The sequence below is a fragment of the Trematomus bernacchii genome, unplaced genomic scaffold (genome assembly GCF_902827165.1).
Source record: "Trematomus bernacchii unplaced genomic scaffold, fTreBer1.1, whole genome shotgun sequence".
Lineage (NCBI taxonomy): Eukaryota > Metazoa > Chordata > Actinopteri > Perciformes > Nototheniidae > Trematomus > Trematomus bernacchii.
In genome coordinates, this window is record NW_022987715.1 from 1,293,415 (window position 1) to 1,581,772 (window position 288,358).

A 288,358-nucleotide genomic window follows, 5' to 3' on the forward strand; every position below is an offset into this window, starting at 1 on the left:
AGAGGAACAAAGGCTGTCTCTGAGGAAATGTTTCTCCAAGAAGACTGTCCAGAAGAAGACGTCCACTACACGTCTCGACACGACTGAACAACCTCCTGGACTTTGAATGGGACTTTGAAAAGTTTCAAAGTTTTGCAAATATTGCTATTGATGTCCAAATATTGCTATTGATGTCCATTTTTCAAAATGGTATCTCAGTAGTTTGTCCAACCATTTATTTTGTTGTTTTATTGTAAGACATTTGAGTAAGACATTTGAATAAACATTGAAATAATTTGTAAGATGTAAATCGCACATTTTTCACAATTTTCCTAATAAATCATATTTTTAAGCATCTATAGGCCAAGAACAAATAAAGGTTTTAATGTTAATTGAATTTAAGATCAAGATATTCTGAAATGCCGATTTTAGTTTTTGTTAAATGTTCACATTAATATATGGCATTTTATGTTTTACTATTATATCCTGTTAATTAATTCAACAGTCTTGAGTGCTGTGAATTATAAAAATACATTAACGCACTGTATTTCTCTTTGACGGTATTACGCTGTAAATCATGTCACAGAAACATACTGTAAAAATAACGGTACAAAGCTGGCGTCTGTGCAAAAAAATACAGAAACATACTGTATTTTGCTTTTAAAGGTGGGGTAGGTAATTTTGGAGAAACCAGCTCGAGATCGCTAGAATTTGAAAATACACAGCCGGAAAAAATCTGCCACTTCCTTACAAAGCCAAGGGCGCCGGAAGCGGGGGGGCCAGGGGGCCATTGGCCCCCCACTTTTCAGCCCTGCCCCACATTTTCGCAGCGGCGGATGCCGCGGAACACTGTACAAATCCCGTTTCAATAATTCCCCTCTACTCTAAAGTCGCATCTAAAACGCGATCTGATCTAGCTGTGTATATTTTGTTATTTTTTATTGTTATATTCAATCTCATTAGCTACAGGCATTTTTGAAGCTTGTAAAGGGAATATGACAGCTCGCCTCTCACTCGCCACTCTGCTCTTCCACAGCGCCGCTTCCCCTCCCTCTGCTGAAATTATGAATGTAAGGCGTATAGTAATCATATATAACACGGCAGGGTCCGTTACAGTTTGTTTTTATCTGATTTAAAATAAACAAAGTCTTAAGAATATTAAACTTGTTTCGGCAAATTCAGATGATACACAACTTTGAAAGCTTGTAACGGCATAATTACAAGCGGAGAACGGAGTAACTTTACGTCACAGCATGCAGGCATAACAACAGCCGGTGTTTCTCGTGAGTGTTTTCCCCGGGAAACAAACACAATACACACACAAATGCAAAAATACACAAACACACACACGTATATACACACACACACTTGCCCCAGACCAGTAATCCAAACGAAAATATCTTCCCCCCCGTACTATTTTGATCATTTGCTCCACTAATAATCAATCAGATCGATGGATTCCAGAGAAGAGGAAACTTTGAAGGCCTTTTTTTCAAAATGATGACTCTGTAACAGTCATTATATAATGTGACATATTACAAAAACAATCCGGATATCATTAGAAAGTTAGGAATCTCCTCTTGTGTATAGGCCTACAACTCAAAATGTGTCTTCGGGTCAATGCGACTGATTTCGATGGAGCAGGTCACTTTGCATTAGGTAAAATAAAGCAGGCAGACATAACAGGAAGAATATGTACATTTTAACCCAATCAAATAGGACATTGTCACGCCATTCAAATGTATCCATGTAAATTACAACCAATAAAAAAGCATAGATTTGTTTATTTGTTACGTTGTTTACTTTATTTGTTACGTTGTTCTGTGTGTGTCAGCCGTTAACCAGATAGAAAGAATAAATACAGATGGAGCATCGTATTTCAGACAGTTTGAAACGCGAGGGTCGTGATTGGTCCGTGATTGGTCCGTGATCGGCCCGTGATCGGTTCGTGATGAAGAGCCGGCCCCCAGTCTGACTTGATACCGCCCCCGTGATAAATAAATGTAATTATTGTGAAGCCAGCTGCAATGGATCATTGATCCACCAGGGGGTGCAGTGGGGTTCCACACTGGAGCTCATGTGAAATCAACTTCGATACAGTAAACTGGATGTTGTGGTGCCGAGAGACGGGAGTCGGAGGCGGGGTATCAAAAGTACAAGCTAAACTTTTATTTAGCATCTGAACACACATGTAAACAACTTCATGCCCGGGAAGCGAAGACCGGCGGAAACAGCTGGTCTGGTTCACTAAAATGTCCGTGCGGAACAATACCCCAACCCATAGATCCGTGGGTGAATAATGTCAATCACCACAATGTACAGTATGTCTGGTACTAATGTATAGCGGATCTTTGTTAAGATCCATATGTCACGGATAGGATCATAGTCTGTGCTAAATAAGACATGTAATCATTTACAAAACATCACCATGTTGATATTTAACAAAATAATGTTGTTTAGTCGAAAAAAACGAACGAGAGGAAATGCAGCCGGCTCTCGATTTTTAATCCTAATTTAATCATCATCTTCACCACGATCATTTATGTTTATGTTCGCCGAATTGACATGAAATCACTGACAAATATGAATATACTGTATTCAACTTCATTAAAATGTTATTAACGTGCCTAAACTCAGTAATTCACTAAAAATATTTATATTTTAATGGAGCCTTGTCAGGCAGATCAAGATCCGCGTAGCGGAGGGATCTTGATCCCTGGGTGTTATTTTTCTCCATAATGACCAAGTCGCTGCAAATTATCCCGCTTATTACATGGCCACATTCTCAACAAAGTAACGACATGACTCCCAATATTAATTGAAATGCTTTTATGGATTTAGAAAATGTTTTTATTGATTTAAAAAATAGTTGTATGTATTGATGACCTTGGCATCCGCCAAGAAAAATAGTCCGTTGTTACCGTTTTTTAAACAGTCAGAATGAAACGGCAGCTCTCAGCTGTGTGTTTACACACCTAATGGCCCATCACCCACAGCTCTCTCCCCCCCCTGATCTTTCTTTTCCAACAGTTAAGTTAACTGTAGGTTACTCTGAGTGACAAGCTTACAGTTAGTGAAGTAACACTTTTTTTTTGTGAGTCACGACCTGGCTGTTTCATTCTAACATAACGCTCCAAATATGACTGTTTCCACTCGGACTTCAATACAGCAACACCATTGTTTGGTTTCCATGCTAGCGTGTCTCTTTAGTAGCGTGCACTCCTTTCCTGTAAATTACTAAATTAGTTTTTAACTGAAATGATCAAATAAAGTCAAAATGTCACAGTGTTTACAAACATTGACCATACCGTTCACCAGCCCCCACCCCCCTATGTTGAGTAGGCTATACTCTTTGTTTAAAACTAATTGGCCATCGGAATGTGTGTGTCCCAACCCCCCCCTGTGATATCTCTTCTCCAGCAGTCTGTAGGTTTGTGTTCGCATATTTATGCTGTCGCAGTTCCTGTTGTTTCTATCGCGCATTGCCGGTATGAAAGGGTCTGTGCCGGAAATATCAAGATAACACGGCAGGGTCCGTTACAGTTTGTTTTCATCTGATTTCAAATAAACAAAGTCTTGGCTTTCAGAATATTAAACTTGTTTCGGCAAATTTAGATGATAAATACAACTATGAAGCTTGTAACGGCATAATTACTTAAGCGGAGAACGGAGTAATTTAACGTTACAGCAGGCATAACAACAGCCAGTGTTTATTTTATTATTATATATAGTCGTTATTCATTTGTTTTAAAGCTCAATAAGGAAGATTTAAACTTTCACACACAGCTTTTTCCAGCGGTATCCATAAATCTCTTAATTTTGACCTCAAAGTGCACCAGATTGATGCATTTAACTTCAATATAAAGAAAAACATCTTCTGTTGTAACAATAACATTATAAATAATAACATAGCTGAACATGACTGAGGCTTTTTAACATAGACTTTTCCAATGTCTGAGTGTAATATCTGCATTTTCTATTTTGGTTTGATAAGGACACATCCTGGGGATTGTGTTTACAAACATTGACCATACCGTTCACCATCCCCCACCCCCCTACTGTATGTTGATTTTGTTTGCCTACATGTAAATGGGTGGCATTTAGTACCCCCCTCTGAGTGAATACCTGTTGTACCTGTCCGGGGCTAAGCCCATAGGACGATGCTCTGATGTCAACCCCCCCCGTTGACAATTCACGAGCGTCTAACTCTCTCCCCCCTCCCCCGTTGCACCTTCTAACAGAGCCCCCCCACATATCAAATCCCAATTTAACCCCTGGCCTCTGGAGCAGAAATGAAAGAGTTTTAAAAATGTTTACGTTTTGGTAAGTTTTTAGGGAAATGTTGTAATATTGCAACGTTGGCCTTAGGTGGGAGCAGAATTTCTGTATTTCTACTCACATTGTCTGAATAAATATATTGAACAACTAAGGGTTAATTTGCAGGATTGATTGCTTACTTAGCCCTATATCAGTATATAGCATGAATAATAATCACACATCACTCATATTTGTTATGAATAATCTTTTATCATTTATTAAATAGTAAGTCGCTTTGGATAAAAGCGTCAGCTAAATGCAATTTATGAAAGCCTCACTCAGGATTTTTTTAACAAGTGTTTTTATTGCTCTTGGGGCATTAAAAACAAGATTTTAACTTTAGTTTTTTATATAACATCTGCATTTTCTCTTGTGAAAAACTAAGTCTTAGTTTGGCCATAGTTATTTAATATATGGTTAAATCCTGAAATTGAAAATCTGGCAACGCCCTCTTGGAAAATAGTGGGAGGGCTTAACATTCCCAGATACTGGTCTTTGGCAGGTCTTAGGCAGGTAACTGGCTGGTAGTAGGCAGGAAGCTGTATGCTGGAGTCTGAAATAAGATGCTCCATCTGTACACTTGCAAACATGTCAGAAGAACCAGCGCAGAAGAAAACTAAATACAGTCAATCTAAACTTACATTTAACAACTGTAAGGTCACATCCCTGACATCCACATCGCCGGAGCCTGCACTTCATCAATCATATAAGAACCAGCGAAGCCAGATGAACCCAAAAGCAGCAGCTCTGCAGCCGCAGAGACTGTCAAAACCGCCGCCGCCGCCACCCCCACCGCCGTCGTTGAACCGAAACAGGCTGGTTCCGACTGCATGGAGGTTTGTTGTAGGGACATTGAGACGGGCAAATAAAAGCTTATTTGGGCAAAGAGAAAGGTACTTCAACGCAGAATGGTACAAAAACAGAGAGTGGTTAATTCTTTGCAAAACCACTAAACGGGCCTTCTGTGAAATATGCAGATTTGCTGCTGTCAAACGGCTTGTAACTTTCTAAAAATGTGGAGATGATAGCTTTGTTAATACCGGAGTTAATAACTGGGAAAAGTGCCCAAGCCTCCTTGAACAGTTGTCTCTGACTGTACGATGGGTATCAGCTGATTATGTTGTCCATGAAGACTTCATAGGAATGTATGACTGTCCTAAGACTGACGCAGAATCAATAACCCACTGATAAACTGCGATGTTAACAACCTCATGATAACCTCATATGTTTTTAACTTAGGATCGTACCTGTGTTTAGTCTACAAAAAGGTAAATGTGTGCATTTTATTATAAAGTTGTGTATATTTACAGACTGTTGCAACAACTAAGAAGCTTATAAACATCAGGTTTAAAACTAAAAGAGCTTTACAAAAAAGTAACACAATTAAAGATGTTTGGAGTTTTATTTGAGTTATTAATTTACATTTTTTGTCAAAGAGATGCTGATTTGAAACCGTTGTTACATACAGTTACGGCATTTCCTGTTTCTGCCGGAGAGAGGGGAGTTTGTCCCAAAGCTTGCCGCTGTATTTACAGTACTCACTCCATCTGACAGGAGGGAGCCTCATGTGTCACTCCACGGAGTCTGTCACGGAGGGGGAGTGTGTAGGGGTAGGGTGTAGGGCGTGGTTTGGGATTTTTTGTCAAAGCACTTAAGATATTCATTGCTATCGGGATGTTAAGAGCATTCCATGGAATATAACAAAAAGTGTATCTCGAGCCGGTTTCTCAAACTTACCTACCCCACCTTTAAGTCATTTGACCAAAACCGACCGAAAAAAATAACGGCAAAGACCGATAGTTACGGCTGTAACTACGTTTCTATGAGTCCCGGATGACCGCCAGAGGCGGTGCTTTAGCACTGGATATGTCCATCGCACGCATGCGCAGTTCGAGTACCTAATAACAACAAAGTCACCTGTGACCCACGTGACGACGGCTACATAGGCCGGCGTCATTAGTGGATCGGCTCCCAGAATCTTCTCGCGAGCACACAAGAATTCTGAGTGACAGGAAACTCTGGCGGTCATCCGGGACTCATAGAACCGTAGTTACAGCCGTAACTATTGTTCTATTTCGTCCCTACTGACCGCCAGAGGCGGTGCTTTAGCACTGGATGACCTATACCAACCAAGTCATGAAGAATCCAAGCCCTTGCTCACTACTGGAAGCAGCGGAGCTCGGCAAAAGGACCACGCCCAAAGAATGGGGAGTGGCGACATTAACCTGATAACAACTGGAGAATGTGCCAGAAGACGCCCACGACGCCGCGGCGCAGATGGTCTCCGGGGGCACCACTCTCAGGGCAGCCCAAGATGTTGAGATGCTCCTTGTAGAGTGGCATCTCAGCACTGATGGCAGGGGGCGGCCACTGGCCCCGTAGGCATGTGAGATGGTATCGACAACCCAGTGGGGCAGCCACTGGTTAGAGGGCACAACCTCCTTTAGTGCCGCCATGGCAAAATCAAGAGTTGCTCCTACTGCCGTATACAGGCAGTAGCCTCAATGTACGCCCTTTGGGCACCCACAGGGCACAGCAACTTTGACGTGCCGTTCTCCTGAATGCCAAAGCATGCCAGCTGGGCAGGCTGATTGAAGTGGGTTTGTGGAAGCACCCTGGGCAGGAATGCCACATTTGCCCAAAGGGCAACACCTGAGAGTCCCACCTCGGGCATGTATCGTTTATGGAGAGGACATGCAACTCCCCAACTCGCTTCCCTGAGGCTATGGCAAGCAGAAATGCTGCCTTCGTGGGCAGCCACCTAAGCCCCACCTGGGCCAGGGGCTCGAAGGGAGGAGATGATAGGGCATCCGGCAGCAGGGGCAGGTCCCAAGCCGGAGCCCTCGGGGTGCTAGGGGGATGCTGCCGTAAAGCCCCTCTCAGGAAGAGGGACACCGACCTGTGGCACCCCGCCGTGGCGCCGTCGATCCGAACATGTCGGGCAGAAATAGCAGCCACATAAATTCAGAGTGGAGTGAGAACGTCCACTATCTAGAAGGGACTGCTGTCTGGGCAACAGCGTACATGCTGTCCCAAGGACCACGCACATTCTTGCCCCCCAGTTGGGGTAGAAAGTGCGTGAGTGCAAGCTGCACAGCCCGAAGCTCTAGCACGTTGACATGGCGTGCACCCTCCTGGGCAGACCACTGACCCTGAACGGTCCTGCCCTGCCGCACTGCACCCCACCCTGAGAGACATGCACCTATGGTGACGGTCTCCTGGCGGGATGGGATGGCGCCCATGGGCACGCCCATCAGGAGATAGACCCTGCCCCTCCAGCGTGACAGAGAGTGGAGGCAACGCTGTGACACCCTGACTTTCCTGTGCCTGTGCCACTTGGCGTCAAAGTGAAGACTGTTCAGCCACATCTGCATGGGGCGCAATGACAGCGGGCCTAAGGGCCTAAGGGCCCAAGGGCCGGAGGAACTGAATATAAGGCACCACCTTGCCCGGCCCACGTGGAAGTAGGCATCCCTCAAGTCCACGGTTGAGAACCACTCCCCCTCTGCATGTGCTGTTGTCAGCATATAGAATGGCGGCACCTTTAGGAATCTGTTGACTCCTGAGGTCCAAGATCAGGCGAAATCCTTTCTTGCTCACGAGAAAGTACGCCGAGTAGAACCCCCTGGGCTAAGCAGACGGTCTACTGGCTCGATTGCGTCCTTTGACAGAAGGACGGACAACTCTTGGGCCAGAGCTAGGGCCTCTGCCGGATCGCTGACGACTGTCATTTTGGCCCGGCCGAAGGCTAGGGGCCGGAACTGCGGTTCGTACCCCTGGGTTAAGGTGAAAACCACCCAAGGGCCGGAAGTACAGACAGCCCTGTAACTGAGCTGCTGCTGGGAAAGCAGCCGACGACCGGCCCCGAGAGTCTCCCCTGGGGGGCGCCGGTAAGGCTCTAAGGCAGGAGGCCGCCTAGAAGGCCGGCGGCACGAAAGCCCCCGGGAGGTGGATGAGTGGGCCGCTGGGACCTGCGCAGACCACCACTGTAAGCTGGTGGCTGAGAGCGGCTGCTAGAGGGGCCCCTGGGCCTGCTGGGAGTGGGCACAGGCCTATGAAGACCCGAGAGCTGCTGCCTGGTCTGCCTAGCTTGGGCAGCACGCTCCAGTGCCTACAGGGTAGCTGCCCCAAACAGTTCCCCTGGCTCGATTGGCACACTACGGAGGACATGTCTCCGACAGTGGTGACTGAGCAGGCCAAACCTGGCGACGAGTCTGCACCAATAAGGACATAACTCGTCCCAATTCCCTAGACATTAGGGCAAAGGCTTACAGTGATGCATCACTGAGGCCCAGCAAAAAAGGCTCAGCCGGAGCCTGCTGCAGAGAGGTAGAGACAGCCAGTATCAGACGGGAGAAGGAGTTCCTGTGCCGCTGTGTCGTAGGCCCTACAGAGCAGCTCGTTTGTGACCCTGCACTAAGGCCGAGGGCACCTGGCATCAGGAGCCAGAATCGGGGAGGCGATGGCAGGCTCAATGGATGGCAAGCGACCCAGCCCCACCCTCGCCGGATCCTGCATGGCAGCAGAGTGGGAGAGGGCCCTGGTGTCTCTCCAGCATGCATGGAGCTCCCTCAGGTACTCCTCCAAAGGAGGAACAGTGGGAGTGAAAAGGGGCAGGATTATGCCTGAAGAAGGCGCTAGCCTGTGCCGAGTCGGCCTGCGGAACCTGAAGCTGCAAGCGTACCAGGGCCGCACGAATAATGGCCGCCATGGAGGCGTCCCCCGTGCCCTGCAGAGAGCTCTGAGCAGAGGAGTGGGAAGCCTCCTCGGGGGTGAGCGGGGCCCGCCCCCCCTTCATAGAAGAGGTTTAGCCGGAGCTGCTAGCGACATGGCATCCTCAAGCAGAGGTGTGGCAACCGAAGGAGGGCCAGGCGGCAAGCTAGTAGCCCCCACACTGGCCCCTGGCTGAAGGGCCAACAGGAGCGACTTCGTCTGCTCCATGACGGCAGCTAACCGACCCACCTTAGACGACAGCCTGTTTCTAGCCCTCTACCTGGGGGGTGAACCCATAGCCATCACTCCATCAAGTCGCCGGGAATGGCCAGACTGAGCTGGATGCTCCTATTCGCCGAACACAGAGAGGGATGTGAATGACCTACACCCACGTTACTAGCAGAGGGAGCGGGAGCGAGAGCACTGCCTTCACCTAGCTGGATTAAATAAAGAAGCTTAACGGGGCAGTTTAGCCAGGCGGCTGCTGCTAAGAATCAAGCAGCACGTCTACCAGGAGCGGGGGCGAAAAACACTGCCTTCACTGGATGAGTTAAACAATGAAGCTCAACAGAACACGCCAGATGTTAGCCAAGCGGCCGCTGCTAACAATCAGAGCAATACGTTACAGGGAGCGGGAGAGGAGCGAGAGCACTGCCTTCATCAGCTGAGTTTAAATAAAGAAGCTTTAACAAAACATGCAATATGTTAGCCAAGCAGCTGCTGCTAACAATCAAAACAATACGTTACCGGGAGCGAGAGCACTGCCTTCACCAGCTGAGTTAAATAATGAAGCTTAACAGTACACGCAAGACGTTAGCCAAGTGGCTGCTGCTAACAATCAAGCGAGATCAAGTCAAATAACACAAATGTTTAAGACCAGATAACTAGCTTCTAAAGAAGAGAACAGCACAGAGCCGTAGTTACAGTAGTAACCATGGCCAGTGCTTACACGGCATAGAACCGTAGTTACAGTCATAACTGTGGCCGGTACCTAAAAGTGTCAGCCAAACGGCTGCACACTAGATAATATAATATTGGGAGGATGAAATCCTCTTTAATGGCCACACATGCAGAGCACACAGCACACACAGTGAAGATTGTTCTCTGCATCTACTCATCTTAGTGCTAGGAGTCTAGTACTAGGAGCAGTAATACAACAATATAGCGCTACTGCAATCAAAACCATATGTTACCGGGAGCGGGAGCGAGAGCACTGCCCTCACCGGCTGAGTTAAATAATTAAGCTTAACAGTATATGCAAGGTGTTAGCCAAGCGGCTGCTGCTAACAATCAAGCCACCAAGTCAAAACACAAATGTTAAGACCAGATAATTAGCTTCTATGGAATAGAACAGCCCGCATAGAACCGTAGGCCATGGTCACAGTAGTAACCATGGCCAGTGCTTACATGGCCTAGGACCGTAGTTACAGTAGTAACTATGGCCAGTACTTACCTTACTCTCTGCATCTAAACAAAAAACGGGCATAATATGGCACACTGGGCTTTCCATACTAAATTCAATGAGAGACGCAGCTAAAGCTGGAAACTCAAACGCTAATGATAGCTCGGGCACAACGCCACAAGCAGAACTTTCAAAAGAGCATAATAAGGGCAACTTTATGGGAGAGGAAGCGAGAACACTGTCGTCACCAGAAAGTCTAAGCCAAACAATAAATAAGACAGCAATCAGGACGACTTAGCTGGGAGAGGGTGCGGGGACACAACCATCACCAGCAACAAGTTGACACAAACCTGTCCGTCGAGGCTCTGCACAGCGCACAGCCGGCCACAGCTCCTGGAGGACGCGTTAACAACCCGTAGCTCCGACTGTCAGTCGCGAAGCTGCACGCGGCCAGCTGTATGCAGAGAAATCCCTCCGATCAAACGTTCAAACCTGAACGCTGTAGGCTACAAGAATGTAGCCGCGGTACTCTCGCGAAACGAGAAGATGAAAAGGAGCCGATCCACTAATGACGCTGGCCTATGTAGCGGTCGTCACGTGGGTCACAGGTGACTTTGTTGTTATTAGGTGCGCATGCGTGCGATGGACATATCCAGTGCTAAAGCACCGCCTCTGGCGGTCAGTAGGGACGAAATAGAACTGGCGTCTGTGCTAACAGCTCTTTACCGTTATTTGACAGGAAAAAGTTTTACAGTGTTTTGAAGAAGGTTGAAGGTCAAGAGAGAGCTGTCATTAAAGAGGTTCCCCCGACTGGTTACTCTTCTCTACTTCCACGTGGGGAAGATGATAGGTTCCTTATTCAAAGTGAGCGGGGGTTATGGAAGCTGGGTGTGAGATGGTTTGAGGGTGAGTATATATTTTTTCCACGAGTCAGTGAGCAAGTAGTTCATATTATAACATTCCATCAAATGAGGGTCGTAACTGATCTGTACACGAATGCTGTATGATTTATACTGTATGGAGAGATATGCAAAGTGTAAGTTGGATGTCGAGCTGAGTTTGGGTTGTTTGTGCAGTGTCGTATTGAAGCTGCTGGGATATGGCTTTATGACTGGTGAAGACCATTTCCACTTATGTCATCATTTTATGTCTTATTCATTGTATTTTTGCAAGCCTGCCTTACCCCTAGATTCCACCGGGTCCGTCTGCGCCGCGGTTTTGGTCCGGCCTCCTCCGGCGTCATACCCTACCAGGCGCGTTTCAGAAGCATTTCAGAAGCGGAGCGTCTTGCCTGCCGGCTCGCAGTTTTTGTTGATTTGGGCATATTTCCTGGACAGGCTACTTTGTACAGACAAAGTTAATAATAACTGTAATATTCCAGTTATAAACGACATGAATCAAAGATGTGTTGCTGTATTTTAGTGGTAAAAAAATGCTTTCATCATCATAATTATTCTATATATATATATATAATTTACACAGTGCCTGTAAACCGGAGGAGAACGCTGGCATTTCTCCTCCTACTTGAAAGACTACGGAGGGATAGGGTCTGCAAATATATATATATATATATATATGCTATATGCTATATGCTCTGAACGTTCCACTTCCTGCCTGCCCGACCTTACGTTACGGCTGCGCCGCGTCAAAAATAGGATTCATCCTAATTTTAGAGGAGCCCTGCGCCGAGACGCTTCTGGGGCGCTTCTGAGCCGTAACGCGCCGCCACCCATTGACTAGAGTGGCCGCGATCGCCGTGAGCGCCGCGGCGCAGACGTAACGCGGCCGTAACGCGCCGCAGACGGACCCGGTGGAATCTAGGGGTTATAGGAATTAGTGTTACATACCAATCATTTATATTGGCAAGTATCTGGTAAAAACACTAACGGACCGTCTCCACAGCAGCGTTAAAAAAATCTTGGAGGTGGGCGTATCTGAAGCTTGGGGATTTTTTGCGAACAACCAATCACATGAATCTCCCGCCCGCGACATACGAAGCAAAAAAGCCCATAGTAAACTGGATATAAACTCCCCAAAACAGGCGAAAACATACCACTGTCTCTGCCACCTCCCTCCATGCCTGGCTCCTCCGGTTTATATCCCGGTAGGTCTGGTCATAAAGCACCGGGTGATTGATTCGCTACCGCTAATTTCTCCTCCATTTTTTGGAATATGAGGAAATGACCTGCAGTATGTCTCTCCCAGCATACACGCCGTTTGATTGGCTAGAGCTTGAACGGTCAGATTTGCGTACACAGGATTTGATTGGCTGCCGCTTCCACCTCAGCTTCAAAAGTTGAACATTGTTCAACTTTGACGGACCGTCTCCACAGCAGCGTTAAAAAAATCTTGGAGGTGGGCGTATCTGAGGCTTGGGGATTTTTTTGCGATCAACCAATCACATGAATCTCCCGCCCGCGACATACGAAGCCAAAAAGCCCAAAGTAAACTGGATATAAACTCCCCAAAATAGGCGAAAACATACCACTGTCTCTGCCACCTCCCTCCATGCCTGGCTCCTCCGGTTTATATCCCGGTAGGTCTGGTCATAAAGCACCGGGTGATTGATTTGCTACCGCTAATTTCTCCTCCATTTTTTGGAATATGAGGAAATGACCTGCGGTATGTCTCTCCCAGCATACACGCCGTTTGATTGGCTAGAGCTTGAACTGCCAGATTTGCGTACACGGGATTTGATTGGCTGACGCTTCCACCTCAGCTTCAAAAGTTGAACATTGTTCAACTTTGAATCTTGAAAATCCTGAGAATCTCCGCTCGCCTGCCCACAATGCATTTCGGCGAAAAGTGAGGGAAAGTGACGTCACCCCATTCAAAGTGAATGGGCAGAAGCGTTTCAAGATTTTTTAACGCTGCTGTGGAGACGGCCCGTCAATCCTCAAAATCCTCAAAATCTCCGCTCGCCTGCCCACAATGCATTTCGGCGAAAAGTGAGGGAAAGTGACGTCAGCCCATTCAAAGTGAATGGGCAGAAGCGTTTCAAGATTTTTTAACGCTGCTGTGGAGACGGCCCGTAACTTTGATATGAGAAACCGAAGGAATTAATACATTTTACATTTAGAATGCTGCTGCAGAAAAACAACAGAACACTTCCTGTTACACTATACAGCAAGTAGAGGGAATGACAGCGTGTCATGACAGCGTGTCATGACAGTAGACAGGTCTCTCGCATCAACAATCTGTTTTATCCAGCGTCACTAATCCTGAAAACCTCAGGGATGATGGAGAACATTATGGGGTGTGCCCTGAACTCAGAGCTGTTGGGCGGATTGCTTTTTAGTGATGTGTTTTAACCAGGGCCGGACTGGGACAAGGCCGGGAATTATACACCCAGCCAGGCCACGACCAGTTTTAGTTTTTGGCATTTTGCTGGATGTATCTTTAATATTTACAGCGTTGCTGCGTATAGTGAAAGCACTATAGTTTAAACCTACTACCCAAATAGATACATATGAACATACAGTAGGTTACTATTTTATAAAGTGTGCACATTTATTTGGGAACCTATCCATGTGAACATGTTTTAAGTGGGGGTGGGCCTCATATCCTCTAGGGCGGTCCGGGGGCAACGATTGTTGTTGAAACAGCACCTCCCCACAGAGATCAATCGAGAGCTTGGATGTATGATCGGTATGACAGTGGTCATGTCGGCAGGCCACAGCATTGCGTTCACAATACATAAATAAAAATCCTCTGGCCAGCAGGCCACTTAACAGGCCAGGCCTGTTTTTAATATGTGTATTTGTGCCACTTTCTGCAATATGTAAAATATTGTCTTGAATGGGAAGGATAAATCCAAAGAGAATGTTCACCAAATCTGCAGACACCTCCTCTCTGCTGTGTGTCTGCTTCTACCTCAGCTGTGATTGTTAACTGCTAATGTTAGCATTAGCATCAGCCTGCCAGTGACCTGCTTAGCATCAGCGTTAGCATTAGCATTGAGCTCAAGTACAGCACCAGTACTGTAATGTCATGCTGGGTTATTTGTGTTTGTTAATGTGTATCTCAAGACAAAATAATAGAGCACCCTTTTAAGGCTTAAATGTTAGAATGCACATATTCAAAGTTAAAGAGCTGATATAAATGAACCTGTGTAGTGACTGAGGTGGGTGAACATTGCCTGTAAAAACAGTGTGATGGGTTTAAACAGAGAGAGGTGGGTGAGTCATGTTGAGTTTTTAATAGGTTTGATGTGTACATTTGTAACAGCAATGTGTGAAAACAAAACTGCAGTTAGCCCCATGTTAGCCAACTCAAAGGATAGTTTTCTTGGCATACATACATGAAATAATTCACAATCTAGACTTAAAGTACATGGAAATTACAGTACAGTTTTCTAAACTGAGACGCAGTCTCAAATTAAGCCACTAAATTATGTGTTTCTGCCCAGTGACATTGTAATAGACGCTAGTGTTCACAAGGACATGAACTGCATCTCCAAAGTTTCTTTACCAAATGTTCATGTTCTCCACACAACAGAAGAGCTCCACACAGAGAGAACAAAAGTGCAGCCACAATATGGGCTCAGAGCTAACCTAGCCTCACAAGGCAAGAGGTGGGGCGGGGGGCCAGCAGTCCTCCCCCCCCCCCCCCTCCCCTTCTGTCACTGCAGACCGCTCACAATCATCATAGTTACCTCATCAGAAAGGGACCATCTTAACCTCACTGTCAAAGTAAGTCGCAACATTTAAAAGAAAAAAAATTGACAAACTTTCAAGGGTTAAAAATATCATTTATAACTTCCCTCTGTCCAGGCATGTTAGCTTTCCTTCCTTGTTTTGGGATTGGGGCAGATGTCTTAGAGACATATCTCTACACATGGACCAGAAAAACCCAAGCTTGACAGAGGAAGTGAGAAGATGTATCATTTGGATGAACAGACCCTTAGAATGCCATCACATGTACAGTAGACTTCTTTTATTTTGCATCATTTCCTTTAGGACCATGCTGTGTGATTCCACCCATCTACTACAAATAATTAGCCAGTCTGTGAGTCTAAATCATGCCACAGCTGTTTCTGTAAAGCATTACTGCTTATCAACATCCTGCTCACTAAGTGATGTCATGTTGAGTATGTAGTGTGCTCCAGATGCTTTAGCATGTGGCTATGTTTTTGTGACAAATGCCTGAATGTGTACTAGATTAACACCAATATCAGAACATGAGAAGAGAGCTTACACAACATAATCAACTGCCCCACAATGCATTGCGGCTCTTCAGACTGCAGGCAGATAATTATTGCACTGTTGGATAAAAATAATCAGGCATGATGGTTGATGGTACAATTAAGAGCTACAGTATTAAACAATAATTGTTTCAATTTTCATTCCATGGTGGCACGGACCAGTGACATTACAATCGATGGTCATGTAAGCTAAAGTGATGTGGACCTGCGGTCATGTGATCTAAACAGTCATGTTAGCCATGCAGTCTGTTATGCAGAGAAAACATATTGCTTGATACTTCAGTGTAAACTATCAATCAAGCAGACAGCTGGTGATAGCATACTGGTTAACTCAGTATGTAGTGTGCAGTACGGTGCTGACTTCCAACATAGTTACTGTTTCTAGAAACTCCAAAAGCAATTCATCTTATCAGACTCTGCTGAAGTGAGAGTATAGTGAGTTTTCAGACTGAAAATGTCAATGTATGAAATAATGCACGATTGTTTAACTACTATTTCTCTTATTTTGAAAAATATGTTTGGCGATATTCAAATATGTTTCCAGGAGCAGAACGTTCTGCAGTGAAATGATGTCCGTGTATTATTTGTATTAAATAGGCTGCGTGAAGCACTAGTATGATCATAAAGGAACAGATGCACATCATGTTTTATCCATGAATAAAACAAAAGTATGAACACCAGGCAACAAATCACTTTTTTCAACAGCTGACTCTGACCCAGCCTTTCTTTTTTTGGTGATTCAAAAATGGACCAGACTGAAATTAAAGGGTCTGAGCAGCCAACCACCCGAGCCACTGCAACTTAGCCACAGCTAGGAAGGAGCTGATGTGAATATAAAAAGTGTCTATGGATTTATAGCTCCTGCCCATGTGGCAATGGAGAGGAGCTAATTGATAACCCAAAACATGCAACATTCATTTGGTTTATTTTGTAGGTTGTGGTAATTAAACTTGAGATGTAAGGACTGTTATGAGTCCGTAATTGTATTCTGATATCCTATTTAATTGTGCAGGTTTCCAAAATAATATCTCTTGGTAGATTTTATTTCAGAAACTACATTAATAACATGTACAATGTGAACCAAAAATACCGACCATCTGAGTTCCTGTTAAGCCATGCCACATTTTTGCAAACATATAGGCCTCTTATAAAAGCTTCTACATTAAAAAGCTATACAGTCATTTTAATGTAACCTTCAATAAATAGTCTAAGCTGCAAAGGCCACCTGCCTATTAGTGGGGGGGTAAAGCGAAGAGCGATACTCCCAACTCCTCTCACGGACAGAACAGGTCATGTGTTGGTGGGGGGGGGGGGTGACGCGAGGGATTGGGGAGAGGTGTGATCAGTCAGTGTTATTTCTTGCTGCGCAGCCGTTTGGACTGTCGGGGGCGCTCTGAGCTCTTTCTGCTGCGTTTGAGCGATGCCCCCCCCTCGCCCTCCTGCCCTGTGGATAGAGAGGCCCCACTGCTACTTGCCGACCCCCCAGCAGACGTGGCAGCCGCAGCAGAGGACACGGCGGCGCTGCTGGAGGTGGAGGGGGCCGCCCCCCCCATGGCAGCAGCACTGCTGTCCATCAGCTCGCGGAGCTTGTGCTCCTGCTCGGCCAGCCGGGCGCTCTGCTCCCCGATCACCTGCGTCTGCTCCTGCAGCTTCTGCTCCTGGTCCTGCAGCTGCTTCTGCTGCTCCAGCTGCTTCACCCGGATCTCCGTCATCTCCCGCCGCAGCACCGTCATGGACGTCCCGTTCACCTTCACCTGGTGCTGCACCTTGGTCATCTCAGAGCGCGACGGCGTGTTCTTGGCCAGCAGGGACATGGTGGTCAGAGAGGTGGAGGGTCCGGCCACTGGGGGAACAGGACAGAGGGTCAGGGGTCTTCACTACAAACTGCTACACACGCAATAAGAGACGCTGCAGGGCAGAAGGAAAATGCAGAACATTTTGTCTTGAAGAATGTGCCAAAACTGAAACTAAAAAACTGTTTTTGTATAGATTAATCAGTCAGGTATTTTTTCAATTAAAGGACACCTATCAAGCTATATTTAAATGATATAGGGCCATACCTATATAAGGTATATTTATACATTTCTGTTTTCAAAATACCAAACAGATCATGCATTTTAGCCATGCCTCATTTCGCTCTATGTGCTGTTTGCTGTCTACGGGGCTGATTCTGTGAGCTGCAGCTGACCACGGCCCCCTGCAGGAGAGGGGAGCCGTGCTCTGATCAAGTCAAGAGGGGGAGAAAAAAATATCTCCGTCCTCCGTATTTTATTATAGCCTATATAGAGTCTTTATTCATTTGTTTTAAAGCTCAATAAATAACAAAGAAGACCTTTGACCGGCACTTTTCTAATTTTGTCCGGAAGATTTAAACTTTAACGGACATCTTGACCGGCGAAAGAAACTGAAACTGAAACTCTGCCGCACGGTGCCCTCGTTCCTTGGAAGAGGCGGAGAGGTGGGTGTTTGTCATCTGCTGGTGGACTAACCGGAGAGAATTACAGTGCTTGCCTCGACGGGGAGGGATTGCATTGAATTAAAGCAGCGGGAGCAAACGCTTGCCTCGGGGAGGGAGAAAAAAAGCCACAGCGGAGAATAAACAGAAGGGTAACCATGGTAACTATGGGCAGGAAGTCTTCTTCGCTGCTTTTGTGGCAGACTACAGCGCCACTTACAGGCCTGGCATATGTACTACAGCGTCTCCAACGCTTTCGAACGGCAATGGCCGTGGCTGTCTCCTCCTGATTGGTGGAGTTGGCCCAATAGCCGTAGCGCCACTGCCCTGACGTCAGGACAGTGTTCAAATCTGCATCAGTTTTTATCAGATCCGTTGCAGCCCCTTTTTTAGAGATTTGGGTATGGAGGAAAATAGAGAGGGTTGTGTTTTCTGACACTTGGTGAGTTCCCTGGAACACCGGGGACACATATTCATGTATAAAAGACGTACTAAAGTGCATTTTGCATGATAGGTCCCCTTTAAGGAATTAAAAAATAAATACAATCTATGTGTGAATGATCAAATGTCTACTTTTGTATAGCCATTGATGTAGCATGATATAAACAGCAACAGAAAGCATCACACTGGGGAAGCAGAAAACACAACCATTTCTTGAACAAAATAATCCAATAATTGTGATTGAATATACGTCTGATAAATGAACAGTTGGAGCTAATGAAAGAATAAAGCAAAACAAAGCCACCTCAACAGCAACAGTCGGACACAAGGTTGAACAAACAGAACACACTCTGATGTTTCAATGATTGATGAGTCACATGACAGCAGACATTAATAGTCTTTTAGATGGGAAATTAAAGTGGGAAAACCCTTCCACAAACAGAGACTCACTGTTTTTTGCCCGTAACTTTTTTGCCACAAAAGACTTTATTTTTTATGTGAAAATAAGCCTCAGTGCTGAAAGGACAGATATTATGTGAATATTCAGCACCTCACATGCCCCTTTCACACCAACGCGTTTTCAGCGCCGGCTCGGAGCTAGAGCCTGAAAAGTACCGGTTTTTCCTGTTCACACCGCAGTGGCGCCGCCTCTTAGCTCCGGAATGCGGTTCACTTCCAGCTCCAAAAAATTGTCGGTCTAGAAGCAAGAGCTTCGGAGCTAAGAGGCGGCGTCGCTTACGTCTCTCTTACGTCGAGGCGTGCAGGAAACTAAACCCACCTTCCCTGAACATGGGTCGACGGTAGAGTCTCGTCATGCCTGCCTACAAAGCAGTAGCGCTGAGCAAAGTGACTAGAAGGCAACCACACACTTATAAAAAAAAAACACACTTTATAAAGTCAGGCAACACTAACCAGGCTTCGTGTGATTCTGTTTATTTGTACCTTACTTTGACCATCCGTTCGCTGTTATTGATCATTGTGGAGAGCAGGCAGACGTTTTGTTTTTTATTATAGCAGCTATCGGATGGAATCAATACATGGGCTGCACAGGTTGTCATGTCCGACTATCACAAGTAGAATCATAATGAAAAATACGCCGGTAAAATGTGCCTGTAGAAAACGGCTTAGCAAGTAGTCAGTTTAGCTTCGGTTGCTATGCTAACATCACGCATGTTATACCAGAGACACTTTCATAACAGCGTTGTGATGCCAAACAGCGTCAATTCAGACTGACACACATTCACTTAAGGGGAATTGGGGATATGTGTCAGCTGCTTGTGTGACAGTCAGACAGTGAATACTTTAGAGCCGTGTGAGCTAACCCGGAGCTAACGGGAGAATAAACTCCCGTGGAAGAGCAGCCAGCACTGCAGCGGTCGCTAAATGCCGCTGAAACACATTAATAAACAATGAACCACGGCACTCTGGAGAAAAGTATAAGGTTGGAGAAGTCGTTATTTAATTTAATCTGGCTTCGTATGATTAAAAGCAACACGATCATCGACCCGACGCAGTCCCCCGTTGTTGTTGTTGTTGTGAGCGCCGTTGGGGAGCAAATCAGCGATGTAAACGGTGACGTCATGACGCAGCAGCGGCAGCTCTGGGCGGTGTGAACAGAGCGGGAGCAGAAAAGGGAAACCGGAGCTGAACCAGAAAAGCTCTAGCTAGGAGCTAGAAAGGGAAAAGCGCTGGTGTGAAAGCCGCAACAGTGAAGCTTGGGCCCCCATGAGAGCTGCTTTTGGTGACTTTTCTTTTGAACTCTCGTTCTTAGCGCCCACAGAAACACGTGTCAACTACCTGGTGTGGAGCCAATGAGGCGCCCGGACAGGTCGGCCCCCGGCAGCTTCTTCTTCAGGATTGGGACGATCTTCTCATCAAAGTACTCCATGGCCATGGAGGAGATATCCCTCAACTCCTGCAGGACCTCATGAGCCCGCTGGGGGGCTCGAGTGGAGTTCACGTAGCGCAGCACGCGGTAAATCTCATCTATTACCTAAAAAAACAAAGACACACGACACAGCAGATAAGATAGTACACCAGGAGAGGACTGAATGCTGTGAAGACCTCAGAGCCTCTCCTGTGGACAGCTCGAGAAACTAAGAAATCACGTCGTGGCACAAATCAAAACAGATGAGTGTGAGCTTCCTGCTCTCCTCTGTGAGGAAGACTCCTGCTCCTGCAGTGGGGAGCAGCAGAGGCAGCTCACCTTTCCAGGGATGAAGCAGCAGAGGTTGGAGTCCACGTATTTCATGAAAGTCATGTTGAGCAGAGACAGGCGCGTCTCCACGGCAGCCAGGATGTCTGCGTGACGGGCCAGAGAATGATTCCTCCTCTCAGACTCTCGCCTGGAGAACATTCAGATTAACACACTGGTTAGGGTCGTTTTTTAACAGAGAACAATTTTTTTCTTTTTAAATGGTGCATGACAACTATATCTTGTCCCTGAGCTACACAGTGCAATGGAATAAGTCAATGTTCTACCACTAAGGAGAAACCGGTTTAATAAGGCAGGGTCAATTATTTGATGAATTGTGATTCTCTCTTTAATGATTCAAACAACACGTCTGCATCAAAAGCGTTCCTAAAATGTTTTCAGCTGGGTCAGCAGTTAATCTTCCGACTTTGTCTGGCTGTTCACATTCCCATGTTAAGATATCGTTTTTTAAAGCATTTCAGTACAGTTTTCTGAGGGATATTAATTGGAAACATGTTTACTCAGACAGACAGAAGGTTTCGCCTGAGGAGATGTTGGTTAGAACAGGGGTTCCCAACCCCCGGTCCGGTACCGGGCCGCGGAGGTGTTACTGCCGGGCCGCGAAATAGCTGTGAGTTTATCGTAATATTTGCAGAATTATAAATATATAAAAATATTTTATCATAATATCTTTTTCAAAAAGTGTTTAATTTCCGCACCTATGCCACCAGTCATATTATTTCATCCAGTAGCTAGTTCATCTTTCACCAGAAAACCGTTGAAAATGGCTTTTATGATGTTCCGAGGGATTCGGCGGCTCAGCCTAAGGTCTCAGCCTCTTGTGCACACGAGCATGTTACCGGTGCGCCAAGTAGGAAGAGGAGCGCACAGGAGACAACCGTTTGATTGCAGACTGTTATGTTTATGTGGGGAAATGGTGGTGCATACATTATTTGAGATATATTTCAAACTCGGACTTCATTTTAAGGACATGTCGGCCAGGGGTGAAAAGCTATTTGTTTAAGCACCGGATTGGCAAAACAGGAGAGTAAACCAGTCTGCCTTGATCTATGAATTAATGTCCGGGACTCTCACGGTATCTGCTGCCCGCAGCTGTTTTATAGAAGGAAACCCTCCTTCATGAAATGGCTGCAGCATCAGGAGGCAGCGGGACACACACATCGAACTGCCCGATTACTCCCCCTTTTATTAGTTTTATGAAGGCGATGTCAGTCACCAAGGCACATGATGTGTGTGCTCAGCTCTGAGTGAGTGAGTGAGTGAGTGAGTCTCTGAGTGAGTGAGTGAGTGAGTGAGTGAGTCTCTGAGTGAGTGAGTGAGTGAGTCTCTGAGTGAGTGAGTGAGTCTCTGAGTGAGTGAGTGAGTCTCTGAGTGAGTGAGTGAGTGAGTGAGTGAGTGAGTGAGTCTCTGAGTGAGTGAGTGAGTGAGTGAGTGAGTGAGTGAGTGAGTGAGTGAGTGAGTGAGTGAGTGAGTGAGTGAGTGAGTGAGTGAGTGAGTGTGAGTGAGTAGTGGAGTCTCTGAGTGAGTGAGTCTCTGAGTGAGTGAGTGAGTGAGTGAGTGAGTGAGTGAGTCTCTGAGTGAGTGAGTCTCTGAGTGAGTGAGTGAGTCTCTGAGTGAGTGAGTGAGTCTCTGAGTGAGTGAGTGAGTCTCTGAGTGAGTGAGTGAGTCTCTGAGTGAGTGAGTGAGTCTCTGAGTGAGTGAGTGAGTCTCTGAGTGAGTGAGTGAGTCTCTGAGTGAGTGAGTCTCTGAGTGAGTGAGTGAGTCTCTGAGTGAGTGAGTGAGTCTCTGAGTGAGTGAGTGAGTCTCTGAGTGAGTGAGTGAGTCTCTGAGTGAGTGAGTCTCCTGAGTGAGTGAGTGAGTCTCTGAGTGAGTGAGTGAGTCTCTGAGTGAGTGAGTCTCTGAGTGAGTGAGTGAGTCTCTGAGTGAGTGAGTGAGTCTCTGAGTGAGTGAGTCTCTGAGTGAGTGAGTGAGTCTCTGAGTGAGTGAGTCTCTGAGTGAGTGAGTGAGTGAGTGAGTGAGTGAGTGAGTGAGTGAGTGAGTGAGTGAGTGAGTGAGTATGCGTGAGTGAGTTGAGTCTCTTGGTGAGTGAGTGAGTCTCTGAGTGAGTGAGTCTCTGAGTCTCTGAGTGAGTGAGTGAGTCTCTGAGTGAGTGAGTGAGTGAGTCTCTGAGTGAGTGAGTGAGTGAGTGAGTCTCTGAGTGAGTGAGTGAGTGAGTCTCTGAGTGAGTGAGTGAGTGAGTGAGTCTCTGAGTGAGTGAGTCTCTGAGTGAGTGAGTCTCTGAGTCTCTGAGTGAGTGAGTGAGTCTCTGAGTGAGTGAGTGAGTGAGTCTCTGAGTGAGTGAGTGAGTGAGTGAGTCTCTGAGTGAGTGAGTGAGTGAGTGAGTCTCTGAGTGAGTGAGTGAGTGAGTGAGTCTCTGAGTGAGTGAGTGAGTGAGTGAGTCTCTGAGTGAGTGAGTGAGTGAGTCTCTGAGTGAGTGAGTGAGTGAGTCTGTGAGTGAGTGAGTGAGTGAGTCTGTGAGTGAGTGAGTGAGTGAGTCTGTGAGTGAGTGAGTGAGTGAGTCTCTGAGTGAGTGAGTGAGTGAGTCTCTGAGTGAGTGAGTGAGTGAGTCTCTGAGTGAGTGAGTGAGTGAGTGAGTGAGTGAGTCTCTGAGTGAGTGAGTCTCTGAGTGAGTGAGTGAGTGAGTGAGTGAGTGAGTGAGTGAGTGAGTGAGTGAGTGAGTGAGTGGTGAGTGAGTGAGTGAGTGATGTGAGTGAGTGAGTGAGTGAGTGAGTGAGTGAGTGAGTGAGTTATGAGGAGTGAGTGAGTGAGTGAGTGAGTGAGTGAGTGAGTGAGTGAGTGAGTGAGTGAGTGAGGAGTGAGTGAGTGAGTGAGTGAGTGAGTGAGTGAGTGAGCACACACACACACACACACACACACACACACACACACACACACACACACACACACACACACACACACACACACACACACACACACACACACACACACACACACACACACACACACACACACACACACACACACACACACACACACACACACACACACACACACACACACACACACACCACACACACACACACACACACACACACACACACACACACACACACACACACACACACACACACACACACACACACACACACACACACACACACACACACACACACACACACACACACACACACACACACACACACACACACACACACACACACACACACACACACACACACACACCGTTTTGGTTTAATAACATTGTTTTTTTTTTGGTTTTCCGAAAAACCAAAAAACATCACCGGTTCTTTTTTAAACGTTGTTAATATGTTTTGGATGCATATTGTTCTAGTATTTGTTCAGGCTGTTACATACAATTAGCCTCTGTTGCTACCTGCTGGTGGTGAGTAAATATTAAAATCAGTTCAAATTGGCAACCGGTCCGCGATTTTTTTTTGAATGTATCTGCCGGTCCTTGGCACAATAAAGGTTGGGAACCCCTGGGTTAGAGCATCAGTTAGAGGTTCTGAACCTGCTTTGAGTTTTGGACTCCTTGTGATGAGCCCTAACACACACATTCAAGTCAAACAGCAGTCAGCACATCGTGGCTCTTTACCTCTGCAGTGAGAGAGCACATGTACAGTATTCAGCTTCAATCTACATGTCTGTGTACACTGGCAGCACAACAGCCTTTTAACAAAAAACACTTTGACAACTTTTTCTTTTTAAACTGGTGGGAACACTTTTTTCAGATTAAAAAAACACTAGTGCATTGAGCCCCCGCAAACAACACATACATACATCATATGCTTACAAAACTTTAACTAGTGCAGTAACTATGGTATTATGCTGCGAAGCTATTCTCGATTCAATTCTTACTATAATATCCAACGTGGTCTCAGGTCCAAACTGCACCACTTGGGTTACCAGAAATACAGCCAGAAAGTGTGAACAGTCCACCAGATTGAACATGTTCTATTGTGCAAATAAACCTTCTCAAAGTGTACAATTCTTTGTGCACACTATTTTCAGAATATTTTTTACAAATGATCCTAATGCAAGGTGGTGGGGACATGTCCCCAGTATAAATGACTGTCTTTTTAGTCTCTGTCCTACTACTGAACTAAGAGCACATGTAGAGAGGCTGTAGCTGCCGTCACCCTGCTATGAGAAAGTAATCTTAGCCACAGATTGAGGTACTTTAGGTATTTGATAATGATCATTTTAATACGAAGCAATACAATAGTTAACAAATATATAAAAGCTACATCTACATCAGTGTCAGAATCCAGGGGCAAACGTAGGACTAAACTGTGCCAACATTCAAGGTATTTGTGTAAATGTCTCCAATGTCAGCATCAGAGGCAAAAGTAACCTATAATTGCCCTGTTCAAAATCAATGTTGTTTTCTTCCCTAATCACCATATACACTTAGGCCCCGTCCACACGGAGACGATTTCAGTTGTATCCGCTAAAGTTCTTTATCGTATTATAGACGGTTCGTCCACACGAAGTGGAAAGTGGGTAGGTCTGGAGACTAAACGCTTGCGGCTCCGTGTACGCTCTATACGATTATTTCCTGAACCGATGACGCCATAGCCCCGCCTCTCCTGCTCACCCCCGTGTCATTGCTGATGCGTTTCGCCAACAACAACAACAATGGCGGATCACAGGGTCGTCAGTCCACACAAATGCCTCCCTTCTTGCACGAATATCCACCATCTTCTACCTTGTTTGTTTGTTTATGCCTTATGCCCATGCTCGGGGGGTCTTATTTGCTGCTTTTGGTGTATTTTGTGGCGGAAGTACAGCGCCACTTACAGGCCCGGCATATGTACTACAGCGTCTCGAGCGGTTTCGTTTGGATGGACACGTTTCTTGAGCCGATTCCGTGTGGACGGAAGACTTTTTTGAAATCGACTTTGGTTCGAAATCCGTTTTGTCTCCGTGTGGACGGGGCCTTATTTACTTCAAGAAAATTCCACTGACAGGCTGCAATACTAACTGTGACCACCAGTGACCCAAAGACACCGCTGAAACATTAATCCAGTTTTCTAAATGTCCTCAGAACCTTTTTTGGTATGTCCTTGTGCTCATGTTGTTCCAAAGTGTGTGGGACCAGATGTGTTGTGGACACTGACCTGGGCAGCTGGGCCTTCACCTGCCTCTGGCACAGGCTGTGGTAGCGCTCCACCTTCAGGAAGCCCTGGTTCAGGATCCGCTGGCAGATCATGTCCATGCGCTTACACACCTGCAGGAGACACAACAGAAGACAGCTCAGCAACAGGGACTCTGTCTCAGGAGTACACACACAGGCCAAACACCTTTGAGAGGGAGCAGGAGGACATGTCCACGTTCCAGCTGCAGTCTGGATCAGGACACATGTCCACATTCCAGCTGCAGTCTGGATCAGTGGTTGCCTCACACCTTGTCGTGATCACAAGTCTCCAGGTGACTCAGAACACGGGGTATCTTCATTATTTTTTCCCTAACACTGATTCATTGGACTGTACTTAAGTACAGTTTTCCCTAATACAGCTGCACAATAAGACTACATTCTTAGTAGAAAATACATAAAAATAGAGGCTGTGTAGAAAGTGTGTGCATCACAGGTTTCCTTTGAATATTTTGTATCATATTCTATATAAATGTTGAGATATCTGTAAAGAGGATATTCAAAGATTCAAGTTCAAAGGCTTCATCTGCACAGTAGCTACAGCGTAGTTCTGGCATGGAATTCTGACACCCCAGGCTCCTCCAACAATGCAACATACAATATACTTAAGACATAACAATGGAGAGTGCAAAAATAAATAGAAATCAAATGAAAATTCAATCTAAATAAAACAAATAAAATATTGTAAAATAAATGTGCAAGTGACACAATGTGCAAATAAATGCAAAAAGTAGACCAGTAAAAACATATACATGTAAAAAAAAAGAGAAACTGTTAACATGTATGCGAAGACATGTAACATGTAAGTGAAGACACCTAATAGAGCTCAGAAGTTTAGGGTCTCAGTCTGTGGGAGTGCAAGTGAGGATCTGCTGTGGCAGCCCATCTCCCAACAACCACCAACATAGTTTAGTTTATTGGCTTATTTGTCAGGGACAATAGCCGCTTTCACACCAAGTACTTTGCCGTACTTAGTTCCCAGTACTTAGTCCCGCCGAACTCTTTAGTCCCGGAACTGTCCTAGTAAAATCGCGTTCACACCGGAATAAGTCCCCTGAGGGAGGATTACGCAAATGAAGCCGCTGACGTCACTTCTTCTTCTTCTGCTTTGGGTTTACTGGCAGGCCGCAAACAACTTCACGGCGTATACTGCCACCCGAAGTCCCGGGTAAATCGCCAGAAGCGCTGACACCTCCTCATCACTCCACCGCTCCCACGTTTTATTTTGTGTTGCCATAAGTTAGTCTCTCTCCGTTGGTGCGCTGGGCTAATGCTAATGCTAATGCGAGCAAATAAAATGGCGGCTTCACAAAACTTTTTTGAGTTTTACGGGGCGTGGTTTGCAATTCGCCCAGCCAATCAGAAATTGGAACCTTTTCCTCCCCAGGAAAGTCCCTGCTCTCTAGCAGGGACTGAAAAGGGGTGAAAAGGTTCCCGAAAAAAAGTTCTAGTTCCAGATCTTTTTGGTGTGAACGCAAAATCCCAGGAACTATCGGAACTATTCCTGTGAAAGCGCCTCATGTTCAAGAAGAACATACATTTCAAAGAGATAAGATGCTTTGTACCAGATTATAGCAGCTCATTTCCACCTGCAGTCCCTGGGCAGGTCAACACAGGATAAAGCACATACAATTCAATAACAACATTAACACATATGATATCACAACATATTTCATACACGCACACTAAAATTAATACATTTCACATTAAATGTACATTTCGATCTTCAAAATTAAAAGATATGACGACTCATTTAAATTAAATAAGAAAAAAGATACGAATCGCAGAAAGCTAAACTAATGTGTGAACATTAACTTCAGAGTTTCAGTTCCCCTGCAGAACCATGTGGAGGATGGAGCCCGTCTGTGGACACCTGCTCTTCATATAACCATGCAACCCAGGAATACATGAACAGCAGCATAGACTGAGGCTGAAAAAAAACACAACTGATGCAACAAAGTCCACATGACTTAAAGGTCCCATGTCATGGCCATTTCTACTGATCATAATTCCATTGTTGAGGTATACTAAAATAGATTTATATTGTGCTCCGCGGACGTAACGTAACGGCTCCACGGATTGGTCCATTTGGGTATGGGCACGTCACTGTACCCAGGAAGAAAAAGAGAAATCTCCAACGAGGCGTTCTGGGACAGCATAGACAGGTCTTTTCTGTGTTAAGGCCCTGACACACCAGGCCGAAATCGGCCGTTTTCGTTAGTCGGACGACGAAGTGTGTCCCGCATTGTCGGCCGTGACACGCCTTATTTGGCCTTTCATGGCCGTCGGCCACAGGCAGTCGGACAAAGAAATCACTCTGATTGGCTGTTCAGCTAGCGAATCAGTGCATGAGAAGCGAAACGGTTGCTTGAGAATGTCTTCCACAAGCAACACTCCAATGGCTGATAGCTCCAGTACCGCACGAAACATGTTTTCGATGGACGAGAGTGAAAATGGAACGCACACGCTATATGTTGTTTGTTTAGATCACGCAGTCTGTTCTTCTTCTCTGTCTTTCCGGTTGTTGCCTCTTTTGAATGATGAATACACACTACCGCCGCCTGCTGGTAAGGAGAGTTATTGCCACTCACGCATGCGCAGTTTGTACGTGCTCGGCTGAAGTCTTTGCGGTGTGTTCCAGTGCGACACATGGCCAAGACGCAGGAGAACACGGCGACGCAACAGTCGGCGTCGGCGAGTTCTCTGGTGACTGCTTGGTGTGTCAGGGCCTTTAGAGTTTTACTCGCTACCGGGTGTACTTTGAGGGTTTGTGACTTTGCAGACCGTTTACATGCAGAAAAAGCTACATAACACACAAGGGGACGGGTAATAACCGGAAAAGCATGACATGGGACCTTTAATGAAACCAGACCAAATCATGTAGCACATACCACACAGGGACAGGTGGTGTGAGTAGGGATGGGTACCGAGCCCCGGTATTAAACGGGCCTCGGGGCTGAATTATTAAAGACCGTGGTACTGTTAAGCTCCGACGTTATCGGTCTTTTTATTGGTACTGGAGACATGTAAAAAATATGTCATGTGTATTATTGCTACACAAACATTATATTGCAGTTTTAGTGTCGCCAACTCCGTTTCTAACATGCAAAAAGACTGCAAAATGGGTAATTTTTAGTATTTTCGATCTCTCCAATCCAGGCGAGAGATCTCTCTCTCCCCAGTCTGTGTGCGAGGGGGCGGGGCAGTTTACACACGCAGCTGCTACATGCAGCAACACACACACACGGAGGAGATGGAGGAGAGAACTAAGCGCTCCGAGGTCCCGTCTCGCTCGTTGCCTAAAGTGCAATAAGAGTTTAGCAAGTAAGGTAACACGAGCAATTTGTCTAAACATCTTGCAAAAGTGCACCACATTCAGACGGAGAAATGCACCGGGTTTGACTGTCTTTCTAGTAGCTCTGTTGCCCCATCCACGAGTAACGTTTCCACGTCAGGTATTATGTATGCTAGCAGCAACACACGGAGCTAACTCAATGATACAAACATGGGTTAATGATTAGAGGTAACTGAGTTATTTATTTTGTTAAAGTTTCAGCCATTCTGTTTACAGTTCTGTCATCAGATTATGTAATACGATTTGTTAAAACGTTGTTTCTTTTGATGTGAAATATTATGTATTTCATTTAAATAAAAAGCAATGTTAGTGTTGTTCACAATTTGTCTATTTTCATTTATTTGAATAGGGACAATGCACATTAATTAACACTTTAGACAAATAATGCTTCAAGTGTAAATATGCCGGATTTTAGCTTTGAGCTAATTTCCATCCGTAGTCCCTGACATACAACATATAGTTAGTTTACCTCATTTTTCTCTCCAAAAGAACCGATAAAAGTACCGTTAAAAGACCGGACCGGTTTCGATAAAAGTAGTAGTACCGTTAAAACCTTAACGATACCCATCCCTACGCAGGTATACAGGAGTAAACACATGCAGCGTCTCACTGTTGGGTCCACCCTCCTCCTGTGAACAAGCGTGTATATATAGCAGTGTGTTGGTGTGTGTGGTGTAACGCATGCACATGTAGCTGTGTGTGGTGTGTGTTAGTGTAAAGCATGAATGTGTAGCAGTGTGTTGTTGAAAAGAATGTATGTGTAGCAGTGTGTTGGTGTGTGTGTGTGTGTGTGTGTGTGTGTGTCTGTGTGTGTGTGTGTGTGGTTTAAAGCATGCATGTGTTGGTGTGTGGGGTGTAAAGCATGCATGTGTAGCTGTGTGTTGGTGTACAGCATGCATGTGTAGCAGTGTGTTGGTGTACAGCATGCATATATAGCAGTGTGTTGGTGTACAGCATGCATATATAGCAGTGTGTTGGTGTACAGCATGCATATATAGCAGTGTGTTGGTGTGTGTGTGTTGGGTCCAGTGATGGAACCGTTCCTCTCAGCTAACACACTGAGCTCTGTGGCCGTGGCGCTAAGTACACAGCTGTACACACGTTTGACACCACACGCTTTATAACAGTCTCCACAGTCATTTATATTCCGACTTCACATCACTAGTGTCCAGAGAGCAGACGTGTTGGCTAGCTTTAGCTCCGTTCACCTTCGGGCTGCTTGTTTTTGTTCTTACCGCGCGCAGCAGGCTGATCTCGTCGTAAGACAGGAAGTGGAGGATGTTCTCTATGGCCACGATGGGCAGCCCGAGCAGCGGGTTGTTCTGGTGCGGCTGCTCCGGGGGAGGGCTGCACTGTCTCGGGGACCCCGAGTCTGAGTCCAAGGACCCAACATATCCATCAACTCTCTCTACGACGGCCGCCATCTTGCTCTGCGAAGGAGGAGACGGAAGTGACGCATCAATGAGAAGCCAGTGTGATGAGCATGGATGTATGGTGATGAGAGTGAATGAAATGTTACAAATGCATTAGAAACTGCATCCAGAGTGTAACCCTGGCCTCAGGGACATTCGAAAAGAATATATCCGTTTTAAATAAAGTTAGAGAGGTTTCATTAAAAAATTGTACATAGCCTAGTTTATCCTGTAAAAAAGACACTAGAGAGATTTAAAATTGATATTGACTACTTTTGTAATTTCTGCAACTTAGGCTACATGACGAAACTCGAAACTACATTTTGTTAATTTTTACTTAGAATTACAACAATATGGCACCACTATTAAAAATTGTAAAAAGAATAAGAAGGCAATCAAAACCAAATGTATATTTTTATAAATACTTTTACTTCAAATGTTACCTTTTGTTTTATCACTATTTTCTTTATTTCTTAATATGTATATTTATAAAGGCGGAAAAGCTTTGACCATAACCCATGGAAAACTGAAGAGAACTAAATACAAGAGACAGTTCCATATAAAAAGCTTGACGCAGTTTATTCACTTTGGGGGTTGTTGAGTTGTCCTTTGGTCCAAAGCCAGTTTGGAGGTCATTCTAAATTATTCAGGCTGATTTTAAAAATCACTGCAAAACACAGATAACACAATAAAGATGCACAGAATAATGTTGAAACGATCCAGTCTTGACAAATCAATGTGATGATCACTTTCTTATAACTTATCAAGTATTAATAGTAATTACATCTTTTAAGTATGCTTAATAAAATTCGTTATAGGCTTCTTGTGAGAAAATCTTTGAGGTTTCCATGTTGAAAAATCTTCCTCCAGCCTCATGCTTACTTTGCCTAAGCTGATATCATTGACCTTTGACCTTCTGGTTGAGTTGCATGTCATCTGGCCCAGAATCCACTTGCTTATCACAAGCTGTCTAGCAACACTATCAAGTTAAATTAGCTCCACTTTTAACAAACAAATCAGTAACTATTGTTTATTATTTTAAGAAATGGGGCATCATAAATAATGAATACCTTTTACTTCTGGTACATTTTTATGCTTTTACTTCCGTCATTTTACTAATGTAAGATTTTGAATCAGAACTTATAGCTGAGAGTATTTTTTTACTGTATTATTGCTACTTGCTAGTTTATTTTTCACGAGATGTACGTGTATTACCAAGCATGCAATGCATCACTGTGGATATCTTACTTATTTTGCTTTTTTATTTCATTATTTGCGCAGCTGAATCTGACCAGTTCAATCCCTTCATAATCCGTTGTATTGTATTATTGTGTGAAAAATATAGTCTTTGCAGTCATGTTTGTATCTTTATTTGAAGTTGAAGAGGGTGACCATATTCATCAGTTCTCCCCCGACCCCAGGACCACTCTCTTTAAATTCCTCTGAATGCCAAGTTTTTAATCTGGAGCCTCCACTCCGGAAACTCTTCGCCGAATGCTCCAGCTGCATGGTTGACTCTCCCATTTGGTCCTTACTCTCCCTGCTAGATGGAGGAGGTTCTCCCTCCAGCATTGAGTGTATGAGGTTGGCAGGACACGTGTCTTCAAAGCTGACATGTTCTGAATGTGTTATGAATGACTTTGTGTTAGTCCAAAGCATGGGAGCAAACATTTTTCACTCTGTTTTTATCCAAAAAGCCACACTAAAACACAAGTGATGTTTCCTACTTTAAGTATATAAAACATTTTCATTTATACTCTGGCTCTCTTTGGACTTGTATACCTGAGAATATGCTGGTGCTGCTACGCCTCCTAACATCCACTACCACCAGCCCCAAAGATGGCTCTCTTATCTGGTTTGCACAAGAAGGCTTTGAAACTAAATATAATTACTTTACATTTTCATTACTCAAAACAACCCTTTACAGTCTTTGCAGTTTCAGGTTGGATTATTTCGAGGGTGGGGGGGCCTTGAGCTCATGACCTCTGTGTTAAATCCCATCATTTGCCTATAGTGACAAAGAATGAAATCACGGAAGGAAGAAGAAATACTGAGATCTTGTACTTAACGGTGGGGTAGGTAAGTTTGAGAAACCGACACTTTTTGTTATATTCCATGGAATGCTCTTAACATCCCGATAGCAATGAATATCTTAAGTGCTTTGACAACAAATCCATAAAAAAATGTCATCTGTGGAAGCTGTAGTACTGTAAAAAGCACGACCAATCATTTTAGCCGGCCCAGCTAAAGTAACTGGATGGCCTACCTGCCTGTCAGCCTTCCATCTGTGCACAAACTTATCTCGTGCCCTCATTGGTCATGTGCGCGTTCGTGTGTGTTGGAGGAGGGGCTCTGTAAGGAAGTGGCAGATTTTTTCCGGTTGTGTATTTTCATATTCTAGCACACTCGAGCTGGTTTCTCCAAAATTACCTACCCCACCTTTAAGTACAACAGTGCAGGAATACTCTGTTACAAGTAAAAGTCCTGCATTCAAAATGTTACTCAGTAAAAGTAGAAAGGTATTAGCTTGAAAATATAGTTAAAGTAGCAAAAGTAACAGTAGTCATTGTGCAGATTGGTCCATTTCAGAATAATATATATTTAAGCAATAGCTCACGACAGGCCGTGGTATATGGCCATTATATCACAGTTAAGGGGCGTGGTTCGGCCCGACGCGAAGCGGAGGGTCGACAACCCCCTTAACTGTGCAAGCAGTTTGCTTTTCAGCCCAACTGTATACTGTTTTTCTCAGACGCGGAGGGATACTGACTTGTTGTGAAAAGTAACTTACAATTCTACCCGTGGTATACGCTCAGTATATCACGGCTAAGAACCAATCAGATTGCTTGATTTGACTTGTCCGTTTTATAAGATATTAAAATGTTACTCAGTAAAAGTAGAAAGGTATTAGCTTGAAAATATAGTTAAAGTAGCAAAAGTAACAGTAGTCATTGTGCAGATTGGTCCATTTCAGAATAATATATATGATATGTTTTATAATGATTGATCATTAAAGTGTTCTCAAAGCTGGTAAAGGTGCAGCTAGTTTGAATGACTTTGTATACTGCAGGGTAGCTTGTGAATTTACTCCAGGTGGAACTAAAGTCTGATTTAACACTTGATTATATTTCACATCATTCATCCACATCTGTAAAGTAACTAAAGGTATTTAATACATGTAGTGGAGTAAAGGTACACCATTTACCTCTGAATTGTAGTGGAGTACAACGTATCAAGATATTGAAATACTCAAGTAAAGTACAACTATCTCAAAATTGTACTTAAGTACAGCAGTTGAGTCAATCTACTTAGTTACTTTACACCACTGTGAAATCATGACAGTGTTCCATAATTCCTCAGACATATTTGTGTGCAGCGGTTTCTTGGTACTGGCAGACGTTTGATAGATCTGTAATGTACTAATGCCGGCCGGCTGATACACCCAATGGGCTTTAACGCAGTAAAAAAAGTGTAATGTGCACTGTTCATATACATGCTGTGCTTCCATAAATAAGATATGACATAAGAGGATAACTGACAGGGTATCAGAGGAGCTTTATGTATGAACATCTGACACATGCTGTCGAGTGCTGATATCACACTCATTATTCAGGTCTATATAAACAGGGGTGCACATAACTGGTACGCAGGTACGCATGCGCGGCAACAATCTGAAATGCGTACCGTCGCTAATGAGGTAGCGTCTACTGATGTAATATTTTCCAACCATGTTCAGGAGGTACAGGGTCCGGGCATTTAATAAGGTCACACTAAAGCACTCTAAATCCTCTTTAATCGCAGATCAAATGTACGTTAGAGGGTCTTGAGCTTGTTTCTCTTCAGTGATTGTGATGTTCTGTTAAATGTTTGTTTTCCTTCAATCTTGTCTTAAATATTTGTCCTTGTTTGATGTTCCTTATGAAGCTGCTGTGATGCAAGAAAAATGTCAGGCTCGAGCTGACAATAAATTATTATGGTATCGTATTGGTTAAAAAAAAAAAGATTTAATACTGTTTTTCTTATTGAACAACACAGAGTGAGCAAACACTCAAACAGAAAATGCTACTGCATGTATGAATATGTGGATATTATCGGAGATGTAATGTTTAATATGCAAAATCAACAGCGTGTACAAAATTCTAGAGACAGTGGTATATACATACTTACAAGCAAGTCTAACCACCATAACAACATCTGCTTTCTATAAGTTCAGTTTGGGTTTTATCAATACATTCACATTCCCACAGAGCCATTGAGGGGCGGCAGTCCAGACAGCCGGGGGGGGGGTTTCCTCCTTGGTGGTTCTGAGCATGCTCAGTCAGGACTTCATTCCACACTCGGAGTGTCCAGCTCACTGAGGAACCTCTGACACTTGGTCATGAGGACTTTGATGGCCTCTGTGACCAGCACGTCGGGGGGCAGGATGCCGGTGGACTCCACTGTGACTGTGAGAGGAGAGCGCCATCAACTGGTGTACAGGAAGACTACAGGAATACCATCTGCCCTCAAGACATTTACTGTATATTTGACCACTATATATTGTTAAAAAGAATGATCCAAAGAGTTGCGTGAAGAATAATACTATTATATTGCTTAATTCTCATCCTGCTGACTGAGCAGGTGTAGCAATAGAGAATGAGTCACTGTGGTTTAAGCAGCAGTTTTGCATCCAACTCTTTGGGAGAGCAGCTGCTGGACAACATATATCCCCTTGTAAAACCTCTTTGTGTCATCTCACACTTTGGCCTTTGCATGGATTAAATAAACATCTGTTTATAAGTGAGATTAAGAGGTGCAGAGCCATGCTCTTTACTAATCTTATGTATTTACAACACAGACGTTAAAGCCGTTTAATCTTCACACTTGTGTGATGCTGTGTACATGAGCGGAAGGACTTACAGATGAAATGGTCTCTCAGTCTGGCCAGCTTCACCACATTCTTCAGGTCATCATGACGGATCACTTCCCTGCTGCATGTGTCCAAGCGACTGTTCACTACCTTTGCAACATTTGTCCCTGAGGAGAACAACACAGAGCACAGACAACAGGACGATAAAGAGCTAAACTCCACGGGCATCCTCTCACCTTTACCTTCATGCTTATGCTCCATTTAAAAAGTCGAAATTGACATTACACCATTACATTTATGAAAGTGGTGAGACGGGATGGGTACTGAAACCCGGTCTACAGGGCTACATTTTAAAGACCATGGTATCGACAGGCTTCAACATTATCGGTTTTGTTATCGGACCTGGAGAAATTTTAAAAATACAAATAAATTTGATTTAATATTTATTATTTCTACATAAACATTATCTCGCACATTGTCTCTAATAAACTCTGCTTTTTCACTCATTCCACTCCATAAGAGCGATCTCTCTCGCTTTGTGGTAAATAATATTTTATTTTATTTAGTTTATATATTTTATACATTTTCCTAAAATAAAGCAATGTTATTTCTGTTTTCAATTTGTTTCGTTTTTCCCTTAAAAAATAGCAAAAATAACCTATAAGAATACCGTTAAAATACAGTAAGCAGTTAAAAAGATGCCCATCCCTAATGGTGAGAATGTATCTATTAACTTCAAGTCACTCAAGTCTTTTTTAATATGCTGGGTGTTTCTCAATGTCGAGGACGTTTCCTTGGTAGGACAAGTCCCTCCGAGTCAGGTCCTTCAGAAGCGAGGCAAGAATCCTTCCTAGCCTCGGAAAACAAATAATTGTGGAACAGGCTAACAGGTGTGCAGGTGTGCGTCATATGCGAGGCCCCGCCTTAAATGGAGCGCGATTTCCGCCAAAGATTTGGAAATTGGTCCGTGCGCAAAGCATTGTGGGGATTTTAAGACCGCGGAGGATACACATGTGCAGCCTCGAAATTTCCCGCAACAAAGGACGCCGGCCTCGGTAGAATTCCAAGCATCCTGGACATTGGAACAGTCCTTCGGCGGGACTCGATGACGTAGCATCCTTGAAATAGTGGCTCTGGAGCAGCCTTCCTCGACATTGAGAAACACCCGCTGTATACCTGGGCATATAAGCTCTCCCTAGATTAAAGAAAACATTTGGAAATGTGCTGAATGCTCAATTCTCAATTCTCAAGCTATTTCATCATGCCCTCTGAAAAGTCTATCTCTATTTGGTTTTGGATGGACAAGGTTTGTTTGACGTACCGTTCACATCTTCTATGTCTATGACTCCTCGTGAGAAGCAGCGTTTGAGGCGCTCGGCCTTCTCCCCCTCCACCGGCTCCAGCAGGGTGATCTCTGGCAGCAGCCGGTAACTGGCTGTGGCCACCGGAGAGAACTTAGCATGGTCCTGACCTGACAGAACACACACTTCAGTATCACTGCAGTAGAATCTGGACTCATAACATGATTAAAGTACATGTAGTATGTGAGCTTTGTCCAAGCCAGCGGACAATGTCCAGACAAAGAATACTTTGTCAATGACAGACTCCACCAAAATAACATCTTTGCTTGTACAAAACTCTAGAAACAACGTTTAGTTAAGATTTAACTGTCAAAAATGTCAGGGGGAAATAAAAATGGAAAGACATAAAAGGCCAGGAAAATAAAGTGCAACTTATTCTAACTGAAAGTAAACAGAAATGTCTTTCCCCCTGGGGACCATGCTCTTACCGATGCCCTTAACGCAGTGCATGATGATGTCCAGCTCCTGGCCGGGCCGCAGCTGAGCGATCAGGATGTCGTCGTGCACCGGTCTGATGACAGAGTCTGCAAACACGTCCGCCTGGTTCCCAATGGGGACCCACGTGATGTCGCTGGAGTAAACTGAAACAAGACAGCAGAGGGGAGAAACATCATCAGCTTGTTTGACGTCATGGAGAAATGCTTTCTGTGAGAATGTATCTGCAAACACCTGAACCTACCCATGTGGTTCAGATACAGCTCTCGGGGGTCAGAGGAGTCTTTGGTGGCTCGGGGGTTCCTACTGCATTTGATCTTTAGCTGCAGCTGAATTGTGTCTATTTCTGAACCTTGTTCCTCTGCAGACTCTTCACCTGGGAGAAACAAAGCAGAACTGAAACATGTTCAACTCTTTGTGTTCAGATGTGTAGAACTGATGTACAAGATATTAGATATATTTCCATCTCGTATTTAATATCTTGTATTTATTCTGCAGCACTATTTATTTATTTATTTAACTTGTCCTAAAAACATTGCACACTACATTGAGTTGTTTTTAAAGATATTTCTTAGGCCAGAGAGGCCTTTATTGAGAGATACAGTGGTGAAGGTGGGAGACCTGAAATGTTGTCAAGCCGGCTATTTTAATTGTTTGTATATATATATAACCAGAGTCCCATTGAGAATTACAATCTCTTTTTCAAAGGAGACCCAGACAAGACAGACAGCAGCATGAACAAATGCACAGAGTTACAGAGAAAACACAAGGTTTCTTTATTTGTTACTACTTTAGAAAAGCCATTTAGGCGGCACAAAGAGTTGTTTTTTAGCATGTTGTGCGTCATCAGATTGGCCTTTATAGAGACCAAGCTTTGGAGAAGGAATATCGGTGAACAGCCATTGGTGGTTGATTAATGTTGTTGTGGCGTTCAAACATTAACATCAGACCAGAAAGTGTCGGCTGTAAATGATGTGTTCTTTTTAAAAGACCAAAATGAATGGGTTGTCTTGTGAACATGCTCTCTGTACCAACAGAACTTCCTGAATGATGTGCTGCTCTGTACCCCACAGCTCCTCCTGTAGTGTGCTCACAGTCTTACCAGCGTTCCTGTACTCAAACAGGCGGGGATCCGCTTTGATGGGGACGAGGCCTAATCTGTGGGCCAGGACTTCATCCTGGACGATGGATGTGTTGTTATAGATAAACACCTTCTCTATGGCCATGGTAGGCACCTGCAACCAAGAACAATGCAGAGCTTTACCAATATACACTACCAGTCAAATATGTGGACACACCTTCTCGTTCAATGGTTTTTGTTTATTTAAAAAAAAATTCTACTTTGTAGATGAATACTGAAGACATCAAAACTATGAAAGAACACATATGGAATTATCTAGTTAACAAAAAAGTGTTAAAAAATCCAGAATATGATTTATATTATAGATTCTTCAGAGTAGCCCCCTTTTGCCTTGATGACAGCTTTGCACACTCTTGGCTTCTCTCAGTCAGCTTCATGAGGTCGTCTCCTGGAATGGTTTTCAATGAACACGTGCGCCTTGTCAAGAGTCCATTTGTGGAATTACTTGCCTTCTTAACCTGTTAAGCCCCAAGCCTGTTTTCCAGGTCTCAGGCTCGAAAATGACATTCCCAGAACAAATGACTATATATTCACTTCTAAAAGGGGTAAATTCATAATCTTTTATCTCAAAGCAATGATAAACCTGTGAGTTGGATGTAGAAGAGTCAGAATCAATATAGATTTTTTTTTATTTTAAAGTAAATTCAGATTGAACACAAATGTAAATGATAGTGTCCGTCCAAAAAGAAAAGCATTACTTATAGTGAAAACCACACTTGAATGATGGGATAATAGACTAAAAGCTTTAGGAATCCAAACTATAACATATAATAAGTACCCTGTATCAAGATTGATGCAAAACAAGTGACATTTGACCTTTTAAGAGAGGTTTAGAAAGAAAAAAAACACTTCTGTGGTCATTTGGGTGGATTTGCCATATCTCTGGCCCCCCTCGGTCGATTTTGATGATTGACACCTCTTTTGATCCGTTAGAGCCAATAGAATCGAGGGGGAGATCCTAAACCCACCTATACGTTACCATTGAGGAGTGAGAGTGATGCGCACGCAGTTTGCCCAAACCGAAAGCTATGTTACGCTCTGAAAACTGAAAACTAGGCTTATTGCCATAAATATGATGATGGATTATCAGTAATCATTTCAAAGTGACACAGACACATTGGATTAACCTTCAGCAGCGTTTTTATCGTTTTAATGCCATTGAACACAACTTTTGATCAGAAAAACAGCAAAGGTAAGACATATTTGCCGTTTTGGCTCCGTAAAGCTACGTTGTGTGTTGTCTGGGTTTGCCTTCGCTGCCCTGAGTTTTGGTCGCACAGTGATGATACTTATACCTCTAGAGTCTGTGGAATCTCAGCTTTAATCTGCTATCTTGTTTGTGCAGATCCGATACGTACTAAAATATGTCTACCGTGAGTTCTGTGCTAAGTGCGTTAGCATTCTTTCGCTCAGTGCTAATTCAGAGGCTTGGTATTACCCTTGTGTTTCGTTTCGGTAAAAATGTTTCATATCGTCAGTTAGCTGAGTTTCTTCCCGTTAAGTGGGTATGACACATTAAAGGTAGGGTAGGTAAGTTTGAGAAACCAGCTCGAGTGCGCTAGAATTTGAAAATACACAACTGGAGAAAATCTGCCACTTCCTTACAGAGCCCCTCCTCCAACACACACGAACGCGCACATGACCAATGAGGGCACGAGATAAGTTTGTGCACAGATGGAAGGCTGACAGGCAGGTAGGCCATCCAGTTATTTTAGCCGGGCCGGCTAAAATGATTGGTCGTGCTTTTTACAGTACTACGGCTTCCACAGATGATATTTTTTTATGGATTTTTTGTCAAAGCACTTCAGATATTCATTGCTATCGGGATGTTAAGAGCATTCCATGGAATATAACAAAAAGTGTATCTCGAGCCTGTTTCTCAAACTTACCTACCCTACCTTTAATAGGTTGTTAAGAAGCCCTGAGACACAGTTTCGTGAGAGAAAGCCCCGTAGCCCCCGCGGGCGAGGGCTATGGGGCTTAACAGGTTAATGTGTTTGAGGTCATCAGTTGTGTTGTGCAGAGGTAGGGTTAGTGCACAGTGGAAAGCCCTATTTGACTACTGTTGTAATCCATATTATGGCCAGAACCACTCAACTCAGTAAAGAGAAACGACCGTCCATCCAGGGTTTCCGCTAGGATTTTTTCTTGCCGGTAAATTTGAAACTTACCGGTCATGTTTCAATAATAATAAGAATAAGAATTGTGTAGCAGAGTTTCCGTCAGCAGGTAATTACCGGACTATGACCCGCAATATATGCTGATGTTTAAAACTAAGTTAATGGGGATGATTTTTAAATTGCTTCAGTTTATAATCGTAACAGATCGAAAAGTTCAGATTCATTTTTCAATAAATGATGCGCTTCCTCAAACAACATAATTATTACATTCAAACAAACTTCTTATAGTAGATGAAGTACATTATTAAAAGGTTTACATTAACTTTGGATAATAACACGGGAGAAATAAAGGGAGCCTCTCTTTTCCTCTCTCTCTCTCCTGACAGCCCGTCAGTATCTCCTGCAGCTCGCTGATCCAGTAATGAGTGACCAGACAGTGAAGAATAAACATATTTTTAACTAGTTTAGCTTGTTCCAGAGGTAGATAAAATAGCTAAGTGTGTTAGGTCTAACTTGAAGTGTGTGTTTCGCTCCGTGATCCGGTCCGTCACAGCGGGGGAGCTGCAGGTGATCTCTGATCTCTCTCTCGCTTCCGGTTATACTCGCGTTTATATCCATATCGATCAGACCCAGCTAGCATTAGCGGTGAAGCTATTTTGGCGAGCTTCTTTTGACACAGAGAAAAGTCTCATGTATTTTGCGTCATCTGATCGGCTCTCCCGATCGGCCTTTATATCGGTCGATCTATCGGGGCATCCCTAATTATTACCGGACAAAATTTTTGTCCGGCAGGTTTTGAATTTACCGTTTTTTTATCAATTTTACCAGCTAAAAACCGGTAATTACCGGCTAACGGAAACCCTGCGTCCATCATTACTTTAAGAAATGAAGGTCAGTCGATCTGGAAAATGTCAAGAACTTTGAATGTATCCTCAAGTGCAGCCGCAAAAACCATCAAACGCTATGCTGAAACTGGCTCTCATGAGGACCCCCCCCGGGAAAGGAAGAGCAAGAGTTACCTCTGCTCAGAGGATAAATACATCAGAGTTACCAGCCTCAGAAAGCACAAATGAAAGCACCTCAGCCTAGAGCCCACATAAATGATCACAGAGCTCAAGTAGCAGACAATCTCAACATCCACTGTTCAGAGGAGACTGCGTGAATCAGGCCTTCATGGTCCAATTGCTGCAAAGGTCCACTACTGAGGATGAACAACAAGAAGAAGAAGAGAATTGTTTGGGCCAAGAAACACAAGGATTGGACATTAGACAGTGGAAATCTGTACTTTGGTCTGATGAGTCCAAATTTGAGATTTTTGGTTCCAACCGCCGTGTCTTTGTGAGACGCAGAGAAGGTGAGCAGATGGTTTCTGCATGTGTGGTTCCCCCCGTGAAGCATGGAGGAGGAAGTGTGATGGTGGGGGGGGCTTTGCTGGTGACACTGTTGGTGATTTATTCAGAATTCAAGGCACGCTTAACCAGCATGGCTACCACAGCATTCTGCAGCGCCATGCCATCCCACCTGGTTTGCTCTTACTGGGACCATCACTTGTTTTTCAACACACAATGACCCCAAACACACCTCCAGGCTATGTGAGGGCTATTTGACTAAGAAGGAAAGTGATGAGTGCTGCGTCAGATGTTTTAGATCAGTTGGACCTCAGAGTGAAGGAAAAGCAGACAAGTGCTCAGCACCTCTGGGAAGACTTCAAGACTGTTGGAAAACCATTCCAGGTGACGACCTCATGAAGCTGACTGAGAGAAGCCAAGAGTGTGCAAAGCTGTCATCAAGGCAAAAGGGGGCTACTCTGAAGAATCTCAAATATAAATCATTCTGAATTTTTAAAAACTTTTTTGTTTACTAGATAATTCCATTCCAGTTCTTTTATAGTTTTGATGTCTTCAGTATTAATCTACAATGTAGAAAATAATTAAAATAAATAAAAACCTTCGAATGAGAATGTGTGTCCAAACTTTTGACTGGTAGTGTATTAGAAATGAAAAACCTCCAAGACTTCTTTTGCTTAGAGACTGCCCAGAAACACCAGATGTTCAACTCCTCCACATCAAGCTGAATACACAAGGCCCTTTCCAAAAAAACTGCAGTGTTTCCCCTAGGATGGAGTCATAGCAGCGGTGCTAAGGCACAGCAAAATGTGAGCGCGGACAAATCCACATAACAAACAATCAAAAATGGTCGCCACTTGGTACCTGGCTGGCGCCCCCTAGCAGCGGCGTGCATATTTGTATATAGGGGAAACACTGAACTGTGTAAAACGTCTAAAAACCCCTTGTATGTCATAAGTATGTAGTTGTATGGAAATGAGATGACTGAATGAAATCCTACCTCTGCCAGTAAGATCCTTCTGAAGGCGTTGGCGATGGATGCATCTATCCCCACCATATCAAACTCCATGCTGTTCTCCTCCAGATTCACTATGTCAATCCTGAAGTTCTGCAACAGGACAGGAGAACACATCTCAGCATCAAACATTAGTCCCAGTGAACACTTTGCAAAACCAGCATAAACGATAAAAATAAAATGGAATTGGGGGGGGGGTAAATGTTGTCTTTTTCTTTATTTTTAGAGAGTACAATAATGCGTAGTTTATATGTTAAAAGATAAAAGGGAATCTTCTGGGGATGGAACCCCCTCAGACCCCCCTGCAGGGGTCCGGTGTGCAAACATTGTTTTCACAACATGTGAATGTTGTTGACTTCAGGAGAACCCACCGTCGACCCCCTCTCCCCCTGACCATCAACGGCACTGCTGTGACGCAGGTGACCAGCACCAAATTCCTTGGTGTGACCATCACTGATGACCTCACCTGGAAAAACAACACCACCGCTCTAGCGAGGAAAGCCCAGCAGCGCCTGTACTTCATCCGGAAGCTCAAGCGAGCCGGAGCAGCACCCACCCCTCCAACAGCCTCTTCAGCCTCCTGCCTTCAGGAAGAAGGTTCCTCAGCCTCAGCTCGCGCACCTCCAGGCTGGGCAACAGCTTCCTCCATCAGGCGGTCAGGATGCTGAACTCTCTCCTCTCCCCGCCTCTCTCCCCCTCTCTGACATCTCTCCCCTGAACTCTCCACCCTGCCCCAAATGGTCCTGGACTCTAACCCCCTAACTCACTTTTCTGCCCATCTCCGCTGCTACTGCACTGAAACTGTACTTTGAACTGTACTTTGAACACTTAAATTATATTATTAACATTTTAAACTGTATACCCCGGTTATCTAGGCCCTTTGTTTTGTTTAATGTATACCATGTTTATCTAGGCCCTTTTTGTTTTTTGTTTGATGCATATATGTCACACTGTAGGACTGCGGGAAACGATATTTCGAGATTTCTGGATGTACAACATGTAGAATTCTTGACAATAAAGCTGACTTTGAGACTTTGATGTGCGTTCAAGACTTTAAAAAAAAGATGCCCAACACACACACATATTATGGTTCCTACGAAAATAGTGTGTAGCCTGACAACTTACACTGTGAATCCTGTCTATACAGGTGTTAGTAAGGAAATTAGTGTGTACAAAAAAAAAGGGTGGCACGCAATAGTTTTATTTTTATTCCCATCCCAATTCAAACAAAGTGACACCCAAGTTAGATATACAAATTGTAAAGCTTTTCCCTAAAGTTAACCATGCACGTAAAATAAAAAGTGCTTATTACCCACAACTGCTTCACACCAAATAAAAGTATTGTGTGTGTGTGTCAGTCCTGCTCATTCTCTAAGAGGATAAATAAGTTCACCAGTTTTGCAACCAGATACTTTATTCCATAACAATTGTTTGGAGATTTTCACAGAAAATGGTGTGAAAGCTGCTCCATACACAGGCAGAGGAGCAGGAAAGAGACGGTCCCACAGACTTCCCCTATCACCAGCTGACACGCATAGATCCAACTGACAGACATACCTTTTGAAATGTCTGCATATTCCAAGTGTCATCATAGCCAGGGTAGTTGCCAGGGAAATCTGACGAATGGACCTAAAGCAGAAACAATCAATAAGAGATAGAAAGAAGCAACCATTCAGATCTTATTAAAGTTACTTCAACTACAAGATATTTACGCTCTGCTTTAATATGCACAAGCCAGAGGCCACAGCAGGTCCTGCGGCTCACCAAGGGCCCGTAGAGGAGCCCTTAAATTACAGTGTAGTTTGTCCATGGATGATGTTTTTTACACTTTTAAAAACTAACCAACTGTCTAGTCGTTTGTTCCTCTAATTAAATGTTTCACTGACAGTTTTGGACATCAATCATTAAGTTGTAAGAGTTAACTGAATCATTCAATGCTTTAATCGTTGAACAGGAGCAGTTCGAGGAACAGCTTGGGAAGTTAGAATCAGATAGAATGTGTTTGCGAGCGTGAGAGGTAAAGAGCTTCCGGTGGAGGATATGGGCTTCAAGCTGTTCTGCTCATATCAGCTGAGGGATGAATTCAGAAAATCCAACTACTTTATTTATTGTTGGATTATTGAGGATGTTTTTAAAGCCAGTTTAACTAATTAAAGTATTTGCATGCTTGTGGAGGTTCTGAAGTGTGCCTGACAGACTTCTGCGCGGATGGCAGCCCTCTCAGGTGTGAGTGCTCTCTGCCTAAGACTGGGCCATATACATGGAACCAGAGCTGGAAGAAGAACTCAGATTATTGATTTATTACTTATTATTAATACAGTGTAAAAATACTCAGTTTCAAGTAAAAGCCCTGTCTTCAAAAGTGTAGTAAAAAAGTAATAGCATCAAACTATATAGTTTAAGTACGAAAAGTAAAAGCACTTACTTATTAAAAAAACAAGACATTTTTAGATTATTATTATAAAGAAATGTTTTCATTATTGGTGCATATTCATCACTGTGTTCAATGCACTTTTCAAGGCAGGGTTTATTTGAATTACGTTATACACTACTGTTTAGCTTAACCTATAATAATACTTATTTCATAATTACTTAATAATTATACTGTCCAAATACAAACTCCTAATTAAAAAAAAATGTTGTTCTGCTTTCAAGAGTTCGAGGCCATCAAACACTGGAATATTCTTCAGCTGAGCTTTAACACCTGCCCTGACTTTCACTCTTTCCCTCATGGTGCAAAGAAATGGATATTAAGCAACCAGTCATTATACTATCATTTGAGTTTTTCAATTTTAATAGTATTGTAATATTATATTTGAACAGTACTATTTTATTGACCTGTACTTTAATCTTGTTGTATTATTGTTCGTGCGATAGAGATGATGCAATGTTTTAGTGTTTGTTGATTGTTATGTACCTGCCTCAGGATTCAGATGGAAATGAGCTATTAGCTCAAATCTGGCATAAATCATCTCTTCTCTTTCCTGAGATTAAAGTATTTGTATGCATGGTCCTTGTTCAAATAAATACATAAATATTAATATTACATGGGTTAGGGTACATTTTGCAAAGTAACTAAATATGTAAAATAGATGTAGTGGAGTAAAAGTACAAAGTAGCACAATGTTAAAATCCTGAAGTAAAGTACAGTAGGTACCACTAGTGCGTGTGTCTCTCTCTGTGTGTTTGTGTGTAATCTGTGTGTACATATAGACCGGTGTGTACAGGTGAATGAGGGAGGCTGTGTAGTATATCAGACCGGCTCTCTCTCAGACTCTCACCCTGCACACACCAAGCTCTGCTGCCATAACAACGTTGTTCAAACCAGACTTACATTTTTCACACCGAATTCCCCCAGTACAGCTCGAGTCCGTATTTCTTCCACGTTGCTCATGGTCGCCGCCATCTTGCCTGTAGCCAACTCTGCTCCGCCCCCTTGCTCAGTGACGCGTCACTGTAGGGACGGAGGCGGGACAAAACTAAACATCGGCCCAATCCCAAACCACGCTCTACAACACCTACCCCTACACACTCCCCCTCCGTGACGGAGTGAACTCCGTGGAGTGACACTCGCAGCTCAACGAGGCTCCCTCATGTCAGATGGAGGGAGTAAATACAGCAGCAAGCTTTGGGACAAACTCCCCTCTCTCCGGCAGAAACAGGAAATGCCGTAACTGTATTTAACAACGGTTTCAGATCAGCATCTCTAGACAAAAAATTAAAATTAATAACTAAAATAAAACTCCAAACATCTTTAATGTTGACCTACTGTATGGTCACAAAGGATGACTTTGTATCTGAGAACTTATATTTTGAAGACAATCAGTGTTTTTATGGGCAGCCAGTGGACAGCAGTGGTTCCTCACCGGGGTATGGGGACCCACAGGGGTACTTCAGGGGATAGAAGGGGCTACGTAGAAAGTGATTAGGGATTGCAATATATTTCCACACAAAAAAACAATTTTGAATCAATTTTCATAAGCCTGGTGTCCTGCCCCCAGAGCTATCAAAGCTCATTTAAGCAAGCTCAAGTGTCTCATTAAAAGTTCTTAACAAAAGATGTTGAAACTGCTACTGCTTAATGTTACTATTTTTCCCTGACAATAAATCTAAATGTCAAGTTTAAATGCATTCGTATTAAGGGTGAGTTATACCAGTGGTTCTCATCTAAGGAGCAGTTGGGTTGAATACGATAACAAAGGGTTTAACACAAGAAAAAAGGAAGGAGAATCATCACAGATGAGTGGGGGGGTTCTTATGGCGCATTTCCACCATGGCACGGAGCGCGGTTTAAGCGTGCCGTGTCGTGCCGGGCCCGCTTTTGGTTGCGTTTCCACTATGCCTAGTTCCGGCCCGGGGGTACTTTTTCACCTCTTTTCTGGCCCGACAAAATCGTGGTTCTATCGGGGCCAACAAACAGGGCTGAGTCGGGCTGAGTTTGCTAAAGAGAATCGCTGGCAAGGGGGCTACAACTACAACAAGATGAACATATTTGACCGTGATTTAATTGTAATACACGTTTCAAAATGATGCCGAAGTAACAACATACTGATACCGGTTAGTAAAAACCATGAATTAATGCTTTGACAAGTCTGCAGACAGACGGCAGGTGAAAAACCTTTTAAAATGCGTGTTTTCTAAATGGAGATTATATACGCAATATATGCTCCGACCGTCCACACTCACAACAACGGCCTATACAGACATAAATAAACCAGCGACTGTATTCGCCATGACACAGACAGTCTGTGGTTTGTACTTGTTTAACCTTTGTCTAGTTTCTGAACAGATATGAGGAGCTGTGAGCTGTGAGTGCTAACAGCTAACGGCTGTGTTGTTTTTCTGGGGTTCTCATTGAAGATGACGTCACGGCTCCGCCTACACTGCGTTACTATAGATACTACCCCAGTTCCTAAACTGTAATGGCAATGCGCCATAAAGTGAGCCAGCCCTAATGAGGCCTAGCCATACCGAGCGAGGCCGAGCGAGGCCGTGTAGTGGAAATGCGCCAAAGAATGGGAACCAGCTCAAGGGGTCCACGAGACCAAGGAGGTTGGGAACCACTGCTCTATAAAAGTACTCCAAGGTGTGTGGTCAAAAAAACACTACATATTAAATATGATAAGTTAAAGTCATTTATTAAACATACACAAACAAAAATCAACACAAAGTGGGATCTTCACATCTTTTATTACCGAGTTTCCATGATGGAGGTTTCAACCAGAGTGGAATCACAATCACAATCGTCAATAAAAGAGGGTTTCATTTATCATAACGTCATGAGTGTGAAATCAATCTGAATAATAGTTGACATTCTACAGATATTGATATAGTGTAATGTTGTTACAGTCTTTTTTTGCTGAAAACCAAGAAGGAGGCACCGACACAACGTGTCACACTGTCTGCAGACAGTGTGATACTGAAGTCACTGAGGGCCTGCTCTTCTGCTGTCATGTACATTCATGTTCTAAACACCCCCCCCCAGCTCCACATCAAGAGAAGGCTTCAGTCTGAGGCTGCCTTTACACGGGAACGTTTGCGTTTATGCACAGTATGCATTTTCAAAAAAGTATTCCGTTCACACGCATTCGTTTCATTTAACGTGTCTGTTCACACGAGACCGCTGGAAACGCTGTAGTACATATGCCGGGACTGTAAGTGGCGCTGTAACTTCCGCCACAAAATACACCAAAAGCAGCGAAGAAGACCCCGGAGCATGGTTGCCATGGTTGCCCTTCTGTTTATGCCCCGCGGTGGATTTAGCAACATGTAGTAGTTCATGTAATTCTCCATGTCCACTTGTTGCTGATGGTTGTGGTAGAGGAGCTGTAGATTTTGTACTAACATCTGTAGCATGGTCAGTAGCAGTAGCACTAGCAGCAGTGGCGGAGCCAGGACATTTTCAGTGGGGTGGCCAGGATGGAACCAGTGATCATTTTGGGGTGGCATTGAAATCACTATTATATGAACATAAAAATACATCTCACTAGAAAATAAGGGGTTATTTAAGGCACCTACAACACACCTCTACATTATTTGGGATTAAAGGTGGGGTAGGTAATTTTGGAGAAACCAGCTCGAGTGTGCTAGAATTTGAAAATACACAGCCGGAAAAAATCTCCCACTTCCTTACAGAGCCCCTCCTCCAACACACACGAACGCGCACATGACCAATGAGGGCACGAGATAAGTTTGTGCACAGATGGAAGGCTGACAGGCAGGTAGGCCATCCAGTTATTTTAGCAAGGCCGGCTAAAACGATTGGTCGTGCTTTTTACAGTACTACGGCTTCCACAGATTACATTTTTTTATGGATTTTTTGTCAAAGCACTTAAGATATTCATTGCTATCGGGATGTTAAGAGCATTCCATGGAATATAACAAAAAGTGTATCTCAAGCCGGTTTCTCAAACTTACCTACCCCACCTTTAAGTGGTGGAATAGATCAAATAATATTCAGTATATCTAACTATTTTTTTCGTATTCCCGCAGGCAAAGTATCAACGAAGTTTACATTATACAAATGTAATGCAATATACAGACTGTTTAGCTTATGATGATCAGCAGCACTATGAGCTCATTCTCTCAGTGTATCATCAGGAATACAGAGACAAACACACATCATTTAAATAAGAGTTTTTAAATTAAATTATTGGTTAAGAATAAACATCTTAAAGTAAATAACAATAAACAATAGCCCTTAACCCTGTAAGGCCCCTTAAGCTATCCTAAAAAAGTCAGTAAATGTTTTGGTTTTTTAAAAGACTACATTTACATAGTTAAAAGGTCCTTTTGTTCAGTCTCACAATGCTATTGGGTAGTAAATGTGTTTATAGGTCCTGCCCTCTGGCCATACACGCCAGGGATTTTGGGCCCCATGAAAATATATCACATTGGGCCCCACCACCAGGCACAGGCCACGTCAACCAAGCACAATTGCTGTAACCACACCTCCTGAACCCAACTGACTCATTTATGCTTTAAATAACTCTACCTGTACAGGCTTGCATCTATCTTGTAGTCCAATACTAACTGCACAATATTTACTGACACTGAGCTGTGAAAATATAACACTGTGCAGACGTGCAACATTTTGCTGCAGTAGAATTCACTATTTGATATAAGACTAACATTCCTGACAATAGATCTCAATAGTCATCTTTTATGGTGTAAATGCATTTTTAATAACATTTTTGAATGGAACATTCTCAACATGAATGCATAAATCCAAATAAATATAACTTAAAGTGGACCTATCATGCTATATTTAAATGATATATTGTAGGGCCATACCTATACAGTATAAGGTATATTTATACGTTTCTGTTTTCAAAATACCAAACATATCATGATTTTAAGCCATGCCTCATTTCGCTCTATTTGCTGTTCTCCAGCACTGTTTTTGCAGGGGGCTGATTCTGTGAGCTGCAGCTGACCACGCCCCCCTGCAGGAGAGGTGAGCCGTGCTCTGATCAGCTGCTGGGCTGTCAGAAGAGGGGGAGAAAAATAGATCTCCGTCCTCCGTGTTTTATTATATAGAGTCGTTATTCATTTGTTTTAAAGCTCAATAAATAACAAAGAAGACCTTTGACCGGCACCTTTCTAATTTTGTCCGGAAGATTTAAACTTTAACGGACATCTTGACCGGCGAAAGAAAACATAACTGAAACTCTGCCGCACGGTCTCCTCGTTCCTTGGAAGAGGCGGAGAGGTGGGTGTTTGTCATCTGCTGGTGGACTAACCGGAGAGAATTACAGTGCTTGCCTCGACGGGGAGGGATTGCATTGAATTAAAGCAGCAGGAGCAAACGCTTGCCTCGGGGAGGGAGAGAAAAAGGCACAGCGGAGAATAAAGAGAAGGGTAACCATGGTAACCATGCGTGGGAAGTCTTCTTCGATTTGAACACTGTCCTGACGTCAGGACAGTGTTCAAATCTGGATCAGTTTTTATCAGATCCGTTGCAGCCCCTTTTTTAGAGATTTGGGTATGGATGAAAATAGAGAGGGTTGTGTTTTCTGACACTTGGTGAGTTCCCTGGAACACCGGGGACACATATTCATGTATAAAAGACGTACAAAAGAGCATTTTGCATGATAGGTCCCCTTTAAATATGTGGAAAAATACTGTGTTTGAAATGTGTAATTGAAATTAGATGTTAGCTTTTTGTTTTGATATATATATATATATATTGTATTCCAGTCTCCCTTCAGATATGTTAAGTGGCATTCAACACAATTCTGCTCACCTCCTTCAGTTGGGAGAAAAGCTGGTTCAGGTTCAGCCTTATGGGGGGACAGGGCTGCTGAGCCTGAAGATGGATCTGTTGGTCCTTGCACCAGGGTGAGACAACTTATTTAGTATGAATAGCTGCTAAAAATCTACCTGCATTTATTAAATGTCAGCTAAAAGAGCAGTGAAATTAAAAACCTGTATAGATATTAACAGTAGTTAATGTCAGCTTAGTAAAAAAAAAACATAAAAATTATTATTTACAATGGACTACGCTTAGCTAACATTTCCACCACTCATGGACCACACCCACCTTTTCTTTGAAAAACTGGGTGACATACTGTCGCCCTCTCTTGTCTTTCTCTCCTTTCTTTTCTCTTTTGAAAGCCTGACTTTGTTAGTCGTTGAGACATGGTATACAACTACACACGTAAGTACTAGCATCCCTCCTCACATGCTCTCACTCTCTGCTAGAAAGTGCCGGCGGTGCTGCACCACGTTTGGAGGCAGGACCAAACCATCACATGTAAATAGAAGGGGGTGTACAGAGGCTTAGGATAATTAACTTTTGGAAGAAAATAAGTTAAATTAATTGTAAGTTTAGTGAGTACATTATCAATATAACGTCCTATTAATGTTAATTCTTAATGAATGATGAAAGGTTACTTAAACATTTTTTTCTTAATGTTCTAAAATAGTTTGGGCCCCCGTGGTGAGGGTGTTTGGGGTGCGGCCACCCCCAGCCACCCCCCAGCTCCGCCACTGACTAGCAGTAGCTACTGACAGTATGACCATGCTACAGCAGTGAGCAGCAGAGGTGGGGAGAGGCGGGGCTATGGCTTCATCTATCGGGAAATGATCGTATAGAGGCGATTAAACGGAACCGTTTGGCCCCCCAGAGCATTTAGGTGAGGTTTACACGAGGACAAAACGGCTTGTATCTGCATAGTTTCTCTTACGTATAGCCCTATTATTTACACGAGGCCGTAACAAACGGACCCCACAAACGATAACGGTTCCCAAGGTGGATAGATTTGCAAACGAAACTCTCTGGGGGGTCAAACGAGTCCGTGTAATCGCCTCTATACGAATATTTCCTGAAAAAATAACGATAGCCCCACCTCTCCTGCTCACTGCTGTAGCATGGCCAGTAGCTACTGTTAGTGCTACTGCTACTGACCATGCTACAGATGTTAGTACAACATCTACAGCTCCTCTACCACAACCATCAGCAACAAGTGGACATGGAGAATTACATGAACTACTACATGTTGCTAAATCCACCGTGGGGCATAAACAGAAGGGTAGCCATGGCAACATTGCTGCGGGGCTGCTCCGGGGTCTTCTTCGCTGCTTTTGGTGTATTTTGTGGCGGAAGTTACAGCGCCACCTACAGTCCCGGCATATGTACTACAGCGTGTCCAGTGCTTTCGAGCGGTCTCGTGTGGAAGTACAGTGCCACTTACAGTCCCGGCATATGTACTACAGCGTTTCCAGCGGTCTCGTTTGAACAGACATGTTAAATGAAACGAATGCATGTGAACGGAAGACTTTTTTGAAAACGCATACTGTGCATAAACGCAAACGTTCCCATGTAAAAGCAGCCTTAGTTTGCAAATCTATCCACTTTGGGACCCGTTATTGTTTGTGGGGTCCGTTTCTATCGTTTTGTTACGGCCTCGTGTAAATGAAAGGGCTATACGCAAGAGAAACTATGCGGATACAACCCGCTTCGTTCTCGTGTAAAGGCAGCCTCAGAGGGTGAGGGTCCGGTTCAGGGGGAGGGTCAGGGTGACACACTCTCTACACATCTGTTGTGAGTTGCAAATATATTTATTGCAGGACTGCTGCCTCACACAGCTCAGGTGTGTGTGTGTCCTTTAGGTTTAGTTGAAGACGCTCACTGATGACCCTGGCACTGCACAGCTGCACGAGTCGTGATTCCAATAGTTGACATTGTATACATAGAACAAATTAAATATAAAGCTGCTGTTAGTTCAACAATAGTTTCCCCTTTTCATTATGATAACTAATCACATTTCAAAAGAAGCAGATTATTCCTCCTGCCTTTAAGTTCCAGGCTGAGGCTCAGAGCAGCCCCCCCCCCCCGGTTAGTCCACAGCTGTGGTGCAGCAGGCTGGGGCCCGGATGGAGCCCATCATCCTGCTCCTCTTCCTCTGACAGCCCCCCCCCTCCTGCTGGGAGGTGCTGGTGTTCTGGCGGCTCAGCTTGGCTGCGTGGCTGGCTGTCTCCTTGATCTGCAGTTCCAGGTGCTTCTGGATGGCCAGGCCCAGCTCCTCTGGGTCCACTGAGGCCCCGTACACCTCCCAGGTCATCCCTTCAGCATCCCACTTTACCTCCTTCACCGGGGACTTGGCAGCACCGCCCCCCTTCCTGCCTCCATCACTGTCAGTGTTAGTCTGTGTCCTGCTCTCCTCCGCCAGACAAATCTCTGGGAAGACATGGGGGGTCGCAGTCGGCGCCGTCTGCACCTCCACATCCTTCAGCTGTCTGTGGGTCGTCATGGTCCCCATGTCCCGGGTTGTGGTTCTGACATGGCTGCAGCATTCCTCTCCACCAAAGTGCCTTGGAGCTGGGGGTGCAGGCAGCCGGCTGTAGGAGAGGCCCAGGCTGCAGCAGCGCAGGTGTTTGCTGTCCAGACCCGTCTCACTGACGGAGGACACGAGGCGGGGAAGGGTGAGGTGGTTGATCACTGAGGGGGGGGGGGCCTGCCCGCTGGATGTCACAGTGTGGCTCTCCGCCTGCCATACGGTGCAGCAGCTGGGGGTGTGCTGGGAGGGGCTGGGGGTGGCAGTACGCTGCAAACGTGTCCTCAAAGGTCACATGGTAGGAGCCGCAGCACAGAGGCTGCTCACATTTAGGGGGGAGTTTTTCTTCAACCTCCACCATCCTGGCTGTGGCCTGGGGGGCGGAGACACAGACACACCTGCTGTGAGGTAGTGTGTCTCCACTGCTGCCCCCCCGGCAGGTGGTGGTGATGATGCTGCACTGCTGCAGCTGCATGGGCTGCTTGCAAGCCAACATGGAGGGGCTGGCCTGACTCCTCCCCCCCCCATGGTGAGAGAGTCCACAAGTGTCTGTGAGAGGAGGCAGGGGGGCCACAGGTCTGTACGTAGTGTCTGGGTGGCTCCTGTGTACAGGGAGGAAGGGGGGCTCTATGCCCTGCACCGTCCCTCCAGCCTGAGGGGGGGGCATTGCTGCAGTCACCACGGCCTTGTCTGGATGTTGGGGGGTGTGTTTCTCAGCCAGACTATGGGGGGGGCTTGGAGCCTTATAGGGCACAAAGTGTTCACATTGGCTTTTTTCCTGTCCCCCCACCCTCAGACTGAAGCCGTCACTTCCAGAATGTTCCTGATGGAGCTCCTGTGGGGGGGGGGCAGGCTGTTCCTGCCGCCGGTCTGCAGGCTGCTGGCGGCTGTGCCCAGGTCCTGGAGGGGTCACAGAGGGGCTGACCAGAGAGGGCGACGGCCACCCCTCCAGGCTTCAGCTCTGACACAGGACCCCCGGTCTCTGCCATGGAACACCTGAAAGAAGAAATACAACATGAGTCACAGGAAGTCACCATGGCCCCCACCTTTTACGTTTAAAATGTTGTGCGTCAGAATAACAATTGTGCACTTCACTTCACTGATATACTATGCTATTTTTCCTCAATTGAATAACATTATATTTAAATATATATATAAATATGATGTGAGTGGAAAGGCATTGTGTGCAGACGCTGCCCTCTACAGGCAGCAGGAGGGCAGGCAGCTGTGACAGCAGTAACGGTCAGAGCTGGTCACTGCACCTTTCTGTCTGCTTGTTGAAAATATCTCTGAGCTATAAAGTGGTATTTCCTAAATGTTAGAAAAAATAAAACATATAAAAGTGAACAAATACAAATGTCAATGTCACATGGGCTTCTGGAGGCACAGAGCATCCTCCAATCATCACACACAGAACTGAGGCTGTGTGTGAACATTCATGTGTCTCCTGAAGAAAATAAACTGCAAGTTGTGGTAATTGCAATCACTTCCAGAACACAAAAACAATCACTATGTGCAATCTTCACAGTCAGTCATTTCAATTAACATTATAAATGAAGTGTGCTCAATCCAAAGCACCTCCTCCCCCCTAGCCAACTGTGATAATGACAGAATGGTGGCAGTCTAGGAGTACACATATTCCTGAAAGCATTCTGAGCATTCAAACATGAGAGAATAACAGCAAATACAGTATTTTATTAGTATTTATCTGTCACTGCTTAGAAAATAAATCTATTAATGATGATTATCGGTCTAATAGGCAGGACCACAAGCAAAGGCACCATTTTATAATGACAACCTCAATAGAACACATGAGTGTTTTTTAACAATCCCGTTGGGGCTTTCTTTCCTTTTTATCAAATAGAACAATGTTCAGCGGGTGGGACCTGGACCGGCCCGCTGTGGGGGGGTCAGCGTTAGCGCACGGCTCTACAGTCTGCATATCAGCCTCAGCTTCATGTGTGTGTTTCCTCTGACTCACGAACACTGTGTTTCAATCCCATTTAATGAACATGTTGATGAAATACTCCCATATGTGGTGAGCCTAGCTTAACATGAAGACTGGAATTGTGGATTTTAAATGTCTGTTGGTGGACAGATTAGACAAACATGACACAACATATTGATCAGTGATCTGTGGAGATGTTGGAAAGTGTATTTTTGAACTTTTCACAGAACCAGGCTAGCTGTTTCCCCTGCTCTGGGTCTTTATGCTAAGCTAGGCTAACCACGCCTTGACTCCAGCTCTAAATTGTACACGTATGACATGAGATTGACATTGTTCTTCTCAGCTTTTGTTTGAACAGAAACAGTTCAAGGCTGATTGGTCTGGCTGCTGTTACGTCATGACAGCGTGTGTTAAAGTCAGAGGCTGACAGTCCCAAGCTGCGTCTCCCATATTAGAAACTGTATTTTAAGAAAAATATTTTTGGCAAACAGAATTTAACTTTTTTTAACAAAAAAAACTGATGCTATTTTAAATGCTTGTTTTAGGAGGTTTCACTTTAAAACCTGATATAATTTTTGTAATGTTGAATTACAAACTCAGGCCCACATAGATAACGTAGGCGGGAATCTCCAGTTAGAGACTCCTGGATGCTGAAAGGAGGTCAGGAGGTGGGCTGAACCAGAACCAGACTCCACACCATCGTCAGGACCTCACACCCATATGATCCGAGTATTCCCGAGCAGAAAAGATTCCAACATTTCCTCCAGCAGCTAGCTTACCTTCACAGATCCTCCCTGCTGAGCTCTTCTCTCCTCGGTGTGTCGGCTGATGGGTGCAGGTCCTCCTCCCCCTGCTCACATCCACAGGTGACCTCTCCCTCCTCTCTATCTGTGACTACACTCCATTCACTGAGCTGCATGTCATCCTCTCTGCTCTCCCTCCTTTTTCTCAGCAGCCCCCGGCAGAGAACAACATGGAGATAATCCGTTCCTTCCTCTGATTACAAACGTGAGGATGCAATCTTCAAATCCCTGCTCTGTGAGAGGAGCTGTGAGGGGCTGGCTTATCCAGCTGTGGTGGGAGACGGATGGAGGGGGTGGGGGAATAATAATGAGAGAAGATATTCAGCGTCATTCTGCTCCACCTTGGCGGGGGGGGGGGACTGGATGAATGTGTGTGATGGAGAGTAAATAAAGCCAACAGCACGTCTCCATCCTCCTTATCTTTATCTTCACACACACTCAGTTACACACAGTTGCAGCTTTACTCACACACTCCCTGATGCCAATCTCACACAACCCACTCTCCATCACTATCCCTGTTGCTATGGAAACTGCAATACTCAATGGGCCTGTGTGTATTTTTTTCTCCTGCAGTGAGACGTGTGTGTGTGTGTGTGTGTGTGTGTGTGTGTGTGTGTGTGTGTGTGTGTGTGTGTGTGTGTGTGTGTGTGTGTGTGTGTGTGTGTGTGTGTGCAGCTCCATATGTGTGAGACACCAGAGAGCAGGAAGGTGTTAACACAGCCTGCAGAGAAGATGGACGCAGCCAAGGGTTGTGATGGGCGTCATGGTTACCACCTGCTGCTTTATGGGAGCAGGAAGGTCTAAGTTTGGTCATGTGAGAGGAGTCGTGGGTGGAGCTGAGCTGAGATCAACAACAATGGTGACTGCCTTGGCTGAGTGTGATTGGATGTGACACCTGTCAATCATGCAAATATAGCCATACCCCAAACATGGCGCTGTCAGACTGAGTCCCATTTATTCCCCATGCTGGGGAGCACTGGCAGAGGTTAATAACTGCATTGTTTTAACTTGACTGCTGGTAACTGCACGTTATGCTTACTGAGATTATTCTCAGCTATAGAATATATAGAATGGGAGGATGAAACCCTCTTTAATGGTCACACATACATGCATACAGCACACACAGTGAAATTTGACCTCTGCATTTAACCTATCCTAGTACTACCAGGAGGTGAACTGGGACCTCTCCAAGTACCAGTCCACACTCCATATATTCGGGGACTTGAACCGTCGACCCTACGGCTCCCGGTCCAAGCCCCTACCGACTGAGCCACTGCCGGACTTTATTGGCTACCTGACCAGCAGGCTTGGGGAGTAACATATTAGGTCCGTTACTGTTCCTAATTTATGCAAATGACATGTCATCAGCATGTGACTGCAACTTGTTCCTGTTCGCGGACGACTCAGCCCTGCTGGTCTCTGACAGGAGCAGATTGCAGGTTGAAAAAACCCTCAGCTCCGAGCTCGGCAGAATCTGCAACTGGCTCGCCGATAATAAATTATCATTACACCTGGGTAAAACAGAGTCCATTCTCTTCGGTTCGAAACATAATCTCAGAAAATCTGACGACTTCTCAGTTGCAGTGGGTGACATTATTGTCACAAGTAAGAAGGAAATTACATACCTAGGATCTATTCTTGAGGCAAACCTCTCCTGTGACAAAATGGCATCCAATAGGCTAGTTGCACGGGATGACGTATTTCCATTTCCGGTTCATTGAGTGGGCGCTTGTAAACATCCGGTCTACGGTAGAGCGGTAGTGCGGGTAGATAGCGAAGCGATATAGATAGCGATAGAGGAGCTAACGTTAACGTGATGGCACTATTTTACACTCGATGTCTCCAAGACCTACCGAAGGTTAACATCAGTGATGTACATCGGCTGGTACAAGCGGCAAGCTCAGCCCCGAGGAGCAAAAGAGAAAAGGGGTTCAAGATGTTGTTGGAGCAGAACACCTATCTGGTGGCTGATAGCCCCCTCTCCGCGCCGTTCGTTGGATGAGGCTTGATCTCTATTTAATAAAGAAAGGAATTGAAAACACCGGAATCAAAAGTTATAACAATTATCTGAGTTTACTGGTAGGAAATAAAACACGTATACTTAGTTGTACAGAGTACTCCGGGCTTCAGGCTTGTGATGCTGTTTACAGGTAGACAGACCAGCTTTCAGAAAACGAGAAGTATGGACTCCAGGTTTGTGATGCGGTTTACCGTCTCTAGACCAGCCTTCAGCAAACCAGAAGCATTTTACATTCAAAAACAACAGTATTCATATTCATATTTTGGGGCGGAGATTTGTTGACTTTTCCCTTCCCCTTTTACTCCAAAGCGAATTAGAGAGTCCGTGAGGAGGAGCTGTGTGAGCTGCTCACATCCCCCAGGTGTTTTTACTGGTTGGATTCACTTCTGGTCGGGTTCAATACAGCGAATCAGAGTTCTGACCAGAACGTGAGATTCTAAAGTTTCACAAGGTCAAAGTCAATCTTATCTCTGCCCCGATATCCACTCCCTTACTTTCCCATGGGATCTTTCACATAAACTATTCTTTCTCATACAATTAAACCTTGTACACAGATATAATGATGCCCATAAGGAACCTTGAAAAATAACATGTGTGTGCGCTCTGGTGAAAAGGAGCTGTGTGTGTGTGAAACAGGATCTCTGGGTCAGTGAGTTGTAAGTGAGAATATCATTTCTATATATGTGATTACTTAAAACAGTTCAAACAATACATGTTCACTAAAATACAATTCAAAATAATACATGTTTACTTCAATACAGTTTAGAATCATATCTTTTTACTTCAATGTACATATCCAGTTACATCGACAACTATGAAGGTAAGTGACAAACAAAGCTGTAGTTACTGGCTAACTTTGACAACTTGACAGTCTTGATACAGTGTAAAGCGTTTTAATTATGTACTATTACGTGTTTTGGATAACATGAATGATGTCCAATTCCCCACAGTTTCAAACAAAGATCTACCTTCAGGGAGAGTGAGCGTCAGGGCTAGCTGTTACAGGTCCATGAGGAAGCATGAAAAGCCTCACGATCTCAGAGTAGGGAGGAAAATAAAAAGTGTTCATCGGTTCAAAGCCTCAATCAGGTTCATGTTCTGGGGTTTTGCTGTGGCTAGAGTAGGTAACCTGTGATTTAGGATTCAAAAAAGCCCAGCTAGCTGACGTGTTGCAACAGATTGCATAGTGACAATAAATTAGCTCACATCAACTGGTAGCTAGCTATGTGTGTGTAGCATGAAGGGGCTACAGATTTATTTTCGTTTTGTAATCCTCTCGTGTAAAATGATAAATACATTAGCTAAACCCAAACTTAGCTTTCATCAAAGATGCTTAATGAGAGGTTGAAAACCGTCTCTGCTTTCATGGAAACCCCAGAAACTGGTTGTGACGGCTGCTGTTCTTTACTGTATGGTTAGTATAATCCATGTAGGGTCCAGTTATTTGTATGGGCCAGTGTTAGGTAAGTGCTGGTTTTGTACCCTACATCTATGTTAAGCTGTTCAACGTTCTACTAACACTATTTTATGTAGTTATAATATAATAATAAGATAATAAATTGAGACAGCTGAGAGAGTTTATCTGTTTGAATGTCCTTAAATTACAGTATTCCAAACAGCAGAACTTCTGTGTATGTGATGTGACTGATAACCTGAAATGGTTTAGCCTTTTCCCACACATACTACTTGCCTGATCAGCCTGCTCTCAGCTTTCTCATTTGTCTGTGTTGTATTGAAGCAGTGTTCTAAATGTAAAATGACTGACATTTTATTTTAATGTGTAGATTGTCTTTGAGAACTGCTCACCCGTGGAGATTGCAGTGGCAAAGTGTTCCTGTGTAGCTGGAACAGCACTCTGCAACCACAATGTTGCACTGCTGTTCCAGACCGCACACTACTCCACACTCAACCTGGCTGCTGTACCCCCTGTCCTCAGCTGCACTGAAACAGAGCAGCGATGGCACAAGCCAAGAACCATGGTAAGTACAGTATGTGTTCACAACCAATCCACGGTTTAATGAGTATTTCCTTTGTGCCAAGAGCTGATCTAGTATGTTGCATCAATGACCATTTCAATTAATTTGACAATTCTTTTGTGTAATTAATAGGGTGTGAAACCAGGCAGAGTGAGTGACATGGTGTTCATTTCCACTAAGCCAAAGCAGTTTACAGTTGCTGACGGTGTAAGGTAATATCTATTGTCCTAAGTAATTGTATGTAGCCTGCAACAACTTTGTGATTGTTGTCTGAGTGTAAAATTGTTCTTAAAGTCCTAATTATTATATAAACATGTTCAAAGGAGTACACGTTACAAGGCCGTGCGGGGGGAGCTGCCAGACCCAAATGTCCTCAAAGTCAGCGAGGTATACAAGGACTTCTCAGCAGACATCGCACCACTGATCACCACCATGGCTATAAGTGTGGACGTGCCACTGGTTAACTCCACCTTTGGAAAAGTTCAGGAAGGTAGCCCTATCTCATACCAGCATCCACTACCTCTTAGCCGGGTTATAGTGCGTCACCCAGATGCCCCTCCACCACCACCTCTACCTGTGGATGGCTATAGGCTGGAGCCTACCACCTGTGCAGAGGAGGATATCCTTATACAGCGTATCTGCAGAGACTGCGAGGTGGCTACAACCATTAGGGAGAAGGGAGATTATTTTTATTTTTATTTTTACATGGACTGATATGCACTACACTACATTAGTGTACCACACTACATCACACTACATTACTGATCTAACATGAATATTTTCCTGTATATAGTTCTTTCAATTGCTAAAACCAGAACCAAGTGTGTTCTATAAGTCAAAAAGATCCTTTAGTCAAAGGACCTATGTGAGGAAGAAAGGGGTGTTTATTGGCAGACATTTAATGTCATATGACGTTATTCATTAACAAAAGTTGTGGATGCTAACTAACTTATCTTGCATTGATCTGTTCATCTGTTACATAAACTAGCATTACTTAAATATGCAGAGACTAATTGAAATGTTTAAATATGTATTTTTTCCCCCCGATATAACATCAACCTATGTTTTGTAAAAGTGTATTAAATGAATCTGTAAAATGTTATCATATTGTGGATTTATTATATTATGTATTGTCCTATGTTATTTTTGTGTGCATTTGTTTTGAGGTTATAATTCATTAGTACCTAAACATAGTATGGTATAACTGCTTTTTGTAATGACCACAATGAAATACACAATTGGTTTGGGAGCAAGAAATCTTTTAATCATTGCTGCCCAGGCTTGCCCATGCTTTCACCAGTGGTCCGTTCTGGTAGTTGACCAGGAAGCAAGCCACATTGAAAAGCTCCTCAATGCTTCCACACACAGACAGTGGTATGGCTTTGTCAAAGAGTTTGTTCTCTTTGACCCTTCTGATGCACCTCTCCACATGGACCCTCAGACGTGCAATGGATTGAGTCTGCCTGACATCCTCCCTGCTCATTTGGGTTTTTTTTTTACAGAAAGGCAGGCCGGTAAACTTTGCACTCAACCAGATTGTCCACAAGGAACCCTTTGTCGACCATTATTGCCATGTCTGGTGTGAGCAGGCTCACGATGCCAGACAGCTTGAAAATCTCCCGGTCACTCATAGATCCTGCATACAGGCCAGACACAAATGTAATGGCACCATGTGGTGCCATGCCGATCATGGCCTTGAATGTAGCATGAGACTTGTATGTTGAAAACACCTCACTCTGCAGCAGGAGAGATGATGGAGTCTGGCAGAATACTTCAGTGCAGTCAAGCACCACTTGTGTGTTAGGGAAAGCTGAAAACTCTGGTGGAAGGTGAGCTCTGACAACTTCGCGTGGGATCCACAGACGTTGGCTTCCAAGCAGTTGGTATAGGAAGTGTGTCCAGGTGGAAATAATTCTGCTGACTGTGGTGCGGTGAATGCCAAACCGTTCTGCTAGATCCCTCAGATGTAGGCCCACTGACAGGTGCATGAGGAACAGCAGCAGCTCATCTATGGGTGGAAGTTTCTGTCAAAACAAATAAGTGTTAGGCATACTGTAGATACTGTTATAGGGAGACCGGTACAGTTGTAACACATTTTCCGTTTGTGTGTGTGTGGCATGTGTGTGTGTGTGTGTGTGTGTGGCATGTGTGTGTGTTGTGTGAGTGGTGTGATGCACTTGTTAAACGGTGGTATAGTGCGCAGCGTGCATAATTATTAATATACATCCATGCTTGTATGCTGCATACCGTTGTTGGTTGAGAGGAATCCGAGCTGCTGGCAGAGGATGCCTTGGCGTTGGTGATCCGCACCATCTTGGTGTTGGCTGCTGGCTCCACCAATTTCCAAAAGGCAAGGAAATGCTTGTATGTGGCAAATCTAAGAATGTAATATTGTTCATGTTAGACATTGTTTTGTTTCTTAAATTAGCTTCCCCAAATGAAAGGTGTTTTTCAAACTAGTGGCCATAACAACATCCTGATAGCCTTATAAACAAACCTGGTGTAGAAACGAATGTCCTCGTCCGACCCTGCCAGGCGTTGTATCCCGAAACGAGATCGCAGTTGTAACACTTCCAGCTGGTGTTGGAGCTCCCTAACCTGCATTTTCAAGGCTTCGTTCTCGTCGGCCACCTGATTTGCCATCACTGCCGTCGCTGGATTTAAACAGTACTCATGATCAGGCAGCGCAACTGTTTCCACCTCGTACTCAGCTGTCAAGTCCGGGGTGGGGGCTCTCTGCCCTCGGCCGACGCTCCCAAACATTACGTCTTGGTGTAGGTAGCTCGTAGTTATTCCATGCAAAGAGAACAGGTGTAGCTCCTTTCTGTACTCTGTGCAGTCCTCCCGCTGTGACCAATAAGTCTCCTGGTCGAAAATGCCTACTGCACACACGGGTATTTTTTGTGGGGCTGAAATTGTCCCTACGGACCTTGATCAGCCACTGAGCCTTTACCTCAGCATCAATGGGAAATGCATGGAAACTTATCTCCCGATTATAACGGGCCGAATTCGTACACAGTGGCACACAGCAATGTAGTGCCAACTTTCTTACCCGCTGGAAGGCCAATCGCTTTTCTTTACCCCGAAATCCGCTCATTCTTGCTCTTGGTGTGTCATAACATACTGTCAAACTGTCAAACTGTCAAGCTGTAAAAACTCTGTACTCAAACCGGAAGTACTCGCCCCCACACCCACCCGCCGGAAGTTGATAGACGCCATCTTGTGCACAGAGCCTATAGCCGCGTTCACACCAAGTACTTTCCTGTACTTAGTACTAAGAGCCCCGGCGCTTTTAACCCCAGGGCACTTAGTACAGATCGCAGATCGGAGTACTTTTCCCCGAGGGAAGATTACGCAAATGAGCCGCTGACGTCACTTCTTCTTCTTCTGCTTTGGCTTTACTGGCAGGCCACAAACCACTTCACAGCGAGTACAGTAGGTGGCGGTATGCACCTTAAAGTTGTTTGCAATCCGCTGCAAAACAAGAGAAGAAGAAGAAAAACTTCCCGCGTATACTGCGACGCCCACCCACTCGCTGTACATTAGGCGTCTGTTTACCTTCCGACCTCAGACATGATGGAGATGGAGTCGACTGAAGTTGTGCTGTTTGTGCTCATGTTATACAGCTTTGTAACTGAGTTAATGCAGCCTGAGCAACTTGCGTACAATAACAAAACAAGCCGAGCACGAGTGGTGGTGGAGAACGCTTTTGGCAGACTGAAGGGCAGGTGGCGGTGCTTGATGAAAAGAAACGACTACAAGATCACAATCCAGGTGGCAGCATGTTGCATATTACATAACCTTTGTGAAAGTAATGAGTACAGGGACGAATGGACTGCCTTACCGGCGACCCAGCTTTATGAGGCATCTGAACAGCGTGTAAATTGTAAACATTTTGACAATAAAGCTAATCTTTTGTACAGTGCTTTTGTTTCTCTTTTATTTTCCAGTCAAGACAGGCAACATTACAATAGTGTACAGTGTGGCAATATAATAACAATAAACTGTGCCAGTTGTGTTGTATGCACAGTAAATAGGCTCAGCAGCAAACCCACCATTATTATTTATCTTCCTGAGACCCACTGCATCCGTCTGCCATAAACACTATGGAAACATAAATGTTAGTTTCGGCCCATAGTGGACTCCATTTTGTGTTGTGTAAAATGGGGGGGGGAGGAATTAAAGGTTTGCAAATCCCCATGTCCTCCTCAGAGGACAATCATAAAAACATTTAGTTTTAGGTCAAATAATATTTAAAATTATATAAATTATCATATTTGTGTATGTGCCCCTGCCATTCCTCCACAAGGTTGCAACATTGATGATAAATAAATGACAAATAAAGCTTTGCCAGTTTATAACCGATGAAACATGATGGTATCAGAATAATCACTTACATGTGATGTATAGGATGCTACGGTCACTAAAGATAAAGTGTCAGGAGAAATAAGCAAGCTACAGGATCTGTTTAACAGTAAATAGAAGTTCATATTTTTTATGTAAATAAAATAGAAGTTGTACATGTAAATTAACATTATCAATATAAAATAAAGTGTCAGTTGTATCAAGACTATATAATAACAGTAATAACAATAATATAAAATGAACTGGTGAGCATCTTGTCCTCCGTTTCCTGGGCCTTGGTGAACAGCACCATCTGATCCCCGTGCATCGACTCTTTCACCACGGCACGCCGGTCCTCCAACGCCTGGACGGTGTCAAAGAAATTCGCATCCCGTGTCCGCTTTCCTAAAAGGGGAAAATAAGCAAGATACAAGATTTGTTTAGTCGCCATGTAGTTTTACAACATACTAGGAATGTGTTTTTTGTATTTTCACAAATAGAATTAAGGTTTCACAAATCTGAAACTGTGTTATAAAGAATCTTTTGACTCTGGGATAATCCAGTCCAGATTTGATGAGTCTAGGTATAGTGGTTTTAGATCAGGACCTGGTCTAATGTGGTCTACATGTAAAAAAAAGCACTGAAATCTCCCTTTTTTGTATTTTTACAAATAGAATTAAGGTTTCACAAATCTCAAACTGTGTTATAAAGAATGTTTAGCCTCTCTGGGATAATCCAGTCCAAATAAATCGGCGATGCAGCGATTTAAGAGGTTCAAACACGGAGGATTGTGCTTCATGTATGCTTGAATTTTGTTTAATGTTGTTGAGGCAAGTTTTCGTACCGGAAGTCATGTGACCTCTAGCCCTGATGTTTACAATGTTTGTGTGAGACATTTGTAAATGCCGGTCTAGGCGAATACGTTTTCACGCTGTTTCATAATTGTACCAAGAAGGAAATAAACATGATTGTGAACATCAGTTCGATGCGTAACGTTCTTTCAAGACAAAGTTACAGTGTGTGTACCTTTGCGTTTGGTTGCTGGTAAGGGGGACGAGCTAGGGCTGTGATCTAGAATGCAAAGCTCGCTTGTTTCCAATCCCGAGAGTTGTCCATCCTCGCCTGAAACAGACGATTAGTGCCATGAGTTAGTGAAGCAAATTACAGAAACACTACACAGTTATTCACAAGTCAAAACGTTTTCATACGGCCGAGAATATCTAGCTAGCTAGATGTAGCTAGCTCGGGGCCGGTGTTAGCCTATTCAGCCTAGCATGGCTAGCTTGATCTACTGAGCAAATAAAAGTACATCTGAGACCATTATTGTGCAGATTAAAACCCCAGTGCATGTAGTTGATTTTACCTTCGTCGTGGTCGTCATCGTTGGCCACTGAATCCGCCGTTTGTAGTCCTGCCCGAGTTTCTTTATTTTTAGCCGGTGTGTGCCGTGGGGCTGTGCACGATTCCCAGGTCGAGTGAAAGCTACTGAACTGGCTTCAGTAGCATTCCCTGGGTCGCGTCCTCGGCGTAGATCTCCAGAAGCGCCGACACCTCCTCATCATTTCTTGATGCTTGCCATAACTGCTTTCAAAAACAAACCCAACGCTCCGTCGGTGCGTTGGGATTTTGTAGCGAGGGAAAACAATGGCGCCCCCACACAACATTTTCACAGTTGTACGGGCGTGGTTTGCAATTCGCCCAGCCAATCAGCACTGGGGCACTTTTCACCCTCAGGAAAGTACGCTCTCTCAGCCGGCTCTAAAAATGGGGGTAAAAGTACCCGAGATTAAGTACGATTTTTGGTGTGAACGCGACATAAGGGGTACTAACGGAACTAAACGCGAAAAGTACGGTGAAAAGTACTCCGGTGTGAACGCGGCTAATGTAATATAAAAAGTCAATCAAAGAACTAGATTCCTATACCGGATCTCCTCTCTGGTAAACAAAAACACCCTGAAAACTCTGGCAGGAGCACTCATTCAAGGGTACTATGACTATGCCTGCACGTCATGGTACCATAGCACCTCCAAGGCGCTAAAAATAAAACTTCAAACATCGCAAAATAAACTGGTCAGACTACTGCTTGACCTTTCATCTAGAACCCACCTCACCTCTACCCACTTTGACAACCTAGGATGGCTTAGAGTAGACGACAGAGTACAGCTACTTGCAATGGGCCTGGTCTACAAGATCCACTACACCTCTATGGTACCCATGTACATGTCAAAATTCTTCCCAAAGGTCATACCATGATCATAACACCAGAGGGAGCTCCACAAATCATGTAAAACCCAGATTTGGCACAAAAAAGGGGGAATACACGTTTCGCAATTATGCCACATCAAGGTGGAACGCTCTTCCCACAACTGTAAAGGAAAGTAAAACTATACTTACCTTCAAAACCTCTCTTAAAGAGCACCTTCGGGGGAGAGCATTGCAAAACTGGCCCCGGTAATGGTACAAATCTCAACCTGTCGTACAATGGACAGCTTCCCCCCCCCATCTATACTCGCATTTTAGACTCTGTTACTAACTGTATATCTGTAGACTTGGTATGTCTTAAATGTCCGGTTAGGATGTATTAGAACGAAACCTAAAGTGAAAATTGTAAATAAGCCATCTGTATGTAAAAAACCACCTGTATGTAAATTGTAAATAAGCCATCTGTATGTCAAATATGTCTTATATGTCTTAAATGATATGATGAATTGGAAATGGGGGACCCTGATGTAAACAAGACGAAAGTCTTTCTCTGGTCTGCATCCCCTTAACAATTGTATGTTTTGAGCTGTACTGTACTGTACCCAATATACAAGCTGTTAATAAACTTTTCAATCAATCAATCAATCAAACGGATTACATGTAACAGAATACGTAATCAGGATACAAAAACAAGGTAACTGTATTCACACAAAAATGGATGTCCTCTGATGGACGAGTCTGGGTTTGGCGAATGCCAGGAGAACGTTACCTGCCTGACTGCATTGTGCCAACTGTAAAGTTTGGTGGAGGAGGGATAATGCTATGGTTGTTTTTCTGGGCTTGGCCTCGGCCCCTTAGTTCCAGTGAAGTGGATTCTTAATGCTTCATCTTACCAAGTCATTATGGACAATTCTATGCTTCCAACTTTGTGGAAACAGTTTGGGGAAGGCCCTTTTCTGTTTCAGCATCACTGTGCCCCACAAAGCAAGGTCCATGAATGCATGGTTAGATGAGTTTGGTGTGAAAGAACTTGACTGGCCCGCACCGAGCCCTGACCCCCACCCCATTGAACACCTTTGGGATGAACTAGAACGGAGAGCCAGCCTCTCGTCCAACATCAGTGTCTGACCTCACAAATGCTCTTCTGGATGAATGGGCAAACATTCCCACAGACAGACTCCAAAATCTTGTAGAAAGCCTTCCCAGAAGAGTGGAAGCTGTTATAGGGGGGGGACCAACTTCATATTAATGCCTAAGAGTTTGGAATGGGATGTCATAAAAGCTCCTGTAGGTGTAATGTGTAGGTGGCCCAATACTTTTGTCTATATAGTGTGTATATATTCACTGTAAAGGGTGATGAACCACGTAAGTCCTGCATTTTCCTGAATAATTGTATGGTTTTACAGGCTACTTTAAACATCTCCTATCATGCTATTTTTAGGCATATATTATGGGTATCAGATATATAAAAATATATAAAAAACTGGTCTATGATGTATTTTGCTCATGATTCAATTAAATTAAATTCAAGTTTATTTATATAGCCCAATATCACAAATCATATTTGTCTCAGAGGGCTTCACAAATCAACAAACACAATTGGCAATGTAAAACAATGTAAAAACAACAAACGTATCTTACAAGATCAATGTGAAAATACCAATTTAAAGAGGAACATAACACAATGACACAAATACAGTTAGAGTAGGCTACAATAATTTAAATTCCATAAAACGAAGGGTCCATGAGGATGTATACAAGGGGGTTTAAAACCAGTCCTAACTGTACGCTGTACCAAAGAAGAAAGTCTTCAACCTACTTGTGATGGCAATTTTATTTTTCCAATGTCCTATATCCTTTGCCATTACTTCACAGGAGGGCTGGAGAGTGATCCAGACGCAGACACAAACAGATGACTTTCCGGTCCTTTGGTGCAGTTTATAATGATGTTTATTTAGCGTTTTACATACCAAGGTTTTAATTATACAGTTTAATGGTTGTGGTGAGCATCTGCCGCAAGCCCCCAGGAAGTGCGCCGGACTCAGATGAAAATATTCGTGCTGGCCAAACGGCGGTACTACACTTCCTTTTGGTTGCCAGGCCCGGAAACACTTTTTCCCATTGACTTACATGGGGAAAGAGTGGTCTGTAAATCGTTGGATAATTTTTTTTAAACTAAATAAACTACCCAGTATGAACACTTGTATAGCCCTTATTAAAAACATTCGTTCCTCAAGTTGTAAAAATGTGCTAATAACGTTATTCTGTGAGTTATTTTCCTCTGCATTATGAACGCGCATCTAACCCACGGGACCGCGCCGCCCGGCACGTTCATGTTACGTGTTCAGCACTACATGCGTTTATCTTTACCCATGGATGCACAATAAGAACGGACCCATATCGCCTTACTGCCAGCCCACGGAGCTGTAATAATGGATATATTGCACATGTTTGCTGTAATTCATCATTTGTAAAATATTATACTACATGGGCTGTATGATTAAATCTTGTACCGTAAATGTTGTATTAAATAAAGTTAATATTACCGACGTAGATTAACGTCCCTGTAGCTTCTTATTGCACTAAGAAGCTTATTGCACTGTATATATATATATATATATATATACATATATATATATATATATACCATGATCTGCCCATGGATGTATAATAAGAACTGGATACAGCGTGGGAGGCGGGGCCTCATTCATTCCTATGAGAGTTGCTCATTCGCGCATGATGATAAAATGGCCCAACTTTTGAGAGAGCGAAACATCACAGATTACCCGGCATGCCTGAGAAGTACCCGTATGTGCGCTCATAGCGCATGCGCAACTTTAACCATGCCCCCCAAAATGCTCGTTCACATCAAGCACGTCAATTTGCGTACACGTAACAGCACCGCACGTTCATGACAGCATGGTAATGGTTTGTTATTATGATAGATTTGATATTAACGAGGCGGCAGTTAGCAGCTAGCGGTTAGCTAGTAATTATGCTAATTTATGTACTTTTATATTACGCTGTAACAGGATCTAGTGATATCCAAGCAACAGAGCTTCATTTAGCATGAAAGAATTATTGCACTGTATATATATATATATATATATATATATATATATATATATATGTATATATATACAGTGCAATAAGCTTCTTAGTGCAATAAGAAGCTACAGGGACGTTAATCTACGTCGGTAATATTAACTTTATTTAATACAATATTTACGGTACAAGATTTAATCATACAGCCCATGTAGTATAATATTTTACAAATGATGAATTACAGCAAACATGTGCAATATATCCATTATTACAGCTCCGTGGGCTGGCAGTAAGGCGATATGGGTCCGTTCTTATTGTACATCCATGGGTAAAGATAAACGCATGTAGTGCTGAACACGTAACATGAACGTGCCGGGCGGCGCGGTCCCGTGGGTTAGATGCGCGTTCATAATGCAGAGGGAAATAACTCACAGAATAACGTTATTAGCACATTTTTACAACTTGAGGAACGAATGTTTTTAATAAGGGCTATACAAGTGTTCATACTGGGTAGTTTATTTAGTTTAAAAAAAATTATCTAACGATTTACAGACCACTCTTTCCCCATGTAAGTCAATGGGAAAAAGTGTTTCCGGGCCTGGCAACCAAAAGGAAGTGTAGTACCGCCGTTTGGCCAGCACGAATATTTTCATCTGAGTCCGGCGCACTTCCTGGGGGCTTGGATCTGCCGGGCTGGTGGAATCGGTATGCTCTCTTCCTCCTGTGTCCTCGTCATTTCCTGTCACCTGTGACCCCTTTATACACCCGGTGCAGCTAAACACCACCACCAAGTGTTCAAAATAATATTGCACTATACATATAAATAAGGTAAACTGAGACACCAATAACACCCATAAAATGGCTCATACACTACTCTTAAATGTGTGGACACTGTCTGCCTCCCTAATCGACACTGGAAGTTGGTTCCAGAGGAACGGGGCCTGGTAGCCGAAAGCTCTAGCACCTGATCTTTTTTTGTGGACTGTGGGAACCACCAACAGACCTGCACTCTGGGATCTTAATGCCCTGGAGGGGCAATAGGAGATTAAAATATCCTGTAGGTAGGATGGTCCCTGACCATTGAGCGCTTTGTATGTGAGTAAAAGTATTTTAAAATCAATCCTGGACTTAACTGGTAGCCAGTGCAAAGCATTTTGTATTAATTGAAGGGTCTTTAATGATGAGTTTGGACAGCCTGATAAAAGGGAATTGCAATAATCCAGCCTGGAGGTGATAAAAGCATGGATTAGTGTTTCTGCATTGTTGTGATTTAGGATGTGCCTGATTTTTAAAGATGGAAGTAGGCAGTCCTTGAAATTAGCTTTATATGGGATTTAAAAGACAAATCCTCGTCAAAAATAACATCAAGATTTTTTACAGTGGTGCTGGAGGTCAAGGTAATAACATTCAAAGAAATTATGTTGTTGGACAGTTTGTTCCGAAGGTGCTGGGGGCCAAATATAATGACTTCTGTTTTGTCAGAGTTTAATAATAGAAAGTTGCAGGTTATCCATGTCTTTATGTCTGTGAGGCATTCTTGCAGTTTAACTAATGGAAATTGTACATCTGGTTTAATTGATAGATACAATTGTGTATCATCTGCATAACAATGAAAATTGATGGAGTTATTCCTTATGATATTGCCCAATGGTAGCATATATATGATGAACAGGATGGGTCCAAGTACAGACCCTTGCGGTACTCCATGACTGACTGTAGTTTGTAATGAGGATTCATCGTTACAAACTGAGACCGTTTTGATAGATATGACCTGAACCAGCTCAGTGCAGTTCCCCTTATACCTATCAAAAGCTCTAATCTTTGGAGTAGTATGTTATGGTCAATAGTGTCAAAGGCAGCACTCAGATCTAACAGAACCAGGATAGAGGCAAGTCCATTATCAGATGTACAAAGCAGGTCATTTGTGACTTTAACCAGTGCTGTCTCTGTGCTATGATGTTTTCTAAAACCTGACTGGAATTTCTCAAATAAACAATTTGTATTTTAAAATGCACACAATTGTGAGACCACTGCTTTCTCGAGGATTTTTGAGAGGAAGGGAATGTTTGATATTGGCCTGTAGTTGGCCATAACCTCAGGATCAAGTTTTTTTTTTTTTATAATAGGTTTAATTACAGCTACTTTAAATGACTGTGGAACGTAGCCTGACAGTAAAGATATATTCATCATATTTAATACAGGTGTATTAATTAGGGGTGCAATTTCCTTGAACAGCTTAGATGGAACAGGGTCTAAGATACAGGTAGATGCTTTAGAGAGGATGAAATAATTGAATTGAGTTGGTTTAGGTCTATAGGAGAGAAGCACTCTAAGTATATGCCCGGTGTTAAGGGTGATTCAGTGCTGGCTAAGGGTAGGTGGTGGTTTATTTTCTTATAATTGTATCATTAAAGAAGTTCATAAAGTCATTGCTACTGATGGATGTAGGAATAGAAGACTCAATGGAGCTGTGACTCTCGGTCAGCCTGGCTACTGTACTAAAAAGAAACCTGGCATTGTTTTTATTTTCTTCTATTAGGGAGGAATAATAAGCTGCTCTGGCAGTGCGTAGTGCCATCTTATATTTTTTAAGGTTATCAAGCCAGAGTAACCGAAATTCTTCATGCTTGGTGGAGCGCCATTTCCTTTCAAGTTGCCTTGTCCTCTGCTTTATTATGCGTGTTTCATTGTTATGCCATGGAGCTAGTCTTCTTTGTTTCATTTTCTTAATTTTAAAAGGGGCAACAGAGTCCAGTGTTATTTTCAGCGCCCCTGTAACACTATCAATCATATGATCTATTTGGGGGGGCCTAAGGTTAGTAAAGGAGTCCTCCCTTGGACTGTGAGATGTTAATGAGCTAAGCACTGATGGCATTTTGTTCATAAATGTTGCTACAGCAGAATCTGATAGATTTCTTTTGTAGGCTTTCTTAAAGGGGACCTATCATGCAAAATGCACTTTTGTACGTCTTTTATACATGAATATGTGTCCCCGGTGTTCCAGGGAACTCACCAAGTGTCAGAAAACACAACCCTCTCTATTTTCCTCCATACCCAAATCTCTAAAAAAGGGGCTGCAACGGATCTGATCAAAACTGATCCAGATTTGAACATTGTCCTGACGTCAGGGCAGTGGCGCTACGGCTATTGGGCCAACTCCACCAATCAGGAGGAGACAGCCATGGCCATTGCCGTTCGAAAGCGCTGGAGACGCTGTAGTACATATGCCAGGCCAGTAGATGGTGCTGTTCTCACTGAATCTGCCCTTGCAAAAACAGAGCTAAAAAATGTCAAATTGAGCAAAATGAGGCATGGCTAAAATGCATGATCTGTTTGGTATTTTGAAAAAAAAAAAGTATAAATATACCTTATATAGGTATGGTCCTACACTATATTATTCAAATATAGCATGATAGGTCCACTTTAAGCAGTGGCTTATAGTCTAATAACAGAACACCAAAAGTTAACTAGAGAATGCAATTCCTGAAGAAATTGCTAGTGGGAATGCTTTATGCTGAAAAGCTGACGCTGAATTGCTATGCTGAAATGTAATGTGTAAGAAGAAAGTGAAGAATTTAGATTGAAATGATACATGAACAATCCGTGTATCTACCGTCCAATTGTTTTTATTTATTAAACATGTAAACGGAAGAGCGTCTGAGAGACGTTTTTGCTTTTTGCTTTTTACCTTACTAAATGGTGTCATGGTCATTGGAGCGAGGGGCGGGGCGAAACTCACGGAAGTGATTTCAAAACAAAAGCACTCGTGTGCTTGGAACGGTGATAATGGTCAGACCAGATAGGGTGGTGATATGCACAGATTCATTATCCAGTTTACAAAGCATACTGTCAACAACAACTGCCAGAGAAGACATACTCATAGAAATCAATCACAGCCTGTTAAGACTTGAAGTAAAAAGATATGATTCTACACTGTATTGAAGTAAACATGTATTATTTTGAATTGTATTTTAGTGAACATGTATTGTTTGAACTGTTTTAAGTAATCACAACGGTTTTGGGTAGTCACATATATAGAAATGATATTCTCTCTTACAACTCACTGACCCAGGGATCCTGTGTCACACACACACATAGTTCTCTCCTCTACACCAGATGTTGTTTTTAAAGTCGTTAAAGACCTCATTAAATATATGCAGAAAGGTTTAAATGTCTGAAGGGGGATAGTTTATGTGAAGAACTCTCATGGGTAAGGAATGGAGTTAAGATTGGGACGGAGATAAAGGTTGACTTTTGACCTTGTGAAACTTTGGAATTTCTCGTTCTGGTCAGAACTATTGAACCCGACCAGAAGTGAATCCAGCCAATAAAAACACTTGGGGGAGGTGAGCAGCTCCTCCTCACGGACTCTCTCATTCGCTTTGGAATGAAAGGGGGAAGGAAAAGTCAACCCATCTCCGCCCCAAAATAGGGATATGAATACTGGTGTTTTTGTATGTAAAAATGCTTTTTGGTTTGGTGAGTTGGTTGGTCCTGATGTCTGTGTCCGCATCGCATCACAAACCTGAAGTCAATTTCTTTTTGTTTGATGAGTTGGTTGGTCCTGACACCTTTGTCCGCATTGCATCACAAACCTGAAGTCAATTTCTTTTTGTTTGATGAGTTGGTTGGTCCCGACACCTTTATCCGCATCGCATCACAAGCCTGAAGCCCGGAGTACTCTGTATAACTTGTATATGTGTTTGGTTTCCTACCAGAAGTAAACTCAGATAATTGTTATAACTTTTGATTCCGGTGTTTTCAATTCCTTTCTTTATTTTAATAGAGATTTCAGCCTCATCCAACGAACGGCGCGTAGCAGAGGGGGTGGCTATCAGCCACCACAATAGGTGTTCTGCTCCAACAGACTTCACAGAGGCGGCATAGATCTGCAGTTCTGCTGGGTGCCTGCTCATGAGGGGGTGAAAGGGAACGAGTGTGCTGATAGATTAGCAAAAAGTGCACTACAAAAGGAAATCACATTACCAGTTCAACTTGGAAAAGGAGAAGGAAAAGCAGTAATTAAGAAAAAAGGGATGGAGATCTGGCAGAAAAGGTGGGAGAAAGACCAGAAAGGCAAAGAGTATCATCAAGTGCAAAAGACAATTACAATTAATATTTATAAAGAAAGAAATAGAAGGGAGGAAATCATGATAGCTAGGCTCAGACTAAATCACACTGCATTGAATGGTACGCTGTATATCATGGGGAAAAGTGACAGTGACAAATATGAGAACTGTGGAGTTAGGGAAAATGTGGAACATATTTTATTACATTGTGTCACCTATAGAGTTGAAAGAGGAAAATGAAGGGCTAAAGTTTTAGAGGCAGAGAGGGAGTGGAATGTAGCTGGTGTTCTGGGAACAGAAGGAGAAGGAGTAAGAGCTACCAGAAAGGCACTGTTCACCTTTTTGAGGGAAACTGGGATAGGGAAAATAATCTAACAGTAGGTTAGAATAGATCATGGATGATTTGTTTTTTGTTTTTGTTTTGTTTTATTTATTTAATGGTTTCTTAGTTTTATGTTTTCGATATGCTGGTTTATTAGAGGGATGACATGATGATACACACTCGTGTACAGTAGGTGGCGGTATGCAACCAAAAGCTGTTTGTGATCCGCCATTAAAAGAGAGAGAGAGAAGAAGAAGAACGGTGATAATATTATAGAGAGGCGAAGTCCCTCCCCTTCCGGTGGACCTCCATGGGACCTTGTTTCGGAAAAGTTATGCATTGAAGTCAATGGAGAGAGAAAGATTATCTTTTTCGATCCCGTTTGAATTGTGCCACGAATTACACATATGATGTTTGTCAATTTAAAAGATAATTTTGCAAGTTAAAAAAAATATATATATGTCGTAAAACTGTGAAGTAACACATTTGTTTGTGTGAAACGCTCAATGAACTACATCTCCGGTCTTGCACAATAACACACGTCACCAAGATGGCCGTCACTGCTGTCTTGTCAAAAAAAGGATTGACTACCCTCACTATGAATGTCATGCAAAGCTGCCTGCCTGCCTTCCTTTGATTCTCTCTGAACTGCCTGGTCTTTTTAATGTGTAATGTCAACCATTTGTGCAGATAGCATGAAGTGCAATAGATCGCCGATGCTAATGTAGCGTTAGCGTTAGCCTTTTTCCCCTGGGCTTAAATTGTGTATTGTAGAATGATCACACCGGTGACAGTACTCTTCAAAGGGTTCACGAAATATGACTACTACTCTTACTGTTTAACATTTTGGGTTACTTAATGTTACTTCATGTTAAGGCTAATAAAAATGACAAGGCTGTAATGCTAACTAACGTGCTAGCTACTAGCTATGTAGCTAACTTGATCAAGCCACTCCTGGTCCTTTCATCAGACGGGAAGCGAAAGAACGAGCAAGACCCATTGCTGGTATGATAACAACCTGGTACTAAGCACACAGGCATCTTGTTAAAGTTAACTTATCTTAGCCAGCGCCATATAGATAGATTCTATCTATATGGCGCTGATCTTAGCTATCTCTTAGTGGAGGAAAACAATTGTGAGATCACTTACGCGACTCTGGGATTTGTAGTCTTTCTAGTTGCGTATTTTTCATAGTCTTATATTTCAACAGTTTTACGACAAACTGTGACTTTTTTGACATGGAAATGATTTTTTAAGATTGACAAACATCATATGTGTAATTCATGGCACAATTCAAACGGGATCGAAAGATACGTTTTCTCCCCATTGACTTCAATGCATAATTTTTCCGAAATAAGGTCCCATGTGTTAAGGAATAATTCTTCTAGATATCTAACCTTTTGCTCTGTGACGATTTATGATCTACTCTGACGTCTGTTATCTCCTTTAAGGAAAGGCATTGGTGCCATATGTGTTGTTGTCACCAGTTTGTGACCGGTCAACTTGTCTGGCACGAAGGGTAATTGTTGTGAGAACGCTGAGGCACTTCTTTATCGGTGTTTGTGGACTCTAAGATGTGAAATCTTTGAGGCCATGAGTGTCGGACGCAGGTGGCTCAGTGTTCCCAGCTGTTTAGTCTACCCCTTCAGAGATGTTGATTTCTCTCTGTGAACCAGTTAAAAGGTCTAGCATAGAGAGAGGCTCTTCAGAATTGACGTGGCAACTCTACCGTGTAGTCAGAACCTCTGACTCTTTGATTTGTGATGTGAATCCTCCGGCCGAATACTCTGAATAAACCCATCAGTGTTTGACATCAAAGCTCCAACTCTCACCGTGTCTCCTTCCTGAGTCGGTGACTCCATGCATTGCTACACAGAAGTTTCTTCCACACCATGGACCGGAAGTAGATGGGCGTGACTTCGCCGCTCTATAAACAAGGGGAAACGAGGTGAATTTAGCGATCACAACGAAAACGGCCAAGACACAGAGCCCAGAAAATGAATGTTATTAAGGGCTGTAAATATAATAAGCCTATGTCTAAAATGGACAACATTGTATGTTAGGAGATTTAAACTATACAGCGATTCTGCACTGCGGTCACTCAGCCGCCTCTCGCGTTTGTTTTTTCAATTCAGCTGCTCTTCATTTTTTGTCCTGCTATATTTGATGATCGATACAAATATTTGTTATCATAAGTTCTTAATAAAACTGACACTGTTGGACTCGGTACTAGTTTGACTGCTACCAGAAATAAAATGAAGTACTTTTACTGTGTACTTTGTGAGTAATCCTCTATCAGAGTCCCCTCCATAGTACATAATGCATGTTTTCTGCTATCTTTGATGAGTGATAAAAAGACAATTTTACCATTAGTTCTTAATGATATTGATACTGCTGGACTCAGTAGTCTTACACCTACTACCACAATACAATGAAGTACTTCTAGTGTGTTGTTTAAAAAAAAAATCCTCTGTCAATGTCCCCTCCTGAGAACAAAATCAAGCCACTTCTGTTAAGTTGGAAATTGAAATGCCTCAAGACCCACCTGTTCCACACCGCATTTTACTGACTGTCCTTTACTTTATTCATTTTTAAACCTTCTATGCTCTTAAACTTTTATTTTTATTTTTATATTGCCATATTTTATCCAATATGCTCCTTTAGATAACTTTTTACTTATTGTTCCTTATAGCTTTGTGAAGCACCTTGAGATGACGTTGTTTTTAAAGTGTGCTATATAAATCAAATGTATTATTATTATTATTAAGTTTGATGAGGGAAAAAATGATTTTTGCCATTAGTTCTTCGTGAGATTGACACTGTTGGACTCAGTACTAGTGAAACTACACCCACAAGTACTATGAAATACTTTTACTATATGTACTTTTCCAGTAATCCTCTGTCAATGTCCCCTCCTGAGTACAAGAATGCATGTTTTTCTGCTATTTTTAATAAGCATTAAAAAACCTTTCTTCCTGAGACTGATATTATTGGACAGAGTACTTTAAGAGGATATGGTGGACATATTATCAGCAATACTTCGAGTCAGTACTCCAGCAGCAGCATTTTTACACCTGGGAAAGTCTTTAGAGACTGGCCTGGATAGCTGGTCACAAATATCCTTCAGCAAAGTGACACACTCTGTGACTCTGGTTGGCCTCTTATGATGTTGCTGTCTTTTAATATATAATTATTTCTCTGCCGCTAGTTCGTTCCTCGCAGATTCTTCAGTCTCATCAGCCTCATCCTTCCATCAGTCCCAGTCAACGCATCAGCCTCCAGCATACTTCCAGTGTCTGACTCCATATGATATTGTCCTGATGTTGTAACGGCCCGTCCACACGGCGGCGTGCGTTGACTCTTCAACGCTTCTGTCCATTCACTTTGAATGGGGTGACGTCACGCTTCGCTGAACTGCATTGTGGGAGCGTCGCTACGCGTTGCTCGCGGTGCTCGCTGCAAAAGTTGAGCAATGTTCAACTTTTGAAGCTTCGACAGAGGCGTCAGCCAATCAAATCCCGCTTATGCAAATCTGACAGTACAAGCGCTAGCCAATCAAACCGCGTGTATGCTGGGAGAGCCATACCGCAGGTCATTTCCTCATGTTCCAAAAAATGGAGGATAAAATAATAATAGCAGTAGGGAATCACCCGGTCCTATACGACCAGTCCCTCTTTATCTACCGCGATACAAACCGGAGGAGCCAGGCATGGAGGGAGGTGGCAGAGACAGTGGTAGGTTTTCGCCTGTTTGGGGAGTTTATATCCAGTTTACTTCGGGCTTTTTTGCTTTGTATGTCGGGGGCGGGAGATTCATGTGATTGGTTGTTGGTCGCGTTGCTCGCGAGAAATCCCCAAGCTTCACACACGCCCACCGCCAAGCTTCAACGCACGCCGCCGTGTGGACGGGCCGTAAGGGTGATCCCCCATGATCACAAAATGACCCCTCCAGAGTCTGACTGCCAAGGACCTCATATTATGTCTGTCATTAATGTTACATCACCCATTATAACAATTTTCTTTCCTTTTTTTCTCTTCTCTTAACTGAATAGTCCTGTCTTTAAGTATAACCCAATGTAAAGTATTTTCCTGCACCATTTGAAGGCTTCAAAAACAGGCATTTTTACTGTATGTGTTTGGAGAAATTACACAATCAATGGCCCAGAATTGTACTTTATAAACTATGAATCTTGTGGTGCTTGAAGAAATACAGACTGGCTAAGCTGGCCAGGTTATATATATATATATATGCCTTTTTTGGAGCCCTTTTATTTCCAATATTTATTAAAATGTCACTAGTTTTTTAAAGAAACCACTATCTGAGGATAATACAAGCAACCATAAAACGCCCTTTATCTTTAAAGCCCATGAAGAATGTATCCTTCCACAAATCTTTTCATCTGCTGTATTAATAAAGTTGCCACGTGTTTTCAAATTCAAGTTAAGGCACTATCTGTGCAGAACATTACAAATATTCTTCATTTGCAGTATTTTATTTTAAAAGTGTTCAGAAAGACTGCATCAATGATATGCTATATATCTATATATCTATATAATATATCAATATTGTTAACTTCAACCAAAGTCAATTTAAATAGTGGGCAAAAATGGGTTAATTGCCATGCATGTGGTGTTTGATATAGTTTACGTTGAATTTCAACTACTTCAGGCAGAAACATTTATATATTGACTAAAACTGTTTTTTACAATTTACTATAATTTAGAAAGGTTTTTGTGAGAAATCATTTCAAAGTAAACTTTTCATTTTATATTTAAATTTGAAATGTTGGCACACAACATTATTAATTTATACATTTTTTTTAAATTATGAATCAATTTATTTTATTGTGTTTCCTTGAGCCTGGGGAAGATATCCAGCAGTTCAACATGCAAATGTTCTAATACAAGTAAGTATAAATATAACATGGAAAAGGAAATAAAATACGTTTCATAGGAGGATGTGGATTTCTTTTCTCTCACCTTGTAATTACACAATCAAACAATCTATAATTTAGCTCTGGCCTTCACTCACAAAAAATGTGTGTAATTGTTTAAAAAAATTGTGTAATGTGTAAGACACATTTTTTGAATCTCTATTGACTGACATGCAATGACTGGGACTGATGGAAGAATCTGAGAGGAATGAACTAGGAGCAGAGAAATAGTCCTATTTAAAAGACAGCATTGTCATAAGAGGCCAACAAGAGTCACAAGGGTTTGTCACTTTGCTGAAGGATAGACCAGTTATCCAGGCCAGTCTCTAAAGACTTTCCAAGGTGTAAAAATGCTGCTGCCGGACTACTGACTGGAAGTATTGCTGATATCATGTCTACCATCCTCTTAAAGTACTCTGTCCAACAATATCAGTCTCATGAAGAAAGGTGTTGAAACGCTGATTGAAAATAGCAGAGAAACATGCATTCTTGTACTCAGGAGGGGACATTGACAGAGGATTACTCAAAAAGTACCCAGTAAAAGTACTTCATAGCACTTGTCGGAGTAGTTTCACTAGTAGAGTCCAACAGTGTCAATCTCACGAAGAACTAATGGCAAACATCTTTTTTTCCCTCATCAAACTTAGCAGAAGTGGCTTGATTTTGTTCTCAGGAGGGGACATTGACAGAGGATTTAAACAACACACTAGAAATACTACATTGTATTGTGGTAGAGTAGTAGGTGTAAGACTACTGAGTCCAGCAGTATCAATAACATTAAGAACTAATGGTAAAATTGTCTTTTTATCACTCATCAAAGATAGCATTATGTACTATGGAGGGGACTCTGACAGAGGATTACTAAAAGAATACACAGTAAAAGTACTTCAATGTATTGTTAGTAGCAGGCTAACTAATACACAGTCAAACAGTATGAATATCATTAAGAACTAATGGTAACATTTTATTTGTATCATTCATCAAAGATAGCAGAAAACATGCATTATGTACTTTGGAGGGGACTCTGACAGAGGATTACTCACAAAGTACACAGTAAAAGTTGTCAATTTTAGACACAGGCTTATTATATTTACAGCCCGTAATAACATTCATTTTCTGGGCTCAATATGTGTCTTGGCCGTTTTCGTTGTGATCGCTAAATTCACCTTGTTTCCCCTTGTTTATAATATTATCACCGTTCCAAGCACACGAGTGCTTTTGTTTTGAAATCACTTCCGTGAGTTTCGCCCCGCTCCTCGCTCCAATGACCATTAGACCATTTAGTAAGGTAAAAAGCAAAAAGCAAAAACGCCTCTCAGACGCTTTTCCGTTTACATGTTTAATAAAGAAAAACAATTGGACGGTAGATACACGGATTATGAACACTGGGGGCTTGAATGTGTGATGAGAGAAGAAAAGAAAGTAAAAAGGCTTGGAAAAGCAGCAGAATATTTGAACTGCAAACTTTTGAACTAACTTGATGGCGAATGATCTGTCGCCATGGCAACGGCATTTGATGACACCCCATAATACGCTTAGATGTGTTGATGGCTGCATCGTTACCAAACCTGTGAAGTTTTGGGCCGTTTGGAGCATTTTCACTGAAGTTATGAGAAAACCGTGTTTCATGGCGAGCATTATGTTGCCATGGCAAAGGCATTTGAAGAAACCCCATAATTGACGTAGAGCTGTTGAGGGCTGGACCAGTGATATACAAGCGAAGTTTGGGGGACGATCGGACCGTGTCCATTGGACTTACAGCGACATCGTGCTTCATGTCGCCATGGCAACGGCATTTGATGACACCCCATAATACGCTTAGATGCATTGATGGCTGCATCGTTACCAAACCTGTCAATGTGACATCATCGTGTTCCATGACACAGGTGTTTATATTTGAGCTAACGACAACAGCTGTGTGTCACCAATAATGTATAAAATAGGTGGAACATGTTGAAGCCAGTATGAAGTCTCCATCAGACAGAAAAGAATAGGCTCAGACAGTCTGTTAAACTCCAGTGACCACGTCGTTAGCTCAAACACGAACACCTGTGTGTTATGACATCATCGTGTTCCATTACACAGGTGTTTATATTTGAGCTAACGAGGTGTGCAGAGATCAAAGGTTTCCATTGTTCTGAATGAGAGATAAACCTCTTACATGTGAACGTTTTGTCGAAGAACCGTAACAGATATCTGTGAAATTTCAAAACGTGAAGCATGTCAAGGAAGTTGAGTATCTGAAGTGTAATGTTTGTGTACTTTCGGGTTAATAATGTGGCCTTTTTGGCAGTTTAACTAAAGGTGTGTGGCTGCTACCGTGAGGAAATATCAGCCTGAAATTACAATGGGCTTTAATGGAGGCATGTTGAAAGTTTTTGTCACTTCATGCCCTCAAGAGGCATTTTGTTTAATTATTTTGCTAATTATTTGTCATTTTTCAAGCTACGAGATGTTTTCCTACGTTTGTCATGAAAAATGATGTCACAGGAATGTAGGATTTGGGAATTATGGCAGTTTTAAAAAAAAATATGAAGGCAAATTTCAAGATTTCCTCCACTCTAGCTGTGACATCACGCACTCTAGTTAATGTTAAAATCTGAAGAAAGCCTCTTTACCAAGGTCTGAACAATGTTTAATATCTCTATAAGTAAGAATCAGATTTAAAAGTTGTGTTACACGAATAATGTCAGAAAGATGTGTAACATTTTAAAGTTGGAATGAGGTTTCTGAGTGAAAGTATGAATGAACAGTTAGCAGTTGAAGTCGCATGAAGATTTGTTGAAGTCTGAAGAATTTCTCCATTGACTTCAATGGTTAAAAATGGGATGTATTATGGGATGTATCTCTGGAATTATGAAAGTTATGAATGATAAAAGTAATAGCCATCGATTCTCGACCGAGCTGAAAGTTTTGATGTTTGAACGGAGTTTCTGCGGAGTTTCTGCGATGGAGAAGAACTTTTAAATCTGATTCTTACTTATAGAGATATTAAACATTGTTCAGACCTTGGTAAAGAGGCTTTCTTCAGATTTTAACATTAACTAGAGTGCGTGATGTCACAGCTAGAGTGGAGGAAATCTTGAAATTTGCCTTCATATTTTTTTTTAAAACTGCCATAATTCCCAAACCCTACATTCCTGAGACATCATTTTTCATGACAAACGTAGGAAAACATCTCGTAGCTTGAAAGATGACAATTAATGAAGCAAAATAATTAAACAAAATGCCTCTTGAGGGCATGAAGTGACAAAAACGTTCAACATGTCTCCATTAAAACCCATTGTAATTTCAGGCTGATATTTTCTTACAGCAGCAGCCGCACACCTTTAGTTAAACTGCCAAAAAGGCCACATTATTAACCCGAAAGTACACAAAAATTACACTTCAGATACTCAACTTCCTTGACATGCTTCACGTTTTGAAATTTCACAGATATCTGTTATGGTTCTTCCACAAAACGTTCACATGTAAGAGGTTTATCTCTCTTTCAGAACAATGCAAACCTCTGATCTCTACAGAGCTCGTTAGCTCAACTATAAACACCTGTGTAATGGAACACAATTATGTCATCACTCCAACTGACAGCAGTCAGTTCTAACTGTTCATTTCATACTCACACACACACACACACACACTCTCTCTCTCTCTCTCTCTGACACACACAGACACACACACTCTCTCTCTCTCTCTCTCTCTGACACACACAGACACACACACTCTCTTTCTCTCTCTCTTTCTCTCTCTCTCTCACACACACAATGTTCCGAACGGCCCAAAACTTCACAGGTTTGGTAACGATGCAGCCATCAACGCATCTAAGCGTATTATGATGTCGCTGTAAGTCCAATGGACACGGTCCAATCGTCCCTCAATCTTCACTTGTATATCACCGGTCCATGCCTCAACAGCTCTACGCCAAATCTGAAATCTCACCATATGCCGTTTCCATGGAAACGCATCTCTCGTCATAAGACACGATGTCCCTTTAACTCAGGGGTCTCCAACCTTTTTTAGGATGAGAGCTACTTTCAAAAAATAAAACAAGTCGTGAGCTACTTTTACTCCTCTTTTTATTGTTTTTTGCAGTGTATATATTTAGCACATTTTAACATTATGATATGCTGACCTTTAACCTTTGTGAGCTGTTTGGGTCTGTGGGACCCGTTTTCAGTGTTTACTAAAAGAACATGTATGCAATTTAATTATTTTAACCTGCTTTATTTGGGGGGGGACCTCACATCCTCTAGGGGGGGTCCTCACCTCCTCTAGGGGGGTCCGGGGGCATGCACCCTGGGAAGATGTGTTTTTAAATGTTGAAGTGAAATGCATCAATCTGGTGCACTTTGAGCACAACATGAATTTATGGATACAGCTCTCAACACTCAGATGAAAGGGAGCTGTATACTTTTCAATGATCCAAACATCTTTAGAATATGATCACAACCAATAACAAATCATTTAAAGGGGACCTATCATGCAAAATGCACTTTTGTACGTCTTTTATACATGAATATGTGTCCCCGGTGTTCCAGGGAACTCACCAAGTGTCAGAAAACACAACCCTCTCTATTTTCCTCCATACCCAAATCTCTAAAAAAGAGGCTGCAACGGATCTGATACAGACTGATCCAGATTTGAACACTTCTATGTCGTCACAGAAGTGGCGCTACGGCTATTGGGCCAACTCTCCACCTATCAGGGGAATGTGGGGTTGGGCCACGGCCGGCCATTGCCGCTCGAAAGCGCTGGAGACGCTGTAGTACATATGCCAGGCCTGTAAGTGGCGCTGTAGTCTGCCACAAAAGCAGCGAGGAAGACTTCCCGCCCATAGTTACCATGGTTACCCTTCTGTTTATTCTCCGCTGTGGCTTTTTTTCTCCCTCCCCGAGGCAAGCGTTTGCTCCCGCTGCTTTAATTCAATGCAATCCCTCCCTGTCGAGGCAAGCACTGTAATTCTCTCCGGTTAGTCCACCAGCAGATGACAAACACCCACCTCCCCGCCTCTTCCAAGGAACGAGGGCACCGTGCGGCAGAGTTTCAGTTTCAGTTTCTTTCGCCGGTCAAGATGTCCATTAAAGTTTAAATCTTCCGGACAAAATTAGAAAAGTGCCGGTCAAAGGTCTTCTTTGTTATTTATTGAGCCTTAAAACAAATGAATAACGACTCTATATAATAAAACAGGAGGACGGAGATCTCTTTTTCTCCCCCTCTTCTGACAGCCCAGCAGCTGATCAGAGCACGGCTCACCTCTCCTGCAGGGGGGCGTGGTCAGCAGAATCAGACCCGTAGACAGCAAACAGCACATAGAGCGAAATGAGGCATGGCTAAAATGCATGATCTGTTTGGTATTTTGAAAACAGAAACGTATAAATATACCTTATATAGGTATGGCCCTACAATATATCATTTAAATATAGCATGATAGGTCCACTTTAAACTGGTTTATTCTTATCTTATGTTACCTATAGCGTTCTTTCTTTCTATTTATGCATATTTTACTAATCACTCCCCTTTTAAATACAATATAGTACACATTGGAATGATGACTTTATTTGTTACAACTATATTAAATAAAGGTGTGCTCTCTCTCTCTGTCTCTCTCTCTCTGTCTCTCTGTCTCTCTCTCTCTCTCCTCTCTCTCTCTCTCTCTCTCTCTCTGTCTCTCTCGCTCACAGAGACTGTGTGCTCCTCCGTGGCGATGACGGTTTGCGTTAAAAAAATAAAATAAACATATTTGTAAAGTGGGGGGACACAAACGGGATTTCGAAAAGTGGGGGGGACTGTCCCCATGCGTGTGTGTGCGTCAAGTGCAATAAATATGCAAGTTGCAACACACACAGAGTAAAACTCTGGCCCTCATGTGCTGTATAGGCTGGCACCACAAGGCTGTTCAATGGGGCTGATGTGTTGTGTAGATTCTGCCAGAAGGAAAGGTCAAACTCCTTATGAAGCGGTGAGCTGCCGCTCCACATTGCTTTTCTTCCAGACTGCAACGCTGGTCCCGCAAATCAAGCAAGAACGTGATTGGTCGATATTCATTGTGGGGGGTGGGGGGAGGAGGGGTGTTAGATAGATATAGAGTTGTAGTAAGTAGATAGAGTTCGCTATGATTGAGGTTTCGTTTATGCATAGGGTAGATTCTTTTAATTACATTTCCTTTATTTTTGGTGTATTTTTTACATTTTGGATTTGCTTGGCGAGCTACTTATTGAGGGCTTGCGAGCTACCGGTAGCTCGCGATCGACGTGTTGGAGACCCCTGCTTTAACTCCTATGAAAATGTTCAAAAAGTGCTCAAAATTCACATGTGTGCTAACAGTCCAGCCGTGAAGACATCTACGAGACAGTTTTGAGATTTCTTCAAATGCCGTTGCCATAGCAACACAATGCTCATAACTTCAGTGAAAATGCTTCAAACGGCCCAAAACTTCACAGGTTTGGTAATGATGCAGCCATCAACGCATCTAAGCGTACTATGGGGTGTCATCAAATGCCGTTGCCATGGCGACAGACCACTCGCCATGAAACACGATGTCGCTGTAAGTCCAATGGACACGGTCCAATCGTCCCCCAATCTTCACTTGTATATCACCGGTCCATGCCTCAACAGCTCTACGCCAAATTTGAAATCTCACCATATGCCGTTTCCATGGAAACGCATCCCTCGCCATAAAACCCGATGTCCCTTTAACTCCTATGAAAATGTTAAAAAAGTGCTAAAAATTCAAATGTGTGCTAACAGTCCAGCCGTGAAGACATCTACGAAACAGTTTTGAGATTTCTTCAAATGCCGTTGCCATGGCAACACAATGCTCGCCATGAAACACGGTTTTCTCATAACTTCAGTGAAAATGCTCCAAACGGCCCAAAACTTCACAGGTTTGGTAATGATGCAGCCATCAACGCATCTAAGCGTATTATGGGGTGTCATCAAATGCCGTAGCCATGGCGACAGACCACTCGCCATGAAACACGATGTCGCTGTAAGTCCAATGGACACGGTCCAATCGTCCCCCAATCTTCACTTGTATATCACCGGTCCATGCCTCAACAGCTCTACGTCAATTATGGGGTGTCATCAAATGCCGTTGCCATGGCGACACAATGCTCGCCATGAAACACGGTTTTCTCATAACTTCAGTGAACATTTTCCAAACGGCCCAAAACTTCACAGGTTTGGTAATGATGCAGCCATCAACGCATCTAAGCGTATTATGGGGTGTCATCAAATGCCGTTGCCATGGCGACAGACCACTCGCCATGAAACACGATGTCGCTGTAAGTCCAACGGACACGGTCCAATCGTCCCCCAATCTTCACTTGTATATCACCGGTCCATGCCTCAACAGCTCTACGTCAATTATGGGGTGTCATCAAATGCCGTTGCCATGGCGACACAATGCTCGCCATGAAACACGGTTTTCTCATAACTTCAGTGAAAATGTTCCAAACGGCCCAAAACGTCACAGGTTTGGTAACGATGCAGCCATCAACGCATCTAAGCGTATTATGTGGTGTCATCAAATGCCGTTGCCATGGCAACAGACTACTCGCCATGAAGCACGATGTCGCTGTAAGTCCAATGGAAATGGTCCGATCGCCCCCCAAACTTCGCTTGTATATCACCGGCCCAGCCCTCAACAGCTCTACGTCAATTATGGGGTTTCTTCAAATGCCGTTGCCATGGCAACACAATGCTCGCCATGAAACACGGTTTTCTCATAACTTCAGTGAAAATGTTCCAAACGGCCCAAAACGTCACAGGTTTGGTAACGATGCAGCCATCAACGCATCTAAGCGTATTATGGGGTGTCATCAAATGCCGTTGGCATGGCGACAGATCATTCACCATCAACTTAGTTCAAAAGTTTGCAGTTCAAATATTCTGCTGCTTTTCCAAGCCTTTTTACTTTCTTTTCTTCACTCATCACACATTCAAGCCCCCAGTGTTCATGTATCATTTCAATCTAAATTCTTCACTTTCTTCTTACACATTACATTTCAGCATAGCAGTTTAGCGTCAGATTTTCAGCATAAAGCATTCCCACTAGCAATTTCTTCAGGAATTGCATTCTCTAGTTGGAATGCTGTTATCAGCATTCCCACTAAATAAGTAGTGATCAGATAAAACAGGATTATGAGCACTGACTGATAGATGCTCAATTTGAATACCGTATGTTAGAACAAGGTCGAGGGTGTGGTTGAAACAGTGGGTTGGTTGATGTACATTCTGTCTAAAACCAATTGAATCTAATAATGAGGTAAAAACAATATTGAGGCTATTATTATCAACGTCAACATGAATATTAAAGTCACCCACAATAATGACTTTATCGGTTTTAAGGACTAAACTTGATAACAATTCTGAAAATTCAGATATGAATTCAGAATAAGGACCTGGGGCCCGATACACTGTGACAATTCATATTGGCTGAATTGTTTTCCAAGTTGGGTGCAAAAGACTAAGAATGAGGCTTTCGAAAGAGTTATAGTTTTGTTTTGATTTTGTATTTATGAGAAGACTTGAGTCGTAGATGGCTGCGACTCCACCTCCTCGACCAGTGACTCATGTTGCTAGCAACATGAGCATATATTTATGTGTTTTGCTAATGTAAACAAAGACCATATTACGTCCAAAACACGTTGTGCATTGTTTCTGATAGCAACGTTTCTGATGGGTTTAAAGCCAGCCCACATCTCCAATATTACGTCATATCGGCAGCAAATCAGGATCAGCTCTGTTGTACCCCCGTTTTTAGAGATGTGGGTACGGAGGAAAAGAGAGGGTTGTGTTTTCTGACACTGTGTGAGTCTCCTTACACAATAGGGACACATATTTATGTATAAAAGACATCAAAAAGTGCATGTTGCATGATAGGACACCTTTAATTCTTCTTGTAAATATATATATATATATATATATATATATATATATATATTTTATGGAGTAGATGGACACCTGATTTACTAAATAAAAAACATGTGTTTACTTTTAATTAAAGTTTTAAGCTAAAACAGAATTTGTAAACAATAGTATTCTGTAGGCCTTGCCTTAATTTGTGATGACACATTTTTCTGTTGTCTTACATAATAAACGTATTTGTATATATTTGTATATTTCTTTACTTTTGTAATGATTTGGTTTGCATTTGACATTGAGGTAATCCAAAAGTAACCGAAAGTAATCAGGTTACATTACTTTTATATTGTGTTACTTAGATTGCGTTGCTGATTACATTTATTTTTTACAAGTAACCAGTAATTGTAACGAAATACCCTACCCTGCTGAAGCGGGACTTCAGCTCCCAGAACAAGGTTTCAGTTTGGAGAGGATAAAGTAAGTTGTGTTACTGTCATTGTTATGTAGATATACGTATTAGTACTAGAGAAAAATACTCAGTGCTCCATTTGACGTGGGCTGCACTACACAACGTGCAGCTTTAAAGGGTGATGAACCACTCTCTGCCTCCTACAGACATCGAAACACCCAGAGAGCAGTGAAAGTGGGTGGTGTGACTCTGTAGCAACCTCCACATGTACATGAACTCATGTCTAAAAAACAATTCATGTTAAACTAAATGTTAACCGGGGAGGAGGCGGTGAACATGCCAACATGTCTTCAGGCAGAGCTCCATTCATAATTTCTGAAGAATAAAGTTAGCAACAATCATGAGTTATCATTGAAGACAGAGAGACTTTCACATCTACAAAATGTAAGACAACTTATACAAATAAATCAGTTTTGAAAAAAGACACCACACACACAGTGAGAGGTCTTCCTGTCCTGAACAATCTCAAACAGAGCTCATTAGGAAGCCTCACCTTTTGGAACTTTATCATTTAAAATAAATGTACTTCCTCTTCATCATGTATTCAAAGTCAATCAAATCCCAAGAAAAGAATGAGAATGGAACTAAATGAAAAGACAAAGGCTGCTGTTTTGATGTGACGGACACAGAGCGGGGCTCCAGCAGTGGTGAGGTCAATGAAATGTGAAGAAGGCCGGATGAGAAGTCCTCCAGCGTTTCATTCAGACTTCCCTCAGCAGATTACTGCAAATGTTCATGTATGGGCCATGTATAGTATGGGCCATGTATAGTATATACATATAGTATGGGCCATGTACAGTATGGGCCATGTATAGGCCATGTATAGTATATACATATAGTATGGGCCATGTATAGTATGGGCCATGTATAGTATATACATATAGTATGGGCCATGTATAGGCCATATATAGTATGGGCCATGTATAGTAAGGGCCATGTATAGTATGGGCCATGTATAGTATGGGCCATGTATATTCAAGTGTAGAACTCTTGTCACTGTGGATGATCTCTACAACATTATTCATGACCCCAGTGGAGATTAGAGTTGTGTGTGTGTGTGGCTAACAGCTGTGCACAGATTAAAGCTGAGATTTCCTTGGAGCAGCTGTGTGTTTGTGTTTCTGTAGCATCTTATTTTCTTTCGTATATTTCGGTGTGTTTGCAGTGCATGTCTTCATGTCTTCAAAGCGTTTCTTTCATTGAGTGCTGTGTGTGTGTTAAACTTGCAGTAACCCAATGTTGCTTTGGAGTGCCCTCGGACACTAGAGCCATCTCGAGGAAGACTTACGGAGCACGACTCCTCTTCCGGCTGTTGGTTCCGACCCGTTTGATCATGGTGTAACATGAGGCTCAGTGAGGTAACACGGACGCATCACACATCATTTCCAACCTCTCTGTGTTTATTAGAGATGATACAGTGTTGGCCTTTCTGACATTTATACAAAACAAACAGAAAACTAGACAGCAGCTTCTGGTCGTCTCCACACACTGACATCCTGCCCTACTGTCGTCTGGAGACAAGAGTGTGAGTGTTTGTGGGGGGGTGAGTGTGTGTTTAGCAGTCTGTGTAGGTTTTTAGAAGATGATTGACTAGTGAAGGCTTATTGCTGTTCTCTCAGCCCTCTCACTGTGGAGCACTGTCAGCAGCCGCCGCTTCACTGTACTCAAAGCAGTGTTACTGGAGTCACACAGGTCCACGTCGGTTAAGTTCATGTTAGTCTTGTGTCTGTGGAAACAGGTGCATCATGGGTTATCTCCACTTTAGCTGACTATTAACACAAAACAAGAGTCACACTGGAATATTTTACTATGGCTGTATGAACATGTTTTGCCATAATGCATTGATTCTCAGAAAATCTCCATCAGTTTTGAATGCCAGGTCACCATGCAGAGTGGGGTGACAGGGGCTCAGAGTGCACCCCCCACTGTTCTGAGTGCATGTTTGAATATTTTAAATTCAGCCTTCAGGTTTATGGTGGTGTTATTTATACTTTTTCAAACAATAACTGATAAACATTACAATATATAGCCTTGCTTACAGTATTACAGTACATTTTGAATTTTCCTGTTTGATATAACTTTTGTCTCTTTGGAAAATGTAATTTGTAATTTTGCTGTTGTTCATGATTTTCATTTAATAGTAATGGTGAACAACCAGTCTCGTCCTGACATTACCCATGAGCCTCAGCTGCTGTGGAGAAGGTGAAGCCTCCAGCTCAGAAATGAGACAACACTGCAAACTGTTTCCATGGACACTGGTTCCCTAGCGTAAGCAGGCCAATCATTCCTTAACGATATGACATCACAGAAGCTGAGGGTTCTGCTCCAGAGGTTTGAAACTTTATTCAGAATCACTCAGATTAAATAAGTAAAAATGTGGTGGTGCAACACAACCTTTGCTCAGCAGCTTGCTGCATGGTCCCCATATATTACATTACATTGCATTACATTACATGTTACATGTTAGACGCTTTTATCCAAAGCGACTTACATACTCAATACTGTGGGCAATCCCCACAGGAGCAATTTGGGGTGAAGTGTCTCAGGGACACAACGACATGCAGACTGCAGTGGGGTTTGAACCTGTGACCCCCTGATCCGAACACCAACACACTACCCACAGCACCACAAGTATATATACTTTTCATCATCTATGCTAATTAGGTTAACAGCTCATATTTAATCAATCTTACATAAAAAAACCTGGAGATTAAATGGAGACTTTAGCCGACATAGAGAGCAGTCCATCAGTCAGGACCTTTAGCTCAGTGAGAGGACAGTGAGACAGCTGCTGGCTGACAGTGTGGGCGGAGCCTGCAGAACATCCATCACATGGTATTTACATCCACCTGTCATCACACAGCTTCACCCACTTTAAATGTGTGCGGAGGACAGGAACCTGCAGGTAGATGTGTGTGTGTCTGTAACGGGTCATACACAATAAGACTCACATTAAGGCTGACCTGTCCTTATAGTTCTGTGGATCCACAACACACTGACGTTCAGACACACACACACACACACACACACACACACACACACACACACACACACACACACACACACACACACACACACACACACACACACACACACACACACACACACACACACACACACACACACACACACACACACACACACACACACACACACACACACACACACACACACACACACACACACACACACACACACACACACACACACACACACACACACACACACACACACACACACACACACACACACACACACACACACACACACACACACTCCTCTGGGGTCCTCTGCAGAGCCACACTCTGAACTGTCTCCTCTCCGGTGAGCAGCAGAAACCTTCACACTGAACTTCTGCTGATTCTAGATCAGGGAATCCAGTTTCATCCAGAGCCGAGTGTTGGGTTCGTCCAGACACCAGTCCCAGTCTTCCTGTCGCGTGTCTGTCTGTGTGTGTGTGTGTTTGTGTGTGAGAGCTGGCCTCAGCTCCAGCTCGTGCTCTGGAGTTCTTGGCGAAGCCAGGACGGCAGCGGGTGGCCCAACCGATTCAGCAGACGCAGCAGCTCCATGTTGTGCTCGCGGTAGTATTCAGTCAGGAAGGTACGGGACTACACACACACACACACACACACACACACACACACACACACACACACACACACACACACACACACACACACACACACACACACACACACACACACACACACACACACACACACACACACACACACACACACACACACACACACACACACACACACACACACACACACACACACACACACACACACACACACACACACACACACACACACACACACACACACACACACACACACACACACACACACACACACACACACACACACACACACACACACACACACACACACACACACACACACACACACACACACACAAGAGAGATTGGGAAATGTCAGAGGTCGGTACACAGTAGTTCAAAGTGTAATGATATGCTGCTGGGGGGTTTCTGCAGTGCTTCACGGACTGCTGGGGTTTGAAGGTTGATATTCTATGTTTTTGTTATTGTAAAATAATTATAAAAACTGTTAGTCCTGTCTTTGTTTCCTACTGAAGGTTTTAACCTCTAGAAGCAGCTCATTCCCTCAAACAGTTGCTCTCTGTAGTTTCTAACACATGTTATGGTGCATTTGTAGGGGACTACTTTCAGCAGCGGAGTAACACATGGTTGGTGCTCTACTGCAGTGCTTCCTACAGTGTGTTTAAAACAGGCCAAGGTGCCACAATATTGTATTAAAGGTGGGGTAGGTAAGTTTGAGAAACAGGCTCGAGATAAACTTTTTGTTATATTCCATGGAATGCTCTTAACATCCCGATAGCAATGAATATCTTAAGTGCTTTGACAAAAAATCCATAAAAAAATGTCATCTGTGGAAGCCGTAGTACTGTAAAAAGCACGACCAATCATTTTAGCCGGCCCGGCTAAAATAACTGGATGGCCTACCTGCCTGTCAGCCTTCCATCTGTGCACAAACTTATCTTGTGCCCTCATTGGTCATGTGCGCGTTCGTGTGTGTTGGAGGAGGGGCTCTGTAAGGAAGTGGCAGATTTTTTCCGGTTGTGTATTTTCAAATTCTTGCGCACTCGAGCTGGTTTCTCCAAAATTACCTACCCCACCTTTAATGTAAACATTGTAGGTACAATTGTATTATTACTTATAGAGTAAAAACAAGAGCCAAGATTAAGTGGACCAAAACCATTGTTTAAATGCTTCTGTTGGCTCATTGAGTGAAGCAGAGTGAGATGTACCTCAGGACTCATCTCCGGGTACTTCCTGCCTTTACTCTTCCCCAGACATTTGGCTCGACCTCCCTCACGCTGACACCAGAAACCTTTGCTGTCATCGTACCTGCTGACAACAACAGTTTATTTCACACGTGATGTATGGAAACATATGCTGGTTTTAACTCTCTTCAAAAAAAATTATGTTTTCTATCTAAATGTTGAACTTCCAATGTGCATAATGTGTGTGTGTGAGTTACGAACATTAGAGCCTGGGTGTAGTTGAAGATGGGAGTGACCCCAAGGAATCTCTGGATTCCCTCCATCACAAGTGCAGGGTTGGAGCGCAGCAGAGCTCCGTCCACGATGTGCAGCTACAACACAGAGCACAGTCACATGATCAGTCACATGATGATACAGCTTCTGTACAGCCGTTTACATCGTGGCAGTCCCCCAATGCACCTCCCACAGGAATGTAGTTACCACTGAGATCATAATCCATGCTTGCATCCATTGGTGTTTGAGTAGCCATTATTAGAATTCCTTTATTTGTCCCGCAATGGGGACATTTACGATATTGAAACAGCAAGAGTATAGTTCAGATTAACTAAAAAAGAGTTGACTTACATATTATATAAAAAAGTAGACACACGTTATTAATAATTAAACACAATAAGTACAAAAAAACAAGTAACAGATAAGTACAACATGGTAGAAAAAAAGAAGTATATTTTAAATAAATGACCATATAAAATATAGCAGTAGCTGGTGCTGTTAACAGGTTGAAAACCACAGCTGGAGATGAAGAATAGGATAAAGTAATAGATAGAATTCAACACTGATCCAGTTCCCAATACTGTGTATCCATCATACACACACATTCTACAGATACATCTTCTCTGTAACACACCTCAAGAGGAAGTGTTCACATCACAGTATACTGAACACACACAGCTGATCTGACTGCTAGGCTAACATCAGCTGCCTGTTAGGATTGTGTACAGCCTTAACAGGCATGTGATGCCTACGTGTGCTGAACACAGTATCTATAGCAACAAAATATTCCTGTTAATGCTCTGTCCATAAAGTATTATATATTGAGTGGTAAACCTCAGACTGGACAGCAGGGGGCAGCAGAGCATGTTGCAGCACTGTTACCTTTGCTACCTGTGTTCTGGGGCCTCATTTATAAACGCAGCGTACGATCAAAGGATGATTCTCTGTGATTTATTTAACAAACTTGACCGAACAATGTGTGGTCCTCCAAGGACACTCTGATCCATGCGTACGCACAGAGACGGGAGACATGAGAAACTGCGACACCATTGACCGAAGGAAGAATGGAGAGAGACATGTAAAACAATACCATAAATCTCTCTGCATCATATATGAAGAATACATTTACAGAAATGGGTAAAAGCCAATCTTAAAATGATTAAACAAACGCCTGTTTGATACTCCTGAGAGCACACAAAAACATAACTTGGAGAAATAAATAAATACGGATATGTTATTGAAAACTCTCTCTTACATGTTATGAAATGTATTCTAATAAATGACTTTGAATTGATGCCGTTTTGCATTTCTGTAGGTCGTGTAGATACGAGTGCATAGTTTTATATACTATATACAGTAATTATGTCTCAAAATGTGTTAAAATGGTTAAGCCTTTTTGATTTTGTTTTAAACGGAACTTTACAAATAAAGTGAATTATTATAATGCCAAGACGTGATGCTCCTAAAACACAAGAGGTATGAAAACTAAGAACAACATGTGTCAATTGTACAGCTGGTCACACATCTGTTTTATTTCCTTTAAAAAGCATTCACTTTTTCGTACAACTTATTGATTTATTTTGGTGACGATCCGACCTTCATGCTGCATCTCTTTGTAAACTTCAAACTGCGTCCACCAAACAATCTGATGTATTTGTCTCCACCTCCCCAAAAGAACCAAAATGTGTCACTGTGAAATGTTGTTTTTTAGCTGTTGTGTCGGCATTTGCTACGATCTTCTTAATGCAGTCAGTCTAAATGAGTATTAATATGTTTCTTTGACTATTTATAGGGAAATATGGGCGTTACGTGAAGCCCGCATTTCCAGTTGATTGTGATTTATAAAGGGAAACCGGCGTAGGACGTGCGTGCGCACTGTTATATAAATCTGGATATTTTATGTGTAAGCACTTCCTTTGTTCCTACGTACGCCATCTTTATGTAGTGCTTGTGAACTTTATTGTAACTACATGAAACCTTGTTTTGTCAGCCAGATTTTACTTGTGTTAAAAGGCCTTTTATTGTAGCTGTGTTTCCATTCACATATTTCTATGTGCATTTTAAAGTGTCTCATTCGATAAGCTGTATTGAGAAAATATTTATAATGCCTTCTTAAGGAGGTTTTTGCCGTAAGGAAAATACCTGCAGAATAAGTGTGTTGTTAACATTTAAATCTTGACGTCTGATCAGCTGTATCTGTTATTCCTTATTGTCAGCATTAAAAATGGAAAGTGCTAGCTAACGTCAAGGAGGAACTAAAACGTTTTTTTCTCGTAGATGGTTAGATGTTTCTGGTTCAACCTCTACTTGTTCTTCTATGTTTACTGAAGGATCAAACCATGCAACTCCTGACCATAGAGGAGGGAAACTGACCTCTGAAGATATTTTTGAGACGTTTCCAAAGTTGCTTTAAACCTCACTTGACAATTGAATGAACCGTACTGATGTGTGTGTGTTACCTGTGTGGGCTGGTAGTGCTGCAGCCAGCGCTCCAGGTGAGGAGCGTAGGCTCCGGGGTGAAGGCAGCGTCTCTGAAGGGCCAGAAGGTCTCTGGGGGACGAGAGGCCGCCCGTCACTACTGCATGGAAAGTGTTGTTGAGGGCTGCAGGGTCCTGGTGGGCCCTCTGGTGCTGTGCTCATTAAAACACACACACACACCCATTTTAAGAGTTTTGAACTGCTTTTAAGTCCCAGCACAATGAGGACCCTGCACAGTGAGGATCCTGCACAGTGAGGACCCTACACAGTGGGGACCCTGCACAGTGAGGACCCTGCACAGTGAGGACCCTACACAGTGGGGACCCTGCACAGTGAGGACCCTACACAGTGGGGACCCTGCACAGTGAGGACCCTGCACAGTGAGGACCCTGCACAGTGGGGACCCTGCACAGTGAGGACCCTACACAGTGGGGACCCTGCACAGTGAGGACCCTACACAGTGGGGACCCTGCACAGTGGGGACCCTGCACAGTGAGGACCCTACACAGTGGGGACCCTACACAGTGGGGACCCTGCACAGTGAGGATCCTGCACAATGAGGACCCTACACAGTGGGGACCCTGCACAGTGAGGACCCTGCACAGTGGGGACCCTGTACAGTGAGGACCCTGCACAGTGAGGACCCTACACAGTGGGGACCCTACACAGTGGGGACCCTACACAGTGGGGACCCTGCACAGTGAGGACCCTGCACAGTGAGGACTAGGGATGGGCATCGTTAAGGTTTTAACGGTACTACTACTTTTATCGATACCGCTTATCGATACCGCTTATCGATCCGGTCCTCTTATCGGTTCTTTTGGAGAAAAAAAACGAGGTATTAAATAATCTGATGACAGAACTGTAAACAGAATAGCTGAAACTTTAACAAAATAAATAACTCAGTTACCTCTAATCATTAACCCATGTTTGTATCAATGAGTTAACTCCGTGTGTTGCTGCTAGCATACATAATACCTGACGTGGAAACGTTACTCGTGGATGGGGCAACAGAGCTACTAGAAAGACAGTCGAACCCGGTGCATTTCTCCGTCTGAATGTGGTGCACTTTTGCTAAATGTTTAGACAAACTGCTCGTGTTACCGCCCTTACTTGCTAAACTCTTATTGCACTTTAGGTAACGAGCATTGTCCTCATCGAGACGGGTAAAGTTTAACCACACCTCGGAGCGCTTAGTTCTCTCCTCCATCTCCTCCGTGTGTGTGTGTGTGTGTTGCTGCATGTAGCAGCTGCGTGTGTAAACTGCCCCGCCCCCTTACACACAGACGGGGGAGAGAGATCTCTCGTCTGGATTGGAGAGATCGAAAATACTCAAAATAATCATAGACGCATTTTGCAGTCTATGATTAGACTGCAAAATGCATGTTAGAAACGGAGTTGGCGACACTAAAACTGCAATATAATGTTTGTGTAGCAATAATACACATGACATATTTTTTAGATGTCTCCAGTACCGAAAAAAAGACCGATAACGTCGGAGCTTAACGGTACCACGGTCTTTAATAATTCAGCCCCGGGGCCCGTTTAATACCGGGGCTCGGTGCCCATCCCTAGTGAGGACCCAGCACAGTGAGGACCCAGCTAGCGGGGAACGTTCTCACAACTTTGGCTAACGTTACCTACAGGTTCTAATAATGTTTCAAAGAAACGTTTTCATCTGATGTTCAAAGAACCTTTTGAGGATGTTTATTATTTCAAATAATGTTCCTATAAGGTTTAAGGTTAACTAAGACATAACGTTTTAACTGCAACATTCAGAGGATGTTTTGAGGATGTTATTAAGGCCTGAGATGACAGAAAGCTTTTTATAAAACGTTCCTTTAATGTGATATGTTAACAAAGGTGGAACGTTTTGCCTGCAACATTCTAAGGATGTTTTTTGGACGTTGTTGAGGTAACACAGTACAGATGTTCTTTTATAAATCATTCCCTCAATGTTACATGATAACAAATGAAGAACATTTTCAAAGCAACATTCGGATAACGTTTTCAGGAGGTTATTCTTTTTTTATAAAACGTTCCTGTGATGGCAAATATTAGCACGGTCATGGTCAACGTCAGATTTATTTGTAGAGCGCTTTAAAAAACTAACTTGTTGCATTTGTTTGAAAAGGATGTTTAAAAAAAATCTGATGTCACCATATTTTCCTTTTGAAAAAAACAAACAAGCACGTAATTCATGATAAGCTGTAAGCAGATATTGCATGTTTCCGGTGGCATGTGTGAGTTCCCAGCTAGACATTTTGGTTCTAAAAACATTCTGAGAATGTTACCATTCATTGTTCTAGGAATGTTTTCAGTGGGACGTTTTATTTTGATTCCCAGAATGTTCTTCTGAAAGGTAGGATAACGTTCTTTAAAAACATTCTTGAAATGTTTGGTGATAACTTTCTTAAGATGTACGAGCGCATTGAGACAATGAATAGGACGTATAAAAACGAATTTGCATGCCAATATTCACTCACATGCACTTATAATCACGCTAAGGTATGTAGGCCCACAGTATTCATAATATCATATGTGTAAAATATCAGAAAATAATCACACTTTTTTCTGACTATAAAGGTTGTGTCTCGTATGTAGGTTCTAACTGTTAGATAAGCTATCTGGCCGTGTGTGGTTTGTGAGGGCTGCGTATAAACAGTGTCCGCTGTTTATGCATAGTGGATACAAATCGTTATTGCACCCTTTAGATTTGAGACCGACAGACATATAGAAGAACGGATCGACTGTCACTGCCCGTCCCTGAAACCCCTGTTAGTGTTTGTACCCCCTGCCTGCTGGCCTGCTCTACACGGCTGGGAGCAATCTCCAATCAACCACACCTGCAACCTGCTCATCAGCCACACTATGAAAGCCTGCAGCCTGCACTCATTCCCTGCCGGATTGTTGCCGTGAAAGGTTTGTTGCGTGCCGCTCTAGCTTTTTGCCAGCATATTCTTTGACAACTTTACCTGCTTTTGCCTCACACTCATTTGTATGTCTCTCCCAGGAGGAATCCAAGGCCTTCCACACTCCCAAGACCAGCCAGGCCTCTCTACCCACCCTGGAACAACTGTTTCCCACTGCCGCCATAACCAACCTCCACTCCCAGCTCCCCTTTTCTAATAAACAAATGTTACTTTCACCAGCTGATTCCGAGTCTGATTCTGGGTCCCCTCCAGTACATGTGACACCGACAGCGACTTGTACTAGCTGCTGGTCGCATTTTAAAAAAACAAAAAACTTCTGATAAATCGGAACGATAAAGCACGTTATCCTACTAAAATAATAACATTCTGGCAACATAAAAAAATCTAACTTGCAGCTGGAAACGTTTTAAGAACAGTAGGGCATAATGTTCTAACAATGTTATCAAAAACATCTTAACCTGTTAAGCACCAAGCCTATGTTTCAGGCTCGAAAATGACTACAACTTAACTTCTAAAAGGGTTATATGAATAATTTATTTTATCAAAGCAAGGTTACATCTGTGAGTTGGATGTAGAAGTGTCAGAATCAATATAGATGTTTTTTATTTTAAAGAAAATTCAGATTTTACATAGTAAAAAAACTGTAAATTATAGTGTCCGTCCAAATATTCTTTTTTACTTATAGTGAAAACTACCCTTGGATGATGGGTTAGTAGACTAAAAGCTTTAGGAATCCAAAGTACAACATATAATAAGTACCCTGTATCAAGATTGATGCAAAACAAGTGACATTTTTAGAGAGGTTTAGCCAAAACCACCCCACCTCTGAGGTGATTTGGGTGAAAATGGTTGACACCTCTTTCTGACCGTTAGAGCCAATAGAATCGAAGGGGGAGGCCCCCACACACACTCGTTGTGAAAACAAACGGTGGGGGCTTCCCGCATGCAGGTTTGCACCAGAGTGAAGCGATCTCTCGCTCTGACATTTGGAAACGAAAAAGCAGTTTTATTGCTTATGGATTATCAGAAATCATTTCAAAGAGGACACAGACACATTGGATTAACCTATGGATTAACTGCAGCATCGTTTTTTTATCGTTTTAATGCCATTGAAGACCAGTTTTGACCAAGGTAAGCCATGTTAGCGTTTGTAGCTACCTAGCGCCACATGTTTTGATGTACGTTTTCGTTTATAGCGTCGCAAATGTTTATCACTGAGTGTTGAGGTGGGCACCAAATGATTCTGTGTCTCCAGGCGATGCTAATCGAGGGGTTGGCTGTGCATCTAGGATAAGTAATAAGGGAGTTATGAGTGAGTTTAGGTGCAGTGATAGGTTACATTTTTTCGCTCGTGGCTAATTCAGAGGCCGAGTGTTAGCATTGTGGGGTTTTTTTTGGAAAAAAAAATTAAAAAGATCAGTTAGCTGAGTTTCTTCCCGTTACATGGATATAAAACATTCATAGTTTATTAAATATTAAGATTCCTTAGACGTTGTTTCCTGCAAATGACGCGTTTATCCGCCCGGTACCGGGGGGGCGGTGCGTAACAGGTTAAGAAAGTTATCACCAAACATTTTAAGAATGTTTTTAGAGAACGTTATCCTACCTTTCAGAAGAACATTCTGGGAACCAAAAGAAAACTTCCTGCTGAAAACATTCCTAGAACAATGAATGGTAACCTTCTCAGAATGTTTTTAGAACAAAAAATGTCTAACTGGGTACCCTGCACAGTGAGGTCCCAGCACAGTGAGGACCTGCACAGTGGGGACCCTGCACAGTGAGGTCCCAGCACAGTGGGGACCCTGCACAGTGAGGTCCCAGCACAGTGGGGACCCTGCACAATGAGGACCGTGCACAATGCGGACACACAGTGGGTGTCAGGGCCCTGCTGAGTGTGTGCTGGTCTCACCTGGTACCAAGAGTAGGCCCTGTCTGCTGGGTTGATGAGCACAGCCAGGATCTTGGCTCTGGGCAGCAGTGCAGCAGCTCTCTTAGGAGCCGCCTCTGTGGCAAAGTAGTTGGCACTCTTTTCAAACATGAAATCTGTGCTGACATTGGAAGGGAATGGGAAGAAGTCCATGTACCTGAGGATCGAAAATAAAACCAGTACCAGTCAGCTTGTGTCTAAATTAGTACTTAAATCCCCGGGCCTTTTGTTCCCGTTATCTTTCACTGTTACTGTTTGAATCACAAAAAGAGCAGATGTCACACTGAATAATGATTACAACTCATTTCAAATACTGAACAAATATCCTCTTGTTGGAAGCTGCACTAATCTGGAATTTTGTATAACGTACGTAAGCCCATGTGCATAGTGTAGCCGCTCACAAAGATCCCTTCCCTGCATATGGGGAGGATGAGTGATCACACATTGACGTTGACATACATTCAGTGAATGTCAGGTAAGTACAACATTAATGGAAATGAATGAATCAAATAAACTTGTACTGTCACACATGTACAATTGTACAAATGCACAATACAGCACACAGAGTGAAATTCAGACTAGCAGTATTAGGAGCAGTGGGCAGATACTGTACAGCGCCCAGGGAGAAGTGTGGGGGTCCAGGGTCTTGCACAAGAGAAAAAAATAAGATAAGCTAAACTGAACCTAAGAAAATAAGACGTATAAAGTTTTAAAGTAAAAAAGGAATTCAAATTCTAGTCATATTGTGTTCAGTCTGTCACCACGTTTATGGGACTTTGTGAAGGCAGTGTTTATGGTACTCCTGTTTTACCAGTCAATCCCGTTGTCATAGTTTGCTCCACTGAAGAACTGGATCTCCTCAAAGGTGTTGGGGCTGGGAAAGGAGCTGGTGACTGCTGGGTGGAGGCTCAGGAAGGAATGAAGCGCTGTAGTGCCTTGAGGAAAGAAGACATTTAGAATAGCAAAGACATAGATATATTGACTAAGATAAAGATGAAAAGCAGACAGAGTGCGCTACCTGTTTTCTGTGGTCCAATGACGAGAAACTTGGGCAGTCGGTCACAAGTCTTTTCTTTAGACCAGATATCTTTGTGTCTCTTATCATGACAAGGGTTCTGAAAAATATTCATGGAAATGCTTTTATTTCAAAGTACCTGCTATATTCAGTTTTCAAACACGTCTGCAAAAAACATGAGCTTGAAAAATAACTAAATCAAAATTCTGACCTGCCAGAGAGGGTCTCTCTCCTCGGGGAAGATCTGGAAGTATTTCTCGGCCAGGTGGACGGGGGGCAGCGTCTGCAGCCGGAGGTTGGTCCAACACTGGACAAACTTCACAAGAGACTCAAAGGTGTAGAGACCCAGCCGGTCATTGCCGTAGTTGGACAGGTGGGTCATGAAGATGCTGATCTGGATTGGGCAGGCACAAAGTCATCCGTTATTGTTTCAAAGACACAGGTAGCAGAAAAATGATCATTATTTAAATCACACTACAAGTATAGGGATAACTCTTGACATGCAGAATATCCTATTACAATGTTCTTTTAAAACATTTGAAACAAGATAGAACCACAAAAAATGTAAACCTGACTGATATACATTTTCTACACACACACTAATGGAGGTATTGGAGACACAGGCTCAGTATGTTACTAATATAAATGAGAGCTCCAAAAGGAAGAAGAAAAACATGCACACTATTGCTGTTGGTAATCTCTATTGGTCCTAAAGTCAAGTCCCCTCCCAAAACTGCTCTTTTCCCTCATGTCTCAACTCAAGTAAATAGCTGCGATGGAAAAGGAAGAGTGACGACTCGGGCAGAAGATGAGAGTGTGATGTGCACCGCTCTGGTTGCGTACAGGGTTGAGGAGGACGGTGAGGAAGAGCTCTCCTCCTCTGATGCTCTTGTCCAGCTCCTTGGAGCCTCCTGGGTATTCGTTGTAGAAGATGGTATGGGTGAACAGCCCACAGGTCTGCCTGGGCAGCACCTGAACACAAACACAGGTTGTTGGCTATTTAGAGCTAATGTGGTTTTGTTGGCATTTTTACAAACTGGTGACATTGTAGCTTTGTAATTAAACAGAAGTCTAATGGACTTTTGGATCAATAGGAACAGCCAGAGCCTGATCCATGTTAACCCTTTGATTGTTTGCTCTTGATTCTGCTCTCAAATGTCCCATTGCACTCAAATAAATAACAGTAGCACTGCACAGTGTTTAGAATAAAGAACTAGCACTGTATGATGTATGCATCTGTGGTGCAAAGGACACATTTTTTTATTTTGCATGTATTAGAGATCCTGCTATATTTAGCTATATGATTCTTCTGGAAAAGCAGAAAGGCTGAATCCAAATCCTTTCTGAAAAGATTCAACTGGAAACTCCTCTCCCTCGGACACAATTTACAGATTATCACAACTTTACTTTCTTAATTTTAAGTTTCTTTTAAAGCGGAGTTAGTGAAAGGTTTGCTGCTGTACTATGTATACAAATGTTAACATTTTCAAAAAACATATCGAACCAGACCTGCACCAGGCCTCTGAGTGTGTATGTCTCATTCAACTCAGTACCATAAACTTGTATTGAATGTGTTTGTGATATGTGAGCCTGATGTGGCATGCTGCCAACCCTTTGACCTGAGCCTTGTTACTGAAATAGATTGCAACGAGTGTCTTTCTGCATAAAGCGTCCAAAATGTACATTAAGGTCACACAAAGTGACGGTGTTACTATTTTCTGCTAAACTGAATAATTTACTGCTAAAGTTTTATTAAAACTTCCACATCCATCTTTATTAATGAAGTGTGGAGACATTTCTCAGTGTGGAGAAATGTTGACCAATAGGAACCTTTTGGCGATGTGGACTGACCTGGATGCCATTGTGGATGAACCCGCGGCGGTACCGGGCTGGCCTCAGGTGAGGGTACTCCTCAGTGCTGGTCACCTTAATGCTCCACACAGACTTCCAGGCCTCATAGAGCTGGCTGTGAACTGGGTAAACCCCAGAGTGGTGCGGAGCCACTGCATAGCCCATATCTGTGGGGATCCCATGCTCCTAAAGAGAGGACAGGATGTGGGCACATGAGGAGGAGCATGGGAACGACAAGAAGATAAAGTGTACTGCTGATGTACATACCCACATTCCTTTCAGTGCTATTCCTACAATGTCTAGAACAGGTCCAAAAGACCTCCACACTCTTTGAAGTTGACACTACTCCTGTGGACATGAAGTCGTAACACTAGCCATTCACTGCACCTATGGTTGAGTGTTGTTGTAGGCCCACAGCTACATACTCCTTCCACCCTCCACATAGCCACACACTGTGCCTTGTCACAGAGAATTAGTGGTGCTCACCTGAGCAAAGATCTTGTTGAGCCTCATCTGCTCAGCCAGGACGCTGACGTTGTGAAAGAGGTGCGGCTGCATGTGGCTCCACATGTGAGGAAACCACCAGAAGTCCATCCTGTGTTGCAGCAGCATGTCATCTCCACGATCCTCTACATCAGTACCTAACACACACACACACACACACACACACACACACACACACACACACACACACACACACACACACACACACACACACACACACACACACACACACACACACACACACACACACACACACACACACACACACACACACACACACACACACACACACACACACACACACACACACACACACACACACACACACACACACACACACACACACACACACACACACACACACACACACACACACACACACACACACACACACACACACACACACACACACACACACACACACACACACACACACAGTCATCAGGCAGTGAAGAGTACTCGAGTCCTGGACTCGGACTCCAGTGTCGATTTTCGGGACTCGACTCGGACTCGCGCACTGATTGACGCGACTCGGACTTGGACTCGTGAATTCTCGATGACTTGGACTCGGACTCGTGAATTTTTCCCCCCACGATGACTCGGACTTGACTTGTACATTGACGCTCCGACTCGAGCAAGTTTTCTCTGGAGTCTGATGTCCTCTATCCCTGCGTGTGCACCGGCTGCGAGGCGAGTTCACGTACTGGGCCCCGCTATTCCAGTCTAAAGATGTCTAGAGACACACCCCGCATCGTGCTGTATGCTTTCACACATTCTGCTTCCACATTGGAAAAGAGCAGCGCAAAATGCTCGTTATGTAGAAACAATATTGAAGAGAAGACTCCGTAACACATTCTAAGGATCGAGTTCAGACATATAGGCTGTCTTGAACACTATCATCAGAGTAACCTGATCTAATCAATAAATAAAGATTCAGCCGATAACACGAAAGCACATGGCTACTTAACATGCAGAATGATGTCATTTTGCATGCTAAGTAGCCATGTGCTTTCTGGGGCTTAATCTTCATCAGTAAACCGATTTAACCGGTAAAAGTTCCGACAAAATAATAGTCCCGATCTTATTACTATCAAAATAAAAGTGCAAAACGAAAACTTTACCATAGGAAAATATTGGCATACAAATATAATCACTTCTCTAAAAGGTAACTCATTTTAAATATAGTTAGACATATTAAAGGTCATTTACAATAATAATAATAATAATAATATTAATATTAATATTAATAAGTAATAAGCTTTATATTTGTATAGCACCTATTACAAGAATTGTAGCCAAACTGGCTTCACAGCAATTCAATAGACAGATTAGTATAACATGACAGGATAAAAGTAATGTAGAGGAGCAGCTACATTTCAACACATATATCCACGAAGATTAATACATGAAGACTTGTGACTCGGACTTGACTTGGACTCTTCTTAGGTGACTCGGACTTGGACTCGAACACAGGTAATGATGACTCGGACTCGACTCGGACACTCCTTGGGTGACTCGGACTTGGACTCGAACTCGACTACGACTCTCCCTTGGTGACTCGGACTTGGACTCGAAGAGTGGTGACTCAAGAGTGACTTGGACTCGTGAATTGGTGACTTGACTACAACACTGGTGAAGGCTTAGGTAAAGAACGTCCTTTACCCATTCATCTTTAACTGTATCTTAAAAATTCTTCTTCAGTTGCAATAATGGTTTCCAATGGTACATTTTAATTTCATATTTTAGAGTGAATGGCATATTTTCCCAATTTTATAATTTTTCTTGGTGGCAGTGAATGTATGCTGTTGCCGGCGCACACAAAAACGGAGCAAAGCAGAGAGAGAAACAGCGTTTTCTAGGGAAAACACTGCTGTCCCACTGACAATATTAAATACTGCTTTATAAAACAATACCCTGAAGAAGTTAAGATGGTAGGGTTAACTGGTTATGGTCGCTAAGCAAAGTAAGGTGTAACCTGCTTCAGCGCACATAAAAGGTCAGCACAAGAGTAGACACCCAGAGCCCCTTACAGTTCCTAAGCACATAGAAAGCAGTGTGTATACAATAATAACATGTTTCATACCTGTGTGATAGAACTTTCCAGAAAATCCCAAATTGAAGGTGAAATTAGGGACCAGTGCTCTCAGCTTGTTTTGAGTGTTGAGCAGTGCCTGTGAAAGGATGAAAAATACACCTCACACTTGTTTTCTTTTATAAATCTTAATTGAAAAAAAAGGAAAGTGATCAAAAACCATTTTGGCTAAAACCTCAGTAACCTAAAAAACCCTTAGTCATATGTAGTTACATTAGATTTGTTATGTGCAATACATTTAGAAAAGCTGAAACTCTAAATTCTAAGGTGGTTTGCCAATTTGAAAAAATAATTTTGGAAATTCTAACAATTGGGCAAAATATGACCAAAGTCAATATATGGTTGGGAAATGTCTGCCACTAATGGAAGGTGTAAGCACAGAGAAGCTATTTGTCTTTAACATGCAAAACCACTTGTATTGTTCTTTAAAATGTACAATACCAGATTTTTTTTACTATTCCACTTGTTTTCATCAGAAACCCAAAGCAAACACAACACTGACATCATATTTTTCAGTTTTGTACATGACAGTCAGAGCATTGATACAGCAGAGACTGTAATCCATCTGTAATCCAGCTGTAATCTAGCTGTGCGTTCATGTTAGTGCATGTGAGGTTTGGGTTTTGTTAGCACTGCGTTCTTTGAGTGTTCGAGCCAAGTGAAGGCCCCTCAATCAATGATATGCCTTGAATTCATTCATAAGAATCTTTAGAATTATATTGTAAGCACATTATTCTTTAACTTCTCTGTTAGTGCTTGGATAAAAACCTTATGGCATATAATGCCCTCGTTAAAATAATAAAAAAACATATTCTTAAAATGAATATTTTTTGTGTGAACATCTCAGAAACCACAACTATGCCAGGTGAGGCAACCAAAGTTAATGTATGATTATGTGTGGTCCCTTGTGTGACTGGCTCACCCACCTCCACGTCTGACACCTTCATGCGGGTTCCCTCCTTGCCAACGAATATATCATCCACGTCCACCAGCATGTGGCGGTCCAAGGACAAACACAGTCTCTTCCCCGTCAGGTAGGCAATGGAGTCTACAAACACCAGCTTGTGAAGCCAGTAGTTAAGATTGTTTCCAAAGAGAACTCTTTGAATGCCATCGTGGAGCCCCAAGTCTTGGACCACTGTGGCGTGGAGCGCCCGCAGGGGGCCAGGACCAAAATGGGCCAGTGCCTCGGAGGACTTGGTGCTGGCCAGAAGCACTGGTTCATAGGTAGAGTGGTTGGACTGGAAAATGGTCCAGTCGTCCCCTGGTAAAGGGCCTTGCTCCACCTGGTTGGGCTTGGTGATGAAGAGTAGAGGGGCATTGGGGTTTATGCGGTAGTCCCTGAGACCCAGGTGTGAGTGAAGAAAGAGGGGGAAGCCTTTGAGCTGTGCACTGAGAAGAGAGTTTTCATTAGCTTTGAAAAAGCCAATGACTCCTACTCCATACTCAGCGCAGTACTTGTCCAGCAAGTCACGGTTCCAAGCATCCAGATTGACATATTTCAAAACATTTTCATATATGATCAGTGTGTAACGTCCACGGTTATGCTCTGTCAATGTGGGCATGTCTCCTTTACCAGGAGCAATCTCTGTCCGGTAGTGGAAGCGGCTAGACTCTAATATTGCTACAATCTCCTGGCCCAACTGGGAGTAGATGCTCTCTACAAACACCAGAACCACAGCGTCTGTCCTGGAAATGTCCACCGCCTTTACCTGTCGTAGTCGACCCTGGCGCTGTGGAAGAAAAAGCGGGGCCCTCTGGATACCTGGCCCCCCTCCGGCGTCCCCAGTACTCACACCCGGTGAAATCCCTCCTCCTCCACCACAGTCACTAAAGGGTAAAGGGGGGGCCTCCTTGATTTTTGGGCTGTTGGAGACATAGTAAGCTAGGAAGGCCATGGACAGTAAGCAGAAGATGATAAGTGCCAGGATAAGGCGGTGAAGCTCCAGCTGGCGGACACCTCGCATTAGCTTCCAAACACCCAAGCCTGCACCTACCATGGTGTTGGAGGGGGGGGGCAGGACTGGACGACAAGCAGCAGCGGTGTACAGGAAAGGAGAGCAGAGAGGTGGAGTAAGGGGGAGAGGAGGGGGGAGTGGAGGAGGAAGATTGAGCAGTAGAGACTAGCACTGATCTGTGCTGAGGAATAGCCATTTACACTGAGTCATCATCCATTACCTGCTCTCCACTTGTAGATCTGTAGTGCTAAATACATGAATGGATTATTATTCATTTGATGGAATGTTAATATTGGGGGGCTGTAGAGGGAGAAAAAGACGTTGGTTCAATAAAAAGTGATTCCAGCAGAGGTGACGTCTGGCCTCTCTTTCATGCAGCTGTGCGGGAGTCTCTACATGTGGATGTGTCCATCTTTAGAGGCTTGTGTAGTCTTTAAGACGTGGAATTATCTGTTCTGGTGGTCTGTGTTTCGGGGCTGAGCCCCCCAAGGCCACCTGCCCTGGACATCCCAGAAACTGACACCTAGAGGATGAGTACAGAGAAGAGTGACAGGAAGACAGAGGATGGGAGTAGGTGAGGAGGAAGGGTGTAGACAAGGACATCAAAGAAGTTAGTTTCCAATCAGCATTCAGTTCTTCTAGCTGAACTCTTTCATGAATCACAATTGATGGACTACATCTGTTGTGAAGGTTTGCAAGTCTCACCTAGAGAACACTGCGGTGCTGAAAACCTTCTAATCCAAATCTGGAAGACCCCTGCAAGAGAGAGAGAGGGAGTTGAAGGGGAGGGGAGTGCAGAGAGAGAAAGAGAGAAAATAAACAATGTGTAACTGTCTCCTGTTTATTTTAAATAACAAACTCACAAAGTGTTACACTGTTTAAGCAAAACAAAAAACCTTCTTTCTTTTTGATACGTTGAAAGTTCAAGGTGGGGTAGGTAATTTTGGAGAAACCGGCTCGAGTGTGCTAGATTTTGAAAATACACAGCCGGAACAAATCTGCCACTTCCTTACAGAGCCCCTCCTCCAACACACACGAACGCGCACATGACCAATGAGGGCACGAGATAAGTTTGTGCACAGATGGAAGGCTGACAGGCAGGTAGGCCATCCAGTTATTTTAGCCGGGCCGGCTAAAATGATTGGTCGTGCTTTTTACAGTACTACGGCTTCCACAGATGATATTTTTTTATGTATTTATTGTCAAAGCACTTAAGATATTCATTGCTATCGGGATGTTAAGAGCATTCCATGGAATATAACAAAAAGTGTATCTCGAGCCGGTTTCTCAAACTTACCTACCCCACCTTTAATAAAAAGTTGGGGGAAAAGTGATTATAAAAAACATATCAGTAGAGCTATGAATAACAATTATTTTCATTATCAATAAAAAGGTCCAAAATGCAAAAATATTCACGTTCATCTGATAATCGAATTTCAACATATGACAAGAATGTTATTTTCACTAAATAAAGCTTGATTGCAACATATGTATGGGCTCAGATCAGTCTCATATTACACAAATGCACACTTGTGTTTTTCAATGCACACACAAATGTGTTCCGTTTCATATACATGTAAATAAAATTCAAATACAGAAAAAGGTTTTACATAAGTATTTTTGATACACACATTTGTTTTCCGTTTAAAACCTCTGAACCTGCAAACACAACCCGCTCTCTGTGCACGGATCGCTGTGCATTCGTGTGAGTTTTTTTTGAGACTCCCCTGACGGTCACCCGATTCGTACTAGGGATGCCAGCGATTATTCGATTTTTCGAATATTCGTTAGTCTCCATAATCGAAAATTATTTTTAAAATTCGATTTTATTTATATATTTTTTTATTATTATTTATGTTTTTCTTTTTTTTCCTGACTTTGTTTCAACCAAACTAAGCGATTAATCAATTAATATTCGCCAGGGCTGTCCGACTTTCGAATTTGATCATGGTCAGTTTCTGGCATCCCTAATTCGTACTTGTAATGTTTTACGTGTATGCCGTACCCGGAACGAAATGGACCAATCCGTGGAGCCGTTACGTTACGTCACGTCACGTCCGCGGAGCCGTTACGTTAAGCGCCCGCTGATTGGTTCAAATTGACCAATCCACGGACTTCCTCACACACACATCTGTGTGCAGGGAGCAGGCAGCTCAGCTGATTTCTCCTCCCTGGCTGCAGGCTGATAACAGACAGTTGGGATCGCGGCGAAATTCTCTCTGCAGACCCATTCTCACAGCGTTTATCAACCTTTTTCTTACTCAATATCAAGCCACACTTATTGTTTTTACTTCGGCAGTGACTTTGTGTGTGCTCAGGATGAGTTTGGCTGTGTTTCGCTATGTATCCTAAACAAGGAAACAACACCTCCACGGAGCTCAGCGCGATTCACAACGTCCCGACCAATCAGAGCACACTGTGCTCACAGGGAGGGTGGAGGGCTGGAGCTATTGGAGCTACAACGAGCCGTTAAAGGCAGAGAGTGAAATTCAGTGAGTACACGTAGTTTACAGAGATGCTGTATGAGAAACCAATGTGAGTTTGGAAAAATGCACAATATAAATATATTCTAGTAGACCTCAACAATGGAATTGTTGAAGCATTTGTTTGAACAGTTTGCGGGTACTTGCTTTCAAGCAGAACAGGGCGGACAAACTTTGCGGGAGTGTTTACGTGTTCGGTGTAATGACGTACAACGTCCTCCACAACTTCTGTATTCTTATTCAGCCACTTGTTAACAAACATCCTTTTTCAGACACGTAAACTCTTCAGAAATCACTGTGCTGATGTAATTAATGTCGTAGAACAAAAAGTGATCCGTCTCTTAAATTTGTGTCAACCACAGACCTTTTCCAGCTATTTTCCAAAATCCTATGGAGAAATCCCATTGACTCTGAGACGAGGGTAAAATGCTAACTCACTTCCGGGTTTTAGGACTCGTTCCTGCACCACTCTATGGCCCAATCCCAAACCACGCCCTACACCCTACCCCTACACACTCCCCCTCCGTGACGGAGTGAACTCCGTGGAGTGACACATGAGGCTCCCTCATGTCAGATGGAGGGAGTAAATACAGCGGCAAGCTTTGGGACGGCCTCCCCTCTCTCTGGCAGAAACAGGAAATGCCGTAACTGTATGCAACAACGGTTTCAGATCAGCATCTCTAGACAAAACATGTAAATTAATAACTCAAATAAAACTCCAAACATCTTTAATTGTGTTACTTTTTTGTAAAACTCTTTTAGTTTTAAACCTAATTTTTATAGTTTTTGCAACACTCTGTAAATATACACAACTTTATAATAAAATGCACACATTTACCTTTTTCTAGACTAAACACAGGTATATGATCCTAAGTTAAAAACATAAGAGGTTATCATGAGGTTGTTAACATCGCAGTTTATCAGTGGATGTTTGCTGGAACTGTTTGTAAACAGCGTGTTTCCTGACGGACACACACAGCGTGTTTCCTGACGGACACACACAGCGTGACTCCTGTCGGACACACACAGCGTGTTTCCTGACGGACACACACAGCGTGTTTCCTGACGGACACACACAGCGTGTTTCCTGACGGACACACACAGCGTGTTTCCTGACGGACACACACAGCGTGACTCCTGTCGGACACACACAGCGTGACTCAGGTCAGGTAGAGACCGGTCTCCAGTCAGCACCGCTGCAGACTCGCTGTTTGAGGGCTTGATAGCCCACTCCCCCTCCACCCCGCTCAACACTCGTTGGTTTGGAACAGCACTTAATGTGGCGGACCCTCGGCGCAAACGGAGGGGTAGTGTGTAGGGGTAGGGTGGAGGGGGCGGTTTGGGATTGGGCCTATATCAATCCTAAAAATGTATTTTTTTTTAAATCATTAAAAACATTGATGAAATTATTTCTCAGAAAAATAAACTGGAAATTAATTTTAAATGTGACTCAATAGATTACATTACATTTTGAACGCTTTTATCCAAAGCGACTTACATACTCAATACTGTGGACAATCCCCACAGGAGCAATTTGGGGTGAAGTGTCTCAGGGACACAACTACATGCTGACTGCAGTGGGGTTTGAACCTGTGCTCCCCTGATCCGACCACCAACGCACTAGTCCACTGCGCCACACGCCTCCAATAGATAATTAAATAATTTAAATTATAAGTTAGAACCGTATGCCACGTCAAAATAAAGTCATAACCTCTTGAAATTAGTAAAAATTGCACACACGTGTATCCTGCTTGAAATCCTGAGCCACTGTACCTCACTGTCACCTTCAGAGATGAAAACTAACTCTGCAGTCATCACTGAAGATACAAAAAAACACTAAAACAGAAACTAATTCCTTCTTATGAAAAATAGGATTTCTAAACTTCCTATGTCACTTTTAACTACCCCTTTGTAATTAAAATAATTTACAAGTAATCACTTAATTAAAAAAAACACAATTTTTGCTCCAAACATATCACAACCCGGAACATAATTTCCACGAAGTTAAAGAAGACATTCTTCCAAACATGTGAAAGAATCCCTCTGAAGCGAGGTGTTACAGTGCGTTGTGAGGAGCGGGTCTGAGCACAGCTTCCTGAACAAACTATTCATTACATCTGCCTGCCCAGTCTCAACATGTTCCAACACACCCTCCCACTCTGCCTCCAGCTAAACTTTCCCCCAATAATGACATTAAACTTAAACACACACACACACACACACACACACACACACACACACACACACACACACACACACACACACACACACACACACACACACACACACACACACACACACACACACACACACACACACACACACACACACACACACACACACACACACACACACACACACACACACACACACACACACACACACACACACACACACACACACACACACACACACACACACACACACACACACACACACACACACACACACACACACACACACACACACACACACACACACACACACACACACACACACACACACACACACATTGATGTAGCATCACTGTCAAACCGTCATATTGAGTGACCTACTGCCGCTACATCTAAAATAAGGCCATCACATACTTCGTGGACTCCACCCAGAGAGACATCTGCGCACCAACAGGAGAGGAGTGTTTTACAAAGATACTGTTCTCAGGTGTTCTTAATCATTGTTTTCCTACAGATGAAGGTAGAAAGTAGGATCTATTTAAAGCGTACTAAACATACTGCAACACATAATGTGTATTCTCAATAGGGTTGCAAAGGGGCAAGGGCCGGTAAGTTTCCGGTACATTTCCATGGGAAGTTAAAGTGGACCTATCATGCTATATTTGAATAATATATTGTATGGCCATACCTATATAAAACATGTCTGTGAAGTTTTTTTTTCAAAATACCAAACAGATCATGCATTTTAGCCATGCCTCATTTCGCTCTATTTGCTCTTTTCCAGCCCTGTTTTTGCAAGGGCTGATTCTGTGAGAAGTCTTCTTCGCTGCTTTTGTGGCAGACTACAGTACCACTTACAGGCCTGGCATATGTACTACAGCGTCTCCAGCGCTTTCGAGCGGCAATGGCCGTGGCCCAACCCCCCATTCCCCTGATAGGTGGAGAGTTGCCCATATAGGCGGAGCACCCCGTTTCTGACGTCAGAACAATTTCAAATCTGTATCAGCTCCGTTGCAGCCCCGTTTTTAGAGATTTGGGTACGGAGGAAAAGAGAGAGGGTTGTGTTTTCTGACACTTGGTGAGTTCCCTGACACACTGGGGACACATATTCATGTATAAAAGACGTACAAAAGTGCATTTTGCATGATAGGTCCCCTTTAAGCTGGGGAATTTTGGAAATATTCCATATTGGAAACTTTCCATGGGAATTATGGGAATTTATGGGAACTAACTGGGAATTTATGGGAACTAACTGGGAATTGAGGGTAATGTAATCGATTGTATTTTGTTTTGTCATAAGAAAACATCCATGCAAAATGATACAATTAAAACATTTCAACAGAATTATTTGTAAGTAGAACAGAACAAGTTTGAATTATTTGATTGAACAATCATTTGTTTCATTGAAGAACAAAAACATGAATGTTGAGTTAAATATAACTTCTAGAAATCATGTGTGCATGTGAGGGAGGAATGCACAGTGCCTGTAGGGGGTGTGGTCTCAATAGCCATGCAGTAAGCAGTGTGCTATGGCATGGATATTCAAGTGTACTTGAATGGCATCTGTTTGTTTGGGTCAAGATTATGCTAAAATATACTTTCCCCAACTATATGTAAGTTCCCTATGAAGAGCCAACCTTCAATTTAGAAAATTCCTAGTTTATTCCCTTAAATTCCCGTTTATTCCCATAAATTCCCGTTTATTCCCTTAAATTCCAGTTAATTCCCATGGAAAGTTTCCATCTTTGAAAATTCATGGAATTTTGCAACCCTAATTCTGAACAATGAAAGTCTCTGAGAAAAATGAAGGCTGTCCTCCAAAATGAACAGAGTTGACTAAACACCTGGTTTACCAGAAACTGAACATTACAAGCTTTACGGAGGTTGATTATCTGGAGGCCTGCTTTATTGGGCTTCAGATCATCGATCAGCTGCTCATGTTTGCTCACTCTTTGAGCCGTCCCCATTGCTCTTTGTTTCCAACTCAACAGTGAGCATATTGCAGCAGAAAGCAACCTATAACACAAAGAGCTTTTTATATATAGCAGCTTAAAACATGTGGCTTATTGTCTGACTTTCAAATGTGCTTTTTATGTCAGTGTGAGAAATACTAGAGAATGTCGCCTGACAGACAGTGAGACTTCAGCTACGGGGCACTCATGCGGCTTTCACACCAGCGCTTTTCCCTTTCTAGCTCCGAGCTAGAGCTTTTCTGGTTCAGCTCCGGTTACCCTTTTCTGCTCCCGCTCTGTTCACACCACTCAGAGCCGGGATGGTGCTGCCGCTGCTGTGTCATGACGTCACCGTTTACATCACTGATTTGCTCCCCAACGGCGCTCACAACAACAACAACGGGGGACTGCGTCGGGTCGATGATCGTGTTGCTTTTAATCATACGAAGCCAGATTAAATTAAATAACGACTTCTCCAACCTTATACTTTTCTCCAGAGTGCCGTGGTTCATTGTTTATTAATGTGTTTCAGCGGCATTTACCGACCGCTGCAGTGCTGGCTGCACTTCCACGGGAGTTTATTCTCCCGTTAGCTCCGGGTTAGCTCACACGGCTCTAAAGTATTCACTGTCTGACTGTCACACAAGCAGCTGATACATATCCCCAGTTCCCCTTAAGTGAATGTGTGTCAGTCTGAATTGACGCTGTTTGGCATCACAACGCTGTTATGAAAGTTTCTCTGGTATAACATGGGTGATGTTAGCATAGCAACCGAAGCTAAACTGACTACTTGCTAAGCCGTTTTCTACAGGCACATTTTACCGGCGTATTTTTCATTATGATTCTACTTGTGATAGTCGGACATGACAACCTGTGCAGCCCATGTATTGATTCCATCCAATAGCTGCTATAATAAAAAACAAAACGTCTGCCTGCTCTCCACAATGATCAATAACAGCGAACGGATGGTCAAAGTAAGGTACAAATAAACAGAATCACACGAAGCCTGGTTAGTGTTGCCTGACTTTATAAAGTGTGTGGTTGCCTTCTAGTCACTTTGCTCAGCGCTACTGCTTGTAGGCAGGCATGACGAGACTCTTCAGTCGACCCATGTTCAGGGGAGGTGGGTTTAGTTTCCTGCACGCCTCGACGTAAGAGAGACGTAAGCGACGCCGCCTCTAGCTCCGAAGCTCTTGCTTCTAGACCGACAATTTTTTGGAGCTGGAAGTGAACCGGATTCCGGAGCTAAGAGGCAGCGCCACTGCGGTGTGAACAGGAAAAAACTGTACTTTTCAGGCTCTAGCTCCGAGCCGGCACTGAAAACGCGTTGGTGTGAAAGGGGCAAGAGAGGAGCTGATACAAGTTCTCATGTTTTATCATTTTAAACATGTATGTGTTCACAGCTTTAATTGGCAGAAATGTTGCAGCAACTATGACCAAGACTTGGTAGTACTCGAGTCCTGGACTCGTGACTCGACTTGGACTTGTGCACTGATGGACTTGAACTAAGACTCGTGACTCGCACATTGACATCAAGCAAGTTTTGTCTCAAGTCCGGAAGGACTCTGCGAGGCGCCCCTACTATGCCCAGCCTTAAGATGTCCTGGTTGAATGTTTAAAAAAGTTCAATTTATTTTTTAAATGGACAATAACTGCAACAACAAAAAAATGGCGGGCATATTTTGGTGATAGTATGAAATTAAAGAAATAGTGACTGATAACTTTGTCCATATAACTGACACAACTTCACAAATAGGTTCACTTCAAAAATAGGTGCATCTGATAGGAGCTCCCATCAACACTCATTCAAAGCAAGCATCAGCATCTCAGAGCAGTATGCTAAATAATATACGTACATGGTGAAGGGCTTCCTACAATGAAGTTAGAAGAACACAGCGTTAATGCTAGGCTCTAACTCCAGAGTCTCAAAATCTGTCAAATCCATGTTTTCTGTATGATGGGAGGACGTTTGCCACACACCGGAACCCAGGCACTCATATGCTTTATTTAAAGTGGACCTATCATGCTATATTTGAATAATATAGTGTAGGACCATACCTATATAAGGCATATTTATACTTTTTCTTTTTCAAAATACCAAACAGATCATGCATTTTAGCCATGCCTCATTTTGCTCAATTTGACATTTTTTAGATCTGTTTTAGCAAGGGTTGATTCTGTGAGCAACAGCACCATCTAGAGGCCTGGCATATGTACTACAGCGTCTCCAGTGCTTTCGAACGGCAATGCCGTGGTTGTCTCCTCCTGATTGGTGGAGAGTTGGCCCAATAGCCGTAGCGCCACTGTCCTGACGTCAGGACAGTGTTCAAATCTGGATCAGTTTTTATCAGATCCGTTGCAGCCCCTTTTTTTAGAGATTTGGGTATGGAGGAAAATAGAGAGGGTTGTGTTTTCTGACACTTGGTGAGTTCCCTGGAACACCGGGGACACATATTCATGTATAAAAGACGTACAAAAGTGCATTTTGCATGATAGGTCCCCTTTAATAAATAAAATAACCTGGCTTTCTAGGAGTTTGCAATGCTGTGATCAAAACTTCTTACAGACCCACCTAAATATCAACAATTATGCAAGACAAGATTTACAAAACAAAGATACAATTTGATTTAAAAAAAACTATATATTGCTTGTTTACACTATCTCAATAAATCGGAACATATAAACCTAAAACTACGGTCTTGCCAATTGACAGCCCCAATATCAATTCTGAATAATAAAACAGCTCCATTAAATATTTTCTGCACTTTGGATCCACAGGTACCAGCTGCACCCTCATCTTCGTCCGCCAGGGGCCACCCAGCCCTGCGGGGCCCACAGAGCCTGCATACCCTCACACATTTCACACCAACGCGATTCCAGGGCCGGTTCGGAGCTAGAGCCTGAAAAGCACCGGTTTTTCCTGTTCACACCGCAGCGGAGCTCCGGTTCGTTTCAAGCACCAAAACATTGTCGGTCTAGAAGCAAGAACCGCATACGTCACGCTTACGTCGGAGGGGGGCGAGATTAACAGTTAAACGCGAGTACGGCAAATAAAAGTTGTAACAAGCAGTAGTGCTGAGCCAAGTGACTAGAAGGCAACCACACACTTTATAAAGTCAGGCAACACTAACCAGGCTTCGTGTGATTCTGTTTATTTGTACCTTACTTTGACCATCTGTTCGCTGTTATTGATCATTGTGGAGAGCAAGCAGACGTTTTGTTTTGTATTATAGCAGCTATCGGATGGAATCAATACATGGGCTGCACAGGTTGTCATGTCCGACTATCACAAGTAGAATCATAATGAAAAATACGCCGGTAAAATGTGCCTGTAGAAAACGGCTTGTGCCACAATAGGATAGCAACAACAAGTAATCAAGATAGTCAGTTTAGCTTCGGTTGCTATGCTAACATCACCCATTTTATACCAGAGAAACTTTAATAACAGCGTTGTGATGCCAAACAGTGTCAATTCAGACTGACACACATTCACTTATGGGGAATTGGGGATATGTATCAGCTGCTTGTGTGACAGTCAGACAGTGAATACTTTACAGCGGCCGCTGCCGTGTGAGCTAACCCGGAGCTAACGGGAGAATAAACTCCCGTGGAAGAGCAGCACTGCAGCGGTCGGTAAATGCCGCTGAAACACATTAATAAACAATGAACCATGGCACTCTGGAGAAAAGTATAAGGTTGGAGAAGTCGTTATTTAAAGTGGACCTATTATGCTATATTGGAAAAATATATTGTAGGGCCATACCTATACAAAACATGTCTGTGAAGTTTTTTGCTTAAAATACCAAACAGTTCACTCATTGTAGCATGCCTCATACTGCTCATACCCTTCTTTTGAAGCCCTGTAAGAGAAACGCGGATTTTGGGTCCTTAGCTTAAAAAAACAAAAAAGAGGAGGCGGAGCTAATGCCTGATCAGAATTCTACCGGAGATAAAGTTAAATTCTGCTGTGATAAAACGCCATCCTGTTCTAAACCACATCAAAGATTATTTCTGAAACAGTATGGAGCTCAAATGCTTTTTCTCTTGCAGGTTTATCACAAGGTGAGTTCTTTTTTTTTTACTTCCTGCTTTTTAAACACATGTGCTCTACAGTACAGGTTAGCTCTGAGTGTTAGCGAGGCTTGCTAATGTAAACAAAGACGAGATTACGTCGAAAACACGTCAGGCATTGTTTCCGATAGCAACTTTCTGTGGGTCCGCTGCCGATTTGATGTCAGATCGACAGCAAATCTGTATCCGCTCGTTGTACACCCGTTTTTAAAAGATTTGGGTACGGAGGAAAAGAGAGAGGGTTTTATTTTCTGACGCTGCGTGAGTTGCCCGACGAACCGGGGATACATATTTATGTATAAAAGACATCACAAAGTGCATTTTTCATGATAAATGAAATGAATGATTAATTTAATCTGGCTTCGTATGATTAAAAGCAACACGATCATCGACCCGACGCAGTCACCCATTGTTGTTGTTGTTGTTGTTGTTGTTGTTGTTGTAGTGAGCGCCGTAATGCCGTTGGGGAGAAAGTCAGCGACGTAAACGGTGACGTCATGACGCAGCAGCACCAGTCGGGCTCTGGGCGGTGTGAACAAAACGGGGGCTGAAAAGAAAAAACGGTTCCGAACCAGAAAAGCTCTAGCACGGAGCTAGAACGGGAATCCCGTTGGTGTGAAAGCCCTATCAGGGGTTTGTTCTCCATGTCTCACCTACTGCGCTTAAAAATGACATGTTTGGGATTTGTTACAATGGAAGCTCATTGAAGATTGGCAAGTCAGGAGCTTCAATGTTATGTCAATATTTTACTGTAGGATATAAAGTGGTATTGAATTTCAATATTTTTAATGCAGTTATTGTATCAAGTAAACAGATGTTAATGTTCTGTTCCAAGACACAAAACACTTTGATATATAAAATATAATGCAGCAATACAGCCTCACCTTCATACACAAACAGGAACTTGCTGTGAAAACCACTCCAGGGCCTTCCTCTTAATTATCAAGTGTTATCTCAGACATCAGTAATGGCGCATTTCCACTGCAGGGCCTTGCACGGCTTAATACGGTATAGTTATGGTGCATCCACTGCAGGGCCTCGTACGGTATAGTTAGGCCTTGGTAGGCCAGGCTCACTTTATGCTGCGTTTCCATTACAGTTTAGTAGCTGGGGTAGTAACTATAGTAACGCAGTGTAGGCGGAGCCGTGACGTCATCTTCAATGCGAACCACAAAACCAACATCAGCCGTTAGCTGTTAGCACTCAGAGCTCACAGCTCTTCATATCTGTTCAGAAACTAGACAAAAGTTAAACAAGTACAAACCACAGACTGTCTGTGTCATGGCGAATACAGTCGCTGGTTTATTTATGTCTGCAGGCCGTTGTTGTGAGTGTGGACCAGGGGTCGGCAACCTTTTTGATATGAAGTGCCATTAAAAAAAAAAAATTGTTATCAGCGTGCCAACGATCGAGAATTATCAACGGGGGGGGGGGGGGGGGGGGTTGAGGAGCTTGACGCTCGTGAACTGTCAACAGGAGGGCGGGGGAGCCTCGCTGCGGGGAAGCAGTGTGTGGACCTGTCAGCGCAACTTACATGATGCCGAATTTAAAAAACACATTTAAATAATTGGTTTAAACGGCATAATAATAAGGACGATCGTCCGTTCTGTGATTCTCCAGAACACACATGTTATGATATTAGGGTCATGCAGAGTGAGATGAGATCGCTGTCCCTTTAAGAGAGAGAGAGAGGGGTGTGGCGTGTGCATGTGTGTGTGTGTGGATGGTAGAGCGACAGTGAGCGAGCGTGTGTATGTTTCTGGAAGTGAAACGAGGCAGCAGAAAAACAGAGGTCTGTGATGTATTTTGTGAAACAGAAGAACAGCTAAATAAATGCAACGGCCTCCCAAGAAGAGCTCGCCTCTCTCCAGTCATTTAAGCTAAAGTGGGTTATTGACCCTGAAGCTTGTTGCTTCTGCCCTCCTCGACTACGGTCTGGGAGCCGACAGGAAAGTTCAACACACAGATGGCCAGTCCGCCCCTTTGTAGCATATTATTTCAATGAGAGATGAGCAGATCGCCACTGGGCTTTCAACTAAAGACACAGCCACGCAAAAACTGCGGCATTTGTAAAGCTCCTTATGGGTACTGCAATTTGTGAAGTGCTTTCCTCTGTGGTGAAACGATCAGCCCTGCACCACGGAGGAAAGCGGCAGAAAGTCACCTGGAGTTAAACAGAGCGGGGCTGCGTTGCGTGCATGGCTTCCTTCTGCAGGTAACGGGGAGACGCGCTCTGGCGGCGGTCTCGTTCAGGATCCAAAAATACAATTAAAATATTTTGCACACTTATTCCACTTATTCCTAGTGTGCCACTGGTTACGGTGCCGCATGCCAGGGGTTGCCGACCCCTGGTGTGGACGGTCGGAGCATATACTGCGTTAGCTTAGCCGATCTCCATTCAGAAAACACGCATTTTAAAAGGTTTTTCGCCTGCCGTCTGTCTGCAGACTTGTCAAAGCATTAAGTCATGTTTTTTTACTAACCGGTATCAGTATGTTGTTACTTGGGCATCATTTTGAAACGTGTATTACAATGAAATCACGGTCAAATATGTTCATTTTGTTGTAGTTGTAGCCCCTTGCCAGCGATTCTCTCTGACCATTCAGCAGTCGAGAGTGTTCACTAGTTTAGCATATTCAGCCTGGTTGTTGGCCCGGTAAGAACCTCGATTTTGGAGGGCCAGAAAAAAGGTCAAAAAGTAGCCTTGAGCCGGAACTACCCCTAGTGGAAAAGCAAAAAAAAACGGGCCGGGTTTGGCACGGCACGCTTAAACCGTGCTACGCGCTGCAGTGGAAATGCGCCATAATATGCTCTCAGGGCAGACGGGGGCCGGGGCCTACAGATCACCACTAATTGGCTCTCTGCTGGAGAACAGAAACGAAGACGTCAGTCGTCAGAGAGCGGAAAGTCACAGAGGGGAAATCAGCTTTTTATAGTCATCTCATTCTCGACATGCCACTTCCTAACCTCACGCCTTCAGATTCAACAAGGATTCCAATTATTAGGATGAAAAACTGTGATTCATAATACAAGCACAAAAAATGTTCACACTATAGCATAGTCAAACTGTTTGACGAGTGGAAGTCTTTGTTATTTTATGTGAGTTACGCCTAAGGTTCAAGGACAATTTTACCTGAACATGGATTGGAGTCTGCCCCAACAACACTGTAGGGCTGTACCCGAATATCTGAATATCTGAATATCCAAATTCAATTTGGCAGCCGCACTGCACTGCGGCTGCCAAATTGAATTTATTGAAATATCCAATATCAACGTAAGAGCTTGTGCCTCTTCGGGGGGTGCTAACACTTAAAGGTGGGGTAGGTAATTTTGGAGAAACCAGCTCGAGATCGCTAGAATTTGAAAATACACAGCCGGAAAAAATCTGCCACTTCCTTATAGAGCCCCTCCTCCAACACACACGCACATGACCAATGAGGGCACGGGATAATTTTGTGCACAGATGGAAGGCTGACAGGCAGGTAGGCCATCCAGTTATTTTAGCCGGGCCGGCTAAAATGATTGGTCGTGCTTTTTACAGTACTACGGCTTCCACAGATGAAATTTTTTTATGGATTTTTTGTCAAAGCACTTAAGATATTCATTGCTATCGGGATGTTAAGAGCATTCCATGGAATATAACAAAAAGTGTATCTCGAGTTGGTTTCTCAAACTTACCTACCCCACCTTTAACCATAAACTTTCTCGTTTACTTTCTCCGTCTTTAAATAGGAAGCCAAGCCAAATTACACTTAAGATGTGTTGAAGCGGTTCGATGCTGATTACTACGCACCCCCCCGCGGGCCGAATATCCGAATATTCGCTGCTGATTACCATCGAATATCCGGAGCCCGAAAAATGGTATTCGGGACAGCCCTACAACACTGGCCCATTGAAAATACTTTGGTAAAGAGCAAGAAATCTCAACAACTACACATGGCCACAAATAAATTAAATAGTAATTCCCAATGTGTTGGTTAAAAAGGAAATCTTTCCTAGTACTGCAATCATATTCAATTTCAATAGAGGTTTATATAAACTTTAGAAGGTTTTCATGGTGATACAATTGTACATTACTTTTGGAGATGGCCAGGTAAATTGTCTGACTTCGCTAAATAACTGAATGGAACAAGAGAAAACGGTTTTACAGACACATTAAGGCCCCGGCTCCACGAGAACAAATACGGCAAAACGCATCGGAGTAACGCAAATGCAACCGCAAAAAACCTTCCGTCCCCACGCAATATACACCGGATTGTGTCAAGCTCCACGAGACGGCTCCGTTTACATCCAAACGCTGGAAAAGCTGCAGTACATATGCCGAACCTGTACGTGGCGCTGTAACTTCCTCCACAAAAGCAGCAACTTCCTCCACAAAAGCAGCGAAGAAGAATGGTTGTCATGGCTGCACTTCTGTTTTTTCTCCGCGGTGGGGGCGGAGGGAACCGCGCAGAGTTTTTCGCCGGTCAATGTGTGTTAAAGTTTAGATCTTCATGCTTCCTCATGCAGCAGCTGATCCAGTAAGTAAACCCGACAGTAAAAATAAACATATTTATAACTAGTTTAGGTAGTTTGAGAGGTAATTAAAATAGCTATGGGTGGTGATCTGATTTGAAGTGTGTGTTTTGCTCCCGCTGCTTCACAGCCGGAGGAGCTGCGCGTCTCCGTCCTGTCAGATTAGACTTCACTCGCGTTTATGTTCATATCGAGATAAAGATAAATAATCTGACTCTGAATCTGGCGGGGAGAGGCGGGGCTATGAAAACGAATGACCGTATAGGCGACTCCACGGCCCCGTTGGACCCCCCAGAGCGCTCCGTTCCCAGATCTATCCACCTTTGGACCCGTTGTCGTTTGCGGGGTCTGTTTCTACGTTTCCCTTACGGCGTCGTCGAGCTTAGAGGGCTATACGCATGAGAAATATGCGGATTCAACCCGTATTTGTCCTCGTGGAGCCGGGGCCTCAGAAGTTTCTGGTTCACGCTGACATCTGAGGTGCGAATGACATAGGTTTACTGAATACACACAGTGATTCACTCATCACACAGCTGTCACAGGTTAATGTACAATTGTCGCTGTAAGTCTGCTGTTTTGTTCAGTGGTGAATGATATGACATCATAACCAAATCAACGTACCCATCAGATTCAGTCCTTTGCTCCTGTCCACAGACCTAGATATAAGAACTGGACTTCATATCAACAAATTAACTTTCCTTCTATAAAAGAGAAGCCACTTCACTAAAGCCGGGAGCATCTGACCTGAATTCAACCCTGGCTGTGAAGGATAAAGACAAACTGTCCTCCTGACAGGCTCAGCCCAGGTTGGACCGCAGCATGAACCGGATCCACAGCCTGTTCAGTGAGGTTAAGAAACAGCAACCATGTTGAGAAATTGATGTTATCATGACTGAACACAAACGTTCGAGAAAACAGTGCAACACTTAAAAATATCATTACAATCACGTGACACTTGATCAAAGGTTAGGTAAACATGACAGAACCTGGCCAAGCACACAGAGTCCACTTCAGAATGTGACCTTCTCATGCGGGTTCTAAATTCAGGAGTGGGTTTTGAGGTTTCTCACTCAAACATGACACCACTCACTGCTGTTCATTAAGAGTGATAAGCACTGAGGGAGAACAGAGTGATGCTGTTATTGCACCGGTAATTATTCCTCCGGTAATTATTCCTCACTAAACAGTAACAGAGAGATGTGAAGTGCAGATTAGAGCTAAGGTTACAGAATGTATGATCCGGATCGACAGGCAGGGCTCGTGTAAACAGTGTTACTGATCATCTGAAAGCCAAAACATCAGATTTACACCGATGACAACATGGTGCTCCACAACAAATAAAACACAATTATTGATAACACAACATAATATGTTACACCTCGGTGTCAGCAGACATTGTTGTTAAATGAAGAACTGAAAGGCAGCGGAAAAGAAATAAGGAGAAGTTCATCTCCACAGCCAGCAGCTCGTCGAGCTAGAAACTAGCTTAACTCTGCAAAGCAACAGTGTCACCAGACTGTCGCTAATGCTAGCACAGCTATCGACAGCTTTCAGTCTAACCTACTTTAATGAACCAACCAGTGACCTGGGCCTTCGTCGTCTTCTATCCCCTCTGTGGTGCTAGTGTGTTGCCCAGTCGACAAGATAGTACAAACCCTCTCCCGTAAACACTGGATAACTGGGACCTGTAATAACAGCTAGCTGCCGAGGCTACGACAGCTATCTTCTCATTCCGAAGATATACAGTGTCAGAAATACAAAACCTGTCAGTGGTTTCGGACTCACCGGTATTCTTTCTCAACAGACATCAATCCGAATAAAGGAACGAGGGATAGCGAGCTTCAATGTTTAGAGTTAAAAGTGAACTTCAGCACATCGCTGCTCAGTACGCCATCTTGGATCTGCTGGATACTTGGACTCAACCAAATGTGGCATACAGGGGGAGGATTCCAAATGCAACCCCCCAAAGTGATGTATCTAAAGTTTGTTTTAACATACCAAGATCAGAAGAAAGACATGGTCCTCTCTGTCATCCGGGAGAGATTGGAGGATTCAGTGGTAATGTTGAAATCCTTCTTCTCTTACCGCATATTACTGATAGATAACCCCTGGAGCCACAGTGTCCACAGTGCAGTGTTCCCAACGTACAGATGTGCTCTGCGTGATGTGTCCCCGAACATGTGAACCTGCCTCTGTTCAGAGCTTTCTGTGAGAGCAGCTCATGTCTGAATGCATCAAATCAATGTTCAAAATAAAATCAATGTTTTAATTTAATATATAGGTACATCATTGTTTCGGTACCACTTTACAATAAGACTACCCTTATAAAGGATTCATAAAAGGTTTATAATTAGGTTATGAATTAGGTTGTAAACACTTTATTAATCATTAACGACCATGTATAAACCAGTTCTAACATAGTTTTCATACATCAACACAGGCTCACTATTTGGCAAGATGACTAAGCCTTCTATTTAGCGAGAATCAACTCGGTGAGCAACAGATACCAAGGATGCCTGCTAATGAAGACGAAGTAATTAGGTAACCAATATAAGACTTAGCAGTACAGATAAATGTGGGCTCACTATTTGGCAAGCAACCGGTCACAGTTGCCCTGTTTATCTCATGTCTTATAAAAGCTTATTAATGATTTATAAAGTGTTCACAACCTAATTAATAAATGAACTACAAACTATTCGTAAACCCTTTATAAGGGTAGTCTTATTGTAAAGTGGTACCATTGTTTCTTAGTCAATATAAAAAAATAGACAGTGTTCAACAATTGTAATTTATGTATATTTTCTAGAAATCAGTTGGTTTGATTGAATACATTTTAAGATTTTCAAATATATTTATATTTATAATAAAGAATACAAGGAATTCCCAATGACTATTTTCAAAGTGAATTTGCTTCAAAGCGTTGCAGGACTGTGTGTGTCCCAGCACTGACCTGAGGGTGCTGAAGGCTTCTTGGTTGATGGTTTGTACTTGAGGACTGACTGAGGACAGATGTAGCCTACTGTCCCTCTAAGTCAGGGACGTGTTATCTTCTGGTGATCCCGAGTTTTCAGCGTTCTACCCTTATATATACAGTCTATGGTTCTACCTGACACATTCTCCATTTTGCAACCCCCCTCTCTCTCTCTCCTTCTCCTCATTGACTGAGGCTGGGTCGTCTCCCCTGACCCTGTACATGTCTGTTCTCCATATTAGTCTATACTTAGTATTTTGGGACCAAAGGTCTACATATTTCACCAACCCATAAGGACCCACCGTGACACGGGTGTCACATTAACTTTAAATGTTCTGGAAAGTTCCTTATACAGCTTTAGCCTTTATTTTATCTCATGAAGTCCCTAATGTCGCGTTTCCACTACACGGCCTCGCTCGGCCCCGCTCGGTATGGCTGGGCCTCGTTAGGACTGGCTCACTTTATGGCGCATTTCCATTACAGTTTAGGAACTGGGGCAGTATCTATAGTAACGCAGTGTAGGCGGAGCCGTGACGTGATCTTCAGAGGACCCCAGAAAAACAACACAGCCGTTAGCTGTTAGCACTCAGAGCTCACAGCTCCTCATATATGTTCAGAAACTAGACAAAAGTTAAACAAGTACAAACCACAGACTGCCTGTGTCATGGTGAATACAGTCGCTGCTTTATTTATGTCTGTATAGGCCGTTGTTGTGAGTGTGGACGGTTGGAGCATATACTGCGTTAGCTTAGCCAATCTCCATTTAGAAAACAAGCATTTTAAAAGGTTTTTTCCCCTGCCGTCTGTCTGCAGACTTGACAAAGCATTAATTCATGGTTTTTACTAACCGGTATCAGTATGTTGTTACTTCGGCATCATTTTGAAACGTGTATTACAATTAAATCACGGTCAAATATGTCCATCTTGTTGTAGTTGTTGCCCCCTTGCCAGCGACGCTCTCTCTAGTTTAGCATACTCAGCCCGACTCAGCCTCGTTGTCTCTGGCCCTGGACCCACGATTTTATGAGGCCAGAAAAACTGTGAATTAGGACCCGCCGGCCGGTACTAGGCCAAGTGGAAACGCAACCAAAGACGGGCCGCTGACGTCACAGCCCTCTTAAACCGGGCTGCGGGCTGTAGTGGAAACGCGCCATTAGTGACACACCCTGAACAGTCTGGGGGGTCCTGTTCCAGGTCATGTGATTTTGTGTTCCCATAACAACATGTCCAAGATGTCCATGTGCCAGACTAACACATGTGACCGAACTAGCTACATTTCAAAAGCTTTTTTGTTGTTGCTAAAGGTAAAATTCAAGCCTTTTAAGAATTAAAATGCTTACATAACATGTGCTTTATTACATTGAACCTGTTGTGGAAACATTTCTTGATCAAATTGAAGTGAAACAAATGAGACAAACATCGCTGTGACACTGGTATCACATCGGGACTTTAACCCTAAACTTTCACAGTAAACCCAAAGTGACATATATGCACAATTAGAAATATTATTATGATCTGCTCAGTTCATTTAGCTGATTTCATTATATTGAGTTGATATGTTCTTATTCTTCAATTCAAAGAATGTTCAAACTAATTTAAACCAAAAAATCATCCTCATTAATGAAGTTATATATAGAGTTATTTTACCATTAAAGCCCAATGTGACATATATGTCACATTTCAGATCTTTGACACTAGGGGGTGGTTACTTGTCAGAAATGTGTTCTTGGTGGTCTATTTAGTCTAAATTATGTTCCCCTTAATTTTCCCAAAAGTAGAAATGGGTCCGGGTTCTTATGGGTTATTAAATTGAATGCCAATATCATGGAATGTCCTCAGAGGTGGGAGAAGTACTCAGATCGTGTACTTGTTCTTAATATAGTTCGCTATCTGTGTACTTTTTTTTTTAGATGTTTTGTTTTACATTTTATGTATGCACCATGACATCAAGTCAAATTCCTCGTACGTGTGGACCAGAGCCGTATTCTATCTATATGGCGCTGGTGTGGACCATAGACTGTGGGTGTTTCTCAATCGCGAGTACGCTTGCTTGGTAGCACATGTCTGCCGAGCATCTTGCTTCAGAAGCGAGGCAAGAATACTTCCTGGCATTCGGAAAACAAAGAGTGGAACAGGCTAGCAAGTGTGCAGGTGTGCGTCATATGAGAGGCCCCGCCTTACATCTTCCGCCACAGATTTGGGGAAATTGGTCCGTGCGCAAAGCATTGTGGGGATTTTAAGGCCGCGAAGTCTACTCATGTGCACACTCGATATTTCTCCAAACGGAGTACGCCGGGCTCGGTAGATTTCCAAGTATACTGGAGATTGGAACAGTACTTCGGCGGCACTCGATGACGTAGTATGCTTGAAATAGTGGCTCGGAAGCAGCTTTACTCGCGATTGAGAAACACCCAGAATATATAAATGGACGTAGGGTCCGTGACGTCACCCATAGGATTCTGCAGAGTTGCCGAGAAGCCCTTAGTAGGCGGAGTCGGCCACTAACGGCTCGACAGTGACGTCTGAGTCTAACTCCCGCCTGCTCCAAATAAGGGCAAAGAGGCGGAGCCGAGGCGGGACCTCCTGCCTCCAGCTGGGAAGTAACAGAGCTAGCTCAAGCTAAGAAGCTAAGCTAACATGGTCCCCATCTGCACACTGCCGTCACATTTTACGTTTCTAAGGTAAGCGGACATGAAACTATTCAGCAAAACTATAAATAATAATCTAAGTTATTGAGTTTTTAGCATAATACTTCAGAATCTTAAAATCCCTTAACGTTTGTATGCAATGTGCTAAATGCAACACTGGAATCAAGCAAATATTAATATGTTTGCATGACATTAGTTATTTATATTTTGCTATCACTTAATTATACGTTTAATACATTTAAGTCAAGCTAAGGTACAGTGCATGTGATGGTAGCTAGTTAGTGCTCTTACCTGTGAGGCCTCCTCCAAACAGCATTATAACCAGACTGTATCATTACAACTATAAGTACCAGTTCTAGATCCTTGACTTTAGACAAACAATTCAAAAGACAAAATGTATTTAAAGACCAATCTTTATTTGAAGGTGCCTCTTAACCTGAGATATTAGTTATACAGTAATAGTATTGACAATCTAAAAAAACTGAGCAACTCAACAGTCAACTTTATATTTCTTATTGTCTAAAGCATTTATTATTTTCATTTTCCCCCTCTCATATTCAGTGTGGAGTGTGGACGGATTGAGACAGCGTGGTGTCCAGAGAGCTGCAGAGACTTCAGGGAGAAACCTCCGTGTGATGGATGTCCTGTCTGTTGGTTTGGAGAGGACTGAGGGTCTTTCCTCTGCGAGGAGGACCAGGCCTGATGGAGGAGCCCATGCATAGCTGATACCACCTGCACAGGCCTTGTCTGTCACTTTATTTGACTAAATGTGTTTACTTATACATTTAATAGGTTTACACCTTCTGTCCATATGTGCTTTTTATTTAAAACATGTTTGATTAACTTTTGGTTCAGATTTCAATAAATTGAATTTGTATTTGCACTCCTTTTGTCCATTATTCTTACTGAAAATGTTAGATTACACATTCACATCTGACTGAAGATTGGCCCCATTTATTTGTGACGTTGCAAACTCTGCGGTACAAGGTACAGGTGTTGTGAAGCTCATAAAGTGAGGCAAATAGAATTAATCAGCTGATGGAGTGTAGATGTGGAAATAGGTGCATTCGATCAGCTGACTTCACAATAAAAGTAGTTTCTTAGTGAATGTCCTGTACTGGTCTTAAAATCTCATAACATCAGCTTTTAATTTTCCTCTTGGATGTTCTTCTTGACCCTCAGAGAAGGAGAAAATGTTGAGTCGTGTCTTTCAGGCATGTCCTTTCCAAACAAAAATTACAGGAAACATAAAGCATATTATTGCAGAACAAGCGTGTTATTTATGAAAGAGGTGAGTTTGTGTTTAGGGGCTGTAGATATAATTATTTTGTAATTGTAATGTTTTTTTTTATTTCAACAGTGAGCTACAAAGACAATCAGATTATGAATGAACAGTATGAAATTCATCAACATTGAAATGTATTTTATTATCAAAATAATATTTAACTGTTATTAAAACAAGCTTGCTCTGTTGTCTCACTGAAAGAATAACTTTTACCACGTTTTTACAGACAATATTGAGAGATAAATAGCAGTTGTCACTATGCGTTAAATATCTTTGCCTTCAATACCTTAAATTAGAAAGCTGACAAGTCATATTGCTTGTTAACATCTAAATGTAACCCTTTGCATGGAAAAAACCCTCAACTTCACTGATGTGTAGGTGATCTAGTATTTAGTATTGTTTAATGGAATGTATATCAGTGTATTAAAGTCAATACTTCATTTATTTAAACCAATATCTTTCTTGATTCTTTGTACAGTATGAAAAAAGAGTATTTGTACCTGTGCTGAAGTTCACTGCTGTGAGGAGTCCAGTTCTGTCTCTCACTCTCTGGTCCATCCTGTCTGCATCACCTGGACACTTTAAACAAACAGATATATATGTAAAGAACCATGTGTACAAACAATATAACTTATTATCTTCTGTTGAACATGTTGGATTGTGTATTGTCCGAGTCAGGGTCCTTTTTATTTTACTGTAACTTTGGAAGTTGTGTTACCAATGCTTACTGTTTATTTGATACCAATTTGGTAATGCAATTAATAAAAACAACAAGGTTTGGGTTCGTTCTTCAGATGACTGACGTTAACGTGTAAGCTCAATAATGAACTCCAGCTCAACCAACCATATTGTAATATCTAAGTAATCATCTTGAAATATGACATTAATAATTGTAATATACACACATCTTATTGTGAGGTTGATTTCACATACACTACTTCGACGTTAGCTTGTCTACATACTTGAGCATAGCCAATTTAAATTAACCTTAGGATGCATAAAGTTCCTACCTACATAATAAAATATCTCTCTAAGTTACAATGATGACCTTATTTTATCAACCTCAAACAGAAGCCTTTTGTTCTACAGTATTATCCCACTTAACGCTTAACACTTGTCTATTTCGTTTTAACCTTTATATATACAGTCTATGGTTTTAAGTTAACTTGGAGGCTAAGATTAGCATCGTTAGCACCGATGTAGCTACCACTCGCTTACACGGTAACCCAAGCCTTAACATTCATTACGTAGCTGATTGAAATCATAAACACATAAATAAAGTACTCGAATTTCACTTACCGCAAAACGGCATTCATGCACCGTCTGTTTTAACCGCAGAGCGAGTCACAATAGTCCCATATATAAGCATGAAGAACAAACAAACACGGCCGGGGTCAAGTTGTGTTCCCTGGATGAACTGAGCAGGCAGAGTCCCTGTAGCTTCACGGAGACGGAGCAGCTAGCAGAGAGACAAGAAGCTAACAGCAGCAGTCACTTGACAGAGCTGTCACTCAATGTGACCACGCCCTAATTTATGCAAAAACTTTAAGACCTAATATAAATAAAAGGGTCATGTTAGAAAACAATTCACTCACAGATTCATAATCATGAAGGTGGAATCTAACTATATACATAATAATATTTATTGCAGCCAGGGCTAGAAACGTTTTTTTTCTGCTGTGAAAATGGGCATTTTAACATTGGGGTCTATGGAAATTGCTCCTTTCTGCAGTCATCGCCTATCGGCCAATATATGAACTGCAGTTTGTGGCACTTCCGTATTGGCGTCCCGGCTCTTCCCCAGAGTTTGCCGCTTGGTGTGGACCTACCTGGCAGTAAACCCGTTAATCAAGTAAAAGTAGAAAAGTATTAGTATCAAAATATACTTAAAGTAGCGACAGTAAAAGTAGTCAATATTGAACCACGGAAACTGTATTCAGTAGAAGCTTCTGAATGCGGCGCTTCGCGTCCTTCGAGTAAATCGCCAGAAGCACCGACACATCCTCATCACTCCACCGCTCCGATGATTTATTTAGTGTTGCCATAATAACTGCTTTCACAAAAGTAATCCACTCGTTGATGCGCTGTGCTGAGCTTAATGCGAGCAAATACAATGGCGGCCTTCAAAAACAATTCTAGAGATTCACGGGCGTGGTTTGCATTCCGCACAGCCAATCAGACGTATGAACTATTTTCTCCCACGACAGTCCCTGCTCTCTAGCAGGGACTGAAAAGCGGGTCAGATGAACCATTTGAACTACTTTAGTTCCTGGGGCTTTTTGGTGTGAACGCAAATATATCGTAGTTCTGATTAACTATTGTGGGAAAAGTACTCCGGTGTGAACGCGCCTATTGTGCAGATTGGTCCATTTCAGAATAATATATATGATACGTTTTATAAGGATTGATCATGAAAGTGTTCTCAAAGCTGGTAAAGGAGCAGCTAATTTAAATGACTTTGTATACTGCAGGGTAGCTTGTGAATTTACTCCAGATGGAACTAAAGTCTGATTTAACACTTGATTATATTTCACATCATTCATCCACATCTGTGAAGTAACTAAAGCTATTAAATACATGTAGTGGAGTAGAAGTACACCGGCATTTACTTCTGAATTGTATTGGAGTACAAGGTAGCATACATTTGAAATACTCAAGTAAAGTACAAGCATTTTAATATTCTGTTTGAGTACAGTACTTGAGTAAATGTACTTAGTCACTTCCCACCGCTGAGTGCCCCTTGTAAAGAGATAGGGAGTAACTGTTGGATCATGATCATCTGCTGACAGGCTGATCTCTGATCCTCTCATTTCATTGCGCTAATCATTCTTGGTTCTAATCACCAAGCTGACAGGAGAAAACTGAATGATCGAGAGGCTTTAAAAGAAAACAACTTCATGTTGTGCCATATGTATGCCACAATTGACATGTATCTTTAGTCCTGCTGGCCTGTGCAATGTTATCAATATAAACACATGACAGCTGTATTCTGCTGAACTCACATGTCTGTCATGGGAAGCATTTGCAGTGGATTTGCTTGAGGCTTAGACTGCTGTGGTTCTTTACTTTAATGAACTGTATGCACAGAAAGTCAAAGAGTTCATTTGGTAAGTAGCTAACTGTGTCTGTAGAGCCCACCATACTGAGGCGTGTGCAGACCTGGCTGTCCCTCCCTGGGCATGGACACTGATGTAGAGCACACAATCCAACTGCCTCCTACAAGCACAATACATTCTGGGTGTGTATTAAAGCAGGAACATGGCATCCATGACCTGCATCAATCCAAATTTGCTTCAGACAATTTCAGACCAATTTATGGTGGGAGGATGTGGCTCAGTGGGTACTGGTAGTGTGCTGGACTTCAAATCAGGGGGTAGCAAGTTTGAGTCCCACTGCAGTCAGCATGTCGTTGTGTCCCTGAGACACTTCACCCCAAATTGCTCCTGTGGGGATTGTCCACAGTACTGAATGTATGTAAATGGCTTTGGATAAAAGCGTCTAACTAATGTAATGTAATGGTGCCTGATCCTGGCTCTAGCACCCATCAGGCCCTGCAGTGGGACCCATGGGAGAGCTGTTGTCAAAGTGGGATTAGTATGTTTTACAGAGACAGGATCTGTGATGGGCTGTGGTTATTATTCTACAGTGGCTTTGTGCAAGCATCAGGTGAGTGGAAAAAACACACCTGTAAACCGATACTCTGATTTGTAAAATATAACTGGATGTTCAGAAATAACCCACATATTGCACACAGAAGGTACATCTACTTAGTTGTGCACGAGCATTTGTGAAAAAAGTAATTGCAGGAACAATCAGCAGGACACACCTGACCCAACATGACCCTATGGCTGGTGCTTTACTGAAAACATCATGGATAGAAAGGTAGATCACTAAATAAGTGACCTACATGGCTGCTGGGGGACAGGAGGACAGTGAGGTCCAGACTGACGAGGACCCTCCTGTGGCAGCTGCTGGTTCTACAGGCAGCCTGAGGACCACAATGACCTTTGTACCTCTGTAGGAAAATCAACGAGAACTCCAACTGAATCCGACACATCAGTCACAGCACGTCAGTGTTTTGAATTATCTTTATTACGTAAACTCTACACTTTTAGTATTGCTTTTTTATCTTTTTTTTTTAATGAATTATTTTCACTCTAAATTAGAACCTTTTTGCAATCAGCACATATAGAACTTTTCAATCAAGCTACACTTTTTGAGGAATACAAAAATATCACAGTACATTTTCTACTAAATCACCTTCACCTGTGAGGTCCAGAGCCAATCAGAGAGCGGCTTCAGATGCACAGCAGCTGCCTGGACAGAGATGCAGCACCATGTCTGTGAGCTCATCATGAAGAAAGGGGTACGGATCTGTGGGCGAGCACTCACACTCTCTTGCATTGCACATCAACCATGGCTGTGTCTCATTGCAGGGGCCACTGTCTCTGCAGGAGGGCCCGTGAGCTGATCTGTCCCCTGTGTGAGAAGTTTTACCTGTGCTGAATACATTTTGTAGAAGGCCATAAAATGAGACACAGCCACTGTTGTGTGCGACAGCCCCAGGTGCTTCATCTGGAAACATACAATCCAAATACCAAGATCTGTACTCTCTAATAAAACCAGAACATTGTCGTTGAAGACACACAGCAGAAATAGGACACTTGTTCCAGTTGCAGTGCTAAGCTCAATCCTGTTTGAGAGAAGGTTTACTGATGTATCTGTACGGGAACCTTGGACACGAGGACAAACTGTTAAGACTAACTAATGTAATGGAGCAGTGAAAAGCTGCTCCCCATAAAGCTTCAATGCAAAGCACCTGAGATATGTTGCACTTGAACTGCTCAGTGGATGCTGGGAAGAAGGGCTGGGTACAGACCTTCAATACTTTGAGTTCTCACTGATGTATGTTCCAATAGGATGAACAACTGAAGGCATCCAATGCGTGTTTACTTCTCATGTTAATAATATTTTTGATCAATTGTTTAATCCTAAAGGTTTACTTTTGTTGCAGTTGTTGTGTTAAGTCAGTGAATTTAACAAATGTGGCTTAATCTGTTAAATGTCAAGAAATTCTTATGAGAAATCAGATTTATATTCAGCAAAAAGGTATTGTAAAAGTAAAATGAGTCATTAGCCTTAAGGAGATTAAAAGTGATACCCAGCCCTCCTGACAAGAGACATGCCGGATGTTGTGGGCCCTGCTTGGCCCCCAGATGTGAGGCAGCCTCTGGTTTAGGTCTGGAGCTGGTTCTCGTCACTCCTCAGACAGGCTGAAATTTAAATTGAAATCTGTCATTCTCTTCCTGTTCCTCTCTGAATACATGTCATATTCTATATAAAGTATCAAAAAGATTAAACAAAATACTGAAAAATCCTCACCCAAACTCACAATATAATTTCTCATATTAAACTTTTTCTTGCAAATCCTTCTTTTCGCCCACACTGCAGAGATTCAGATCCATAGTGAGGAGCTGTATGTGTTGAGGCCTCAGCACCAACCACTGTGGACAGGAATGTTGCAGCATAAAAATGAGCCTCACTCAGGGGATTCATTCAAAACAAAACTACAGGACACTCCAAAGAGAGGAGGGTGAGAGGCCTCCGTCAATGTCTTCAGTTAAGGGGAAATGGAAGAGTCGAGTAAGATGAAGAAAGGAAGGAGTACACTTTAATTCCACAGTTACACAAACATGAACCATGATGAAACGGGGGTGAGGAGTCAGTCAGGAGCAGAGGAGAGCAGGAGGGTGAGCCGACTCCTCCTCTGAGCTCCGAACACACATAAAAAAGGAAGTGTCTGAGGGTGGGGGCGCGGGAGCTGATTGTACTGCCTGTGTGCAGAGTCAGTCTGAGTCCACGTCCAGAGAGAAGGAACCACAGAGCGGGGAGCGCGCTTAGTGCAGTGGCAGTAGCTGTGCTGGAGGCTGAGGGGGCCCAGGACCCTCTCTCAGGGGGAGAAGGTGGCCATCTCCAGGGAGATGCGTTGCCACAGCTCCTTGGTCTGCTTGCCTCTCTTCAGGTTCTGCAGCACATCGTTGAACTGCATCATGCCCACAGGTGTCAGGCAGAACGCACTACGAGCGCTGCGGATGATGTTCACAAAGTCATCGTAGTCTGCAGGCGTCAGGTGGATGAGCCGGTGGTGGATGTACTGCAGAGAGAGGCAGGGACAGGTTCTCATTCGTTCTAATGAGAGCATACATGTATAAAGAGAACTGGATACAGCATTGGAGGCGGGACCCAGCCCTGACCAGCATCTCGTCACAGCCGTAAGAGCTGTAAGAACTAATGTGAGCTGACTTCTTAAATCCACATATTATCTACAATCAGTGCTACAAACTTTAAATTATTACATGTATGCAACATTTACTTTTTCATGTCTTTTATACGTTAATGTGTCCCCTCTGTGTAGAGACTCAGAACGTTTGAGGGAAAAAGATTCTCTCTCTTTTTTTCCTGATCCACCTATATTAAAACCTGTCTGAAAATGAGCTGATCAGATTTTGGCCACTTTTTAAATGTTTTTCTGGGTTGTGCAACCATCAGCCACTCACCAACCAACGTAAGCATCATTGTGCGCACAGAGGGGGCGCGGGGAATGGCAGCTCATTAGCATTTAAAGCTACAAACACAGAATCAGCCCTTTTGAAACAGGGCTGAAACAGAGGGGTTTATGGGATGCTGCAGTTTGGTATTTCAGCCAAACGCTTCAGAGACATGTTCTGTATATATCTGAGACCTGTAATATACTGTTGGAAAAGAGCATAATAGAGGACCTTGAAGTTAATACTCCAGTTGAATATGAGTTACAGGGAGGATCCCTCAGTCACTGCTAATAGATCTAGGGCTGTCCTAACAGTTTTTGTTTTTAGGGCTGACCATGTCAACGCGTTAACTTTGCGATTTCTCTGGAAACCTTAATGCATTAACGCAGTGAAAAGGCAAAGAAAGTGAAAGCACTTTCACACGCTACATGCAATGCACTGACTAGAGACCACTGGACATCAGAAGCATCACTACACGCTGTAACAGAGGCGCAATACTGAAGCATGTGCTAGACGCCTTCTGCTCGCAATATGATGGCTCTGCAACAAGTACCAAGAGCACAGGTGTAGCTCACATTATACAGAGGGGAATCACAGCGGCCCTCTGTGACAGCAGTGTTGTCCATGCTTAAGCATTGTGTCGGGAAATTGTGGGATTCATGCCAATAATTCAGCTATATTAAAGTAAAAAACCCTCTGATTTAAATCACCAGGTAGTTTTGCATGTCTTTATTACAACACCCCACATGTATTTGTTTATGTTCCCCTAAATTAGAAGTTAATACTAGTACTTTAAACTTGTGATTATTCATTATTACTCACAGAATATTATTGTGATAAACACAATTCATTTTTTTTTTTAAATTGACACCATTCATCATTTTATTTTTAATTCAAAGCCTCTATTGAGGCATTTTCAATTTAAGTTTGAATGTCAGAATTTTGAAGGCAGAAATTAAATCTTCAAAATGATTAATCAGATTAGATGAGTTTGTTGTTTTCTTACATTACATCAACCTTCTAGACTACATCTTTTGAAGTGAGATGCTGAAACAGAATATTTGGTTAGGATAAAAACATTTAGTGTATTGTTTTTTCAATGTTTGCTGATGCGTGTACCTGCAGGTAGGCCTGTTGGCAGCGCTGCACCAGCTGGTGGAAGGCGGGTGTTCGGAGGTGTGCGTGGATGTGGGCGGGGTTGAGTCTCTGCAGAGCCTCCATGATGATCTCCTGCAGGACGAACGGACTGAGGACTCCTTTTGCTGCTCCCACACAGAACTGGTACACATAGTTGACTCCTGACAAGACGACAGGAAGACAGAAGACAGACAGAGAAGCATTAAAGTGATACTGTTTGAACAATGAGTGTTTATGGGCGCAGCACTGAGTCCCGTCTACAGTGGTGTGTACAAGGGCATCTGCTTTTTTAAACATTGGTTTATTGTGACTGGTAGGCATTACAGCTCTTCTTAAGTTCATACTGTAGCAGTTTGTAGTTTGTCTGCGGGGCAGACGGAGATGTTCCAGTAGTCTTACTTGTGTGTGCTACCGAGCGGACAACTAACACAAAACATTCCCCATCAACCTGTCCCTCCCTTAGTGTCCAATAATGCAGTGATTTTCAACCACTGTGCAGCAGCATTGTTGAGCGTCTGTGCCTGCAGTGTCAGGGCAGTATTCAATAACACTCCTATGCCAGTGGGTGGCAGTAGGTAGCGCAGTTATTACCTTGTCAATTTAAGACAGTAGAGTTAAAGGACACCTATCATGCTATATTTGAACAATATATTGTAGGGCCATACCTATATAAAGTATATAAATATAGTTTTTTTTTTCAAAATACCAAACAGATCCTGCATTTTAGCCATGCCTCATTTCGCTCCATTTTGCTCTTTCCAGCCCTGTTTTTGCAGGGGGCTGATTCTGTGAGCTGCAGCTGACCACGCCCCCCTGCAGGAGAGGGGAGCGTGCTCTGATCAGCTGCTGGGCTGTCAGAAGAGGGGGGGATCTCCGTCCTCCGTGTTTTATTATATTATTATAGGCCTATAGAGTCGTTATTCATTTGTTTTAAAGCTCAATAAATAACAAAGAAGACCTTTGACCGGCACTTTTCTAATTTTGTCCGGAAGATTTAAACTTTAACGGACATCTTGACCGGCGAAAAGAAACCTAACTGAAACTCTGCCGCACGGTCCCCTCGTTCCTTGGAAGAGGCGGAGAGGTGGGTGTTTGTCATCTGCTGGTGGACTAACCGGAGAGAATTACAGTGCTTGCCTCGACGGGGAGGGATTGCATTGAATTAAAGCAGCGGGAGCAAACGCTTGCCTCGGGGAGGGAGAAAAAAAAAGCCACAGCGGAGAATAAACAGAAGGGCAATCATGGCAACCATGCGCTGGAAGTCTTCTTCGCCGCTTTTGTGTCAGACTACAGCGCCACTTACAGGCCTGGCATATGTACTACAGCGTCTTCAGCGCTTTCGAGCGGCAATGGCCGGCCGTGGCCCAACCCCACATTCCCCTGATAGGTGGAGAGTTGGCCCAATAGCCGTAGCGTAGCGTCCTGACGTCGGACAGTGTTCAAATCTGGATCAGTTTTTATCAGATCCGTTGCAGCCCCTTTTTTAGAGATTTGGGTATGGAGGAAAATAGAGGGTTGTGTTTTCTGACACTTGGTGAGTTCCCTGGAACACCGGGGACACATATTCATGTAGAAAAGACGTACATGCATGATAGGTCCCCTTTAAAAAAAAATTATCTTTCAAGCTATGAGATGTTTTCCTACGTTTGTCATGAAATATTATGTCTCAGGAATGTAGGGTTTGGGAATTATGGCAGGTTTAAAAGAAAATATGAAGGCAAAATTAAATCTGTCCTCCACTCTAGCTGTGACATCACGCACTCTAAAATCTGAAGAAGGCCTCTTTACCAAGGTCTGAACAATGTTTAATATCTCTAAAAGTAAGAATCAGATTTAAAAGTTGTGTTACACAAATAATGTCAGAAAGATGTGTAACATTTTAAAGTGAAAAGTTTCTGAGTGAAAGTATGAAGGAGCAGTTAGCAGTTGAAGAAGGATTAGTTAGCAGTTGAAGTTGCATGAAGATTGTTGAAGTCTGAAGAGTTCTCCATTGACTTCCATGTTAAAAATGGGATGTATCTCTGGAATTATGAAAGTTATGAATGATAAAAGTAATAGCCATCGATTCCCGACCGAGCTGAACGTTTTGATGTTTGAACGGAGTTTCTGCGATGTTCAATGTGGGAGAAGAAGCAGCGCAAAATAACCCGGCGGAATAATAAAGAATTTCGTGCGTAGCATAACAGATAGTGGGAATGCTGTGTCAGCATTCCCACTAAACAAACTGAGAAACAGGTAACTGTTATGAGAAAAAACACAAAGGTGTCAGAGCTTTCAGAGCGTGCTACTTACAAGCTGAGAGAGTTGTTGTTAAATTGTCATCATATCGGTGTCATAATGTGTCATTTTCTAAGTTTTGTGGTTGTTGGTGTGCCGCGGGACTTTTTTTATGTAACAGGTTGAAAAACACTGCTATAATGCATGTGCAGGCTCACCTAGCCTGGCAGCCAGTCCCAGCAGCCATTTGACGTCCTCAGTGTAAGGCGGGCTCCTGGAGAAGTTGTTGGGGTGGTCATTGTGAGCCCTCCTGCCCAGCATCTCCAGCGCCAGCATGCCTTCACACAAAAGAACAGTGGGGATCACATGTGTGCAGTCAACCTGTTGGACTACTGGCAGTTTGGTTAGATCAATACGAGTCCTCACCAACTCTGTAGGCAGAGTGCAGGTAGTGCAGGCCCTGTTGGCTGATTGGCTGGCTGTGCTGCTCGTCCTCTACTGGGAAAGCAGTGCCCATCATTGATCCGGGCTGGGAGGACAGGGATGTCCCCTGGATGGCCTGGATGGTGGGGCCCGCGTGGACGCTGCCCACTGTGAAACATGACAGGGACCCCGATTGTTACAAATTAACACATGTATCAAGAGGCTTTACCTCCATGCAGTGAGGTAAACAGAAACCCAGATGGAACACACTGACCTGCTACAGTTGTGAGGGGCAGCCCGCTCTCAGGGTGGTACGGGTGGATGGCGATCTGAGTCATGGACGGTACCGGGACCCCGGGGAAGGTCACAGCCGTGGCTGCCATAGGGGGCTGGGGGCCAGTGGCCACTGAGAACGGGTACTGGGCTCCGATAAAGGCTGGGTGGATTCCCTAAGGGGGTACACACACACAAACGCATATTTATACTGTATAGGTACATGTGAACACCTGCACTCATACCACTTCCAAGAAAAATCCAAGAAATGTGAGAATTTTAAAAACAGCAACAGATGTAAAGTGTCTGTTCCAGAATAGAATGCACACAAGCTTTATGGACCATCTTCTATTGTTATGAAATTGTTTGAGTTTTGAATATCAATTCACCTGCCGCTCATTTTCCATAAAAGGTCAGAAATCAGTTTGAATCAGAAGGTACAGACCTCTCAGACATTCCACTGACCAATCAATGCTAACAGCTAACATACACAATAGATGAGGCTTTTTGCTTGAAAATGACTTCATGATGACTGTTAATGATCTCAGCAGCCATTAGCACAACTCTCTTTCTCCACCTCAACTAAGCAGAGGTGGGAAGCAGTGGAGTACAAATACTTTGTTACTGTAGGCCTACTTAAGTACATTTTTCTGGTATCAGTACTTTACTCCACTACTTATTTTTCTGAGGACTTTTTACTTTTACTTCTTACATGTTGAACACAAATACCTGTACTTTCTACTTCTTACATGTTGAACACAAATACCTGTACTTTCTACTTCTTACATGTTGAACACAAATACCTATACTTTCTACTTCTTACATGTTGAACACAAATACCTGTACTTTCTACTTCTTACATGTTGAACACAAATACCTGTACTTTCTACTTCTTACATTTTGAACACAAATACCTGTACTTTCTACTTCTTACATTTTGAACACAAATACCTGTACTTTCTACTTCTTACATTTTGAACACAAATACCTGTACTTTCTACTTCTTACATGTTGAACACAAATACCTGTACTTTCTACATTTTCCAAACAGGCTGGTTCCTTTAGTTTGAATGTGTGTTTGGTGGCGTGATCATTATTATTTAGAGTCATTGCGTGCCTATTGATTTGAACACGATCCGTGTATCCATCATTTCCTGGTCTTCTCTAAAGAAGAGGGACCAATGAAAACGTTGTCATGTTGCCGTTGTTCAGCATGGAAACATTCATTAGCTAACAATGACATTATTGTTCTATTAATATAAAGGGAGGTCAGGTACTCTTTAAAACAGCTGCTAGTTATGGGTACTTTCTACTTAAAGGTCTCCCATTATGCTATTTTTAGGCATATATGATGGGTTTCAGATATATAAAAATATATAAAAACATGTCTATGATGTGTTTTGCTCAAAATACCAAACAGATCATGCATTTTAGAAATCCCTCATATCCCTCTGTTTCAGCGCTGTTAGAGAACTACAGATTTTGGGTCCTTAGTTTGAAAAAAAAAAAAAAGAGGAGGGGGAGCTAATGCCTGCTCAGAATTACCCAGCAGCTACAGTTAAATGCCGTGATGAAACGCCATCATGTTCCAAACCACATCAAGGATTATTTCTGAAACAGTATGGAGCTCAAAGGCTTTCTCTCATGCGGGTTTACCACAAGGTGAGTTCCTTTTTATATTTCCTGCTTTTTTACACACACTCTCTCCAGTACAGCGTTAGCTCTGAGTGTTAGCAATGCTTGCTAATGTAAACAAAGACCATATTACGTCCAAAACAGTCTGGCATTGTTTCTGATAGCAACTTTCTGATAGAGCTGTGGGCCCGCACGCAAATCTGGATCAGCTCCGTTGTCAACTTCCCCCGTTTTTAGAGATGTGGGTAATGAGGAAAAGAGAGAGGGTTGTGTTTTCTGACACTTTGTGAGTGTCCTGACACACCGGGGACACATATTCATGTATAAAAGACATCAAAAAGTGCATTTTGCATGATAGGTCCCCTTTAAGTACATTTCAAAGCCCATACTTCTTTACTTTTACTTAAGTCAAGAAGTTTAGTCAGTACTTCTACTTTTACCAGAGTATTTTTAAACACGAGTATCTGTACTTCTACTTGAGTAAAGGATGTGTGTACTTTTGCCATCTCTGCATACAAGTATTGAAGATCTTTGGAATATTTGTTTTATTTTATTTTTCTAATTTCTATAGTTTTAAAAGTTAATATAAATTGCCAATGTGGAAATGTGCTAAAACAGAAACAAGTAGTTGATTAAAAAAAAACGAGCTGATCAGCCAAAAACTAACAAATCAATCAATTGTAAGTATATAAAAAGAAAACAGTGAGCAGATTAATGCTTTAAATATTTTCATTTAACGTGTGAGCTGTTTTGACCTGTGGATATGCAGCCCCGGCGATAGGGAAGACGGTGGGCCGGGGGACGTGCTGCAGAGGGTGTCCCAGGTACTGGGGGGTGCAGACGGTGGGGAGATGGGCCTGAATGGTGGTGTAGGGGTGGAGCCCCTGGCTGTGGGGGTGAGCCATGGCCTGCCCCGGCATGACGTGGGACTGATAGATGGTGGAGCCCACAGAGATGACGGGGACCACGACTGCTGCAGTGACGGAGGCGGTGACTGTTGCCACGCCAGCAGACTCCATGCCTGCTCCGGTGTCAATCACCACACAGCTGGACTCCTGGGGCCTCCTGCCCGAGCCCCCGTTGGCCCCGCAGCGCCCTGACGTCTCCCGATGCTGGCCTGAGCCCCCACCCACTGACTGCTCATACAGCCAGTACCACTGGTGGGCCACCTCAAACAGGACCTCAGGGTACACCCCCCCACCCTTGGCTGCTTCCTCCACTGCCATGCAAGCCTTCTCCAGCATCACATTGTCCTGGAGAAAGAAGGGGAGCCATAATAAGAGCCAAGCTAAATACCTTTTTAGACTTCAGGTGATTTAAGGGAAACAAGCATCCATCTATGGAAACACTACCCAGCTGTCAGTTAGAATCTGTTGTTTCATTTTATTACATTTTGAAATTAGAAGATGCACATACTGTGTTGCTGGATTAACTCAAGATGATCATCAGACCAACCATCTCCATGTTCTTCACAGAAGTCATTCAATTGTGTTGCTCGACACTTCCTTTGTTGGCTTTTCTAAACTGTATATTATTCTGCTACCGCTATTAAAACTGCAATACCCGGATTCATTTCCCAAAACACCTGGCATCCTGCTACACTATGAAGGCTCATAAATATATATCTATATATATGTATAAGCAGAGCCTTGGTGTACCTGCTCTTTGCACTGCACCAGGGCTCTCTGGATCTCATTAGGGTTGAGAGCGTGAGCGTGAGGCAGGCAGCTCAGGGCCAGCTCTGCTGCCGCCCGCACCATGTTGGGGTCCCTGGCCCGCGACGCACGGTCGGCAAGTGATGCTACCTCTGGGGGGGTTAGGTGTCCGTCCCAACACTCCACCAAAATGTTGAGGGCTGCGCTGCCGATCTCCATTGCCTGGCCTGAGAGAAGAGGAGAGGTTACAGTGTGCTGGCAGCGAAGGAAGGAAGGAAGGAAGGGAGGTAGAAAGTAAGGGAGATGGTAAGGTAGGAAGTAAGGAAGGTAGGAAGTCAGAAAGTAAGGAAGGTAGGAAGTAAGGAAGGTAGGAAGTGAAGGAAGGAAGGAAGGAAGGAAGGAAGGAAGGAAGGAAGGAAGGAAGGAAGGAAGGAAGGAAGGAAGGAAGGAAGGAAGGAAGGAAACTTGTGAATTGATTTAACTTGTGAATACATGAAATACAATGAAAGTGTGTCTCTTCATGTTTTCTGTCACACACACCAGTAATCCAGGACACATGGGAGGAGTAGGTTCTGGACAGCCAGTTTGGTGAAACAAAGTTGTGGAGGCCAAGAGCATACAGGCCAATCTCAAAGGCACACAGGTGCAGGTTTCTGTGGGGCCCCTGGTGGCCCCCGCTGGCTGACGGCTGGGTGAAAATGGAGGTGGAGGAGTTTCCTCCAGCTTTGATCAGCACTGTCTTGGCCAGTTCAAAATAAAAATGTGCTGCTGCCTCTGACGGCTGGTTGGGCACGTGGGGGGCGTGACATTCTGGACGCCGCCCTTTGTACCTGAACACAGGGAAATATACACATGTGAATTAGATTAATCTCAGTCGCTCAGAATAAACACACACACATCTAGTGAAAATCTGATTTGTTTTCAGGAAACCTGCCCAACAAAGCAGGCAAGCCTGCCCTACTCCATCTTAGCTTCACCTCGCCTCTCAACTCCATCTCTACTGTCCTCTCAGTCGTCATGCGGACTGTAGGCTCTCTGTGTTGTTTCTTATGTTATCTGTTATTTTGCTCTTGCTTTGAATGTCTGATAAATAACTGGAAATAAACTTTAACAACAAACTGAAAGCATATCGCAGCAGACAACATTATGAACGGTGTTAAAACTATTTGATATCACTTGGCAGATTTCCTACAGTACATGCAAACCGAGGTCATAAGAGAGTTCATTGCTCATTATCACTTCGATAATAATGTGTATATTTTATGCGTGTGTCCAAAAGGCTTTCATTGTGAACTGATCTCTGCTTGATATCTGAGGTGTGTCTTCTAAAGCTGTGAACATGTCATTTCTCCTCCTGATAGCATTAGCTCTCAATTAGCATTCTGCCACAGATTACTCAGATTATCAGTTTGGTCATTTAGCTGAAGCCAGACTTTAAGCAGTGACCATCACTTTTATTGTGGTGGATTTAAGCTGCAGCCACACGAGGACGATAACGGTCGTATCCGCTACAGTTCTCTATCAGATAGACGGTTCGGCCACACGAGGCCGAGAGGGAAACGCAGATAACGATAACGGGTCCCAAGGTGGGTAGATCTGCGGACGAAACGCTCTGGGGGGCCAAACGGCTCCGTGTGTACGCCCTATAATGATCATTTCCTGATAACGATGACGCAATAGCCCCAGTGTTTCGAGCCAGGTCCCGGTATCTCACAGGACAGTGCACCCAGCAGGAGCTTCCAGCTAGATTTGATCGATATGGACATAAACGTGAGTGAAGTCTAATCGGACAGGAGAGGAGACACGCAGCTCTGCATGATAACCTGCAGCTCCGCCCGCTGTGATGGAGCGATGAGCGGAACAAAACACACACTTCAAGTTAGATCATCACCCTTAGCTATTTTAATTACCTCTCAAACTACCTAAACTAGTTATAAATATGTTTATGTTTACTGTCGGGTCACTCATTACTGGATCAGCCAGCTGCATGAGACCACGGATACTGACGGGCTGTCAGGAGAGGGGGAGGAAAAGAGAGGCTCTGTCCTCCGTGTATTATTCTTATATTATTATATAGAGTCGTTATTCATTTGTTTTAAAGCTCAATAAATAACAAAGAAGACCTTTGACCGGCACTTTTCTAATTTTGTCCGGAAGATTTAAACTTTAACATACATGTTGACCGGCGAAACCCCACGTCTGCTGCTAAATCCAGCGCGGAGAATAAACAGAAGCATGGCAACCAACCACGCATGCGCGAGAAGTCTTCTTCGCTGCTTTTGGTGTATTTTGTGGCCGAAGTACAGCTCCACTTACAGGCCCTGCATATGTACTACAGCGTCTCCAGCGGGTCGAGCTGTCTCGTGTGGACGGACACGTTTCTGGTGCCTATTGCGTGTGGACGGAAGACTTTTTTGATAACGATTTCGGTTCGTTTCCGTTATCGTCCTCGTGTGGCTGCAGCCTTAGAGTTGTACTTTAAGGGTTACGTTATGACTGCAGAGTTATGTGTGGCCGAAATGTAATTACACATAGGGGCTACGGCAGCTATAGATGTACCACCTGGACACCACAAGAGCTGTGACTGCTCAGCTCAGACAGTTTCAGATGCTGGAGGAGATAGTTGAGAGTGAAGAAAACATTATGGAAGTTAAAGAAGGCTCAGTATAGTTTCTGTTTCATTAACACATATCTAGCAAATACATGTTCACCGCAAGCCTGCGAGGCCGGCTCTCTATCACAGTGAATGAAAGAAGTAATGAGACAAGGAGAAATAGAAGTTACCTGGATGTGACTCCAGTTCTATAAGTAGGTTCATAGCCCACCATCGCTCTGTATCACAAAGTCAATGAAAGAATGTAAACACAGTTACTGTGGGGAATAGGATTTAAAACAGGATATGGCCTGATACAAGTCATCAGTCTATTGTTGTAGTGTGGACATCAAATGGTCAAATGAGGAGAATAGTTGTCTACAGCGGACTGTTGTTGACCCCTGGTGTAAAGTACAAACTTTTGCCTCCGTAATAAACACCTGCTGCTGTCAGTCACAGCAGACTATGATCTGTTGATGGGACTTCAGGTAACTCAGCTATTGTGTGAGTTAATTCATGAGAAAGAAGTGTGTTTACCTGCTGGTGTCCGTGCTCTTGGCCCTGGCCCCGCCCCCTGCCCTCCGAGAGCCGCTGGAGGAGGAGGAGCCCAGTGAATCAGATGATGAGCTGCTGATGCTGTCACTGTCCTGGCCCCGCCCCCAAGATGTTGCTGCCCAGCCGCCCCGGAGCGGCCGGCGGCTGAGGGTGGGGGAGCTGTCTGAGGTGGTCTCTGGAGCACTGCTGTCGATACTCGCCATGCCTGTCCAAAGAACAGCTCTGTTACTGGAGCCATTTCACATAGAGCACAAATACGACTAGAACTAACTTTCACTTTTTCATTTGGCGGACTACCATGTTATTTAGGTGCACCCATTAAGTTACACCTGTATCATGTAATGCAATTCAACAGCTCTGACAAATTACACACACACAAACACACTACCCGTGTGTTTCTTCTTCTGGCGCACAGGCGAGCCCCAGCAGCGCTGGCTATATCCGCAGCGGGCCCCCAGAGCCAGCCGGCTGGGCACCGTGGCCTCCGCCTTAATAGGCGCCGTCTCATTCTGGTGCTCAGCTGATGAAGCAGGCCCATCTGACAGGGTGAGGAAAGAGAACGATGTTACCACAGCGTCATCACCACTGCTAAACCAACATTGAAATCAGAGTCAAAGTGGAATAAGCATTTGATTTTACAGTTTTAGAGCCCCCACAGTGTTCTATGAGAGGAGGGGTTCTCACCATGCTCCCGGGGCTCAGCAGTGCTCTCTCCGGCTGTGTTGTTCTGCACTGGGTTCAGATCGGCCTGCTGCGCCACTTCCCCAGATCCCGTGGCAGCAGAAGAGGAGGCTGCCACAGTGGCAGCAGAGGAAGAGGAGGGTCCATGTTTGGAGACGCCCCCTGCTGCCCCGCTCACCGCACTGTGGCTGGCAGCAGAGTGTTTGGAAGGGCTGCGCTGGCTGCCAGCTGCTGGCTTGCTGGAGTAGAATGAGCTCAGAGTCTGGGGCTTATGGGTCTGACTCTCCCTGTCCAACAACTTATCCAGTATCTGAGGATGGGGGGAGAGAAAGACACATCGTAAACTCCCATAGCTTTATTTCTTAGTAATTGTGTTAAAGGTCCCATGTCATGGCCATTTCTACTGATCATAATTCCATTGTTGAGGTCTACTAAAATAGATTTATATTGTGTTCCAAAATCGCATTGGTTTCTCATACAGCATCTCTGTATAGTACGTGTATTCACTCTCTGTCCTAAACGGCTTGTTGGAGCTCCTGCCCCCCCCTCCCTGTGAGCCCAGTGGCCGTCTGCGAGACAGCGAGACACAGCGAAACCCAGCCCGAACACACAGCCTGGCTGGGAGTTTGTGTGTGTGCTCACACACCGACTCACAGCCTCGCCGCGTCCCGCCGTCTCAGGGAGGAGAAATCGGTGGAACTGCAGCTGAGAAAAGATTGAGTGTGTGTGTGTGTGAGGAAGTCCGCGGATTGGTCAATTTGGACCAATCCACGGACTTAACGTAACGGCTCTGCGGACGTAACGTAACGGCTACACGGATTGGTCCATTTGGGTATGGGCACGTCACTGTACCCAGGAAGAAAAAGAGAAATGTCCAACGAGGCGTTCTGGGGCAGCATAGACAGGTCTTTTCTGTGTTAGAGTTTTACTCGCTACAGGGTGTACTTTGAGTGTTTGTGACTTTGCACACCGTTTACATGCAGAAAAACCTTCATAACACACAAGGAGACGGGTAATAACCGGAAAAGCATAACATGGGACCTTTAAGAAGGACTGCCCCCAAATAGTCAACCAATCGTGAGTAAAGTACACTTAGGCAAACAATTTTTCATGAGTGTATTATCGGCAGGAAAGAAAGCTCCATCTTGGCGCTGCTTATGCTTTGAGGCTTCAACCTCAGAACCCCTTAAACTTCAATCTGAGCTGTTCCTCTTTATTAACCTGTTAAGCCCTGAGCCTGTTTTTCAGGTCTCAGGCTCGAAAATGACATTCCCAGAACAAATGACCATATCTTCCCTTCTAAAAGGGTAAAATTAATAATATTTGTTCTCAAAGTAATGATAAACCTGTGAGTTGGATGTAGAAAAGTCAGAATCAATATAGATGTTTTTTATTTTAAAGAAAATTCAGATTTTACATAGTAAAAAAACTGTAAATTATAGTGTCCGTCCAAAGATTATTTTTTACTTATAGTGAAAACTACCCTTGGATAATGGGTTAGTAGACTAAAAGCTTTAGGAATCCAAAGTACAACATATAATAAGTACCCTGTATCAAGATTGATGCCAAATATGTGACATTTGATCTTTTTAGAGAGGTTTAGCCAAAACCACTCCACCTCTGAGGTGATTTGGGTGGAAATGTTTTTTTTCTTCATATCTCTGGCCCCCCTTTGTCGATTTTGATGGTTGACACCTCTTTCTGACCGTTAGAGCCAATAGAGTGGCGAAGTCACGCCCATCTACTTCCGGTCCATGGGACCTTATATCGGAAAAATTATGTATTGAAGTCAATGGAGAGAGAAAATGTATCTTTCGATCCCTTTGAATTGTGCCATGAATTACACATATGATGTTTGTCAATCTTAAAAAATAATTTCCATGTCAAAAAAGTCACAGTTTGTCGTAAAACTGTTGAAATATAAGACTATGAAAATACGTCCGGCGCTGTGCCTCACGTTGTGTAAAATGTAATTTATATCAAAATCTTTAATAGGTAGCACAATGTACTGAATAACGTCCCTCTAGTTCTTGAACTGAAAACATTTTAAACTGTAACGGACATGTTGACCGGCAAATAATTATTCTAACGGGAACTCTGACATGTACATACGTTTGTGTTAACACATTTCCTTATGGGGGACTATTTGTATATCATATATGTGAAAGTAGTAAAAACTGGAACCCTATTTCAAAAGCCAGTTGAATTCTTTACCCTGGCTTACTGTTATCTGTTACCATGTCAAACCTAACACTTAAAAAAAACAATCTAAATTCAAACGGTTAGATGGTAATGAGGAGATTCGATGACTACCTTCTTGAGCTTGCTCTGGTCGTCCTTGTAGGTGATCATTAGAGCCAAAGCCAGGTCACCTTTTACCCGCCGAGTTCCTTCACACAGCAGAGGATGCTCCGCCTCACTCACTGTGGTCTTCATACCTTTAGACACAGAGGAGAGATCAGAGCAGGAAGTGAGGGGTGGGGGGGGTTTACAGTGGACTGTGTGGACAAATGTACAAATAGACAGAAGTGAAGGAACACATTTACCAAGTGCAGCGACAGCAGCCTCGAAGCCAAGCTCTTCATCTCCAGGCATCTCGTTGTTACGGTTACGGCTTGGTGGACGGGAACCCGTTGGGGACACAACTGCACAAACAATATGGAGAAAAGTGAAAGGGATGTTAATTCTTGAAGTTCCCATTGAAAAAACTATACCATACAATAATACTTAATTGCAGGAAGTAACCTAACAAGTAGTATTGCAGGACTGTAGAACACTCAGAATCCCAGGTGTGAAAAACAGAAGAAGATTTTTCGACTCGCCCCGAAAGACCTAAGGCGCCAGATTTGCTGATATATTCCATGTGGTCTTTCCATGAAAGCAGATGGCAATACACCCAAGTAAAAACATCTTCCTTTTGTCAGGGAAAGAAAATATAAAACATGATATTTACATCATGCAACTTCCTCACTTTGATCTTGCCACTGGACAATGAAACATTGGCTTTTTCAATTGGTTGAAAACAGTCTTGACAGCATATACTACTTACCCAAGTAGAGTTCAACATTTTCAATCTTGATGAGAAACAGTTGGTGCTTACCTGGGGAACACAGCACATCGAAGATGAAGCTGGCCAGCATGAGCGGCAGCACCGGCCTGTAGTCACAGAAGTTTCCGTCTCGTAGCTGCTCGCCCCTCTCTCTGATGGCCGACATCTCCACCAGGCCCAGAGGAATCTTCTTCAACAGAGACACCACCTCTGACTCCTGGTAGGCTAGCTTCACCTGGTCAACACACAGGTATCAACCACACCATATAAGTAAGACATACATGGAGTTAATACAGGAGAAAGGAAGCCATCCCAAAATGATAAATCTCACTTTATTTACATTTAAAACATTTGGGAGTCATGCTCAAGTCAAAAATACATACCAGAAGACAGAGGAAAAAGATATATAAAATCTTCTTATCCATACTATATATGCCGATGTTTAGAGAGATTGTCCGGCCACTGAGACCTCCAAATGGGGTTTAAAACGGGGCCTTTTGTCCCTACAATCTGTACGTGCCACTACAGTATATCTTTTCTTTCATGTTGACTGAGCTTTTCAGACCATTTGGCCCAGTGGCAGCTCTTCAGTATTCTGACAGATAACTCTTCATTCTACCAGCCTGAGTCATTCATTTCAGAAGAAGTTCAGGTACAGATGGCCATTTAAAAAGTTGCACCTGACAATTGATGACGACCTGGTATTACCCTGAAAAGTATGTATTACTATTGAGTCAGAACAAATGCATCAGCGTAAAGCAATACTTACTAATTAAAAGGTGGCATTAAATTAGGGCCAAAACGATGATTCAATATATCAATGAGCCAATCGTAAAAGTATTGGTATTGATTATTTTGACAATCTATTGTTTTTCTGCTTCTCCAAGCTGAATCAGTGAGAGAAACATTATCTAGTTCCATCTTGTCAAATGTTCAATGTGTTGTGTTATTTAAAACACCTCATGAATAAGTCAACAGGACTCATGATTAAGGTCAATCAAAGTCTCTATGACATTACGGTAAAACCCCTCTCAACAAACAACCAGTCCCCCTGCAGTAACCAGCAGGCCCTAAATGCTAGTGGATAAACAGCATTTACACAGGATTGGCCTTTATTGAATATACTTAGATAATAATGCATTAAAACCTTAATCTTTTAAAGCGTAATTATTTGATAACATATACAAATAACAATAAAAGTTATTCTACAATCATTGAATAAATAGTTTGAGTGTTTATGTATGCGAGAGTGACAGACCTCCAGAGCTTTGGTGGAGGCCGGGGGTCTCTGCAGCTCCAGAGAGAACATGCCCGTGCAGAAGGCCAGGTTGTGGAGCTCCAGCCGCTCACTGAGGACGGTGAGGAGGAAGGCGGCCTTGGACAGCGTGTTGGTGGCTACCTGCGTCTGGCGGCTGGTCGACACCTTGCTCTTCTTACCCTGAATCCAACAACCAGGCAAATAATGAGGACATGGAATTACATTTGATGTCTGACATGCCTGTACAATGTAGAAAATATGCTAAATGACAGACTCTGGGAGCTTATCCCAACTAGTTTACCCTCGCATGTCTGTGGTCTGCAGAGGTCTTCAAGTGTGTCTTTGTCTGTCTTTAAAAGCACTTAGAGCAACACTGGTTAAGCAAACATCACACGTCAGATTGAATACGCTGAATTGCTGTGGACTTCGACAAAAAGTTAACTTTCATCTGAAAAGCAGTGTGGGATGTTTTTGGGTTGTAATGTTTCGGAATAATACGTGAACTCTCAATTCCATATGTATTAATGATATGTAATGAACATTTTTATATTTGTATTGTCTGGAACCCCGTTCTTACGCTTCCTATAGCTTATTGGGGTGTCCCATTTCACATGTTTCCATTATGTCTCATGATTGTACCTGTATTTTTATTTAACTTGTGAATAAATGATGATGATGATGATATGCAGATTCAAATATGAATTTCTTTGTTTTAATGAACATTTCATATGTTTTGCTCTTGTGCACAGTATAAAACGATGCTAATTTAAAGCAGATACAAATCTTGTGCCTTTCCTTTATAAAGAAAGGCTCAATATCCCCACTACTATTTAAGATACAGACTGATGAGATTGGAAGATTGAGACTGTAGACAGAAGCCGGAGACAGACTGGATCTACCTTAGTCTGTGGCTGCTCCACCTTCAGGTCCGGAGGGTTGGCTAACAGGTCTCTGGCCAGCTCCACGGCCAGTCTGCACGCCTCATTACTGTAGCCGTGAGCATAGAGGGCCTCAGCACACGCAAACAGCACCTACACACACAAGAACAGTGTTATTGTCCAGTGGTATTCAGTCAGGTTTAAAGACAATGTAGTTACAGGAGATCAGTCACAGTTTTCGTTAACAAAATTTATTTACACTGCAGTGAAGACAGACAGACAGACATGTAGACCTAAGGGCAAGCAACATGCAATCAGTTCTAATGTGACTCATCAAAAAAACACTGTTGGAAGTGCTTTGTTCTCTCTGCAAGTGTTTTGGGTTGGTAACATAAAAAGGTCCAAACTCAATCTCAATGGGGGCAGTGACTGAGGGAAACAGAATTGAAAGGTCCCATGTCATGGCCATTTCTACTGATCATAATTCCATTGTTGAGGTCTACTAGAATAGATTTATACCGTTCAATGTTCCAAACTCACATTGGTTTCTCATACAGCATCTCTGTAAAGTATGTGTATTCACTCTCTGTCCTACACACCTTGTTGGAGCTCCTGCCCCCCCCCCCCCCTGTGAGCCCAGTGGCCGTCTGCGAGACAGCGAGACAGTGAAACCCAGCCCGAGCACACACACACACACACACCCGCAGCCTGGCTGGGAGTTTGTGTGCTCACACACAGACTCACAGCCTCGCCGCGTCCCGCCGTCTCAGGCGGAGAAATCGGTAGAGCTGCAGCTGAGAAAAGATTGAGTGTGTGTGTGTCAGGAAGTCCGTGGATTGGTCGTAACGGCTCCGCGGACTTACGTTACGTTAAGTTACGTTACTATACCCAAATACGTCACTATACCCAAGAAGAAAACAATGGAAAAAGAGAAATCTCCAACGAGGCGTTCTGGGGCAGCATAGACAGGTCTTTTCTGTGTTAGAGTTTTACTCGCTACAGGGTGCACTTTGAGGGTTTGTGACTTTGCAGACCGTTTACATAAAAAGCTACAGAACACACAAGGGGACGGGTAATAACCAGAAAAGCATGACATGGGACCTTTAATGTTTAATGTCTATGGATGAGGTTCTGGTGTATTTGCCTTCCTGTAGCGCCTTGACTGTGAACACTCCTCCTTCCTTACCTCCATGCGACCCTCCTGCTCCAGCGGCTTCATCCCTGCGAAGATATCAGGCTCCTCCTCCTGGTGGCCCTCAGCCAGCTGTCTGTCTGCTCCCTCCTCCGAGGCAGCACTCAGGTAGTATGCCTGGTAGTCGTCCTCACCCACAGGTTCTCCTCCTGCAGCTCCACCTGCTGCCTCTGCTGCTTGGTTAGCTGCCCCCCCACTCCCTGCAGCTGCTCCAGCGGGCCCCGCCTCTCTGCGGCCCCGTGCAGGCTTGGAGTTCTGAGTGGAGCCTGATGTCACCGTTGCGATTGAATTGGAAGGCTGGTTACTGCCAGCGGAGTCTACATCTTCCTCTTTGTTCTGAACCGGCTCGACCTCCTGCTCTGCGTCCTTTTCTGCAGCGCTGGGCATGTCCATCACAACCACCACCGTCTCTTTGGGGGGGAAGCAGGGGGGGGCCGGCTCTGCAGCAGGAAGTGCAGCCGAGGCATGGCTCACACGCTTTGTTTCAAATATCTTGCTCCCCCCGTTGCTGTTGCTGTACTTACGTGAGTCTCGGAGCAGTGGGCTCGGGGAGGGAAGCATCTCAGGTGGAGGGGGGAGAAACTCAAAGGTGTTGCTCGCCTCTGCCCCCAGAGCCAGACTGCAGCCGTCATCCAGGCTGAGCTCGGCCAGGTCCGGCTCCAGGGAGCTGTCCTCACTGCTGGTTCTCCGCTTGGCACTGGCATGCTTACCACCTCCTACCCCACTCCCTCCCACAGGACCCCCTACAGAGGCCCCCTTCCCACCTCCCTGGGTCAGTTTCAGCTTCCCTCCAGTGGAGGAACCCGGCCCCTTGTACATGCACTTCCCTCCTCCATCTTCCAGGGACAGAGAGACACCCCCTCCCAGACGAACCAGCACACCCCCCCCTCCGCTCACTGACAGCCCCTTCCTCTTGGTCAGTAAGGTCTCCTTGGGTCGTACTGCCACCTCCTGTTGGGACGGGTGACCTCTGCCTTTAAAATCCCCCCCTGCTCCGCCTTCAGTTCTGCCCCCCGCTCCGCCTTCAGGGGTTTCTCCCCCCGATCCTGCAGCAGCTTTGACCCCTCTCTGGTGCAGCACTGCCCTGGACCAGCAGAAGGTGGCGCTCTTCTTATCAGCGCTGCAGTAGGTGATGCTCTCTAACGGGTAGGCCACCTCCCAGTTGAAGTAGCAGGACTCCACAGCAGGCTTGAAGCCCTGGAACAGTTTATCCAGAGACTTGCGGTGTTGTCCCCTCTTCACGATCTCTATGACCTTCAGGTGCCACTGCTTCAGTTGCCCGGCCAGCTCCAGGCGCCTGGAACAGAGCAGAACAGTCTCTATGTGATGTTCACTCCATCTTAAATGTGTTGTCCAATGCAATCATTAAGTGGTGAATGCACTGGAAATACATTTATAGCCATTCATTTGCACATTCTGACCTGCAGGGGCTCATGGTGGGGTCAAGCACCGCCAGCCTCCATAGCACCACCATCTCATCACACATGCTGGCACAGGCGTGAGCCGCCACCTCCGATTGGCCGTTGCTGCGCCCGGTGTGGCCACTGGCACTGCTGTGGGACGCCGAGGTCCGAACACTGTACCACCAGCTGATGATCTGAAACACAGCCACAGAGGTCAGAGGTCTGGATTATTGCCACGTTGAATTTACATAAATAAATGTCACCGTTGTTGTCCATAATGTAACAAAGACCTGATGCATACTCAATGTTACCCCTCTAGAGGAATCGTTTTTCTTTTATGTCAACCCCCTATCATTGTAAATGCTCATGTGCGTGTTTTTTATCCTTCAGCAGCTGCAGTTGGCGTCATGGTCAGGATGTACCTGTTCGTAGGTGAGGCACTGCTCAGTGAGAATCTCCAGCAGGGGGGCAGCATTGCTGTCTCGTCTCTTGAACATCTCCCTGACGATGGACAGAAGGTTCCAGATGCCTTCTGGCTCTCTGCCCCTCAGAGGTCGCAGGAGACACGCCCATTCAGCAGCGGCGGGCGGCTCCGTGGACGACAGGTACATAGAGTTTACATCACTATGGATCACAAACACACACCACGGATTTTGGTCAAGTAAAACTGAAGAAGAGATAAAGTAAGAATACTACTGCACAAACAATGCAGATGAAATGAAATACTGTTTCAGCCAGGCAGAGTATAGCTAGCTACACGTGTGTGACAGGGATTAGTGATGTGTTTAATGTTTATAATATTCCTAAAGCCTTTAGGAAATGGATGAGAGAAGATAATGTTAGACGAGTAGTGTGTACCTGAAGACGACAGGTGAGGGCCCACAGAACTTGTGCAGAGTCTTTTTGATGTTGTCGCTGAGGGTGGACTCATCCAAATACCAGGTGCTCTGGTCAGACGCTGAAGGGCCTGCTGTCGGGTCTACACACACACACACACACACACACAAGTAACATCACTGCCATCTAGCTGCAGATAATTGGATCATTTAGGCTGAAAGCTGTTCACTTTCTGAGCTTGAATGAAATGATGAAATGATCCCCTCTGGTGTGTGCTTGCCACACTGAGTGCTCTGTACCTGGAGCTCCACACACGGTGTTGATGGCAGTAGACTGAGAGGACAGCAGCTCATCCAGCAGCCGCTGAGCTGTGGGGAGAATCTGGATAAACAAAACTGAATGAATACCAAGTCTGCTTTTTCAAATCTATAAATGTATACATCACAGATATCATACTTTCAATTTGCTCAATAGTTTGGATTATAAAGTCAACAGCTTCAGAACATGGACAGTACCTGCTGAGGCAGCTCACTGATGAGGTACTGAGCAAACTTCTGCAGCTGGTCCCTCTGCAGCCGGGACAGAGACTCAGAGACAGGAGCCCTCAGACACACTGCTGATGCCTGCACGCACGCACCCACACACACATACATGATGATCAGCAACATTAAAATTAAATTAAAATAAAAAAACCTTTCCATTTAAGAAACATGTATTTGCTTTTTTTCCATTTTCCCTAAATATATATGTGTGTCAATAGATTTTCTGATGCTCATGAGAAGAGACTTATTCTTGAATTCTTATCTGAGGATGCTGCTGCCAGATGCATCCTGTAGTCAATTAATCATTTGTTTGGTTTTACTGGGATAAAATGACATCACTTGATTTAATGGAAATGTGATACAGTCAAATGTATTTTGTTCGTGTGGACATAAACTCACATTATGGATCCTGAAGAGGCAAAGGGCCACCACATGGGCGCACCATTTGGCCCCAGCGCCACAGGTGCAGCTGCAGGAAGTGATGCGGCAGCGATCGAACATGACCGCCACATTGTAGGCGCCTTTGGACTGCCCCGACTGGTTGGACACCACTGTAGCACTGAGATGGAAGCCTAGGACAGACGGATCAACACAGAATTAGAGCAGACTACAGAAAAGGGCTGAACAAAGAAACACAAATGTATATCTAATACCTTTATTTTATATTACTCTCGCCGTACATTACATCATTACAAGCCACACACACACACGCACGGTCAGTCAAATTTAATAGACAAAGTATTCTGAATCTGAATCCAGATAGACTCTACAACAGGTATGAAAGCTGAAAACACCCACCGATCTGCAGGGGATCTTTGACAGCTCGGATCCTGTAGAGCTGCTCTCCACGCTGGAATTCATCCGGACTCCCATTAGCCAGGCAGGAATACAACCTGTAGCAGGAGGAAAGAGACATAATATAAATTTCTCTAGGTGGTGTGCAATAGGGTTGTGGTTAGGAGTGGAGGGTTCTTTTCATCACAGCACAGTAAATGAGTTTTAAACAAATCATTCAAACGCTTCAGTTAATGAGTAAAACTTATTCATTGTTCTTCAAATATCAATAGTTGCCAGGATTGTCAAAAAGCATATCCCCAATGAGAGGCAAAGAAAGGAACCCGGGGATCAGTGCTCTCACCTGATGTCCTCTTCATTCTCGGGGAAGCTCCAGTAGGCGATGCGGAGCTGTAGCTGCTCTGGGACGGGGGGGTAGACCTTTTCCACCACCTCAAATGGGATGTGGAACGCTACCTGCTTCGCTGACAACTCCACCAGAGGAATCACCTGACCATCTGAGGAAGAGAGGAGAGGAAGATCAGCTCCATCAGCCTCGGGGAACAAAGACTGCAGCTAGTGCTTCACTCACTAGTATCACTGTCTTAAAGCTGCAGGGTGAGTGCCTGATGAATACCTGACAGAAGGTTATAAAGATTCACTTCACAGGCCCAACTGTGGCAGTCTGTTCAATGTGTTGAATGGGATTACAGTAAACTGACACAGCTGCACCTAAATCTTCATCACTGCAAACAAGACGTCAATCTTAATTAATTCAAATAAAAACTAAAATAACAAAAACAACAATACAAAAAGAATAATAATGGTCTTATTTTACAAATGGCCAAAATATCCTCAAGATTTCAGTCAAAGAAAGACAGATTGCTGTTAATGGAAACTAGAGGTTTTCATGGGTCCAAATCGTGACCTCAGACAGGTCCATATTATTTTCAGAATCGGTTTTGGCAAGGTCCCTTTGTATTTAGTTAAGTTAGTGTGTTATTATGCCTAATATCCAAGAAGATCTAAGTCGATAATCATCACCACCTTCATCATCCACTGTCCACAACATGATAACAAAGAAAAAGACAGAGTGTTTGAGGTAGAACAGGGTTCCACTGACAGAGTTGCTGTTCAGGTCCACCTCATTTTGGATCAAGTCTGATTATTCTGTGTTTGGATCACAGGTAGGTTTTCAGTGTGTGTGTGTGTGTGTGTGTGTGTGTGTGTGTGTGTGTGTGTGTGTGTGTGTGTGTTTCTTGGGTCTCAGATTACGGACCTTTGTGCTCTGGTGATCTCCATCATCAGAGACCGGCAACATATCAAACCAAACAGAGTGAGCCATTAACCTGTACATGTTGGCCACATTACAGTATTGGTATATGGTGAGAAACTGGGACTATCTGACTGTCAAGAGCTAAAACCTGTGGAGAAGGGGGTTGCTGGGTAGCAACAGAGCCCATGATGCTAGCCTATGACTGGCTGCAGCAGGTGAATGACAGCAAGCTGTCCACCAATCAGCTGCAAGCACAGAGGGAAGCCACTGACAGCTGTTCCTGTGTAGCTGCTGGCAGAGAGCTGAAGACTCACTCACTCTTTACACTGGCTCACCAGTTGAATCTTGGACAGATAACAGTGACATCTAAGGTGATCGGGTGATAACAGAGCTGCCAACTCCAGTAGGTAGAAGTTAATGGATTTGAGTTAACTTAACAATTTAAATGTCAAGTTTTTTTTTGTTTTTTTTAAAAGTCCAACAAACTGTTGTTTTAAAATATCTAAAGACAATTTTTTTTATTACCCGATTATACATTCATTTTAACCAAATACATATAAAAAACCTGCCACATTATCTTAAATGTTAATCCACACTCTGCATGGTATTAACATATTGTGCTTGGTTGCGGACAAAAGGTAAAAAGCTGTAATGCTGCTACTGTCGTCTTCACAAACTGCTCCAGAAAAGTGCCAGCATTTTCATTTAGCAGCACTACCAATTTCCAGGGGCACCACCTGTTGGGTTTTGGTGATGGAGGTGTGAAATATAACTTTAAGTCAAACCTCTTGCTTCTGCGCCAAGTCTCATTTTATTTTCATCAGAGCAACCCACACAGGTACTCTCCCTCCATGTAAAGGTAATGAGTGAAAACAGACGCTGTCATTTGACTGCTAATATTTCGGATTCTTAGGTTTCGCCATCACATTAACATTAAGAAGACCATGCATTGTTTTAGCTGCAATGAGCCGTATGTTGGTCAGTCAAGCAAACAACTACATAATGTAATTGGAGATGAATGATTACCGTCAATATATTTGTTCTAATAAAAAATCCATTGAGGATTGATGTCCTGTCAGTCTGGCGGTGGACGAGTGACAGGCAGCAGGGTAACACTTCAACACCTTTATATTTCATGCAGCAGCTACGTGTACTGCTTTGGCTTTTAACATAACAACTGTTTACTTTGACAGTTAGCCTCATTAGCATCATCATTTTGCTGTGATGAAGAATTCCCACAGATGTACACTTATTGACTGACGGGTACCATTGACTTAGAATTCCATCCTCTCCTGAGAACACAGATATTTTATTTTACCGCCCTTTTTTCGAACTGCTAAAGAAGAGAAAATCGTAACTTTGAATCTAATTCTTATCATATTATGTGGCATCATTCCAATTGGCATGCAACCACTAACTTGGCTGAAATTAGCTTCTTATTACAGATGTATCAGAATCTGCAGAAATGTTGGTTGCTATGTGTCAGAAAAGTAAAGTGTATCTTAACCCTTTCTCCCGTCAGCCATTCATGTAACTTTCCTTCAATATGCCATGCATATAACCTGATGAAGACCCACAGCATGTACCTGGCCACACTATTCACATTACCCTCCCCCAAGAGCTCTTTCAGCTGCTCTGCAGATGTTCAGGAGGCTCTGCACACACCCGTCCGTCACTGCTATGTTGTTCCTGTAATGCACCCTATGCATTACAGGAATTAAAAACATTGCTTGTGGCTTGACTATTTATCTTATCTTTTATTCTTTTATATTGCTGAGGAATTGAAGCTTCAGTTCCATTCGGCATCACAGTTAAGTAGGCTGTCCAGATAAAGCCCCTTATGGCTTATTTTTACTTTGTCATATTGGGCTGTATAAATAACAATGAGTTGACCTAACTGACTATTTTCTTATTTTCTCCATGTCGTCCAACACCTCCCCCTTTGTCAGACCTCCCTGCTCCTCCGTGGGTCTGCAGATATCAAGGCCTGCTGAGCTTCCGTAGGATACAAAGCAGTGGTATTTAATGATGAAGATAGATTATTACATCGCTGTTTTATTAGTCTTCTGCTTCAGTTCAGTGTTTCCTCTGTCTCAACTGTGCTGCTAGCATTATGCCACTCATACACAGCAGACAGAGGCCCCGGCTCCACGGGAACGCATACGGCAAAACGCATCGGAGTAACGCAAACGCAACCGCAAAAAACCTTCCGCCCACACGCAATATACACCGGATTGTGTCAAGCTCCACGAGACGGCTCCGTTTACATCCAACCGCTGGAAAAGCTGCAGTACATATGCCGAGCCTGTACGTGGAGCTGTAACTTCCTCCACAAAAGCAGCAACTTCCTCCACAAAAGCAGCGAAGAAGAATGGTTGTCATGGCTGCACTTCTGTTTATTCTCAGCGGTGGGGGCCGACGGAACCGGGCAGAGTTTTTCGCCGGTCAACGTGTGTTAAAGTTGAAATCTTCCGGACAAAATTATAAAAGTGCCGGTCAAAGGTCTTCTTTGTTATTTATTGAGCTTTAAAACAAATGAATAACGACGATATAATGATATATAATAATAAAATACACGGAGCCTGTCTCTTTTTCCTCTCTTCTGACAGCGTCAGTGTCTGTCTCATGCAGCAGCTGATCCAGTAATGAGTGACCCGACAGTAAAAATAAACATATTTATAACTAGTTTAGGTAGTTTGAGAGGTAATTAAAATAGCTAAGGGTGATGATCTGACTTGAAGTGTGTGTTTTGCTCCCGCGGGAGGAGCTGCGTGTCTCCGTCCTGTCAGATTAGACTTCACTCGCGTTTATGTCCATATCGAGATAAAGATAAATAATCTGAATTCAGTGTGCAGTGTACTTTTGCGGGGGTGAGCAGCAGAGGCGGGGCTATTGCGTCGTCATTATCAGAAACGGATGACCGTATAGGCGACCCCACGGCCCCGTTGGACCCCCCAGAGCGCTCCGTTCCCAGATCTATCCACCTTTGGACCCGTTGTCGTTTGCAGGGTCTGTTTCTAAGTTTCCGTTACGGCGTCGTCGAGTTTAAAGGGCTATACGCATGAGAAATATGCGGATACAACCCGTTTTCGTTCACGTGGAGCCTAGGCCAGAGTGGAGGCAACAGCAGGAACAAATCTGCATTCATTCAAAATCTAAAACCTTCCTGCATGGCGGTGCCGAGCTGTCGTTGTGTTTGTAACCACTGTGAAACAATCACAAAATAACCATTTATTCTTCCGATTCACTGCCTTCCTCTCGCTAAAGCTATACATTTTTGTTAATTCAAACTCTAGCTCCACCACTATTGCTCCCTCCCTCCCTTGCTCCCTCGCTCCCTTGCTCCCTCCCTCCCTTGCTCCGTCCCTCCCTTGCTCCGTCCCTCTCTCCCTCCTCCTCTTTCTAATGGCGCATTTCCATTGCAGCGCGTAGCTCGCTTTAAGCGTGCCGTGTCGTGCCGTCCCCTTTTTTGGTTGTGCTTCCACTAGGCCTCGTTCCGGCGCGGCACGGCGCGGGGCCACTTTTTCCCCTCTTTTCTGGCCCTAGAAAATTGTGGTTCTATCGGGGCCAACAAACAGGGCTGAGTCGGGCTGAGTATGCTAAACTAGAGAGAGGAGCGCTGGCAAGAGGGCTAGAACTACAACAAGATGGACATATTTGACCGTGATTTAATTGTAATACACGTTTCAAAATGATGCCGAAGTAACAACATACTGATACCGGTTAGTAAAAACCATGAATTAATGCTTTGTCAAGTCTGCAGACAGACGGCAGGCGAAAAACCTTTTAAAATGCGTGTTTTTCTAGATGGAGATTGGCTAAGCTAACGCAGTATATGCCCCGACCGTCCACACTCACAACAACGGCCTATACAGACATAAATACAGCAGCGACTGTATTCACCATGACACAGGCAGTCTGTGGTGTGTACTTGTTTAACTTTTGTCGAGTTTCTGAACATATATAAGGAGCTGTGAGCTCTGAGTGCTCACAGCTAACGGCTGTGTTGTGTTTCTGGATTTCTCATTGAAGATGACGTCACGGCTCCGCCTACACTGCGTTACTATAGTAACTACCCCAGTTCCTAAACTGTAATGGAAGCGCAGCATGAAGTGAGTCGGCCCTGTTAAGGCCCAATACGGCCAAGCCGTACCGAGCCGTACCGAGTGTGGCCGAGGCCGACCGTGTAGTGGAAATGCGCCATAAGTTGACTCCAGTTCCTAGAACCAGGAAAACTAGTAGTACACAGCAGTGGTGAAACACTCTTGTTAAGGTGACTGAGAGCAAGAACTGTGTCTAGTTTGTGGAGTAGTCCGACTTCCCCGGCCCTGCACATGTGCTTCCTCAGGCAGGTAACACTGGCAGCCAATGGGCATCACAGTCCTGCTTGGCTATACAACATTGCTTCAGGTTCCCTTCAGCAGGAATGAGTATTGGGCCAAGGCAAATTATGACAATCATATTGCTTGTTCAAACGTAATCTTGTAAAATGACATTTTAAGCGAGGAGCTTTTTAATACAATCGATATTAGATCGCTTATGATTTCACTTCCTAACACTAGCTCTGAGCAACTAATAGTGCATCATTAAAACTACTATTGCCAAGAAATGTTTCCATTAAAGCATACTTAAAGGGGACCTATCATGCAAAATGCACTTTTGTACGTCTTTTATACATGAATATGTGTCCCCGGTGTTCCAGGGAACTCACCAAGTGTCAGAAAACACAACTCTCTCTATTTTCCTCCATACCCAAATCTCTAAAAAAGGGGCTGCAACGGATCTGATAAAAACTGATCCAGATTTGAATACTGTCCCGACGTCAGGACGGTGGCGCTACGGCTATTGGGCCAACTCCACCAATCAGGAGGAGACAGCCACGGCCATTGCCGTTCGAAAGCGCTGGAGACGCTGTAGTACATATGCCAGGCCAGTAGATGGTGCTGTTCTCACTGAATCTGCCCTTGCTAAAACAGAGCTAGAAATGTCAAATTGAGCAAAATGAGGCATGGCTAAAATGCATGATCCGTTTGGTATTTTGAAAAAAAAAAAAAGTATAAATATGCCTTATATAGGTATGGTCCTACACTATATTATTCAAATATAGCATGATAGGTCCACTTTAAATAAAATACCATTTATTTGTAATCCTTTTTAATTATGTATTTTTATGCAAATAACCACAATAGAAATGAGAGGAGAAGAGGAAGAAAATGTGTTTTATCTTTACAAAGACTTATGGAGGGGTGATTTTATTTTTCAAGGTGGTTAAGGGGAGGTTGGTGAAAAAGTGAATCTGTAATTTATGTATATACAGCATTTGTTACAAGAACAATTGGTATCAGCGGTTATGGCTCATTGACGATGTTCAATCGGTTTCAGCCTAAAAAACATGATCAGATCATCTCTACTTTTACTCTAAACTCATCAAGGCCCAAGCCAAGTCATCTTATCTTGCTTGCCACCTGCTAATTAAAGGATGAAATGAAAGGGGGTTGGGCCATGAAGTGAGCAACACTTAAGCACAGGCTCACTAATGGCGCATTTCCATTGCAGCGCGTAGCTCGCTTTAAGCGTGCCGTGTCGTGCCGTCCCCTTTTTTGGTTGTGCTTCCACTAGGCCTCGTTCCGGCGCGGCACGGCGCGGGGCCACTTTTTCCCCTCTTTTCTGGCCCTAGAAAATTGTGGTTCTATCGGGGCCAACAAACAGGGCTGAGTCGGGCTGAGTATGCTAAACTAGAGAGAGGAGCGCTGGCAAGAGGGCTAGAACTACAACAAGATGGACATATTTGACCGTGATTTAATTGTAATACACGTTTCAAAATGATGCCGAAGTAACAACATACTGATACCGGTTAGTAAAAACCATGAATTAATGCTTTGTCAAGTCTGCAGACAGACGGCAGGCGAAAAACCTTTTAAAATGCGTGTTTTTCTAGATGGAGATTGGCTAAGCTAACGCAGTATATGCCCCGACCGTCCACACTCACAACAACGGCCTACAGACATAAATAAAGCAGCGACTGTATTCACCATGACACAGGCAGTCTGTGGTTTGTACTTGTTTAACTTTTGTCGAGTTTCTGAACATATATAAGGAGCTGTGAGCTCTGAGTGCTCACAGCTAACGGCTGATGTTGTGTTTCTGGATTTCTCATTGAAGATGACGTCACGGCTCCGCCTATACTGCGTTACTATAGTAACTACCCCAGTTCCTAAACTGTAATGGAAGCGCAGCATGAAGTGAGTCGGCCCTGTTAAGGCCCAACGCGGCCAAGCCGTACCGAGCCGTACCGAGTGTGGCCGAGGCCGACCGTGTAGTGGAAATGCGCCATTAAAGGCCCTGACACACCAGGCAGTCACCAGAGAACTCGCCGACACCCGACACCGACAGTTCCATCAACGAGTTCTCCTGCGTCTTGGCCGTGTGTCGCACTGGAAATCACCGCAAAGACTTCAGCCGAGCACGTACGAACTGCGCATGCGTGAGTGGCAATAACTCTCCTTACCAGCAGGCGGCGGTAGTGTGTATTCGTCATTCAAAATAGGCAACAACCGGAAAACAGAGAAGAAGAACAGACTGATATAAACAAACAAATAGCGTGTGCGTTCCATTTTCACTCTCGTCCATCGAAAACATGTTTCAGAATATAAAAATACATGAATGATGAAATGTGCACATAAAGTGCAGACATACTATAAAATCACAGTTAATAGACCTGCATCTAATGATCGCAGTGTTCTGGCGGGTGTGTAGTTTATTGAGTCAGCAATGTAATAATGGCCACTTCTTGCTAAATTTACGATGAGATGAAAAACCGGACTTGACCAAACAAATCACGGAGCTCTCAGCAGAGGACAGCCGGGGACGCTCCCGCCGATATCAGAGATGTCCCTGCTATGTGTGGGAGGTAAGAGAGGACATTTAAGGGCTATGTTTGATGTCTTTTAAGTATCACCTGCTGGGGTTTAGCTGCTGTCTTGTGCCTTAAATCGTTTGTTTACGTCCCTCACTTCCGTTTCACTTCTCATTTGCTAGCTGAACAGCTGATCAGAGTGGTTTCTTGGCCCGATAGCTTGTGTCGACCGTGAAAGGCCAAATAAGGCGTGTCACGGCCGAGGGTTCGGGACACACCAAATTGACTTTGGGCGACAAGGAACCCGTTGTCGCCAAACAACGCAAGACGGCCGATATCGGCCTGGTGTGTAGGGGCCTTAAGGTGGACTGACCTTACATTTAAATGTGCTATTCTCATTAAGAGACACGCCACTCATCAGAGTTTTGCTCTGCAATTAAACTAAGTTTGTGCTGCTACTTTTCAACCTGATCTCAAACATGTGGCCATCTTAAATCTGAAGGAAATGTACAGTACATCTGTATCTGTCACAGAGCAACTGACAGATAAGTCCTTGGTGCACATAGCAACATGTGCTCAATTTCCTGTCCCGCTTGTGGTTTTAAATATTGCAGTGAGTTTAAATCTGTGGAGCCACAGGAAACAGATGTTCACTGTAGTTCAGATAAACCTCAAGCCCTCCAACATAACCCTTTCATACTCCAGCCTCTATTACGCAGCCCCCGGTGAGGAGGAGGGTCGTGATGGAGTGTCAGCTGACTCGCAATTACCCGCTCATATAGACTCCTCTCCTCTCCCCCCCCCCCCCCCCCCGCACAGGGTTGGCCACTGTGTCTGACTGAATTAAGTAATATAAACAGTTTGAAAAGAACAGGCCCAGTGAGGCATGTAGCATGTTTCCAGCCATACAGAATAATAAACACTGATCACTGAAACACTGAAACAAGGAACAGGAGGGGTTGTTTGTATCCCAGGGGATTAACAATAGGCAGCACGACATTTTGGAGCAGGGAGTACATTTAGAAGTACATGTGACATGACACTGGGACTTTATACCACACACATTCATAACAGCTGTAAATCTATGATCATTTATAGAGCATTATATCCTTGATACTTTGTTTTACCTTCTTAAGCACTTAGGTTCTATAAATGCTCAGTAGTGCATAAACAATTTGAGCTTAGTAGAAAACTGTCAGTTCTAGATGCACCTTCCAGAATCAACCCACCATTCTCTTTGAAAGCCTGTAGGAAACACTGATTGTGATGTGTCTACGCCTGACAAGACAAGGTGTCATAGTTGCTAACTTGGTGACTTTTTTCACTTAAAAAAAAAAGATTTGCAACACTGGACTTTTTTTGGTTGGTTAATTTCAGAATCTTCCACACTAGTTGACACCACAACGCAGTATATAAATGTAATTCCTGCTTTTTGTCTCTTTAGTTAATTTTCCTTCTACACAGAAACACTGATCTATCCAACAGATCGTCAATGTTAAGATGATTGTGTTGCCGTTATACCAGTTATCGTGGGCATTGATTTGATCAGTATCATATTGTGAGTCACTCTGTGATGCCAGCCCTACCTTAGTGGTCAGGAAACACATCTACCTGCAGCCAGGGGGGTTCCACATTCCCCAGACATTTCCATAACACAAAAGCAAATGATTCAAATACAAGGAAAATGGCTATTTGAGATTGTGACTGGACTTTTGGTTTGTTGGCCTACTGAAACCCAAAAACTGCACCCATGCTTTTGCTTGAATCCAAATAAATTCAGTTACTAATATATACATTTTGCTTTGTACTAACAAAGCAAACTGGTTCGGGTAGACAGCTGAATACTATCAGCTACAGCTCCAGTGTTTGCAATATTACCACAATAACCAGTAAGCCTCTCTATTGTATCATTCCAACTTATCTGTCTTTTAGAGTTATATCATGTTTATAAGTAGATGTTACATATTTTCTCCGACAGGTTATACATGCTATGTAATTTAAACTTATGTTAACTGACTTCAGTTCTGCACAGTCACTAAGAACATTCACGCAATATCTAAGTGTTCCAAATAATTACGAATGTGTGTCCACCAACCTCTGATCTTGACAGTGGGGGAGTTGGGTCCAGCGGACTGCTTCCTCCAGCCCCTCCAGTTCTGACAGAGGCTCTCGGCCTCTGAGATGAAGGAGCACAGAGAGTCTTCTTCGAACCGGTCCGAGTCTTCGAAGGAGAACCTCTCCCCATCCTCCCACTCGGCAAACATCAGTTCCATTACATCCACTTTTTAACGGCCCGGAGTCCAGGGGACTGCGACCTGAGGCCACGGCCTTTCTTCAGAGCAGGAATGAAGGGGAAACCCGGCGGACTGTGTCCAACAGTCAGGGAGAATCAGAGTCTGAAGACTGGGGGAGGGGAGGCCACTAGCAACCAAAACACAGCTGAGAGGCTTACCGCTGGGCCGCACAGCTACATAATACAACTGGCCATGCAGTGATCTCCTCTGAATAGTCTGTAGGAAAATATGCACAAACAACTACGATTACAAAGTATCTTTAAGTAAATTCTCCTTTGTTAAGATGTGTTTTTTTACTTATTTAAAGCAAACAACTAGTTTAGATGTATCGCGGCTCTGTCCATGCTGGCAGGCTGAGCTGTGGCTCCAGCCTGAGTGAACTGAGGCCCTCTGCTCTGTTCACTGACACCACGGACTCAGCCAAGTGTTTTTACTCTCACAAATAAAACCAGAGTAACGTTTTACTATGCAAAACCACAAATGTCCACCCACTAACGGTATGCAGGCATGAAGGCGGGTACAAGGAATAGCTGGCTAGGAATGGCAATGTGATTCAATCTTCCAAAAGTTATGTTCCATCATCCTCGTCCTACTCTGTCTATCCACCAGACTCCCCGGGTCTCTAGATGTACTGTTGTAGCATTAACAGTTACGCCAGTCCTTAACGTGCTTACTCTTATTTCAAAGATACATATGTTTTACTAATCCATGTGAAAAACACACGTAGCATTAGTAACATCTTTGTTCTACATGTACTGTGTGAGTTTAGTGTTATTATGCTGGGCTGCTAATGCAAATAACATTTCACCGTTAGCTGACAGGCTAATTATGCTAATAGCGGCATCGTCCGATAACACAAAAGGCTGTCATCGACTGCGAACAACTATATTGAGGGTAAATGTTTTCTGACCCGAAGTCCAGTGTGTTTAGAGCGGTTCACCTTCGCCCTGCTCCCGTAAACTGCCTTATATTAGCTAAGCCTTATGTATTAGCACCAGTCCAGAGAGCTAGCCCCCAATCGGCTAACCTCAGCTAGCTTGAGTAGCTGTTTGTTTACATGTACTAGTGATGATAACGCTTTACACCTTTCGAACTCCTCTCGTAGACGCTTATTTATATTGCATATCTTCTAGACTTTTGCATTTTCATAGGCAACAAACGGTTCATTTCTCGGCATTAACCCTCCCCTCCTAGCTCGATGTTGTTCTGTCTTTGTATTAGTATGGGAGCCTCCTCTCTGACGTTTGAAGCTGACAGCGATATATTCCTCCTTCAGCTTGCTGCTCAAGTCCTGATGAGTCCTTCACATCTCCTCCAGCCCGACGGACACCGGCTGTCCTGGCGTCTAATCAAACGTCTCTGCATCCAAATGACACCGGGATCCCCAGATGATTTCCCGTATTCCCGTCGTCCAGGATCTATTACTCTGCCGGGGGAAGATGGCTCACCTCTCGTGCAGCTCCTCCTCCATCAGCTGATCACAGCTTCCGGCTGCCAGCTCTGCACAGGCACTAGGCTTGTTTGAGATGAGCTGCGGCACGCCTCGAAAGTAGACGAGAATAGCCGATTGCAGCCGGGGGAGGTCTCAAAAAGCTCGCCTGAAGTCAGACAGCTCGGAGTCGGCTTCTTCTTCTTCTTCTCTCGGTTTTTGGCGGATTGCAAACAACTTTAAGGTGCATACCGCCACCTACTGTACAATAGTGTGTAATCATCCTATCACCAGCTGTGGGTCAGTGCAGACAATGTCCCACCTACTGGAATGTGCCGATGCCCCCCGGTGCAGTCCAGAAGACCTGGCAGAACCTACCCCATCAGCTGTGGCCTGTGCCCGATACTGGCAGAACGACATCTGAGATTGCTACGGACTCGAAGAAGAAGAAGGCCACTTGTGGGGCCACTGTATTGACGTTGTTTTAAATTCTTCCAATCAATCCTGTCTCACTCAAATACTTAATAATGGCCTTTCTGGTAGCTCTTACCCCCTCACCTTCTGTTCCCAGTATCCCCATCAGGCTCCACTCCCTTCCTGCCTCTCTGACCCTGTCTATAGTTTTTCCCTTTCTGTTTTGTACATGTTGCAGTGTTATACGATGTGTTCCACATTTTCTTTCACTCCACAGTCCACACCCCCTGCATTCTTCAACTTCGCTTTTTCCCATTATAAACATTGTGCCGTTTAATCCTGTATGATCCAATCTGAGTCTAGTGATGATGATCTCCTCCCGTCTGTTCCTTTCTGTAGGCTATAGATCTTTATTATGACTGATTTCTGTAACATGTGGTATCTCCTCCCTTTCTGATCTTCCTCCCACCTTTTCTGACATATTTCCATACCCTTCTTCTTCATTATAGCTTTTCCTTCTCCTTTTCCAAGTGAAACGAGGGGTTACGTATTGTAACCATATACTATAAAGGTTACAATCATAGACTGTATATATAATTGATTGATTGACAAACATCATATGTGTAATTCGTGGCACAATTCAAACGGGATCGAAAGATAATCTTTCTCTCTCCATTGACTTCAATACAAACTTTTTCCGAAATAAGGTCCCATAGCCGCGTTCACACCAAGTACTTTCCTGTACTTAGTTCCGGCACTAAGAGCCCCGGCGCTTTTAACCCCAGGGCACTTAGTACAGATCGCAGATCGGAGTACTTTTCCCCGAGGGAAGATTACGCAAATGAGCCGCTGACGTCACTTCTTCTTCTTCTGCTTTGGCTTTACTGGCAGGCCACAAACCACTTCACGGCGAGTACAGTAGGTGGCGGTATGCACCTTAAAGTTGTTTGCAATCCGCTGCAAAACAAGAGAAGAAGAAGAAAAACTTCCCGCGTATACTGCGACGCCCACCCACTCGCTGTACATTAGGCGTCTGTTGTTTACCTTCCGACCTCAGACATGATGGAGATGGAGTCGACTGAAGTTGTGCTGTTTGTGCTCATGTTATACAGCTTTGTAACTGAGTTAATGCAGCCTGAGCAACTTGCGTACAATAACAAAACAAGCCGAGCACGAGTGGTGGTGGAGAACGCTTTTGGCAGACTGAAGGGCAGGTGGCGGTGCTTGATGAAAAGAAACGACTACAAGATCACAATCCAGGTGGCAGCATGTTGCATATTACATAACCTTTGTGAAAGTAATGAGTACAGGGACGAATGGACTGCCTTACCGGCGACCCAGCTTTATGAGGCATCTGAACAGCGTGTAAATTGTAAACATTTTGACAATAAAGCTAATCTTTTGTACAGTTGTTCCAGTCAAGACAGGCAACATTACAATAGTGTACAGTGTGGCAATATAATAACAATAAACTGTGCCAGGTGTGTTGTATGCACAGTAAATAGGCTCAGCAGCAAACCCACCGTTATTATTTATCTTCCTGAGACCCACTGCATCCGTCTGCCATAAACATACATGTTAGTTTCGGCCCATAGTGGACTCCATTTTGTGTTGTGTAAAATGGGGGGGGAATTAAAAGTTTGCAAATCCCCATGTCCTCCTCAGAGGACAATCATAAAAACATTTAGTTTTAGGTCAAATAATATTTAAAATTATATAAATTATCATATTTGTGTATGTGCCCATTCCTCCACAAGGTTGCAACATTGATGATAAATAAATGACAAATAAAGCTTTGCCAGTTTATAACCGATGAAACATGATGGTATCAGAATAATCACTTACATGTGATGTATAGGATGCTACGGTCACTAAAGATAAAGTGTCAGGAGAAATAAGCAAGCTACAGGATCTGTTTAACAGTAAATAGAAGTTCACATTTTTAATGTAAATAAAATAGAAGTTGTACATGTAAATTAACATTATCAATATAAAATAAAGTGTCAGTTGTATCAAGACTATATAATAACAGTAATAACAATAATATAAAATGAACTGGTGAGCATCTTGTCCTCCGTTTCCTGGGCCTTGGTGAACAGCACCATCTGATCCCCGTGCATCGACTCTTTCACCACGGCACGCCGGTCCTCCAACGCCTGGGCGGTGTCAAAGAAATTCGCATCCCGTGTCCGCTTTCCTAAGAGGGGAAAATAAGCAAGATACAAGATCTGTTTAGTCGCCATGTAGTTTTACAACATACTAGGAATGTTTTTTTGGTATTTTCACAAATAGAATTAAGGTTTCACAAATCTGAAACTGTGTTATAAAGAATGTTTAGCCTCTCTGGGATAATCCAGTCCAGATTTGATGAGTCTAGGTATAGTGGTTTTAGATCAGGACCTGGTCTAATGTGGTCTACATGTAAAAAAGCACTGAAATCTCCCTTTTTTGTATTTTTACAAATATAATTAAGGTTTCACAAATCTGAAACTGTGTTATAAAGAATCTTTTGACTCTCTGGGATAATCCAGTCCAGATTTGATGAGTCTAGGTATAGTGGTTTTAGATCAGGACCTGGTCTAATGTGGCCAGGATGCGAAAAAGCACTAAAATCTCTCATTTTTGTATTTTCACAAATAGAATTAAAGGTTTCACAAATCTGAAACTGTGTTATAAAGAATGTTTAGCCTCTCTGGGATAATCCAGTCCAAATAAATCGGCTATGCAGCTATTTAAGAGGTTCAAACACGGAGGATTGTTCCTTTTTGAAGAGTGCTTCATGTATGCTTGAACTTTGTTTAATGTTGTTGAGGCAAGTTAAACATAAAATATGATGAATATTATGAAATAAACATGATTGTGAACATCAGTTCGATGCGTAACGTTCTTTCAAGACAAAGTTACAGTGTGTGTACCTTTGCGTTTGGTTGCTGGTAAGGAGGACGACAAAGCGCTGTGATCTAGAATGCAAAGCTCGCTTGTTTCCAATCCCGAGAGTTGTCCATCCTCGCCTGAAACAGACGATTAGTGCCATGAGTTAGTGAAGCAAATTACAGAAACACTGCACAGTTATTCACAAGTCAAAACGTTTTCATAGCGGCCGAGAATATCTAGCTAGCTAGATGTAGCTAGCTCGGGGCCGGTGTTAGCCTATTCAGCCCAGCATGGCTAGCTTGATCTACTGAGCAAATAAAAGTACATCTGAGACCATTATTGTGCAGATTAAAACCCCAGTGCATGTAGTTGATTTTACCTTCGTTGTGGTAGTCATCGTTGGCCACTGAATCCGCCGTTTGTAGTCCTGAGTTTCTTTATTTTTAGCCGGCTGTGCACGATTCCCAGGTCGAGTGAAAGCTACTGAACTGGCTTCAGTAGCATTCCCTGGGTCGCGTCCTCTGCGTAGATCTCCAGAAGCGCCGACACCTCCTCATCATTTCTTGATGCTTGCCATAACTGCTTTAAAAAACAAACCCAACGCTCCGTTGGTGCGTTGGGTTTGTGTAGCGAGGAAAAACAATGGCGTCTCCACACAACATTTTCACAGTTGTACGGGCGTGGTTTGCAATTCGCCCAGCCAATCAGCACTGGGGCACTTTTGGGGCACTTTTCACCCACAGAAAAGTACGCTCTCCCAGCGGGCTCTAAAAATGGGGGTAAAAGTACCCGAGATTAAGTACGATTTTTGGTGTGAACGCGACATAAGGGGTACTCACGGAACTAAACGCGAAAAGTACGGTGAAAAGTACTCCGGTGTGAACGCGGCTCATGAGTCCCACCGGAAGGAGAGGGACTTCGCCACTCCGGTGGGACTCTATAGAGTGGCGAAGTCACGCCCATCTACTTCCGGTCCATGGGACCTTATTTCGGAAAAATAATGTATTGAAGTCAATGGAGAGAGAAAACGTATCTTTCGATCCCGTTTGAATTGTGCCATGAATTACACATATGATGTTTGTCAATCTTAAAAAATCATTTCCATGTCAAAAAAGTCACAGTTTGTCGTAAAACTGTTGAAATATAAGACTATGAAAAATACGTAACTAGAAAGACTACAAATCCCAGAGTCGCGTAAGTGATGTCACAATTGTTTTCCTCCACTAACGGTACGTCTACACAGCAGCGTTAAAAAAATCTTGGAGGTGGGCGTATCTGAAGCTTGGGGATTTTTTGCGAACAACCAATCACATGAATCTCCCGCCCGCGACATACGAAGCAAAAAAGCCCGAAGTAAACTGGATATAAACTCCCCAAAACAGGCGAAAACCTACCACTGTCTCTGCCACCTCCCTCCATGCCTGGCTCCTCCGGTTTATATCCCGGTAGGTCTGGTCATAAAGCACCGGGTGATTGATTCGCTACCGCTAATTTCTCCTCCATTTTTTGGAATATGAGGAAATGACCTGCGGTATGTCTCTCCCAGCATACACGCCGTTTGATTGGCTAGAGCTTGAACTGCCAGATTTGCGTACACGGGATTTGATTGGCTGCCGCTTCCACCTCAGCTTCAAAAGTTGAACATTGTTCAACTTTGAATCTTGAAAATCCTGAAAATCTCCGCTCGCCTGCCCACAATGCATTTCGGCGAAAAGTGAGGGAAAGTGACGTCACCCCATTCAAAGTGAATGGGCAGAAGCGTTTCAAGATTTTTTTAACGCTGCTGTGTAGACGTACCGTAAGAGATAGCTAAGATCAGCGCCATATAGATAGAATCTATCTATATGGCGATGGCTAAGATAAGATAACTTTAACAAGATGCCTGTGTGCTTAGTACCAGGTTGTTATCATACCAGCAATGGGTCTTGCTCGTTCTTTCGCTTCCCGTCTGATGAAAGGACCAGGAGTGTCTGGATCAAGCTAGCTAGTAGCTAGCACGTTAGTTAGCATTACAGCCTTGTCATTTGTATTAGCCTTAACATGAAGTAACATTACGTAACCCAAAATGTTAAACAGTAAGAGTAGTAGTCATATTTCGTGAACCCTTTGAAGAGTACTGTCACACCGGTGTGATCATTCTATAATACACAATTGAAGCCCGGGGGAGAAATGCTAACGCTAACGCTAGCGATGTTCTCTACTTCATGCTATCTGCACAAATGGTTGACATTAAACATTACAAAGACCAGGCAGTTCAGAGAGAATCAAAGGAAGGCAGGCAGGCAGCTTTGCATGACTTTCTTCTGGACGTGTTTCATTGTGGTGATAGTGAGGGTAGTCAATCGTTTTGTTGACAAGACAGTAGTGACGGCCATCTTGGTGACGTGTGTTGTTCTGTGAGACCAGAGATGTAGTTCATTGAGCGTTTCACACAAACAAATGTGTTACTTCACAGTTTTACGACACATTTTTTTTTTTTTTACTTGCAAAATTATCTTTTAAATTGACAAACATCATATGTGTAATTCGTGGCACAATTCAAACGGGATCGAAAGATAATCTTTCTCTCTCCATTGACTTCAATACATAATTTTTCCGAAATAATGTCCCATGGAGGTCCACCGGAAGGGGAGGGACTTCGCCACTCTATACGTAACCCCTCGTTATATTTTACACAGGCTCCGCCCTCTACTGGACTCTATGGGTACAGTGGGCGGAGCCCTGATGCATAAACGCGCTGTCGTCCAACAACATCGGCCCATCACACTGCCCCTGACACCGGCTTTTGGTTAACAGCCACTGCACCGCCACTCCTTCTCCTCCGATTGTGACCGTGGAGAAGACCGGGCCGCAGTTCACTTGGCTGGTAGAGCACACTCAGACACGCTTACCTCGTGTCTTCCCTTTAACCCCCTCATGTGCAGGCACCCAGCATAACTGCACATATATTCCCCTCCTCTGAAGTCTCAGTAAGCAGTGGTTAAGTTCAATAAATACATCTTCTCTAACAGTTATTGTCGACTGTATGCTTTTCAAAGCAGATAGTGAGTCTGTGCATATCACCACCCTATCAGGTCTGACCTCTTCAACCTATTGTAGCCCAATAATTGCTGCGAGTATTTCTGCTGTATAAACTGATAAGTTATTTGACACTCGTTTTGAGATAGATATTTTTGAATTCTGGGATATAAACGCCTATCCCCACGCATTCTTGCTTCTTAGATCCATCTGTATAAATGTTGAGGTAATTGTAATACTTTTCGTTCAGGTACATACTCGTTTTAATTCTCATTTATTCGCCACTCTTTTTTCCTTTCTATGATACTCACATCTATATTAGCTTCTGGGAAAAGCCATGGGGGAACACTGCTAAATGGGCTTGCTTTGGCAAACTTTATGGTCTCCACTCCATATGCCCTCGTTCTCTCCTTATTTGTCCAGCCAAACCCACGCCCCTGGAACTTTGTATATTCCCAGCTATCCTGTAATATTCTGTTTGTGATCTTTTCCTCTCCACTTCCTTGTAGCCTGACCCAGTATGACAGAGCAAGTTTCTCTCTTCTGATCTCCAGAGGTGTCTCTCCTCTCGGAGTCGGCTTGACTCGGTTTGCATTTATAAAGAATGCACAAATGTGTTTAATCGTTAATGTCAGATATCTACTAAGTACATACATTTGTTCCTGCTCAAGATTAGATTCAACTTTATTGTTATTGCACAGATTACAGGTACTGAGACAACGAAATGCAGTTTAGCTTCTAACCAGGAGTGCAAAAAGCAGTAAAGTGAAAAGTAATGTACACAATCTACAGAATAAAATATAGAATGAATTGAATGATGAATAAACAGTGAGGGGTATGAATACACTAGATATACACAGTAGCCTATGAGCAGAATGAACAGTATTAACAGTGTGTATGAATATGCTAAGATAGGCCTATATAAAGTATGAAAACGGTAAGCAGCAGTGGCGTAGCCAGGAATTATTGTGTGGGTGGGCCTGGAGAAATGTAGGTGGGCCAGGGGGAGACTTATTAAGCGTGGGGTCTGAGCTGAAATTTCATTAATGATTTTATTTTTTTTTTAATGCACTAATTAAACCTAAGCATAAACTAGCAGTGAAAACAAAAAAATAGGCACGGCGGCCTCAGAATGTGTGTAAAACTGACATCCACATGACTGGCTCGGCGGCCACAGGTTGTTTATCCTTGACAGTCGCACAGTGGGCACACACTGAGAGTGTTTTCATATTCAGCAAATGTGTACACTAGGGATGTTAAGATTCACCGATTCGCCTCGGTGCACCGGCATAAACGTTCAAGATGCGAGTGCACCGGTTGAAAGAGTGCACATCGGCTACAGTTTGGGTTGAACTCGCGATGCATCGATTGTAGCGTCTTTGCATCGGTAAAAAAACGATTCATTCATATAATATCCTCTCATCCTGTCAGCGGAGACGATCTTTGATCTTTGCTTCGCCACTACGGAGGCCGAGAGTCTCAGTTATCAACACACATGGAAGTACAGGCCCTGACACACCAAGCAGTCACCAGAGAACTGCCGACGCCGACGCCGACTGTTGTGTCGCCGTGTTCTCCTGCGTCTTGGCCATGTGTCGCACTGGAACACACCGCAAAGACTTCAGCCGAGCACGTACAAACTGCGCATGCGTGAGTGGCAATAACTCTCCTTACCAGCAGGCGGCGGTAGTGTGTATTCATCATTCAAAAGAGGCAACAACCGGAAGACAGAGAAGAAGAACAGACTGCGTGATCTAAACAAACAACAAATAGCGTGTGCGTTCCATTTTCACTCTCGTCCATCGAAAACATGTTTCGTGCGGTACTGGAGCTATCAGCCATTGGAGTGTTGCTTGTGGAAGACATTCTCAAGCAACCGTTTCGCTTCTCATGCACTGATTCGCTAGCTGAACAGTCAATCAGAGTGATTTCTTTGTCCGACTGCCTGTGGCCGACGCACGGCCGATTCAACATGCCGTGCGTCGGCCATGAAAGGCCAAATAAGGCGTGTCACGGCCGACGGTGCGGGACACACCAAATTGAGTTTGGGCGACAGGGCACGCTTCGTCGTCCGACTAACGAAAACGGCCGATTTCGGCCTGGTGTGTCAGGGCCTTAAGAGAAACACAGCGCACCAAAAAATACCTACAAATCAAATGTTTGGCAACACTTCGGATTTTTCAAGAAAAACGGTCAACTTGAAAAATCGCTCGCAAATTGTAAGCGATGCTCAGCTCAGCATCACCGAGATTATTAGTGATTATTAGAGATGTCCCGATCCGATCACGTGATCGGGGATCGGAGCCGATCACGTGATTTTCAAAAGATCGGAATCGGGAGAAAAAAATCGGGGATCGGGAATCTTTTTTTTTTTTTTATAACATTTTTATTATTTTATTTAATGTTACAAAACAAAAATGACCATGTTCACGTCTTAAAGTCATCCTGAGGCCTTAGTTTTGGTTTAAAATTACACAACATGTATGTGTTGCTTCTTTTGGGCTTGTTTTCATAGACCTGGTTGCTTATTTCTCTCAAATCTGGCAACAGAGTGGGCAGGGTGCAGTGTCTAATAGTAGCAGTAAGCTAACAAGAGGCTACGTTCAGCTGGTCTGTGTCTCGGTCCCGTGCTCGCTGCTCGTCCCGTACTTGTTCTCGTGCTCGTACTCGTGCTCGTTGTTGTTGTTGTTCTTCTTCTCGTTCTTCTTCTCCTTCTCGTTCTTCTTCTTCTTCTTCTTCTTCTTCTTCTTCTTCTTCTTCTTCTTCTTCTTCTTCTTCTTCCTCCTCATCGTCCTCCCCTCGATCGCAGTCTTTGTCTTTGTATCCATCCACAGATATTAAGTAAATATAAATATATGTTTTATAAACTCAATTTATTCAGTACTTTCTAATCAAATTGTTGTGATTAAAATCTATTTAATTATATGAATTGTCACTTTGTTGCCACCGTTGTTTTAAGTAACTATTGGTCACAGTTTTTACAGTGTATTGATGAACGGACCATTAGAACGGTTGCACACAGTGATTACGCACTCTGACAGGCATGCGCATGCACCAATGCTTTTCCTGAGGATAAAAATAACATATTTGGATATTTAAATAACGCCAATAAAGAAGATGATGCAATACGTCGTATAAGTGTACTTTTGACGATGTAAATCCTAGGGACATTGCATCACACCTTTTATGTTTAAAGGACAATAATTCCAGACTCATCAGAATGAAAGCTGAAGCATATTTAGCAGTCCTTCAAAGCGCATGGCTGCATTGAAAAGGAAGCATGTTATTCAAATGACCATACAGCAGGCCCAAGAAGAGGAGCTTAGAAAAGAAAAGGGAAAACAATCTTTTGAAACAAAACTGGCAGCACTTGATGCCAATATTGACATACTGAAAATCCACTGAAGGCGTTGATCTAAAGAATCTAACAAGATACCGTTTCCTTCTGCCACAACTAACTTCAACTGTTTATCCGGCCAATACAACCATCACTCACAGGATACATGCTCACGCGTCAAGATGAAAATACATCAAGAGAAAACTAATTCCATAAAGGAAGATGGATTTTGTTTTGTTTGCCCTGCTGGTCACTTAAGCAACGACCAGCAACTGGTTGATTGGGGCACCTGGTGAGATTGTATATATTGGAGAGGTAGTGGTGGGAGCCAGAGCACCAGTAGGCATATTGTTTTCTGATTTGTTTTGGCCGGGGAGATCACAAAAGTCGCTGCTATCCAGCCCAGCAACCTCTAAGTCTGACACAATGCTGGTTTCAATGACCTTCCGTTGACCCATAGTTCTCAGCAGAATGTTCCTTGGAGGTTAAGTTTGTTCATAAGTCCTAATGTGCAAAACAAAGCAGTGCTGCCTGGGTCAAGAATTGCATAAGTATGCACAGTTGTGTTCCCCTTTTTGTCTTCAACTTGGACCGGCACTATGGAGAGTTTGCAACTATCTTCCTCGGCCCCAGTAAGGTATCTGTCTGAATTGAGGCTTCAGCAGTGTCTGCAGATGCTTCTTCCATTTCCTCCTGCTCGTTCTCCATTTCCTTCCTTTCTTGGTAGATGTGCATCATTCTGGGATTTAGATTGCATATGTTGCATCTCATTCCTTTCCTGCAGTCTCTGCTTATGTGTCCCTTACGCAGGCAGCCAAAACTAATTCAATTTTCTTTAAGGAATGGGATTTTTTTCATTATGTGTCCTTCTTCCCAACTGTGGACACATCTCCAAAGCATGTTCACATCTACAGTACAAGCAGCTTTCCACAGCAGACAAAATCTCTTTTTCTATAGTGCTTCTGTCATACCTCTCTACAAAAACTATTTCTGCAACCACCCACTCCCAACTCACCAACTGCCTCACTGACATCAAAACATGGATGCAAAACAACTTTCTGAAACTTTTGTGCTCATCAGATAGTATGGTAGTATGTGCTCATCAGGTAGAAATGACTAAATACATCAGAGAATTCCTTTACTGGGCCTGTTGTGTTTATTTGCTATCTGCAGTATTTGCAAACTGAATGCTTCCTCGTCCTGTTTCACATGAAAGCAGCATCAGGGAGTGCTGAGTGTCGTCGCTGTAAGAGCAACTTAATGTTGAGGGAGAACAAAGCACAATTGTCTGAATCACTTCACAAATAAAGCAGTATTTTGTTATGTCACACTGTTATAGAGCAGGGATCATGTAGGAAAGTCTGTGAGGGATTGTTAAGAATGTATTCATTGTTTTGAGACATATATTGAATTGTATCAACCAAACATTAAAGGCTTACATTTTGATCAGAGAACAGCCCCCTAACAATGTCTGTTAGTGTGGTTGAATACTGGAGTCCTGTGGCCGAGACACATGATATCACCAGCAGCATGCTTACTCACAATAGGCCTCATAGAATGTGACCATGTTACATTTACTACATCATAAATACAGCTTCATGAAGTCAACATTCATGTATTTTTCCAAATAAATAAAAAATAATAAAATATGAAATGTGTATTTGCCAATGCAGAACAGAACAGAAAAAATGAATACACTTGGTTTTACACATGCATTGTGTACAGTATTCTAAAATACAAATCAATGTCTGCAAGCACAATATCAGTAGAGATCTTGACTTGGCCCTTTCCAAGACAGACCCCTCCCCCCAAACACACACCACACACACACCCTTATCACATCAGTTTTTAATAAACATATTGGAATGTTAATGAAGCTAGTATATGTTTAGTTTTTCCATGATGTTCACATTTACCATGTTTGATTGTAAGGCATGCATTTTAGTGCACTGTATTCTATTCCATACATCCTCTTTGGATGAGTACTATTCTCCGTGTATTTGTGTATCAATATATTTATGTATGTTGGTTTCTGGAAGAATTCTCCACTGGTTCGGTGCGGATCAGGTCCAGAACTATGGACCTATGATGATCTGTATTGTGCAGCCATAATGCAATTTAGCCGATTGTCAAACCAAAAACAAGACATCATTACATGAAGCACATTTTGAACACATGCTGTGAGGTAATCATTGGCTGGATCATAGTTCCTCACATTATGACACAGGCTGTCACCTGTTTTGGGAAATGTGTCTATCGTTGACACTGTGAGAATATGATACACTGACATGGACACACCTTTTGAAGTGATAGAGGAGAAGACAGATGAGCTGCAGAGCCCAGTGTGGGAGACATGGGAAGCATGACTAACACACAGATATTATAATTGTCACGATCTGTCTGTGTTGTGTTTTGTCTTGTCTTGATCTGTCTTTGGTTTCCTGTTTTATTTTGAAAAGTGTTCACCCCCCGTCTTGCCTGTTGCTTTCTGTCTCTGTGTTCCCTCCTGCCTGATTACCCGATTGTGTTCACCTTGTGCCCCTGTGTTTTCTCCTCCCTCCTCACCTGTGTCTTGTTTGTGTTATTAGTCTTGTGTGCATTTAAGTTCTGGTTTTTCTGTCTGTCTTTGTTAGATCCTTGTTTGTCTTTGACTGTGTTTACAGGGAAGTGTTCTGTTTGTACTATTTAACCTTGAAATAAAGGTATTTTCTGTGAAATCTGCATTTGGGTCCTGCCTGCTTCACTCACCCTGACAGAAATAACGATATTATCAAAGACTATTTAAGGTTAAGTTCACATACTATTTTATTGTATTGCTAAATGTATGTTCACAAAAAACAATGACTGTAAGATAAGATAGAACTTTATTATTCTATCTTAAACTGGACTGTAATGTACTACATGTTGCCGCATTCATATCTCAAAAGAAATAATGATACTCTATATCTCTCCCAGTCACAGACTGGTTTCCCTCCACAGCCCCACAGAGTTCTGTTCTCTGCGGTTCTGCTGCTTGTCTGGACGTCTCTGCAGCAGAGCGCCCAAAGGATCAGGCATGAAGTTGTGCTGATGGTGAGCACATTGGTGTGGATGAGAAGGCTCACAAATATGTATAGTAAATATGTTTAGTTTGCAATTCCATACTTTTATCTCAATTTTTACACCTGGATTAAATTACAGTAAACCAAGAAACAAAAATGGTAACACAAAGCGCCTTGAAGCGCATTGAGCATTCTGATTCATTTCTGATGCGCACAGGTCGTGCAGTAAAGAACAGTCCTCTTGTTGTGGAACCTGGACTCTACATAAATGAATAAATTATCATTTTACACAAAAGTGATCTAGGTGTTGTTGCTGCAGGTTCTTAGTGTTGTTTAAGGTCATTGTGTGTGTTTCTGTTGGGATAAATGTGGTCAGTGTTCTGGTCCCAGAGGGGATCCTGGGTCGGGTTCTACGTGTTCTGGTGGCCTCAGTGCATAGTGTGAGGTTACTGCTGCTGCATGTTTGTACAGAAAGTTGTGTAAGAGTTGTGAAGAGGTGGGCTCAGTGTGTGTTTCCCCAGCTGTAAGAGCATGTCCTCTATCAGGCAGGGGCGGACTGGGGGGAAAAAGTGGCCCGGGGATTAATTGACACACAGGCCCACTTAATGCGCGGCATGTATCGACCTCACCTCCTCTAGGGGGGTCCGGGGGCATGCTCCCCCGGGAAGATTTATTTTTAAATGTTGAAGTTGAATGCATCAATCTGGTGCACTTTGAGAGCAAAATTAGGGACTAAATCTATGGATACATCTCTCAACACCCATATGAAACAGAACTGTAAACAGATTTACTTTTTCTTTCAACATTTATTTGAACAGCAAGTGGAGGCAAAAGTGACTGCACCCAAAACAATATACCTGCTAGCTAACTAGCCTAAACTCAGTAACAGAATGTGTGCAACACGTTCTTCTCCACAGCCGCGCGACCTCTGAGTCAGACGTCACTTCCCCCTTTTCTATTCTACGGGTACAGCCACTCCCCCTGAACCCCGTTTCCCTGCCAACCCCGCTGCTGCGTCATGATGTCACCGTTTACATCGCTGATTTTCTCCCCAACGGAGCTCACAACAACAACAACAACGGGGGACTGCGTCGGGTCGATGATCGTGTTGCTTTTAATTTTACGAAGCCAGATTAAATTAAATAACGACTTCTCCAACCTTATGCTTTTCTCCAGAGTGCCGTGGTTCATTGTTTATTAACGTTATTCAGCGGCATTTACCGACCGCTGCAGTGCTGGCTGCTCTTCCACGGGAGTTTATTCTCCCGTTAGCTCCGGGTTAGCTCACACGGCTCTAAAGTATTCACTGTCTGACTGTCACACAAGCAGCTGATACATATCCCCAGTTCCCCTTAAAGGTGGGGTAGGTAATTTTGGAGAAACCAGCTCGAGTGCACTAGAATTTGAAAATACACAACCGGAAAAAATCTGCCACGTCCTTACAGAGCCCCTCCTCCAACACACACGAACGCGCAAATGACCAATGAGGGCACGAGATAAGTTTGTGCACAGATGGAAGGCTGACAGGCAGGTAGGCCATCCAGTTATTTTAGCCGGGCCGGCTAAAATGATTGGTCGTGCTTTTTACAGTACTACGGCTTCCACAGATGATATTTTTTTATGGATTTTTTGTCAAAGCACTTAAGATATTCATTGCTATTGGGATGTTAAGAGCATTCCATGGAATATAACAAAAAGTGTATCTCGAGCCGGTTTCTCAAACTTACCTACCCCACCTTTGAGTGAATGTGTGTCAGTCTGAATTGACGCTGTTTGGCATCACAACGCTGTTATGAAAGTTTCTCTGGTATAACATGGGTGATGTTAGCATAGCAACCGAAGCTAAACTGACTACTTGCTAAGCCATTTTCTACAGGCACATTTTACCGGCGTATTTTTCATTATGATTCTACTTGTGATAGTCGGACATGACAACCTGTGCAGCCCATGTATTGATTCCATCCGATAGCTGCTATAATAACAAACAAAACGTCTGCCTGCTCTCCACAATGATCAATAACAGCGAACGGATGGTCAAAGTAAGGTACAAATAAACAGAATCACACGAAGCCTGGTTAGTGTTGCCTGACTTTATAAAGTGTGTTTTTTTTTATAAGTGTGTGGTTGCCTTCTAGTCACTTTGCTCAGCGCTACTGCTTGTAGGCAGGCATAACGAGACTCTACCGTCGACCCATGTTCAGGGGAGGTGGGTTTAGTTTCCTGCACGCCTCGACGTAAGAGAGACGTAAGCGACGCCGCCTCTTAGCTCCGAAGCTCTTGCTTCTAGACCGACAATTTTTTGGAGCTGGAAGTGAACCGCATTCCGGAGCTAAGAGGTGTGAACAGGAAAAAACAGTACTTTTCAGGCTCTAGCTCCGAGCCGGCGCTGAAAACGTGTTGGTGTGAAAGGGGCATCAGTCACTCACTCCTGATCGTTCACTGCGCAGTGACAGCTGCTACGGGCCTGATGTGTGAAAGTGAAACTATCTGATAGATAGAACATAGGTAGCCTATCAAAACGGCCCAGCCCCTCCAGGGAGTGGCCGGAACACTTACAAATGTGGGCCGGTAGGATTTAGGTAAGCAAAAAAAAAAAAAAAAGGGAGTGGCCGGAACACTTACAAATGTGGGCCGGTAGGATTTTTGTTTTGTTTTTTTGGCCCTCCGGCCCACGCACAGCACCGGCCCACCGGGAAAACTCCCGGTATTCCCAATGGCCAGTCCGCCCCTGCCATCAGGTGTTGTAGGGTTTGTTTATGACTTTGTCAATCCATCGCAGAAACCTGCTAACACGTGTGTACACCCCCGGGAAGGAAGGGTTACCACAGCCATGACCCCAGGAGATAACTCCTGTGAGAACCCAGCGACCCCCCTCCCCCTGGCAAACCAGCGGACCCCCACTGTCACCCTGGCAACTGTCCACCCGGTGGTGCTCCGACAGGCTCCCTGCACACAGCATGCGGCTGGTGAAGCGTTCCCCGTACGTCTTCTTGCACCTCCAGGCAGGCAGCAGGGGGACCCAGGCCTGCAGCAGGGTGCGGGAGTACTCCGAGTCTGAGAGCAGGGAGACACGGGACAAGACAACGCTCAGTCATAATAATACATACTGTCATACAGTCACAGGAAAGCATCACTAGAAGGTTCCAAAAGAGATATAGGAACAGTTGTAGTAGCAGGTTTAGGTAGTACCAGATTACATGTAACGAGATTACGTAATCAGGTTACAAAAAAAAGTAACTGTATTCGATTACAAAGACATTAAAACGTAATCAGATTACTGATACATTCAAAAATGTGAGATTACTAGCAGGATGACAGTGTTACTATACATTTTGAAATGTATATTTTATAGGTAGACATTCTGAATGAATTTTCTTTAAAGTTTATATTTAGGCTACTTTAATTCTTCTTTATTTTAAAGGTCCCATCATATGCTTTTCTGGTTATTACCCGTCCCCTTGTGTGTTATGAAGGTTTTTCTGCATGTAAACGGTCTGCAAAGTCACAAACCCTCAAAGTACACCCTGTAGCGAGTACAACTCTAACACAGAAAAGACCTGTCTATGCTGCCCCAGAACGCCTCGTTGGAGATTTTTCTTTTTCCATTTTTTTCTTCAAGGGCAGGTTGACGTCACTCTGGACCAATTGGTCCAAATGGACCAATCCGCACAAACACACACTCACTCAGCCAGCCGCAGGAGTGAGTGAGTGAGTGAGTGTGTGTGTGTGTGTGTGTGTGTGTGTGTGTGTGTGTGTGTGTGTGTGTGTGTGTGTGTGTGTGTGTGTGTGTGTGTGTGTGTGTGTGTGTGTGTGTGTGTGTGTGTGTGTGTGTGTGTGTGTGTGTGTGTGTGTGTGTGTGTGTGTGTGTGTGTGTGTGTGTGTGTGTGTGTGTGTGTGTGTGTGTGTGTGTGTGTGTGTGTGTGTGTGTGTGTGTGTTTGGCTCCGCACATACATACACACACTCACTCCCGCGGAGCTCAGACCCCACGCAGCAACCAGGAAACGACATCAGTAATCCACCTCACACTGTCCGCTCCTCGAGCCTCAAAGGGCGGAGCAGCGAGCCCCGCAACGTCCCGCCAACACGGCACCCAGACCCCACGCAGCATTCTCATCTGTTTGTCATTAATGGTGTCATTTTCTGGTTGCTAACAAACGCCATTGTAACACATAAACACTGATGTCCAGCTGTAACGGTGGTTGACTAATCAGAACAGAGTGGGCAAGCTGACCAATCAGAGCACAGTGGGCTCATAGGGAGGGGGGGGGCAGGAGCTCCAACAAGCCGTTTAGGACAGAGAGTGAATACACATACTATACAGAGATGCTCTATGAGAAAACCAATGTGATTTTGGAACATTGAACAATGTAAATCTATTCTAGTAGACCTCAACAATGGAATTATGATCAGTAGAAATGGCCATGTCATGGGACCTTTAATTAAATACATTTATTTTGTAATGCAGCAGTGGGCACCTGATTTATTAAATAAAAATACAGTCTATGCTTTTAATTAATGTATGAAGCTTAAACAGCATTTGTAAACTAAATAATCCCTGAGCAGCTGTTAACTGTTCACACTGTGAGTTGCAGGGGGGGGGGTGGTTGTGGAAGGACAGACTGCTGAATCATTGTAGTTTGTCTACTGATCAATACGGTGAGCAGCAGCGGCTGTTCCACAGCTAATGGAGGGAACGAAGGCACAGGAATTGGAAAACCAAGGGTTCTATCTCACACAGGCTCCACCCTCTACTGGACTCTATGGGTACTACTCTCATCAATGATACGCGAGCGTTCACACACTGAAGTTGTATAAACGTAGCCGGCCAATCAGGGCGAGCCTACCTGAATGTGCGCGCATATAAGACAGCTACACCTCCTGACTGTCATCCTTTGACTGTTCTTCTTCTTGTAACAGAAACACTTGACAGACCTATTTTTCTGCTGCTTTGTTTCACTCTCGCTCGCTTTGTTTCACTCTCGCTCGCTTTGTTTCACTCTCGCTCGCTCTACCATGCACACACACATACATGCACGCGCCACACCCCTCTCTCTCTCTCTCTCTTAAAGGGATAGCGATCTGCCTCTGCATGACCCTAATATCACAACAATACATATATGTATGAAAGTATTTCTAATGCCATTGTTTTAAAGTCTTTGTACATAGTCCTCAGTCTCAAATGCTTAAAGGGGACCTATTATGCTATATTTGAAAAATATATTGTAGGGCCATACCTATACAAAACATGTCTTGCTTAAAATACCAAACAGATCACCCATTGTAGCATGCCTCATACCCCTCTATTCCAGCCCTGTTCCAAAAAGGCTGATTCTGTGACCGTAGCTTTAAATGGAACAGCTGCTGCTAGCCACGCCCCTTTGTAGCGTCACGCAGCTTTCCCCTGCTAAGAAAGTTTTCTACCGGGAGAAACTCAGCTACACGCTGCCGTGATTAAGTGCCATATTATGTTCCAAACCACTTCAAGCATTATTTCTGAAACAGTATGGAGCTCAAACGTTTCTCTTTCGCAGGGTTTACCGCAAGGACATTACGTTACACATATTCTCTCCAGTACAGCGTTAGCTCTGAGTGTTAGCGATGCTTGCTAATGTAAACACAGACCATATTACTCCCAAAACACGGCGCTCATTGTTTCTGATCAGGGTTGGGTTGTAACGGAATACATGTAACGGCGTTATGTAATCAGAATACAAAAATCAAGTAACTGTATTCAGCTCGCGTTATATTGGAAAAACGAGTAATCTGATTTTAGTTACTTTAACTTTGTATTGGAAAAACGAGTAATCTGATTATAGTTACTTTCGTAAACCTGAAGTGAATACATTTTGGAATACTTATTGGAATTATTGGTGGAAAGGTTTCCTCACAAAATGTAATATTCATTACCGGCAGATAATGCAGTGCACGGCGCTGCAGCATGTCTGTGAGCGCGAGAGAGAGAGGGAGAGAGAGAGAGAGATGCAGCGTGTCTGTGAGGCCCCGCCCCCGCACGCAGATGAGAGAGAGAGATCTCTTTTAAAATATATTGAAAGTTAGAAACGGAGATGGTTCGATAAAATGTGCAAGATAACGTTTATGTAGCATTTCTTTATTGTTGAAATTATGACATTTCATAACGGGATAAAATCAAAGTGAATGGCCTACTGCTGCTGAATGCATGGGGCAAGTGACTGGAAAAAGTTATTACATAGTTTCAGATAATAATAATAATAATAATAATAATTCATTCTATTTAGAGGCGCCTTTCAAAGCACCCAAGGACACCTTACAATTCATAAAATATTCTAAGGAAAGGTTTAAGACAGTACAAAAGGACTATAACAGGGAACATGTTGGGAAACAGGAGACATGTAGCACTACAGTGAGTAGGCTGATCTGAACAGGTGGGTTTTGAGGAGGGACGTGGTGATTGTGTCAGACTGTCGGATGTGAAGGGGGAGAGAGTTCCATTGTTTGGGAGCAGCTAAAAGCCTGAGCCCCCATCGTGACTAGGCGTGGGGTCGGGACAGTTAGCAGGCCAGCAGAGGAGGAGCGGAGGGAGAGAGAGGGGGTGTAGGAAATCAGCCAGATAGGTGGGGGCCAGGTTGTGGAGGGCTTTGAATGTGAGCAGGAGGGTTTTGAAGTCTATCTGGTATTTTACAGGTAGCCAATGCAGATGGATGAGGATGGGGGTGATGTGGTCAGAGGATTTGGTGCGGGGGATGATCTGGGCAGCAGAGTTCTGAATGATTTGAAGTTTATTGAGGAGTTTGATGGGAAGGCCTGAGAGCATGGTATTACAATAGTCAATACGGGATGTGACAAATGCATGAACCAGGACTTCAGTGCTGGATTGAGACAGGGCGGAGACTGGAGAAGAATGCAGTCCGGGTGATGTTTTTTATGTGGGGTGCAAATGAGAGGGAGCGGTCCAGAATGACACCAAGATGTTGTGTTTGAGTTGTGCTCTTGATAAGCCATTAAAACAGTAAAATAAGTGTCTCCTGTACACCAAAACATACCCATCTGTTATGGAAAAAGAAAGTATTCCAAAAGTATTCTAAAAGTAATCGGAATACGTTACTTTTTTAAGACACGTAGTTGTATTCCGATTACTTTCAGAGCCATATATTCAGTATTCAGGCACTAATTACATTTACAAAGTAACCCTTCCAACCCTGTTTCTGATATAGCACATAGCTTCACATGTTCTTTCTGAAGTGTTTACCGCTAGAACAGTGCCATTATATGTGTAGGAACCATTTTATGGGTGTAGTTGGCGTGTCAGTTTATTTAATTTATATTTATACTGCAATATTATTTTGGACACTTGGTGGCGGGGGTTAGCTTCACTGGGTGTATAAAAGGGGTCATAGGTGACCGGAAAGGGCGAGGACACAGGAGGAAGAGAGCATACCGATTCCACCAGCCCGGCAGATGCTCATACCACAACCATTGACAGAATAATTAAACCTTGGTATGTAAACGCTCATAAACATAATTCTAAACTGCAGCAAAGGACCGGAAATCATCTGTTTGTGTCTGCATCTGGATCACTCAATATGTATTATATATAACAACTTTCCTCTAAGTGCCTCCTGCAGACATCCTGCTGAATAAACAGACACACAGCTGCGAGAGGGTATTCAGATAGACGACGATAGGTTGGGACGTGTCACGTGTGCCGGAGATGATAGGTTGGGACGTGTCATGTGTGCCACATTTCGCCATTGACGTCATAGGAGCCAAATCCTGGATCTGCTCGTTTGCACCCCCGTTTTTTTTTTTTTTAGAGATGTGGGTAAGGAGGAAAAGAGAGAGGGTTGTATTTTCCGAAACTTTGTGAGTCTCCTTACACACCGGGGAAACATGTTTATGTATAAAAGACATCAAAAAGTGCATTTTGCATAATAGGTCCCCTTTAAATTGTTTATGGAGGCATTACAATTTAAGACTGGTAAATGAACACTGAAAAGTCCTGTTTTTTTTTGCATTAAGTCATACTGGGATGTTTGCTGAAATTGATTGCATGTGGCACAGCCCTACCTAGAGACAATTCCACCAGCCGCCACTGTACACTGTTTAATTTTAAAGCAACACGTTGATATTTAGAGCAATAAGCTTGTGTGCTTGGACTCACTCGGTGTCAGTGATGCTTCTTTAACTTATTCCCTGGTTGTCATTAACATGCCATCACGTTTGGTTCTGATTCTGACGGTAAAATAAAGACGTTGGGTGATGTTGGGATGAAAGAGGAACAGATGGTGCAGCAAGAAGTTACCTGTGAGGCCCCAGCCGGTGATCACGCAGGCGGTAGGCCTCTTCTCCCGTCGTCTGCCCGCCTGCGGCAGACACACGGCTGCAGTGTGAGGGTTGAACGCCACACAGCTGCCCTCTGTGCCTTTGAGCCGCAGCAGGGCGATGTCGTGCTCCCAGCCCTGACTGTGGTACTTCCTGTGGATAACGATGCGTTCAGGTGACAAGGTGCGTTCAAAGTCATCCTGCTCCTCGGTATGGTAGTCACCAAGGCGCACCACGTAGCGGGTCGGGTCACTGCCAAATCTGGAGGAGCAAAGCAAGTATGTTATTGATCATTATTTAATATTAAAGTACATTTACTACAATGCAGGGCACAGAGAAGACCATTCAATGTAACAGGATAAAGCATCAAAAACACTGCCAAAAGGTTAACAGCAGAGAGTCCTTTGGATTTCTCATTATTTATAGTTGACTCAACTAAAAAACATTATTTAAAATATAAATATATTGTTTCAAAATGATATTACCAAAATGACATATTATATTGTTCCATGTCAACATTATGTGTTACCAACTGAAAACATTGAAAGGTGTCCACCAGAGGGCTCTGTCCCCTACCTCTTGAAGCAGTGAGCGGCCGTCAGCACCCAGCAGTGCCCGATCAGAGAGGCCCCGCACAGAGGGTGGCCCCCTCTGGACTGAGAGCGCAGCCACACTGACACCTGCCAGGGCCACTCCCCCCTGCACACACACACACACACACACACACACGCACGCGCACACACACACACACACACACACACACACACACACACACACACACACACACACACACACACACACACACACACACACATACATCTTCTTTTGACTATTACTGTATATAAAACATTTACACACAAGACAGTAAATCAAGCTCTGACTGCCGGGCAGGCACAGATCGTCCTCAAAGGGGGCTCGAGCTCCTGCCATTTTGCCTTCCTATTAGAGAAGTGCCCTTTTTCAATTTTTGTTTTACAAATCACTAACATTAGCTTAAATAAAACAAAACAAAAACGTAAAGCTCTGTCTAATACACCGTAACTAAAGCTTAGGTGTTGCTGTTTATAAGTTTGTGCCTTAGGGAGGGGCAGTGACGACGTCGAGGAAGATGGCTGCTTAAGTTCGTGGCTCCGGCGCCATCACCATTTATTTTGTTTAAATATCTTACTATCAGTGATACTTTTTATCTCAATCACGAGTTATTAGTCCCAATAGTCATCTGTTACATTAAAAAATGCCGAATACTAAAAAACCTCAGAAAGCCGTAGTTAATGCAACTCAACAACACCTGGTTCTCAAGGCTAATGCTAGCTCGAAGCCTGCGAATGTCTCACCGGACATTTCGGTGTTGGACCCAGCTGCTACTGAGCCTACCAACACCGCAATTCTCGATCTTCTTCAAAAGCTATCTGAGGACCAAACAAAGCACTTTACTGACCTTCGGAAAGAACTATCGGAAACGCGGAGAGCAGTTGTTGCTGTTGAGGAGCAGCTAGCCGACGTGCTTACCCGAATGACCTGAAGTTTCAGTTACGCTGTCTGCCTAGATGCGGCGTAGACCGGGGGTGGGGAACCCCGGCCCGCGGGCCGTATACGTAGACCATCGTTTTTGGACTGCTTTATACTCCAATTCAATGGGTCTGTTGTTGTTGATGTTTTTTTTTTCTTTCTACATTTATTTATTTCATTCTTTTATTATGCACCACTGACCATATGTAGACCGTTAAGTCTTTCTCTTGCATTCCTAGCCAAGCATAATTTGTCCTGTGTGTATGTGTGGGCTGCGTGTGTGGTTGTCGCGCTGGCGGTGTATTTGTGAGTGTGGGTGTCTATTATGTATGGGATTCCCAAAGTGCCATAATTGCGCATCCGTGCCTGCGGGTAGATGGTTGGCGTGGTGGCCGCGCGCGGCCTGTGTTTGTGCCTATATACGCGGGATGGAGTTAAGAGTGTACGGACGCTGATGTGTATAGGCTTGGTGAGAGAGTGCTGGTGCGAGTGTGTGTGTGTGGGTGCCGGGCAGGCTGTACGGCTGGGCGTATATCGACATTCCATGTCAAAGTGGTACAAACTACTATCTCGTTGTATCTCTTTTTTCGTTTATTTCACATGTTCTTACATTACTTGCCCACATTTTTATTTTTATCTTGATTATTTTATGTTGTGATGGATCTTTTGAATGTGTTCTGATGACTCACTACGCTGATGCGTTGCTCAGCAGTTCGGTAGATCGTTGTCTAGCAATTAACCTGTTAAGCCCTGAGCCTGTTTTTCAGGTCTCAGGCTCGAAAATGACATTCCCAGAACAAATGACCATATCTTCCCTTCTAAAAGGGTTAAATTAATAATCTTTTTTCTCAAAGTAATGATAAACCTGTGAGTTGGATGTAGAAAAGTCAGAACAATATAGATGTTTTTTATTATAAAGAAAATTCAGATTTTACATAGTAAAAAACTGTAAATTATAGTGTCTGTCCAAAAATATTTTTTTACTTATAGTGAAAACTACCCTTGGATGATGGGTTAGTAGACTAAAAGCTTTAGGAATCCAAAGTACAACATATAATAAGTACCCTGTATCAAGATTGATGCAAAACAAGTGACATTTGACCTTTTTAGAGAGGTTTAGCCAAAACCACTCCACCTCTGAGGTGATTTGGGTGGAAATGTTTTTTTTTCCATATTTCTGGCCCCCCTTGGTCGATTTTGATGGTTGACACCTCTTTCTGACCGTTAGAGCCAATAGAATCGAAGGGGGAGTCCCCCACACACACTCGTTGTAAAACAAAAAGGTGGGGGCTTTGCGCATGTAGTTTTGCATGAGAGTGAACCTACACTCTAGCTCTGACATCTAGAAACGGAAAAGCAGTTTTATTGCTCATGGATTATCAGAAATCATTTCAAAGGGACACAGACACATTGGATTAACCTATATGGATTAACTTCAGCAGCGTTTTTATCGTTTTAATGCCATTGAAGACCACTTTGGAGCAGACTACAGAGCCAAGGTAATCATGTTAGCATTTTTAGCTACCTAGCGCCACATGTTTTGATGTCTGTTTTTGTTTATAACCCTTCGATTCTGTGTCACCTCACAATGTGAAACGATGTCATGGATGTGGAGAAAAGATAAATAATAAGGTTTTGTGAGTGATTTCCGGTGCAGTAATCTGTTAGCATTTTTCGCTCGTTGCTAATTCAAAGGCTCAGCGTTAGCATTGTGTTTTTCTTTTTGAAAAATAAATAAAAATGATCAGTTAGATGAGTTTCTTCCCGTTACATGGATATAAAACATTCATAGTTTATTAAATGAACATGCCCTCAGACACTGTTTCCTGCAAGATGTTGCGGCAGTGCCCCGGTACCGGGGTCTCTCGGGCTTAACAGGTTAACAGATATCACCTGTTCTAATGGCTGGTGATGGTGCTGCCCCTCTTAGGCAGTTAGAGTTCCCAGATTTTAGTTGTTTGTCCAGTTAGGGACTTATCAGGAATGTCGAGGAGTGGTGTATCTCCTCACTTTTCTTGGGTTGTTTTTGAGTTTGTTTATGTTTTATGTTTTTTCTTTTTTGGGGAAGGTTGTTTTTGGGATCCAGATCACCATATCCTGCTTGTTGAGGTGACTATACTCTATATTGTATTCTTACACTACTCTACTTATGACTAATCTCAATTTGATTTCCATTAATGCCAGGGGACTCAATATCCCACAGGACCACTATTTTAGGATTTTTGCATAAGATAAATATTGACTTTGCCATGATACAGGAATCACATTTACTCCGCAAGGATGCGGCCCGCTTTGCAAATAGGCTCTATCACCGTATTGTCTTTTCGTCTGCTCCTACGAAGACCAAGGGTGTGATGATAGTTTGTAGGCGCAAGCTGAAATTTGATCTGATCGGCTCTTGGACGGACAAAGAGGGGCGACTGGCCATTGCCAAGATTCGTCTGGACGGGCAGAATATTGCATTGATTTCTGCCTATGCTCCCAACACTTTCGAGGCTGGCTTTTATGACCTATTAACCAAAACTCTACGGGATCTCACAGGCTTTCGTCTGGTTATGGGCGCAGATTTCAATGCAATATGGGATAGCAACATGGATAGAACGGGTGGGGCAGAGAGTAGAGACCAACGTCTCGCTTCTGATGCGTTACGCCAGTGGGCGGCCCAAACAAATATGATAGACATCTGGCGTGTGAAGAATCCCTCCATAAAAGATTACTCTTTTTTTCTCAGGTAGACATAAATCCTTTTCTAGGCTAGATTTTCTCTTTGCGTCCAAAGATCTATTTCATAATGTTCGGAAGGCTTTCTATATACCAGTTACATGGACTGATCACAAACCCATCTACTGTTCTGTCACACTTAGGGCTGTCCCCACTAGAGCTCCCAGATGGCGTTTTAACTCCTCACTGCTGCGTGACGAAACATACAAGTCTCAGTTTGAGACTAACCTCCGCGAGTTTCTGGGGTTCAACAAGGGGTCAGTGTCTGACCCGAGATTTTTGTGGGAGGCAACAAAGGGCTTTATTAGAAGCAACACCACTCTGTACGCATCCACCCGAAACAAGGAACGTGCAGCTAAATTGGAAGCATTAGAACTAAAATATGCTGCTTTCTGTTGCGCTCCAAAAAGACCTGATCAAAAAAGAAATTAATTCTCTCCTCAGACGCCGTTCAGAATTTCTTATGCACAGAACCAGACAGACTTACTACTTCCACTCCGCCAGACCTAGCCACCTGCTGGCCTTGAGGCTTCGGACCAATTAACATTTTGCTGATATTTTTAGTGTTAAATCTATAGATGGCACTGTTCTAACCGATCCCAAGAGCGTGAACACCACCTTTGTTTCTTTCTACAAGGATCTGTACAGTTCGGAGAGTGGCTTTGTCCATGCGATGATTTTTAAAATAATATCCAAATGGAGTCTCTTTCTGTCAGCGACTCTGAAAATCTGAATGCCCCCATCACACACCACGAAATTGAGAAAGCAGTAATGGACATGCGTAAGGGCAGGTCGCCAGGCCCAGATGGTATTCCACCCGAATGTTATCTCACCTTTTGGCCCTTGCTCGGCCCCTTGCTTGTAGAGATGATATTATTTTCTATTAAGGAGGGTTCATTTTTGAGAGACGTCAACACTGCCCTGTTATCCTTGCTTCTTAAAAAAGGCAAGGATCCGACAGAGTGTACTAGTTACAGGCCCCTCTCACTCTTAAACACTGACGTAAAGATCTATGCCAAAGTGCTGGCTAGGCGCCTTCAGTCTCACATGACGGATCTAGTACATAGCGATCAGACAGGCTTTATAAAATCCAGGCTAGCCGCTGACAATGTAAGGAGGCTATTACACATCATAGATGGGGCCCAACATCTACCTTCCCCAGCTGCAGTTCTCTCACTTGATGCGATGAAGGCCTTCGATCGCCTAGAATGGCCCTTTTTGTGGTTGGTACTCGGGGCAATGAGCTTTGGCGCCCCTTTTATTGACATGGTCAAGGTGCTATATAAAAACCCAACAGCTATGGTGCTTACAGGCAAGGTATGCTCCCCATCTTTTGCTATCTCGAGAGGATCAAGGCAAGGCTATCCGCTAAGCCCCTTGCTATTTGCGCTGTCACTTGAGCCGCTGGCACAGACCATTCGTCAGTCACGTTATCCCCAATCTCTATTAATGGTACGCATCATCATCTTTCGTTATATGCTGATGATGTGCTATTGTATTTGGGCAATGCTGTACAATGTATCCCAAGAATACTGTCTATTGTCGATCGATATGGTCAGCTTTCTGGGTTTAAGATAAATTGGCAGAAATCTGCTTTGATGCCACTGAACGAGGCAATGATCGATGCACCTGTCTCTCCATCTATCCCAGTTGTCAAAACTTTTACATACCTGGGGATAGACGTTTTTCCTTCGATTCAGACAATAGTTAAAAATAACTATGGTAACACGCTTCATAAAATAATTTCTGATTTGGATAGATGGTCCTCACTTCCTAATTCACTTCGCAGCCGTGTATCAATAATCAAGATGAACATTCTACCCAGAGTTCATTTTTTTAGTTCAATGCTACCTCTTCCTCCACCAACTCAGTATTGGAGCAAGCTACAGACAGCTGTGACGAAATTGGTATGGCAAGGCAAACGCCCACGCATCAAGCTCTCTACAATGCAGCGGGACAGACAGGCCGGGGGTTTGTCTCTCCCAAATATTAAACACTATTATTGGGCCTTCACGCTTAGACCCTTATTAACCTGGCTCCAGTCGGAGACATCAGTGTCATGGCGGGCCCTGGAAGAGAGTCTAGTGCATCCTTACACCCTTCAAGATCTTTTGTATTCGAACATTCCTATTGCGCAGTGTCGTTGCAGGTTCGGCCCCATTGTATCACAATTGCTGTCTGTCTGGAGGGCGGTAGAGAAACTATGTGGCTGCCCCTATGCTTGGAATCCATGTTCCCCATTATTTAACAATGCCAGATTGTTGATTGGGGGCCATCCCATTCAGTTTCATCAGTGGAAAGTGAGAGGGGTTCATATATTGGGGATCGTCTATGGAGATGAAGGTCTGCGTTCGTTTCAGGAGCTGTGTACAGAATTTGATTTACCTCGTTCCTCCTTTTTCTTTTATTTACATTTGAGGTCGGCTTTAAGGGCTAGCGGTATTCCATTGCAAAGTCCTCTATCACCACACCCGCTGCATACAATTCTACACTCCACTAGAGGTACAAGTGGCCTTGTTTCCAAACTTTACTGGTTCATTTCACAACACGCTTATAGACCCCTGGCGTTAGAGGCGATATGAAGGGCCGATATCCCAGATCTGGATCCAGAGTTTGATTGGGATGAAGTCTGGTCCAATATACTAATAGCTTCTAGGAATCCTGACCACCAGCACATACATTATAATTTCACTCATAGAGTTTACCTCACGCCTAGGAAGCTTTGTTTAATGAAAATAATTGCTGATCCAAATTGCACTCTATGTGACGTAGAGGCTTTTAGTACTTATCTACATATGTTCTGGGCGTCACTGGGTTTTGTTTCTTTCTTTCGATTTGTTTTGTGCTGTTTTGTACTGTATTGCATTTGATGTTATTGATTGTACCATTTGTTTAATACATTTTGAACCCCATCCCCCCGGTACCGGGGGGAAAAACGTGTCATCTGCAGGAAACAGCGTCTGAGGGCTTCTTAATATTTAATAAACTATGAATGTTTCATATCCATGTAACGGGAAGAAACTCAGCTAACTGATCATTTTTTATGCAAAAAAAACCACAAAGCTAACGCTGAGCCCCTGAATTAGCCACGAGCGAAAAAATCATTAAGGCCGTTTGCACAGAACTCTAGCTATACCGATCGATATACTTATTGGATCTGCATAAACAAGCTTAGATAACATCCTGAGAGTCCACAGATTATAGAAATATAAGGATCATCACTGAGCGATCAGAACTCGTGACAGGGGAAGCAAATACAGACAACACACGACGTAGCTTTAGGTAGCAAAACACGGAGATCGTCTCACCTTAGCTGTTATTCTGATCAAAAGTCGTGTTCAATGGCATTAAAACGAGAAAAAACGCGGCTGAAGGTTAATCCATAGGTTAATCCAATGTGTCTGTCAAAAATGATTGATAATCCATAATTCAATTTTTATGCAGAAATCGGAGAATAAAAATTAGCTGCTAATGGTAGCCACCAGAGGTTAGCGCAGCTTCCGGTTTTTCTACGCGTCACTCTCACTCCTTATTTGGTAACCTGTGTGTGTATGTGGAAATGTCCCTCGATTCCATTGGCTCTGACGGTTGAAAAGAGATCTCAATCAGCAAAATCGACCAAGGGGGGCCAGAGATATGGAAAATCCACCCAAATGACCGCAGAAGTGTTTTTTTGTTGCTAAATCTCTCTAAAAAGGTCAAATGTCACTTGTTTTGCATCAATCTTGATACAAGGTACTTATTATATGTTGTACTTTGGATTCCTAAAGCTTGTAGTCTACCATCCCATCATTCAAGGGTGGTTTTCACTATAAGTAAAAAAGAATTTTTGGACGGACAGTATAATTTACAGTTTTTTACTATGTTCAATCTGAATTTTCTCTAAAATAAAAAACATCTATATTGATTCTGACTTTTCTACATCCAACTCAAAGGTTTATCATTACTTTGAGAAAAAAGATTATTAATTTTCCCCTTTTAGAAGTGTAGTTATGGTCATTTGTTCTGGAAATGTCATTTTCGAGCCTGAGACCTGAAAAACAGGGATGGGGTTCAACAGGTTAAAAAATGTGATCACAAAAAAAAAAGTTTGTGCCTTAGTGTTATATGATATGTGAATTATATTAAACCAAATTCTTTGGCACATAGTAGCAGTATCTTAGCCGTCCAATATCAGCATCTTTTTATTGCCCGTCATTACTGAAGCATTGTGCCTGGTTCCTTTGTGGAGAAGGTGGTAAGCCAAACGGCTCGCTGCACCCGCACTACGAGGGGGACCCAAGTTCTACGAGGGGGACCCAAGTTCCCATCAGCAATGGTGATGGGAACTTGGGTCCCCCTCGTAGTCAATGGGGAGCTCAATGGGGAGCTCATTCCACCATTTTGGACCCAGCTCCAAAATGGTGGAATGAGCTCCCCATTGACATCAGGACAGCAGAAAGCTTACACATCTTCCGGCGTAGACTAAAAACTCATCTCTTTCGACTCCACTTCGAGCGATAGAATTACTAACAAAGCACTTAATAAGGGACTGGCTTATCTAAAGCTAGTTGAGTAGCACTTTAAATGTTTTGGCTCTATGAAACCTGTTGTACTTATATGATTCTGTTTTCTTCAAGTTTGTATCTTCTTGGTCGAATGCACTTATTGTAAGACGCTTTGGATAAAAGCGTCAGCTAAATGCAATGTAATGTAATGTAAGAGGGATATGGAGGCGACCTAGGAAGCGCATCTTTGTCAGCAGTACTGAGCTTCTGTCAGTCAGAGGGCTTTGGGCGAGTTAACATGTGAGAATAATTTACCAAAATACACTTAATTTATTTCATGTGTCAATAATTAACTGTCATGCAGCAGTTTTTGAACAACCCCATGGGTTTGTTTAAAATACATACATTTGAACAACCCTTTAAACTGTCACAAATATACAAATAATTATCCTAGCTATATATTTATTTAAAACTCACCAGAAGCGGCAGCTGTGTGTGTGTGTGTGTGTGTGTGTGTGTGTGTGTGTGTGTGTGTGTGTGTGTGTGTGTGCACTGACCTCAGGGACTTATCCCCCCCTATGATCCTGCGGCGCCTCCTCTGGTTGTTGAGCCTCAGGCCACAGGTCTGCAGGGCCCCGGCCCCCAGAGGGTCCAGGGTGTAGTCGCAGATGACCCCGGCGTCCTCACTGTGGCGGCAGTCATGGCCGTCCTGTCCCGCAGCCGCACACTGGCCTAAAGACGTCTCTGTGCCCGAGCAGCGCACGTTGTCCAGGTGGATGGGACCCTGACCTTCTCCAAAGTACGCCATGGAGCGAGCTTTAGCCACACCGCTGGAGGTCAGGACCACACACAGCATCTTTAGAATCTTTCACGTTTTAAATATAAATGCAGTTTGACATTACTTTCTCCAATCTCAGGGGCACTGAAGTGAATGTATTTCATTGTGTCTGCTGACTGTGATCCTACCTTCTCATGTGTTAATTCCAGTGCTGGGCAGCGATAATAATTTTAAATCTCGATTAATCGCATTGTTATGAGCAAAATTCAATAATGAATTCAAAAGTAGTGTATTGCACACCTTTATTTAAAAAGTACTGCTATATGAACAAAAGTGCAATAACATTGGGTTTGCAAACACTTTAAACAATAAGGTGCTTTTTCCGTTTACACAGTAGCAGTTAAAATATTTCAGGTAAATCTCAACTTCAACATTAATTCATGTAATCAAATCAAATATAAACCAGTATAAACCATCTAGTTTTTATCTTTAAAAAAAAGAAGCTTTATATTGACTGTCATGTTAAATCTGTTTTCAAATCTTCCTTTCTGCATCATTTAATTAACTTTTATTCTTGCTTTATTTCATCCCAGTTAGATGACAGCAGTTTGCTGTATTTCTGAGAACAGTTTTATCCAACAGGATGGAAAAAGTCAGAGGACTAACATAAGTAATTAAGACAGAACATAAACGTTTGAACCAAATGCTATCCTATCCAGTAAATTGCCAAGACCTTTTGATCCTTTTCCTGGACTAAAGACGTCAACCTGCTGTGTTGCGAACTGGCAGCTCAGAAGCCAACAGGATTCATCCTCTGGAGTTCACAATTGTGTGTACAAGATTTCACGGCCATCAACGCAGCAGTTAAGATGCTTTAGGCTTTAAAAAATAACAAACTGAAATTAAAGGTCCTCTATTATACTGTTTTTCATCAATATATTACAGGTCTCATATATATACAGAACATGTCTCTGAAGTGTTTGGCTCGAAACACCAAACAGATCATTGCAGCATCCCATAACAGCAGTCGGGTCCGTCGGGACGTGTTCTTTGGTGTCAGTTTGGTGTGTCAGGGCCTTTAGATGAAAATAAGGAGCCCCTCCCCACGCCGCTCTGAGAGATATTTGGTTAAAAAGAACTCAATGGTGCTCTAGGAGGAGATTCAGGTGATAAGGGGGGGGGGGGTTACCTTGGTTGGTGATTGGCTAATGGTTACACAAGACAAAAAATCGTTATGACATCATAAAGTGGCCAAAATCTGATCAGCTCATTTTCAGACAGGTTTTTATTAGGGCTGTCAGTCGATTAAAATATTTAATCGCGATTAATCGCATGATTGTCCATAGTTAATCGCGATTAATCGCAAATGAATCGCACATTTTGTATCTGTTCTAAATGTACCTTAGAGGGATATTTTTCAAGTTTTTAATACTCTTATCAACATATGAGTGGACAAATATGCTTTATATGTTTGTTTATTATCATTTGAACAATGACAAATATTCTCATGAATATTAAACACAACAACCTCTGAACATTACAAATATTCGCCTCAATTCAACCTGGAACCTCTCTCATACAATAATACAATACAAAGTGTGTGTGTGTGTGTGTGTGTGTGTGTGTGTGTGTGTGTGTGTGTGTGTGTGTGTGTGTGTGTGTGTGTGTGTGTGTGTGTGTGTGTGTGTGTGTGTGTGTGTGTGTGTGTGTGTGTGTGTGTGTGTGTGTGTGTGTGTGTGTGTGTGTGTGTGTGTGTGTGTGTGTGTGTGTGTGTGTGTGTGTGTGTGTGTGTGTGTGTGTGTGTGTGTGTGTGAGAATGTAGAGACACTGTGATGGATCGTTGGAGCTATGTGCAGCTCAAGGCATGTATGCTCGAACGGGAGCTGCCTGGATGCTGCAATCATGTTGCGCGCACTATCCGTGCTGAGTCTGCTGACTTTTCGTACAATGTCCCAGTGTCTGGCTACCTGCATAAAGTCAAGTGCTCGGCGCAGTTGTCGGCGAAATGTCGCTCCTCTGTTTTCATTGAAACAGCTACTTATATCCGTTAGCGCAGCTAGCTAGCACCAGATGCTAACAACAACAACACGTAAGGTGTGTCTCGCTCGAGTCGCGCCACACATACACACACCCTCCCGGTCCTCCCGATGGCCAGTCCGGGCCTGCCGGTGAGCGTGGAAGTGTGGTCTGCCACAAGCGGGCGGGAGGAGCGGGGCTGTCAGCATCAGCTTGTAGATGGTATTTTAAACTTGATGCGCTCTGAAACTACGGGGCGGCCGAGGACAATAAATACACATGCGTTAATCGCGTTTAAAATAATTAGTGGCGTTAATTTTTTTTTGCGTTAACGCGTTATTAACGCGTTGACTTGACAGCCCTAGTTTTTATATAAATGGATCAGGACAAAAAGACAGAGAATCTTTGTTCCTGAAACGTTCAGAGTCTCTTTACACAGAGGGGACACATGTTGATGTAGAAGAGACATGAAAAAGTGGATTTTGCATAATAGGTCCCCTTTAAAGGTCCCATGTCATGCTTTTCCGGTTATTACCCGTCCCCTTGTGTGTTATGAAGGTTTTTCTGCATGTAAACGGTCTGCAAAGTCACAAACCCTCAAAGTACACCCTGTAGCGAGTAAAACTCGAACACAGAAAAGACCTGTCTATGCTGCCCCAGAACGCCTCGTTGAACATTTCTCTTTTTCCATTTGTTTCTTCCGGGAACCAAAATGGACCAATCCGCGACGCTTCTCACACACCAGGATCCCTTGGCGTCACTATCAAACGCAGTGGGGGGACCTTTAGCGTACATTTTCAACTAACAGGGAGTCCCATTGACTTGCATAGAGCTCCCTGGTTGGTAATAGTCGAGTTGGGATTGCGGAGAAATGCTCTCTGCAGACCCATTCTCACAGCGTTTATAAACCTTTTTCTTACTCAATATCAAGCCACACTTATTGTTTTTACTTCGGCTGTGAGTGTTTGTGTGTGCTCAGGATGAGTTTCGCGCTGTATCGCCAACCCGGAAACCACACCAGTAAGCCAGCTCACTGAGCAGCGAGCCTCGCAACGTCCCGACCAATCAGAGCACACTGGGCTCACAGGGAGGGGGGGCAGGAGCTCCAACAAGCCGTGTAGGACAGAGAGTGAATACACATACTATACAGAGATGCTGTATGAGAAACCAATGTGAGTTTGGAACATTGAACAATGTAAATCTATTCTAGTAGACCTCAACAATGGAATTATGATCAGTAGAAATGGCCATGACATGGGACCTTTAAATAAAGATAAATGTTCTGATTTCATAGCAGCATGTCCTCTAGAGCAGCGGTTCCCAACCTTTTTCAACTCAGGGCCCACTTAAGAATCAGAAAGGTTTTCGCGGCCCACATTCAACCATAAACAATACGGAGGCTAAATAAAGTTCTGATTGGTCAATTCAGAACATGTGAAACGTTGTTAATCCAGTAGAACAGACCGCTGTCAAGGACTGTAATGACCGTTGCTAAGGAGGGTCGAGAAAGAGAAAGGAAAAGAGGATTAAAAAAATAATAATCGTAATAATGAAAATGTTTCCACACAAATCAATAATTATTTGGCAGCAATATTCATATATTTTATTTGGGCTTTTAGATGAAGACCGCACACAGTTAATAAATACAACCATTCTTCTGGCTAAAATACATATTTTAAAAGTCAATCAAGGAGTAATCTTAATTTAAGGTGTTTGAAGAGTAGATTCAAAATACAATTTCTTTTGGAAAAATAAAGTCAAACTTTTATTTTGAAGGCCCGATTTTCTAACGCTGTGCATGCAGTAGGCGTTGGACTGGAAGTATCGGAGACCATAAACGGTTTTGAAAACTTCTCTCACGTAGTGATCATCTTCTCAATAAAACATCTATGCTGATGTTTTTTCGAGTCTTCTGGCCAATCAGAATCAAGATTGTTGCCGGAAGTCCCCACGGAGAATAACTTTGCGGTAGAACTATTCTTTATACATCCATGGGTACAACTTCAGATACAGATGAACACATAATGAAATATGACCCCCGGTTTGATGACTGACAGGTCAGAGGTCACAGAACAATGGGAGCTATCTACCCTTACCCACAATTTAAAGTAAGTCACACAGACTCTCTCCTCTTTGCTCTTCTCTCTGTGTGGAGCAGCAAGCTGTCAGAACAAAGTGAAAAACTAACAATGGCATAAAATATTATTAATATGTCGGGTAGTAATACATTTATTTATTGTGCTGAGTCTGCTGACTTTTCGTACAATGTCCCAGTGTCTGGCTACCTGCATAAAGTCAAGTGCTCGGCGCAGTTGTCGGCGAAATGTCGCTCCTCTGTTTTCATTGAAACAGCTACTTATATCCGTTAGCGCAGCTAGCTAGCACCAGATGCTAACAACAACAACACGTAAGGTGTGTCTCGCTCGAGTCGCGCCACACATACACACACCCTCCCGGTCCTCCCGATGGCCAGTCCGGGCCTGCCGGTGAGCGTGGAAGTGTGGTCTGCCACAAGCGGGCGGGAGGAGCGGGGCTGTCAGCATCAGCTTGTAGATGGTATTTTAAACTTGATGCGCTCTGAAACTACGGGGCGGCCGAGGACAATAAATACACATGCGTTAATCGCGTTAAAATAATTAGTGGCGTTAATTTTTTTTTGCGTTAACGCGTTATTAACGCGTTGACTTGACAGCCCTAGTTTTTATATAAATGGATCAGGACAAAAAGACAGAGAATCTTTGTTCCTGAAACGTTCAGAGTCTCTTTACACAGAGGGGACACATGTTGATGTAGAAGAGACATGAAAAAGTGGATTTTGCATAATAGGTCCCCTTTAAAGGTCCCATGTCATGCTTTTCCGGTTATTACCCGTCCCCTTGTGTGTTATGAAGGTTTTTCTGCATGTAAACGGTCTGCAAAGTCACAAACCCTCAAAGTACACCCTGTAGCGAGTAAAACTCGAACACAGAAAAGACCTGTCTATGCTGCCCCAGAACGCCTCGTTGAACATTTCTCTTTTTCCATTTGTTTCTTCCGGGAACCAAAATGGACCAATCCGCGACGCTTCTCACACACCAGGATCCCTTGGCGTCACTATCAAACGCAGTGGGGGGACCTTTAGCGTACATTTTCAACTAACAGGGAGTCCCATTGACTTGCATAGAGCTCCCTGGTTGGTAATAGTCGAGTTGGGATTGCGGAGAAATGCTCTCTGCAGACCCATTCTCACAGCGTTTATAAACCTTTTTCTTACTCAATATCAAGCCACACTTATTGTTTTTACTTCGGCTGTGAGTGTTTGTGTGTGCTCAGGATGAGTTTCGCGCTGTATCGCCAACCCGGAAACCACACCAGTAAGCCAGCTCACTGAGCAGCGAGCCTCGCAACGTCCCGACCAATCAGAGCACACTGGGCTCACAGGGAGGGGGGGCAGGAGCTCCAACAAGCCGTGTAGGACAGAGAGTGAATACACATACTATACAGAGATGCTGTATGAGAAACCAATGTGAGTTTGGAACATTGAACAATGTAAATCTATTCTAGTAGACCTCAACAATGGAATTATGATCAGTAGAAATGGCCATGACATGGGACCTTTAAATAAAGATAAATGTTCTGATTTCATAGCAGCATGTCCTCTAGAGCAGCGGTTCCCAACCTTTTTCAACTCAGGGCCCACTTAAGAATCAGAAAGGTTTTCGCGGCCCACATTCAACCATAAACAATACGGAGGCTAAATAAAGTTCTGATTGGTCAATTCAGAACATGTGAAACGTTGTTAATCCAGTAGAACAGACCGCTGTCAAGGACTGTAATGACCGTTGCTAAGGAGGGTCGAGAAAGAGAAAGGAAAAGAGGATTAAAAAAATAATAATCGTAATAATGAAAATGTTTTCCACACAAATCAATAATTATTTGGCAGCAATATTCATATATTTTATTTGGGCTTTTAGATGAAGACCGCACACAGTTAATAAATACAACCATTCTTCTGGCTAAAATACATATTTTAAAAGTCAATCAAGGAGTAATCTTAATTTAAGGTGTTTGAAGAGTAGATTCAAAATACAATTTCTTTTGGAAAAATAAAGTCAAACTTTTATTTTGAAGGCCCGATTTTCTAACGCTGTGCATGCAGTAGGCGTTGGACTGGAAGTATCGGAGACCATAAACGGTTTTGAAAACTTCTCTCACGTAGTGATCATCTTCTCAATAAAACATCTATGCTGATGTTTTTTCGAGTCTTCTGGCCAATCAGAATCAAGATTGTTGCCGGAAGTCCCCACGGAGAATAACTTTGCGGTAGAACTATTCTTTATACATCCATGGGTACAACTTCAGATACAAATGAACACATAATGAAATATGACCCCCGGTTTGATGACTGACAGGTCAGAGGTCACAGAACAATGGGAGCTATCTACCCTTACCCACAATTTAAAGTAAGTCACACAGACTCTCTCCTCTTTGCTCTTCTCTCTGTGTGGAGCAGCAAGCTGTCAGAACAAAGTGAAAAACTAACAATGGCATAAAATATTATTAATATGTCGGGTAGTAATACATTTATTTATTTTCTTCTCAGAGTGTACCAGAATGCGTAGTTTATATGTTAGTATTTCAAAAAATCTCCTGTGGGAGAATCCCTCCAGACCCCCTGCTGGGGTTGGGTTTTCAGCATGTGTGCCTTTTGATGTTATACAGTTCAGCTTTGATTCCATCATCTCATTAAACCTTATTTAAAAGCATTATTTAGTTCTGTGAAGGGATATATGCACTGTACTTCACTTTAATTCATATTGTATGCTGAAAAGCGTATATATTACAGCACGATTTTTTGTTGAATAGATTTGAGTGGTTCAAAACTTCGGGTCGCGATTTATTGACAAAGGAAAAAGTGGGTCCCGAGGCCTGACCAGTTGAGAACCACTGCTCTAGAGGATGAACTATTTCCAATTTAGAAAGTGCATGGGCTTCCTGATGTCAGTGAGGGTGTAATGGTACTCACGTGAATCCAAGCTGTCTGCAAACCACAGCTGCATGGACATCATTCCAGCCGTCATCGCAGACGCTCCCCCACTGGCCGTTGATGAAGACCTCCACTCTGCCCTCCTTCCTGCTCTCTCCAGCTACCAATCGCAGCAGAGGGCCTGCACACAAACATCTCAGGGAAACATGCCTCGTATTGTTGATGATGTGCCTGTCCTGAGGCTATTCTGATGCCTCTACATGTTTAATACTCTTAAATGGTCTGCATTTATATAGCGCTTCATCCAGTCTTTACGACTTCTCTACTCGACTTCTTTACATATACAAGCAGAAGTGGGAGAAGTACTCAGATCTTGTACTGAAGTAAAAGTAGAAGTACCACAGTGTAGGAATACTCTGTTACAAGTAAAATTCGTTAAAGTACCAAAAGTAACAGTAGTCATTAGCTGCGTTCACACCAAGTACTTTGCCGTACTTAGTGCCCGGCACTTATTACCCCAGGGCACTTAGTACAGATCGCGTTCACACCGGAATAAGTTCCCTGAGGGAAGATTACGCAAATGAGCCGCTGACGTCACTTCGTCTTCTTCTGCTTTGGGTTTACTGGCAGGCCGCAAACAACTTCACGGTGTATACTGCCACCCGAAGTCCCCGGCCGGAGGTCCCCGGAGTTGGGGACTGGCTTCAGTAGAAGCTGCTGGGACTCCCAGCAGCTTCTACTGAAGCCTTCCGAGTAAATCGCCAGAACGCCGACACCTCATCTCCACCGCTCCCATGTTTTATTTTGTGTTGCCATAAGTTAGTCTCTCTGCGTTTGTGCGCTGGGCGAATGCTAATGCTAATAATGCTAATGCGAGGATAATAAAATGGCGGCTCTACAAAACATTTCAGAGTTTTACGGGGCGTGGTTTGCAATTCGCCCAGCCAATCAGAACTGGGGCACTTTTTCCCCCAGGAAAGTACCATCTCTCAGCAGGCACTAAAAATGGGGGTAAAAGTTCCCGGCACTCAGTATTCTTTTTGGTGTGAACGCGACATAAGGGGTACTAACGGAACTAAACGCGAAAAGTACGGGGAAAAGTACTCAGCAGATTGGTCCATTTCAGGATAATATATATGATATGTTTTATAATGATTGATCATGAAAGTGTTCTCAAAGCTGGTAAAGGTGCAGCTAGTTTGAATGACTTTGTATACTGCAGGGTAGCTTGTGAATTTACTCCAGGTGGAACTAAAGTCTGATTTAACACTTGATTATATTTCACATCATTCATCCACATCTGTAAAGTAACTAAAGGTATTCAATACATGTAGTGGAGTACCTTTGAATTGTAGAAGTACAAAGTAGCATAGAATGGAAATACTCAATCAAAGAAGTCTCTGAAAACTGTACTTAAGAACAGTACTTGAGTAAATGTACTTAGTTACTTTACACCACTGTATACAAGTCATCATTCACCCATGAACACACATTCATACTGAGGCAGGGGGAAGCTAACATTCACACACATTCACACCGACTGTGAAGGTGTGTACTTACCAATAGTAAGGCCTGGTATCTCATTGGTTCCACCCCCCCTCTCACAGCGGACACCCACATCCTCCCTGTGGGAGCAGTCGTGTTGGCCCCATTCAGAGTGGGTGCAGGCCAGTAGAGTGGCCTCTGGTCCCTGGCACTGCACCTCGTCCAGCAGGATCAGCCCCCGACCCTCTTCAGACACTTGGTCAGGGGCCACCTCTGCTCGGCCCCTGCAGACAACACACCATCTGTCTTTCTATGGATATCATTTAAGAGAACAACATTCTCAAAATCCTCCCTTATGTAAAAACCATTATACCCAGGGGTGCACATAACTTTTTTAGTGAGTTACTCAGATGAGTACCAGGAGACAGCGTTTGGTACTCACCCCACACGTAGCGTGGTGTTAATAAGTGCAGTCTTCCTCACTGTCCTCCTCAGTGTCTCCTTCACTGTCCTCTATTTACACTTCTTGCATGGTAGATGATGAAGATGCTGCAGTCTTCCTCACTGTCCCTGTTTAAGCTTCCGATTTGCTTTCTCCAAAACTTGTTGCCAAAACTGTGAAGTCCTTGCATTTCCTGAGGCCAAGTTGAAGGATCAAATACTAAGAAATGATCACATGACTTGAAGTCATATCTGATTTCAGAGGTGGGAAGTTACTAAGTACACTTATTCAAGTACTGTACTTAGGTACAATTTTGAGATATTTGTACTTTACTTGACTTTGATGCTACTTTGTACTTCTACTCCACTACAGTTCAGAGGTAACTGGTGTACTTTTCCTCCACTACATGTATTTAATATCTTTAGTTACTTTACAGATGTGGATGAATGATGTGAAATATAACCAAGTGTTAAATCAGACTTTAGTTCCTCCTGGAGTAAATTCACAAGCTACCCTGCAGTATACAAAGTCATTCAAACTAGCTGCACCTTTACCAGCTTTGAGAACACTTTCATGATCAATCATTATAAAACATATCATATATATTATTCTGAAATGGACCAATCTGCACAATGACTACTTTTACTGTCGCTACTTTAACTATATTTTGATGATAATACTTTTCTACTTTTACTTGAGGAACATTTTGAATGCAGGAGTTTTACTGTAACAGAGTATTCCTACACACGATCTGAGTACATCTTCCACCTCAGTCTGATTTCAAACTCTTCCATTAACACCCTGAGGAAGTTTGCAACTGTGTGTTTTGCTCCACCCTGCTGCAGCAGCTTGACCACAGAGCGTGAATGTTGTGATCAGGTGATTTTGCACAGTTCTGCAGTGTGTGTGCGGGGTACAGAGTGTGCACAGGGGACTTTCCCACCGCAGCCCGTTGGCGTAGTTTAGGTACAATTCCGTTGTACATACCGACGTTAACAGCAGCCCCGTCTGTGCACACGGCACCAACTTAGTCGTCCAGTGGTCTAAGCTTCCTGGAAAAGCTTCACAGGTCCGTCGGTAAGCAAAGGCGCGTAGTGACACAAGTGACGTTACGCATTTCCGATTTTTGCCGCGCATACGTACCTGCGTACCAGTTATGTGTACCCCTGATTATACCCACATTAAACAAAATTAAACAAAAACAAATACTATGTTTTCAAAATCTGTAGATTGGTTGCAGAAATGACTGATCTGTTATAACAGAATTAGTTCATTTTACAAAATATTGCAGAATCAGTTTAATTCCATCTCCAGGATTTGAAGGAAGCAAATGGTTTTCTATAGACTTCTAAAGACAAGGCTTAAAGCCTTTGCATATTGGTGGATGGTGATGAAACTTATGTGTACATACTGTATCTGTGAGTATGAGTTTGTTTTCTTAAATGTATTAGTCATAAACATTTTCATTCAATCAATCATTTAATCCGAAAATTGCAACCACGTTCCACTGTAAATGTTGAGTGAGCGTGTTTTCTTTGAAACCATCCCCTGCAGGCGGATCTCAGTTGGTGAAGTAAATTAATTTAAATCAGCATTTTGATTTTGTATGACTGTCAACAACACACTCTTTAATGTTCTGGATCCAAGCAACACATGGTGCCAGAGTACCTAAAGCACCTCTGCAAACCCCTTTGACCTATAAGGCAATTTAACATTACAACTACTGAACTCAATACAACATGCAGCATTGATGTTCATTACAAATCATGAGGCCCCCCCTCACCACTGCTCCCTGTATTATGTGGTCGGTACATCTCCATGCGTAGACTTAAAGGGCTAGTTTGGACGGTTTGAAGTGTGTTTCTATGAGAAACTCATCCATAGAGTAATACCTACACTAGATGGCAGTTTATAGAAACACAAGAGGACCAGCATTGAAGCTAGGCAATGTACGGCTGTGGGGTGGCAGCAGTTTAACTTATTTTAGACAACTAAAAACATCAGTTTAAGTGTATGCACTGTTTAAAACCTACACTTCTACTTTAAGAAATACATGAATTAATGGTATGGATAGGTATTAGAACTCATTCACGCAGCCCACAGAAAGGAACGTTTTGAATTTAGTTACACAATCTCTCGATTTATTATTTGATCTATGAACCAACGATCATGCACTGTGAGTGAGGACCAATGAATGAGATCAAGGAGAATCTGTTAAATTCCCCTGCAGGGTTTCTTAAGGTCTGATAAGGAATTTAGAAGGCTGAGGTAGGAAGTAAGGATGCAGGACTGAGAATAAATGCCTGCACTGCATTGGAAGGAGCCATTTTAGCTTGTTTGGGCATTTGATCAGGACGCTTTATAGACTCATATCTGAGGAGGTATCCCAGGCACATTCAACTCTGAGAAGACCCCTGTGCAGACCCTGAACATGCTGGCTGGTGAGGCGGGGCTGGGGGGCACAAAGACTAGCTTACTTAGCCTGCTTCCACCAGATAAGGGGGAAATGGATGGACTTTTAAGGCTCTGAGAATAGCAAACATGTCAGTTTGTTATTCAATCTTTGGGGTTTAAAACATTACTCTCATGTTATTTCCTCAGTGCTTGATTGCATCTTTACTTTATCTTGATATCAGCTCACAGGGTAGTACACGTGTCCTGAGGCCCAGAGGTGTAGCATGGTGCTGCACTGACCTGAAGCCCAGCTGCCTGCACACCACCCGGGCGTTGACTTCAGTCCAGCTGTCATCACACACTGTGCCCCATTCCCCCTGATGGTAGATCTCCACCCGGCCCTCCCAGGGACTGTCTGCCCCCACCAGGCGCACCGCACCGTCTGCTGACACACAGAGCAACAGATTCAGATTTAAGATCACAATATGGGAGGATTGTCAGTCAGAAGATAAGTCAGATGCAACTGAAGTGAAAAGCAGAGGGCTCACCAAAGTTATATATATTATATGTGTTAATCGCACGTTCAAATAATTAGTGGCGTTACATTTTTTTTGTTTTGTTGTTGTTATTAACGCGTTAACTTGACAGCCCTAGTAAATATGTAAATTGACATTTAATGTTATTGCAGTGCATTGTCATGGCTGCTACCTCTGCTTTTATCACTGTTTTTATTTATTTGTGTCCATTTGATTACTGCAGTTAGAGATGCCAACACAATTTCGTTATACCTATGTATGACGACAATAAAGATATTCTGATTCTGATTTTCACAACATCCTGGTGCAGATCAGCACGACACAAGATTCAAAAGTAGCCCCGAAGCAGCAACAGCCTTTACAGGCTTCTTCATCTGTTTTCCCCTCCACTCCACAACGTTACAGAGCAGATGAGGAGGAGAGAAAGCTGATTGTTGCCGTCAGCTCTCCTATTCTCTACACTAGAACTCTAAAAAGAAGAGTCAGGGCAGTCTGTTGTGTGAACAGAGCATTGCAGTCCTGACATCTCCTCGCTGGCCCACTTCACATCATGGGACTCTTTAATGACAGCCATGAACTAATGACTCACATGTGACCTTAACAACTTGTGTACCCAACCCTGCAGAGAACAGTTCCTAGGATTCTCTACCAGCCAATCACAACTCTCGTTTGGGACACCTATAGCTGCTTCAATCACCTTTGAGTTAGCTCTTCTATCACAGCAAGGGTTACTGCGTATATACCCTCAGTAGAAATTATGCTGTTTTCTAACCTTTTCTTTCGTTGGTATACAGTGGTGAAAAGTAACTAAGTACATGTACTCAAGTACAGTACTTAAATACAATTTTAAGGGACCTGTACTTTACTTGAGTATTTCATTTTTTGCTACTTTGTGCTTCTACCCCACAACAGTTCAGAGGTAACTGGTGTACTTTTCCTCCACTACATGTATTTAATCCCTTTAGTTACTTTACAGATCTGGATGAATGATGTGAAATATAATCAAGTCTTAAATCAGACTTTAGTTCCACCTGGAGTAAATTCACAAGCTACCCTGCAGTATACAAAATCATTCAAACTAGCTGCACCTTTACCAGCTTTGAGAACACTTTAATGATCAATCATTATAAAACATATCAGATCTATTATTCTGAAATGGACCATTCAGAAAACAATCACTACTTTTACTGTCGCTACTTTAACTATATTTTGATGGACAGGATTGATCCCAGTCTGATGACAGTGTGTGTTCTCTGACCTGTGTGAGGGTTGCAGGAGACCCCTGCATCCTCCATGTGGTCACAGTTGTGTCTCTCCCACATGTTATGAGGACACTCCTCCAGGGAGAGCTCATTGCCTGAACACTCAACCCCATCCAGGAAGATGGGACCTGCCCCCTGGCCGAAGTGGGCCCATGTCCACGCCTTGGCCACGCCCCTGTTGGTCAGGAAAAAAAAATGCCACAAGGTGACAACACATGAAATATGTAAATATTAAAATATGAGGGTAAATGCTACTTAGTGCGTAATATACTGTTGTTCACAGTACTATATTAAAGAGATTTAACAATATATAACAATATTTGTTTTTGCATCCTGATGTTTCTACTCTGTCAGCGATGGGGGAATCACAGACCACCATAAACACTGTACACAGCAAACAAAATATAAAAACATTCCACATCTCGGTTTGTGTAGTTGTGCAAATATGTTACAATGCCAAATATAGCTGCTAGAACGGAGAACTGAATAATTTAAACTGCATGAAAGTCTGTCCTGAGTTGTCTTAATGCATGGTTTGGTGAATAGGGAACTATAGAATACATTGGGGCAAGGGGAGATATATCAATAATATATATGCTAAAATATGTAATATGTAACTACCTCATGAGAATACGGTACAGGTTTAAGGAGAAAATATTATTTTCCTGATGGTTTCACAGTGTTCTTATAATTATTCTGTTTGTGGTTTCTCTTCAGTTAAATGTTTCAATAGTCTACATTTACATTGAGTTTTTTCTATCTGTCATTTATATTTCTCATTCCACTGCTCAGTAAGATAGTTGAGTTTAAGAGTAAAAACGGATCAAATAAAGTGTTGCTCATCATTGTCATGAAGTGTATCAGATATTCATTTTTGATTTAGACACTGCTATTTTGTTCACAATATATTGATACAGTAAGTGTATGATTGCTGCTTGTGTCTGTAGGCAGGTTTACCTCCTGGCTTTTCTGTGTAGCATTTATTCAGACTGAAGCTGAGAACGGAGGACAGAGGCCATTAGGTGATGCAGGAGCACAGCAGGGGTTTCTTACCCCAGGCCCAGCTGGCGGCACACCACCTCAGCATCAATGTCATCCCAGCGGTCATCGCAGATGGTTCCCCACCTGCCGTCCCTGTACACCTCCACACGGCCCTCAAAGTCCTCCAGGCCCCCCACCAGCCTCAAAGGGAGGCCAGTGCCTGAGGAACAAAGTGAAGCAACAACTGAGCCAAGACCACAGGAGACATTTCAGAGCCTGCAAACTGAGACCCTGTCAGGACAGTTATGACTCCAAAGAGGCCCAAGCTCTATCACCAGAGGTGGGAGAAGTACTCAGATCTTGTACTTAAAGTAAAGTAGAAGTATCAGAGTGTAGGAATACTCTGTTACAGTAAAACTCCTGCATTCAAAAAAGTTACTCAAGTAAAAGTAGAAAAGTATTCTCATCAAAATATAGTTAAAGTAGCGACAGTAAAAGTAGTAATTGTGCAGATTGGTCCATTTCAGAATAATATATATGATATGTTTTATAATGATTGATCATGAAAGTGTTCTCAAAGCTGGTAAAGGTGCAGCTAGTTTGAATGACTTTGTATACTGCAGGGTAGCTTGTGGATTTACTCCAGGTGGAACTAAAGTCTGATTTAACACTTGATTATATTTCACATGATTCATCCACATCTGTAAAGTAACTAAAGGTATTAATGTAGTGGAGTCAAAGTACACCATGTACCTCTGAACTGTAGAGCAGGGGTTCCCAAATTGACATTTTTTTTTTTATCAATTGTTTTAAACTTAAGCTCGCTCCATTGCGGAGATATTCCCGCGACAGGGGTCGCCAGTCTCTGGCACTGTTATTTTGGGGGTCACGGGCTGAAAAGTTTGGGAACCCCTGCTGTAGAGGAGTAGAAGTACAAAGTAGCAAAAGATTGAAATACTCAAGTAAAGTACAAGTCTCTCAACATTTTACTTAAGTACAGTACTTGAGTAAATGTACTTAGTTACTTTAAACCACTGTCTATCACACTCAGTGAGCAGATGCATCATGCTGCCGTCTCATCTGTTTTCTTATGTGTATGTTTGTGTGCTGGGCGGCGGATGTAACTAAGTACATTTACTCAAGTACTGTACTTAAGTAACATTTTGTGGTACTTGTACTTCACTTGAGTACTTTCCTGTTATGCTTCTTCATACTTCTACTTTACTACATTTTGGTGGCATTTTTTTTACTTTTTACTCCACTACATTTCTTTACAGATTTAGTGACTAGCTAATTTGTAGGTATGGATTTATAATACAAGCAACTTATGAATCATTATGTATTATTATGTTAAGCTACTCAGCAGAATATCAAGTAATTTAAATAATATCTACCTTTACCAAGTGCAACATTGACATTAATGAATTAATAATTAGAATACATAAATGCAGGGCCGCCCCTGGCCAACTTGAGGCCCCAAGCGAGATTGTGTGATGAGGCCCCCCCCAAAAAACTTTTTTGACACCAAGTAGTTTGGATTAAAAAAAATGTTGGGAGACTAAGTAGTTTGCAAATTTTTTTAAATTATTAACAACACAGTAACATATTTATACAGTCAGGTCAATGTGCATGTATGTCTTTCAGTATGCGTTTACAAGTGAACACGTCTGCATTTCCTGGATGCAAAGTCATCAACAAGGTCATCGTATGACAGCTGCGGTGCCAACTGTGCGTCGATGCTTATGATAGCCAGGCCACCTAAGCGTTCTTGTCCCATTGGCGACCGGAGGTATGTCTTCATAAGCTTGAGTTTTGAAAAGCTTCTCTCAGCAGACGCAACTGTAACAGGAAGAGTTACTGCAATGCGGAGGGCAATCCAAAGATTTGGGTACAGTCCTGTAACTCTTTTTCATGGAGAAATGACAACATCTCCAGAGCAGTTTTTGGTAGTGGCAGCTTTGGGAGGTTGATGATCTCCTAGACCAGGGGTACTCAAATACAAATCTTAAAGGTCCAAAAAAAATGTTTCAATAAGACAAAGGTCCGTTTATTACGGTCATTCAAACTTTTAAACAATTGCAACAAGATTCTTAACACAAGGTTGCAAAAACTAAAATAATCTGTATGCAGCAGTTTTCATTGTTATTGTGTCTGTGCTTGATCCCTCAGAGTCGCAGTGTAAGAGCTGCACAGTTATGAATAAAGGCAGCTGCACCCTCTTTCATCCAGCATTCCCATTATTGCTTTATAAATGTCTTGCCCCCTTGTGTGTCCACTAAGGTTCGTCAGGCCCAACACATCTTCAACAAACTCCCCCTTTGCCTCATCATAAAAACTCACAAACACCAGCAACTGAGCATTGTCAGTGGTGTCAGTGGACTCATCCACAGCTAAGGAAATGCACTGTGCATTTTTTATTCCATCACAAAGCTGATTCATCAAATCACCAGCCAGTATTTATGTTCTTCTGGTTGCTGTGGAATCTGAGAGGGGGATTTGCTTGATTTGACCTGTTATTTCCTCTTTTTGTTTGCCTTCAAACATGGTCTCCATCACTTCAGTCATGCATTCTTTTATACTTCAGTTATTATCCAGTGGAATGTCCTTACCTACTGGCCTAGTTCAATCAAAGTGGTTACTTTTTTTTGTCTGGGCAGTGGGCAGTGTAGTTTTACACACCGTCTTATTTGACTTTCTCAGGACTTAAAACTGTTTTTTGGGGGCAGACCCCCACAAAGAAAAAAATATATTTACACACGTAAGGTCATCATCTTAACAGTTTTGTATGCTCATCCGTGAGCAGAGCATCAAGTTGACATGTCTATTACAGCTGGGCATCTGACCCTCTCCCCGGGCGTAAATGCCCTTACATTTCTCCGGACCCCTGGAGGGTCGCGGGGTGACGTAAGGTGTTCTGGGCCCTTACAGGGCTGGAGGGCTCCCCTCGCCTCCCGGCGGGTAGGAGCCCTCCATACTATAGTCTATATACACTCTGCACGGGGTCAGTGGCTGAGTGGGGGGACATAGGGGGCACTTGCGCTCTCCCCGTGCTCTTTAGGGACTCAGGAGAGAGAGTGCATAGTGAACCCATACAGGGCTGCGGACTTTCTCTGTCTGCCTAAAGGCTGACGCAGGGGAGTCCTCAGCACTGTTTTTTGAGCACACTTTTTTGCGAGCCCTCTACCTTGGGGGCACTGTCTGTCCTATACCGCTCGCTGAAGAGTGGTGTAGGATGGTGGTCAGGAGGCGAGGCCTCCTTTTATACGGAAGTGAGATGCGCACGCATTCAGGTAGGCCCGCCCCGGGGCCAGCTAAGTCTATAGAAATCTCAGTAGGTGAATGCTTGCATGATAAGGTAGTACCCATAGAGTCCAGTAGAGGGCTCCGCCTGTGTTAATATAACAAGGGTTACAATACGTAACCCGGCGTTCCCTCTGTCAGCAATGTATCAACAACTACACACACATTTCTATCAGTATTTATCTGTGTTGTGGTTGACATGATGATGACTGTTAGGAATTAAGGGGAGAGGCTGAGCATCACCATGAAATGTGCAAATTGACATAAAAATGAAATAAAAGGGGAAAAAATGCTCCATGTTTTTTAGGCTGTAAACTGTAACTGTTATGTAAGCCAAGGGTTAGCTGCACGGAGAACTGCACGGAGAACTGCGCACAGCAGCTGAGGCCCTTTGCGCAGGGCCCCCTGCGCAAGGCGGGTCCCCATGCAGCTTGCGTGATTGGCCTGTAGGGAGGGGTGGCCCTGCATAAATGTAATATTTTTTAATCTGATATGGGCCATACTGGAAACTAATAATTTGTACTTGAAACGTGTGCAATGCCTTAAAGATCTCCTATCATGCTATTTTTAGGCATATATTATGGGTCTCAGATATATACAAATATATAAAAAACTTGTCTATGATATGTTTTGCTCAAAATACCAAACATCATCATGCATTTTAGACATCCCTCATATCCCTCTATTTCAGCCCTGTTAGAGAATGGCTGATTCTCTGCTGGCCCCGCCCCCTTTTGAGCACCAGGCACACTGTGAGTTCTGTGACAAGCTGTCTGCTCTGCTCAGATGCAGCTAAATGCTGCCGTGATTAAACGCCATATCATACCATATATATATTGTGCATTCTTTCTTAATGGAAGAAATACGATGATTTTAAAGTCAATACAATCATTTCGCTTAATATTGGGAGTCGAGTCGTTAATACGTTTGGTATGTGCAGTGTTGGGCAAGTTACTTTAAAAAAGTAACTAGTAATAGTTATAGTTACTGCTCTCAAAAAAGTAACTAGTTACTTTATTAGTTACTAAATTATAAAAGTAACTAGTAACAAGTTACTTTACTTAACTTTAAAAATAATAACAATAAAAATACAAGTTTTTGTGTTGTTCTGTGGCACAGTAAGAGAAAAGACAACTCCCCATCATTGTAGCAATTATCATTATGAAATATAAAACACAAAAGATATGTTTAGACATTTTGACAGGCATCTTTGTAGCCTTCTCAACAACATACCTGGCAATCAATCTGTTTAGTTGACTCTGGGTGACATGTGGCGATTTTAAAAAATCGTTTTTTGGCTGTTTAGATGGTGTTGCTCCATCTGGGTCACTGCCAGTGGTTGAGACGGTGGGGTCTTTGGCGACTAGTTTTATAGCCCCATGTACATTAGTTAGGTGCTTCAGGAGATTGGCATTGCTGTTATTCGATGTGGACAATGCTTTCTGTCCTGCATACAGTTTACATTTGACCGTAATATTTGTTGCGTCCTTTATCCCCACAAATTGAAAATAGTGGTTATAAATGTTACTGATACTTGCATCTGCCATTGTGTGTGTGTGTGCTGGTGGTGGGCGTTGCCGTGTATGTGTGTGTGTTAGCAAGTGTTTGTGTGTCTGTGTATTTTCCCCATAAGGCAAGACCCGCCCAACTCTGTCTCTGATTGGCTTACTCTGAAATGTTACCCCGCGTTAACCAATCATCACTCCTCTCTGGTCACTTTCACTTTTCCATGGTACTGTGAGAGGACATCACTGTATTCGCCTGTAAATTACATCCGCAGGGAGATTCGGTTCAGTTGGATCACATAATGTAACGCAGTAACGCACCCATTTAAATCACAGTAACTATAACGGCGTTACTGAATGGGAATAGGTAACTAGTAACGTTATTAGTTACCGCAAAAGGTAGTTGCGTTACAGTAACGCGTTAGTTTGTAACGCGTTAGTCCCAACACTGAGTATGTGTGATAAGCCTTCGGGCTACTCCCCATTTCCCCATTATGACCGCCTCGCTGCACATTATCCCTTACTTAGTTATATCCACAATACACCTGTTAGTGTTCATCAGTGATGGATTTGTTTGAATAACCTGAGGTCTCACCTTCAGGTTCAGCACAAATCACCCCTGCTTCGTTACCATGGTTGCAGTCGCTGGTGACAAACTTCCTGCTCCGGCACTCCATTAGGGAATTCTCATTACCACGGCAACCCAGACGCTCATAGTGGAAGACGGTCCCCGGGCCGAAGTATGAGTGCTGCAGCGCTGTGCCGATCTCACTGCAGGGACAGAGACACACTCACAGTTAGAAAGACTTCACAGTATTATACATATGTACATATTAAGCTTATTGCAATCACAGCACTGGCCTTGGGTTTATGAAAGGCACTATATAAGTTATCATTTGTAAGAGCCATTTCAATTAAGTGTTCTGTTTGGGTTGAAGTCGTCAACGATTGATGTTGTTCACTGTGTGCCATTGGGTGTCGCTGTCCTATTACCTAGGGCACAGGTGTTTAATGTGTGTTGTCAAATGATCGGGTGTGTCTGACCCTGGAAGGGCAAATGGTTTTCGACCGCCATACACGAGTGTGTGTACCACACAGGTTGTTTGTCGAATGAATATTGAATGGAAATGGACTCTACTTTCACAATGCACAACAATGGAAAATAAATGGATTATTCTGCACCTGATAAAGAGCCTTCCGATTCTTCATTAAAACAACAACAACACAAACATTCATATACATGTACACACAGTACAGCGCATCAGCCAAGACATTCCCGGGAGTTAAAACACCATCACATATAAGCTTTAGTTCTAGGCTAAGGCTCCTACATCATTATTATTATTATCACTGCTCTCACAAATGTTGAAATCCTTAGATTTTCCCAAGACAGAACAAAACAAACTCCACTGAAAAACAAGGAAAAGAGATGCTCGCTCCCTGACAGCTGGTGACTCCCTGTCTGATCAGCATCATTCCTGTCATCGCCTGATAGCCTGTACCCCCCCCTCTCATTGGAAAGCATGCAGTGTCACTGACACTATATTGTGTCAGTGAAAGGCAGAACATTACTTTTATTCACTCTCAATAATCTCTGGCACCATAAGAGGCCTGTGGGAGAGAAACCAGCAGCCAGCTGATAATCACACTCATTCAAGTGCCATCTCTGTGGCTCCTTAGCAACACCATGTCCCCCACTGATGTCCCTGAGCAGGGATGGCAAGGATTCTGGTTTTATTCTAATCTTGTTAAGGAGACAGTGCAAAGATATATTGATATGCGTCTGTTCCTGTTGGATTTTAGAGAGCAGCAGTATTTCCCATCTGATTTGATAAGAATGTGTTTTGTAACTATAACTATAATCAGACCTGTTACTAACACAGTACATTTCTCTGAGTAAAATTGACTCAAATTGAAGAAAATTTTACTCTAAAAATATTCCCAACCTATATAGAGTCAAATGTACTCTTTGTTCAGAGTTGTATTTTTAGAGTTCATTTTACTCTATTATGTGCTTAGATTTGACTCTGCTTAATGGTTATTTACTCTATGTAGTTTATATTAAAAACAACTCTACTGCCATTTTACTCTCAATCGAACGTCATTTCACTCCAACTAGAAGGTAATTTTACTCAGAATAGAATAAATGAACCATAATGATCTTTACAATAAAAAAGGTCAATAAACCAAAGTGCTTAAGGAACATGAGTGGGCGTGTGTGAAGCTGACCATTGAGCGGCCCGACCAAGCAAGGAGGCAGAGGCAGAGAGTTCAAATACAACCCGGTGTGGGCATTTATTCCTCTTTGTGGTACAGGATACACAGCCTCAATATGACTATGACGATATGAGGAAAAATGAATGTATATGTTGTGTGTTGTGGTAACTAAAACTAAACTGCAAACCAAGTTGAACCAGTCCAATTCCTCCTGAAGGGCCCAAAGTAGAAGCAGTGATTCAAACTAAAACCAGAACTTCTAAAAAGTTGGATTGTTTGTGTTGCTTTGTGAGCAGCGAATCATTGCTGTTCACAACCATGGTTACAATTAGTGCCCTGTGGGAGCCCTCACCCCAGTCCTAGCTGCCTGCATATGACGCTGGCATCCCGGTCGTTCCAGTGCGAGTCACATGCTGCCCCCCACTGGCCATTCAGATAGACCTCCACACGTCCGCTGGTGCTTGACGACCCTCCCACCAATCTTGCTGCACCTGCAAATGAAGTAAACCAGTTACAATACATAGAGAGAGGTTTGGTAGCTTGAATATTGATTGCACTGGTCGTTGCTCAGGCTGGAGGCAGCAGATTGTGTCTCACAGCCTGTGGCAGAGTCAGAACACAACGTTTTTGAGATTCAAAGATTCTCCATGCATTACACCATGCTCTCAGGCCTTCCCATCAAACTCCTCAATAAACTTCAAATCATTCAGAACTCTGCTGCCCAGATCATCCCCCGCACCAAATCCTCTGACCACATCACCCCCATCCTCATCCATCTGCATTGGCTACCTGTAAAATACCAGATAGACTTCAAAACCCTCCTGCTCACATTCAAAGCCCTCCACAACCTGGCCCCCACCTATCTGGCTGATTTCCTACACCCCCTCTCTCTCCCTCCGCTCCTCCTCTGCTGGCCTGCTAACTGTCCCGACCCCACGCCTAGTCACGATGGGGGCTCAGGCTTTTAGCTGCTCCCAAACAATGGAACTCTCTCCCCCTTCACATCCGACAGTCTGACACAATCACCACGTCCCTCCTCAAAACCCACCTGTTCAGATCAGCCGACTCACTGTAGTGCTACATGTCTCCTGTTTCCCAACATGTTCCCTGTTATAGTCCTTTTGTACTGTCTTAAACCCTTCTTTAGAATATTTTATGAATTGTCAGGTGTCCTTGGGTGCTTTGAAAGGCGCCTCTAAATAGAATGAATTATTATTATTATTATCTGAAACTATGTAGTGACTTTTCCAGTCACTTGCCCCATGCATTCAGCAGCAGCAGGCCATTCACTTTGATTTTATCCCGTTATGAAATGCCATTCCATCCCAGTGTCTGTTAAATTCCAACACAGAGAAATGTTGTCAGTAGTTTAGAGAATAAAATAAAAAAAGGTTAATTTTACTCAAACACATACCTATACATAGTAAAACCAGAGAAACTGATATTGCTGCAGTGGACTCTTCATTTGTTCAGAGCTGTATATGGATGTGTTCATATGTACACCCCCCCACCCCCCCCGCCCCTCGGCTCACCCTGGTGGCAGTCACAGTGGGCCCAGCCGATGGCTCCGGAGCTCTGCCTGATGAAGCACCAGGGCTGCTCCTCTCGGTCCGGGCTCCGGCAGAAGCTGTGAGGGCCCAGGCCTCTGCCCGGGTACTGCCGCATGTAGTCTGGGAAGTCTGTCCATTTCAGGCAGGGGGAGCCAGACTCCGTGAGGGAGACTGAGCCGTTATAGTAGCCCAGCTCTGTGAAGCCATGTGCACAGGAGAGAGGAGCTGCACAGAACAGCAGTGAGTCACACATTACCGGAACCACAACAATTATTATTATTAAACATTTACCAAATCTATATGGCTTCATGACTACATATTCTATTGTCCTTTCTCTCATTGAAGAATTTTGTCCCACAAACAGTGGGAACATTTCGGTCAGTCCAGTAACCAGAGGTGCAGTAAGATTTAGATTGTGTGTCGTGCACATTAGGGCCTCCAGGACACCAGTGAATCTTTACACTTTAAGGTGAATTATGCTAAAAAAGAAACTAGTTTGCGTGACGTTTCTGAGGGGTTGGAGTACCGAAGGCTGTCAAATGATTCTACCTCTGTGTGTCACATGTGGTGAGAACAGATCTGAGTACACATTATATTAAACTATCCATCTGCTCACTGTGTAGTGCTTGCTGCTTATTAGCTTTATTTCTGCATTAGGATCCTTTGTTTTTGTCGACATTAGGATCGTCATTGGTCTACTGCCAGTTTTCACACTTCAGGGTTCAGAAGGAGCTTCAGAACTCCTCCTGGGGTTATGGGATCCTGGAGTGACGGTAAAAACCAGTTGTATGAGGCTGGTATACATAGAGTACTGTTCATCTGGTGAGCAGATGGTGGTTTAACAAGACAATGAGGAAATGCAGGGAAGACACTTAATAGCAACCAGAAGCACAGCTAACTGTAAACCTGATCTATAAAACTGCTTCCTGGGCAGACTGTATGAAACTAGTTCCCACTCACAGACACACGCACGCACGCACGCACGCACGCACGCACGCACGCACGCACGCACGCACGCACGCACGCACGCACGCACGCACGCACACACACACACACACACACACACACACACACACACACACACACACACACACACAACCGTGATTTATAACTGAAACAGTCTATCCCTCTCTATTGGCACATAGATGCTTGTAGACTGCAACACAGCTGCCAAGCATTAAATACTGAACCGACAACTCATCCATTATCTAGTGGGAGTTTCTGACAGGCATGAAGTCAGCAAGGCTCTGCTTCCATTAGTGGGGGAGCCTCATTGCCATTAGTCATGAAGCATAACCATCAGGTAATCTGCAGGAACTCCACTGCCTTAACTGTGACTCTGAGTTACAGACAGGGGTTTGGACACAGACTGCTGCTGCTGCTGCTGCTGCTGCTGCTGCTGCTGCTGCTGCTGCTGGAACAGTCAGCTAATGTCAGTCATGTTTTTTTCTTTACACACATGCCACTCAGTGACTGAGATAGGAAAACATCAGTCAGGTGTAAATCATGATGCTTTTGGAGAAAAATGATAACTCTCATCTACAAATGTTTGTCTTTTTCTTGTATCTGACATTCCGACAATCAAAAGGAACTACAAATTATACAAAACAGAATTCAGACCTAACGATAGAAATATAAGTTGTGTTTGTACCTGTAACAACAGGCCCACTTTGAGCCCTACATGTCTTGTTCATCTTATAGATATTGGTGTTTGGCTTCTAATGAGACACATGGATAAAGACTTTAAAGGTCACCTATTATGCAAAATGCACTTGTTGTTGTGTCTTTTATACATAAATATGTGTCCCCCGTGTGTAAGGAGACTCACACATCTCTAAAAACAGGGGAACAACGGAGCTGATCCAGATTTGCTGCGGTCATGACGACGTTACTAAAATGTGGGCTGGCTTTACGTTGAACTCCTGGCAACGTCCCGCCCACCTCCCAACCTATCATCCCATATCAGAAATGTTCCTGTATCAGAAACAATGCACAATGTGTTTTGGAAGTAATATGGTCTGTGTTTACATTAGCAAGCATCGCTAACACTCAGAGCTAACGCTGTACTGGAGAGAATATGTGACTTGCTCTATCGAAATCAGTCGCATTGAGCCGAAGACACATTTTGAGTTGTATAGGCCTACACTGTTGGAAAGAGGAGATTCCTAGCTTTCTAATGATATCAGGATTGTTGTTGTACTCCAAATATTAAGCAAAATATGTCACATTATATAATGACTGTCACCGAGTCATCATTTTGAGAAAAAGGCCTTCAAAGTTTCCTCTTCTCTGGAATCCATCAATCTGATTGATTATTAGCGGCTAATAAATTATCAAAGTAGTACGGAGGGAAGATATTTTCATTTGGATTACTGGTCTGGCTCACGAGTGTGTGTGTGTGTGTGTGTGTACGTGTGTGAGTGTTTGTGTATTTTTGCGTTTGTGTGTATTGTGTAAGTTTAATATTCTGAAAGCCAAGACTTTGTTTATTTGAAATCAGATGAAAACAAACTGTAACGGACCCTACCGTGTTATCTATGATTACTATACGCCTTACATTCATAATTTCAGCCGGAGGGAGGGGAAGCACCGCTGCGGAAGAGCAGAGTGCGAGCCAGAGGTGCCTGTCATCTTCCCTTTACAAGCTTCAAACATGTATTTATCTGGTGATTTTGGAAATAAAAGTTTCATATTCTGAAAGCCAAGACTTTGTTTATTTAAAATGAAACAAAACACCCGAACCCCGAAAAACTAGTTTTTTATCAAATCAACGTTTATTTTGAAATAAAATGCGACTTCCGACTGATTTCGATAGAGCGGGTCACATATGTGTAAAGAAGCCGGATATAAAAGGTACTGTCCTTGGGGTAAACCCGCGAGAGAGAAAGAGTTTGAGCTCCATACTGTTTCAGAAATAATCCTTGATGTGGTTTGGAACATGATATGGCGTTTAATCACGGCAGCGTTTAGCTGAGTTTCTGCTGGTAGACAGCCTTCTCTTCAGAGCTCACTGCTTGCATGCGGACGCTCCAAAGGGGCGTGGCCAGCAGCAGCTCCAAAGGGGCGTGGCCAGCAGCAGCTCCAAAGGGGCGTGGCCAGCAGCAGCTCGGTTACATTTAAAGGGTCTGACCCAGAATCAGCACTTTAGTAACAGGGCTGAAATAGAGGGGTATGAGGCATGCTACAATGGGTGATCTGTTTGGTATTTTGAGCAGAACACTTAAGGGTCATATTTTGTATAGATATGGCCCTATAATATATTGTTCTAATATAGCATAATAGGTGAGCTTTAAGATGACCCTTACCTGGTCTCTGCACAATATTCAAGAGTCCACCTTCAGTGACCTGCGGGAGAAACACAACATCATGAACAAATATATAGCTCGAAAGAGTTATTAAGCAGCAAACATTAGTATACATCTGGACTTTGATGTGAGGTTCTGGAGAACCTGGAGACATTGACTGTGCCATAGTTTTGATGTGTTTTAGATCTGACTGTGCCATAGTTTTCTCAACTGTGTCCATGTTAGCAGTGAGGAACACATGTTGTATGTGACTTACAATGAGTCATGAACGCTGCAATCCAAACCAAACTTTTTTTCCTTCACATGATATGAAGATCAAACACATTTGCTACACATACTGAGCATAAAGATGGTCAGTGGATACGCTGGTTGCTGCAGGACTGGTTTGAGAGGTTTCTATACGTGTTTGGACATGTCTTGCTGTGAAACTGCCCCGTGTGGATACCGTGTCTGACCACAGCTGACGTGCTCCATGCATGGCACTGAGTTACTTCCAGGGCCAGCTGCTCTGCAGGGGGGGGCGGTTTCATGAGGTGGTTCACAGAGAACTGTTCTCCCTGTGGAGGTCGCAGCAGCCTCAGGCCAGGATCCTAAATAATATTCCTACTCTATTAAAACTCTTTTTGATGAACAAAAGGAAGTGGTGGTATATCATTTTACTCTTATTATACCTTATGATGACATTTTTAAAGGGGATATAATGCAATTAATACAGGTCATAGGTTTCAATAGAATATTAAAGGTGGATTATTTCTATAAGCGTGTTATTGCAGTAACAGTTTGGGTTTTTTACCTTCAAAGATAAACCAGATGCCCGTCTGGGACATTAGAAAGAATCCCTTTAATGTAGTTTTCTTTTTGTAATTTAATTGGTGAGGGTCTGGGGGTTTAGGGGGTAAAGTCAGTTCCTTTGGAACATCTAGAGCAGCCCTACCTGAAGGAGCTGATTAACAGAATGATCTGAATGATATGATATGAAAACAAATGAGTGTAGACTTTGACCTGCTGATAATATGAAGCAAACAGACCGCCACGTAAAGACTGTCTGCACATTACATCTGAACTGAAACAAATACTCTAAGCTCCGTGCTGACCCTCTTCTCAAACCGCTTCAATCAATGTGAAGCTGTTTAAATTCATACTTGGTGAAACGTGCAGGAATAAGAACCATGTACCCGTGTTACCACAGAGTGAGACTATTTATAAAGTTGTACTTGTCCTACACCGTTCACAGTAAACATGTGAACACCCTCGCACGCCTTAAGGCTGACAGCCAGTCAACCCCATAATACTCATACTGCCTGTTAGACCTCTGAAAAGTCTCTGAAAAAACATTCTCCCCTTTCCTCTGTTACAGTCTAAGGGTGACACAGGGGCAGGATAGCCGTCAGCTCATCTGATGAAACCACAGCCAAGTAAAATATAACTCTCTGAAACATTTCCATTTGCACAGGCTGTCCAATCTGTAAGACTTGGTGTTGGATAATCAATTTGCATATTTAGAGAGTCTGTGAAAACAACAAAAAGAGGGGCGACAGATAACCCACAAGTAGGCCTACCATCAATTTATTCTGGAATTCAAAAAACTAAGTTAAAATCATTTGAAAAAAGCATCACAAAAAAAAGCACCCACACTGTTGATCAGACTTGATCCAGGAGTGTTTAGAAACAGTTAACTAAACACCACTGCACACTCCAAGAGTAATCTCACTGAAACTAACATTACAACAGGACAGACCCTGTAACAGTGGTGTAAAGTAGCTAAGTAGATATACTCAAGTCATTCTAAGATACTTGTAGTACCAGTCCTTTGCAGCTTATAGAGCTAAATCCGTGCTATAAACCGTGACAGCGGTATATATATCTGCTCACCTCACACACAAACAGGGCGAGCAGCGCGCAGACCGGGAGCCAGCCGGGACCCGTGCTCTGGTCCATCCAGCCGGGATCCGTGTTCCTGTCCATCCTGCAGGGACCATTTCCTCCACACCTGAACCAACACCGCCCCCGGTAACCTGTCCTCTAATGCTGACAACAAGCTGACACCCTCACTCAAACACTCAGACACACACTGACCGCGCGGAACTGAACTCCAGACAGACAGCACGCGCTGGAGCTAAAAATGACGAGCTGCTGTGGGGGGCAGTCTCTCTCTCTCTCTCTCTCTCTCTCTCTCTCTCTCTCTCTCTCTCTCTCTCTCTCTCTCTCTCTCTCTCTCTCTCTCTCTCTCTCTCTCTCTCTCTCTCTCTCTCTCTCTCTCTCTCTCTCTCTCTCTCTCTCTCTCTCACACACTCGCACAGGAACACACACAGTGGGTAAATTACACTAATGTCTCTGCAAATAATCCATTTATATAAGTGGTGACGCCAGAGGTATGACAGTAGGAGTAGCCTATGTGTCTGTTGGATAATATGACACACTATAGTGTTGGAAAGCCCTGCAGTCCTTGATGGGGCACAAATGGATCAAGGTGTTATTACCACCGCACTTTCTGTTTTCTCTTTTTTTATTCCCAAACTTTCCGACCAGCATCATGGGTAAATGTCGCTGCTTCAGGACATGCTTAAATAAAAAGCCCTGTGCTCACAGTTTGATCCGCTAATATTTAGTCTTCATATGTTACACTTATGGATTGTGAAAATCTGACACTTGGGACACAATGGAGGCTCTGGAAACAACAGCAGTGGAAGTCAACATCCTGGCACTGCCACACCGAGCAGAGACTGAGATAAGCAGGGCGAGTCCGTGATCTCTGATAGGCCATGGGACCCTGATTGTTGTTCCTGGCGACCTCGCACAAACACACATGATTAATCTCAAACTGATCGTATCATCAAAACTGTAGTGTGCCTCTTGAGGCTCACAGGCCTCAGCTGCTTCTCCACTCAGACGATGGATGTTAAAGATAGTAACAAATATTCAGATCCCATGAACAACCGTGTAACAACAGCATTTACTCTGTCTAAATGAAACAAGAGGACATTTGGAGTAGAGTAAATGTCTACAGCCCTGATATGTTTCTTACAGCCTGCAACATGATCAGACAACACACTAAATGTTTCAATTCTTAGAACTTGATCTGTCATTGTCCAGTAGAAGGGCAGCACCAGCTCGGACATACAGAACACATATTCGCAAGCAGAGCATTAATGGCAGAGATATCCTGATTTGAGTCTCATTAACACACAGGGACCACATATAATCTGTCCCATCACTCATAGTACGAAGCTGTTGGCCTTTATTTGAGTCATGTTTGTTTGAAAGAGGCTCGTCTCTTTTGGTTACAATAGAGGTTTGAAATAGTTAATTATTTCAGCACCAGGAGCTGTTCCTCAGCCTCACAGCATCGAGTATACTCGCTCTTCAAATGGGTTTTATATTTAAGGCATTTCAGTGTTTCCCCTATATACAAATAGCTGAATGTGTGATGAGAGAAGAAAAGAAAGTAAAAAGGCTTGGAAAAGCAGCAGAATATTTGAAATGCAAACTTTTGAACTAACTTGATGGCGAATGATCTGTCGCCATGCCAACAGCATTTGATGACATCCCATAATACGCTTAGATGCGTTGATGGCTGTGTTACCAAACCTGTGAAGTTTTGGGCCATTTGGAGCATTTTCACTGAAGTTATGAGAAAACCGTGTTTCATGGCGGGCATTGTGTTGCCATGGCAACGGCATGTCCCGTAGATGTCTTCACGGCTGGACTGTTAGCACACATGTGAAGTTTGAGCACTTTTTGAACATTTTCATAGGAGTTATAGCGACATCATGTTTTATGGCGAGGGATGCGTTTCCATGGAAACGGCATATGGTGAGATCTCAGATTTGGCGTAGAGCTGTTGAGGCATGGACCGGTGATATACAAGTGAAGATTGGGGGACGATTGGACCGTGTCGATTGGACTTACAGCGACATCGTGTTTCATGGCGAGTGGTCTGTCGCCATGGCAACGGCATTTGAAGAAATCTCAAAACTGTCCCGTAGATGTCTTCACGGCTGGACTGTTAGCACACATGTGAAGTTTTAGCCCTTTTTGACAATTTTCATAGGAGTTAAAGCAATATCGTGTTTTATTGCAAGGGATGCGTTGCCATGGCAACAGCTTTTGAGGAAAACTCACTAATGGTATATAGACATGTTGAGGGCTGGACCATTAACTGTCATCTGAAGTCTGGTGGTGTTTGGATCATTTGCATAGGTATCACGACAACATCGTGTTTTATGGCGAGGGATGCGTTTCCATGGAAACGGCATATGGTGAGATTGGAGAGAGAGAGAGAGAGAGAGAGAGAGTGTGTGTGAGTATGAAATGCATTGTTCTGAATGACAGATAAACCTCTTACATGTGAGCGTTTTGTGGAAGAACGATATCTGTGAGATTTCAAAACGTGAAGCATGTCAAGGAAGTTGAGTATCTGAAGTGTAATTTTCGTGTACTTTCGGGTCAATAATGTGGCCTTTTTGGCAGTTTAAGAAAGGTGTGCGGCTGCTGCTGTGAGGAAATATCTGCCTGAAATTACAATGGGCTTTAATGGAGACATGTTGAACGTTTTTGTCACTTCATGCCCTCAAGAGGCATTTTGTTTAATTATTTTTGTTTAATTATTTGTCATTTTTCAAGCTACGAGATGTTTTCCTACGTTTGTCATGAAAAATTATGTCTCAAGAATGTAGGGTTTGGGAATTATGGCAGTTTTAAAAAAATATATGAAGGCACATTTCAAGATTACTTACCCTCTAGCTGTGACATCACGCACTCTAGTTAATGTTCAAATCTGAAGAAAACCTCTTTAACAAGGTCTGAACAATGTTTAATATCTCTAAAAGTAAGAATCAGATTTAAAAGTTGTGTTACATGAATAATGTCAGAAAGATGTGTAACATTTTAAAGTTGGAATGAGGTTTCTGAGTGAAAGTATGAATGAACAGTTAGCAGTTGAAGTCGCATGAAGATTTGTTCAAGTCTGAAGAATATCTCCATTGACTTCAATGGTTAAAAATGTGATGTATTATGGGATGTATCTCTGGAATTATGAAAGTTATGAATGATAAAAGTAATAGCCATCGATTCCCGACCGAGCTGAACGTTTTGATGTTTGAACGGAGTTTCTGCGATGTTGAATGTGGGAGGAGAAGACGGACAAAATAATTGGACGGAATAATAATAAACTTTTCGTCCGTAGCATAACATATTGTGGGAATGCTGTATCAGCATCAGACTGAGAGGCTCAGTGAGATAAAGGACTCTCTGAGGGTTTAGATAGTTCACTTTAGTCTAAGTCATCTCAGTGGGTCTCAAACAAATATGTGTTTACAAATTATGTAAACACATATTTCCAAGGCACTCCTTTATAATTATTAGGATAAATAAAAACAGGTTTGAAATCATTCCAATGTATACTATAGAACAGTAAACCAAAAATATCATTTAAAGTTGGAGAGATACAAAAATATGCATAAATAAATAAATGTTAACTAGGTAAAATAAGATATAAATGAACAATAAAAATAAAATAAGTTACATTTATTTGTTATTGGCTATGGTAGGTTATTGGTTATGTTCATATACTTATTTGATTATTAAAATGTAAACCAATCTTTTTCATATGGGTGTTTTAGAGTTGTACCACCTAGATCAGGTCTCTAGTAATTGTGTGCTCAAAGATTGCACCAGATTGAAGCATTTTACTGTAAAATGTTCAAAGAAATCTTCCTGGGGGGGCATGCCCCCGGACCCCCCTAGAGGATGTGACGTCCACCCCCCAATTCAAACATGTTCATACAATACTGAATAGTACATTTGAAGCCTTTTTGATGTATATACCGATGTCAATAAGTTTCTGTTTTTGTAGTGTATTCGTCTTTTGTAGAGGTTTTTCATTTATTCTTTATATAAAATCTCGCCTAGGGCAGCAAATTGTCTAGAACCGGCCCTGGTACTAGGCCTCAAGAGCCTTTCTTGTGCTGGCAGACACATAGAAACAAATTGGCGGGGCGCACTTCTTACGCGCACACACTAAAAAATTCCACGCGCTCCACGCTCACATTATGCCTTAGCACCGCTGCTATGACTCCATCCTAGGGGAAACACTGCATTTTGATGAATCAGAACTGACAGCATGTCTGTAGTTTCCACATGGTCACCACTATACACAGCTCACTGTTCATGCAACGCTACAATAATTTAAACAAGGACTGGTTTGACATTGTAGTTCAAGTTTTTAAAAACCCACAACACAATATTTTCAATCCTGGAGACACCCTTCCACTCTGCTGAGATATATGCTTTATTCTGTAGCCTTTTTAAAAATGAGAAGAGTGTGTGTGTGTGTGTGTGTGTGTGTGTGTGTGTGTGTGTGTGTGTGTGTGTGTGTGTGTGTGTGTGTGTGTGTGTGTGTGTGTGTGTGTGTGTGTGTGTGTGTGTGTGTGTGTGTGTGTGTGTGTGTGTTAGGAGTGTCCCTGTGTTTGGCAGGAAGTGATAAGCAGGGAGGGAAATGGTTATGTGTGATGATGGCCAGATAACTCCACATCGAGATGACGGTGTTCAGCAGCACAACTTTTTCCTGTTCTTCAGACAAAACATGAAACCAACTCCACACTTAAAACGTCATTAACAAATGTATAGTGAGGTCATTATAAAGGACCGAAGCATCAGAGGAACAGTCCGACTTCAAACATGCTTTCCAGTCCGAGGAAAGGACTGATATAGATTTTAATTGTGTTATTTTTAATCCAGTAAACGTTGTTTAGTCTGGCTCGGCACACAGACATTAAGCCTAGCTCTATCAAACTTCACAGCTGTGTGATCACATCCAGGATGTTTGGCCTATTATGAAAAATGTATTAATGAAATAAAAAATTACAATATCAACCCTGAATTTTACTGTCTTCATTTTTGGTGTTCAGCATATTCACAACAACCATTGTTAAGAACTCAAACCCAGAGAAAGAACAGCCTACTTTTGGCTTTTGATGAAGATTAGGAGAATTTTGAACCGATAGGAGAGGAAGACAGTGAGAGCAGTACTCTTGTGTGTCAGGAGCTGGAGCGATCATCAAATAACCGAGAGGCGTAAGGTCAATCTGAGTGTGTGAATAAGAGGCAAACTGTAAAACTGACTGATTCAGTGTATTGACGTGTGACCCATTCTGAGGACTAAACATCCGGATATGTCTGCCCTCTTGTGAGATATCCAGCATCAGATACTTAATTATATTCATCCATCAAGCCTGATGAAACCAATCATATAAATACAACTGCCTCAAGGACTTAAAAACTTTTTTATGTTAAACACGGACAAAACTGAAGTTATTGTACGCCCTACGAAACAAACTATCTAAAGATATACTCACTGGATGGCCTTAATTTGGCCTCCAGCGGGACTGTAAGGAATCTTGGAGTTATATTTGATCAGGATTAATCCTTTAACACCCACATAAATCAAATCTCACGGATCGCCTTCTTTCATCTACGTAACATTGCAAAAATCAGGCATATCTTGCCTCAAAAAGATGCAGAGAAACTAGTCCATGCATTTGTTACTTCAAGGCTGGATTATTGTAACTCTTTATTATCAGGGTGTACCAAAAAGTCAGTTAAGTCACTTCAGATGCCTTACTCTGGTTCCCTAAAGAACACAGGGTAGAATTTAAAATTCTTCTTCTCGCCTACAAATCCCTTAATGGGCAGGTGCCATCTTATCTTAAAGAGCTCATTATACCCTACTGACTGTCCTACTAGGGCAGTGGTTCCCAACACAAATAGTCACGTAAATTAACATTTATTAAAATACATCAATATGAACGTGAGCATTCGTTTAAAAAAAAAAATAAAAAAATCACTTTGCTAGAACAGGGATAATAAAACAATGCTCCATAAGTCTGTGTGCTCAAACAAATAAATACATAATACAATTGTGCAATCCCTTTGCTAGAACAACAAGTTATAATACTTTGCCACTTTGCAATCTGTGCAAAAAAATGAAAAGAAAGAAAATGCTGATATTTGGCAAAAAAGTGTCTTCTTATCATCACAGCATTAGTGGCTGCAATGAGCCTGAGATTTATTTTGGGGGTGCTCTGGGGTAGCTTGACGTTTCATAGAGGGTGCTCAAACATTTAGGGTTTTCCATTAATGTACCTGTCGCTACAGTGGAATTTTCTACTGCAACAATCCCCACCCAAATACACAGTGTACCCGCAACTGTTACAATGAAGGCTCGATAATCAGCTCACGGCATATAGGTGTAAGCAGGGGTAAGTGCTATCTTTATAGGTGGTGTGTGGACCTCACCTCCTCTAGGGGGGTCCGGGGGGATGCTCCCCCGGGAAGATTTTTTTTTTTATATTAAAGTTAAATGCATCAATCTGGTGCACTTTGAGAGCAACATGGAGAGATCTATGGATACCTCTCTCAACACCCATATGAAACAGAACTGTAAACAGATGTACTTTTTCTTTATGGATATTTAAAAAATCACCCTTTTAAAAGTTATTCTTTTTTTACTGAAGGTTTCATATGAAGGTGTTCCTCGGAAATAATTGTTTACATAAATCGTGAACAAACCGTTTGAGACCCACTGAGATAACTTAGACTAAAGTTAACTATCTAAAGACTCAGAGAGTCCTTTAGCTCACCGAGTCTCTCAGTCTGACAGGAGAGGACTCTCCTCCACCTTGTTGTTGAAAAAGCTCCTTATATCCGTTAGCGTAGCTCGCTAGCACCAGAAGCTAACAACAACGATCTCCGGTACCGGTGCGCTCTCTCTCTCTCTCTCTCTCTCTCTCTCTCTCTCTCTCTCTCTCTCTCTCTCTCTCTCTCTCTCTCTCTCTCTCTCTCTCTCTCTCTCTCTCTCTCTCTCTCTCTCTCTCTCTCTCTCTCGCACGCACACAAAATGAAAATTATGATTTTTTTTTTTTAATAACCATTTTTCCTCCTGGTCTCTCGCGCCCCCCCCTGTCATGCCTCTGCGCCCCCCAGGGGGAGCGCGCCCCCCACTTTGAGATACACTGTACTAGGGTATTGCGTTCCAAGAATGCAAGTTGTTGGTTGTTCCTAGAGTCTCTAAAAGTACAATGGGAGCCAGAGCCTTTTCTTATCAAGCTCCTCTTTTGTGGAATCAGCTTCCAGTATGTGTTCGGGCGGCAGACACCCTATCCGTTTTTAAAAGTCTCACTGTAAGAAAGGTACCGTGAAATTCACAGTATGTAACTGGCAGCAATTGACAAGGGTAACACTTTACAATAAGGTACACAAAATGTGCTTAGTTACTGAGTAGTGAATAAGGAACGACTAGATAGTTAATGGTTAGTTAATGAGGAGTTCCTCAGTGACTGCGATTGAAGAACTGATGGTTAGTTACTGGTAAACAGACTGGGGGGTACTGTATTAATGAATCATTCGTTAATGGTTAGTTAATGAGGAGTTACTGGATGACTTTGATTGAAGCAATGGTCCGCTGCAGCAGGGCACTTTTAAACCTTCCATCTTCGGCTGGCTTGGGTCCCACACTGGATCAACTGGTGGAGGTGGATCCGACTCACGTTTTACTGCTTGAGTCATCATTACTTACCTTACCATTACTTAGGCAGTTTGGGTACGGTAAACTCAAGTAACGCAAACAAAAACAGTAGTTACCCATTACCTAATTGTGCTGCCTATTTCTATGTTTATAGAGTTGGGACATCTTTTTTGGCTCAGAGTGAGCGCTCCTTGGTTTTGTTGGTTTGCTGGGGGCTTGTCAGAGTGAGCGCTTGCTGCTTTGCGAGGATCTTTGTAAACGGAGCACGGAGATCAACACATGGAGATCAACACATGGAGCAGAGACGTCATGTAAACTGTGTTCGTGTCTGTGATGCTTGAGCCTTGGAGACTATTTGTCTGTGAGTTATTCATATGCAGAATGTTTGAAGTGTGTAACTTTTGGTCTGAAGCTAGTTTAATGTGTGCTAATTTAGCTAATGGTGATCTGTGCTATTTCTAGCTAATAGTGATGCTAATGATAGCTAATTCCTTAATAGTAGTATGTGTGTCGTTTGTACAGTGCTACTTATATGTTATGTAAAGCCTGCATACTTATATGTGTTTTATTTCTGTATTGTTACAGTTTTACAAAGTAAAAGAAGAACAGTAAAGTAAAAGAAGAACAGTAAAGTCAAGAAAGAAAACCTTGCATCTTTATTGGAGGACTTTTAAATGTTAGCTAACTGTCAAGCTACGCATAGGGATACGCGCTGTAAGGGCAGAACACTAATGATTACCTTACCATTCCTTAAGCCGTTTGTGTCCCCTCAAGTAAAGTAATGCATCAAAAACAGTAGTTACCCATTAACTAATCATTTCTTCACCATTATCTTACCATTAGTTAAGCAGTTTAACAAACAAACAAACAAACAAATACTGTTGATGACAATGACGGATCTACAGCCACTCAAGTTTACATTTTAATTTAAACAACAATCCAAATGTTATGAACAAATTTGATATAAATGAGGAACATATAAACAAACAACCTGAATTTATTAATGACAGTAATAACCAAAACGAGATTGCTTTTATATCTAGAACTTGTGAAAGTGGCGTATGTCATGCAACAATCTGCCTAGGGGACCATCTTTGAGTTCATTTGCCAGCCAATGTGTCCACTCTATGAAAGAAAGATGACTCTTCAGAGTCTTCACTGTGCGGTTTCCCCGCAGTCTCCAGACCTGGGACTTGTATGTTGACCAAGCCCGCTCAATGTTTTGGGTGTGGGCTCCTGTGTCTGGGTCCACAAATGACTGGCTGTGGTTTACAGAGAAATGGACAAAGCCACTTTCTGCGAGTGCAGTCATGTACACCCTCCACATGTCCGTTATCACCGTGGTCTCTTGGCAAACGTAATTTGTGACAAGAGGAATTAAGTGGCGCCTTGATCTTAACCAGCCTCAGGATAGGTCTTCTTCTTGTTCCTCTGATGCCCAGAATTCCAAAGACCCATCTTCTCCTCCACGTTTCTCCCCTACCGTACTGTAATAAAGCAGTAAAAAAGGACAACACAATTATATAAAAATAATCAGGAATTTCAATTGATAAACAACAGCGTTTGTAACCCTTTTTGTAAACTTACCTTTGGTAGGTGATCTATGGGGTAATCAATATCTAGATTCAAGGGATATTGGTAGAGCAGAACTCAATACATACTTTAGATCCCCCAGCCAGCACAATCACACACACCACAAGGACTTGTGAAAATGACATTAGAGTGTCTTGTAATTCTACATCAGTCAGAGTAATTACAATAATTATATAAAATATAATTACAAGACACTCTAATGTAATTTTCACAAGTCCTTGTGGTGTGTGTGATTGTACTGGCTGGGGGATCAGTAATTAATTACAATAATTATATAAAAAGTATCCAGTTATGGATCAACAAAATATTTTCACAAGTTAAAACAATTCCAATTCACAAAATCACAATATATATACAGTGTCAACATTAGGCCCAAGTAAAACAAAACCCTGAGATCTCAATAAAAAAAAGAATTACCCAAACAATGTCCTTTTTACATTTTGGGTGGAGCCCTCAAACATTTATCGTTTTGAACAAACAATCCTCATAGCCATACACTGCTGGTTATGATCACCATTTGCATAGGCAGAGTGCTCACACATTAATAATAAAATACAGATTTACATATTTACTGCGTCCTGTGGCACGGCACGATATCCACTTTTATAGATCCACAGAAACGGGAGGATTCCACCGCATCGCTGCGGGTGGTAGACGGACTCCGCTCCAGGACGTCAGAGAGAACTTTGTCCCTCAACAAAAAACCAGCCTGCACACATGTGTGCAGAACAGTTACAATCTCATCTCAATCAATCAACATACAGTTCAAATAAATCAACATTAGCTCACAAGGCTTCCTTTGTGACAGTGGTCACAAAATGCGTCAAATTTAGCTTAGATAAACCGCATTAGCTTAGCCACATTAGCTTAGCCGCTAACGAGATTAACATTACAACTTTCATATTACTGTACATTCATATTCCATCCATCTCCTGACTGGTTTTGCCATCTATTCTAGCATTCATAACCTTATTCAACACATTTCAATCTATTTTAAGGATACATCATACAGTGGAGTAGCAAAAACCGATATGTTAGCAGGCAAATTTTCGCTGACTCACCAGGTCAATGCTAACAGAGGAGGAGGAATAACGTCCACTCTTTCTCCCAAATCATGTTTCCTTATAGAGTGGCGAAGTCCCTCCCCTTCCGGTGGACCTCCATGGGACCTTATTTCGGAAAAATTATGTATTGAAGTCCATGGAGAGAGAAAGATTATCTTTCGATCCCGTTTGAATTGTGCCACGAATTACACATATGATGTTTGTCAATTTAAAAGATAATTTTGCAAGTCAAAAAAAATTAAATGTGTCGTAAAACTGTGAAGTAACACATTTGTTTGTGTGAAACGCTCAATGAACTACATCTCTGGTCAACAACACACTTCACCAAGATGGCCGTCACTACTGTCTTGTCAACAAAACAATTGACTACCCTCACTATCACCACAATGAAACACGTCCTGAAGAAAGTCATGCAAAGCTGCCTGCCTGCCTGCCTTCCTTTGATTCTCTCTGAACTGCCTGGTCTTTTTAATTTCAACCATTTGTGCAGATAGCATGAAGTAGAAAAGATCGCAGATCGCCGATGCTAGCGTTAGCGTTAGCATTTCTCCCCCGGGCTTAAATTGTGTATTATAGAATGATCACATCGGTGACAGTACTCTTCAAAGGGTTCACGAAATATGACTACTACTCTTACTGTTTAACATTTTGGGTTACTTAATGTTACTTCATGTTAAGGCTAATAAAAATGACAAGGCTCTAATGCTAACTAACGTGCTAGCTAGCTAGGTAGCTAACTTGATCCTTTCATCAGACGGGAAGCGAAAGAACGAGCTGGTATGATAACAACCTGGTACTAAGCACACAGGCATCTTGTTAAAGTTATCTTATCTTAGCCAGCGCCATATAGATAGATTCTATCTATATGGCGCTGATCTTAGCTATCTCTTAGTAGAGGAAAACAATTGTGACATCACTTACGCGACTCTGGGATTTGTAGTCTTTCTAGTTGCGTATTTTTCATAGTCTTATATTTCAACAGTTTTACGACAAACTGTGACTTTTTTGACATGGAAATTATTTTTGAAGATTGACAAACATCATATGTGTAATTCATGGCACAATTCAAACGGGATCGAAAGATACGTTTTCTCTCTCCATTGACTTCAATACATTATTTTTCCGAAATAAGGTCCCATGGACCGGAAGTAGATGGACGTGACTTCGCCACTCTATCTCCCGGCCGCTATCCAACAGTCACGCAGGTCTGACTGGGTGATTTGCGCATGGCACGTCTGTCTCGTAACGTAAATTAGTCAACAGCATCATAACCTGGGTTACACGTTCTTTTACAATTAAAAAATAATCACTTCCTTTCTCAAAAAATAAGAGAAAAACAAATTAAAAAAAAGTAGGACAATAATTATTACTAATTTCATTGAAATAAAGTTCAAGTGGAATGTTTCTCAAGCACAAATAACAATGCACAACTAAAAATAAAGTTTGGGAGGTGGGACAGGAGTTCTTCAATCAAAGGAACTACTCATTCACTAACCATTAACTAATTATTCATTAATACAGTACCCCCCAGTCAGTTAACCAGTAACTAACCATCAGTTCTTCAATCGCAGTCACTCAGGAACTCCTCATTAACGAATGATTCATAAATACAGTACCCCCCAGTCTGTTAACCAGTAACTAACCATCAGTTCTTCAATCGCAGTCACTGAGGAACTCCTCATTAACTAACCATTAACTATCTAGTCGTTCCTTATTCACTACTCAGTAACTAAGCACATTCTGTGTACCTTATTTACCCTTTATTTTGTATTACAGTAGTAGTATTATAGCTGTAAAATGAAACACAGTAACTTCCAAGTACGGTATTTGTGTTTACGGTAATAGTGTTTAAACTGTAAAATGAAACACAGTAATATGTAATTACTTTATTTTTTGTTAGAGCAATAGTGTTATAGCTGTAAAATGAAACACAGTAACTTCAAAGTATTGTATTTATGTTTAAGGTAGTTTATTTTAAAGCTCACCAATAACTGCAGGGAGACAGCAAACAATACATTTTAACAATTTATTCTTAATTGTTGAACGGTATCAAGAACATGTATTTTCTTGTGCTAAATGGGTGAGCATACCATGGCTACCACAAATGTAGTCTTCCATTGCATATCCCATGTACAATTATCTTCCATGTCTTATAAACTGTGCTTAACTGACCAGCAGCTGCAATTCCTACACTTATTAAATATTTTCATCCATAAAACAATGGATATTAATATCCAAAAACATGGAGATTGCATTTTTAAAACAGTGGCGATAACAAATCACCACAAAAAATATGAAGCCATTTCTTCTGCCAAGCCATTTTAGAGACGTGCTGTAGTTGAAAAGGCACTGTTTGGCAAATACATTATCACTATTCTTACATAATACAGAATATTTTAAAACACTTTGAATACAAACAACAAAATGCAAAAATGGTGGCAAACAATTCCCTGAAATCCACTCATCTAACAAAACATTGGGTTTTTAAAAGTGTTTTCCCTTTTACATACAATCCACATGCACAGAGAGCTCACCCTATTCCACGGTTGAACTAAAGTGAGCAGCAAAGGTCTATGGCTCCTTTCCTCAAGCAGATTCCTGAAAAATAAAGAATCATAGTAAATAAGAAATTAAGTAGATTACGTGTAAAAAGGACAGGGATTCGGGGATATGTTTTGACCTGTGGTAGATCAATGACCCACATGTATATTATTATTTAGTAGTGTGTAGGCGATCTGGCATTATTCCAACTTTAAAATGATCACAAAACCTTCAGCTATAAAACTTGTTCTTCAGATTTTTGATATGTTTTACACTTTGTGAGATATTTAACTTAGTTTGGAGTTGGTAGAGAGGCCTTTTTCAGATTTTAACATTAGTGTGGATGGAGCAGCTCGTTAAGTCTAGAGTGCTTTGATCTCAAAACAGAGTGCAGGAGTGCTTTTTCAAAATATGTTATACTTTTTAAAACATTCAGCTTTTTAAAGTCTTTTTTTAACATGGAAGTCATTGCAATGCATTTGAGCTGTACCAATTAACACACACACACACGATTTTGGCCTGCCACAATTACGAAAACAACATAATCGAAAAAAAAGATTATTTTGCTTTGCTTGGTTGTGACTGCACTGCAACATATTTGATCTAATTTATTTTAGTCTAATTTATTTGTATTTATCATATTTACATATGTTTAGTAGCTTGTTGATCTTGTTTATTGGTATTTATTATTTTGATATTTATTTAAATGTATCATTTATTTTTGTATTGGTTTTTCAGTTGAATTATACATTCAGGGTCAACAGTTAAAAAGATACTGTTCAAATTATTATTTGTATTTGTTTTAAAGTTCAATAAATGGATGTTTTCAAAGTCAATGAATAATCGTATTTAATAATCGTGATATCAATTATTGACCAAAATAATCGTGATTATGATTTTTGCCATAATCGCACTTTTGCCTAACACACTGTTAGGATGCGTGGAAAGGGTAGGACCCAAATGCAGACTACAAAACAAGGTAAAAAGGTCTAGAAACAAAAGCGAGCTTTATTCCAAAAGCTGAACAAAAACATGGCATGAAACACATAGGTAGCACAAAAACTGACCGTGACCAACATGGAGGGAGACAGGAGAGACAATGAACCGACAAGGCACACAGGGGAAGACAAGACTAAATACAGAGAGGGGTAATCACAAGACACAGCTGGGGTAAGGGAGGCAGAAACACAAGGGCAACAGGTGAACACAATCAGACACACCAGGGAAACTAAGACAGGAAGGCAAACACAGGAAGAAGGAACAGAGAAGACACAAGGAGGAAAACATTTCAAAACAAAACAGGAAACCAGAGACAGAAAAAGACAAGACAAAACACAACACAGACAGATCGTGACATAACCCCCCCCCCTCAAGGGACGGATCCCAGACGTCCCAAAAAATCCCAAAAAGTCCCAAAAATTCCAGCAGGGTGGGTGGAGGGGGTCTGGAGGACGGGTTTGGGCTGACAGCCCAGGGGCACAGCGGAGGACCCGGAAGGGGTCTCGGGCGGACGGCCCGGGGGCAAGGCAGAGATCAAGGAGGGGGTCTCGGGCGGACGGCCCGGGGGCAAGGCAGAGTTCAAAAAAGGGCGAAGGCCACAGCGGGTGAACTCAGGGGGCCGGGCATGAGAGCAAAGGCAGCGGCTCTCAGGGGGCCGGGCTCGAGGGCGAAGGCAGCGGCTGGAAGAATCAGGGGGCCGAGCCCGAGGGCGAAGACCGCGGCTGGGGAACTCAGGAGGCCGGGCTCGAGGGCGAAGACTGCGGCACTCAGGAGGCCGGGCTCGAGGGCGAACAAGAAGGCGGCGACGAGACAGCTCCGGAGGACGGGCAGGAAGGCGCCGACGGGACAAGGGCTGGTGTCGACTGGACCCCCAACGGAACAGGACACAGAGTTGGCAGGACCCCCGGTGGAACAGGTGTCGGCGGGACCTCCAACAGGACAGGACACAGAGTTGGCAGGACCCCCGGTGGAACAGGTGTCGGCGGGACCTCCAACAGGACAGGACACAGAGTTGGCAGGACCCCTGGCAGGACAGGTGTCGGCGGGACCCCCAACAGGACAGGATATGGTGTAGGCAGGAAATCTGGCGGAGTAGGTGTCGGCGGGACCCCCAACAGGACAGGATCTGGTGTTGGCAGGAAACCCGGCGGAGCAGTAGTCGGCGGGACCCCCAACGGGACAGGACATGGGGTCGGCAGGACCCCCAACGACACTGGACGTGGAGTTGGCAGGACCCTCAGCGGAACCCCCAACGGCACAGGACATAGGGTCCGGCAGAAGAGTAGTCGGCGGGACCCCCAATGGGACAGGACATGGAGTTGGCAAGACCCCCGGCAGGAGAGTAGTCGGCGGAACCTCCAACATCACAGGACATAGGGTTGGCAGGACCCCCGGCAGGAGAGTAGTCGGCGGGACCTCCAACATCACAGGACATAGGGTTGGCAGGACCCCCGGCAGAAGAGTAGTCGGCGGGACCTCCAACATCACAGGACATAGGGTTGGCAGGACCCCCGGCAGAAGAGTAGTCGGCGGGAACTCCAACGGCACAGGACATAGGGTTGGCAGGACCCCCGGCAGAAGAGTAGTCGGCGGGACCCCCAATGGGACAGGACATGGAGTTGGCAAGACCCCCGGCAGGAGAGTAGTCGGTGGGACCTCCAACGGCACAGGACATAGGGTTGGCAGAACCCCCGGCAGAAGAGTAGTCGGCGGGACCTCCAACGGGACAGGACATAGGGTTGGCAGGACCCCTGGCAGAAGAGTAGTCGGCGGGACCTCCAACGGTACAGGACATGGGGTAGGCGTTGGCCGTAGAGCCAACAGGACACGGGGGGCTGGCGTCGGCCGGAGAGCCAACAGGAGACGAGGTGCTGGAGTCGGCCGGACCACCGACAGGACACGAGGGGCTGGAGTGGGCCGAACCACTGACAAAACACGGGGGGCTGGCGTCGACCGGGGAGCCAGTACTGGATCCGAAACTGAAGCCGAAACTGAAGCCGGAACCATGGCTGCTGGGGCCGGAACTGGGGCTGGAACCATGGCTGCTGGGGACAGAACTGGGGCCGGAACCATGGCTGCTGGGGGCAGAACTGGGGCCGGAACCATGGCTGCTGGGGCCAAAACTGGGGCCGGAACCATGGCTGCTGGGGCCAGAACTGGGGCTGGAACCATGGCTGTGTGGGCTGGTTCTGGAGCCGGAACCATGACTGTGTGGGCCGGTACTGGAGCAGGCACCATGGCTGCTGGGCACGGAACCGGAACACGGAACCATGGCTGTGTGGGATGGTACTGGAGCACGGTACCATGACTGTGTGGGCCGGCACTGGAACACGGAAACATGACTGTAAGGTCCGGTTCTGGAGCAGTGACCATGGCTGCTGGGCACAGAACAGAAGCCTGGACCCTGGCTGTGTGAGCCAGGTAATCGAGCACGGAAGCATGGCTGTGTGGGCCGGTACTGGTGCACGGATCCATGGCTGTGTGGGCCGGTACTGGATTACGAGCTGGCTTCCTGACCTTGCGTTTCTTTGAGGTCTTTTGGAGGCTCCGTGGACCTCCAAACGCCAGACGGGATCCCAAAAAAGGGTCAGAGAATGGAGACTGGCACTCGGGGCTACGTGAAAAAACTCTGAGCCATTCAGGCAACGAGCTCCTCAGCCATGGCATGTTAGACACCTCCATTTGTGCCTTCTTGAGGATAGCCTCTTTGTCCCTTCTTGACGAGGTTCCACTCCACTCAACATAATAACATTGAAGGGAAAAGTCTAGATCGAACAGATCTACCTCAAAATCTTCAATATCCGCTGGGTCCATATGTGGTCGGTTCATTCTGTTAGGATGCGTGGAAAGGGTAGGACCCAAATGCAGACTACAAAACAAGGTAAAAAGGTCTAGAAACAAAAGTGAGCTTTATTCCAAAAGCTGAACAAAAACATGGCATGAAACACATAGGTAGCACAAAAACTGACCGTGACCAACATGGAGGGAGACAGGAGAGACAATGAACCGACAAGGCACACAGGGGAAGACAAGACTAAATACAGAGAGGGGTAATCACAAGACAAGACACAGCTGGGGTAAGGGAGGCAGAAACACAAGGGCAACAGGTGAACACAATCAGACAATCAGACACACCAGGGCCCTTTCTCATGTCTTCAAATGTTCCTCCTCGACTCCCCTCCTCGACTCCTATCCTCGAGACTTAGTCCCACCCACAGGAGATGCGAGCGGAGGAGCCGAGGAGGGGAACCGAGGAGAGAGGAGGGGAAGCAGCAGGCGGTTAGAGAAATGAGAACTCCTCTCCTCTGAGCGGTCATTTTAAAGAGACGTCCATTAATGATGACAGGAGGCACAGCAGCCCTCTGTCTGATGGACAGATGTGTTCATGACGACTTATATATTTACTTTTAATTAATTCACAGTGCGGTATAATGAGATAATAACAGGCTACAGATGCGGACATACACACAGACACACACACACACATATATGTATATATTTATATAAATATATACAATTTCAGAATCAAACAGAGCACTCTCATAATAACGTAACACTATCAGAGACTGGATATATCCCCCCCCCTCTCTGGTCGCTACAATGAGGGAAATAAATGACGGGCCAAAAGTTGTATTTACAAGTATTACAAGTAAGCAGAGGACACCAAACCAACTGAGACCTGTCTGTCCGCTGCATCTACGCACACACTGTACCACACACACCTACACCACACACGCACCTACAGCTCCTAAAGCATATAATCAGGCTACAGCCGTTGTGTATTTTATTATGTGAAGCACTAAATGGTTTTAGAAAAATATCGACTTTGTTTGTAGATATCTACTAAACTAAAGCAAATAAAGAGAGTAGGCCTGTTATACTGAGTGATATGATATATATTATACACACTGCTCTGCTTTCTGCACGGACCTCACAGCTGTTCTCACTGTAAACATCGCGTCGCGATGAAAGCAGTTAATAAAATAATATCCAGGGGATGCATGCAGAGCTGTCATTGGCTGAGATAAGTCCGGCCGTGCGTCTCGACTCTTTGAAACATCACTGTTGCCGGAAATGCATCCACGAAGGAGCCGTGGAGGACTGTGGAGGACCCATCAGTGTATCCTCGGTTATAGCTCCTCCAGAGAGCCTCCTCGACGCTCGATGCTCGGTCCTCGATGTGCATTTCGAGAAATGAGATGTCCTTCAACATGGCGCGCTAAAATTCATTTCCGGGTCACTACCGGAGGACCGAGGAGTCGAGGATGGGACATTTGATGACATGAGAAAGGGCCCAGGGAAACTAAGACAGGAAGGCAAACACAGGAAGAAGGAACAGAGAAGACACAAGGAGGAAAACATTTCAAAACAAAACAGGAAACCAGAGACAGAAAAAGACAAGACAAAACACAACACAGACAGATCGTGACACACACACACACACACACACACACACACACACACACACACACACACACACACACACTAGGGCTGTGCAATTCATCGTATTTTAATCGCAATTACGATTTTGGCCTGCCACAATTACGAAAACAACATAACCGAAAAAAACGATTATTTTGCTTTGCTTGGTTGTGACTGCACTGCAACATATTTGATCTAATTTATTTTAGTCTAATTTATTTGTATTTATCATATTTACATATGTTTAGTAGCTTGTTGATCTTGTTTATTGGTATTTATTATTTTGATATTATTTATTTAAATGTAAATATAAATGTATCATTTATTTTTGTATTGGTTTTTCAGTTGAATTATACGTTCAGGGTAATCAACAGTTAAAAAGATACTGTTCAAATTATTATTTGTATTTGTTTTAAAGTTCAATAAATGGATGTTTTCAAAGTCAATGAATAATCGTATTTAATAATCGTGATATCAATTATTGACCAAAAGAATCGTGATTATGATTTTTGCCATAATCGCACAGCCCACACACACACACACACACACACACACACACACACACACACACACACACACACACACACACACACACACACACACACTCTCTCTCTCTCTCTCTCTCTCTCACACAGACAGACAGACACACACTCTCTCTCACAGACAGACAGACACAGACAGACACACACACACACACACACACACACACACACACACACACACTCTCAGACACACACCGATGATGATGAATGATCAAGAGAAGAGAGAGAGGGCGATCAAGAGAAGAGAGAGAGGGCGATCAAGAGAAGAGAGAGAGGGTGATAGAAGAGTGAGAGGGTGATCAAGAGAAGAGAGAGAGGGCGATCAAGAGAAGAAAGAGAGGGCGATCAAGAGAAGAGAGAGAGGGTGATAGAAGAGTGAGAGGGTGATCAAGAGAAGAGAGAGAGGGCGATCAAGAGGAGAGAGAGAGGGCGACCAAGAGAAGAGAGAGAGGGTGATAGAAGAGTGAGAGGGTGATAGAAGAGTGAGAGGGTGATCAAGAGAAGAGAGAGAGGGCGATCAAGAGAAAAGAGAGAGGGCGATCAAGAGCAGAGAGAGAGGGTGATAGAAGAGTGAGAGGGTGATCAAGAGAAGAGAGAGAGGGCAATCAAGAGAAGAGAGAGAGGGCGATCAAGAGGAGAGAGAGAGGGCGATCAAGAGAAGAGAGAGAGGGCATTGAAGAGAAGAGAGAGAGGGTGATAGAAGAGTGAGAGGGTGATCAAGAGAAGAGAGAGAGGGCGATCAAGAGAAGAGAGAGAGTAATGTAACCTCCTAATGTAATGTATAACTCCTATGAAAATGTTCAAAAAGTGCTCAAACTTCACATGTGTGCTAACAGTCCAGCCGTGAAGACATCTACGGGACAGTTTTGAGATTTCTTCAAATGCCGTTGCCATGGCAACACAATGCTCACCATGAAACACGGTTTTCTCATAACTTCAGTGAAAATGCTCGAAATGGCCCAAAACTTCACAGGTTTGATAACGATGCAGCCATCAACACATCTAAGTGTATTATGGGGTGTCATCAAATGCCGTTGCCATGGCGACAGATAATTCACCATCAAGTTAGTTCAAAAGTTTGCAGTTCAAATATTCTGCTGCTTTCCCAAGCCTTTTTACTTTCTTTTCTCATCTTAATACAAATGCATTCACTACTACTTACATCTGATATTTAACTCCTTCAGCCTACTTTCAGCTGCAGAAACCATTCAACTATTACATTATTCAGCTATTTCAGGACATGTTGTTGTTTATACCTTTTTTTAAACCTTTTCTTTTAAATATTAAGCTTTTTCTGCATTTTCAGCTAAATTCAGCCACAAATGTTCACAGTTTACAGCATTCACACGCATTTTCTGCAGGAAATGCATTTTCTAGTTATATATTATCATTATGTCAGTGGTCTAAAATGGTCTTACAACGGTGCCGACAATATTATCGTTTATCGCAACAATTTCCGAGAAAATGTATCGTCCAACAAAATTAATTATCGTGACAGGCCTAGTTATTACTCACATATGTATTTTCATCTGCAAGATGGAAGAAGAATAGCTGGGTGCTGCCTGGAGAGACTGATGAGAGGAGTCACGGGCTGGCTTCAGCAGCTTTCCACACAAAGCCATCACATCTTCCATAGTCTTCACTGTCCTCTGGTGCTCTGTCAAAAGAGTGAACAACACAGCTGTCATGGTAACCCTTTGTTACACAACATACAACCAACATGCGTCAAACGTGACCCAAATTTGTTTTAATTGTAAATATCTTTGTAGTAAATTACTTTAATCATTCAGGTTTCCAGGTATTCCTCAATTAACCTGTTTTTGATCAACACCAATTCTAAATGTAATTGTTCCTTTCTCACTTTTTGAATAAAAATCATGTTTGTATCACGACACTTCTAAGGCACAACATGGATAAAAAATTACCCGTATTATTTTCCTATGTTATTTCATGCATGGCTGAGTGTTTCTTTACTATACATTTTCAAATCTATTTCTTTAGTCATTAATATTCAAAGTATTAATTAAATATCTTGTTTTTGATTACCACAAATCATTATTTTCATTCTCCTGCTCTCAATTGATGAACTAAAATAGTTTATGCCAAGTGTGATAAAAATGCAACAAAAAAAGCATTATTATATTATGTATTTCTTTGTTGTGTTATCACACTTGCATACATGGGTCATTTTTCACCCATGTGTGTAAACCTGATGTAGTAATACAACAAATATTTTTGTGCATAAATATGCTTGGTAAATTCTTAATAAAAAAGCAAAGTAACAAATTGAGCACTTGAGTTTTAATTAGCAGCGCCTAGCTACAGCTGCAGACCTTTGGTCAATACCGCTAACAATGTATTTCCTTAAAACGGTACATATCGCTGAATCTATATGTTCATCTTCAAAAACCATAAACCAATGACAATCAAATGTTACAACAATAAGATTAGAGCATTTTGTAATCCAGTGAGGAAATTCAAGACCAGTAAATATTGATTGATTAAACACTAAATAAAATGTTAGTGTTTTCTTCAAACACAGGCCGTTTCTCAATGTCGAGTAGAGCTGCTGCAGAGCCACTATTTCAAGTATACTATGTCATCGAGTGGCGCTGAAGGACTGTTTAAATGCATGTTAAATGCCCAGCATTCGGCGCCACTCGATGACGTAGTGTACTTTAAATAGTGGCTCTGCAGCAGGTATACTCGACATTGAGAAACGGCCTCAGACTCTCTGCTGCAGCTGTACTTTAATAGACCAAACAATTGTCTGATGATCTTTGTTGAACAAGGTCTGATTGTCCTGTACTTGTACAATGTGGGGTATTTTTAAATACTTTACTAAACCACATTCAATATTATGTTAGACACAAGTTAGTTATTACTCACATATCAAAGTCTTTTCATCTGCAAGATGGAAGAAGAATAGCTGGGTGCTGCCTGGAGAGACTGATGAGAGGGACACCGGCTGTCTTCAGCAGCTTTCCACACAAAGCCATCACATCTTCTCTTCCATAGTCTTCACTGTCCACTGGTGCTCTGTCAAAAGAGTGAACATCACAGCTGTCATGGTAACCCTTTGTTACACAACATACAACCAACATGCGTCAAAAGTGACCCGAATTAGTTTTAATTGCAAATATCTTTGCAATAAATTACTTTAATCATTCAGGATTCCAGGTATTCCTCAATTAACCTGTTTTTGATCAACACTTAAAAGAGTTTATGCCAAGTGTGATAAAAATGAAAAAAAAAATACATACTATAATAATAATATTGTTAAAAATAATTATTTTAGCAGTGATTTGGACCAAGCATGTATGATGTAGTATTACACAAATTATTTTAGTTCATACACTGTCACATTAGCTAGTAATGTTAGCTTGTAATATATAGAGCAGAGCTAACTAGCAAGTTAGCCAAACGTTAGCGGTTAGCCGTTTAAGCTATGGTAGCTGTTGGCTACTGAACATTAAAGGGCCCATGTCATGCTTTTCCGGTTATTACCCGTCCCCTTGTGTGTTATGAAGGTTTTTATGCATGTAAATGGTGTGCAGAGTCAAAACCCTCAAAGTACACCCTGTAGCGAGTAAAACTCTAACACAGAACATACCTCCCCAAAACGCCTCGTTGGAGATACGTCACTGCCCATTTGAGTCTTCCATTTAGTTCCGGGTACGGCATGATGTCATGCGGTACCCGGAACGAAATGGACCAATCCCGAAGAGCTATGGCCACACCCAGCGGCGCTGGCCGCACCCTCTGCCAGCCTAACATTTACTGTTGGAAGCTCTGGTTCAGTTCACAATCGATCCAGTCATGCCAATGCCAAGGACCTGTTTCCTGAAATGTGAGAAGAAATCTGAGCTGTTTGTCCTACCGACGGAAGAACCACGACGAAGTCAGTGGTTGAAATTTCTGTTAAACACTGTTCCTTCAGAGGTTCGAAGAACGTTACTGTGTGCGCGGCATTTCACAGACGAAAGCTTCCAAAACATTGCCCAGTTAGCATTGTAATCCAGCTGGCATGCTGACGAACATAAAACGACTAAGTTTCAATAATATTTTGTGATTAGCACTTCATTTCGTTAGGAATGTCTCCCAAACAAGGTATCTACCACGACTGTTTAAATGTGTAAACGTGTGTCGGACTGCTAAGCCATTGACACAGTGCTAACTGTGCTAACTAAGTTGCTAGCGTTTCCATATATCAACTCTAATATCAGCAGATGGCCTTACATACATGTATCTCATAGCAGGAGAATGTCTGCATTCACACACAAAATACTCATAGACAGTATACTCCGGGTGATTTACCGTACGGTCAGTACATTATAGTTGGCGTTCCTGGCGTGTATGCTACCAAGCTACCGTTCATAGCGTGTATGCTACATAGCTAAACAACTAGGCTACCTCAAGCTAACTGTGTTGATTAGATAGATAGATTAGATAGATACAACTACTACTAACGAATCTAAAACAACTAAGTTTCTCTAATATTTTGTGATTTGCATTTGATTTCGTCCAGCCAGATCAGGAAACTCCTGGCGTATCTGGCGGACAACACACATACGGGATGACCCACTCTGATGCCTCGTCCTAAAAAGCCCCGGCAGCCGCTTACAAAGCTGTGATAGGCAAGATGCCGAAAACGCCTATAAGGGGAGGAATGGATGATATACAGTGTATATATGTATATTTACGCATGTTCATTTTGTACATTTCTAAAAATAAAGTTTGATGGAAATACTTAGTAGGCCTATCCTTTCTTCCCTGAATTATTTGCTCCTATAACATATCATTCATATATAGCAAACCATGATTTGATTTCTCATCAAACAGTAGTAGTTTATTACAGGTAAAAAATAACTTACTCTTCTATAACAACAGTTGTAGGTACAGTTTGGTTAGTTAGCGTATAAAATATACGGCTGTACAGACACCATTATAAGACTGATGTTCCGAGAGCGAGCCGAAAAAAGCACTGTTAGACATGGGCGGAGCCTCTCTGGTGGTTGACTAATCAGAACAGAGTGGCCGAGCTGACCAATCGGAGCACACTAGGCTCACAGGGAGGGGGGGGGCAAGAGCTCCAACGAGTCGTTTAGTGGAGAGAGTGAATACTGCTGAATACACATACTTTACAGAGATGCTGTATGCGAAAACAATGTGAGTTTGGAAAATTGCACAGTATAAATCTATTTTAGTATACCTCAACAACAGAGTTGGGTGTAACGCGTTACACCCAACTCAACTCTACGTTACAAAGTAACGCGTTACTGTAATAATATTACTTTTGTCGGTAACGGAGTAGTGTAACGCGTTACTTTTATGATTCAGTAATCACACTACAGAGTTACTAACATTGCCCCGACACGCGTTACTTTTACCCCTTTCACACCGGCGCTTTTCCAGCTCCTGCTGGGAGCCTGAGCCTGAAAAGCGCCGGTTTTTCCTGTTCACACCGCAGCGGCGGCGCGTCATAGCTCCGGAATGCGGTTCACTTCCAGCTCCAAAAAATTGTCGGTCCAGAGGCAAGAGCTTCGGAGCTATGACGCGGCGTCGCTTACGTCTCTTACGTCGAGGCGTGCAGGAAACCTTACTTTGACCATCCGTTCGCTGTTATTGATCATTGTGGAGATACATGGGCTATACAGGTTGTCATGTCCGACTATCACAAGTAGAATCATAATGAAAAATACGCCGGTAAAATGTGCCTATAGAAAACGGCTTAGCAAGTAGTCAGTTTAGCTTCGGTTGCTATGCTAACATCACCCATGAGCCAGAGAAACTTTCATAACAGCGTTGTGATGCCAAACAGCGTCAATTCAGACTGACACACATTCACTTAAGGGGAACTGGGGATATGTATCAGCTGCTTGTGTGACAGTCAGACAGTGAATACTTTAGAGCCGTGTGAGCTAACCCGGAGCTAACGGGACAATAAACTCCCGTGGAAGTGCAGCCACTGCAGCGGTCGGTAAATGCCGCTGAAACACATTAATAAACAATGAACCACGGCACTCTGGAGAAAAGTATAAGGTTGGAGAAGTCGTTATTTAATTTAATCTGGCTTCGTATGATTAAAAGCAACACGACCCGATGCAGTCCCCGGCCCGTTGTTGTTGTGGGAGAAAATCAGCGACGTAAACTGTGACGTCATGACGCAGCAGCGGCAGCTCTGGGCAGTGTGAACAGAGCGGGAGCTGAAAAGGGAAACGGGAGCTGAACCAGAAAAGCTCTCGCGAGGAGCTAGAAAGTGAAAAGCGCCGGTGTGAAAGCCGCATTTGTTACTTTTATAAAATCAGTCATAATCACACTGACAGACAAGAGGGGTTTCCGCCGTAGGTTTATATGTACGTAATCTGCGCGACTTGCGCGTCCACATCTCCACGTGCAGTGCTGCATAAACATGGCTGAGTCAGCGATAACTTTCGAGGGGTGGAGGTATGCCCATTATTTTGAGTTTGTCCGAAGAATAGACAGGAATGTGACGGTGAGGTGCAAACTGTGTCCAGGCCAGAAGCTGTTATCCACTGCTGTAAACACCACGTCAAACCTCAACAAACACCTGCAAAGAACACATGCTAAGGTGAAGCTAATAGCTAAGGACCCCCGAACCCAGAGTGAGGATGTTGTGAGTGCGCCGCCGCCAACTCCGAAGCAGCAAAAATTACCGGTAACCAAAGCAGAGATGGACAGGCTTGAAGCATCCTTCATAGTAGAGAAAATGTTGCCCATTTGCACAGTGGAATCACCATCGCATCGTTCAGAGATATACTGCGCAAAATACAGATAGCAGGAGACAGAGGACAGCCATGGTCAGAGCTATCTGGATCAGTCTTATGCGACAATGGAAACTGAACTAAAGAGAACATTTGAAACTTTAGCAGTCTGCGTGATCTGCCTGTAGGGAGGGGCGGGCCGGCCCTGCGAGTAAAGTAACGAGTAAAGTAAAGAGTAAAGTAACGAGTTACTTTATGTAGAGAGTAACGAAGTAGTGTAATATATTACTTTATATTTTTACTTTTTTTTAATATTACTTCTCTCGGGATCTCGGCCGTTCCACTCCCGCAAAAAAACACACAGTTCAAAGCGTATTCATTTCACAATAACGGCCCTAAAAATGTCTACTTACTTTTCTATTGGCCTGTGTACATATCACGTGATTGCAAAGCGTCTTTTGACAACAAAATAAAATGGCGGACATTAATTTTATTGTCAGAGGCAAAATGCAATATTTTAAGATAATTTTGGCATTAAAATGCGTTTTGATAACATTTCTAGCGAGAAATATGCATTTTATTTTCATAATCTTTGTTCAGTTAATTTATATGATCTTTAGTTTGTTAGTTATTACGAAGATTATTTCAGGTCTCGCCAGAAAATCGTTGCTGTGATGGTTGTTAAGGACGCCAACGTATAGCTTGCATGTTGCTTGAATCATTGTCTTTGCGTCTCATCTCAAGTCCCTTCTCTAGTCCCATCTCAAGTCCCTTCTCTAGTCCCATCTCTAGTCCCTTCTCTCGTCTCTTCCCAAGTCCCATCTCAAGTCCCTTCTCTAGTCCCTTCTCTAGTCCCTTCTCTAGTCCCTTTCCAAGTCCCGTTCCAAGTCCCTTCTCTAGTCCCTTCTCTAATCCCCTCTCTAGTCCCTTCTCAAGTCTCCTCTCGAGTCTCCTCTCGAGTTCCCTCTGTAGTCTCCTCTCGAGTTCCCTCTCGAGTTCCCTCTCAAGTCCCCTTTCAAGTCACCTATCGAGTCCCCTCTCAAGTCCCTACCCTATGGCCTGTGCCGTTGGAGGTTCCGCTGGGGGTCCGGCCAACTCCATGTCATGTTTCGTTGGGGGTCCCGCCGACTACTCTTCTGCCGGGGGTCCTGCCAACCCTATGTCCTGTGCTGTTGGAGGTCCCGCCGACTACTCTTCTGCCGGGGGTCCTGCCAACCCTTTGTCCTGTGCCGTTGGAGGTCCCGCCGACTACTGTTCTGCCGGGGGTCCTGCCAACCCTATGTCCTGTGCCGTTGGAGGTCCCGCCGACTACTCTTCTGCCAGGGGTCCTGCCAACCCTTTGTCCTGTGCCGTTGGAGGTCCCGCCGACTACTGTTCTGCCGGGGGTCCTGCCAACCCTATGTCCTGTCCCGTTGGGGGTCCCGCCGACTACTCTTCCGCTGAGGGTCCTGCCAACCCCATGTCCTTTCCCGTTGGGGGTCCCGCCGACTACTCTTCCGCTGAGGGTCCTGCCAACCCCATGTCCTTTCCCGTTGGGGGTCCCGCCGACTACTGCTCCGCCGGATTTCCTGCCAACACCAGATCCTGTCCTGTTGGGGGTTCCGCCGACACCTGCTCCGCCGGGTTTCCTGCCAACACCAGATCCTGTTCTGTTGGGGGTCCCGCCGACACCTGCTCCACCGGATTTCCTGCCAACACCAAATCCTGTCCTGTTGGGGGTCCCGCCGACACCTGCTCCGCCGGGTTTCCTGCCAACACCATATCCTGTCCTGTTGGGGGTTCCGCCGACACGTGCTACGCCGGGGGTCCTGCCAGCTCCATGTTCTGTTCCGTTGGGGGTCCTGCCGACACCTGTTCCACCGGGGTCCTGCCAACTCTGTATCCTGTCCTGTTGGGGGTCCCGCCGACACCTGTTCCGCCAGGGGCCCTGCCAACTTTGTGTCCTGTCCTGTTGGAGGTCCCGCCGACACCTGTTCCACCGGGGGTCCTGCCAACTCTGTGTCCTGTTCCGTTGGGGGTCCAGTCGACACCAGCCCTTGCTCCATCTGGGGTCCTATTGACACCAGCCCATGTCTTGTCCAGGATCCCGTCTACGCCTGTCCCGTCGGCTCCGGTTCCTGTCCGGCCGACACCGGGTCCTGCCCGGCCTCCGGAGCTGTCCCGTCATGGCCTTCCTGCCCGTCCTCCAGAGCTGTCCCGTCACCGCCTTCTTGTTCGCCCTCGAGCCCGGCCCCCTGAGTGCCGCGGCCTTCGCCCTCGAGCCCGGTCCCCTGAGTTCCCCAGCCGTGGTCTTCGCCCACGAGCCCGGCCTCCTGACTTTTCGAACTCTGCCTTGCCCCCGGGCCGTCCGCCCGAGAACTCCACCATGAACTCTGCCTTGCCCCCGGCCCGCCCGCCCAAGAACACCTTCTCGAACTCTGCCTTGCCCCCGGGCCGTCTGCCCGAGACCCCTTCCGGGTCCTTCGCTGTGCCCCTGGGCTGTCAGCCCAAACCCGTCCTCCAGACCCCCTCCACCCACCCTTTTGGCCCTAGTTTTGTGCCTGCTCAGTTCATCCAGGGAACACAACTTGACCCCGGCCGTGTTTGTTTGTTCTTCATGCTTATATATCGGACTATTGTGACTCGCTCTGCGGTTAAAACAGACGGTGCATAAATGCCGTTTTGCGGTAAGTGAAATTCGAGTACTTTATTTATGTGTTTATGATTTCAATCAGCTACGTAATGAATGTTAAGGCTTGGGTTAGCGTGTAAGCGTGTGGTAGCTACATCGGTGCTAACGATGCTAATCTCAGCCTCCAAGTTAACTTAAAACCATAGACTGTATATATAAAGGTTAAAACGAAATAGACAAGTGTTAAGCGTTAAGTGAGATAGTACTGTAGAACAAAAGGCTTCTGTTTGAGGTTGATAAAATAAGGTCATCCTTGTAACTTAGAGAGATATTTTATTATGTAGGTAGGAACTGTATGCATCGCTAAGGTTAATTTAAATTGGTTATACTCAAGTATGTAGACAAGCTAACGTCGAAGTAGTGTATGTGAAATCAACCTCACAATAAGATGTGTGTATATTACAATTATTAATGTCATATTTCAAGATGATTATTAGATATTATAATATGGTTGGTTGAGCTGGAGTTCATTATTGAGCTTACACGTTAACGTCACAGTCATATCTGAAGAACGAACCCAAACCTTGTTGTTTTTATTAATTGCATTACCAAATTGGTATCAAATAAACAGTAAGCATTGGTAACACAACTTCCAAAGTTACAGTAAAATAAAAAGGACCCTGACTCGGGCAATACACAATCCAACATGTTCAACAGAAGAGAATAAGTTATATTGTTTGTATGTACACATGGTACTTTACATATATATCTGTTTGTTTAAAGTGTCCAGGTGATGCAGACAGGCTGGACCAGAGAGTGAGAGACAGCACTGGACTCCTCACAGCAGTGAACTTCAGCACAGGTACAAATACTCTTTTTTCATACTGTACAAAGAATCAAGAAAGATATTGGTTTAAATAAATGAAGTATTGACTTTAATACACTGATATACATTCCATTAAACAATACTAAATACTAGATCACCTACACATCAGTGAAGTTGAGGGTTTTTTCCATGCAAAGGGTTACATTTAGATGTTAACAAGCAATATGACTTGTCAGCTTTCTAATTTAATGTATTGAAGGCAAAGATATTTAACGCATAGTGACAACTGCTATTTATCTCTCAATATTGTCTGTAAAAACGTGGTAAAAGTTATTCTTTCAGTGAGACAACAGAGCAAGCTTGTTTTGATAACAGTTCAATATTATTTTGATAATAAAATACATTTCAATGTTGATGAATTTCATACTGTTCATTCATAATCTGATTGTCTTTGTAGCTCACTGTTGAAATAAAATAAAACATTACAATTACAAAATAATTATATCTACAGCCCCTAAAAACACAAACACACCTCTTTCATAAATAACACACTTGTTCTGCAATAATATGTTTTATGTTTCCTGTAATTTCTGTTAGGAAAGGACATGCCTGAAAGACACGACTCAGCATCTCCTCTTTCTCTGAGGGTCAAGAAAAACATCCAATAGGAAAATTAAAAGCTGATGTTATGAGATGTTAAGACCAGTACAGGACATTCACTATGAAACTACTTTTATTGTGAAGTCAGCTGATCGAATGCACCTATTTCCACATCTACACTCCATCAGCTGATTATTTCTATTTGCCTCACTTCATGAGCTTCACAACATGTACCTTGTACCGCAGAGTTTGCAACGCAAATAAATGGGGCCAATCTTCAGTCAGATGTGAATGTGTAATCTAACATTTTCAGTAAGAATAATGGACAAAAGGAGTGCAAATACAAATTCAATTTATTGAAATGTGAACCAAAAGTTAATCAAACATGTTTTAAATAAAAAGCACATATGGACAGAAGGTGTAAACCTATTAAATGTATAAGTAAACACATTTAGTCAAATAAAGTGACAGACAAGGCCTGATCAGGTGGTATCAGCTATGCATGGGCTCCTCCATCAGGCCTGGTCCTCCTCACAGAGGAAAGACCCTCAGTCCTCTCCAAACCAACAGACTGGACGTCCATCACACGGAGGTTTCTCCCTGAAGTCTCTGCAGCTCTCTGGACACCACACTGTCTCTATCCATCCACACTGAATATGAGAGGGGAAAAATGAATATAATAAATGCTTTAGACAATAAGAAATATAAAGTTGACTGTTGAGTTGCTCAGTTTTTTTAGATTGTCAATACTATTACTGTATAACTAATATCTCAGGTTAAGAGGCACCTTCAAATAAAGATTGGTCTTTAAATACATTTTGTCTTTTGAATTGTTTGTCTAAAGTCAAGGATCAAGAACTGGTACTTGTAGTTTTAATGATACAGTCTGGTTATAATGCTGTTTGGAGGAGGCCTCACAGGTAAGAGCACTAACTAGCTACCATCACATGTACTGTACCTTAGCTTGACTTAAATGTATTAAACGTATAATTAAGTGATAGCAAAATATAAATAACTAATGTCATGCAAACATATTAATATTTGCTTGATTCCAGTGTTGCATTTAGCACATTGCATACAAACGTTAAGGGATTTTAAGATTCTGAAGTATTATGCTAAAAACTCAACTTAGATTATTATTTATAGTTTTGCTGAATAGTCTCATGTCCGCTTACCTTAGAAACGTAAAATGTGACGGCAGTGTGCAGATGGGGAGCATGTTAGCTTAGCTTGGTAGCTTCAGCTAGCTCTGGAACTTCCAGCCCGGTGGCAGCAGGTCCCGCCTCGGCTCCGCCTCTTTGCCCTTATTTGGAGCAGGCGGGAGTGGAACTCTGTCGAGCCGTTAGTGGCCGACTCCGCCTACTAAGGGCTTCTTGGCAACTCTGCAGAATCCTATGGGTGACGTCACGGACCCTACGTCCATTTATATATACAGTCTATGGTCTTCTCTGATCCTTCTTCCTGTGTTTGCCTTCCTGTCGTTAGTTTCCCTGGTGTGTCTGATTGTGTTCACCTGTTGCCCTTGTGTTTCTGCCTCCCTTACCCCAGCTGTGTCTTGTCTTGTGATTACCCCTCTCCGTATTTAGTCTTGTCTTCCCCTGTGTGCCTTGTCGGTTCATTGTTTTTCCTGTCTCCCTCCATGTTAGTCACGGTCAGTTTTGTTTGTATTCGCTACCTTGTGCTATCTATGTTTTTTCATGCCTTGTTTTTGTGCTCATCGGCTTTGGAATAAAGCTCGCCTTTTGTTTATAGACCTTTTTCCTTTTTGAAGTCTGCATTTGGGTCCTACCTTTGCCCAACCCTAACAAATACGGAGGCTAAATAAAGTTCTGATTGGTCAATTCAGAACATGTGACACGTTGTTAATCCAGTAGAACAGACCACTGTCAAGGACTGTAATGACCGTTAAGGAGGGTCGAGAAAGAGAAAGGAAAAGAGGTTTAAAAAAAAAAAGAATCGTAATAATGAAAATGTTTCCACACAAATCAATAATTATTTGGCAGCAATATTCGTATATTTTATTTGGGCTTTTAGATGAAGACCGCACACAGTTAATAAATATAACTATTATTCTGGCTAAAATACATATTTATTTTTAAAAGTCAATCAAGGAGTAATCTTAATTCAAGGTGTTTGAAGAGATTAAAAATACAATTTATTTTGAAAAAAAGTATTGCCACAAAAAATCAAAGGGTGGCTCATCACACCAAGACATGGGAAATAATGAGCTCTAACGAAGAGTGGGATTAAAGGAACAATAGATATGCTTGCCATGTTGTGTTTTTGGTGGTATTTGGTTGTCAACCTATTTTTGTTTGTGAAATGTTGAAGTGATCCTACTGACTGTATCTTTATATCTTCTGTTTTTGTTTTTGTCTGAGATGGGAATGCCGTCTCCTATATGTTATTGTTATGTCCATGTTTGTGTCTTTAGCCTGTACAAAATATTAAAACATTTAAAATTATTTGGCGGCCCACTAATGCCTTCGCGGACCACTAGGGGGCCGCGGCCCACAGGTTGGGAACCGCTGCTCTAGAGCTGGGGGGTGCTTAATTTATTTAAGTTTTCCGCACTCTCGCGGGAATACCTCCGCAATGGAGCGAGCTTAAAGGTGGGGTAGGTAATCTTGGAGAAACCGGCTCGAGATCGCTAGAATTTGAAAATACACAGCTGGATAAAATCTGCCACTTCCTTATAGAGCCCCTCCTCCAACACACACGAACGTGCACATGACCAATGAGGGCACGAGATAAGTTTGTGCACAGATGGAAGGCTGACAGGCAGGTAGGCCATCCAGTTATTTTGGCCGGGCCGGCTAAAATGATTGGTGGTGCTTTTTACAGTCATCCGGGAGGGACTCGGAGTAAAACCGCTGCTCCTTCAATTCGGGCACCTAGTAAGGACGTCCAGCTGGGAGCAGACCATGGCGCAGACATAGGAGAGGATTATATCTCTTCGCTGGCCTGGGAGCGCCTTGGAATCCTCCAGTCAGAGCTGGTTGATGTGGCCAGGGAAATCCACAGATAAGCGGGAGAAGATGGATGGATGGATGGATGGATGGATGGATGGATGGATGGATGGATGGATGGATGGATGGATGGATGGATGGATGGATGGATGGATGGATGGATGGATGGATGGATTGATTGATTGATTTATGCACAACACATAGTTACAGTTGTGTAAACAAAAATGATGCCTCTGTCAAATACAGTAAATGGAACGAAAAACTTTGAGGAAAAAGAAATAAAAAATATATTTTTACAAAAGAAAGAGGAAAGGAGAGTTCTTAGGCTGCATTTGACCACCTAGCTGGGTCTGGCCACAGCACCTCATCAACCTGCAGAAGAAGCATGCACCTGTAGCCTGACGGTCATACAGCTCCAAACGTTATAAGATAAGAAGAAGTACTTTATTGATCCCAATTTGGGAAATGTTTGCGTTGCAGCAGCATAAAAAGAAAAGGCAATGTACATAAGAGAAATTAAAACACTCGAAATAAACAATCCAAAATATTTCTGAAATATAATTAAAATAGCATTAAAAAGTTAAAATATATATATGTTGAAAATATACATGTGGAAATACAAATGTACAATAACAAAATATAAAGCAGGATCTTATATATACATTAATTGTGAAAGGAATGGATTATTAAATATGAAATTGAATATAAATGTAAAATAATAATTTTATAATAATTCATTACAATTTGATTAGAGCGCTTTTCCAGGTGCTCAAAGCGCTTTACACGACATATTACACATATTAGACATATAACAGTTATTACTGTGGACAATACCCACAGGGGCAAATTAGGGTGAAGTGTCTTGCCCAAGGATGGGCAAGACCAGCACCGGCAAGACACTCTAGACACTCTAGACACTCCCACTCTAAAAATGTAGAGTGGGAGTTTAAGTCCAGTTATCAAGAGAAGCTATGGAGCAGAGAGTTCTCTTCCAGCCAGAGGTGATTTGTTCTACAGAGTTATTGCAGTGGGCAGGAATGTTTTCCTGTAACGGTCCTTGTGACAGCGGAGCTGCAGCAGTCTGTCCAGCTGCAGGTGGAGAGGGGGGGTGGGGTTATCTGTCTGTCCAGCTGCAGGTGGAGAGGGGGGGGTGGGGTTATCTGTCTGTCCAGCTGCAGGTGGAGAGGGGGGGTGGGGTTATCTGTCTGTCCAGCTGCAGGTGGAGAGGGGGGGGTGGGGTTATCTGTCTGTCCAGCTGCAGGTGGAGAGGGGGGTGGGGTTATCTGTCTGTCCAGCTGCAGGTGGAGAGGGGGGGGTGGGGTTATCTGTCTGTCCAGCTGCAGGTGGAGAGGGGGGGTGGGGTTATCTGTCTGTCCAGCTGCAGGTGGAGAGGGGGGGTGGGGTTATCTGTCTGTCCAGCTGCAGGTGGAGAGGGGGGGGTGGGGTTATCTGTCTGTCCAGCTGCAGGTGGAGAGGGGGGGGTGGGGTTATCTGTCTGTCCAGCTGCAGGTGGAGAGGGGGGGTGGGTTATCTGTCAGTCCAGCTGCAGGTGGAGAGGGGGGGTGGGGTTATCTGTCTGTCCAGCTGCAGGTGGAGAGGGGGGGGGGGGTTATCTGTCAGTCCAGCTGCAGGTGGAGGGGGGGGGGGATATCTGTCTGTCCAGCTGCAGGTGGAGAGGGGGGGGGGGTTATCTGTCTGTCCAGCTGCAGGTGGAGGGGGGGGGGGGGGATATCTGTCTGTCCAGCTGCAGGTGGAGAGGGGGGGGGGGGGGTTATCTGTCTGTCCAGCTGCAGGTGGAGGGGGGGGGGGGGGGATATCTGTCAGTCCAGCTGCAGGTGGAGAGGGGGGGGGGGGGGGGGGGATATCTGTCTGTCCAGCTGCAGGTGGAGAGGGGGGGGGGGGGGGGGATATCTGTCAGTCCAGCTGCAGGTGGAGGGGGGGGGGGGGGGATATCTGTCTGTCCAGCTGCAGGTGGAGAGGGGGGGGGGGGGGGGATATCTGTCAGTCCAGCTGCAGGTGGAGAGGGGGGGGGGGGATATCTGTCAGTCCAGCTGCAGGTGGAGGGTGGAGAGGGGGGGGGGTTATCTTGTCTGTCCAGCTGCAGGTGGAGGGGGGGATATCTGTCAGTCCAGCTGCAGGTGGAGGGGGGGGGGGGGGGGATATCTGTCTGTCCAGCTGCAGGTGGAGAGGGGGGGGGGGGGTATATCTGTTCTGTCCAGCTGCAGGGGGAGGGGGGGGGGGGGGGGATATCTTCACGTCCAGCTGCCAGGTGGAGGGGGGGGGGGGATATCTGTCCGTCCAGCTGCAGGTGCGAGGGGGGGGGGGGATATCTGTCTGTCCGCACTGCAGGGTGGAGAGGGGGCGGGGGGTTATCTGTCAGTCCAGCTGCAGGTGGAAGGAGGGGGGGGGGTTGGGGTTATCCCGGGGTTATACTGTCTGTCCATGCTGCAGGTGAGAGGGGGGGGGGGGGTTATCTGTCAGTCCAGCTGCAGGTGGAGAGGGGGGCCCCGGGGGCGGGGGTGGGTTATTCTGTCAGTCCACGCTGCAGGTGGAGAGGGGGGGGGGGTTCTCTGTCTGTCCAGCTGCAGGTGGAGGAGAGGGGGGGTTATCTGTATGTCCAGGCTGCAGGTGGAGAGGGGGGGGGGGGGTTTTATCTGTCTGTCCAGCTGCAGGTGGAGAGGGGGGGGGGGGGGTTGGGGTTATCTTGTCTGTCCAGCCTGCAGGTGGTGAGGGGGGGGGGGGTTAATCTGTCTGTCCAGTGCCGGTGGATGGGGGGGGGTGGGTTATCTGTCTGTTCCAGCTGCAGGTGGAGAGGGGGGGTGGGGGTGGGGGGGGGGGGGATTATCTGTGCTGTCCAGCTTGCAGGTGGAGAGGGGGGGGGGGGTTATCTGTCTGTCCAGATGCAGGTGGAGAGGGGGGGGGGGGTTATCTGTCTGTCCAGGTGCAGGTGGGTAGAGGGGGGTGGGGTGGGTTATCTTGTCTGTACCAGCTGCAGGGTGGATGAGGGGGGGGTGGGGTTATCTGTCTGTCCAGCTGCAGGTGGAGAGGGGGGGGGGGGTTATCTGTCTGTCCAGCTGCAGGTGGAGAGGGGGGGGGGGGGGTTATCTGTCTGTCCAGCTGGAGGGGGGGGGGGGGGGTGGGGGTTATCTGTCTGTCCAGCTGCAGGTGGAGAGGGGGGGGGGGTTATCTGTCTGTCCAGCTGCAGGTGGAGAGGGGGGGGGGGGGTTATCTGTCTGTCCAGCTGCAGGTGGAGAGGGGGGGGTGGGGTTATCTGTCTGTCCAGCTGCAGGTGGAGAGGGGGGGGGGGGTGTATCTGTCTGTCCAGCTGCAGGTGGAGAGGGGGGGGTGGGGTTATCTGTCTGTCCAGCTGCAGGTGGAGAGGGGGGGGGGGGGTTATCCATGATGGACAACAGCCTGTTCAGTGTCCTCCTCTCCACCACAGCTTCAAAGGGGTCCAGCTTGATGCCGATGACAGACCCAGCTTTCCTGATCAGTTTATTGATCCTGCTGGTGTCACCGGTTCTTATGCTGCCCCCCCAGCAGACCGCAGCAAAGAAGAGTGCACTAGCCACAACAGACTGATAGAAGATCTCCAGCATCTTGCTGCATACGTGGAAGGATCTCAGCTTCCTCAGAAAATAGAGTCGGCTCATCCCCTTCTTGTACACAGCGTCAGTGTTGATCCTCCAGTTCAGCCCATTGTCTAAGTGCACTCCCAGGTACTTGTAGTCCTCCACAACTGCCACATCCTCTCCCAGAATGCACAGGGGCAGAGGAGGAGACGTCCTCTTCCTCCTGAAATCAATGACCATCTCTCTGGTCTTGGCCACATTCAGAAGCACATCATTTCTTCCAGTCCACTCAACAAAATCACCCACCAGCGCTCTGTACTCCTCCTCCCGTCCGTCCCTTATTGAGGGTCATGCAGAGTCATCAGAAAGCTTCTGCAGGTGGCATGACTCTGAGTTGTATTGAAAGTCTGAGGTGTATAAGTGAACAGGAAAGGAGACAGCACAGTCCCCTGTGGGGCCACATCAGACAGCACACTGCCCAGCCGGACGTACTGTGGTCTGTCTGTGAGGGAGTTGTTAATGCAGGAGATGGTGGACGAGTTTACCCTCACAGCCTGCAGCTTGTCACTCAGTAGCCGAGGCTGGATCCTGTTGAATGCACTAGAGAAATAAAAAAAAAAGGTGATTCTCACAGTGCAACTCGATGTATCCAGGTATGAGTGAGCACGCTGCAGCAGGTAAATGCTGCAAATAACTCAACTGACTTCAGTTCATCCGCCCTCTCTCTCTATCCTCCCTCTACCTCTTCCTCTTGCTGCTATCCATATATCGCTGTTCTTACGTGGAGCCTTTTTCGAGCAAAGAGTGCCATGTGGATATGCAAACTGGGTGCAGAGCTGAACATGTGTTCAGAGTTTTGGAGAATTGATTGTGATTTATGTCATTTAGGTGCGTTAGCAATGGAACAAAACTGTAAACATACTGATGCAGTCAGCCCCACCCATTAGCAAAACAATGTAGCCGATGAAGTTTTAAAAAACAAAACATTATTCTGACAGAATTATGATGGGACTGTGCTGTGCTCACTAAACTACTTCACAAAACAGTGAACAAATCAGTCAATGTGCCTCACTTTTTATTGCAAAGGGAAATGATAAACATACACCCTTCACATGGTCTCTTTGGAAAGAGAAAACAGTTTCTACACATTTAATAAATTAGTCTCCAAGATATTTCTGGAGCTGTCTCACCAAGATCAATAACTGAGCCCTCCTCCATTTGTAGAATGCATTCTGGGAAAAATAGTGTACACAGAAAGCATATTTAGCAATGATTAGTTATTTGATTTGTCACTTTGTACTGTGAACACAATTCAGGCTTTAAAGCTATATGGAGTATGGAAGTGGGGCGCTGTGAAAGAGAGGAAAGAAACAACTGATTGGTCAGAATATTTTATTAACAGTATAAATCCATATCAACCCCACTGAGCTCTGCTTACTGCTAATCTGTGTTTACAGGCTGGTTTCATTTGAACATATTTTAACCACAGGAATGACGAGGCATTTTAATGTGCAGTGATAACGGTAAGCTGCAGCCAGGAGCCAAGAAACCAAAGAAGAAGAATTGCATCAGATCCAATAATACCATCTCTGACCCGAGAGTCCACTCTGCTAAATTGGATTGAGACAAAATGAGGACACGAGGAGAAAGTCACATTATTTTTCAAACCATAAAACACAGTGTGTTGTGAATACAAAGTCTGCACCATGACGCACTACTGGTGTTTGTGATGAGATCTCCTTAAGCTCCTGCCTTTATTAATGTAATGGATGTATTTGTAGTTCTGTTGTTGAGTCATACAGCAGTTAGCATCTCCTTAACATCATGACATTCTCTTTAGGCTGCACATTTCAGGTCTGTATGAGTTATGCATTAAAGTCTGTTTCCTAAATCTCTGTGCGCAGGGTGGGGAATCTCTTCAGCAGGAGGGTGGCTTGTTTTGGGGGGAGACGCTCCCCCTGCACGCCGCTCAGCTCAGACGTGTTCTTCTTAGCAGCCTGTGAGAGAGGAACACTGTTTGTTAGCAGTGCTTTTATTAAGTAATGGGTTAAATAAGTACTACTAGCCTAGGAAACGTTTGCACATCTGCAGCACAGAGGGGTAGGCTTGCTCATGCTATCTGAGAGGTCAGATAACTTTGATATTTCAATGGGTCATGCAAGTGTTAGGGGAAGGGCTGACCAACACCTTTCCACAGGCCAGACACCAGTTTCATGTAGCTGACATTAAACCATTAGACAAAAACTTAGACTGACTGACTGACTGAACTGATGAGATAGCTGCCATACACAAATGCTGACAATTAAGTGCTTACCATCGCCATAAAAAAATACCCAGAATAATGTTGTGAAAAATATTTTATCAATATTCAAAAGCCCTAGATTGTAGACAAATAATTGTGTGTACTTTTTAAGTTATACATCAGTGAATGTGGCATTACCCAGGATGCATTGGAAAAACTCATTACTTCAGGGTCCTGTAGTATTCCTCAGCATATTTTCATTTGGACATGCTGACCTCTTGCTGTGTATTTGTGCTGCGGTCAACATACCTGAGCCTCGTCCACGCAGCTGTAGAAGGCCTTCATCTCCGCGGAGCACACGCTCTCCACAAAGCTGTTCTGCTTCCAGCACGCCATCAGGACCGAGATCTCGGTGACACACGACGCGCCTGTGGGGAAAAAGACAGCTTTGACTGACTGGAGTTACCATCGCCCCCCCGCCCTGTCCGATGGTCACTGTGCAGCTCCAGTCAGAGCAAACACACACATGAAGTCATAATCAGGATGTTTCCTTGTTTTACCTTCTGCTACACAAACATAACGGAAAGTTCAGATTTCCTTTAGCTGCCATGATGCTCCACACTGAGGAAGCTCTAAGGTAGACCTCTGCAGCAGGATACAAACACTTTAAAGAAGTAGATCACGCAAATGACCACTGTGCCTTATTCCCTTTATTATTAACATACTTTGGTTGTATGGCTGATGTGAGATAGTTGTGAACAAATTGTTTATGTGAAAAAGCGTTGCTCTTTGACGATACCAAGCACATCTCTAGACAATAGTTAAAAAATGGCTTGGCAGATCTGGACAGTGTTGGGGGTCATTGAGGATGCTGAGTCCCTTTCTGACATGTTCAGGATCAACAATGGCAGTTTTACAACATTTCCTGGTTTACAGGGCTTGCAACTAGACTAAAGAGGCAAGTTTTAGATGGGCGACTGTCAATCAAATGAGGGACATTGTCTCGATTTGTGGGATGCAGGACAAATGATAAAAATGTGCAGTCAAAGCAGGCCACCTGGTCCCATGTCATTCATACTGGATGACCTGATGTTATGAAATGTGCTGTGAAACAGACAGCCCCCCCTCACCTCCTCTCTTGACCCTGCGGTTGGCCACCTCGTCCTTGAGGACCAGCGGCTTGTTGGGCTTCAGCACCGGTCTGCCGTGCTGCTTGCTGAGCAGCCGGCTGACCTTCTCCTGGAACAGGACACCGCGCTGCGCCGCCATAACCCGTCTGTTCCCGGCCTGACCCGAGCGGAGGGAGAGCCGCTGCTGCTCAGACTCTGTGTGACCGGGAGGAGAGGGGAAACCAAGACAAACAAACCGTCTTCAGCTCAACCACTCACTCCTTCAGCAGGCTCTTCTGTGTAGCGCGGCTAGCGCCATGTTTACCGTGAGACCCAATTCAGTGTCGTAAAACACAGAAAAGCGTCCTTCCCTTACGACACATTATGACGACAAGCGGCCAGTGCTGCATTTAGGTGCTGTCGTAACTCTCACAACTTTAGTAAGACACGAGCAATCCGACAGTAAAAATGAATCAGTGAAGTGAAAGAATATAAGTTATTAATAATAATATGACAATAATTATAACAACAACAATAATAATATCATAATATAACAATAATTATAATAATAATCATTGTAATTATTATTATTAGTAGTAGTAGTAGTAGTAGTAGTAGTAGTAGTAGTAGTAGTAGTAGTAGTAGTAGTAGTAGTAGTAGTAGTAGTAGTAGTAGTAGTAGTAGTAGTAGTAGTAGTTATAGTAGCAGTAGTATCAAAGCAACATCTTAAGAGTACAAAACCCTGATCTGAAATTAAATGAATAACTTTGATTTGTTATGAAAATGTGGTGATGTAAGATAAGATAAGATAAGATGGAGCTTTATTCATCCCTGTGGGGATATTCAGGGTGTGAGTTGACTGGCTCTGATATCGCCTTCAGTAGCCTACCATTAACTGTAAATATTTAAAAAGTGTTCCTGTATATGCTACACAAGGTTTCTGTTTTGAAGAAATGTTTTAAAAAAGAAGGCATCACAGTTTTTACCTCTAAATATATTTCAGATCTCTCCTGTTATTGCATGGCATCAGTGTGTGCTACCCACTCACTGATAGTGTGTGCACTGCGATCCTCTGGCACATGGCCTATAGCTATATGACATTCAGAGAGAATGCAGGGCAAGTCTTGACATCAGCCTGAGTCTCAGGGCACATTCAGCGAGGATGCAGTGTCAGCATGTCTCACAGCTGGTACCTGTTCAGCACACCCACACACTGACACAACGTTTCCACTTTAAACTGATACATTAACAAAACTCCTGGACTGATAATATGTAAAGGTTGCCGTGAGCTTATTGACTCATTGTTCACAAATTCGTTTTAAAATGCCTTCTGTTACAGAACTGTCGGTGTGCGTGACCACTTCAATCCACTGCTATGAGGACAACGAATAGACTCACTGTAAAATATATTAAGTTTACTTATTGGTTTCATGGTGTGCACAGACTTTCTCGGGATAAAGACAAATGATTTGTCAGGTATTTCTGTGACTTTTAATGACTGAATAAAATGTTATGAATTATGCCCCCAAAGCTCTCCATTCCAGTGAGGCTGTTGAAAACATCTATAAACACTTTTAAATAAAACACGGTACAACTACTTATGCCCTTAGCCTTACACCCAGCGCAAGGGCTCCAGAATTGGGAACACACGCACACACGTCGCACACACACGCACACACACACACACACACACACACACACACACACACACACACACACACACACACACACACACACACACACACACACACACACACACACATACACACTCTAATTGAAATAAAATCAGTTTGTTTCCAGAGGGGAATACATTCCTGTCACAGTCTGCAGGAAGCTGTGTGGTATTTTCTGTGTCTCTGCACGTTGTTCACCTGGAACTGGATGTCTGCACTCAGAGAAATATGGTTTTGATTATGTGCCAGTTCCTTTACAGTGATCTGAAATGTCAGGTACTAGCACAGCACACATCAGTTATAACCTTCAAGAACTCTGACACACACACAAAACAATAGGAGTTGTTTGAAATAATCTTTTGTGAGGATTTAAGTTGACCATTAAAGTTTATAATTACACAGTTATGAACTATCCACAACATTAGCCTCTGATGAATTAGGTTCGAACACATTCAAATGATGTCTATGTAATTATGACATAGTTTTGATAACCGTCATGTAAACAGGGAATGTGTCCGCCAACAAGTCTGTGTGTCACTGCAGAACTGTTCCCGCCTCACAGCAGCAGACAGCTCGCAGCTGGTTGTGGCTTTCCAACAGTGATAATGGGGATGGTAAATCATTTATCTGACTAGAGTTGTAAACACAGATTGATATTGATAAGGAAGTGAGTAGCAAGAGCCATTTTGTTCATTGCACATCATTGCCTCAGGATAAATGGGGCGAAGCCTGCGAGCTAGTTCAGGCAGTCAATTCGAGCACTTATGCTGCATTCATACATAACGTCCCTGGCCACACGACGCTGAAGTTGGCTTCCGATTCAGAGCTTCCGATTCGGCAGTTAAGGGGAAAGTTAAGGGAAATTTAATTTACAGCGCTGAGCGAACAATCCTCCGTGTTTGAACCTCTTAAATCGCTGCATAGCCGATTTATCTGGACTGGATTATCCCAGAGAGTCTAAAGATTCTTTATAACACAGTTTGAGATTTGTGAAACCTTCATTCTATTGGTGAAAATTAAAAAAAGGGAGATTTCAGTGCTTTTTTCGCATCTAGACCACATAAGACCACGTCCTGATCTAAAAATCTAAAAATGTTTGGTTTTTGTGACCAGTTAGACTCATTAAGGCCATTGTTTCCCTTCATAAGTGCAACTACGGAAGTGGATTGGAGTCTTTCAGAGCCTGTCACAGTTCCAGATCATACCAGTGTAAAGCTATATGTACATTAGTAATCATAGTTTTTCTATGTCAAAAAAAGTATAAACAGCATGCAATAATATCAAAACTTGCTAAACATGCTCACTTTATTATATTTGTGTTGCAAAGGTCATGCCACAGTCTGATAAGCATAACTTGTTTAAGAATTCAAAATGCAGCCCCCACTTCAATCCATAAAGCATTCCAAATATATATATCATGTGCAGTGCTCATTAGTAGCCGTCATCCCATGCAGTTTAAATATACTGGGACCACAGCAAGGCAGCGATACACTGGTGAGTACATGTGAAAGGATTTCAGGAGCCTTTTGCTTTATTTACATTATTTGAGTGGTTTGAGTAAGAGTACTTTTTAAAAATTCTAACAATGTATTTTTGAAAATGTATGAAACTAAAAAAAGTCTCCATACCTGTTAAATAACAAACTAACTTTCTACAAATAAATTCAAGATGTTTTTTAAGATAGACTATATACATGTTCTGAAGCCACTGTGGCCTCAGGATGCTTCAGACACAACATTCAATAGCTTTAGCCAACGAGCTGCTGGGTCAGGTGAGGCTGCAGCAGCTCTGTGCCCTGATGTGAGCTATCATCTGTCTTTTGGAGTATGTGGAGTTCTAAGGCTCTGTGCCTGTTAGCATGTTAGCCTAGCTCCTGCTGGGTGACAGACCCTGCAGTTTGTGATGGACTCTTACCGCTGATGCACTGGCAGAAAGAACATAATTGCGAGGCCTGGTCTCCTGAAAAGCAGGTGCAGCCTACAAACAAGAGCAGGGAGGAGGAGACACATGTTGGCACAGTCATGCATTACAATCATAAAGCAGAACAACACAAACAGTTAGCCAAAAGCAAAGCTGGATCATTTATGAATTGCTGTTAAAGCATAAACAGTTAGAATGCTTTAGTAAGTTTTGCTTGAACTTTAATAAAATGATCCTGTGAGGATAATAAGTGAATTTGAAGCAGACTCAGTGTCAGGGTTGGGGAAAAATAGGACCCAAATGCAGTAAAAGGACTAAAAGGTCAGGTAACAAAAAGCGAGCTTTATTTCCCAAAGCTGAATGACAAAAGAAAACAAGGAACAACTTAACATACCAAAACCAGGGGAGTACGAGGAAGGATCAGGACAAAAAACCTCAGGAACAAACATGGAGCGTGACAGGTAGCATGGACAAGAGCAAAGAGACTAACAGGTATCATAGACGAGAAACGACAACGAACAGACATGGAGCACAGACAAGACAATGCGAAAAAAGCACTGAAATCTCCCTTTTTTGTATTTTCACAAATAGAATAAAGGTTTCACAAATCTAAAACTGTGTTATAAAGAATCTTTAGACTCTCTGGGATAATCCAGTCCAGATTTGATGAGTCTAGGCATCGTGGTTTTAGATCAGGACCAGGGGCCTCATTTATAACGCCTTTCGTAGGATTCCCGTGGGAAGGTTGCTTACGTAGTACAAAGCAAAAAAATAGGTACAGACATTTTCCGACATTTTCCGATTCACAAAACATTGCGTACCGGCAAGGGAAGTGCGTACGGCACTTCCTACGCCTGTTTCCCTTTATAAATCACAATCGACTCGTAACGCCCATATTTGCCTATAAATAGTCAAAGAAACGCCCATTCATTCATTTTGACTGACTGCATGAAGAAGATTGCAGGAAATGAGGACAGAACAGCTAAAAAAGACATCTCACACCGTGTCAGATTTAGGTTATTTTGGGGAGGTGGAGATAAATCATATTGTTTGGTGGATGCAGTTTGAACCAGAGTAGCAGCATGGAGGTCGGATCGTCACCAAAGTAAATAAATAAGTGGTCCGAAAAAATTTAATGACAAAAAAAATACACATAACCTTCCTCAGGCAGTGTGTTTGTACCGGGGACAGGAGACACCCCCTTGATGAGAAAATAAGAAATGATCGGGGAATCCCTCCGGAGTGGAGTCATGACGACTGGATCTGAATTATTTTGTTGTATTTGGTGGTTTGTGTTCCAGCTGTCGATCAGCAACTATATATCCATAATCCACCAGTTAAAGGAAATACAATGTGTTGTGTTATATTAGCTGTACAATTGACCACATATGGTGTTCTTAGTTTCCATACCTCCTGTGTTTTACGAGCGACTTATCAAGTCTTGGCAAACGGCATAAAACACGATTAAACGTGATAGTATATAAAACCATGCTCGTATCTACAACCTATAGAAATGCAAAACGTTTAGACGTCATTCTGTCCTCCTGCTTACCGCATAATTTATGAGAAAACATTTCATAACATTAATACAACATATCCAAGGTGGTTTTAAATAACATATCCGTATTTATTTATTTCTACAAGTTATGTTTTTGTGTGCACTGAGGAGTCTCAAACAGGCGTTTGTTTAATCATTTTAAGATTGGCTTTAATCAATGTTTGAAAATGAATTCTTCATATTTGATAAATGAGAGGTAACATTTTATTTATGGTATTATTTCCACATATTTCTCTCCATTCTTCCTTCTGCCAACGGTGTCGCAGTTTCTCGTCTCTCCCGTTGTTGTGCTTAGTGCGTACGCATGGGTTAGAGTTTGCGTGGAGGACCGCACATTTTCCCGTCAAGTTAGTATTTCATACAGATGGAGCAACTTATTTCAGACTCCAGCATACAGCTTCCTGCCTACTACCAGCCAGTTACCTGCCTAAGACCTGCCAAAGACCAGTATCTGGGAATGTTAAGCCCTCCCACTATTTTCCAAGAGGGCGTTGCCAGATTTTCAATTTCAGGATTTAACCAGGAGATGACGCTATATATTAAATAACTATGGCCAAACTAAGACTTAGTTTTTCACAAGAGAAAATGCAGATATTATATAAAAAACTGAAGTTAAAATCTTGTTTTTAATGCCCCAAGAGCAATAAAAACACTTGTTAAAAAAATCCTGAGTGAGGCTTTCATAAATTGCATTTAGCTGATGCTTTTATCCAAAGCGACTTACTATTTAATAAATGATAAATGATTATTCATAACAAATATGAGTGATGTGTGATTATTATTCATGGTATATACTGATATAGGGCTAAGTAAGCAATCAATCCTGCAAATGAACCCTTAGTTGTTCAATATATTTATTCAGACAATGTGAGTAGAAATACAGAAATTCTGCTCTCACCTAAGGCCAACGTTGCAATATTACAACATTTCCCTAAAAACGTACCAAAACGTAAACATTTTTAAAACTCTTTCATTTCTGCTCCAGAGGCCAGGGGTTAAATTGGGATTTTATATGTGGGGGGGCTCTGTTAGAAGGTGCGACGGGGGAGGGGGGAGAGAGTTAGACGCTCGTGAATTGTCAACGGGGGGGGGGGCCTCTCTGCATGGAGGAGCCGCGGAGGAAGAGACACACGTTCACTAAGCCGAATCACAGTGATCTGCTATTTTAAAGTAAATTCAACACATATCGACCCTAAATATAGCATATATTAAGAACGAGAAAGTGTTAACATCGTTTTTTGTAAACATATGACAAATGTGCGAGGGTGATGACATCAGAGCATCGTCCTATGGGCTTAGCCCCGGACAGGTACAACAGGTATTCACTCAGAGGGGGGTAGGTACCATTTACATGTCAAAAATCAACATACAGTAGGGGGGTGGGGGATGGTGAACGGTATGGTCAATGTAATTAATTCATGTAATAAAAACATCTCAGGTCAGTAACACTGAAAGCTAAATGTGCGTACGTAGCGCTGTAACTTCCTCCACAAAAGCAGCCTTCTGTTTATTCAACGTGGTGGGGGCCGAAGGAACCGGGCAGAGTTTTTCGCCGGTCAACGTGTGTGAAAGTTTAAATCTTCCTTATTGAGCTTTAAAACAAATGAATAACGACTATATATAATAATAAAATAAACACCGGCATTAAATAAAAAGTCATGAAAGAGATAAGGAGGAGAAAAGGTTTAAGGACGTAAGCAAGGAATACAGAATGTCGAAATCCTCTGTTTCACGCGATGTCGAACATTGAAAAGTCCTTATAAAATGATAGAATTTAAAAGAGTCTTGAAAAAGCATGGTGATGGCAATAAATGCATTAATGAATCCCCAAAATCTACAGAATACATTTAATTTAAGGGGAGCAGTTACTGAGAAGTATATAATGAGAACTGCTACCAATGGTGGCCTATTTAGTTTATTAAGAAATACATATTTTTAGCTATTCATTCGTAGAAATGTAAAGTGATCTATCTAAGTTCTATTCATATTCTTGACGGGAAGAGTTAGTATACAATAGGCTTTAAAAGCCTTCTCCAAATCAAACCAAGATATCTTGGGTCAGTCTTTTCTTCCAAAAGTATGTGACAAGATGTGAAGTTAACAGGTATTCACTCAGAGGGGGGTAGGTGAACCGGGCAGAGTTTTTCGCCGGTCAACGTGTGTGAAAGTTTAAATCTTCCTTATTGAGCTTTAAAACAAATGAATAACGACTATATATAATAATAAAATAAACACCGGCTGTTGTTATGCCTGCTGCAACGTTAAATTACTCCGTTCTCCGCTTAAGTATTTATGCCGTTACAAGCTTCATAGTTGTATTTATCATCTAAATTTGCCGAAACAAGTTTAATATTCTGAAAGCCAAGACTTTGTTTATTTGAAATCAGATGAAAACAAACTGTAACGGACCCTGCCGTGTTATCTTGATATTTCCGGCACAGACCCTTTCATACCGGCAATGCGCGATAGAAACAACAGGAACTGCGACAGCATAAATATGCGAACACAAACCTACAGACTGCTGGAGAAGAGATATCACAGGGGGGGGGGGTTGGGACACACACATTCCGATGGCCAATTAGTTTTAAACAAAGAGTAGGCTATACTCAACATAGGGGGGTGGGGGCTGCACGGTATGGTCAATGTTTGTAAACACTGTGACATTTTGACTTTATTTGATCATTTCAGTTAAAAACTAACGTTCATATTTCATATTACTGTTTTGCCTGGCTGGACCTGTAATTTACAGGAAAGGAGTGCACGCTACTAAAGAGACACGCTACCATGGAAACCAAACAATGGTGTTGCTGTATTGAAGTCCGAGTGGAAACAGTTATATTTGGAGCGTTATGTTAGAATGAAACAGCGAGGTTGTGACTCACAAAAAAAAAGTGTTACTTCACTAACTGTAAGCTTGTCACTCAGAGTAACCTACAGTTAACTTAACTGTTGGAAAAGAAAGATCAGGGGGGGGGAGAGAGCTGTGATGGGCCATTAGGTGTGGAAACACACAGCTGAGAGCTGCCGTTTCATTCTGACTGTTTAAAAAACGGTAACAACGGACTATTTTTCTTAGCGGATGCATGTCAATTTAAATCAATACATACAACTATTTTTTAAATCAATAAAAACATTTTCTAAATCCATAAAAGCATTTCAATTAATATTGGGAGTCATGTCGTTACTTTGTTGAGAATGTGGCCATGTAATAAGCGGGATAATTTGCAGCGACTTGGTCATTATGGGGAAAAATAACACCCAGGGATCAAGATCCCTCCGCTACGCGGAACTTGATCTGCCTGACAAGGCTCCATTAAAATATAAATATTTTTAGTGAATTACTGAGTTTAGGCACGTTAATAACATTTTAATGAAGTTGAATACAGTATATTCATATTTGTCAGTGATTTCATGTCAATTCGGCGAACATAAACATAAATGATCGTGGTGAAGATGATGATTAAATTAGGATTAAAAATCGAGAGCCGGCTGCATTTCCTCTCGTTCGTTTTTTTCGACTAAACAACATTATTTTGTTAAATAACAACATGGTGATGTTTTGTAAATGATTACATGTCTTATTTAGCACAGACTATGATCCTATCCGTGACATATGGATCTTAACAAAGATCCGCTATACATTAGTACCAGACATACTGTACATCCAGCTTACTGTGTCGAAGTTGATTTCACATGACTCCAGTGTCGAACCCCACTGCACCCCCTGGTGGATCAATGATCCATTGCAGCTGGCTTCACAATAATTACATTTATTTATCACGGGGGCGGTATCTAGTCAGACTGGGGGCCGGCTCTTCATCACGGGCCGATCACGGGCCGATCACGGACCAATCACGGACCAATCACGACCCTCGCGTTTCAAACTGTCCAAAATAAGACGCTCCATCTGTAATTCGCAAACATTGCGTAGAAACTGGCGTACGCCATTTTTTGAGCGTATATCCCTTTATAAATGAGGCCCCTGGTGTTATGTGGTCTAGATGTAAAAAAAAGCAGCAAAATCTTCCTTTTTTAAATTTTCACAAATAGAATGAAGGTTTCACAAATCTCAAACTGTGTTATAAAGAATGTTTAGACTCTCTGGGATAATCCAGTCCAAATAATTCGGCTATGCAGCGATTTAAGAGGTTCAAACACGGAGGATTGTTCGCTCAGCGCTGTAAATTAAATTTCCCTTAACTTTCCCCTTAACTGCCGAATCGGAAGCTCTGAATCGGAAGCCAACTTCAGCGTCGTCCTGGCCACTCTACAACCCACCAAACAGAGTCTTCTTAATATGCCGCTCTATTTAACCTGCCAGATATCTCTCCATGCATTGCTTGCTGCTGCTATTGCTGCAGCAACTTCCACGTCCCTGCTGCTTGCCTGCTGGTGCTGTCCTTGCAAATGTCTATTGCTATCTCCGACTCTGGAACCGAATCATCATACGCAAGAAGCCGTAAGAAGCCTGCCTCATTCCCGAAACACAGGCTAGCTCAGAGCATGGTTCGGACGCCGCTGGAACGAGCCACAGCTCCCGCACGACACACATCACTCGGAACGAGTGGCCGGGTGTCCCTTCCGTCCTCTTTCTGGAGTAGCTTTTGATATCCTTTGGGCCAGAGGAAGTCCTGAGTTCTACGCCAGCACCGGTAACAACCCCTCTCTTCACAAGTGTCAGCTAAGAGTCGCACTGTCTCTCGGTCGGCGGGTAATTAAACACCAAAAAAGGCAGGAGTAAGCTGACTCCAGCATTCCCAAAGTACCTGCCATCCTGTCCTCCCTTCTCGAAGTTAAATCAGCGCTTGAAGCCTTTAATTCCACGATATATTCCCTTGAACAAACTCGATTTCCTCTGCCTGCTATGTAAACAAATGTTTCTACTTCCGCATTCAACCACGTTGTGCCGCTGACGTCACACCCCATTAAATTAAAAATGGAAAAAAATCAAATCAATTTCTGTTACGTGAATATGAAGGGAAGCTCGATAAATCTTTGACCATCATTTTAGACTTCGATCTCTCCTACAGTGGCTCTTCTATGAATACCATGAATCCTTCTCTGCCAAGCGGCCATGTACATTTAATCACCTACCAAAGAAAGATTTTTCCCCACAGGAATTAAGCTCTACCTGCAATATTCTGCCCCCTCGCTGGGTGTGCCTCAGGAGGCTTCATGCTGCAAATCGTTTCCAAAGCTCTTTCTAAATCACAGATGTTTGTCAATGACCTTATCACAGGCTTAAATCAAGGTTTCTCAGCAGGTTATGCTGGCTCCCAGGGACCCATGTCTGTTAAAACCTGCACTCAAGACTGAACTTTGCACTGAAGGAGCCAGGAGTATTACACGTGCTGCTATTTAAACGTTTAAAAACATGACAGGAGGAATTATTCTAGCAACGTTTCTTTATTGAGCCGTTAGTTCCTCACGATTCTTCTGTCAAGAGTATTAATAACTACTAAGATTTTTTTCCCATTTCTATGCTCTGTAGATGACATGGCAGGGAAAGCAGACATCACAGATGCCTTCTGTGGCATATATATTTTAAGGTTTTACACTCAAATGTGCATTTGGTTGTCGTAGTAGCCCACGTTTCTTTGACACCTCGTCAGAAGCATTATGCTGGATTCTCTACAACACCTGCAAGCACCCCTTGGTGTCCATCTTTTAACCATTTCCTAGTAGTTAACTTTCCCAGTTAAAACCTTTTCAACAGCTAGGCCTACCTCTTTCAGACAGGGACTGGAAGCCCTTCCACACGTCTAGAATTATCGGTATCATTCTCGATAGTGTGCTGATGCAAGCTTCACTGCCACCAGACAAGCTGTCCCGCATCAGAACAGCTATATTTACAATTCATGTTATTTATTTAGCGCTTTTCCAAAGCGTGTTCAAAGCGCTCTACGTTATACTACATATTAGACTTGTAATACATTCAATACTGATTACTGCCTTCAATCATGGTCTCCACTGGTAGTCTCTCTAAAGAGATGTTTTATATTTATAAGGAAACTAGCTCTAGCTCTAGCCTTCTGTCCAAACCTTAAGGCACCATAGTCTTAGGTCGCGTTCACACCTGCCTTGTTTAGTACTGTTGAATCGGTCCTGGAGCGTTAACCCCTTGATGCGGTTCGTTGGATTGGTGTGGAAGCAGTCCGATACCTCTGCTCCGCCAAAAGAGGTGGTCTCGGGTCGCTCGCTATTAAACCCTGGAGCGGTTCGTTGCTGGTGTGACGCAGTCCGCATCAAACTTAGGAAACAAACTATTTGCGCGTCATCGCCTTGTTTTGCCATGTGTGCAACATCCAGTAACCTATAGGGTCATGCATTCATTCTGGTGACTGCTTACATCACTGGTCCCCTGTGTACAGAGAAAGGCAGTGGTACAATCTCATCAGAGCCACCTGTCATCGGTGAAACCTCCTCACTGCATAACGTCTCATTATATGTGTTATAATGTTTTTAATGCACGTTGTCTGATTTATAATCCTATGCGCCGGCCGCAGAGTCTGTTGATACACTCTCCAGATTAACAGCAGCATGAAAATAACCTGCCAATGCTCTATGATGCAGGCTACTGTAGAAATTGCTGGGATCTGCGTTTTACCCGCTTAATGTCCCGCCAATTGTTGAAAAAGCATCTCCGTACAATGACTTTAGTTTACAGTTCATAGTCCGTTTGAGGTTGCCTGGGTGAACGCAAACCCAACCTTCTTCGGCGTGAATGCAACCTTAGAGATGGTTATTGCTCAGATCTTTGGTTCTTAGCCCCTCTACTATGCGACGAGTGGAATGTTATGTTCATTCTTTTATAATGACCTTGCGGTGTCTTCAGATCCTCTCTAGTTATTTACAGATGCTGCGCCTTCTGCTGGTTTGGGGGATTTCACAATGAGTGGTGTGTCCCACCAGCTTGCCATGCCCTTTGTTCAACCAAATGACTCTGGATCTACACGTCAAGCCCCTCAAGGATTTCCCATATTCTGCCTCCAACCAAGAGCATGATTCAAAGCATACAATTCAGCTTGGTAGTTTTATCTTCTTCTGTCCCAACCTCCTCTGTGTACTTATGCAATAGATATAATAGTTGTTCATGCATTAATTGTATTTTCATTCGCGTCCTCCGAGTAAATCGCCAGAAGCGCCGACACATCCTCATCACTCCACCGCTCTGATGATTTATTTAGTGTTGCTATAATAACTGCTTTCACAAAAGTAATCCACTCGTTGATGCGAGCAAATACAATGGCGGCCTTCAAAAAAGATTCTAGAGATTCACGGGCGTGGTTTGCATTCCGCACAGCCAATCAGACGTATGAACTATTTTCTCCCACGAAAGTCCCTGCTCTCTAGCAGGGACTGAAAACGGGGTAAAAATGGTTCGGATGAACTAATTTAGTTCCTGGGGCTTTTTGGTGTGAACGCAAATATATCGTAGTTCTGATGAACTATTGTGGGAAAAGTACTCCGGTGTGAACGCGCTAAAGGAACCCCGAATAATCATTGCTAAAACTAACACTGTTTTTTTTGTCCTTTATCTTCCATGCTGAACTTCTCGCATCATTGCCCTCTGACACATGAGTCGGCACCCATGTTTATTCGATGGCTGCAAACCCAACAACGAGGGTTCTCCTCCAAGCTGCGTGATCTCTGCCTAAGCTGCGATCTGCCCCCAGATCACTATTCCCACTTTTTAAGAATCTGCACAGCCACAACTGCAGCTCTATATCCGCCTACCTCAACCCTGAGTATCCTGGGCCGTCGGTCATCTTCTGCCCACCAGCGCTATATCATGCTTCACAGGAATGAGATCCTTTCAGCACAAACAACCATGAACTCTTGCACTACTCGATGAATGAGTAAACGTTCAAAGATGTATATCTGTAGAATTCTGTTATTGCATACCAGGTGGTTGCTGGGCTAGATTATATTTATTCTATTATAGTATATTCCCCTCATAGCTGCATGATTGGGGGGGAAAGCTCATTGTCGCTGCCTCAAGACCTAGACACAGCAGTCTTGATAGGTAGTATATTCCCCTCAAAGCCGCGGTGCTGGGGGGGGGGGGGGTCGGCACTGGTCACTTCCAGGCCTACACATAGCAGTCTCTCTAGGTAGTATATTCCCCTCAAAGCCGCGGTGCTGGGGGGGGGGGGGGTCGGCACTGGTCACTTCCAGGCCTACACATAGCAGTCTCTCTAGTATATTCCCCTCAAAGCCGTGGTGCTTAAGGGGGATGGCTTTTCGGGCTGTTCCCTGGCCTTCACATAGCAGTTTCACTAGGTAGTGTATATAGGTAGTATATTCCCCTTAAAGCCGCTGTGCTTAGGGGGAATGGCCACGTGGCAGCTTGCCAGGCCCTCTACTTATCAGACTTACATCACCAGCGTCAGGCTCGGGCAACGCAGTTTTGGGGGATAGTATCTACAGATGTAGCACCTAATTTAGGACAGATTGAAACGCGAGGGCCGTGGTCGGCACGGGGTCTGCCCTCGATCAAGAGACAACCTCCAGCTTGAATTGAGACCGCCCCCGTGATAAATAAATGTAATTATAATGAAGCCAGCTGCAATGGATCACGGCGGCGCCGCTGCGGTGTGAACAGGAAAAACCGGCGCTTTTCCAGCTCCAGCTCCAGCTCCGAGCCGGAGCTGGAGCTGGAAAAGCGCCGGTGTGAAAGGGGCATCAGAGTTCCATGGCGAAATTGGTTCAACTTGGGCACCAACTCTTTTTGCCGGCCAACACCAAGAGCCAGAGGTTGGGCAGGATTGGCATGAACAGTTCATGGCGAGTATGACAAAGTGTGGAAATGTGTCGGAGAAGTTGTGCTTGCAATTTAATCTGACTTCCTAAGTAAAAGAGCAACATGCAGTCATGACGGGGATCCCCTGGGGCTCTTATCCATGGAAAAGCAAATGGTTATAAGGAGGTTGAACCAATTCTGAACCAACAGGCCCTGGTATCAGTCAGCTGTGTGTGTGTGTGTGTGGTGTGTGTGTGTGTGTGTGTGTGTGTGTGTGTGTGTGTGTGTGTGTGTGTGTGTGTGTGTGTGTGTGTGTGTGTGTGTGTGTGTGTGTGTGTGTGTTTGTGGGTGTTTGTTTGTGTGGCTTTATGGTTCCCTGGCTTTTAGAACTGAATAATGAATGGAGAACAGAGTCTGGAGAAAGCAACAGCTGGTATAGTGTGAAGAGGGAAAGGCGGGAGTGTGTGTGTGTGTGTGTGTGTGTGTGTGTGTGTGTGTGTGTGTGTGTGTGTGTGTGTGTGTGTGTGTGTGTGTGTGTGTGTGTGTGTGTGTGTGTGTGTGTGTGTGTGTGTGTGTCTGTGGGGAGTCACCTCACCCTGCCTCAGTTAAGTGCCGGTCCAGCACCACAGCTGTCAGTAATGGCGCATTTCCACTACACGGTCGGCCTCGGCCACACTCGGTACGGCTCGGTACGGCTTGGCCGCGTTGGGCCTTAACAGGGCCGACTCACTTCATGCTGCGCTTCCATTACAGTTTAGGAACTGGGGTAGTTACTATAGTAATGCAGTGTAGGCGGAGCCGTGACGTCATCTTCAATGAGAAATCCAGAAACACTAGTGATGGGAATTCCGGCTCTTCTTGGTGAGCCGGATCATTTGGCTCGGCTCACCAAGAAGAGCCGGCTCTTTCGGCTCCCAAACGGCTCTTCAGTTTACTACATATTATACCTTTTATAATTCAATCAAATGTAGCCCTGTTTTGACTCATGATTTATATGTGTACACATATCACTTAAATTATTCAATACATCCTTTGTACTGAAGTATTCAAAAGTAAAAATTACATGTTTAATATCAATTATTTGCTGTGGCCAGTTTTCATTGCATTTACAGACCCTTGTATCTCTCTGATACCACCCAATGAATGCACTGACTTGCTTGAACCACGCTACACAAAGCAGATAGCAACACCTATAAAAAACCCGAGGTGACAGGGCTTTCAGTGTTGCAGCTCCTAGACTGTGGAACAGCCTCCCAGTACATATCCGGACTGCTGAGTCTATTGAACTTTTTAAATCTCAGCTAAAAACTCACCTCTTTGCACTGGCTTTTAATACTAGTTGAACATTACATTTTTACATTTGTATGTGTTTTTTTTAAATATTTTTCTAGTTATTGTGCTTTTTATCATGTTTTTAATTATTGTTTTATTATTGTACTCCCATTGTGTTATTTAATATGTATTGCCTGTACAGCACTTTGGTCAACTGAAGGTTGTTTTAAATGTGCTATATAAATAAATAAAGATTGAGATTGAGATAAAAACTTAAGCATAGACATTTAAATAAAGGGGCTACTGTATCGACATTTTAAAATTATATTTAAAGAAAAGGCCCTGACTAAACAGCAGGGCTCTATTTCAGTATTAACTATAGAAAAAAAGACAGCAACAGCTGACATCAAATCTTTGCTGAGCCCAAGGATAATCATAAATAAATGACATAGTGAAAATAAATATATTGCAATGCTCAGTACAGCAGCATCCAACAGTCTCTAATCCTTGGATATTACATGTCACTGCATGCATGCACGGAGCAGCTGTAGCGCGGAGATCATCATATCATTCTGTCTTGTATTACTTAACAACAAAATAACAAAAAAAAACGGCTCGTTCGCGGGCGCGAGCCGGCTCCCGTCGTTCACTTAAAAGAGCCGGCTCTTTGAGCCGGCTCGTTCGCGACCGACACATCACTAAGAAACACAACACAGCCGTTAGCTGTGAGCACTCAGAGCTCACAGCTCCTTATATATGTTCAGAAACTCGACAAAAGTTAAACAAGTACACACCACAGACTGCCTGTGTCATGGTGAATACAGTCGCTGCTGTATTTATGTCTGTATAGGCCGTTGTTGTGAGTGTGGACGGTCGGGGCATATACTGCGTTAGCTTAGCCAATCTCCATCTAGAAAAACACGAATTTTAAAAGGTTTTTCGCCTGCCGTCTGTCTGCAGACTTGACAAAGCATTAATTCATGGTTTTTACTAACCGGTATCAGTATGTTGTTACTTCGGCATCATTTTGAAACGTGTATTACAATTAAATCACGGTCAAATATGTCCATCTTGTTGTAGTTCTAGCCCTCTTGCCAGCGCTCCTCTCTCTAGTTTAGCATACTCAGCCCGACTCAGCCCTGTTTGTTGGCCCCGATAGAACCACAATTTTCTAGGGCCAGAAAAGAGGGGAAAAAGTGGCCCCGCGCCGTGCCGCGCCGGAACGAGGCCTAGTGGAAGCACAACCAAAAAAGGGGACGGCACGACACGGCACGCTTAAAGCGAGCTACGCGCTGCAATGGAAATGCGCCATTAGAGAGAGAATAGAGCAGTGTGTAGAGTGGGTTAAGCAGGTTGGTGTGTCCCGCACCGTCTCTTTACGGCACCTTTTCACACCTCCCGCGGCCGATTCAACAAGGCCCAAACAATCACTCTGATTGGCTGTTCACACTACCGCTGCCTGCTGGTAAGGACAGTTATTGCCACTCGTCGACTGAAGTATTTGCTGTGTGTTCGTAGGCGGGCGGCGTAGCGGGCAGCGTAGCCGACGCAGGCGACGTAGCTGACGTAAAAGTCGGGACGCCTTCGGTACGCGTTCTTTGGTCTCAGGTGGGTGTGTAGCGGCCTTAAGGCAACAACCCAGGATGAGCAGTGTGAGAGGAGGATCAGACTGCAGTGGATTATAAATACATCACAGGCTACCCTCTTTTAGCTCTAAGAACCCTGAATGTGTTGAAAGTACTGAACACAATTATATTATAGAATGATCCTTTAATAACTGAAGTCATAATACGGAGAGTAAACTGATGTTGTCACAGAGTTGATGGTATGATCAGCTGCTGGAGCCGTGATGAGATCTAACACACTTGCATTGAGTTTCATGATGGATATAAGTACAATCGATTTGACAACATATATTTATATGATAATGTTTTTGCCGGCTACACCGGCTGATGACGATTGTGTGAAGTTGCTGAAAGCCACAGAGCGAGCTAGCAGGTGGAGCTGGAATAAGAACTTTATTCAAACTACTACTTCCAAGGTCAAGATTAAACCTTCACACTCAATGAAAATGCATCATGCTTTTCCTGCAGCTTCAACAAACTCAATTACAGTTTCAGTGAATAGATTGAAATTGTCCTGCATTTTGATTAATAAAAAGAAAAAGTGATTATAATGTTATGTTAAATGTCTATTTTCTTTTCTTTTTGTCTTAAATATCTATTCCTGTTGAAATAAATGCTGTGAGGCAAGAAAATCTTCAAACTTGATCCTTGTCTAGGTTTGAACAGGATGTGTGTTGTCACTGACTCAGCATTAGGGGTGCAAGAAGAAAAACAAGCAGGCAAGGGGCTTAATGGAGCCAGTGTTTTTGAGGAAGTGAGTTGGAGCCACTTGAAGGTGAAGAGCAGCATGATGGGAAAGTTTTAGACTGTCTGGCTGTCTGGCAGACAGAATTGATTACCTCGTCAGGACCATTAGCTGATGAACCCTGTTCCCTCCTCACACACCACCGAGCTGCTGTATCTCTGAAGCGTTTTACAGGAGCCTCATCAGCCATCCATATTTGTGTGCACATACATTATTGGCAGCCATGAGGGAACACACTTACTTCTCAGACACATGGAGTGATCCTGCATACAATCTAAAATGTTCCTCTAATGTCTGTCTAGATGTCCAGTTAATAGTTATTTCTGATGATTTTATTATTAATTGCATTTTATTTACCAACAGGCCACTCTGTTGCTTTCCAGGCATGTGCACATTCCTGCTCCCCAGAGGGGGATTTTGATGACTATTTGACATTCTTTCTTTACCCCTATTTTACTCTCTGTCATGTGGGGTGTATGCAATAACCTGCATGTCACTCCCAAGAGAGATTCATATCTGGAGTAGAATTGAGACACAGGGGCTTTGATAAAGAGGCACACGTGGTCATGGTGGGTCAACTGCTATGGTTGGCTTTTTATTAAGGACATATACTAAAAGAAAGCAGAAGGTGTTACTGAGAGAAAAATATAAATGTAAACCCATTAAAAGTGTGGATGACTACATCTGTGACTGGAAACTGACAGACAGAATGAATACCTATGTTATGCCAAATCAAACCTGAAGTGAACAACACTGAAACTAACAGGATAAAAATGACCTGCAGCTCTCTTCTTAAATCTCCACAACTCCTGATAGTTTTTCATTTGATCTCAGTTCAGGACACTTATCAGACTTCTCCCAGCTCCCTCTGGAGACAATAAAGGCTTTATAATACTTTTCCAGGCAGTTGAACTCCCACCACCTGGAAACACACACCTGGAAAATCCAGTGGATATCCCCATTAGAATGTCTTCTCATTGCATTACACTGACTTAATCAAACATTTTAGTCCAATGGCTAATTCCCACTAAATAGATCCTAAATGCCTGAGATTACTCAACCTAGAATGGAAAGTGTGTGCTGATGTGTGTGTAAGCACTTATGGAACCTGAGCCAAATTAGATTGTCTGCAAAAGTAATTTCATTAGACAGAGGGTAGCAAACTCCCTTATGGAAACAATAGCCTCAACTGAATTAGGTTATCAGTTGTTGTCATGAAGTATCCAACTCTTAATATTCAAAGACCAATCCCACTTTTACCAGGCCACTGCCCGGCTACTGTGCTGCTGAAATGCATCAATGCTCATTTGAGCTGTTTAGAAAGGATCTATATTTTGTAGTTCAGTGATGGTGACCAGGGCCGGCCCTTGGCATAGGCAGTATAGGCGAATGCTAAGGGCGCATCAACCCATCGGGGGCGCAAAAAAAAAGGTGATTTTCTAAGGTTTATTGACATTAAAGACTGTATATAATGACTATTTTGCACATCCCTTTCAAGATTTCAAGATTTTCTAAGGTTTATTGACATATCATATTATACACAACTACGGTGTAGTTATGCAATGAATGAAAAACTTGGGTCGCAGGTTCCTCAACAGTGCATTACAAGACATCTATCAATATGTGTGTACCTCCACCATTACATTGTCATATTCTGTACATTTCTTATACTATCTACATACATCTTATAAAAGTATAATACATATGTATAATATCAGTTAAAATAAGTGCTTAAACATAGTTAACATTGCAGGAAAGCAATATATTAGACGTTAAGTACTTTGTCAGGCTTAATATTTATCTGTAGATACAAATGTCTGTGTGTGCTGTGTGCTCTGCATGTGTGACCATCAAAGAGGGTTTCATCCCTCCATATTCATCTTCTATACCCCCAAAGCTTTTTTCTTATTCAAAAGAAGACCGTAACCTAAAG

General features: G+C 43.4%; 8 protein-coding genes and 1 long non-coding RNA gene across 19 annotated transcripts; 1 reads left to right on the forward strand and 8 right to left on the reverse strand.

The window, feature by feature from the left end:
- Nucleotides 1-14,594: 14,594 nt before the first annotated feature.
- On the reverse strand, nucleotides 14,595-30,699 carry fbxo28 (F-box protein 28). The gene is made up of 5 exons (XM_034142176.1): nucleotides 30,492-30,699; nucleotides 25,867-25,976; nucleotides 20,717-20,855; nucleotides 20,308-20,503; nucleotides 14,595-17,457 (listed from the first exon to the last, which is right to left on the reverse strand). The coding sequence occupies exons 1-5, from the start codon at nucleotides 30,678-30,680 to the stop codon at nucleotides 16,967-16,969; spliced, it is 1,125 nt and encodes a 374-aa protein (XP_033998067.1). The 5' UTR covers nucleotides 30,681-30,699; the 3' UTR covers nucleotides 14,595-16,966.
- A 3,953-nt stretch (nucleotides 30,700-34,652) lies between these two features.
- Nucleotides 34,653-46,458, reverse strand: polr1c (RNA polymerase I and III subunit C). Its single transcript, XM_034142151.1, has 9 exons — nucleotides 46,270-46,458; nucleotides 44,493-44,564; nucleotides 42,921-43,028; nucleotides 38,416-38,548; nucleotides 37,558-37,689; nucleotides 37,307-37,459; nucleotides 36,839-36,988; nucleotides 35,568-35,684; nucleotides 34,653-35,113 (listed from the first exon to the last, which is right to left on the reverse strand). The coding sequence occupies exons 1-9, from the start codon at nucleotides 46,339-46,341 to the stop codon at nucleotides 34,995-34,997; spliced, it is 1,056 nt and encodes a 351-aa protein (XP_033998042.1). The 5' UTR covers nucleotides 46,342-46,458; the 3' UTR covers nucleotides 34,653-34,994.
- Nucleotides 46,459-52,870: 6,412 nt separating this feature from the next.
- On the reverse strand, nucleotides 52,871-56,628 carry si:dkey-191g9.7 (GRIN2-like protein). Of its 2 annotated transcripts, none has more exons than XM_034142182.1 (2): nucleotides 56,441-56,628; nucleotides 52,871-54,709 (listed from the first exon to the last, which is right to left on the reverse strand). In XM_034142182.1, the coding sequence occupies exon 2, from the start codon at nucleotides 53,696-53,698 to the stop codon at nucleotides 53,276-53,278; it is 423 nt and encodes a 140-aa protein (XP_033998073.1). In that variant the 5' UTR covers nucleotides 53,699-54,709; nucleotides 56,441-56,628; the 3' UTR covers nucleotides 52,871-53,275. The 2 variants fall into 2 exon arrangements, with proteins under 2 accessions (XP_033998073.1, XP_033998072.1); XM_034142181.1 differs by having other exon boundaries at nucleotides 53,705-54,709.
- A 3,585-nt stretch (nucleotides 56,629-60,213) lies between these two features.
- Nucleotides 60,214-60,826, forward strand: LOC117492034. The gene is made up of 3 exons (XR_004556822.1): nucleotides 60,214-60,463; nucleotides 60,593-60,672; nucleotides 60,784-60,826. It is a non-coding gene; the product is annotated as an uncharacterized LOC117492034 (long non-coding RNA).
- A 1,130-nt stretch (nucleotides 60,827-61,956) lies between these two features.
- On the reverse strand, nucleotides 61,957-63,223 carry LOC117492030. The gene is made up of 3 exons (XM_034142164.1): nucleotides 62,958-63,223; nucleotides 62,708-62,837; nucleotides 61,957-62,484 (listed from the first exon to the last, which is right to left on the reverse strand). Exons 1-3 carry the CDS (start codon nucleotides 63,221-63,223, stop codon nucleotides 61,957-61,959), a joined length of 924 nt encoding a protein of 307 aa, XP_033998055.1.
- A 27,862-nt stretch (nucleotides 63,224-91,085) lies between these two features.
- On the reverse strand, nucleotides 91,086-126,815 carry ndst2a (N-deacetylase/N-sulfotransferase (heparan glucosaminyl) 2a). Of its 4 annotated transcripts, none has more exons than XR_004556820.1 (16): nucleotides 126,701-126,815; nucleotides 110,213-110,263; nucleotides 108,476-110,030; nucleotides 107,541-107,628; nucleotides 105,440-105,594; nucleotides 104,954-105,139; nucleotides 103,946-104,074; nucleotides 103,314-103,496; nucleotides 103,106-103,202; nucleotides 102,899-103,022; nucleotides 102,070-102,244; nucleotides 97,209-97,379; nucleotides 94,738-94,847; nucleotides 94,501-94,603; nucleotides 92,983-93,314; nucleotides 91,086-91,432 (listed from the first exon to the last, which is right to left on the reverse strand). XR_004556820.1 is itself a non-coding variant. In XM_034142162.1 (15 exons), exons 3-15 carry the CDS (start codon nucleotides 109,547-109,549, stop codon nucleotides 91,421-91,423), a joined length of 2,607 nt encoding a protein of 868 aa, XP_033998053.1. In that variant the 5' UTR covers nucleotides 109,550-110,030; nucleotides 110,213-110,263; nucleotides 126,488-126,631; the 3' UTR covers nucleotides 91,086-91,420. The 4 variants fall into 4 exon arrangements, 1 of the variants encoding a protein (XP_033998053.1); XR_004556819.1 differs by lacking the exon at nucleotides 126,701-126,815 and adding an exon at nucleotides 126,488-126,630; XR_004556821.1 differs by lacking the exon at nucleotides 126,701-126,815 and adding an exon at nucleotides 126,488-126,629 and having other exon boundaries at nucleotides 94,501-94,600.
- Nucleotides 126,816-137,250: 10,435 nt separating this feature from the next.
- Nucleotides 137,251-171,206, reverse strand: zswim8 (zinc finger, SWIM-type containing 8). 7 transcript variants are annotated; one of them, XM_034142153.1, is made up of 27 exons: nucleotides 169,484-171,206; nucleotides 159,621-159,774; nucleotides 159,281-159,375; nucleotides 158,882-159,054; nucleotides 158,456-158,563; nucleotides 158,240-158,321; nucleotides 157,962-158,082; nucleotides 157,526-157,727; nucleotides 157,122-157,297; nucleotides 155,695-156,997; nucleotides 154,530-154,661; nucleotides 153,631-153,810; nucleotides 152,424-152,607; nucleotides 151,870-151,968; nucleotides 151,637-151,761; nucleotides 149,327-149,633; nucleotides 149,016-149,180; nucleotides 148,625-148,847; nucleotides 148,279-148,326; nucleotides 146,035-146,324; nucleotides 145,498-145,721; nucleotides 144,595-145,092; nucleotides 142,206-142,380; nucleotides 141,935-142,099; nucleotides 141,727-141,846; nucleotides 139,274-139,452; nucleotides 137,251-137,760 (listed from the first exon to the last, which is right to left on the reverse strand). In XM_034142153.1, the coding sequence occupies exons 1-27, from the start codon at nucleotides 169,659-169,661 to the stop codon at nucleotides 137,557-137,559; spliced, it is 5,910 nt and encodes a 1,969-aa protein (XP_033998044.1). In that variant the 5' UTR covers nucleotides 169,662-171,206; the 3' UTR covers nucleotides 137,251-137,556. The 7 variants fall into 7 exon arrangements, with proteins under 7 accessions (XP_033998044.1, XP_033998045.1, XP_033998043.1 ...); XM_034142154.1 differs by having other exon boundaries at nucleotides 149,028-149,180; nucleotides 151,870-151,977; nucleotides 169,484-171,205; XM_034142152.1 differs by having other exon boundaries at nucleotides 151,870-151,977; nucleotides 169,484-171,205.
- Nucleotides 171,207-186,424: 15,218 nt separating this feature from the next.
- si:ch211-51a6.2 (neurotrypsin) lies at nucleotides 186,425-229,670 on the reverse strand. Its single transcript, XM_034142183.1, has 14 exons — nucleotides 229,424-229,670; nucleotides 227,552-227,591; nucleotides 224,229-224,471; nucleotides 223,049-223,187; nucleotides 221,075-221,250; nucleotides 215,747-215,894; nucleotides 214,690-214,868; nucleotides 213,196-213,337; nucleotides 210,135-210,343; nucleotides 208,614-208,755; nucleotides 201,372-201,644; nucleotides 192,674-192,796; nucleotides 192,078-192,358; nucleotides 186,425-186,849 (listed from the first exon to the last, which is right to left on the reverse strand). Exons 1-14 carry the CDS (start codon nucleotides 229,514-229,516, stop codon nucleotides 186,530-186,532), a joined length of 2,508 nt encoding a protein of 835 aa, XP_033998074.1. The 5' UTR covers nucleotides 229,517-229,670; the 3' UTR covers nucleotides 186,425-186,529.
- A 37,243-nt stretch (nucleotides 229,671-266,913) lies between these two features.
- Nucleotides 266,914-269,252, reverse strand: chchd1 (coiled-coil-helix-coiled-coil-helix domain containing 1). Its single transcript, XM_034142184.1, has 3 exons — nucleotides 268,911-269,252; nucleotides 268,090-268,208; nucleotides 266,914-267,535 (listed from the first exon to the last, which is right to left on the reverse strand). The coding sequence occupies exons 1-3, from the start codon at nucleotides 269,047-269,049 to the stop codon at nucleotides 267,425-267,427; spliced, it is 369 nt and encodes a 122-aa protein (XP_033998075.1). The 5' UTR covers nucleotides 269,050-269,252; the 3' UTR covers nucleotides 266,914-267,424.
- Nucleotides 269,253-288,358: the final 19,106 nt, after the last annotated feature.

What these genes read in the sequence shown, in the direction of transcription:
- fbxo28 (XM_034142176.1), bottom strand. Translation starts at nt 30,680, where the DNA reads ATGGCGGCCGTCGTAGAGAGAGTTGATGGATATGTTGGGTCCTTGGAC. An exon ending in GTGAAGGCCCAGCTGCCCAG is followed by an intron (nt 20,856 to 25,866) that starts GTCAGTGTCCAC and finishes AATGTTCTCCAG; the next exon opens with GCGAGAGTCTGAGAGGAGGA. An exon ending in GCTGCTTCATCCCTGGAAAG is followed by an intron (nt 20,504 to 20,716) that starts GTGAGCTGCCTC and finishes TTGTTTTTTTAG; the next exon opens with GTAATAGATGAGATTTACCG.
- polr1c (XM_034142151.1), bottom strand. Translation starts at nt 46,341, where the DNA reads ATGGCGGCGACCATGAGCAACGTGGAAGAAATACGGACTCGAGCTGTA. An exon ending in GGGAATTCGGTGTGAAAAAT is followed by an intron (nt 44,565 to 46,269) that starts GTAAGTCTGGTT and finishes TTTCTGCTTTAG; the next exon opens with GTCCATTCGTCAGATTTCCC. An exon ending in GTTTGAGTACAGGAACGCTG is followed by an intron (nt 37,690 to 38,415) that starts GTAAGACTGTGA and finishes TGTTTCTCCCAG; the next exon opens with GTGAAGAGTCTGCAGAGGAA.
- si:dkey-191g9.7 (XM_034142181.1), bottom strand. Translation starts at nt 54,380, where the DNA reads ATGCCCCCCCCTCAGGCTGGAGGGACGGTGCAGGGCATAGAGCCCCCC.
- LOC117492030 (XM_034142164.1), bottom strand. Translation starts at nt 63,223, where the DNA reads ATGTTTGGGAGCGTCGGCCGAGGGCAGAGAGCCCCCACCCCGGACTTG. An exon ending in GACATTCGTTTCTACACCAG is followed by an intron (nt 62,838 to 62,957) that starts GTTTGTTTATAA and finishes TTACATTCTTAG; the next exon opens with ATTTGCCACATACAAGCATT. An exon ending in ATTCCTCTCAACCAACAACG is followed by an intron (nt 62,485 to 62,707) that starts GTATGCAGCATA and finishes TTGTTTTGACAG; the next exon opens with AAACTTCCACCCATAGATGA.
- ndst2a (XM_034142162.1), bottom strand. Translation starts at nt 109,549, where the DNA reads ATGGTAGGTGCAGGCTTGGGTGTTTGGAAGCTAATGCGAGGTGTCCGC. An exon ending in TGAAGGTGTCAGACGTGGAG is followed by an intron (nt 107,629 to 108,475) that starts GTGGGTGAGCCA and finishes ATCCTTTCACAG; the next exon opens with GCACTGCTCAACACTCAAAA. An exon ending in TATGACAACGGGATTGACTG is followed by an intron (nt 102,245 to 102,898) that starts GTAAAACAGGAG and finishes TTCGATCCTCAG; the next exon opens with GTACATGGACTTCTTCCCAT.
- zswim8 (XM_034142152.1), bottom strand. Translation starts at nt 169,661, where the DNA reads ATGGAACTGATGTTTGCCGAGTGGGAGGATGGGGAGAGGTTCTCCTTC. An exon ending in CCCTCACCTGTCGTCTTCAG is followed by an intron (nt 157,728 to 157,961) that starts GTACACACTACT and finishes TGTGATCCATAG; the next exon opens with TGATGTAAACTCTATGTACC. An exon ending in GCCCCTCACAACTGTAGCAG is followed by an intron (nt 142,100 to 142,205) that starts GTCAGTGTGTTC and finishes CATGTTTCACAG; the next exon opens with TGGGCAGCGTCCACGCGGGC.
- si:ch211-51a6.2 (XM_034142183.1), bottom strand. Translation starts at nt 229,516, where the DNA reads ATGGACAGGAACACGGATCCCGGCTGGATGGACCAGAGCACGGGTCCC. An exon ending in CCACTGTGACTGCCACCAGG is followed by an intron (nt 223,188 to 224,228) that starts GTGAGCCGAGGG and finishes CTTCATTTGCAG; the next exon opens with GTGCAGCAAGATTGGTGGGA. An exon ending in GATACCAGGCCTTACTATTG is followed by an intron (nt 208,756 to 210,134) that starts GTAAGTACACAC and finishes GTTTGTGTGCAG; the next exon opens with GCCCTCTGCTGCGATTGGTA.
- chchd1 (XM_034142184.1), bottom strand. Translation starts at nt 269,049, where the DNA reads ATGGCGGCGCAGCGCGGTGTCCTGTTCCAGGAGAAGGTCAGCCGGCTG. An exon ending in CCGCAGGGTCAAGAGAGGAG is followed by an intron (nt 268,209 to 268,910) that starts GTGAGGGGGGGC and finishes TTTTCCCCACAG; the next exon opens with GCGCGTCGTGTGTCACCGAG. An exon ending in GCTGCGTGGACGAGGCTCAG is followed by an intron (nt 267,536 to 268,089) that starts GTATGTTGACCG and finishes CCTCTCTCACAG; the next exon opens with GCTGCTAAGAAGAACACGTC.